The sequence below is a fragment of the Marmota monax genome, unplaced genomic scaffold (assembly GCF_021218885.2).
Source record: "Marmota monax isolate L192 unplaced genomic scaffold, Marmota_monax_Labrador192_F-V1.1 WCK01_AAM20220418_F8-fsc00028, whole genome shotgun sequence".
Lineage (NCBI taxonomy): Eukaryota > Metazoa > Chordata > Mammalia > Rodentia > Sciuridae > Marmota > Marmota monax.
Genome location: NW_026694779.1, coordinates 13,778,217 through 14,066,574, shown reverse-complemented (window position 1 = coordinate 14,066,574; position 288,358 = coordinate 13,778,217). Strand labels below are relative to the sequence as shown.

The following is a 288,358-nucleotide window of genomic DNA, read 5'->3' as shown; positions in this document are numbered from 1 at the left end:
CACAGCCTGGCTCTCATTCCTGGCACCACACCGTGGGTCCCCCAGGTCTCCGCGTGGAGCAGTGGTCTGTTCAACGTCACCACGGCACAGCCAAGGGAGTGTGGCGGGGTGATGGTGTGGATATCCACTGTGTAGCTGATGGGCATTTGGGCTGGTGCCAGTTGGTGTCTCCTGCCAATGGTACAGCCACAGACATCCCTGGGCATTTCTTCTGGAGCATTTAGGAGGGAAATATTCAGCTTTAGGGGACTCTGTTTTCCAAAGGGGTTGAGCCATCTCACAGTCCCGCCCGCAGGGTGAGAGTTCCGCTTGCTATCATCATTACCTTCTGCTCCAGTGAGCTTTTCATCGCCGGGACCAGAAGACTTGACAAGAACCATCCATGGAGGATACTTTGGCGTATGGTTTCAGAGGTCTGAGCCTATAGACAGCTGATTCCGCATCTCTGGGCCTGAGGTGAAGGAGAACATCATGGCGGAAGGGCCTGGCTGGGACAAGCAGCTCAGGAAGCAGAGAGAGAGAGAGAGAGCTCTGCACCCTAGAACAAACTCCCAGTGACCCACCTCCTCCAGCCATCCCCTACCTGCCTCCAGGTACTACCCAGTTAACCCATTCAAGTGGATTAATCCACTTATTAGGGTACAGCTCTACGATCCAATCGACTTCACCTCTGATCATTCTTGGATCATCTCACATATGAGCTTTTGGAGGAAGCATTTCCTTAAAACAGGACTCTTTTTATTATTTTGGCCATTCTTTTGGGTGGATGCTGGATAACTTTTAGGTGGGAGAACTGGGCACCAGACCCACATGATTCTAGCTCAGTACCCAACCTGCTACTGATTCTAGCTCAGTACTCAGTGGGTGCTTAAGGGCTATTTGTTGAAGTATTAATCAGTGACCCCACAGCTCAGGAGGCCTCCTCCTCAGTCCCAGACCCCACCACAGCCCAAGTCCCAGCTTCCCCCTCTCAAAGCCACACGGCAAAACAGGCTGATGAAATTCCTCCTAAGATTTATAATCAATGGTAAAAAGGAAGCCACGGCCAGCCACGAGCTGATTGAGGACCCATGCCCTGTGCAAATCAGGCACCAATGTGGGGTTGGGGTCCTGGGCTGTGGCCCAGGCAAATCCTCCACCAGCGTCACCTGCAGCCGGCAGCTCAGCCGCGAATGTGCCTCTTGCTGCAGGCATGGCTGCCCCAGCACGGGTTGGGGTAAAGTCCCTGGAGCAAGAGGAGAAAGGGAACACAAGGTGACTGTGGGCACAAGTCCACACGTGCCTGAGCTCCCTCAGAAGGCAGCTGCTGAGACTTCAAGACTCTTGATCCCTGGCCAACCACCGGGTTCGCTGGGCAACGTTTCAGAGGAAGTCGAACAGATGACTCTTTTGATCTTCAAATGCCCTCTTGAGGACAGGCCTGAGCACGGTGGAGATGGCCCTCTTCCTGGGGATACTCAGAGCGCTGCCGGGCTCCCTGCCCTCCAGCACACCTGGGCGGAATTTCCCCAACCCTCCCCCCCTTTGTTGGTGGGCTGGGATTGAACCCAGGGCCCGTGCATGGGAGGCAAGCGCTCTACCACTGAGCCGTGCCCCCAGCTCCCCGCCCCTGCTTCATGACTGTGCTGGCCAGGCTAGGGGAGGAGCAAGGCCAGCAGGGCCACCTCCGAGTGCTCCCTGTGTGCCAGGCCCCGCCCCAGCACCGCCCTGCTTCTTCTCCTTTGATCTTCACCAACATCCTCCCGGGCAGGGATTGTTCCCTTTGCAGTGAGGGGAGTGAAGCCTGGGGAAGATCCTTGGAGACTGTCAAAGACCAAACAGCAGGTTAGCAAGAGGTGAGGGCAGGACTGGAGCCCTGCAGATCCAGGCTGAGCCAGCAACGCCCTCAAGACTCAGTGGCTCAGGACGGCCGCCAGGGAAGGGGTCAGCTCCACGCAGCATTGACTGGGGTCACTGAGGGTCCGGCATGGCCTCTCTTGTGTCCAGTGCCTCGGCAGGGCGGGCAGAGGCTCAGCTGGCCCTGTGGCCTGCAGGGTCCAGGTCTTGCCAATGCACTGCAGGTTCCCAGAGGGCAGGAGGAGGCCACCTCGGGCTTCGTGGGAGGCGGTGGGCACAGCCAGACTCAGGGGGCTTGCCAACTGTGCACCCTCGGCACCCATGAAGGCGTCCCAGCCACTGTGCCAGGCACGTCCCACAGTGACAGCTTCCGTGTTTCATTTACTCCTAAAAGAAAGGGAGGGAGGGGGAGGAGGGGGCCGTGGAAGGAGGCGCCTGTCTCATTTCACAGAGGGAGGGGCAGAGACTTGGACAGCTGAAGCTGCATGTTCAAGGTCAGCGGGTGAGCAAGGGTCATCCAGGACTTGGGCTGTGCATCTGCTTCCTTCTGGGTCCCTGAGCCCTGACCTCCCAGCTCCCACCAGCAGCCCTGCTCCATGGCTTAAAGAGACCCCAGCTTCCAGACAGGGCTCCCCGAGCAGGGTGCTGGAGACGCCTCTTCTCCCGGGGGCAGCGCTGGTTGGTTCAAATGGGCAGCAGCAGTTCTGGGCTCCACTGCCTTGGTGCAGGGGTTCCCCATCTGCCCACAGATGTCCTGCAGGAACACACACGTCCATCCTGGTGGCTCCCAAGAGCAGGGGGGCAGCTTCGACGACCCGCTCGTGGGCTGGAAACCAGAGGACCGAGCAGGGCGTTTTGTGGGGACCACGATGCTTCAGGCGCTGACCCAGTACTGGGGCTGTCCCTGGTGGGGTTCAGAAAGCAGGCTTGGAAGGCTTAATTATAAAAAGGGATCTTCCCAAGTCCTTTCAATTCCCTCATTTCCCCCCATTTCCAACAAGAACTCACACACATGCACCAGAACGTGAGTTTGATTGGGGCTCCCGGAATCTCCGCTAACTTGATTACTTCACCCCTCCTGGTTCAGTGTCAGAACTCCAGACATTTCTGTTAGTTTCCTTTGCTGCAGGCAAAGAAGGGTGAGAGGCTGGTTCTGGGGAGCCCGTCGGCCTTGAGCCCTGCACGGGCCTCCTCCAACAGCTGGTGGGGTCTGCTGGTCACCAGGGGGGCCGGCTCACTGGGTGACCAGGGAGCCACCCCTCGAGAACAAGGCGCATCCTTAACCAAGCCTTATTCATGTTGAGGCCTTTCCTGTCTGAACCTCACAAATTCCAGAAACTGGCAAAATGTCACTGAGAGTCAGCGCCACCCTGCCCAGGTCCTCGGGCTGCACTGGGAAACAGCCCCGGGAGGGGAGCTGTCTTTGGGGACGCTGTCGCCTTTCCCATGGGTCAGCCCCACGAGTGAACACCACTGTGGACCGGACACTGTGCTCAGGGCTTGCCCAATCCTCTCTTCCCCTGTTCCCAGGAATCTGGCATTTGGCCCCCATATTACAGACGAGGAAACGGAGGCCCAAGGGGTCAGAGTAATTGCCCAGGGGTCCTCTGTGGGGGGGTGAGGAGCCGCCAGCCAGGTCTGCGGAGGTCCACATCCTACATCATCCGTACAGCAGGCTGCTCCTTCTGTGGGCACCGTGACATGCCACCAGCCGCCTGCCCGGCAAAGCAGGTGGCATTAAAGGGGCAGCAGAGGGCTCTGAGAGTGACCGTGCAGCTAGGGGACAGCGGTTTGGGGCAGCAAGTTGCTGGTAGTTCTGAAGAGACGCCAGGCTCAGGGGCAGTAAGAAGGAAGTCACATTGAAAGAAAGTCCCTGCGTCCCTCTTCGGAGGGCATGGCTATCAGACAAAGCCCCGAAAAGGAACTCGGGGGGCGGCCACCTGAGCAGGGTCTGCCCGGCTCATTCACGCAGCACCTACTGTGTGTCCAGCATGAGGCCAGGCGCGGTCCTGCACCGTGAGGCCAGTGCCCTGGTCAGGGAGATGAGGCGGAGTCACTGGGCCTCAGAGCCTACCCGAGGGCTCCCTGGTCACGTGGCTGCATCCCCCTTGCCAGCGGAAGATGGCCCAACAGCCATCAGCCAGCCACGTCTCCACGGTCACTCCCTCTCCTACATGAAGTAAAGGCTCAGCTTTGTGCCTACTGAATCTTGTTCCCTTGGAAGAACCGCCCTGGGACACGGATGGGACCAGCACTGGCTTGTGTGGGGCTGCAGGGAACACAAAGGCGTGGAGGGCAGGCAGGCCACAAAGTCACGTCACAGTCGGTGGCCACTGGGGCTGAAGCCCAGGGGCCCTGGGGAGACGAGGTGTTGTCAAAGGCAGCTTCGTTACGACCTGGGGACGTCAGGGCCAGCAGAGCTGACTCAGCCCCAAGAGGAGGGGGCGCCAAGTCACGCAGGGCCAGGTGGGGGATGCCCATTGGGTCAGAGGACAGCCTGGACGGAGCTGCCCGGGTTCTGCGGGAAGGAGCAGGTGTGCAGGGGCCGGCAGGGCAGGCTGGTCGGGTGGGATAGCTCGTGGCCTCTGGGACATCTGGCTGTCCCTACTGTCTGGTACCTGGCCCTGGGGGCCGCAGGGCAGGTGGAGAGTGACCCTGGGGGTCAGACAGCCTGCAGGAGGGGGTTCTTCTGGATGGGGCATCTGCATCTAAACGTGCCCCCCTGACCCCGGAGAATCAGAAAACCCTGGTGGGGTCACCCTGCAGCGCCAGCCAGGCTGGACGTGGGGCATCAGAAATACAGACGGCAAGAGACCGGCCAGCACACACACACACACCCACGGGGGCCAGCCCCAGGGCAGGCGGTCACTGGCTGAGGGCTTCCGGGATGGTGGGGGTCTGTCCTGGCACCTGTGGGGAGCAGGAGGCTGGAGCAGGGGACAGCTCAGATGCCGGCACCAAGCGTCTGGGCCCAGGGCCCCGGGGTGGAATGGCCGGGCCCAGCAGTGCACGCCCTGTGCCTGATTTTACAGCCATATTCCTTTCGGTAAAGAAGGCCGCAGAAACTTCCTCCGGCCCCACAAAACCAGGCCTGCGGATTGTCACGGGCTGCCCTGTGTGGCCCTCCAGAGCACACTGAAGTCCCTACTCAGCACCTAGAGCGTGACGGCATCTGGAGATGGGTCTTTAAAGGGTAATTAGACGGTTAGATGAGGTCATCGGAAGAGAGCCCTTGCGGAGGTCATTAGGGGAAAATGAGGTCATTAGGGTGGGCCCTAATCCAGTCTGAGTGCTGTCCTTGTAAGAAGAGAATCGGACACAAGCACACACAGAGGGACAGGAAACAGGGACACAGGGAGCAGCCGGCAGCAAGCCCCGAGCGGAGCCAGGCCGCAGAGGAAGCCCCCTGCTGGCCTCGGATGGACGTCTGCTGGGCATTCATCCTGGACGCGTGCACTGTGGCCCCGGGGGGCTCACGTCCCTGCTGAGGGGCCTGCCGCTCTTGGCTCTAGCTCGCTCTCCCCAGACCCTCCGCTTTCCTAAGAGAAGCCAGAAGTCTGCATTCTGTGCAGCAAAAAAAAAAAAAAAAAAAAAAAAAAAATCCTATTTTTAGAAGCTGACAGTGAATTTGAGCATTTTTGGACACCGTTCAGGTCAGACAGAGCATCTCCGCAGTGGGGTCAGAGGGCAAGCCCGCCGAGCCCCGTGTGCGCCCCTCGGTGGACGTTTCTGCTCCACGGTGTCAGTGAATCTCGTGGCAGGGACCCAGAGCTGGATCGTCCTGGGTTAAAAATCCCAGCTCTGCCACCCGCCCACGGCGGCAGCTGCAGATGGTCACTTTGCTTCATTCGAGAAGGGGCTGTGAGTGTCCCATGAGTTCAGGGACAGAGTGGACACAGCAAGTGGCGTTTCCTGGGATGTCCCACCACTCCCCAGGGGCTGGTACGGCCTCTGGGATCTGTGGGGGCCTGCAGGGCCTCCCGGGGCCTGACTCCCAGGATCCAGCACCCAGTACCTCCCAGCGCCCCGATGCCCCGGGGGCCGTCTCTCCCGGGGAGGGCTGACCTTGAACACCTCTCTGAAGGCCTTCCAGGTTCCACAGCGCCCGGAGAGAACCTCCCTCCCCAGGAAGGCCGGGCTGACCATGTCAGGGTCACGGCCTCTGGCGCCCACTTCCCCAGTCTGCTCCCGGTGGCAGCGAGCCCCAGAAGGGCCGCTCCCAGGGTGACCCAGGCCCAGCAGGTTTCTTTTTAACTCCCATCCTGCGGTGGAAGGACGAGGACACCGCTAAATGTGGATCCCAGGAAGAGACCCAGAAGGAACTCGCTGCGTCCACCCGCCAGGCCACGTTCCTGCAGGTGGCTGCGCGAAGGGGGCTCATCTCCCTTTGGGCAGAGGCCGGTGGGTCAAGGCAAGAACAGGCCAGGTGTCTGCACGGATCCGGGCGCACGTGGAGGAGGACAGGGAAGAGGAGGACGGTGGTGAGGCTCGGGTAGAAGAACCCACAGCCCAGCAGCCTCCATCCACCTGGACGGCCCCCGGATGGCCCCTGGTGACCATGCACTGTCCAGCTGGCAAGTGAACACCCGGGGCTCAGCACCGTGAATGAGCCTGATGCAGATCTGCAGAGGGCAGGCCAGGATCAGCAGCAGAGCTCCCTTGACTGCAGGGGCTGCCCCGACCAGCCGGTGCCACAGCAGCCGCCGTGCGCTCTGGGCACCTGGCTGGCGGGAAGTTCATCCACGGGGTTGCTGCGGGGGGCAGTCCCTTGTTCCTTCATGCTGCCGAGTGGCGGCCTGTGCGTGGACACGGGGCAGCGTGGCTTCCCCGCGGCAGATGAAGGGCACAGGCAGCTGGGCACATGCTCCAGACCAAAGCCTGTCCTGGGAGCTTCTCTGGTTTTGCTGCTGAAGGGTAGGGACCGGGAAACGCCGGGCAGAGGGACAGAAGCCAGCACCAAACACACCAGACGATGCCACGGCAAGAGACGACCTAGAGACAGACGCAGAGGAGTGGCCGCGGGGCCAGAGGGGAGGACGGAGGGGAGGACGGCTGAGGGAAGGACCCTCTTCAGGAGGATGAGGTCCCCAGACCGATGGAACTGGACAACAGTCCACAACTCTGGACGCCCTGCCCTAGGGTCCCTCGGCTTGAGTACCCCGGTGAGTGGACCGCACGCACGGAAATTGTCACCTACCAAGTGCCAGGCGCACCAAGAACCACCTCTGTTCTAAGCGTGAGCGGTGTGTGCAGGTGCGTAGGGGACTTCGCTGCACCTGCCTAGTGACACTGCAGGCAGACCCTAGCATTCTTTCTCCTTTTTTTGAAACATGGATGCACAGAGAGGGTCCCTAACTTGCCTCAGATCACACAGCTAGTATATGGTGTGCTGAGACCTGAGCCCAGAAAACCTGACTCTGGGGTCCAAGGTGTTCACTGGGGTCCCTGAGCTTGCTGCCCACTCAGGGTGACCTGCTCCCAAACCCAGGACCCTGGCCACAGCAGGGGGTGAGCTGAGGGCACTCTCGCGTCTCCCCTTGAGCAACTTGTGCTCCTGCTCTGGCTCCTTCCCCACCTCGTCCTGAGCCCGACCACACTCCAGACCCCACGGAAGCACCCCACGTGGTCCCCGGCGGCAAAGCAGGAGCACGCTCCACTTGCTGAGCAGAAGTGCGTCCCCCCAGCTGCACATGCTGGAGCCCTGGCCCAGCGCAGATGTGGCCAGAGCCGCTGCCAAGAGACAAGGGGGCCAGACAGCGCTGTGCTTGCCAAGGAGGCCGGTGGCCACCGCAGCTCAGTGGTGGAACCCAGGGAGGAGGAGGGAGGGAGGAGGAGGGAGGGAGGAGGAGGGAGGGAGGAGGGAGGCAGGAGGAGGGAGGAGGAGGGAGGGAGGGAGGAGGAGGGAAGAGGAGGGAGGGAGGAGGAGGGAGGGAGGAGGAGGGAGGAGGGAGGGAGGAGGGACGGAGGAGGAGGGAGGGAGGGAGGAGGAGGGAGGGAGGAGGGAGGAGGAGGGAGGAGGAGGGAGGGAGGAGGGAGGAGGAGGGAGGGAGGAGGAGGGAGGAGGAGGAAGGAGGAGGGAGGGTGGAGGGAGGAGGAGGGAGGGAGGAGGAGGGAGGGAGGAGGAGGATGCAGCAGCAGGAGGAGGATCCAGCCTGTGGTCACGTGGGCCTGACCCAGCCTGCACAGGGAGGGAGAGCGTGGGCAGCATGGTGCGCTCTCTCTCTCTCTCTCTCTGTCTCTCTCTCTCTCTCTTGGAGGTGGGGCTGGACTGCACCCCAAGGCTCGCTCAGGAACTGAGCACGTGCACCGGGAGCTGCACCCACCTTCCTGGCTGATGACACTCTGTGACAAGCTGGAGTTCTGCCTGGCTATCCAGAGACCCACTGGTGGACATTCGCTGATCCCTGTCCTCAGCTGCTGGGTGTCCCCCAGGTGGACGTGTGTTTTGAGTTCTCTTGGTGCCTAAGAGTGTGACAGGTCCGAGGCTACATTGGGGTGACCTTCATGAGAGGTATCAGGACAAGTGCAAAGAGTGGACCCCAGAGACTCTCCCTGTCCTGCTGGCTCCTCTGGTGTGACCCACCGCGGGCTGTGACGCGGGGGACAGTGGGGTGAAGAGGCACATGTGTGACTCACTGTTCCTGTTCCCGGGGCCCGTCTCCCTAGATGAATGTGCTACACACAATGGGCGACCAACCATCGCACCGAGCAGGAGACCCGGGTGCCCAGGTGGACGTGCTGTTAGGACTCCGTGTTCCTTTCCCTTTTCAGTGCTGGGAGCTGGACCCGGGCCTCGTGCATGCCAGGCACCCACTTCACGCCTGACCCTGGCCCCAGCCCCTGGTTCCCCCCACGACAGTCCAGGAGAGGCGATGGCGGAGGACGGACAGTCAGGAGCTGTCGGGGGCTGGAGGGGACGGGAGGGGAGGGCGCTGCGAGTGATGGAGCGGCCGCGCTGTTGAGCCAGTGACAGTCCCAGGGGGTGCTCGGGGGCCAAAGCTGTGCAGGGAACATGGTGTGTCTTCCTGTGTGAAGTTCATGCCTCCACAGAGGCTAGGGAGAGCCGTTCTACCCTCCCGGGCCTCTGCAAAACGGCACACAGTGGCTGTGTCACCAAGGCCCCAGGGGGGGTGTGCGTGTGATGTGGGTGTGCCTCCCATTTCCTGTGGCTTTTCATTAAAAGATCGGGCCTTACCATAGGGGTGGCTCACTCTACGGGAAGGTGCCAAGCCCGCGCTGTGTGCCAGGTGCGGCTCCAGGCATGCGGAACGCACCGGCCAGCCAGAGACACAGATGTGGGCTGCTGGGTGACTGTGCTGTCAGGGGACCACAATGAATGGCACAGACAACAAGCAAGCAGACCGCGTGGCCCGCTAGTTGACGAGCGCCTGAGGAAACGCGGGTAGAGCAGCGGGGCCAGGGGGAGGGCTTGGGGCTCCTGCAGGTGCTGGGCGGCCTGCTGATGGGTGACATCCCAGACTGGAGGCGCTCTCCACAGGGACAGAGAGGGGAGGCCGGCAGGGGGCGGGAGGAGAGTCACGGCTCCCGGTGCCTGGAGCTGGGGTGAGCTCTGTAGGGGGCTCTCCTTCTGTGACAGGGGTATGAACAGCTCACTGGAGCGTGAACGTGACAGTGACGACAGGGGGGAGTGTCTGCAAGTCCCCAGAGCCGCCCTGGCACACTGCATCCCAATTCCCTGGGCTCAAACCCCTGTCAGCCTCACGCAGGCCACGTGACCTTTGGCAGCAATCTCCCCCTCCAGAGCCTCGTTTCCCACGAGAGGCAGGATGACAGCGGCACCCTTGGAAGGCTGCAGGCAGGAACGGAGAGGATGCGACAGTGATCCCTGACGTGCCCAGGGTCCCCCTCTGACCTGAGGCCTGGTTTAGATCTGCGGGGCTGCCTCTGTGCTCCCGAGCCAGGTTTCCACTACTGTAACAAACACTGAGATAAGTCAAGCTCTAGAGAAAAAAGGTTCATGTGGCTCAGAGCTCTGGAGGTTCATGGCTGGTTGGCCTTGTGGCTCTGGGGCTTGTGGGGGGTCAGAACATCATGGTGGGAACCAGAGCCACTCACTTCATACTGGGGATAACAAAGGAGGAACAGCTGGGGTCCAGTATCCCCGGCAGCACCCATCATTGGTGCCTAATGAAGCAGCCGGTTCTGCTGCGTCCCCTGCTCATAGGGCTGTCCTCTGCGGTACCTGGAAAGTAGGTCCCAGCCTCAGGGAGTGGCAGCGGGGAGAACTCGGCGCCCGGTTGGGCTCCTCCTGGTGGCGGTGGCCACGGTGCGCCAGGGGAACCACAGGGCCAGGAAGGGGCGGAGGAGGGCTGTGCTGCAGTGGACACCCAGCAATCCTGGGGACGCGGCCTGGCTGGGCGCTACGCCAAGGGTGGCTTCAGGCTCCGGTCAGTAAACAGGACACGGCCAGGGGCTCCTGCAGAGTCCCCAGGAGGAGACCAGGAGAGGCCCCGCCAGGAGCAGGACTTCCTCCCTGGCTTCCAAAGACGGAGGGGAGGAGAGGGCCTCAGAGCTGGGGACAGGCCTGGTTTGACCGTGGAGCCCCGGGCACCGGGTGGAGGGAGCAGCAGCCCCGAGCCTGCCCTGGGACAGCATCAGGGATGCTGTACACTCACGGCCCATCACTGCAGGGGACGAGGACACAGGCAGCCCTGCAGCCTGCTGGACACAGGGGGACAGGGTCCTGCTATGGCATCAGGAGGGCCCCGAGGGTACTCAGGCTGGGCGCTGTGGACCCCTTCCCGGATCTCAGGCAGCCCATCCGGGACACCCTGGGCCTGGCGGGAGGGCACCCTCCCGCCCTCCCAGATGTGAATGTACCCAAGCCACCTGGGCTCTGCATCAGCCCTTGGGGACACACTTTGAGTGCTGAACTGGGTCCCCGGCGTGGCGATGCTGAGAGCCTCCTCTTGTCCCCGGCAGGAAGTCCTGTGAGCAGGCGCTGTCAGGGGCCTGGCAGCTTCCCGTGTCACCTTGCTCAGGCTCCCCCACGGTGCCCCCCGCCACGTCATGGTGTGGCCAGAGGCGTCACCAGAGCCCAGCAGAGGTCAGCAGCAGGCCACCTGACCTCCCGGCTTTCTGCGTAGAGCACCCAGCCTCGGGCATCTCCTTAGACAGCCACACAGAGGGGACTCCTGGGTCCCGGGGAGCAAGCCACAGCCCAGCGTGACAAGCCCAGCAGCCAGGGCAGCCAGGGGGCACAGGACCCACCCACTGGCTCCTCTAGTGAGCATCTGTGCCCTACACAGGGGCCCTGAGGCCACCATCCTTCTTCTGTCACGGATTCGGGGAAGGCGCCATCACTGTGGGGGAGGCATGACCACTGCGGGCATCTAGAACTCCCAGCGAAGCCTCTGGAGGGTGCGGACCTTCCTGGCCATCCCAGGAGGGAGCGGGGTGAGGGTGCGGCAGGGTTTGGGGACAGCTCTCTTCCCATGCTCCCTGCCCCTTCCTCTGTGTGGCCCCTGCATGGCCTGACCTATGGGGACCAGGGCTGGAGGCTCCTGCTGCTCCCAGCCAGGCCAGCCTCTGGGCTACTGTAAAGTGACAGGAAATCACACACTAATGTGAAGGGAAGCCGGCAGCTCAGGGGACCCCTTCCTCGACTCCCTGACCACTCTGTGCTGGGTAAACTGGTGCGTGGAGGACCACACACTCCCAGGCCAGGGGGGTGGGCAGGGCCCTTCTCTGCTGGCGTCTGGACTCAGGGTCCCCAGGGTAACAGGCATGGCTGTCACTGATTCTCAGGGTCCCTGTTGTGCGGATCCGAAGGTGTCCCCCAAGCCTCCTGACCATGGGACAGACCCTCAAGCTCAGGAGTCAACCCAGGGAGGCGTCCAGGCGACCTCTGAGAAGAGTCTGGGGGCCTGAGCCCCTGCACGCTGCCTCCAGACCCCAGAGCGGCCCAGCCAGCCTGTCTCCCCCAGGAGGCCCAGCCTTGAGGTCAGGCCTCGCCAGCTCACTGAAGCCCAGGAAAAAGAGAAGCTGTTAACTCCAGCTGTTGGGAGAAAGAGACTCGAGTGGAGGGTCCGCTTTGTTCACTGCCTTGTTACTATATCTAAAGTTCATGAAGTTGTTACTGATCTAAAAACAGTCTAGGGCCGCACTTTCTAAGAACTCCCGCGTCGGCAGGATGGTTGCTGAGAAAGCAGAGCCAACCGTCAATTAAATGAGTTACTATTCATAGCCAGGGAAGTTCAAAAGCAAAGATTTAAAAGTTCTTTTCAAATGTGTACAGGCGCATCCATCAGATACGGTGCATTATCATGTTGGATACAACGTAAGATGAGGCTTCTACAGTCAGGTGGCCGGGTCCATGGAGGTGTTAAAACACCCCTGTGCAGGAGGGAGTCACCATTGTTAGTTCTTGATGAACTCTTTACTAGGGTATGCACCCTTCTCTGAGGAAGTCCTGATTTTCCCTTCAGAGTCAGTCACTGGACACTGGACATGGGCACCAATAATTCCTTATTATCCCAATGGGGGAACAGTGCCGTTTTGTCCCTTAGAACTGAGAGACTTCTTGACTGGCATCTGTACCTTCCTCCAGAGCCCTGTCTGCAGATCTGCCCACGTGGCCACTGCCTCCCGTTTCAGCCTCTGGAACCTTGCTGCCTTCTCTAGGGAGCCCACCGAATGAGGAGTGCCCCTGAGCGGCCTCCACAGGGGGCTGGCTACCGTAGCCACCACCCACCTGCTTCTCACTGTGGATGTGGCCCAAGTCACCCGGGAGGGCTCTTCCTCCCCATCGTCACCGCCCCATCCTTCTAAGTCGGCCTCCTGAGGGCAAGGGGTGAGGGGAGGCCATTGGTCCCGGGTCACCAGGAAAACCCTCAGACTTGCCTCAGCGCCTCTTAGGAGCACGCCGACGTCACATGCAGTGCATGGTCTCCACGCCCGGCCGTCTCTCCCACTAAGGCAGGAGTCCCCGGGCAGAGGCCTGCTCCTGGTGAGGAAGGCCCGTCCAGGTCAGCGCTGGACATGCCCTGGGCAGCTGCCAGGCCTAGGGACATGCCAGCAGAGCCACTGGGGACAGGTGGGAGTGGCTCTGCTCTCTCACATCCCGAGAGCCCTATCCCTTGGGGGCACCAGAGGCCCGGACAGCCCAGGCAGTCTGCAGGCGGGCGGGGACAAGCCTGAGGAGGCAGCAGCGGGAGCTGGGTCCCCAGTGACGCCAAAGCTGCCCTCCCAGGCTGGCAGCGAGGGATGGGTTGACGTCATGGGCACAGAGGGGTGGGTCACCCCGTGCCTCGTGCGCTTTGTCCTGGATCCCCTCTGCCTCTGAGAGCCACTGAGAGGCAGGTCCCAGGCAGCCACGGGCTCAGAAATCAGGGCTCCGTTCAGGAAAGGTACAGAGAGTGCCCGCCAGTGTCCCAAGGAGGGAGGGGCTGGCTTCTTTGTCTTGTGAATTTAAAGAGAAAAACCCACTACACACAAGGTTGAGAGCCAAGTTGCAGATTTATTAGTGTAAGAGAAGAAAGCAGAGCTCCCAAAGAAGGTCCCCAGAGAGGGACAGCCAGAGGGCCCTGGTCTAGGGTTCACAGATCCAGAGGTTCAGGGAAGTCACCCAGTCCTGGAGAAGGCACTCAGCGCCACCAGGTGATCACGCAGTCCAACCAGGAGGCCCATCAGGCACCTGCCCTCCCTGGCGAGGCTGGACCCCACTCAGGCAGGTCCTGACTTAAGAGTAGCCTTCTTCTAAGTTCTCAGCGCATATCTGCAGGTGCTGTCTGTCTCCGATGCCCAGGAAGTCGCCCAGGGTCCCCTCCCGCCCCAGCCTCATCTCTTCCTCCCGACGGTACCAGGAGACACAGGGTCAAGGTAGGAAGGCGAGCCCCAGGTCTCAGCGGTGCGTTCCCTTTCGTGGAATCGCTGGGGACCAACAGAGCGGAACGGAGCTGCGCTCTGGGCCCAGTGCTGTGCCTCCCAGAGCCCCCAAGGAGGGCCCACTTCCCGCGTCACAGAGGAAGAAAGTTTGGTAAGATGCCAAGGTCATGGAGCCCGCCGGCAGCAGATCCCAGTCCACCTTCCAAACAGGCAGCGTGCATCCCTGACCAGCCTCCCATGTTTCTGGCCCACACCACTAGACCCCCTTTAAAGTAAAAGCAAATTCAGCTGCTGAAACCAACAATGAAGAGCTTCCCACGAACTTTTCCCATCTGTAAAATGGGACAGTCTCCACATCCCTGGTGGGGATTCAAGGCCGGTGCTAAGTGACTGCTCCATAAACATGGGCTGTGGTTAGCAGCAACCTCAGGTGGGCAACGGTGAGTGACACCTAGCAGATCCCAAGTCCACAGGGGAAAGGCTGCCCGTCTACTAGCCCTGCTGCTGCCCCTTCTGTCCCAGCCACCTGACAGTCTGTGTCCCTCACCCGCAGGGTGCAGGCCCCTCTGCCCAGCCACTCGTCCTCACCTTCCTCTGGACTGTCTTCCTGCCCTCTCCTGCCTTGTCACCCTGCCTGTGGGGGGACCTCCATGGCTCCCGCTGGGACCCAAATGTGCCAGCTCCTGCCGACCCGTGTGTCCTCTCTAAATGACACTGCAGGGGGCTTCCATCTCTGCCACTGCCCAAACCCACAGATCCCCTTCCAGCCTGTTGAAAACGAGGACAGGCAGGAGAGGAGGGCCAGGCACCTGGCATGTGGTTCCAAGAAGGGCCCAGCGTCACTCACCCTGTCCGTGCCACCCTCTTCAGGGGGAACTTGGCTGAGTCGAGAGCCCGGTTTCCACACAGAAGGACTGTCACCGAGGGATGAGGGGCACCTGCAGTGAGCATTCTGCTCCACGCCGGGTGACACCTCGTGCCGCTGGGGTGGGGTGGGCCAGGCCCCGAGCTTCTCCCCAAGCCCCTGACACACCCCAAGACCAGTCTCCCATCTTGGGAAAACCCAGGCCGCCTGACTCCAGCTCCGCTCACGTCCTCTGACTCTTAGACACCACAGCCCCCGCCCCCGTCCCAGCTGTTAAACAGAGCTGCAGCCTCAAGAGCCTGGCATCCGCACCTGCCACGTCCCCTTCCTGCCACACCTGCTCGGCGCCCCACCCCGGCCCCAGGCACCAAGAGCAGATGGGTGATCACTGCCGCCTCTGGCCAGAGGCCCCTGCTGGGGGAGGGGCGCCAGACACTAGTCAGTCGGTGGCCTCACGGCGCAGAATGGGCACTGTCACCTTGGGCATGTGGAGACCATGGCTCAGGCCCCTCTCCCCAGGGCCAGAGGCTGGGCCACCGCCTGTCGGTGCAGTGTGGGTTTCCTGCCCCTCCCAAGAGGTGCCTGGCTTTGCCTTTAAGCATCGCCAGAATGAGTTATGTACGAATTCAGCCCCTCATGTTGGCGTGTCATCTGTCAAGTCCCCAGGCACCACGTGGCAAGGCCTCTTGTCTGCACAGAGGACAGGTGGTGGCATGGCAGCCTGCCTACCACCTTGCCCTGCCCCAGGTGAGAGCTGTGACGCGGCCTCTCCCGGCAGGAGCCAGGTGTGGCTGTGAGTGACAAGGAGCAGCACCTAGTGTCCACGAAGAGCAGCTGCAGAGGTGGGGCCACGGGCCCAGCGTGGCGGCCGGCAGGTCACTCAAGCCCCAGCCCAGCTGTCGGCTTCTGCGAGGTGACGGTCTCCACCCGGGCACTGGGCAAAGCGCCTCATGGAAACCCAGGGATCTCTCTGGGCAGCTCAGGAACCAGAGGTCAGCTTAGTCCTCGGGAAGCAGGAGACGCGGCTGCCCGTGCGAGGATGGAGGCGACGGGCCAGGAAGCGGCCGGAGGAGGGAAGATTGGGCCTGAGCCAGGCATCAATGGGCCGGGGGACAAGGGTGCCCTGGTGGCCCCACGAGCCTGTAGCAGCGGCCCAGCTGTCACCCTGCCCAGGAGGGGCCTCTGTGGGAGGGAGCAGGGCCTGCAGTGGGAAGCCGAGCTGCGGGCTCACTGCTGTTCAGGAACCTGGGGCTTGGTGCAGGTGGGCAGCGCTGTGCCACTGAGCCACTGTGCCACTGAGCCACTGTGTCACTGAGCCGCACGCCCAGCCCCCGAGGTTCTCTTCAGAGAGCCCGCTGTGCACGGAGGAGGCTGGGGCTGCGGGGAGGGACAGGGACACAGCCACACTGGAGGTGGTCTCCTGTGGACTGTGAGCTCCTAGGAGGCAGCGCACCCCTGCTGTTTCCAGGCAGAAGGCAGGTGCCCCTGGAGCCCCTGATCCAGCAACTCCGGGACAGGGCCCAGAGTCTGCGTCTGCAAGTCCAGGTGGGGTGCTGCGGCAGGTGGACTCACTCTGAGGATGCTTCTTAGTCTCAGGCTGCGCTGGGGCTGGGGACAGGGGAGCGGCCACCTCCCTGGGTTAGTCCTCCAGCCTCATCTCCCAAGTCTCCAGACTCTGTCCCCGCTCCAGGGGTGGTCAGTGACTGCGACGGCCAGCCAGCACACCAGGCCACCGCGGTCCAGCGTGGACACCCGGCGAGCCCCTCCACTGGCCCCGAGCGAGCCTGGGTGTGCGAGAGAGTCGGCGGCTGCAGGGTGGAGTGGTGTCCGTCCAGCGGGACGAGGTCGACGTGGATCACGGCAGCGCAGGCAGAGCCCAGGAAGCAGCGGCTGTGGGCGCACCGTTGAGTGGCGGTCCTGAGAGCCACCTGCTGCCGGGCGCTGAGCGCGTGATCTAGTAACTTCTCCTCGCTGCTTGGAGTAGCAAACTGCGAAGATCAGCAACAACTGGGACCAGTTCAGGGGACACAGGCTCCAGCTAGCCGTCCCCGATGTCACTCCCACAGAACCAGTCCTAATGGTCGCCCTGGAAATAGGTTCCAAGACAAGAGTGGCCACTGAGGACACTTTCAGTACCAGGTGGCAGCAGTGTGGCCCCCGTGAGCCCTTCCCAGGAGCAGATCCTTCCTGCTGCGTCCCTGTGCCTGGTCCCCGCCCACAGCCATCCCTCTGCAGCTTATCTTCCCGTGACTTTGGAGAGCAGCCTTCCTTATCTCAGAAACGAATGGCCTCCGCGAGAGTCGGAAACGGCAAAGCCATTGATCTGGCCGACACGCGTTTCCCTGTTGTGTTCTCCAGTCTGGAGACGAGCTGTCGGCGTCCACTGCCGTGCCCCCGTCATTGGAGACGTCCGTCAGCCTCCCTGCTGCGTTTATCACCGGCTGCCTTAAATCAAGCCTCATCGATGCCTCCTCCACTGGCTACAGGCTGGGGCCGTAGATCACCCACCGGGAAGGCGGGCGGGGCGGAGGGGATCCCACGGCAAACTTCCACCTGGGCAACACCTGCCATCTCTGATGGGTTTTCTCCGGGTCCCTGGCCAAACGATCAGAGATCTGTGTTTATGAAGCGCACCTTCTGTTTATCTGGCGTGCGGGGACTTCTGTGGCAGATGGTTATTTGGGGAGATTCCTGCGTCTTTCAACATTTTATAATGTGTTCCGAGGACTAGTGTATTTTTAGGTGGACTTTTACTCCTGTATTAAGTCATCGTCTCATTTCTATGTCCTTTAGAGGTCTCTGTTTTGTCACTGTGACTATGCAAGACCATGTCTAGTGGTAATATCTAAAATTAAAAATCCCTCTCCGCAGGACAGCTCGGTGGAAGTCCCTGTTATAAAGTACTGACTCCATAGTCTCAGGCCTAAGACACCTGACTTTCTCTCTCTCCCTCAGTTCTTGGTAACAGAATTTGATCCACAGGACCACAGTGGATTTCTCACCAGCAGGTGGGCAAACCGCCCCCAGCTGTCAGCCATGTGGAAGGAGCAGCCTGTCTGACTGGTAAATCCGTCTTGTGCCAGTGACAGATGACACCGGCTGAGTTAGGGCTCCTGCAACGCCAACAGTGTGGCCCATTAGTCTTCAGGGACCCCGGGAGAGGCAAGAGGACATGGAAGAGGTGGGCGATGAGCCAACCGTGACGAGGGTTCACATTTCTAGGTAATCGCTGAGCCCCGTGGACTTCCACCACCGGCCTGCCTGCCTGCGGCTGGTGCCTCTGTGAGGGAGCAGCAGTGTCCTGTTCTGCTCTGGGGCGGTGGACACCGATGACCCCCTGCGCTGCTTCACCACGTGCATTTGAACACAGTCTCACGGGCCAGCAAGAAAAGCAGCAAAACTCACTCATGCCCTGTCCTACGGCGTCTTGGCCGACAGTGGACTGCACGCACCACCGTGGTCCCAAAGGCCATGACACATCGCCTGTGGAGCCCCACACTTCTCAGAGTGGAGCCCCCTCGTTGGTGACCCTTGACTGTAGGCCTACTCCCATTTTCAAGACGGAGGGCGAGGCCTGGGGCTTGGTGTCCACCCGCCCTCCTGGGCCGTCACACCTGCTGGACTCAGCGCTGTCCTGCCCACCTCAAGCCTGGGTTCTCCCTGCCAAGCTGCACCCAGGCGTCACAGCTGGCCTCCCTGCTCTTCAGCCATCGTCCCCTGCTCGCCCCCGTCAGCAGGGACCAGGGAGACTCAGGTGGGCACAGGAGGTGCCCCGGGCTGCCTGGCGGGTTGTCGACTTTAATAAAAACGAGAGGCAGCAGCTGTGAGCGTGCTCTGGGTCACAGAGTGAAGCCGCAGTGTGCACAGAGGCTCAGACAGACGGGGAGTGGGAGGCAGCAAACAGGGGGACCGCCACAGACACGGAGCCCAGGTTGGGAGCTCGCGCGTCGTCCCTACCACCACAAGTGGCCTGCGGAACCCTGTGGCCGTGGGAAGCCAGACAAGGATCACACCTGCCCATGGTTTGAGGAAGGAGTTTCTCTCTGACGAGTCTCACTGAACCAGGTCCCATCGAGGTTCCTAAGGACAGAAACTGAGGAAGGAAGACAATTTCCACCGCTTGAAACTCTGAGGCAAGGCGGGATCGGCCCAACCTGCGGGGCTTTATAGGAGCAAATGACTGCAGTGACAGATGGCGCCTTCCAGACTGTCCCCAGGGACTGTTCTGCCGAGGAGAGACACCATCTCGATGGCCACAGCAACCTGCTGCTCTCCAGGGAGGCCGCGTCTGGAACACGTCCCACCATGCTGTTGGTGGGTCCAGGCGCTAACACCCACGTCAAGTGGCACCGTCGCCCACTACCAGGTTAACGCCAGCTGGGATTTTACCAGAAACACAGACCCTCACAGTCCTCCTCAATCCAACCCTTTCTTGGAATAAAAATGCAGCTGAGATCAAAGCGTATCAGATTTCAGGTCCTCTCTTCCCCAAAGCTGCTCCACTCGGTCAGCTCACTCACCGCACGCCGATGGCGCACAGAGAGCACGGTGCTGAGGCTCCTGGTGACAAGTGCGACACGGCCGCCTCCCGAGAGCCTGCACTCAGAGGGGACAGAGAGGTGAGACGCGGCTGTAGACGCTGCTCCCGGTCCAGGTGGAGTGACGGAGGCCAGATGGGCTCCCTGGACAGGCACAGCCTAAAAAGAAACAGGGAACGCACAGGACAGTGGTGGGCACCACACTGAAGATCAGCAGGACTGACGCGAGGGACGGGGGAGGGAACCCAGGGCCCCTGTGAAGGCCCCACGCACTGCCCTGAAGGACCCCAGCCTAGGCAGGAGGGACAGTCCAGGCAGAACCCGGTGGACCCCGAAGTTCACGACACAGCTGAGGGCCCGCAGGGACCAGGACAGGGCCCAGGGAGGAGAGGGCGGCCTGGACAACCACGGGTAGCTGGAGGGAGAGGAGGCAGGGCTGGGCAGGGGACAGGAGGGCCCTGCAGCCCTCAAGAGCACAGTGAGACCAGGCGGGGCGAGACCACCCGAGACCAACAGGCGGAGGGGAAGGGCCCAGGGAGGACACTCAGGAGAGGCAGCCTCCAGGAAAAACGTCCTTGGCACCACGCCTTAGACCCACCCAGCAAACCACCAAGGCCAGGCACACAGGGGGGACACCACAGCAAGCCACCAAGGGGCACCCAAGACAAGGTGAGGAACAGCTGCAGGAGTCCAGGCCCAGCACCCACAAGATACGACCAAACCAAGGCACCCGAAGTGGCAGGACGCTCGACCCACTAACGGAGACCCCCAAGACAGAGTCGAGAAAAGCACCTGTCTTCAAAAGAAAACTGGCGGAAGATCCACAGACACTTCAAAAAGACGCCACCACCCAGGTGTCAGGAGAAGAGCCGACGCCGCAGGAGCAGGGTGAGGGGACGCAGCCTGTGGTCCCGGCAACTCAGAGGCCGAGGCAGGAGGGCCGCAGGTTCAAGGCCAGCCTTGGAAAGTCTGCAAGACTTCTCAAAAGAAAAAAGAAAAGGAAATGGGATGTGGCTCAAGTGGACCGCACCCAGTGAGGGCAAGCCCGGGGAGGAGCTGGACTCCGGTCCTGTTGCCAGGACAGCAGATGGCCAGCTGTGAGCAAAGCTGCTCACGGGCCCTGGAAATGTCATGGGGCACAACCTCCTGACGGCTCAGCCGCTACACTTCCAGATGATTACCTGAGAAACGAGAGCTCTGTCCACACCTCGCCTGAGCACAACCGTCACAGCAGCTGTGTTTCTAACAGCCCCAAACTGGGAATGACTCGGACACTCACAGGAGGTGAGAGGAGCAAGCCGTTCACCGACACGGTCGTCAGCAATGGAGGAAAAGCCCCCGGAAGCTCCTGGCCCTGCTGCCACGGGGGTCAGCATCAAGGCAGCTGCGAGGGGAGGCCTGGCCGAGAGCCAGCCGTGCTGCACGAGGACAGCCCAGGGAACCCAGCGCTGCGGGAGGGCACATGAGTGGTCGCTGGTGCTGGCTGCGGGGGAGGCCAGGACAACACAGGCTGGAGGATACGAGAGGTGACGGGAAGCCCCGACTGTGGTGACTCAGCACGCTGCGCAACGGGAACACGAGGTCCTCGACGGAGCGGAGGGCACTGATGTTCCCGAGAGGCCAGCGGCAGGACCCCTGTTCCCCTTAGACATCAGCTGAACTTCAGTTATAACACTTCAGAACTTTAATTTTCAGGAAGCAACAAAGAGACCAATATGTATAAAAATCAGCTCACTTAAGAACAATTTTGTATGTACAAAGGAAAAGTGCCAAGCCCTGGAAGCCCACGGAGGGTTCTAGCTCAGGAGAGGCGCCCACCCCGACCTAACTCCCTGCAAAGAACGCCTGGCCCGAGTCAGTCCCCGGCGTCGCCTGCCCGTCTCCGTCCTGCGTCCTGCAGTGGCTCCTTGCGTCAGCTCCCTGAGACGTGGAAATCTGCAGGGTCGTCCTCAGATGGTCGCCGAGCTCCTCTATCAGAGGCCTGCGCCTTGCAGGCTCCTGGGGAGCGGCCAGCAGCGCCCCCTGACCCACGGTGGACCTCAGGACTGCCCCGCCACCAGCAGGAAGTGGGGCACCGCTCTCCAGAAAGGGGCCCCGTGGAGAATCCTCGGGCGCACGCTGCCGCTCTGCCTGCTCGTCCTGCTCTGAGGCCGAGTCTTCAGAGTCAGAAGATCCCGACCCCCCGGAATCGCTGGGCGAGCGGGCTGCGTTTCCGGCAGCTTCTTCCTCCTGGACGAGAAGGGCCGCAGCTTCCAGCTCCTCCAGCTCCAGCCCCAGCTGCCCCTTGGTGAGGGAGACTTCTCTCAGGGCTTCCGCAAGAGCAGACAACTTCTTGGACCTTGAAAAGTCATTAAGAGGAAAGATTAATTAGGAGAATCATTAATTGGCTGAGGAGAACCGGGCGATAGGGCTTCAATAAGTAAAAAAAAATGAATAAAACAACACTCGATCCCATACTTGTACATGACACCCCAGGAAAACGCATCAAAGCCATCAGTGTCAAACATGAAGCTATTAAAGCATCAGGAGGAACTGTTTCTTCCTTATGACCTCAGAAAAGGAGGGCCCAGCTACGTCTCAAAATACGGAATCTACACAAGAACGATAAACCCAACTAGATAAAACCCTACAGCTCTGTCTGCACGGGCAAGAAAAACCGTCAGGAGCCAGTCGAAAGGATAATAGAGAAATAGAGACCATTTATAATGCGCACCCCAGGCCAAGGCCTAATCTGCTACGAATTCCTGAACAGGGATGTGACGGGCCAACAGAAACAGCCAGGAACACCAGCAGGTGATTATCTGAAAAGGAAACACGACGACTCACATGTACGATGTCCAACTTCTGTTAGATAATGAAACACAGTTTAAAGTCATGTGAGCTGTGTTATTCATCAGACTAGCCAACGCCTGACACGCAATAATACCGTTAGGCTGGGGGTAAAGGCTCCACGCAGGGAGATGAAGCCCGTTACCCCTTGAAGGAGAAGGTGGCCACCGCTTCCAGAATTGACCAGGTCTGCACCTCAGGCACACACGCTGTAGGACTGGGTCTGTGGTCACTTACTGTGATGTTGTTCTTCTCTTATTTGGTACCAAAGATTGAACCAGGGGCACTTAACTACTGTCCCCCTCCTTATGTTTTATTTTGAGACACAGTCTCACTAAGGCTGAGGCTGGCTTTGAACTTGCGATCCTCCTGCCTCAGCCTCCTGAGTTGCTGGGATCATAAGCATGGCCACTGCACGTGGATCCCCTGGGACGTTCCTCCCGCTGAGCCACACCTCGACCCAGCCTGAGGCACTGTTAAAAAGATAGTTATAAACCAGGACAACTGTAATATAATCTGCACCCATGTTCAGGACAGCTGTGCATGACACTCAGCATGTATTCTGTGGTCACAGTCGAAAGGATAATATAGAAGGTAGGACACAGCTGGTGGACACTTCAAAACATCGCCCGCCCAACGCCCAGCGACCAGCAGGAGCCCACCCCTGTTTCTCACGGAGGGGACACACGGCTCTAAAGGTTACCGAGTGAGTTTCAGTAAGGGGGTGCTCCTCCCACTGCACTGCACTGGGCAGGAAGTCAACGCTGACCCCCGAGAGCTCACAGCTCCTCTTTGACAGTCCTGCTAACACCCCACATGGTGCTGTTTCCGTGTTGAGCATCAGAGCCCTGAGGGGATCTTGAATGTCCTCCAGAGCCACGTGTAGAGGCCTGGTCCCCAGCCCGAGGTGCCACTGGGAGGTGGTGGGGCTTCTGTGCGGTGGGCCTCAGGCAGGAAGTCAGGCCATGGGCTGCCCTTGAGGGCTGCTGGACCTGACCCCACCTGTGCCCCTGCTTCCCTGTGGTCATGAGGTCACTGTGCCTCCTGGGACACGGAAGGCTTCCTCCGTGAGGTGCCGTGCACCCCGGAGTGACAGCAACAGAGCTGAGCAGCCCTGGGCCATGAGCAGAAATGCCCCCTCCTCCTGCTAAGCTGACCCCATCAGGTTCTCGGTCACCGTGAGGGAGAGCTGGCTGACAGTGTTCCACAAGTTCCACAAGCGTCATCACACTGGCCCCTGGTCACCCGCTGCACCACTGCATCATTCCCCAGACCCCGGGGATGGCTGGGGGCCCAGGGCCCGTAGCTCCCAGCCAGAGGAGGAAAGGCCAGCTCTCCCCTGGCTCCCAGCTCGGGGAGCTGTTTCCTGGCTTCTTCCCAGTCGGGCTCCCCTCACGCTGTCGAGAGGGCAGGCTGTGACCTCCCCAGGCCCTCGCTGTCTGGAGGAGACGTGGCTCCAGCCTCAGCTCAGCTCCACCAGCTGGGTCCCCTCCAGCTTTAACTACGCAGACTTAGGAAGCAGGGAACAGAACTGCTGTGAGCACCTGGGCGCAGTCGGCGGAAGAGCCTGCGTAGTAAAGCACTGTGAGGACTCAGATCGCGGCACCACCAAGAAAAAAGGAAAAGCCAAACACCACCAAAAGACGTTCTCGTGAATACCGCTGGATACACTAGCTTCACCAGCTCTCCAGTGGGAACCGGTTCGGCTTTCTCATCCTCGAGCACCCAGAGGCTGCAGGGTATAGATACATGTCGAAGCTCCTCACCTGCAGCCCGGCTCTCTTCACAGGGCACACCCCACAGATGCTGGGGCTCAAGTGGGAATGCAGCAGGTAGGAAAGGGCGAGGCCAGGCCACGAGTCCACGTCACAGCCTCGCCTGGAGCCAGCCGATGTGAAACTTCACACCAGGGAAAGCTTGTCCTCACTTAGCCGTACAATACGACTGTTAAAAAGTGACCTCTTTACCCAAGAAATGCTTAAAAACGCTGCACGTTCACTTGTGCTCCGTCACCAGCTCTGGCTGGCTGGCTTCCGCGTGACATCAAAGCTCTGATGGGAACTTGGTTCACAGACGCAGCGCTCCAAACTCTCCCTACAGAATGCCAGGGTAGAAGCAGCTGGCACCTCGACACAGCGCTGGTGCAGAAGGGGCCCAGGAGGCGGAGGGACGGAGCTGGACGTGTTGCTGCTCAATTATCCCACACAGGTGAATCAGCAAAAAAGCCAACTGTCCCTGTGGGGGAAGTTAGGCTGGGACAGAGCGGCCACCTTGCTCCTTCAACCACGCACCACCGTGAGCTCTGACCTACGAGTCCCCCTCCGGAGGGGTCACTATCACAGAAAACAGCTCCTCGAAGGTGGTCAGTGCTTTTCCCTGTCATATTCAAAAGGGACCTGACTACTTCACATCAAAAAGCTTCGTCAAACAGCATCATCAGACTCCGGGTTCTTACAGATGCAGGGACCTTCTGACATGCTCAAGGACTCAGGTCGAGGGAGCAGTTGTAGTTACAGTAAGCACCTTACACCTAAGAACATTTCACCTGTTAAGAATGTGTTTAAAAGACATCTGACAATCAGATTTTAAAAGTTATACCTAAAACAGGTTTTTTCTTAGAAAGTTACTAGAATGTAATCCCACCATGTAATGATAAGAAAGCTTTTACTGGTTTCGCGGAGGTGAGATATCCTATTTAATGTTGGTTTCTTTTTAAATCAGAGATGGCTGACAGGTCGCAGTAAGTGAACTACTGTAAAGGAGCGCTGGTGACAGCCGAGAGCTCTCAGCCCCGGCAGGGTTGACCTGGCCTGGCAGCTAAGTGCAGGGACGGGTCCCCATCTGAGACAGTCAGCCGGGGGCACACAGGTCCTGGAGGGAGCGTGGGTGCCTCCTGCTGCAGAATCCGTCTGAAGCACCACCGGCTTCTCTCCACTGCCTGCTGGAGCGGGCCTCCTGTGGGTTTCACTTCCTCTGCCCTACTGGAGTAGCTGGAGTAGCCGGCCAGGCGTGACACCTGAGACTCAGCCAGGGGCTGACCAGGCAGGACGGAGCTCCAGGGAGCAGTGAGACACCGGCACAGTGGACGACAGGGCTCCCGGGCTGCTGGGCCAGGACACCACCCCGTCTATGGGTTAACACTGACAAACACAATCTCAGGTTCCATCTGGAGCCAGGGATTCCTTCTGAAGGGCACTGGTGATGATGGCCTGAGGCCATGACTCCTTCTCCTGTTCCAACCCCAGGCCCTCAGCCCAGGCACTTCACCGCCAGACCAGGAGGACTGCTCTGGCTCCTGGTGGAGGCGGCCAGCGGGTTTCCACCTTGCACCCTCCACTGGGTGACAGGAACGCCAACAGGCGGGCACGTGCTGGCACTCGGCCACAGCGGTCATTAGTGAAGGTCTCCCTCGCTGATCGAGGCTCCAGGTTGACAGGCAAACTACACCACAAGGCGCCCACTCTGGGCTCCTGGGCCCACCACACCGATCCCGAGGCCCAGGCTCAGCCACCATCTCACCATCTGGACGCTGCGAAGCTGGGGTTTCTGCATGTTCTCCTGCAAACTCTCCAGCTTCCACAGGGACACTCCTGGGGCCAGGATCCAGAGGCCACTCAGATGCCACCAGCGGCGTGTCTCCCATCACCTCCTCAGCTCCCCTACACCGTGGCCTCCAGACCCCGTGGGAGAGGGCAGCAGGCCTGCTCCTCTCCGTCCTTCAGGACTTGCTGAACAGGGCTGTCTGCTCAGGGGCTGGGCAACCCAGACAAGGATCCCGTGTGCAGGGACCTCACACCCTCGTGTCAACCCGACGATAAACACCAGGTAAGACGGAGCAAGCTACACGGAGCAAGTGCCTCGGAGGAAAGGGCTGAGCAGGGGTCGGGGTGCCGGGAGAGGGGCGCTCTGCTCAGGAAGGCCTCGCTGAACAGTGACAGGAGCACCACCCGGGTGGCCCCCACGCTGGGACCCAGCCCAGCCTTGCTTCTGCCGCTCGGCTTCCTCGGGACTACCCCTGCTTGGTCCTTCCCACCTGGCTGCCTTGTCTCCAGGTCACTGTGGACCCTGTCCAGTGCTGTGGGCCAATTCCAGGCCCCATCTGCCCAAGTCCACCACCAGTGCCTGAGCCTGACCTTCAGCCGGCACTGCCTCACACATGGCAAGTGGCCACAGGTCCTCTCGCTCCTTACAGGACGATCCGGAGGGCTAGCCGAAGACAGGAAAGACCCTGCCCGAAGTTTACGTGATTTTATATCATGAACTATAAAACGACTCGAAGGCTCACGCTGCTTCATTCTAGAGATGCCACAGGCAGGACCCACATCCTGCCACCACGAGGTCACGGAGAAAAGACTCTGCACACCCAGGCTCGTGGGGGCACTCGGGACAGTCCCCCGCAGAGAGCTGCGTCGGGGCTTGTCCGTCTTCCCGAGTGCTTTCACGGGCCCAGGCCTGTGGGATTCTCTCACGTCAGCAAGCGCAGCTCTCCATATTCCAAGACGCTCCCGCTCTTGCCTGGCGAGTCCCAGCTTGCATGAGCACAGTCCCCATGCCATGCCACTCACACTGAGGAGTGACACCACCTGGGTGAGTAAAACGCTCACCACCACATGCAAGCCAGCACAGCCCGTGGAGAGACTGTCCCAGACTTTGGACAAACCTTTACGCAAAGACCCCAGGGCAGTTTCATCAGGCTGGAAGCTTCGACTTGTCCCTTCCATATTTTATCATGGTGATCGTGACCCTCAAGGACTAGCCCTCTACTAGTGAGTTGGGCATCTCTTTAAACCCACATTCACTCCATCCTCAAGACTTAGGCAAAAGCTCTTCTATAATTGGAACTGAAGAGCTGCCATCATGTCCCAATCAGACCCAAATTACTATCTACAAAAATCACCAGCGACTAAAAATAAGAAGGAAAAAGTGGCTCAGAGATATTATTTTGCTAAATATAGGAATACCCATGCGACTTGAGGCTCTGCTGTCAGATGGTCGTCAGAAGCAAACCTGTTGGGTGCTGAGCCTCTCGGGCTCCTGCAGGAACTGGATGCCAAGGCCCAACTACGGTGTGACTCAGATGATGGCAGAAAACGCTTTCTGCATGGGACGGGACGGAAGTGCTCTGCTTCTTTCAACCCTTGCGAAGGGAGTCTGGGTGTGTTTTCTGGGGCCTCCTCAGTCCAGAGACAAATCTGGCCCCCCGGGTGCACTTGACTAAAAAGCAGGATGCTGCAGGAGGGGCAGAGAGCTCGGCTGTGGTCACAGCTGCAGACCCCACTGCTGAAAAAAAGTGGCAGCAGCAACAGAGCCCCTCGTTGCCCTGCTCACCACACAAGAGATGAGCAGAGACGGGCGGGCGGGGAACGCGAGGCACGTGGCCGCCCCGCCAGGAGGGCTGCTCGGCTCTGCTCTGGTGCTCCGCAGCCTGCGCCCCAGGGACGGACGAGCAGCCTGACTTTCTTCTTGCGAGCGCTCCCGACGGCGAGGCACAGGCAGTCGGAGCCTGGAGAATACCAAGTGCAGAAGAAAGGGGTAAATAAATAACAAGACGAGAGCACAGGCCGGGGGGAGCGCTGCCAGGGCAGCCATGAGAGGAGCACGTGCCCTGCAGAGGCAGCGTGGGCTCAGGGGTCTTGCTGACACTCAGGCCCGCGGCGCTGGCTGTGGTCTCTGCTGTGCGGGAGGCGCAGAGGCATGCACCCAGCCTTCCTCACGCACTTGCTGCTCCACTGTTCAGCCTGTGTCCAAAGAAGACAAGAGCCGTGCCAGGGCGGCCACCAGCCCACCACGGGGGTGGGGACACGGCAAGCCTGGAGCAGCAGTTCCTTCCTCTCACACACAGTTGGGGCGTGGGGGCTGCCTATTCACTGCCGTGGGACCAGCTGCAGTGGGCCTTGAGAAAGGCTCAGAGTGGCCGCCAGCGGCCCTGTGAGTCGTGGTGTGTCTGGAACTGCTGCAGGATGCGGCCTGCGGCCACACAGGTGCCACATTCAGAGTGCCCCGTCTGCTGGGCACGCTGCTAAGCCCTACCCAGCCAGCAGCACAGGACAGAAACAAGCTCCTGCTCGCACGGGGCCTGCAGCGTGGAGGGAGGAAAGCACAGGGTCTCGGACGGCACCAGAGCTCCCAGCCATTAGGCCAAGGCCACCAACTACAGCCCGTGAGGCCAGGCAGATGGAGTCTGGCGAGCAGGTGGGTCTGAACAGAATGAGAGCACACGTCCTGCCTAAGGGAGACAGCTGGCCCCAGCTCTGCCGAGTGTCACCACGTGGGGAGGGGCCAGCAACTGCCAGAACCTCCTCCCTTAGCTCAGGGGCAGCTGTAAATCCACTTACATAAAACCCTCCCAATCTGTAAGTGTTGACAGCCAGCCCAAAGTCCTTAGAAACCAGGAGAAAACGTCACCCAAGGGCCACTGGCTGGCAACTGTGACACTCACAGACTCAGTTCCATCTCCCTAATTCCCTGACACACACTCAACCCGCGCCTGACCAGGCACTGTGCTCCTGCTCCCAGCCCAGCACGACCGCCTTTCCTTTTGCTCTGCAGCTGAGGACTGACCCCGACCTGGAGCTGGGCGGGAACAGGGTACCACGAGCTACAGCCCCAGCCTTCCAACACGAGTGTCTGGACTCCGGGGATTGCCCCCAGCCGTGTCCTTGCCTACCCCATATCCATTGCTGCTTCCTGTGTCCACTCGGGCCCCATCTATCTCCAGATGCCCGCTCAAGACCCCTACTCCACCAAGCCTTGCACACCAGCCTGAGGCCCTCCTCCCAGTCACTGTCTGCCGTGGGGCAGGGGTTCCTCGAGGTCCTCTGACTGCCTTCTGCATGCGTCATCGTCTGCCCCGCCACGATGAATGCTCAATAGGAGACACCACGTTGGATTCTTTGCCAACAAAACATGTAGTGTTCTGCAGGGGCCATGTGTTCTAGAAGACTCTAGAAGATGCCAGAGGACTGACATAGCAGGTGGTTAGGAATTCAGGTTCTGAAGTCAAACAGGCCAGGATTAACCAATCTCTCAGGCTCAGTTTCCATCTGTGTTACCTGGGGTTGTGATAAACGGGGTTCACAACCCAAACTCACATGCAGCCTGTGAGACGGAGTGGGAATGTACACAGATCCCAGCACGAAGCCCGGTGTGCAGTGAGCTCTTGCGACGTGGACCGATGCCTGGCTCAGCATCTCGTCCTCGGGGCCTTTTCTCAGCGAGCATCACTGACCACTGCTATACGCGAACACATTCTAAACAGACTGAGTGTATTAGGTCACCCCATGTCTCGGATTCTACCACATTTATGGAGAGCTGAAGCCAGAGTTCAACGGGCTTCTCCAGGGACACTGAGACGGGAGCGGGTGAAGCTGCTGAGTGCTGCAGAGCACACCCGGCCATCTACGGCCTTGCTGCACATAACTTCCTGACCTTAGCCTTCCCCAAGAGAGCAGAACTGGCTTCACGGACCTCAGGGGAGGATGGGAGAATGGCCAGGGGCTGGCTTGGGCCAGGCTGCATCTCAGAAGTCCAGGACGGAGTCTGCTTCTCTGTCATTTTGACCAAGGGCTCTCAGTTTATTCAATGAACTAAGATGAAGAAGGAACAGGAGACCCAGGAAGCCCCGCGAGACCACAGCCACCGCTGTGGAAGACAAATCTCCGGCACATGGTAATTCCGGTGGCAAAGGCATCTGCTGGTAAGGAATCAATGTACCAGCCTCCGACCCCGAGCAGAGAGGAAAGCAGCGAGCGTGCCTGCTCACTTGCAGACAGGCAGAGGGACGTGACGGGCCTGCAGTCCTGAACTAAGAGTCTCTGGGGCGTGGGCAGCGAGAGGCGAAGTGGAGCGCCACGGAGCTGCCGTGGTTCTCGGGACTGCGTCTGGATTTTCACACGGCACAGGGCAGTCTCCTGTGGTCTCCTGATGGGCAGAACACAAGGTGCAGGGGTACTGATGACGAAGCTGACCGGGCACAGGCGCGATGCAACTCAACCTGAGGAAGTGCCCGGTGGCAGGGTGCAAGGTTCCCCTCTCAGCCTCGCTCACTCGACATTCTGTTGCTTTCTTAATGAAACACAAAACCCTCTTCTAATTCCTTAAGGCCGGGCGCCAAGTCTATTTCTTCAGTTCCCCAGTGTCTGGCCTGGTGCCTGGCTCACAGCAAGTGTCTCAAAACGATTACTGAGGGGTTCTGGGGTCAAGTTTTCAAAGAGCACCACAAAGGTAAAAGACCAGGAATAACCCACACCCAAAAGATCACGACCAGTGGACCGGGCACCCCAACCCACAGGGGACCCAAGCAGGGGCAGAGGCAAAGCCCTGCACGGGCTGGCACAGAGCAGAAGGATGTCTGAGGCAGGGACGTCAGGTCCTGGGCGAGTTTAAGCAGCATGTCCAGGCCCAGTGGTGAGGAGACGAGCTCCTAGACCAAGGAACGCCCCCAAACACAGCAACTGCTCCCCCGACTTCAGCCAGGCCTCGAGTGCTGGCTTCAACCTGGAGGGTACTTTTAAAAGCCCTCAACCACGGCAGGAGTTTGCTGCGTGAGACCAGGATGGGCGAATGGCTGGAAATACTGGACTGACCGGGACAGCTTAAAGCATAAGGCGCTGCCATGGGAGACGCAGGAGGCAGGAGCCCTCCAGTGACTTACGGCACAGACACTTCAACAGGGAAGCAGCTTGTTCTGCGAGGGTCCAGAACTAAAATGAATGCGAAGAAAGATTTTAGCCCAACGTCAAGGAAATCTTTTCAACAGTCTCTGCTGTTTCAGAGTCAAGGGGTCTCTCCCCCAACAGCGAGTTTCCAGGCCCAGGACAGGTGGTACCAGGGCTAAGCAATCACCAGGGCGAGTCTGCAGAAAGAAGTAACTCAGAAAACACAGTGTGCAGATGAGCAGGCTGGGCCGGGCCTCACAGTGCTGTGGCCAGCCACTCATACCACGTGACCATAGGCCAGGACGGAGCCAGCTGACGGTGGAGGTGGCTGCGGGAGTTGCCAGGGAGGGCTACAGAAGATGGACCGTGTGGGAAAGGCAATGGATCTACTTAGCAGGGGACAGGGCGCCAGGTCAGCAGGAGCGAGGGACAGAGCTTACAGGATGGAGAGGAGGATGCAGAGGGTCCAGGCGGTCAGGCTTCACCTCACGGACAAGAGAACCCCGGGAACTTCTCCACCAGTCCGTCATGATCCAACGGCATCTGGTCGATGGGCAGTGGTGTGGGAAACTAGGCAGGGGAGTGGGCAGCCTCGGGGGCGGAGCAGAGGAACAGCCCGAGGAAAAGGAGGGCAGGGGGACCCCAGGGGGTGTGTACATCTACAGGAGAGGCCATGGGGAAGAACTCAAAGGACTTGGCCATCGACCCCATGTGGTCTAACCACAGACAGAGGGCAAGACTCAAGGGACCCAATATGATACCTGTGTCACAACAGACCAACCCCCACACAGCACAGGTCCCAAGTGGTTTCCAAATTGCTGATTTATCCCAGACTCACATCAGATGCTTGAGGTGGTATCTTTCACATACAAAAAATTTATAATTGTGTTTCAATTTGCTGGATACCAGCCACCAGAAGTTTACTAAAGCAATGTTCAAAAAAACTCAACCTTCCCAGGACAAAGACGACGACACCCCAGGAAAATACTGATCCAGAGGGAGCTGGGCTGCCCATGCTGACCTCAGTCAGACAGACTGAAGGTGATACCCTCCTCAAGAAGAAACGAAACCTCTGTGAAAACTGACTGTATGCTAAAAATAAGACCAATCTCAATTCTAAAACAGTACAATTCTTTGACAGAAATAAGCTAGAAATCAGTAACAAACATAAGAGTATAAAATCCACCTACTGGGAAAGGAGAAAGAAACACAGTTATCACATCCATGCGCGAGGAAGCATCTGGAACGGAACAGGGAGGGCGAGTCAGCAGGCAGCCCAGAGACCCAACACACAGATCCAGAGGGGACGAGAGTCTTCAGGGAGGGAAGGCTCAAGGCCGACGGGGCAGGCTTCTCCGTGTCAGGGGAGAAAGGCCAACGGGCCCCTGGACACAGAGGGACTCCAGTGACACAGACAAAAGCAAAGGAGTGACAGAAGGCAAGCAGAAGGGAGGGTACAGAATACCGACAGGCAGCCAGCACCCTGTGCCTGCAGGTCAGAGGGCAGCGGACAGTACAGTAGAGGTGTGGATGACACGGTCACAGGCACTGTGGAGGACAGGCAGAGTAAGTACAGGCCACTGCTGGCAGACAGCTGGGACATTCAGAAGAAATGACACATTCTTAGAAAAGGAGAACCTATGGAAACTGACTGCAAGAGAAAGAAGGAAACAGTGTTTCTATAACAAGTAGAAAACGTCAACCAATCTTTAAAAATCTCCTACAAAGTACTTTTTTTTTTTTTTGATCCTGTCAAAAACTCAAGGAGTAAATAATTTTCATCTTACATAAACTACTTACAAATCCAGGAAAAGCAATGCTCCAAGATCACGGTATCAGGCTGGTATAGCCTCGATAACAATCCAGAAAAAGGAGGAGGACGCACTGCTCCAGGCCAGCCGTCCCCTCCCTCCAGCAAGGGGCACGCGCACCGCAAGCCCGGCCCAGAGTCACCATCTGTAGAGAGGGTGGTACGTCCCAGGAAAGCCAGGCCCCCACAGCTGGACCTTTATCCAGGCCGTTCATTACATTAACAGATGAAAGTGGAAAATGTCTAAAGATCATCTCAAAAATGATCATACACAACAAAATCCAATCGCCATTTGGGAACAAAACTCTGCAAACTAAAAATAACAAGAACCTTTTAAAATTTAACTTGATGAAGACTATCCTGTAATGCTTGTAGTAGTCATCCCACTCCATGACTAACTGTCCAAGTGTCTCCTGAAAGACCCAGGTGGGAGAAGCTGGAAGCGCCCTTCCTTGACCACTACTGCCCGCCAGAAAACGGCAGAGAAACCACAGGTAAGAATCAAAGTAGAGGGGCACGGCAGCGGGCACGGAATCCAGTGTGGAAGGGGAAGGCATCTCTAGGCACCTTAAATGGGCTCTCTGAAAGTCACTGTTTTTTTAAAAAAGAAGTTCCCGTTTACAGGAACAATCAAAATATGACAATAAATCTAACGAAACGTGTAAGCCTTTTATGGAAAAATCATAAAATTTTATTGAGAAATCTGAAGAAAACTTGAGTAGTCATAGTATTGGAAGGAGACTAAACATTTTAGTGTCCCCAAACTGATGAACAGATTCAAAGCGATTCTAACCAAGATGCTTCCCGTGGCACTCGACAGGCCGACTCTGAGGTACAAAGCCACAGGAATGAGGGCAGACGGGACTGGCACATGACAGACCAGCAAGGCGTGGGACCCACAGACACCGAGAAGCAGACCCCCCCACGTAAGCCTGGTGTGGGACAGTGTCCCAGGGAAGGCCAGACTGTTCAACACCTGAAGCGGGGACACCGTTATCCACATGGGGAAACAAGGAAACCAGACCCCGTATCTCCTAACATAGGAAAAATCCATTCCAGGTGGACTAAGAACTTACATGCTAATTGCAAGAGAACGAAAATTTTAGAAGATACTAGAGCAGAATATCTTTATGACTTCCAAAGCATACAGACGTTTAACAAGAAACAAAGCAGAGCCATAACAGAATACAGCGATAAATCCTACGACGCTAAAATTAAAAACTTCTGTTTAGAACACACTACAATAAGACTGAAAGATAAGGTTCAAACTGGGAGAAAATGTGTGCAACATATTTAACCAATAAAGGACAAATATCCAGAGTATTGGAAGAATCCTATAAATCAAGAAGAAAGACAGCTTTGCTGATAAATGGGGAATATGGTTCAGCTCACAGGAGAAATGCCAATGGCTCAAAAATACATGAAAAGATACTCAGCATCATTAACAATCAGGAAAATACAAATTAAAATAAGAGAAAGTATTTCATACCCCTTTGGATCATCGGATCTTGAAATATGACCATGTGTTAGCAGAAAAGCAGAATCAGGGAAGTTCTCCTGCACCGCTTGTGGGGAGCATGAGCTAAAATAAGTCGGTGCAACCACTTTAAAAAACCACTGGCTGTTACCAAGGGAGTCCACTTCACAATTCTCACCAAATCCCAGCAACTCCATTGACAGGTACAGGGCTCACCCCCAAAAGCTGTCTCAGTGCACCATGAACATGCGCAGAGATGCGCAGAGCAGCCCGCTGCCAGCTCTAGAGCAAACTGTGAACCAGCAGGAACAGGTCAGCTCTCAGAACAAGGAACACTGCAGGGCCCTCCTCACACAACAGGACAGCACACAGCAGGAAGATAAAGGAACCAAGGACAACTCTGTGCGTGATCGTGAACACATGTTTAAAAATTAAGGGCAAGAAGCAAGTTAATAGAACAGATACAATATGATTTCATTTGTACAATGTTCAAAAGCAAGTGAAACGGGAAGGTAAATCTGAGAGACAATAAGACAGTGGCTGAATAACAGGAAAAGCAGGGTACTGACTAGCACAATGCTCAGTTGCAGTTGGGGAGGGTACGAGGAGAAATGGTCTGGCAGGAGCCTCTGGGAAACATAATATTTTTTTTCTTAGGATCAATGATAGGAATGTGCATGTTCAGTTTAATATTCCGTAATTTGCACGAATGAACACACACACACACACACACATATGTAGGTATATTTTATTCTTGTTTATAAGAAAATAGGGACACTCTGTAAACATACAAAAATGGCCTACCAAAGGCAAACCTTGAACAGAAAACGAAGCCCAAAAGTTCTTTTAAATAATCAAGAGGCAAAGAAAATCAGTCGCTACTTAGAATCATGAACTGAAGTACAAATGGCCCCCAAAGAGCCCAAGCTCTGCAGACGGGAGCCAACACGCTGACGATTCTTTTTCCAAAATCAGTTTTCACCATTCGCTCAGCTATGCCAGCCACAAACCCAGGCAAGGCCCCCTCTTCATCCCCCTAAATTCAGTTTATTTCCTAAATCCTACCTCCCTAGCAGGCAACTCTCGTCCTGTACAAGGACACTATTACCAGCCTCGAAGCTGCCTCAAAACCCTTCCCACACGCCCCAGGGACCTCCCCCCAGCATGCACTCTAGGCCTTCCTGACTTTCTGGGCTCTTAGAGTAAAGGTAACAGCTCTGACGATGACTGAGAAGGTGGGGTCGAGCCTGCCTACACGGCCAGCCCCACCCTGACCCCTTCTCACACACAGGTGCCCTTCCTGTCTGGCTCCCTGGCCGTCTTTTGATTTCTTGAACACACACCCTTCCCTCCTGCCACGGGGCCCTGGCACACAGGAGCTCTGCTGCACCTTCCCAAAGCCCACCGCCCCTTTCTCCTTGACCTGGCCTGTGCTTGAGTCACTGGCACACCTGCTTCCCAGGGAGGCCTCCCAGGCAGACCCCACCTCCTGTCCACCAGGAGCCGGGTCAGCGGCACATGCTGCTGGAGATGCGCCTGTCGAGTCGCTGCACTTTCCACGGCTCTTACTTTTTGTCTGTGATTCTCAGACCAAGGTCTCCCTCCCCAAGAGGCTTGAGTTCCAGCAGGGAGGGTCAAGTCTGGCTTTTCCTTCCACTGGAGGCCTGGGACGTAGGCCCAGAACCGGGCACACTTAGTCCTCTGTGAATGATCGACTGATGGACAGTAGAGACTCGGGTGAAAGAGTCTCAGTTCAAAACCCACCAGCACCGCCGCTCAGGATGACCAGACCCCACGAGCCTCGAGGACACCCTCTAACCTGGCAGGCGCTCTGCCACCGTCCACCGGGCACGGCAGCACACTGACCCGCACTGTGATGGGAGGAGAAGGGCTGTGTTCAGGACTAGAGAGACACTTCCTCACGCACATCTGGAGCCAGCTGAGGGCATCCTGGTAACAGAGAAAGGCGCACCGAGGCCTTGCCACGGGGTCAGGGAGCAAAGCTGCTGGACCGTAAGCAGGGCAGCGCCACATTCAGAAGGAGAGCCCCCCGGGGACCACAGCCTGGCCTTCACCATCAGACCAGGCTGAACAGCACAGAGACCCTGCGCCGAGAGCCCATCGGATGGCACCAGCCTACACGGCTCCGAGCTCTCGGCACAGTGCCCACCATGGCGGGTGCTGGGTACACTTGGAATTTCCTCATAATCCAAATTCATTCACGAAAATAAGGCACAAAGAGCAGAGGTGTTCCCGTGGTTTGATTCAGGAATCTCCACCACCCACAGGCATCCACCTGTGGGAAACAGCTACCATGCCGTCCTTCAGTCCCCTCACACGTCACTCCGTCTGTCTCCCACTCGGGCACATCATCTGTAGGGGACGCGGGCGTGGGAAACTCCCTGGAGCCGAGGTGCAGCGCCCCTTCCTCTCCACGGGTTTCTGTCCCCTGACTCCAGACACAGCGGCAGCACTTGCCTGAGGCCCCAAGAGGGCCACTTCTGTCCCCTGACTCCTGGGGAGGCTGCTGGAAGCCCCGATGCCTGGTTGGCACTGCTCAGCACAGAGCAGGTAGCATCCGAGTGACCTCAATGTCCACCCAACCACACCCACATCCCCACACCCACTCTCATCACAGCGTCCAGCCCATTCTGACCTCCTCACACCCAGGTACATGAGCATCATGAGAAGGCTCTTTCCTGTCACCTGTCTGGATACTTGACATCTGTGTATGAAGTGCATGTCCCCATGACTGGCATGCCACGGGGCATGCACTGAAGGTCCTCCCAGACAGGTCTGCCCTGTGGAAAGAGGGGGTGAACTGCTTACTTCCACTGGACCTTCTTACTGAGCTGAAAAGAAGCTTCTCCAGGCTGTGGCATTTACTGAGCACCATCAGGAAGAGCCAGGCTTCGGGGTAGGTGCTGGGCACGAGGTGGAGGAACTCTGACCTCTAGGACACCCAGAGTCCTGATTTCTTTGGGCCCTTCTTCCTTGCATCAGTAATTAACAATGAAATCAGAAAACCATCCCTTATGGGTCAAACCTCTGTCATACCCTACCCTACCCGACTGTCCATTTCAAGTTCAATTCTTTTTTCTTTTCACAAAATGATAGCTTTTGTTCTTTAATGTTTTAAATTAACTTATAAGAATCCCCAAAGCAAAGATGAGAGCAGCCAGGCATGTGTGCCCAGCTGTGCACACTGGCACCGAGGCCACAGCTCGGCCTTCAGCAGCCACCCTTTCTTCCCCAGTCCACGGGAACTTCCATCAGAGAGCAGCAAAGGGACTGGGTCCCTGGCCACAGAGTCTCAGGCTCCAGCTGAGACTGTCTTCAACTTTAAGCAACTGTCAGAGATGCTGGGAGTCCTGGAAGCCAACCCTAATGTCCTAGGAGAGGCCACCCCACCCCTTGTCATATTTCTGGCTTTGAGAAAAACATAGATGCTTCTCTTTGGAGATGGATGGTTGGTCCATGAAGCAGTGGCCTTGAAGCTTCTCCTGATCAAGTATTTCATCACTAAAAAATGTAGGGTACCCACCTCCTAAAGAAGCATTTTGTCTTACATAAATCAGTGAAGCTTAATTTCATTCCTAAAAATAAACTTAGACAGAAGGTCTATAGCTGGTGTGGAGGGCACACCTGTAATCCCCGTGACTGGACAGACTGAGGCAGGAGGGTCACTAGTTCAAGGCTGGCTCAGCCACCGGTAAGACCCTGCCTCAAAATAAAAGAAAGGGTAGGAATGTAGCTGAGTGGCAGGGCACCCCAAAATGACTGTCACATGTGCCCCCTGTGGTTAAGTGCACCTCCTCAGAAAACGATGATAGAAAGTCTGGAAGATAAAAGTGGACCTCGACATCACAGGTCAGGATATTAAGAAAGTCTCCAGGCAAAGGAGGTAAAGCAAGCACAAAACAGAAAACACGTTGGTTCGTGAAAGAACTAACCTACCATTTTAACCTCAATAAAAGCACACAGCTCCTACGAAAAGACATGGAATACATAAGGGCTAATATTTTCTTTAAACCATCTAAAAGGTCACATTAAACAAAAACATTTCAACATGGACCAGAAATTTGCTGATATTAAAATTCAATCTGTCAAACTCTTCTAACACTCAAAATTTATATTTCTGAAATTATTTCTTGGAGAGCTGCTTAAATTGAAATCAATAAAATAATAATCAATGATAAAAATCATCTAAAATAAGGCTCCTATAAGTCACTAAGATCTGGAAACGCGCCTCACGGAGGTTCCTTTCCAACTCTGGTGGCCCACAATGTGCTCCAGAGCTCTATTTATTATTTTCCCAGCTTCTATTTATTCAAGAAAGTAGTCAGAGCAGGAAATGGGACAAGTCAAATGATCACAATCAATCTCGTCACCTTCACAACACACTGTGACTGTAATTAATCCTCTGTTTGTTTAGGGGACTTCACACCCTTACATCAGGGCAGCAGCTCCCTGCTGGCTTCAGTTGAGATAATGATGCTATAACAAGGATTGGGTTTCAATCATAATAGGCAGAAGAAAACCAAATTGTACTTGAGGTTGTCAAGTTTTTTAAGAAAAGCTTCCTTGTGACTCCATTGAAAGGCCTCTTGACAAAGCCCCCCCTACACAGGGCCCTTTCTAAGTGCGATAACCACATCCAGGCCACATTAATCAACGTAAGCCTCTTCTCCAAATAGACCTAGGACAAGCCCAGCAGCAGGAGGTTCTGGTTTATAAAATCTGACTGAGTCAATCACCGCCCACACCCCTTGATCCTGTGGGCCTCTTCCCCTGAACTTCGAGGTGCAGGAACCGAGGAGGAGGAGGAGGAGGAGGAGGAGGAGGAGGAGGAGGAGGAGGAGGCGGCGGCGGCGGCAGGGAAAGTACCCTTGCTCACTCTGCAACCATGGCTCCAGCCAGCCCAGACCCAGGGCCTGAGAAGCCAGAGCCGTGTACCAGCGGCTGGACAGGAGGCCCGGGGCAGACACAGAGGGGCCCGATCCCGCAGGACCCCAGGGGTGAGGGCCTGGCGCTCCACACCCACCCACTTGAAACCGGTGATCATTTTACAAGAACTCCCATGTAGATCCTCTCCCCAACCTCATCCATCTTAAAAAATTAACACAAAAATGTAAACGCTCTGATTATTTTTGTAAGTCATCTCTGCTTTATCAATAAACCAAAATCATAATGCCCACAGGATCCATATAATTAAGAATGAAAAATGAATTCTGTTTGTAAATTCCTAAAAAGTCTCAAATACGTCAGATCTATTTTTTCAAGGCCTGGATTCATGACCACGTGAATGTCTCCGGGTTAAACTCCCTGGCAACGGGACACCTGGAGTACTACGTTACCCCCCAAGGGTGTCTCAGCTGTTAGACACCAACACCACCAAGAAGCTGGCGTGACTGACGGGAGCTCTAGATCCTAACCAAACGTGGCCGACCAAGCTGGAAAAAGGACAGCAGGTCAAAACTAGGAGTCTAAATCAACCTTGGTTAATAATCACGTTTCAATACAAGCCCATTTTCCAAGGGAATCTGGGAGGGGGCATCTGGGAACTCTCTGTGCCCTCTCTGTAATTTTTCTGTAACTCTAAAGCTATTCTGAAAAAAAGTTTATCTGAAAAAGCCCAAGTAAAATAAAATTACAAATGAAAAAAATGAAACAAAGAAAAAACAACCATAAAAACCCCAATAAAACTTCAACATTCAGACATATAATTCTCTTGTTAGTTTTCTCAATGCACTGAGTTACAGGGAACATTCGCGTGTTTACCTAGGGTTATTTTAGTCTTAAGTCTGCAGGAACATTTGTAATCCTCTGATTTATTGGCACATTCCTTTTAAGAGAGGTCTAATGAAGAGCAACAGTCCCCAGCGGCACCGCTGAACCGCTGGTGATAAGGTAAGGAACCCCTGAGTAAATCCTTTCCACACGGAACCGAGCCGAGCAGAGGCAAGCGACTGGCGTGTGCTAATCTTGTCTTGTGGAGATAAAACCCACTTCCATCCAGGATGAATTTGTGGGTTTAATTAAAAGTAAACAGTAAAACTAAAGAGCAACTTGACATGCCAGAATAGGCACCTTACCAGGAATGATTTCAATTCAAGGGAGGTTTAACTTGCTTGAAATTGTGCACAATTGTTTCTTGAAATTTCTACATGCTGATAATTAGCTGCTAATGTAACACTTAATGCTTCACTATTTGTCAGAGGAGTAACTTGCTACTCAAAAGCAAAGCCACTCAGGTGGCTGAGGAGCACCCTGCATGCCTGAGCACAAGATCCTGCCAACTGCCTTGGGTACTGCAGGGAGGGTAGGTACCACCACTCCTCCCAGTGCTGACTCAGGTGACAGGAACTGCAGCAGTGTCCTCATGAGGTGACACTGTTCTCTGAGGAACAGTGCAACTTATCATTGTAAAAGTGGGTCTTGGGGCTGTAGGACTGCTTTAGGCGGTACCCTTGCACCCACTGTAAACCAGGCAGCTGGACAGGAGAAGGCACTGACCCACACGGGCCATTCACTGTCTCCCTCCCCTGGGACTGTAAACCAGGGGAGCTAGCTCATCTCTAATGAAAGTAAGACCACCTTGCGACTGTGAGTGGCTGCCCCTCTGCCATGCGTAGGGAGAAAGAATGGCAGAGACTGCAGAAGAGGGAGCATGAGACCTGTGCGGAGCAGGCCGCACTCCAGCAAGACATCAGCTCCTGAGGCCCTGCTGTGCTCCAGCACCTGGGCACCAAGGGAAGCGTCAGCCTTCCAATAAGGCCCGCTGGCACCAAGTCCAGAGGAGATTACTATGTGACCAGCTGACTCAAGAATTCTGCACCCTCGGCAGCACACAGACCGGAAAGACAGCGATTCTATATGAAGCCCCGAGGGCGCCTCTTCTGCTGTACAGGGATACTCTGAGGATGACACACGCCACAATACAGCCGTGTGACACACAGGGTTTCCACATCTTCCCACTTGCCAGGGCTATTCCCAGACCAGAACGCCGCCTCTCCTGCTATTTGTTCCTGTGGGCAACAGTACCCGGCCAGCAGGGTGTCTGCATGGTCTGCTGTGATTCGGACACCTGCCGGGTGCTCCAGTGTCTGCACTCCCCTGCAGCTGTGTCAGGACAGCCTGATATCCTGCTGAAGCCTGCAGTCCCCCACGATGGGTCTCCCATGCTCAGAGCATCCCCTACACCGACCTCGGCGCCTGCCACAGCAAGGCTCACAGGTGTGGAGAACACACACCACTCTGCTTGCACACCCAGCACCGTGCTGGACCTCTGCAGACACATCAGGAACCAGCAGGAGCCCAGAGAAAGAGGTATAAGCATCTGTGTGGTTCTGAGGGGCATCCGACCCCCAGAGCTCAGGCAGAGGAAGCAACCCAGGCGGCAGAGAGCAGTGCCAAGAGTTTCCTTTAAAACTGAGGAAATGTTTCCCTCTACAGACTTCACTCCAGTGCCTGAAGGGTCATGAAGTGAGACTTCATTTAGGGGGAAAGATGTCAAAAAGCCACGGAGAGGGGCTGAGGCTGGGGCTCAGCGGTGGCACACTTGCCTGGCATGTGTGAGGCACTGGGTTTGATTCTCAGCACTACATATCAATAAATATAATAAAAGTCTATCTAACTAAAAAAAAAAAAAGTGATGGAGAATTAAGTGCCTCAAGGGTATTAGGGTGAAGTACAAAGCGCACAGGAAAGAGACTCGCATTTCCTACACTTTTCCCCTCCCCCACAACGGCTGACCTCTAAAAGGTGCCTCACTGGATGGGGTGGGGGTCGAGTTGACAGGCAGAGCACCTGCCTGGATGCACACACCATGGGGTCAGTCCCCAGCACCACATAAATAATAACATGAAACTCGATTAGAGAGAAACAGTGATCTAACACTTTAGTGACAAGCTCAGATTTATACTGAAGAAAGCCAGCATTTTAGATTTCAGTGTTATGGAAAGAAAACCAAACTTTCCTATGTCGAAAGACAAAAATAAAAATATACCATGAATTATGACTATATTTTAATTCCTAAGCTACCTTAATGACCAATTTTCTTTAATGGGCATATGTTCCTTTTACAATAAATTTTAAAAAACATATGTCATGGCTGCACATTATAAGGGGAACTTACTTGAATACTATCATAATTAAAAAACAGGTCATGAAATGATATATGTGATATTCCTTTCAGTTGTTTAAGAATGCACTGGCAGATAACTGGAGGAAATGTCACAATACTAATACCGGTTGCATTAGATGAAATGACAAGTCACTTACTAAGGTCACATGGCTAAAGGGGAGTAGAGCTGAACGTATCCCATTTAACTTTCTCATCCCGGCTGACTTAGAGGGTATAAACTGCTAAACCCTCACGAGGTCAGAAGGATCACTGCTCCTCCCAGCTGCAGCCCCCACTCCCAGAGAGAAGCAGAGGAAGGCCAGGCACAGTGGCCACACAGGTAATCCTGCTGCTTAAGAGGCTCAGGCGAGAGGACTGCATGTCTGAGGTCAGCCTGGGCAGCTCAGCGAGACCCTGATGGAAAGTGAAAGAGAAGGCCTGCCTAGGCGACGTGGCTCAGGGGCCGAGCGGGGCCTGCCTAGCATGGCATCCCCAAACAAAAGAGGGAAGAAGAAATTTGATATTGAATGTGGTTGAAAATTTCAATAAAAATAAATGAGAGCTGGTTCACATTTTTGAAAGTGCTACACATTTAAAAAAAAAAAAAAAGCTCTTTGAATTGGCTCTAAAAGGTACTATTCAATTCAACTAAAATGTACTGTGCTCCCAAGGAACTATGAGGGGCAAAGACGGGTGCTCTCTTGCTTGGCCCTTAAAGCTCCAGAAGGAGAAAGAAACATGCACTTGATTCTGCAACCAGGGGCCGGCAGGAGCTGTGCCCGGTGGTCTCTCCACCCCGGGGAAGACAAGTGCGTCATGGATTCCTTTTTGCAGGACAAGACCTCTGCAGGGAGGGCTGCTTTCTTTGGCTTCTCTTCCATACCCCCTGAATGAACCCAACTGGCTGTGCAGGAGGTCTGTCTGGAAAATGTCCAGAACCAACCATGACAGCACGGCAGGCCTGCTCACAAGCCCTGACCTCAAGCAGGTCACCGCCTCAGCTGCCACCCAGGGAACACTGTAGGGAGCCACTCACAGGACGCTTCAGGAGGGCACTTAGCGATGGGTGGTAGGAAGCGCTCTTTTCCAGCAAAATAACTGGCAGAATCTGTAATTCAGAAGCATCAGGAGAGTTCATTCCCAGGCTCACACAGGATAGCCACCCAGACTGAAGCAGAACCCAGAGGACTGTCCTCCCACTCCACCACGCCCGCCCACCCCACGACAGAAGGCCCGCAACACCCGCATTCCAAAGAGTGTTTGCCAAAATAAAGGTCTGAAGGTAAAAACAGAATGCTGTGTTCTTTGTGCCAGTCAGGATTTCATACTTGTCTGGTATTCAAATAAAATTTTATACAGTTTTCATGATTATAATCAAAACCATCAAATATTTAGACGAAGGAAAATTCACAACTATTTTACACACAGAAAAATAGGACGCCAGGTTTCACGGGTGCACTACCTGAAGCAGCAGCAAACCAGGAGGCAGGAGGTGGGGGAGCAGAGACACACCCCCGCACCTCAGAGCCCAGCAGGCTCACAGCAAAGCGCAACCACCCGAGCTTCAGACTCAAGGATGAAATTAGAAAATTTAATAAAAATTAGATAAACAGAAATATTTTACTTCAAAGGAAGAAAAAACAGCTGGATCATCATTGAATTTGACATGCAAAGTAAAAACAACACAGTCTATTTAGAGACACGCTCTGTCCAAAGTGGTGAAGTGGAAGAAACACTTTTACAAAGTGGTGTGAAGAGCTCCTGCTGGTCTCCCCCTCTCTGCCTCTCCCCAATACATTATCCATTTTCAAAAAAAAAAAAAAAAAAATCACCGTTGATAGACTAAATATTAGAACCTAAGAATTTCATTCCCTGCGACTTAAAATCAAGAGAAAAAAGAAATTTAAGAGAAATAATTCTGACAATCCCCACACTGACCCGAGGTGCTGTCTTCTGCACTTTAATGAAATGTGACTGTCACTGTAGTTAAGAAGGAATGTCACAAATAGAGAAACGCACACTCTCTGAAATGGGATCCTGGTACAAACTTGGTACCAATTAGTTTGTAAAATACCTACCCTTAAAAAGAACTGCCCACCCCCCACAGATAGACTATTTCAATTTCATTTTATTATGAAAATGAGAGAAGCAACAGGAAATGGCAGCAGCAGGTGTCTGATGGGTTCCAAGAGCAGGAGGGTCCACAACAGGCCATCATGACCTCAGTGGTTGAAGATCTAACCTTCCCTCTGGTGAAACCTAGACTTCCCGCCCACCTGCTCAGGAGTGAGGAGTCCCTATCCAGCATTTTTCTCACAACAGACACAGTGCCAAGGTTTTCCATCTTTCACTCTGTGATATGATCATTTACCAACAGTCAAAGCGGACATTAAAAACCAAACCAGGCTCAGCAACAGCAAGGCGCTAAGCAACTCAGTGAGACCTGTCTCTAAATAAAATACAAAATAGGGCTGGGGATGTGGCTCGGTGGTCGAGTGCCTCTGGGTTCAATCCCTGGTACCAAAAAATCAAAACCATACTAAAGTATTCATTGACCAATCACAGTAATAATAAAAACTCACCACTATTTTTTGTATGTCATGACTAAAGTCGTGCCATCGATTTCTATGGCACACAGGAACCGTTCTAATCAAGAGCTCAGCTAACAGCCTCTTGGTGTGAAAAAGATACTTGGCCATGTCTGAGAATGCCCCACTAAGTGAATTTCACTGCATTTTAAATCTAATTTTATTTACTACGCTCCCTCAATTGAAGAAATGGTAAACACTTTTTGAAAAAGCTGCCTCCCAAGTGCTGGCACCGTCTGCGGGCTCAGACTCTTGGATGTATAGGCCATCAAGAGTCCTGCTCTTAGGCTCTGAGTGTTTTTTGTACTTTGAAATATGGACTCTGGAAACCATCGGGAGTCGGGTGGTCAGTTGGTGACGCGTTTCCCACTGGGATCAGATCTGATTGGTATGCATCCCCGCTGTCTACACACGCCAGTGAGTGGGCACAGCACACACGTGCTCACACCCACTGTTTACACCAGGGACGGAGGTCGGACGCTGTCGGGAGTCGTCCTGTTGGGCAGCCGGGAGCGCAGCACGAAGCCATGGCTCCAAGGCTCGTTTTAATCCCCACCTTCCAGGTCAGGCCAGGGCCAGCTTCTTCTGATTAAACTGACTCCTGGGCATCGGCACTCCCTCCCGTCCCAGCACACGCACCAAGGTCCCCGCTGATCAGCCACTTTTGAAGTGCTCGGCAGCTACCTGCGTCTCTCCCTCATTCCAACTTACTCTAAATGAGAGCATGTAAAAGTCCAGTGGACAGAACTCACTTGGCTTTCTGAATCCACACACAGTAGTCTGAGATGTAGAGGTCGTTCAGAATGTAAGCAGGGTCATTTTCCTGAAATATTTTGTGAATATCCAGTAGACACTTGAGAACTGCACTTTTACCTGAAGGCAATCGAAGAAAGAAAAAAAGAAGAAAATCAAATTATCCTAAAGAAAAAACACCTGATATTTTTAACTGAGAAATTCAGACACCAAGGAATAATATATCTAAAGCAGCTTAGAGTTTTAATCATTTCTTAAGAACACTTTTTTCTAAACAATATTTTTAATATTCCTTTAGTATATGAAAAAATACCAGTCACATTAGGTCCAAACCCTTTCTTTCCTTAAGGATTATGAACACTCTCTATTGTTACAGTTGATTAATCATAGCTATCATAAAATATCATAAAAATTCTACCGAAATAACTGTCAATTAAACAAAAGGAGAGTTTTCCAAACTAAATGGCTATTTAAGAGCATCATATTTATTTATTTATTTTTGGTATCAGGGATTGAACTAGGGGTGCTCAACCACTAAGGCACATCCTAGCCCTTTTAAAAACTTTTTTTAGATGCTTAGGGCCTCTCTAAACTGCTGAGGCTGGCTTTTTTCTTCTTTTTTAAAAAAAATTTATGACAGTAGAATGCATTACAATTCCATTACATATATAGAGCACAATTTTTCATATTTCTGGTTGTATACAAAGTATATTCACACCGATTCATGTCTTCATATCTGTACTTTGGATAATAATGACCATGACATTCTACTCATTAATAACCCCCTGCCCCCTCCCTTCCCCTCCCTCCCCTCTGCCCTATCTAGAGTCCGTCTATTCCTCCCATGCTCCCCCTCCCTACCCCACTATGAGTCAGCCTCCTTATATCAGAGAAGACACTGGGCATTTGGTTTTTTGGGATTGGCTCTGAGGCTGGCTTTGAACTGTGATCCTCCTGCCTCAACCTCTTGAGCCGCTGGGATTATAAGCGTTTGCTCTGGCCAGAGCATCATACTTTTTTTTTTTTTTTAAAGATGGACAGACTATATTTATTTACTTATTTTTATGTGGTGCTGAGGATGGAACCCAGGGTCTCACAAGTGTGAGGCAAGTGCTCTACCGCTGAGCTATAACCCCAGCCCCGCATCATACTTTTAACTAGATAGTATTTTTCAACCCAAGCTTTCAAAATAACAGAGAATTAAATTCAGCTTACAAACTTCTTTACTCTTATGGCAACATTTTTCATCAAGGAATTACCTAGAACTATTAAAAGTTTTCACCTTAAAAAATTGAAGAAAACTTAGATTGAAACTAAAACATCATAGCACTAGTTCAGAAATGATCTGACGAACATCACTTGAAAAGGAGCCACCAATTATTAAAGTCTTGTTCACCCTAATTACCTCCTCCTGGTTGTTAAATGAGCCTAATTTTAATCCAACCAACGGGTACAAAAGGAGCCTCTTACAACCCCACAGTTCCCTAGGTGTTCCAAACTCCATGGCGTCCCCTGAAACTTATTAACCACGGGGCAAATTACTACCCCTGGGGTAAGAGCCACTTCCTCTGTGTGCAGAACAGTGACTCCAGCTCACAGCGTCCCCAGGTCCCCCCGCTCTGAAGCGTGAACATGCCTGTGCGGATTTCAGGGAGCCCCTCGCCTTGTGTCCGCTGCATTTCCATCTGACTTTTAGATTTCACAAGAACCATGAGGGAGATGATGACCCGGCACTTTAGTACAATCCACACTAGCAAGCCAGCTTGAAAGAGCCGCCACTCTGCTGCAGAAGCGCAGACCAGGGCCAGAGGGAAGCCTGCAGCGGCCCAGGCCTGCCATCAAGCGCCATGAGAGGGATGGGGTCACAGGCCACCCAGCCACACCCTCCCAGGCGCTTCTCCACTGGCCCTGGCGATCCTTCTTGGATATGCCCTTCCCCCCACCTCCTGAGCCCCTGTCCCATTCAGACACACAGCGGCTCAGAGAGGATCCCAGCACAGCAGGCGCGGGCACACTGCTTTCCCTCTGGCCAGCTTCCTCCCTCTCTCCTTTTGGGAGGAGAGGTGCAGAGCAAAGCTTAGCTTCATGATAACCTCCTCCCTTGACCGTGTCCCTTGACTGCAACAGGAGGAGAAGCGACGCAGCTGGCAGAGCATGGGGAGAGGCCTCAGCTCCAGCGTGGGCACTGAGGACAGACCCTGCCTCAGAGTTTCATGGAGAGCAGTGTGGTGCTAACGTCACTCATTCATAGGACCCTCGGCCCAGCGAATTACAGACCTGCATTCAGCAGATTCACTCCTGCTAAGAGCCTCACAAGTTCAACTCTCCCCCCTAAGAGTGAAGTACTAACAGTGAAAAGAAACGTTAAGATAAAGGGAAATATCAAATAACAAAAAACAAGAAATAAATAGATGCGGTAGCGCATGCCTGTAATCCCAGCAACTCGGGAGGCTGAGGCAGGAGGATCCCAAGTTAAGGCTAGACTCAGCAACTTAGCAAGGCCCTGTCTCAAAATAAAAACAGGCTGGGGATGGGGCCTAGTGGTAGAGCACCTCTGGGTTCAATCCCCAGCACAGCAAAAAAAAGAAAGAAAATATTTTTTAAAGTAAAAACATTGCATTGTATGTGCATGTTCTGATCCCTATTTCTTCAAAAATGAAAAACAGACATTAGAAATCCTAAACGTGCACGTGCCCAGACAATAGGGATCAACAGCACCTGCCTCAAAGGTCACTGAGCAAGCTCGAGAGCCGGGCACCGCCCCTCCCTCCTGCAAGGGGAGGGCAGCCGGCCATCCTTCAACGTTCCCCCTTATTTGCGCAATCATCCTCAAGAAAGAGTTTGGCAAAACTCAGGACGTGCTCCACTATGAAGCCGACCCTGAAACACTGACTGAGTAATCGTTACAAACTTTGATCCGCATTTAAAATCACTTCGTTTATGTATCTACGTATGTATTTCCGAAAGGGTTTGGTCCAGAACTCCTGGGCTCATGCACCCTTCCTGCCTCTGCCTCCTGAGCAGCTGGTGAACCGTGCTCTCAGCATCTTGGTGACAGACACAGTAAGAGATAACCAGGGGACTGGCAGCTGACAACCTGGAGCAAGACTCTGAACCACCCGCCCTGCACCTGCCTTGCTCTGTGGTCTGACTCCATCTCCACAGGGGCCTGCCGCGTCACAGCCAGGGTGCCCCAAGGTTGTGGGGGTGGGGAGAGGAGGGTGGGGTTCTGTCCTCTGCACTGACTGCCCCAGCAGGTCCCCAGGCCTTCTCCACTCATCCAGCAGCTATTGGCCAAGGAAGAGCTGGCCCTCTTCTGGGCTGTCCCCTGACCAGTGCCAGAAGCCTTGGAGGACCCCCCAGTCCCTGGATCCCAACGGGCTTTATCTAGTGACGAGCTTGTCACACGTCCTGGGAGCACAAGAAACTGCTAAGGCCCAAATCTAAGACAGTTATTTCTGCTCAAAGGCACTGCAGGAAAGTGACATTTTCAGGTAGGTCACTACCTGGTCCAAGGCAGCAAAAAAGGAGGCACCTATGGAGACAGCATGGCAGGTCTTCTCACTGCAGGCCTCCAGCCCCCAGGAGTGGCACAGGAGTGGCTCCCTCAGACTCCCTTAGGAGGGCACTTACACTAGCACCCTGGTGTTAGTGGCACAGACGGCTGACTTCAGGAAAGGATCGTAACAATAACACGTGGAAACGTAATGACCACACATTAGGAGACACTGCGTCCCTAAAAGCCGGGGGCGGTTCACAGGGGTGCACACGGCCTCTGGCTCTGCTGTCACAGGAAGGTGAGGTCAACGCAGCGCGCTTCCCTGCCTGGGCAGACGCGGCACCGCAGGCAGGGTCACACGCCTCAACATGAATACGAGTCGCAGCTGCAGTCAACGGCCATCCTTTGGCTACCCAAAGTCCTCTCAGCAGACCGGGCTTGGCAGTCACCGCCCGACAGACCGGCTCCTGGTTGGAGGCACTTAAGAAATGGCTCCCATCCCCACAAGATGATCAGGGCACTGGATGTTTCAGCTGGCTGAAAGCCAGCTCAGGAGGAGGCGTGCCCGCCACCAGCTCCACATCTCTCTGCAATGCTGGCACCCACGGCAGCCGGCACCGGGCCCTGGGACCGCGTTCCGCCCTGGCAGCTTGGAACTGCTCAAGAGGAGAGGCCGAGGAGGCCGAGGGAAGGGAGGTGGTTATTCTAAAGACCTGAAGGAAAACAGCGTGGTCCTTACTTATAAAATCACCTCAGAATGAAGGCCGATCTCACCATCATCTTCACATCCGTAACTTAGACACCTTGCTGGACTCCTGGGCTCTGATGAGAACTTATGACCAAAACGGTTTCTAAGGACTATTTAACATTAATTTTCATATACCATTCGACTGTAAAAGGGATAAGCTAGAAACATTGTGTCAAATTAATTAAAATTAAGAGAATCAAAGCAGGTAGCCCACTGTAGCATCAGGCTGCATTAGGTCAGAGAATAAAATCAAGTCCCCAATGAGTAACACAGATATACATGTTAAAGTCAGCATTAAAAAAAAAAAAAGCTTCTCAGGGCTGGGGGTGTGGCCCAGTACCCAAAAAAGGAAAGGGGGAAAAAAAAGCTTCTCCATCTGTGTAATTTTAAAATTCTCAAATTTCTCGGATGCTGTTCAAGTTTTTACATTTCTGAGTTGTAAGAAGAAACACATACTTCAAGCAATGAGTTACTATTTTAAGGACTAGTTTAGTCTTATAGCAACTGAAAAAGTACTCCTGTGTTATTAAGATCATATTTATTATTCCTATATTCACAGATAAAATTAACATGAAGCAAACAGCCTGTGTAGATGCTCCCTTTGCTTAGAATCAACAACCTCAACCAATCCCAAGCTACCACCCAGGTCTCAATTGGCCACTACTTCTGGGAACAGAGTTCCAATTCTCCCCAGGCTGGCGTGGGGTCCCTGTGACAGCAGGCAGTGGCGACCCAGTGTCCTGCAGAGAGCACTTCACGTCCGTTACGTCATCAGGCCTGGGAGGACGATGAGTATGGAGACTTTGAAGGAGCTGGCCCAGATCACAGCCAGGACTGGAAACCAGGGACGCGTGACCTGCAGCCGCTGTGCAATACACACAGGGTCAGCGTCCACCACCTTCTGAGCTGAAGGGACATGACAGTCCATCCTTCCTCCCTGGTCCAGAACATTGTCCTGTAATTGTGTGATCTTGTTCAATAAAGTGTGGGTTAATCTACCCCAGAGGACATGCCTCACTCCGAATGTACTTGGCCAAACTGCTCGGATAACAGGCACTGGTCATGTCACTTGTGCTCTGAGGACTTGCTATCGGTTACTGCATTGTGACACAGGCAGAGCAGAAGTTCCATGACTCCTTCCCTTATGATATTTACCCCCGAAAGAATGTGGCTGTCCGACTTTCTCACATCTCTGCATCATGAAAGTTCAAATAAGAAATGTAATCCTCGGGAGGCTGAAACAGGAGGATGACGAGTTCAAAGCAGCCTCTACAAAAGTGAGGCCCTAAGCAACTCAGCGAGACCCTGTCTCTAAATAAAATTTAAAAATGGGCTGGGATGTGGCTCAGTGGTCAAGTGTCTGAGTTCAATCCCTGGTACCCACCCCACCCCCACCAAAAAAGGAAACGGAACCCAAGGCTGCTCTTTGCCTTTTCTGCAGTAGCAGTCCCTGTAGGATCCGCTGGTCTGGAAGGACAGCCCTGACACCAACTCCAGCCTCCTCCCGGGCCACCTGTCAAAGCAGTGCTTGTGCCAGGCGTAGTGGCCCACGCCTGTGATCTCAGCTTCTCAGGGGCTGAAGCAGGAGGACTGCGGGTTCAAAGGTAACCTGAGCAACTTAGCGAGGCTAAGTGAGACCCTGTCTCCAGATAAAACATAAAATAGAATGGGGATGGGGCTCAGCAGTTAAGTGCCCCTTGGTTCAATCCTCAGCACCAAAAAAAGAAAAAGAAAAGAAAATTACCTAATGGCAGCATGTCTAATTTCAGCTTCCTTAGACTGTTGGCAGGGAGGCATCCAAGGTCAAGGCAGAACACGCAAAAAAATCCCCATTTACACAGTACGTAAAAAGGTAGGAAGGCTCAGAAGTTGACAATCTAAGCCTGTCTTTAAAATCCAGCTGTGCAGCCGGAGCCTGCAGGCGCCTGTCTGGACTTAGCTGAGTCTGTTCCCACGGGGCAAAAGGAGAGGCTGTTCTTCAGAACTCACTGGGACTTAGAATGAGACAGTGAGCACGCGGGTGTTCACACATGTGGCAAGGGGAACGAGGACAGAGGTCTCGTGGGACCCAGGATCCTGGCACTCCCGTCCTGCCTCCAGCCTGCTACCTGTTAGGCATCTGTCCACCGTGTCTTCCTCCTCCAGGCCACACTGCCTGTCCTCGGCTACCTCAGGTCCCGACAGGAGTGTCTGCTCCCTTCAACGTGCCACCAGCCTCACCTCCATGCTAAGTGCCGCTGCCAGATGGACTGGGCTCCATGGGTCCGTCAACAGGTGACACACGCTGGTGGACCTCCCCTAAGGCCCCATCTCCTTGGCGAGCGCCTGGGGGCACAGGGCCATCTTTCCCACCTCTCTTCTCTAGCCAGGCCCCCAGACAGATGGGCAGAGGTGCTGCGCCCTGGACACAGAACCAGTTACCCCTCTCTACCTAGTGCCTCCTGTGGCAGTACCACTCCCTCACTTTCCCAAACACTGGAAAGGTGCCAGGTGCTGCTGGCACCTCACCCAGCAGCCTGTGCCGTGGGCTCCCTCTTGGCACCCCCTGCACACACAGCTCCTCCTGGGCAGGAGTGGTCCTAGAGCTCCACGGCCCACCCTCTCCACCCTCCTGGGCTTTCCTGCAGGAGCTACCTGAGACGCGGGAAGGTACCCCGTGGTCCCCTGACCTCATCCCGGGTCCTGCACAGGGCGGAGACGTGGGCGCGCGCTGGGCCCGGAGGAGCAGAGGCTCCAGAGCAGACACAGAGCAGGGTGGTCCCACCGACACAGGCTCAGTTGGGCTAGGGCTCTTATCGGCCGTTTACAGCCTCTCCTTTATCAGACGCCCACACCAAGGACCACTACTTCTGCTTCTTTAGCCACCCCCCCACCCCCAAGGGGGAAAAGAAAAATCAAACTGAACTGGCACCACAGGTCCAGCTGGGCCGCACCCCCAGTTCAGCTGGGCTCCTCACTCCTGTGCTCAGGCGGCCAGTAGGCTCCTGAGCATGCACCTCCTAATTGTGAGCAGCAGGGCCAGCCATGGCTCACGATGGGGTGGACAGCGGAAACTGCTGCACTGACCTGCGCATCCACTTGAGACGAGGCTGGAAGGGGAGGACTTTAGCTCTGAAGGCCAGGTAGTACTTGTTGGAACCCTGCTGTTAAACCACAAAGCAGCCACAGACAGTACGCACGTGAACGAGCATGACTGTGTCCCAATAAAACTTTATTCATGGGCGCTAATGTACAAACCACACATAACTTCATGGGTTACAAAACACTCTTTTCCTTTTAACCACTGAATTCTTAGTCCAAGGGCCAGAGGTGGATTTGGACTAGTGGGGGCAAGTACAGTGCTTTCTTAAGGGACTGTCTGCTTTGTGTCTTACAATAGTGTTTTGTATCTTATCTTTCGTCCTTTCATTCCTGTTCCACAACAGACTCCATGAGCCGAGACCAAGACATGCACACCCTTATGAACTCTTCACTGATTCTATTATAATGCCTCGCAGAGAACAGACCCATTCATGTCTGCTGAATAAATACATGTCTGCTACTTGCCACATTTTCAGTATTAATTTCTTAAAGAAACTCCAAATTGTATATTAATTCGTACATGTTCTCCACATAACACATAAAATATTACTCAGGTCCCAATATTAATATACAACAGAACTTTGATCCACTAATGTTGAATAAAAGATTTCTTTCTTTATTCCCCCAAATTTGTCTTAAACATATAGAATTTCATGCCTTTATCTTTTCACTTAAACAAAGTAGGCAGAAAATTATTTCCTAAAAAGAAAGATCTCAAAACTGACTTTAACCTAGGAGCAATGAAGCATGCCTGTGAAGCATGCCTGTCGTCCCAGCAACTCAGAAGGCTGAGGCAGGAGGATCACAAATTAAAGGCAGCCTCTGCAATTTATCGAGACCCTGTTTCAAAATAAAAAAAAATTAAAAGGGCTGGGGATATAGCTCAGTAGTAAAGTACCCCTGGGTTGAATCACCATTACAAAAGATCAAATTAAAACAAACAAACAAACAAAAAAACACCTGACTTAAAAAACTAACCTCCTAAAATTCCTGCACTGCTCAGCTCACAAACTGCAGAAATAAAACCTACCCTAAATAGTACAGAAGCAGAATGCAAACTTTATAAAAGCATAAGGAATCAGCTTATTTTGTGCCATCACCACCCCTGTAGGTATTACTATTTAACTCAAATTTTCAAAGAATACTAACATTAAAAATATTCTAAGAAATTTTTTTTGTATTTGAATAACCATAAGCTGTTAATCATTTGTGGCAATTAAAAGGTAATTTATTATATATAAACCATGCAGAAAATGCTGCAGCCTATAGTGCATTCGTGCAACAAAAAGAGACTTATATGTATATAAATATAGCCCCAAACCTGCCAGGAGAGCAACCTGGGCGTCTGTGGCTGACGACGTCCCCAGCTGGCAGGCCTCCTGGGGGTCTGTGGGTGACTAGGACCTGGCTCTCCCCTCTCGCTCACAGGCAACACCCTCCTGTGCCTGGACAAGGGCAAACCCACCCGCACTGAGGGTATGTGGCTTCTAAGGGGGGAAAATGTGCCACTGCAGACATTCAGAACACAGGCCGGCACCCTAAGGAAGGGACAAGACTGAAAGGAACCTGCTCTGCCGAGGACAGAACCCCGAGACCCGGTGGCCGGTGGCAGTCCCCGTCCCATCACCTGCAGCAGCTGTCCTTCCCGGGGCTGTCTGCGTGTGACGGTCGGCTACACTGGGAGAAGCCCTGCTTCACTGTTGGACTTAATCTCACCCATTTTGAATTTACTGAAATGCCACGACTGTTCCACCTTAGAAAAGTAACTGCTCTAGGGGATTCATTAGGAAATAAAAAGCTCAAACCAACTTAGAACAGGAGGAAGGAACAGGAACAAGGACCGTCACCTGCCGGGGAGCTGGGAGTTCAGTGATAACATTAAAGCAGCAGACATAATTCTAAACGACCAGGGACTACCAACGAGTGTAGAGGATGCAGGGCAAAAAGCTCAGATCGGAAGGCATACGGCTTTCCATCATCTGGTTCCAAAAGATAAATTTTGTTGAAAAAAACCGCACTGCTCTGGGCTTCCTCACGCTCTTTATGACAATGACCACACTGCCCTGCATCTTCCGTGACCCAGCACCATGCTTCCCCAACCCCAATTCCAATCCCTTACCCTGCAAAGCACTCCCTGCCCCCCAGGGAAACCCACCTCCCCCTCTGTGAGCCACTTAGTCATCCTTTCTTTACAACACCCCCCTGGTCTGCGAGGTATTTGGCTAGTGACTGCCATCTCAAGTGTCCCTGCTAGTGCTCAGGTTCCGCGTGTCCAATACCATCCACCTGGTCAATTCCTTGCTACTGCTCTAACTTCCTGGGCGCCCTGCACAGAATGGCTGCTGAGTACGTGATCATCCCACACACCGTGGGGTGAGCCAATTAACAGATGAGCTCGTCAGCCAGGCAACACGCACTCTAGAGGAAGTCAGATAAAGCACAGGGTCCCCTCTGTAGGTGGCTACATGTCTCAAATGCTTTAAGCCCATCAGGTTCCCTGGCTTACCCTTTCACTCCCCATATTTCTCCTCTGAGTTTCTTACTACAAGTAAAAAAAGAAATTATTCTTTAAACCTGCAGCATGATTCTGTGCCCCCCCCCATTAGAATTACTGCTGGTCCAGGACCCAGTTCAGTACGGCAAGCCAGCGGGGGCCTGCTGGGTGAACCGAGGACAGTGCCACAGGTGCGTCTAAAGAGGAAAAGTTGAAAGGCGTAACAATTCCTCAGAACGTCCCAAGCCAGGAATGCATGAAAATTAAATAAAGATGAATATCAATATTGGACAATCTTAGACTTCTGCCTTGCTAGTCTAGTTGTATGTTATCCCCTCTACAGTTCCATTTTCTTGAGTGTTTGCTAAGCTGACTGGAATAAATAGAGTGTAAACATTAAACAGAAGTCCCCGTCAAGGCCTCAGCAGCATCTGGAGCTCCTGCAAGGAACTTACCAGACCTCAATTTCCTGCACATCCGTTTTTCGTAAAGAAGATCAATAGCTAGCCCTGTGCTTGGTACCCTGACCCTTCCTTTCTTTCACACTGGTCAAGTTCTAGCTATGGAAGGGTTAGGAAGCAGTCATTGCTGAGAAGCTGGCTATTACTGAGCTCGGGGATCGGCTGACCGGAGGGCTACTGGCTGTCTGAAGTCAAGCCAGACGCCTAGGGTGGCTTCCCTACCTGGGGCTGCTAGTGGCCAGACTCCAAGTGTCTGCGGAAGTCAGGTTCCCACCAGCCTGGACAACAGAGAGGACAGACAGAAAACTACAGCTTCCTAACAAGCCGGTACAGTGAGCAGTGCCAGCCTGGGGCAGGCTTCTTTCTGTGTGCCACCACTGGGTCCAGCTCCTCGCTGCCTCCTCATCACGTTTCCCGTGCACCGTGACCCTGAGGGGCAGGGAGAAAAGAGTGTCCGGGAAGCCACGTCAGTAGCCCAGGGCCACTGTCTGTGCTCTAGATGGTGCAGCCTGGGTTTGACCCAGCTCCAACCCAAGTCTGGGCCGCATCTCCATGGAAATTGTTATAAATGAAACTACATCGAGTCTGAGGTTGGCCTCCGCAGTTCCTGGTACAGCAGCAAAGAGCAGCCAGGGTGGCTCCGGGAGGGGCTGCTCTGGGAGCCAGGGGTCCTTCTGGGACAGGAGCAGCAATGGGGCCACCTCCTCCCTGTGGCTTCCCAGCAGCCGGACCCAGGCGGTGGAAGCCAGGGGGGCTTTTTAAGTAAGTTCAAAGTGAGCATTGTAAGTACTGAAGTTAGACTCCTCTTGCAACTAGAAGGGATGAGAAGACTTGTTTGCTATCTAAAGCGACAGAAAAAAGTTACTGGGTATATATTATAGGAGACCCGGCGTCACAACTCTTCCACCCACGGGGGCAGGACGACAAACGGCCTCCAAGGGGAAAGGGAGGAAGACCGAGCCTGAAGAGCTTCCCCCCTCATCACCCTCGGCCTCCTCACAGAAGCAGGTGAGTACCGCTTCGTAAACCCGGGGCAGCCACACGTCCAGGAAGGGTCTTCGCAGAGTGAAGTCGGCGTGATCTGCCGTGAGCCAGAGGAAGCCGATTCTGGGCCGTGAGGCACACACGAGCACTCAGTGACCTGCACACGTGACCTGTGGCCAAGCGTGAAGCTGAGGCTCATCCCTCTGAGAGACTTCTGAAGTGCACCAGAGAGCTCTTCCCATCCCTTCTCCTGTTATTCCCAGGTGACTAACGCAGCTCAAGGTGCCTCCCGAGGGACTCCACCTCTCCCTCCCCAGACGCATGGAGCGAGGAGGAGGAGGTCGTGAAGGCTGCTAGGAGACAGGGACAGAAGGAGAAAGGGGGGAGCTGAAGATGAAGGGGGAGTCACGGGCTGAAAGCTGACAGCTGGAGGGAGCGCAGCGCCGTGGGCAAGGTCCAGTGCTAGCACTAAGCGGTACTTAGGGGCAAAGCCGGATTTCCTGCCCTAAAGAATCAGGATCAACATTGGGAAACTTCAAAGGATAAGCACCACCTTCTGGAAGAGGGAGGGAGGGTGGGCAGGTGCACAGACCTAACAGGCCAGAGGTCTAAGAAAGGGTATTCACAATGGCCGTGTGAGTCAGATGGAGCCAAGGCTGGGCTCCGGGCAGACTGCGGCTGCAGCCCCTCCGTTACAGTGAAGGTTCTGCAGATGCCAAAGCCTTCTGGGGGTTTGGGAAGCTCACTCGAGATGTACATCTCTTGGGGGGCGAGTTATCCACGTTCTCGTCCCCACTGTGGAAGCACCACGCTGGCCTGTGTGAAAGAAGCGGAACGCTGGGGCTGCGCTGCGAACCACCCGCAGGCACCAACGCATTCCAGGGTGACACTAAATGCCACAGCAGAGCCACCTTCACTTACTATGGGTGTCCGTGCAAACGAGTCTAGAGTGACAACACCGGTGTCCCTGTGCTGCCTCAAGATCACAACCATCACCAGGACCCTAGCATCCTCGAGTCTCACGGTGTGAACTCGAGACAGTCCAGTCCTGTCCAGTCCTGTGTCTGGCACTAACCAACCACAGCCCAAATGAGCCACAGCACCCCGCGCCTGTCTACAGGGGGCTCTGATGCAGTCCCAGGAGCGAAGCCCACGGGTGTTATTTCAAGTTTCCTGCTGCTATCACAATACTGCCAATAAAACTACTTCTTATCAGAGTGACAATGACGAGAAGTTAAGTCTCAATTTCAATTCTGACCTACTAAAACTGTTTGAATAATTGATTAGAGTGTAAGTCAAGGCAATCAAGTTTATTTTTCAGTTATGCAATCAAAGAACTGATTACTTCTCAAATAAAAAAAACAGAGAACTGGATTATTTCCCAGAATAAAAAGAAACAAGTAACAGTTTCTATGTAGGAGAGCAAGCAAGTGAGCCTCAGTGTGGGTGCAGCCACACACAGCTCTCGCTGGCTCTGCTCCGGAAGCCGTGACGTAACAGGATAATCACACACTGCTTAAATCTAGGAGTTCTTGTGGTTTAAATCTATGAATCATGCCCAGATAATCTAGCATGACTTACAAAACAATTAATTGTGATGTGCGGCTCAAGCCCTACAATCATTCTTTATAGTAGATTGATTTTCAAGGTGATTTTAGAAATACAAGAACTATCTTGGACAAAAGGCAAGAAGAAATAATATATTTAAAAAAAAAAAGAGGCAGATTTTCCTCCCACTGGTGAAGAAGATTGATTTCTCAATGATATTAGCTCTTTTATCCTATAATCAACAATCTTTCGAAATAGTCTAATCTAACTAGATGACTCAAAAGGCTTCTTTCATTTAACTATGATTCATTTTTACAATTATTATCTACTTTAAGAGGATCTTCTTCAGACACGCCTTTCTCCCCCAGGGCAAGACAACTCCAGGTCACACAGAGGACAGAGAACCTCACAGGAGAATCACAACCACTGGCGACAAGAGTCTGCCCTCTGAGCGAAGCCAGCACCTGGATCCCCAAGCAGGGACTCCCTTCTTGCCCTCTATCCTCAAGTCTGAGAACGAGGCTCCCAGAAACACTTGTGTCTAAGAGCAGAAGGACAAGACTCTGCAGGGGGACATCTGAGAAGGACTATGACGCCCTACAGTGACTTCTGCATGGACATACTGCTGATCACACACACACAGATGCCACCCTCCGAAGTCATTATCTTGGCAACTATACCTTAACGTGCTTTGGGATTTGTTTCGGAGCCTGGAAGCTTGCATATCCTTCCAGCTAGTGGTATCTGTCTTCTCAGGCTGAATTTAGCAGCAAAGTCATCCCAGTAGATGTACTTTTCTCTGGAAATCCCTCCCGACCTCCCAAGTCTAGGTGACAAGTGCTCCCAAATGGTCCCTGCACTTGCCCAACGAGCTCTTCTCACTGCCTCGAGCCACTCACGAATCATCTCTGACACAGCGCTAGCCCTCACTGCGCAGGCAGTTACTGTCAGGCCCACAGTCCACCACAGGCCTCCGAGGAATACTGAACCCATTACCCACCGCAGGGCGAGCTGGTTTGCAACACTGCATGCTCTGTCCTACCCTCTACTCTCGGAGAAGAACACCAGGCCTCCAGGGGAGTGTGTGTCTATGCAGAGGGACAACTACTTCATACCCCTGGGGAAGGCGACACTCTATTTTAACTATTATCACTTACATACAGGCAAAAGCAAAAAACATGATTCTTCACACCCTAAAAACTCACGACTCTCCCACTCCCAAATTTGCAAGCCCGATATCTTACCTAGCTGCAAGATCTTTATTACATCTCTGTAGGCCTTTGTCACCAGCTTGAAATGGCGATAAAGTGGGTAGCACAAAATTCTCCTTCCAAAAGACACCAGGATTTCATGAATATCGTTCCAAGTCTGTGAAATGCCATTTTAATCAGCAGTCATTTCCATAAAGTGTTACCAACAAAAGCATGCAATGAAACAGGAAACCATTCTCAATCAAACACTGTGAACCGGGTCATCATGAAGTAAAGTACAAGAGAAAGGAGAGCCAGGAAATGAGATTCTTTTTGTACAGTTCACAATATTTTACTGCAGTCTTCGTAATCTCTCATGCTATATCAACATATCACAAATGCTCCTTAAAAATCACTTATGTAGCAGGAAAGTTTTTAAAGAGTCTCCAGAATTACAAATAAAAATCTAAAACACGTGGCACTAACAAAATGCAGGTGCACATGAAGGATATTTTTAACTGGTATGCGCTACGTCCTCTGTCTTGTTCTAAGATGGCAAAGATCCAGGATGAGGAGCACTTGAGTGAAGCTTGGCCACAGTCTCTGCCCTCCTGGGTGTCTTTATTTCTCCTTGGGGCCTGAGTGGCACCTGTGATTTACCTCAGTAATCTGCTTTCACTGATAAAAAAGATTGGGCTGGTGATTTCTGAAAAAATGTTTTATCTTAAAAGGTAACAAACGGATACCATTAGCAACTCGAAACCCACTGAAAACTCTAGAAACAGGCGCTACAGTGTTGAGGTCCCAAGTTCAATCCCCAGAACCCCTGTAAACAAACAAAAATTGAAGGAAATTTTCTACAAAATTGTTTTTAAATTGGTTTGGGTAAATATAAAAAAGGAAATCACATGTAAAACTTGAAAAACAAAATTAAGACTAAGGGAGTGAGATAATCTCTACGTATCTTAACTCTCACAGCCACGAAAGCTCTGATCAAATATGCTGAATATTTAACAAAGAATATTTTTATCTAAAAGGAATTCTGAACTTTAAATAACTCTAGCAATAACCTAAACACTTATGCGTTTAACATAGCTTGTTAATACACGGGAATCAAAATTATCTCAATTCAGAATTATCTCAGAACAATAAAAACTTCTAAATAAACTCACAAATGTGTGGATTTTCGTGCAGATTTTAATTCCCTCATGAGGAAATGACTAGTCACCGACTTTCAAGATACCCGTTGGCAGAACTATTACAAAGCCCAGCCCCCCTACTGCGTGCTGACGGTGGCCACGGAGGAGCGCAGAGAGCCTGGAGAGAGCCACCCGGAGGCCTCACTGCAGGCTCAGGCTCAGACCTGGGAGCCGGGGACACGGAGATGATCTTTCTAACTATCTCCCTTGGAGGCTGCAGGTCCACAGCCAAACAAAGCTTCCGTGCTCATCAGGGTCTCTGATGAAATGCCTTACAGTCCTGTCTCCTCAGGGAACAAAGTGACACCACACACAGCCTTGACTTGGCATCCCAAAGCATGAGGGTCTCACCTGATGTCACTGTGATGACCAATGGTCTAAACTGATCCTTTTTTTTTTTTTAAACTTCTACTTTTAATTACTGAATTCACGTAAAACAGTTTGTTTAAAAATTAGTAACTGTAAAGATATCACCCTTTGATATTTCTGGTGAGACCTGCACATCTATTTTCTAGAACACAGACATGAGAACAATCATTACTGCACCAGGAGTCATCTGAGCCACCCTGACTGAGGGACGTGGGGTGCGTTGTCTAAGCTGTACGATCTCGGTCCCCACGTGTGCCACAGCGACACTCAGCTCACAGACTCGCTCAGAGGAGGAGCTAAAGTCACAGGCATGAAGGCCTGCGCAGGCCCTGGGGTCCACCTCCCGAGTGCTGAGCTCCAGGTCCGGCCACTCTGCACACCAGCTTCCAGTCCACCCACGTTCTCCCCCCGACCACGACCCTCTTCTTCCTCCAAGCTACATTTCCCTTCCCCAATTTCCAAAATACCTACTCGGCTCCATGACCACGAAAGACGAAAAACAAAGCTTCCGTGCTGAGACAAAGTAGCTTGAATTACCCAGAGTGAAGTAAAGACAACCGAAAAATAACGCTCTGAACAACAAAAGTCTGAAACCTGCAGCCAGAACCATACCTCAAACCAGCACAACGTGGCACTCAGTTTCCTGAGATTCCAAGAGGACTCCACCTTTGTTTTGGAGAAAAGAGTGACATCTGTTTTAGAAGCAAAGTCATTTGAAAATAAAACAAATCTCTCTACTCAAACTTGTACCTGAGTAGAACCGACAAATACAAGAACTGAGAAGTGTTGTGTGAATGTTCAAAATGACTGCTTTACTAATGCACAGACTATTAGACGTTTCCGCTTAGTTTGCTTGAAATCTTATAAAATAAAAATTTCTTACTAATAAGAATACCAAAACACAAAAGCAAATAAGCAGGGGCTTTGAAACTAAAAGCTAAAGGTAAAAAACGCTTGTTCCGTTTCTGTCCCTCTCAGTTAAGCCCCTTAATACTAAAGTGCCACCTGTGTCAACTTCACAGTGATCAAGAAATGGCCCTTCCAGAGAATACCTGTGAAGTTAAGGGTGTTCTAGAAAAGTTCTCCAAGGTGTCAGGTGTCACAATTTCAAACAGGTAAACAGGAGAATAAAAAAGGTAAATTTTATCAAATATAACCGAATGCTCTCACTCACCAAGATTTAATGATCTGAAGTACTTTCTGGTCAAAGAGAACATTTTATCCAACCATAGTGTCTTTATAAATGATGAGTGAAAACAAATTATTTTCAGATGCTTGGGCACCGAGTGACCCTCAGGATAGGTCGGACCCTCGCCAACAGAGCTCAGGCGCCCATGCGTGTCCCCAGCATAGCAGGTGCAGGGGCGTGCGCCCACATACACTTACATTCCTCTCGCCCTCGGTGACGCGGGTCTCGTAGCAATACGCCAGAAGAATGTCAATTAAGCCGTAGCACACCTGCCGGCGAGCTCTCTTGTCCAGCAGGAAAGATTTATTGACAAACTTCCGTAGCTGATATTTCTCTTCTTCAGAAAAAGACACTAGAAGATAAAACATTTAAAAATCATAGTCTCATTCAGTTTTATAAAATCCTCAATGTGGAAGATTTACCAAAATTAGAACTTTGAATATAGAAACTGGAATAAGAGTTCTTTCTACTTAAGTCTACACAGCTAAACAACAGTAGACGGCACGGTTTTATACGGCTTCTGTTCCGGACCTAGTAGCACTGAAGGAGAAAACGCTAAGGGTCCGCTCTTCACTCATTTTCGGGCCCCCACTGTTCTATGCTTCAGGCATTTAAACTCATAGTTACGAACTTTAATATTAAGACAATACATCTGGACCACAGAAGACATAACAGTCATAAAAATCACTATGACAATATTCATCATCCATTTTGAAAATTCAATACAAAGAAACAGAAACATTCCCATATGTAAATCAGTTTTATTTTTTACCACATAAACACAGTGTAGCATAAACGCACAGATGTGACTCCATCACACACCTCAGACTCAGGAAGAGGGTGCTTCTCTTCAACAGTTTCCTTCCCACCTTCAGCTTCATGAAAAGCTTTACATTAAAAATCTAATACACATCCCTGCACGGTTCCCTCCACACCAGGTGACAACATACAGACACACAAACATGCAGGTACCACTCCACAACACGGCTGGTAACCTGCTAAGTCACCTGGAACAGCTCATTTTTGCAGTGGAGTAGAAGATTCCGTGATGGACTACGTTTTATCCAACCACGCCCCCTACTGATGGCCAGTCACCTCCTCCTGCCTTCCTGCTACTCAATAATGATGCAAAAAATGTCCTTGACACATGTCCTTGCGTATTGGAGGCTTTATTTCCATAAGGTTCCCAAGAGTACATTTATTGAATCCAAAAGTTTATCTGGCTTAAAGCAAACACTTTGAAGGCTACAGTAATTCTCCCTTCCTTTGTATCCAGTCATGGATACAAGGTCCCTTTCTTATACAGACCTCCCATCTCACCTGGCAGGAAACATAACGGATTTCTCCCCAGTCATTTCCAGGGTAATGGACTGACAATAACTATGGGAGGCAAAATCCTAAGATGACATGACCCCTCCAAGGAGTCATATAACCATGCAGGATGGGGCTGGTGACTTGCCTCTAAGAATATAGCAAAGCTGGGGCAGTCACTCCCACAGTAAAGCCCTCCTATATACACAGACCTGAGCCGGGCTTTTCCTGCCCATGTTGAAGAAGTAAGAGGACGTGTGGTGAGGAAGCCTGTGGGGACACTTTACAGCAAGTGCCTGTGGTGGCCCCAGCAGATAGCCAGCAGCAGAGGGAGGCTTCTGTGCCACCACGGCAGGGGACAGAATTCTGTCAGCAACTGTGTGAGCCTGGAAGAGGACCCCAAGCTCCAGAGAGGAGCCAGCACCTGTCTGAAGAAGTTTAGAGCCTCCTGAGACCCTGTGCAGAGGACCCAGCAGAGGCAGCCTGACTTCTGCACGTGGAAACCATGAGGACATGAATGTGTGTTCTGTTAATTTGTTATATTGCAAGATAAAAATAAAACTGTCACACACCATGGTTATCTCATTAGCACCTTAATGCTAAACTTCAAGCGTTTTGTAAGTTTATTGGAAATCTGATTTGCTCTCCAGTGAATTACCCATCTAAATATGCTCCACCCATTTTTTCTGCCAGATGCCTTGTCTTATCAAGTTGAAGAGCTCTTTGTGTATTAGACATAAATCCTAACCACCTCTCCAAATCCACTGTATCTCGACAACTTTGTTTACGGTTCCGTTTGCCATTGAAGTATTTATTTTTCATGTAGCCAAATAAATCTATCTCTTAAAAAATATTCTAGATTTATAACCTCGGTTAATGTTTTCCCAACCTCTGAATTGCACATGAAGTCTAAGATTTACTATTTTGCTTTCTACATTTATGCTTTAATCCATCTGGGAGCTATTTTTTCACATTTTAAGATTTCAGTTTATTCCAGATGAACAGTTAATTGTGCCAGCAAAATTTGTTTAGTAATCCATTTTTTCCCACTGTATTGAACCACCAACTTTGTCAAACAGATCTATTACTTTTCTTGCTAAAAATTACAAAGTATTCTTGTTTGTTGTCACTATTGTGAATACAGTATTTCCCCCCATTTTCATAATTAAGTACTTCTTGATAAGAGAAAAAGTGTATCTTATTTCACGTATCAGATGTTTCACTAATATTGCCACCCAGTACAAAACAACAAACTTGAAATACTTACTGCAGATCACAAAATACCTCAAGCTTACGTAAAGGCTAGCAAGCATGAGACTGGAGATCTTTGCCCAATTACCATAAAGCAGCCTCTGAACACCATGTCTTCCTGTGCTTACACAAAACGATGCACAAGAGGCTTTCCTTTCCAATCATGTATGTTCTCACATTAATGAAATATAAGTATTAGTTCATTATTTTACAAATGAAGCAAAATACCTTGCCTAGAGCAAGATGCACAGAAAGAGCAACAGCTGGAAACAGGAACTAAAGGCTCAGTCCTAGGTAGTCTAAGTACAGCCTTGTCTTTCTTCCTCCCAGGGTCAGGGACTGAACCAGGGCCTTGTGCAGGCTAGGCCAGCGCTCTACTGCTGAGCCACATACCAGGCTTGTCTTAGAGCAATTTTAAAAGAAATCTAAGCATTTATATATCCTTCTAAGTAAAAGAGTTACTACTCTTTCATCTTGCAAAGTTATTTGTGATTTTCCTTCTATTCCCCCTCAATCACTTTCAAATTCTCTAAGTTTTTCACCCCAAGAGGAGCATCCTGCTTCTACTTCCGGGGCTTCACATCAACATAACGTCAAAGTGACTTTCGAGTCTTCTTCTCCAGGTTTAGAGTCGTCCGTGAAGTTCAGGTAAAGACAGACTACACGCCCCGACAGAGACCCCAAGACAGGGGCTGACACGAGACAGAAGTCTGTACCACCGTGGCCCGTGACTCAGGCTGGCTGGACACCAGCTTCCTATCACATAACCTCCACCCATCCGCCTGAGACAGCTACTCTGGCTTTTAGTAATCTCCTGGCCAACTAGAAAGCAGAAAGCAAGAGGGTGACAAGCCCTTCCTTTCCAGAAACGTCATCCGTAAAGCGTACCCAGCACTTCTGCTCACCTCCATCAGCTGAAGGAGGACAGAAAGCAACCGTCATCAGTGAGAGGTCACAGCTCAGCTGTAATCAAGAAGGCCTCCCGCTGAAAGAGGGGAGAAGGACAATGAAAAGACCCCTGGGCTCTTTGCCACCTCTTCAGAGGCCAGAACTTATTATTCTTGATATTCCCAAACCGAGCTCTAGGTGGCCAGCTGGCCACACACTCCAGCTCAGCCGGACTGCCTTTCTGCTCTTCCCAGCCTGGTCAGGGCAAGGGAACGACCACACACAGAGGACAGGCCCCGGCCTGCTGCACTGTCCCCAAAGGCCCATGTCTATTAGAGGCTTGATCTCCACGCCGTTGCCCGTTGTCGTGAAGTCTTGTAAGGGCTGGGCTTCCTGGGAGTTTTACATCACTGGGATACCCTGGATGGAGGGATGGAGCCCAGCCTCTTCCTGTCTGTCTTCAGCGGCATGGCTGTGAGACAAACAATGTTCCAGACATTTTGGCCCTGACATTCTGTCCCATCACTGGCCAAAAGCAACAGGTCCAAACATGGACAGAAACCTCTAAGTGTAAGCCAAAATAAAACCTTTCCTCTTTTAAACCAATTATCTCAGGTATTTTGTTATAGTGATAGAAATCAGCAAACAAAAGCCTTTTCACATATGATTTTCCAAACTCACTTCCGTCTGTCTTAGGAGCCTTAAGTTTAAGATGGGTTCTTTTTATTTAAACGCTTCCAGTGGTTTTGCGCCCTGTTCTTGTGTTGGGGTGTCAGGGGTGACACTTAAATATTCTTAATTTAAAATACTGGAAGCAATACTCCTTTCACTAAAATATACTTACTTCAAGAAACAGGTTTTGAAATATATTTATGTAATTATTTTTCAACCTGTTAGCAATCCTATGCTAAAAAGGGGAAGATATGTACTTCTATAGCATTGCTTATATAAATAACAATAATTTAAAAAAATTATTTAATTTGCTGGCCAGTAATGTTCTAAATACAAGTTAAAAGACTGATAGGTATCAAGTCAAGCATTCTTTAAAGACCAATGTTCAAAAATTAAATTGGTAAGACAAATAAACCAGGTGTTGACTCATCTAAAAACCCCTTAACTTAAATAGAAGCACTCAGTTCTCTTTAAGCAATTTGATTTAAGGCAGCTCCCCAAGGGGCGCACACTGACGTATGAAGAAGGTACGCTGACAGACTATCTGAAGACCCAGGTATTTAGCAAAAGACTCGAGACAGCATTCCCTTAAGCACAGTTTTTTAGACTCATTAATTTAGCTAATAGGAGAGTGCCAGGTGTTCAGGGCACTATCACTCACTCGAGAAAAGCCTTTACACCCTCGTTGGCCAGTGAAGACCTCTGCTTTCACAGCTCTGAATCACACAGTGAGTGTGCCCAGAACCACGTGGCGACAGGCTCTTTTGCACGCTCTGCCTTTACACTTACCCTGTCATCCTGCATGTCTTTCAGCCGTCTGGAAAGGCTGACCCAGACGTCACACTACCCACACGCAGGGACATGCCCATGTCACTTTCAACCACTGCACAGCACACGCACAGCTGACCCGACTGCACCCCTGGTTCTCAGGTGCCAGGTGCCCCAGGCTTTCCTGAAAACACCAACTTTTCTGAACATTTTTCAAGTTCCATTTCAGCTTGCTTAGTTCACTGATGATACACAACACACCCACATGCTGAAATTCATGCCAAGAGACCAGAGAGGATGAATAACCTAAAGGAGCCAGGAAGTCTCTAGAGAAATCAAGAGTCTGGGCTCCCAGAGGCCTTCTTATTACAACTGTAGATCCTACCACCCCGGGGGAACTCGGGGAGGCTTGCACACGGCCAGATCTAACCATGCAGCATCCTGGAAATACCTGCAGGCCTGAGCCAGCAGGGCTTGGATGATCGCCACCACACGTGACATCTGCCAAGCACTTGTATGATTCAGACACACTACAGAGTGGCTCCGCGGTACAGTCCACAACATTTCAGTTAATTATACTTGTAAAATAGTCGGCAGTGAACAAAGCCGGCTGAAAGCTCAGCAGGTCTGGGAAGCATAGGGCCCAGGGTCACCTCCCAGTGTTCAGAAGATGCCCACCAACATGTGCAGGTCTGCCAAGGCACTCCCACCAACAGGGAAAGGCGCCGTGGTGCCCACCTTCTCCTGGACTTTTTAACATTTTTTTAGTTTCCAGTCCTCCCCTGCTCTCTAAACACCCTCCAGGTACCCCGTCTCTGGGTCTGGGTCAGCGACCCGGTCACCATGGGCTGGCTCCTGCAGAGCACTGTGCCCCCTGAGGGCAGGTCAAGGGAAGGAGGAGCATCCTGCACTTGGGCCTCCTGCTAGACGGCCAGCCCTCAGTGCTGTGATGTCACAGCTGGCGCCTAGAGTACTTATGCCAACAGGGTGTCCCTGCCAAGAAGTCCACTGATCGTGAACATCGCAATAAGCCAGTATGTGCCAAGATGCTTGGGCTGAGAGTGACCACTGAAAGGCACCAGGAGAGATATGGCAGGGCCATCTTCAAGAATCCAGCACCCAGGGCTGGGGCTCAGGGGTAGAGGCTCACCTTGCATGTGCGAGGCCCTGGGTTCTATCCTCAGCACCAAATAAAAATAAATAAGTGAAATAAAGGTATTGTGTCCAACTACAACTAAAAAATAAATATTAAAAAAAGGAACCAGAGCTCCAGGGGCACAGTGCTCACCACGGCCTCCACGAGGCAGCCTGAGGATCACTGCAGACGAGCCGAGTCCAACCACAGAGTCAGGAAGATCAGAACGAGAGTCACAGCCCAGGCCAGGCCAGCACCATGAGACTGTAATGGTACCGAAGTCCCCACGGGAACTCAGAGTCAGGAATACCAGACAAGAGTCACAGCCCAGGCCAGGCCAGCCATCGTGAGACTGAAGATGGCACCGAAGTCCCCTGCAGAACTTAGTGTTAGGAAGATGGGGAAAGAACCACAGGTCGGCCAGGCCAGCAGCGAAGGTTCCCACCGAGGTCCACATGGAGTTCAAAGCAGGTGAGTGACTCTCAACGTGAAAAATGGACCAAAGGAGCGCCCTACCACAACCCCACGCCCCGCGAGGAAGTGTTCAGGAGGCAGCGCCTACTGCCACGACCCAGGGGAGAGACCAGAGAGGCAGAGGGGACACAGGGGAGTGGGGGCAGAGCAGGCCCACGTGCCTTGGGTAAACAGAGATTTAAAGGTTGCTTCTTGGCCTACTTCTTTCCCCCTCATTTTATTCTGCTTCAGCACACTTTGATTCATTCCTCTAATTCTGAGTATCCCGAGCACTTGGGTAGGAAGCCAGGCCCAGTGGCACACACTGTCGTCCCAGCTTCCTGGGAGCAGAGGAGGAAGGACTACTTGAATTTAGGATTTCAAGGCCAGCCTGGGCTACCCTGTAAGACACCCTCTCAAAAAAGGAAAAAAAATCAAACATGTGAATAAGAAAAGGGGGAGGAGATATCTCATTAACAAAATACTTCCCCTTAAAGCTTTATAAAGTACACAAAAATGGCAATTTCACAGGTGGCCATTCAAATCCTGGCTCGCTCTCCTACCACTGATTTACTCTCTGATGATGACTTCTAACGTTCACAATGCACAACACCTCATTCAGTCCTCGTGACAACTCAGACAGGTGTAGGATTTCCATAGCAACCAGAAGTCAGCAGACCACACCGCTAGACGTCTGAGCTCAAGACGCATTTAGCTCACCCGGCACCTCCCTGGACAGACTGGAAGAGACACCCCCTGCTCAGCAGAGCCCAGGCTCCCCTACCTTAGATCACAGCCCTGGCTGTGCCTGAAGCCCCACCCCCAGTGCAAGTCATGGGACAAAGGGGGGATCAGGAGAGCCCGTGGTTGGGAGGACAGACTCTGGGTTAACCACCGTTAAGTCACACAGAGAGCAGTGATTCAAACGGAACACTGGACCGAGAAGGAGCTCTTCACCAAGAGTGAGAATGTGAGTCAAGGGTAAGGCCTCCCTAGGTAAAGCCTTCCTTAGATCCGAGGGCAACTAGCTCTCCCTGGTGGACAGAGAGCTCAACTGCGCGGCTGCCAGTGTTTCCCACCCCACCTCCCTGAAGTGCTGGGCTACACCTGGGGAAGGGGAGTCCGCCAGCAGACATCCTGCGCCATTTCAGTGTGGGCTACCTTCTGAGAAGACACACAGGCACAGAGCTAACTGCCCAAATCATGTCAGCAACTCTACACCTGAAAATCTGCCGGTGACATGGGGGAACTCTCTGAAGGCTTCTTAAATTATATATAAACCCAGGATTTGTTGAAGACAATAAATGTATCAAGGGTTATTATAAATGAGTTTCCTCTCATGCAATAGAGCCAATTTTCTATTTTGTAAAAGCAACAATTTTTTGATCTACGAGAAATCACCTAAACTCTAACAAAACTTAACTACAAAAATAATAACTATTTTTCCATAAATACTTATTTCATACCTGTTGCATAACAGGCACTTAACTAGATACTACTGCACTGCTAGGCCAAGAATAAAAAAAGACACCACACAGACCCCGCAGCGATCGCAGGTGGAGTGGGAATGCAATGGGAGAGAATTTAAAAATACACAAAATGATTACCAGCAATTACTTTAGGAAGAGGAAGCTGGGGTAGGAAAGGTCTATATTTCACTAAATAGTCTTGAGAGAGAAAGAGAACCTTTCATTTACCCAATGAAATTTTAGTTTTAATATATAAGTAAAAGCCAAATCAGTATGTTAGCCAAAACAGACTCTTGTTCTTGATCTATCAGAAACGGTTACAACTTGAGCATGCAGACTTAATATGCAACCTTGAACTTATAGAAGGAACTTCTTGTTTTAACTCAGGCAATAACATGCGCTCCTAAGAAAGGACTCTTTGTGGGCCACGTCTGGCTGCGTGTTAAATATGGCATAGCCGTCCCTCTGGTCATAAAACCCCAGCTCAGCTTTCATGGGGACATGCTGGCCCACCCGTCCCCTGGAAGTGGTGGGCATGAGCACAGCCATACTGGCCTCCTCATACAACTGGGTGTGAAAAAACAAGGAGGGCATATCAAATTCATTCAACAGAGAGAGACAGAGAACTGGGTCTGTTCCCACCATTACCAACACTTAAACGCCTCCCCACGGGACTGTGTGTACCTCTCAAGCAGTTTTTTTGAAAACCACAAATGTCCTGAATGTTAATACCCCTGAGTTTACTACAAATTGATAAAAAAAAAAAAAAAATTTAAAAGGACGCCAATGGTTCTAAAGGAAACGGAACTTCAAAAGCATTTTCCAACACAAAGAAGTGAAATGTAAATTTAGTGGCATTTTCAAGGATGAGGATCTCTTTTCTAGAATCAACAATACAAGATCATATCTTCACATTGTGAGATAATTAAAACCATGTGTTTAAGAATAGGGAAGGCAGCAAACTGGGTACTCAGAGATTTTTTTTTTTTAATTTTAAAAACTTTTTATTTTAAACTGATTTTAGACTTACAGGAATATAGTTGCAAAAACAGAAGACAATTCCAGAATATTTCTCACCCTGCTTTCCACCATGAGATTTTAAAAGTTTTAACAAACGAGTCTCATTGTGAGTTTCTTACCTAACGCAGCATGACTTTCTGGCTGCCGACTCTTCCCCAAACAGGCCATCATTTCTGAATATGGATCATTCCACCAAGGATTATACTTCAAAATCTGTTCGACTGCCTCATCTTCAAAGAAGTCAGCTCTGAGGAGGAACAGTGATTGGCTCGTTAGGCAGGACTAGCTGGCTTCCATCTCTCCAGTTTTATCTTCATTCATCACATTTCCACCACAAACATGGACTGTTAATCCAGAGTTGTCTCGAGGAAAGACGGAGTCCTTATTTACTCCTTTCACTACCCCCCCACGAGACTGTGTGCAAGCCGACATTTGTGACATTTGTGATCTCTTTCAACAGAAGCACTGGACGGTCATCCTGACCTCAAGGCACATCCCCCTTCAATGTCCTGGGAGAAGTGAATCTGAACACACTCACTGAAACCCAGCACTCGGGCTAGGATTTCACGCACCACAGATTTTGGTAAGGTGTCAATAAAGGAAAAGACCTTTCAAACCACCAGCAAAGGAAAACAGAGCAGGAAATTCAGGAAAACTTCACAGAGAGGCGCGCGCACACAAACACACACACACACACACACACTTTTTATCATGTGCATGGATACTTTCTACGACAATGCAAGCTATTTTACTGGGTTTGCTAACAGTTCCTTGATTTTAAATTACTGAGAAAGATAAAAGAAGTCAGCTTTGTAAAGAACAGAAAACTAATTTTCCTGAACTCCACTTTCTCAGTTTTAACTAGAAAAACCACAGCTATATTTAAAATATACGTCTCACTCTCGGAGGACACTTACTCAGAAAATATGCTATCTTGCATTCAAGGCTGGAAACTGGAATTCTTGAGAAAAGAGTGAGAAAGCATAACTCATGAAAAATTTTGTCTATGTTTCAGACAATGAGAAATTCAAGGAAATGGTTGCTTTGATAAATCAAATTTGCTAGCTGATATTTTTATGACTTTAGATACTTTTTTCTTTCATCTGAGATACTGAAATCTTTTGAAAATCAGAAAGACCAGGTAAGAACTGAGTCCATCCTTGGTTCCAGCCACAGCTCTAAGTGCTGGGCACCCATTCCCTCCTTCCCTCCTCCCACCATCACCATGGGTGTGTGGGAGGGGCTGTTAAAACACCCATTTTACAGGAGGAAACTGAGGCCTGGAGAACTGTGAGCTGGTAGGAAGTGTGGCCAGGATGTGGGCCCACTTGAGCCTTGCTCCAGAATCCAAGCTCCTACAAACACAAACTTCCTGTTTTTGTTTTTCTAATGAGGAAATAAAAAAATATGGGTCAAGACTGAATAGTATCTTAAACAGGAATTCTCAAATCCATTTTCACCAGGCGCACAAAGCACATGGCACTAGGGTAAAACAGTGGCTTTACAAACGAATCCTCTTTTCTTATTGGCTGTTTCTTTTTCCTTAAAGTGAACAAAAATTCTTTTGAATTGAAGTTCTACTATAGACTCATTCTCAAATCAAGAGGGCTGGACAGAATATTCTGGGCCAAAGAATAGTTGTCAAAATCCAGGTAACAATGCCACACGTTGAAGAAAAAAGTGCTGAGAGGAGATGAAAATAATATGCTGTGGTGACAACAATCTTGTAATTCATGTTTAAAAATATAGGGGTTTGTCTGTGAGAACTGAATACTTGAACTCTCACTATGGGAATGACACGTTGAAGGAGCCAACAGGAGGAGGAGAAACAGTAGTGGCCGCAGGAACAGCGTGGCAGTGGACATGAGCGAAACCACTCCCAGAACCCTAGGGTGAGGGGCAAGGGGTTAAGGAACTAGAAGAGTCAACAACCCAGTGGACACCCACTCTGTCATTGAGACGGGGCACAGGCTTGGGACAGGCTGAGTTCCGGTGCCCTTATGTGACATAAAAACAGACCTGTCCAACAGCAGCTGGACACGTAAGTTGGGTACTTGAGGAAGGCACGGGAGTCACGAGTATTTGGAGCAAGGAAGAGGACAGACCCACCCAGGAAGAAGGGCACAGTGAGAGACAAGGGCCTTGGACCCTGGAGCACTGGGGACGCCTCAGGCAAGGCCGAGGGCCCCCAGCTGCCCCCCCCAGGGCAAGTCTGCTGGGGAAAGCCATCACCTGGCGTGGTGGATGGCTCTCCTACCCCCTATTTACCCACCTCCGCCAACTCTCTATCTAACTGGTGACAGTGAATAAGATCCACTACTCCTGTTCCAGTAATCCAACGGGGTGCGGTCCACTAGGTCCGTGAAATACGAGTTTCCTAAGAAGATTCGAGGCTCGGGTTCTCCTTTCCAGCCAGGAGTACCAGGTGCAGGCGGGAGACCCCGCCCTAGCACAGGATCCGCCCAGCCCTGCGGTGGACAGGGCTGAAGGGCCCCGGCCTGGGGAGCCGGGCAACACGTCGGTCAACCACGGAAGGCTGAGAAGGGGGGTGAGGACAAGGGAAAGGAATGGCACAGCCGTGGGACTGAGGGATGTGGGGCAAAGGAAGAGCCCAGAGGAGTCCTGGCTTGGGAACCTAGGCGGCTGGGCTGGGAAGTGGGGCAGGACGAAGGCTTCAGAGGGGACGGGAAGAGTCCCCTGGGTCGAGCCGAGGCAGAGGAGTCAGTGCCTGGTGTGGTCGTGCTCCAAGCCCTAGGCGGCTTCTTCACAGCCCTCGTCACCACAGAACTGTCCCCTACTGCCCTCACGGCAACAGGCCCCTGTGAGCCAGACCACCATCCTCGCCACCACGGTGATCCCCTTGTGCCCGCGGCACTGCCTGGCACGCGGCTCACTCAAACAAATGCCTGCCATGCTTAACAAACGCTGAATAACGTGACTTGTAAAGGGTCCCAAATGGTGGATGGTCACTTTGTCCTATTTTTATCTCAGAGATGTTCATAATTTTGATTAAATTCTACTGTTGTCTCCCAAAGAAAAAGGCAAGGTCTCATGAATTGGTTAAGGCAAAGACTATGTCAACAATTAGATGACAACTTAAGTGTGTCATATGCCCAGCACTGTGCGGCCACAAAACCCACCAGGAGAGAAGTCCCAGCACGGAAGCACCCAGAGAGTACAGCACAGGGTTTTAGAAATAATAACCCACAGTCAATTATTTTTGCCTTTGAAATTTATAAATTCCTTTCTATAATCAGTGGACCTCACTATGTTCTGCTTAGGCTGAAATCAGTTAGCTTTCATCATATGCCCCCCAAAACCTGACATCCTGAGACCTCATGACCTCTAAGGACAGGTTAGACGACTAAAAACAGGGACTGCACAATGCAGCATGAATTAGTGTCACAGGTAGACGTTACCCACGCATATGGAAGGGGTAAGAGCATGAGAGCGATGCACCACCTCGGGGTCACAGGACACAAAGGGACAGGTTTTCTAAATTGTATTAACCATTAACAAAAAAAGCGCTGAACTAAAATTTTTTAATTGAAAATTTACAAGAACTTTGTGTTTCATGAAATATAAATGATATTTGGGCAAGTCAGCCAGCTAATATGAATAACGAGTAAAGGATCCCACAAATCACAACTAGCCAAAGTCTTACTGCCTCAGAAGTCACCAGGAACCTGGACTCTGTGACTGCACTCTTCTGCCCCAGCCCAGGACTACGGAGGCCCCTCCTGTAAGAAGTCCTCGGTGAGCAAGGGAGAGGACCCTTCCCACACGCTACTGAAGAAGGTGAGCTTCCAGACAAGAAACAGAGGTGCAGAACAAGGGCTGCTTCCAATACCACCCTGCCAACTCTTGTTCTCCATCTCCCAGTTCTCTCGGGGCACACTCTCGTTCTTCCAGCTTCAAAATAGACAGTTCTAATTAAGGCCCCCCCCCACCTGAAATTTCAGTCTTGTAAAGCTCATTCTGTTTTCATGCTGGCCGGAGAAATCTGCTGACCATGAAATTTCCACCTTAAATATCCAGCATGATTTTAAATGGGTTTCTTCAGATGACTCTTCAGTGGACCTTTAAAACCACAACTGGAGAGAGAAAGGTGATTAGAAATGGCAACGTGAATGGAGCTCAACCTCTCCGACGCCCTCCAAAACGCAACACAGCCCGCTCTCCCTCGGCTGCCTTAGGGTAGTGAGGAGGTCCACCCACCATCGTCACACATCACAAACAGATCTCTGCCAGTCCAGTCAGCATCCTTGTGTCACAGGAGACAGCATGTTAATCACAGAGCAACCGTAGTTCAACCACAATTGTGTACACAGAAAGGAAATACCAGTGACAAGTGCAGAGACTCTCCAAGTCCTGGCCAGGCCCCTTGGCAGCAGCATGACCTTGGTCAAGTTTCTGCACTTCCTTTCCTCGTCTGCTGTGAAAACTAAATCAAATAATCCCACGAGAGCACTTGATAAATGAAAGCCCAGTATGGACATGCGGGGCCGTGATGATTAAGTCGCAGTGTAGCAGTTGGAGCCGTCGGCCTCGGGGAAGGTGAGGGAGGCCCAAGTCGACGCACAGGCCCATCCTCCACAAAGGGGCCACGAGGATCGCACAGGGCTGCTGTCATCACGACCTCTCCAGTGATGGCGAGTCACGTAAGCGTGCTGTGTGAATGGAGCCTGAGAGAACGGCGCTCTGGCCAGACACCACTAAGGCAGGGGAGAAGCGCAGCCAGACTGCAGCCCACAGGTTCCCCTCGTGCTCCACCACAGGGACACACACTCGTTACCTGAACAGACTGCTCATTACAGGGAAGACCCTGAGCCAGCAAGAAATGCAGGACCTGAGGTTCAGCCTCGTCAGGAAACGGAGACATTCCTTCATCACCCTATACCACCGAACACAGCAAACGTCTACTTAAAAGGAGGGTAAGCATTCTCATGGATTCACTCTTTTCTTACTCATAGTGAGAAAAACCTCAAAAAAGGATGCTAGGGAGTCCTCTGTTGCTAGGGTGAGCGACAAGACGCGAGAGTTTACAAAGATCACCACCTTGGGGGCAGCTGCAGCTAACCCCAAGGTCAATTAAGTTTTCAGCCACGACTAATTTCCAGCATCCAAAATGTGTCCAATCTGTAGAGTCAGACACTCCTAAATGGATGACAATAAACTCTTTAGTCCTCAGAAAGCTCAGTACTCACAGATAATGATCAGGGTCGAATTTAGCCAGCTCGGCAGCCAGGCGCTTCTGCCTTCGCACAGCCGCAGGGGTAGAATCGGGATCCTTAACATCAATGACGTCACTCAGCTCATCCTAAACACGCAGAAAAAGAAAGATAATTTGCTATCTTCTATTTTTAGCATTTTAAAACTCAACTTTTTCAAGGAAAAGAAATAGCAAAACACAGGAGAATCTTAATGGATCAATAAACTATGATGGTGCCCGTGACCCAGAGATTCGGATCAGGCGGATGACTGTGAACCGCGCAGCACTCCCTAGGCCCTGCTTGAGGTGATCCATCTAATCCTTACAGCAAGCAAACCGGTTAACATTACTTCAGCTCCAACAGCTTGACAGGAAGCCACAATGGAATATAACCCCTGCAGCAAACAGGACGCTTGGTTCTCCATCATCTCCCAAGTGACGGAGATGCCCCTCAGGTCTGAAGGCTGAGTACAGACAGCCACCTGCTGCTTCCTAAGTCTAGCTTGGCAGGTCTCACAGAAGAGTCCTCACAGGAGGCCGCACACACAAAACTGACACGTGCTACTCTGGAGGTGGAACTGACTAGTTTGTTTTGTTTCGTTTTTCAGTACTGGGGACTGAACCCAGGGTCATTTTACCACTGAGCTACATCCCCAGCCCTCTTCTGTTTTGAGACAAGATGTCACTATGAGTTGCCAGGGCTGGCCTGGAACCTGTGATCCGAGTAACTGGGATGACAGGAACGCACCACCATGCTCAAGTGATCAAAGAACTTTTGTGGGCTATTTTGACGTATATGACTTTCCATTGAAAAATCTAAGAATCTAAGAATCAATTTTACCATAACTGTCATTACAGAAAAGAGTACATGTTAATACATGGCATGTTTTCCAAGAGGAATCCTACTGAAAATATGTACATTAGAAAACTGCCTAGCATACCATATTGTCTTTATTCTTTTGGTCACAATTGTGAAGCAAAGAAACTTATACAATATAAAATATCCCATGACTGTGCTTCTCCTTTCTTCAACCGCCCCATCTCCACCACCACACCCAGGTGAGAAGTAGAGAAGGTGAAAGAAGCCTAAAGGACATTACTTGAAAAGAAATCAAAGGAAACACCTAGCTGGTCAAATAACAGCGATAATATTTAATCTTAACACATTCTAATACAATCAAAGGGACCAGAGACACCTTTGGAAGTCACTGGAACATCTAGAATACCTTAATATTTCCAAGTACAAACATTTTGGGCAAAACCAGATTTCTGACCAACCCCAAACTTATAAAAAATTTGCATTCCAAAAGCTTCCTTGCAATTTTCTTTTTGGAAACCTGTCTTTTTTTTAAGTTTAATATTTTACTAGTTGTTGATGAACTTTTATTTATTTATGTGTTTATACGTGGTGCTGAGACTCGAACCCAGTGCCTCACACAGGCTAGGCAAGTGCTCTACCACGGAGCCCCAGCCCCTAACATATATTTTTCTATAGAAATACTAGTAAACAGTAGCTAGATTCTCAGGGCAAGCCACAAGTTTGTGCCCTGTGCAATAACCCTTACATAGAGGACCCCGACAGGGACAGCCCAACAAGCATGCAGCAGTGTCTGCCTGGGAAGTACGTGCAGAGAGAGAATCCACCAGAAAAGTCTCCCAGGGTAGCACAACCTGGGTCCTTCCTGTCTCCCTGTGCTTCCTCACTACCTGAAACTAGCGTGTGCAGCCAGACTGGGTGGGGTGCTGGCGAAGGCTTGGGAGAGGAGGTGTTAAGAGTCCATCTGGGTTCACTGGCTGGAGAACACTAGAGCCACTTCCCACCCCTGGATGCCAAGTCCCTCCCCGGCACCCGAGGGCCACCCCTTTTCCTCCCTTCTTCCAGCCCCAAGGAGTGCCCTGGTCCCTACCCTCACTCTACTCTCCCCAGATACTTCTGAAGACAGTCTGATGAAGGGGAAGGGCAGCGTGGAGTGAGGCCTGCCCAGCTCTGCAGCCCAGCTCCAGTTGTGCCACCCACTGGGAACCCCAGCCTGCTGTGTGAGATGAGTCTCAAGGCACCTCCATCATGGGACTGGGATTAGGTTCCCCTGCTGCCTCTGCTGTGGCGATCACCACCAATTTACTCTCCTACAGTTCTAGAGGTCAGAACTCAAAATGGGTCTCATTGGGCTGAAGTCACTGGCTGGGCTGCATGCCGCTCTGCAGGGTCACAGGAGAATCATTTCTTCGCCTTCTCCATCTGAGAGGTGTCCTCATTCCTTGGTCTGCAGCCCACATCATGAGACCCTCGCTCTCAGGTTTCTGTCATCACGTGGCCCTCTCTCTTTGACTGACCCTTGTCTCTTTAAGGACCCTGTGCTCAGACTAGGCCCACCTAGATAACGCAGGGCGCTCTCGCCATCTCAAGATCCTTCACGTGATCATGGCTGCGTGGCCCTCTGCTGTGCAGTGTAACACCTTCACAAGTCCTGGGGAAACCCCGAGGACATTTTTTTCAGAGAGGGGGTGAACCTCACTCAGTTCCACAGGGTGCTCTGGGGATTAGGGCATCGGGCATTAGCACATTCAACAGGGTTGAACTGTCCCTGGTGCCCACTCCAATGAGGCCCCCGTTACCCACAGGATCCTGCTGAGAGTACTACCCTCCCTGAGCTTCAGTTCCTCACTGGCAAGTAGAGGCAGTAATGAGCTGGGGCAGGGGTGGGGGGTCTGCTTGGTCACTGTACCTGGACCAAATGTCGGGTCATGATGGGGCACCGTCAGCACATCGTGGTACACACTGCTGCGCTGCGGAGGACCCACGCAGGCACCCACAGGCACGCCGCATGCCAACGGCAGCTCGACAGTTTGCCGTCAGCCAGGCTCCCATGCCCCAGCCACACCAGAGCCCACTGCTGCAGCACCCCAACCCCACCCCAGGCTCTGCACTGACCGTGCCCGCTCACCCTCCAGAGCGCAGCACACAGCACTCTCCTCAAGGGGCCTTCTCTGTACTGAAGTAGTAGCCCCGTCTCTCAACAGCACCACCTGTCATGACCTCACTTATCTGTTGTCTACCTGCTTACTGTGCCACCCACTAGAATGTTCCACAGGGCAGGGCCTGCTCTATCTTCTGCACTGCGCCCCGGGAACTGTGCCTGGTTTGGTTTAAACCATGAATGAGCAGAGGGCACGGGGCTGCTGCGGGCGGGTGCTGTACTGGGTGCTGGCCTGGAGACCCAGCACTACACACACAGATAAGCTTCCTGCTCTCTTGGGGGTGAGGACTGACCCATAAGCAGGCGGCTCTTTTCCTTCTCCCTCCTGTCAGGGCTCCTGTCTCAGGGCCTTCAAGTGCAGTCACAGGACAGGCACATGGTCAGCGTGGAGTTCACGGCAGTACAGGTCCTGCCCAGACCTGCTCTGCACACAGACATGGTGGGAAACTCAAATCAGACCCAAAGGAAAAACTGAAATAAACTAAAAAGCAAAAGCCAAGTTGGCTTGGAATATAAAAATGTAAGACACAATCAACAGAAGGAAACGAGGGTAAGCATTCCCCTCCTCTGCCCTGGTCCCCAGCCGTCTGAGCATTTAAGACAAGCCCTGCCAAGGAAAGCTCAGGGAGGATTTCAGTCGGGCTCATGCACACTAGCCATAGGGAAGACAGAGCAGCCCAGAGCAAGAACGAAGCCCTGCGCACACATCTGGCCACTTCGTCCCCTGGAGACAAAGGCCAGGTCCCCAGTGCAGCCAAGGGCAGCAAAGAGCCAGCAAGCCCAGTGTTCCACACCTGCTGGCAGCAGGGCCCCCAGGGCTGCTGGGTTGGCGCCCAGACTCTCTGGGACTGTGGTTGCTGGCAGACTCCGGTGCCAGAAGCTTGTTGTGCAGCCCTGACTCTGAGCAGCCAGGGACGTTTTCCAAAGGCGCCCTGGTGGCTGGCAGTAATTTCAGAACGGAAAGAAAGAAGGGTGTGTGTGTGTGTGTGTGTGTGTGTGTGTAAGGATGTGGGGGGAAGAAGAGATTATGTTTCAGAAAAACTTTTTCTTCTCATTTATCAGTATAAAACACAGACATTCACGAGCTACTTAGAAGGCTGGCAGGAAAAAACAGGAGAGACTACACCACTCGTAAAGGGTTAAGTTACTCCATGAAGACAAGATGCTTGGGTGTTGGAATTACGGAAGATTTAATTTCTTCTTGTATTATATTTTTATAATGAATCTATATTGCTTTTATCATCACAGAAAAAAATAGTCATTTTTAATTTTAGAAGGGGGAAAAAAGAAGCTGTCAGAATACAGGTAAAACCTGAGCAATGAACAAACGACAGATACCTTCTCATCCAAAGGCAGAACTGGAGAGACTGAACTTGTGAGGAAACACTGCATTTTAGAAGATGGTGAAGTTTTAAAAATTATTTTAACTTAGAAGAGATGTTCTAAGATCTGTTCCTTGTGCAATAGTTGTTTTCAGTATTTCCCACCTGCTTTACTGGTAGAAAAGGCCACACTGATCATCTACGTAGTCATTCAGTTTTCAACTGTCACACACAGGCAGCTGTGAAGACAGACAAACTCCAGTACTGCCACTCACGTAGGGCTCTGTGCCAACAGCCCGCGGGACACGAGCCCCCTGCAGAGACCAGCCTTAATGCACAGCCTTGGTCTTGGTTTCCTAGCTGTCAACGACACCATATTCCTCAAATTTAATAAGAAAATAAGATCCTCTGTAAAGACTACACATCCCCTGGTTGGTCCAAGGGTAAAATGCACACCCATCACAGGAACAAGCTGTGATCCAGCAGTGATGTGGGCCGGTGCAGAGTGCCCGGGGCCGTGCCCTCCAGGTCCTCTGAAGCGGGTGGGATGCAGGATGCAGCCCCCATCAGAGTGGAGAAGGTGATATGGTGCAGACACCACACTTTATTTAACTTCCTCCAAGAAGTCAGATGCACCCCCTGGCATCCAAATAGATCACTCTTTCTAATTTCTACAGTAAAAATTCAGAATATGCACACTACTTTCATATTTAAAAGACAACTATTAATTGTGTTATAAATATGTAACAATGAATCCCACTATTATGTATATTTATAACTCACCAATAAAAATATGAAAATATATTTAAAAACCTATATTACTTCAGATAAGGTTTTGCCACCACATTAAATATTTTTAAATGTTTCAGTTTTCAGGACTTTTGGGGGGTCCCAGTATTGCACACGTGGGGTGAAACCCTGTGCCACCAGCGGTACAGCAGGTTCACAGCTGAGCTCCTAGGACAAACGCTCATGCTCCCTCCAACTCTGAGGAAATACACAAAATGTTTATAAAAGCAATGTTCTTTCAGTTAAAACTTGAAGAAGAGTTTGATGATTTTAGACAACAGAGCTAAACGATTGGGAACTATAAACGTTAAATTCAATGGTTCATTTCTGAGGGGGAAACATAATAAGAGCAGTTAGGAACTTCAATGACACTGAGAATGTTTCCTTTTCAAGCAGGTGACAGACTTTTAACACCTGAGTGAAGGCATCAAGGTATCAAGAACATTTCACAATTACTTGTGTCTAAAATCATTCTAATAACATTTTCAATAGACACCAGCACTCTCGCAGGGCCTGAGCTGGGGCAGGCCTGTGTCCTTCAGAACCCGTCAGAAAGCCCCCAGGGCTCCTGCCTTCACAGCAGCAACAATCCCAACGCCAAGGTCCCTGGCTGGGGAGACACTTTTAACAGGGATGTACAATCTGTACTTAGACTGTGTGACATTTACTACCCTTTATTTATGGCTTTGGACTGGAAAGCCCCTAGACTGACCACCAGCTAGCTCTTGAGCAAATAGGTAAGGTCCCTCACTGCCGTTCCTACAGCTGACAAAGTGGCTCAGGTCTGACTTCCTTCGAGCCCAGCAGGGAACACGAGCAGGCTGAGGAGTAAGCAATCCGCGATGCACCAGAAAAACACCCAGGCTTTTAGGAGATATTTGACCAGCATGACTCCTGTGCAAATCTCAGTTCTGTTTCCTTTTAGGAGTCTTGAGAGCACTTTGTGTCCTAAAGACAGGAACTGTCAGAGCTTTCTACACTTTTCAGAGATTTCAAATGCAGCATCTCCTTAAATTTTCCAAACAGCCTTAAAGTCGGTGAGCACACTGACCCCCCATTTTACAAGAGAAGACAAAACATTTGTGGTCAAGTAGTTGGCACCAGCATCCCAAATTTAAACAGAGGCACACATGGAAGCACAAGCTAAGTCCTTCACCTTTCCTTGGTAAACCCAAATACAGCTTAGTACAGACTGAGCATCAGTAGCTAGAATCCCCAAATCCAACATCTCCTGAGTAGCACTCAAAAGAGAGTCTCCATGTGAGCTCCACCCAGAGGAAACGAAGAGCACCTATCCTACACCAGGATGGAGCCACCGATCCAAACACGCGCCCTCCTTCTCACTAGGAAACCATCTTATATGCATAGAAGACATTTCACATCAGAATACATCTCCATTTTCCAGAAGTACAAATCAAAGCTTTCCAGGAGGCATCTGGAGAGTTCCTCTCTGAATCAAGGGGCAGACAGCACAAGATGTCTGCGAAAGCAGTGAGGTGGGCAGACAGCCAACAGGGGGGAACACCTGGGGGACAGTTATAGGCAAGAAGTTGTGCCAGGGGCTCTCAACACACCGTCTTGATCCAAACTGCCCAGCACAAGCAGAACTGAAATAGATTGCCCACAGAGGAACCCTGCGTCCCCACTCCGCCACAGAGGCCACGTACCTGCAACCGCCGAACCACTCCTGCCCGGGAGTTCCCGAACCCGTAGCCGCACTGCGGACTCAGCGTGCCTTCTGGTACCTCTTCATAGGGGGTCTGCTCAATTTCCCAGTCAAACTCTCCATCATCGTCTTCAACTACTTCTTCAGAAGCACCTGTGTGTATTAAAAAGTAATAATTTTTAAAGTATTGGATTTCCTAGGTTAAACTAGAGGAAGAAAAAGTGTACAAAAAACCTCCCTGCAGATATGCACTGAAAGACGCGCACAAGGACAGCCACAGCTCCATTATTCACGACAGCCAAGCAACTGGAGCCAGCCCAAGTGCTCATCAGTGGCAGGACACATAAAGAAACGTGGACACCACAGAGCAATGAGAGCAGAGGGCTGCAGGAGGGACGAGGCTGTCAGAACAAGGGTGAGTGAAAAAGCTCACAGCCCGTAAGAACCACACATGCCACTCAAGCACAGGCTAAACGAGGGCAGTGGGGCCTTGGAGAGGAGCCAGGGCAGCCACACAGGTGGGGGTCAGCTCTAGACCCTGCTGATGTCCACACTGGGGAACTCCTTCCACCGTACACTTCTGATCTTAGCACAAAGCGCTAATATCCTGACTGAGACAAGACAATGTTTTAGTTGGTCCAAAAATGTGGAGCATCTGCCGGTCCAGTGGGTTCTTTACATCTCTTAATCAGAACACCAAAGTGAGCTTATGTTGCCACCTAAGATATTCTCTCCCATTTGCTACTCACTAAATCGTTTCTCCCCCAGAAACACACAGCAATCTAAATATTTTTAATTATCTCCATTTCTCCCCAACTGCAAAGCACGTACCCATTTCTTCCACAAGTGGTCTGGCTGTCCTGGGTTTTCTGGGTGCCAGAAGAGCAGTCAACATGTTCAGCCCCTCAAAATGCTCGCCAGGAGTTTCTTTGGGTAATCGAATGGTAAAAATTCCTTAAATATAAATTTGTTTTATGCTTAGACAAATTAAAACTTTCAAAGGTTTTGCAAATATACCTATGAAATATATATCTTGGTAAAACAATTTTAACTCACTAGGCTCCAAAATATGCCCTTATTACAGATTTAGCGAATACAAATCAAAACAGCAAGAGGCTCAAACAGGGCTTTTCAGGAGCTGTTACTTTTCCAGGTCAAACTGCTCAAGGACTGAATGCTTTAATCCCACCCAGAATCACCTCAACCTACTGATACTATTAAAGTTCCAAATCAAAACTCTGAACATCAATGGCCTGAGGAGGTATCAGCTTAGAATTAACCAAGAGTTACTTATAAAATATATAAATGTAAAATATATTTCTGGGCTGGGGGAAAATCAGGTATCTAATCCAAGGAGAATGCAGTTTAAAAAATATAAAATATTCTAAATAAAGCAACTGTGGCTCACAGGAGTGGCTCTGGTATCTCAGGACTCCACCCCTGAAGTCTTCTGCCAGCACACTCCAGTGTATGCACACCCCCTTCCTGACTGGTCCATCAACCTCATCCAGCCCCTACAATCCTGTAGTCACTACTCTGCATTTCAAACATCTCAGCTCTTTCAATGCATCAACTACATCCCAACATATCAGATATAACTTAACCCAAATATTTCCACGTGTTTGACCTTATTAAATGTCCGTGAACTTTCACAATTGAAAGACTTCATTTCTATATGCAACCGATCTGTAACTAAAGGTAGACTTCCTACTAGGACAGTAGTGTCACTGTTCTCATACTGCACTGTGAGAACTCTGCTTTAACAACTTCCTGCCTCTCCTCTCTCTCTACCCTGATGCATAATTATACAGCGTACACAAGACACTCTTACTACAGATCCAGTGGCTTTTAGAAAAGGAAAATAAATGGTTCCACGGTTAGCTAAAATGAGCTACTTATCAATCATGAGAAGAAATTCAATCAGGCTTTAAATGCCACCCATGGATAGTTTCTCATCTACCCGTTATTAAAATTCAACTTTGAAAATTGTACAAGAAAGATTCCATTCAAAAGCTTATGAATCATCCACACCTTTTATAATCAATCATCTCATTTTACTTTTAAACACCTACTTAATGTAGAAGAAGTACTTCTAGAAAATGGGGTCAGAGTATTTAACTCAACTTTGCTTTGAAGAAATACTGTGAAATACTTTAAAGGACTGAGGAAATTCTAACTGTCAAAAAATCACGAATAAAGGCAGCAGGCGGTACAGAGTGTCAGGAGCCCACTGTGACTGAGAGACACCTAGGTCCCCGGGTGTACTCTGGAAAGACTACATACAGACAAGCTAACAGGAAGAACCCAAGGGAAGGACCACGTGCATTCCAGAGGGGTACCTTTATCTGCGTCGTAGGATCCCTGCTCACTTCCATTCTCCACAACTCTTCCAGGAAGGGTTAGTCTGCAGAGTGAACACGGGCGTCATGAAGTCCTTTAATACAACACAACACAACACACCAGTCTATCAAAACCTATCAACCAAAGCAACTCAAGAGGCTGAGGCAGGGGGATCTCAAGTGAGAGGCCAGCTTTGGCAACTTAGTGAGTCTCCCAGAAACTTAGGAAGACCCTGTCTCAAAATAAAAAGGACTGGGGATATAGCTCACTATCTCTTCTATTTGAAAAAGCTCTTACGACTACCTGATGTTGATTCCATAATTTCAACTCATCAGTGAAACTACCAGACACCTTCCTGGCACCCCAAGGTGAAGCTGGAGCCTCTTTTCCTTCTATGCCTCACTCTCTTATTCAAGTTAAAAACAAAACACAACGTGACAGGTCCCAAATGGCCCAGACCTCACAACTTAGCTGCCACCAAGGTTTCCTCCAGCTACATGCACTGTAATGCATGTTCAGAGCCAAGATCCCTTCAAAGCCCAGAATAATCAGTTTATGAATCAGCCATAGTGGTTACAAACTCTACAGAGGCTGAGCTGACTCAAGTCTCAGCTCTGCCACTCTTCAGCTATGGAACCTGGCTGGACAAGCTAGTTAAGTTCCAGAATCCTAAGACCTCATAACAGCACCTATCTGCAGGTTACCATGAGAATGAAGCAACAATGCAGAGAGCTTAGTGGCCAGCACAGCAGGTGAGCTTTCAGAAAACATAAGCGCTGCTGCTAAACCCCTTCTCCCAATCCCTTTATAGGTACAGTTATATTCTTACTGCATAGTAATAAAAATCATGTGTTTGCAGGTGTGCCTTCCCAGCTAGACCTGAAATTCCTTAAGGAGAATGACAACTTTTATTCACCTCTGATACACTGTAGCAAGCTGTATTTTCAAAGACTGCCATCTCACATCACTACTCCCAACCACAGGGTCAACATCCTTTCCTCTTAAAATTCAGCAGGCTTCTGGGGCTGTTTTGATCAATACCTTAAAGCAGAGGTGACATGACACTCTAACCTTTCTGAAGTGCTGTGGTCTTAAAAGTTGATATAGATTCTGCTCTGCTTGCTGGAACTGTTCTTGAAAACTTCAGATGCTTGTTATAGGTCCAAATCTCCCAAGGAAACACCAAACAGACATGTAAAGAGACCACGTGGGGAGGTCCTAGGAGACTACATGAAGACAACTCCACTAGCCTCCAGCTGTTACATCCCTTACTAACCTATATTCCAAGCCACAATTTAAACACAATGGCATTAAAATCTTTAAAGCCAAGCCAGGTACGCTGGGGCATGCTTATAATCCCAGCAACTTGGAATGCTGAGGCAGGAGGATTACAAGTCTGAGGCCAGCCATGGCAACTTAACAAAGTCCTGAGCAACTTAGCAAGACCCTGTCTCAAAATAAAAAATAGAAAGAGCTGGGGATGTGGCAGAGTGGTTAAGGGCCCCTGGGTTCAATCTCCAGTACCAATAACTAACTAACTAAATTAATTAATAAATAAATAAATAAACAAACAAACCAACCAACCAACCTTTAAGCCAGAACAGCCCAGCCAAACCCTTACCAAATTCCTTGTTCACAAAAGTAGGGTAGATAATAAAAAAAACTATTGCTGTTTTACACCATGAAGTTTGACGGGTTAGCTGGCAACAGATAACTGGCACCATGAGCCCTCAATAAGTAATAGTATGGTGGTCCTCCTTATCTACTTTAATTTTCTATGATTTCAATTACCCACCCCAGCTCCAAAAATACAGTATAGTACATATGATAGTACAGTACAAATGAGAGTCTGAGAGAACACACTGACATAACTTTTATCACAGTATACTGTTATAATATCAATTTTATTATTATCGTTCATTTCTAAAAATTAAACTTTATTTTAGGTATGTAAGTACAGGAAAAAATATAGTATATACAGGGTTGATTGCAGGCATCCACTGGGTCTTGAAACACATCCACCAACAAGGGGAGGATTGTATATTCCAGCAGGTAGATAAGTTAGGGTCTAACTGAAATCCAGGCAGAGCGTTTGAGGCACTGTGAAGGAACTGGCTTGACTGGAGGGGAAGGTGTGTACTACACAAGTACTTGACCAAGAAACGCAGGCTGGAGCCACACAGAAGAGAGATCAGGACAATGATGTTAACCTAGTCAGAAGGGGAACTGGCAGTGTCCTAGGAAGAATAATCTGCAGTGTCCCCCGTAGCATGGGGCTAATAGCAGTGCCTAATCTGCAAGGATCTCTGTCAAAGTTAAATAAGATAAGGCACAAATCACATGACAGGCGTGATTTGGCCCACCTCTCTGAGGATGAGCACAGCGAGCTGTAGATGCTATTGCCACAGTTCTGCAAGGAGCTACACAGAAGAGAGATCAAGACAGTGATGTTAACCTAGGAGAACAATCCTAACAGGCAAGTTCTGGCAACCCTCACTGAACGAGGAACAACCCATCAATGAAAGGGCACATGGGGAGGCAGGGGGCCTGGTAAGGGGCACGACTGAGCAGGAGAGGTACACAGGGGGGAGAGCGAGCACCTGGCCAAGGGGCACAGCCCAGCATCGAGTGGAACATGGGGAGACGGGGGAGACAGAAGACCTGGCCCATGGGCACGACCAAGCAGTGGAGCGGCACACAGGGAAAGAGCAAGCACCTGGCCCAGGGAACGGTGGAGCAGCGAGCGGCGCACAGGGAGGTGGAAGCGCCTGGCCCGGGGGCACCACCAAGCAGCACAAAGGGCAAGAGTGAGCGCCTGGCCCGGGCACGGCAGAACAGCGAGGGGCTCGGAGAAGCTGCAGCGCCTGGCCAGGGGGCACCACCAAGCAGCGCGGCAACGCACAGGGCAAGAGCGAGCGCCTGGCCTGGGACGCGGCAGAGCAGCGAGGGGCGCACCGGACAAGAGCGAGCGCCTGGTCGGGGTATGGCCGAACACCGAGGGTCGCACGGAGAGACGGCAGCGCCTGGCCAAGCGGCACCACCAAGCAGCGCACAGGACTAGAGAGAGCGCCGGGCCCGGGGCACCACCAAGCAGCGCAGCAGCGCACAGGGCAAGAGCGAGCGCCGGGCCCGGGGACCACCAAGCAGCGCACAGGGCAAGAGCGAGCGCCGGGCCCGGGGCACCACCAAGCAGCGCAGCAGCGCACAGGGCAAGAGCGAGCGCCGGGCCCGGGGCACCACCAAGCAGCGCAGCAGCGCACAGGGCAAGAGCGAGCGCCGGGCCCGGGGCACCATCAAGCAGGGCAGCAGCGCACAGGGCAAGAGCGAGCGCCGGGCCCGGGGCACCATCAAGCAGGGCAGCAGCGCACAGGGCAAGAGCGAGCGCCGGGCCCGGGGCACCATCAAGCAGCGCAGCAGCGCACAGGACAAGAGCGGGCGCCGGGCCCGGGGCACCATCAAGCAGCGCAGCAGCGCACAGGACAAGAGCGGGCGCCGGCCCCGGGGGCACCACCAAGCACCGCAGCAGCGCACAGGACAAGAGCGGGCGCCGGCCCCGGGGGCACCACCAAGCACCGCAGCAGCGCACAGGACTAGAGCGAGCGCCAACCCCGGGGGCACCACCAAGCAGCGCAGAAGCGCACAGGGCAAGAGCGGGCGCCGCGGAGGCGGGATCGCCGGGCCGACTCGGAGTCCGGCGGATGCGGGCGCCACCCGGGGGAGGAGGCGGGTGGACTGGGCGGAGGACCGGGAGGCGGCGGCGGCGGCGGCGGGGCGCTCCCGGGCCACGGCACGCGCACTCGCCTCAGGAAGTAGGGCTTGGCGTAGAACTTGAAGTCCGCCCCCTCGAAGTACACGTCGAACTCCGAGGCCCGGGCGTAGGGCACGCGGATGGCCACCGTCAGGAAGTCGGGGTCCTGGCTGAGCTCGAACGCGGGGGTCAGCATGGCCGCGCCGCACGCCTGGCAGCGGCGATCGGGATGCCGGACTTTCAGACAAGTCCCGCGCTCCAGGCACCGCGCCGCTTCCGGCGCAAGGCGGAAGTGTGCACCGCGGTGCCGGAAGTCCCGCCCCTCGTCGGGCTCCCTGGAAACGCGCCCCTTTAAAAGGAGCCGCGGCGCTGTCTCCGGAGCCCAGAAGGGTTGGGAGGACCCCGAGGGGTGGTCCGCCGCGACTTCTCCGGGCGTCCCTGGTGACGTTGCAGGTGGACAGACGTTTCCGGTGTGAAACCTCAGGGAGGCCCTGTGCCTCGGAAACCTCTGCTGTGAAACGAGGCTAGGCCGGGCGCGGTGGTGCCGCCTGCTGTCCCCGCCGCTCTGGAGGCCGAGGCTGGAGGATGCAAGTCCGAGGCCAGCTCAGCAACATAGCGAGGCCCTGTCGCAAAATAAAATGTGAAAAGGGCTGGGAGTGTGGCTCAGTGGCTAAGCACCCCTGGGTTTAACCCCCCAATACCTAGTAGTGGTGACAGTAGTAGTATTAATAATCATAAAACGAGCTAGCCTCGCGGAAACGCTGTGAGGGTAAGGTGACCTGGCGCATGCTGAGCTCCAGCGTCGCAGCTCCTGCTGTCAGCGCTCAGTGTGGTGCAGCAGGTGCCGCCGAGGTTTCCCTTAGTTCTCACGTGTCTTTCAACGATATGCACGCACTCCCTCCCTTCCTTCCCGGCTCTCCTTTCTCTCCACTTTTTACATAATCCCTTATATAGGGTTTGTCATTAGCAGAGTCTCCAGTGTGACATCTGGTCCACGCTATGAACTCCAAAGAAAACTGGGCGCAGAGAGGTTACGAAATATGACTTATAGTCTTGCCGTTTGCAATGATGAGAAACCAGAACGTCTGGCTCTTAAACCGAGGCCATGTCTGAGCTGAGGAATCGTGGTCCCTCTGGATTTTACCCGGTTTCCTTCTTGTCACTCTTCCCCTCCCACTTGTCAGAGGCTGGCTTTTCTCTTTTTTCCCTTCCCTGCATGTACTCCCGTTAGTCTGTGTTCCTCTTGGTCTCCCATTGCCCCTCCCACTAGTCTCCCACTTCTATATATTCCCTTGGACTCCTTTCCCTCTCATTCAACTTTTTTTCCTGTTATTTCTCCAGTAATTAGCATAACCCAGTTATCATTCCCAGGTTTCAGATGTCAGTGGGAAAGGGATGAAAATTATCTTTTTTTTTTTGAAAATTATCTTAACAAGACATCTTCAAGAGTCTTTTTAACAACTGGTTTTCTATGCTTGTAAAGAAGTCTTGAAACTTAATTAGGATTTAGAAAAAAATAATAACAGGAGTTATTAGTGTTAGTTGAATACTTATTACGTACCTGCACTGCAGCAGACCCTATATATGATCTCATTTTCCCTCCCAGCAGCTCTGTGAAGAAGGCGTTCCATTTTCCCTCAGCCTGCCCGGGATGCTCATAAGTGGTTCCATGGGAATTGAAGCCTAGGTAAGTGTGACTCCCAGGTCCAGGCTCTGAACTACTGCCGAGTTGACTCCCTCTCATACGACCTCTTACCTCCCTGTTTCACAATCTGAGGCCAAGCCGGCCTACTTTAGACCACAGTGAGATCTACAAATCACAGACACTCAATACAACAATGAATTGATGCCAACCTGGAATTAGTACGGCCCTTAAAAGGTCTCTTGAGAAAGGCCTTTGGCTAAATCATTCCAAATTAGCTTCTCTGGAAAAAAAAATCTTTACATCCACCATGGAACCTCCTTCCTGTAGGTCACAGCATTCATATTTTTAAATTATTAATGCCAGAAAATTCACTGGAACAAGCTATGCTGTCTATGAGCAAACTCTAATTAAAAGCAGTTTACACACCAGAGCTGTGTATTTCCTGGGCGCTTGGTTATGTGGTTAATGCACTCACTATACACACTCACACACGCAGAGTGATGACAGCAGACTACATGGTCGTGCTGCTATGATTTATGAGAAATATAAATTACAGCTGCCTCATCACAAAACACTGACAGTTATAACCATCTGGTGGGGTTCTATGGTTTGGGGGAGATTTGGCTGTTTTGGTTTTTGTTTTAGAAAGCAACAGTTCTAACTGTATTTTGCATTTCTAATTGTGGTAAATTACACACATTATAAATTCATTTTAAAAAGACAAAATTCCCTTTGACTGCATGTAGCTTTGATTCTCTCTTTTTCTCTCTCCCCCAAAGATGACTTTTCTAGCCACCCTTCAGACCCTTTTATTTTTCTCAGGACATCTCTTTGTACCCTTGTGACTTCGTGCTTAGACTCTTTTATGTGGGAGCATTATCACACTATAAATGTAATGCTGCAGTTTTTTTTACTTTACTACATTTTTTAGACATAACTGTATTGCTATATAGATCAAAATTGAAGTCTTTTTTGTGAAAACATAATGCTTAAAACTAAAGACATTATTAACAAACATTTCATATTAACTCTGATTTAGAGGTGGAAAACAGGAATGAAATATCTTGTCATTTTTTAACCAAAGCTTGCAGTATTAGTTTTTTATGTTTCCATATCCTTGAGTCTTACTTTTGGGTAGACATTCATTACTTTAAAAATAGTTGTGCCTTTTTTTTTTTTCTGTAGCCAGCTTATTAAAGAGGTCAATTAGGTAGCCTGTCACCCTAATTACATTAAACTGGTCCTTTCCTGGTGTACTGATTGAGGTCCATAAGGTTCAAACTTAAATAAATTTTATAAACAATTTTAATTTCAGCTTCTGTTCTTTGAAGTCCTTTAATGTTGAAGTACCCTTGATTTCCAGAAGGTGGCGTCTATCGGGGTGATTAAGACAATGTGATCTCCAACAACAGTTTTATCCTGGAGAGTGGTTTCTGAAAAACCCGTCTCACTCCAGTTCTTCTGTAAGGTGTTTCTAGGAGGAGGTGACTCACACAGAACTGGCAGGTCACAGCTCAAGCACTATTACCATTTTGATAGACAACTTTTCAGGCTCTTGCTCAATAAAGCTCAATAAAGCCCTGAAGAATATGCAGAATGGCTGTCCCTGACCCCGCTGCATCTGTTGACATTAGTCTGCACAGTGGAACTGAGGGCTGAACAGCACACATGTGGAGATACTAGTCCAAGCCCAGCAGACAAAATGCGAGGTGTCCTAGGAGAATGACCAGACAGCATCTTGAGCTTCCTTTGTTGTTTGACGTCGTATTTCTGAAAGACATCTCCAGAAGACACTGTTTTGATGTCCTGTCCAGATGCTCTTCGTGGTGCCTGGAACCCATCCGTCACTACTAGCAACGAAGGGTGCTAGTGGCTTACCACTGATCCCTTGTGCGCCAATTGCCCAAGCCCAGGGTTTCTCACCTCAGTATGGTGGGCAGGTCATGCTGCCACTGGAGGCCGTCCTGTGCATTGGCAGGATGGTTAGCAGTATCCCTGCCCACTCATCCTTCCATTCTAGTCCGAGTCCTCCTGATGTGACAAGCACAATACCTCCAGACTGTCAAATAGTCCCTAGGGGACAAATTGCCCATGGTTGAGAACAACTACTCCAGATTGATGGGAGCCACCAGGAAGTGACTCCACCACCAGCCCAGGCTCCCAACGGTGGGGCTGATGTGGGGAACTGAAGCCCCTCCAAGAGGAAGTTGACTCTGTGGCAGGAGACTACCTGCTGGGGTGCTGAGAAGATGGCCCCTTTCTTGATGTGGATGGAGTGACGTGGGTCTATCCCCAGGTGAAAATCCACGACACCATGGATTTAAGGTTCATGTGCTTTACTGTGTATCTCGATGAAAAAGAATCTGTGGGTGTTTGGTCGACTCTCAAGACTGGATGCTGGAGAGGCAGGCTGCTGCTGCCTCGTGTCTGTGTTTTGCACAGGGCAGTGCCTGTGGCTGCAGAGCACAGCCAGTGTTACACCTCGAGTGGGCCACTGTACACAAAGGCCTGACTCCTGGTTTCAATGACAGCTCTGAGGAAACTTTGGGGGCAAGGGGAGCCGTCAGAGCTCCCCATGGACTTGGCTGAGGTCTTGGTTTCAGCTGTATCATCCAGTCCCACCTTCACCTTACATGTGTTTCTCAAAGAACACTCCCTTCAATACCATCTGCTCTCCACCCTCCGCAAGGTCTGTTTTCAGGTGTCCTATCTAATAACCTCTGGGGATGGGGATGTAGCTCAGTGGTAAAGCACGTGCTTAGTATGCCTGAGGACCCAGGTTCAATGCCCAGCACCCTAAAAACAAACAGATCTGCCCCATACACCAGAATCCTTCCAAATAGACCAGAATGCTGACTTTCCTCTCCACGCTGAAATTCCCCAAATTCACTCTGTTCTCCTTGATTTTCCTGGAATTAAAGCCATGAGTTGGACTCCTGCCCCCACGTGGATGCGCATGGATCTCTAACAAGACCTCACAGGAGGATGCACGCCACAGCCACACCCACAGGCTATCCTTGGCCCTGGGGATCCAACATGGCGGCGAGAGGGGAGGCAGCACTTTCAGTACCTCCTCAACAACGGGGTCAGAGAGACGCATGGATACGCTCAGATTCGACCTGCTGAGAAACTCCTAGCAAAATTCCACTAAAGAGAGACCGGCTGGGAATCGGTAGGATTTTTGGAGGTGACAGTTTGCGCTAGACGAGTGAATCTCCGCCACGCAGCGCAGAGGTCCAGACCCGCCAGCCGCTGCCCGCGCGACTCGGCGACTGTCGGCTGCCTGCATGCGGCCCCCGCGTCAGGGCGGATAGCCTCCGAGGCGCAGCGCAGCAGGAGCGGTGCAGGGACTCTAGGAAGAGGTCTCTCGCCAAGCCTTCATGAAATAGCGAACCAGGAGCTGAAACCAACCAGAGACAAACCAGTCCCACCCCTCCCTTTGGACACTCCGGCAAGGAGCCTGGGGCCCGCCATAGCAGAGAGGTGACATCACCAGAGTTCCGCCGACAGAATTCCTTCCCAGTGACTCCCACCCCCTCCAGATACAAGCAGCCAGGAAACCTCGGGAATCTCTCCGGGGGCGTGTCTGTAGGGAAGCAGAGGGGATTCCAGATCCCCACCTCCCCTTAACACCAGCGGTGACACCCAAGATCTTAGCCGCCAGTTTCTGGGGGCGTGCCCACCAAAGGGGTCCGGAAAAATTAAACTGTTGGTTCCCAGATCACCCCACCACATCACTGGGGCTTAGATGAATGACAGAGAGGGTGTTCATCGTTCGGGATATAGGACACGCTGTGGGGCTGCAAGTGTAATCAGATCCTTGGGGAACCGCCTCCGGTGAACAGGACCTGGCTGGCTGGCTGGGAGTAGGAACAGGGGGAGGGGCCGGATAAGTGAAAGGGCTCTGGACTAACAGGATTGAGAGACTCCCAGGAGCCACCTTACAGGGATTTCTGTCAGCACATAGAGGGCAGAAGCTCGGCTCAGAGGGCACAGCTCCGCCTATTGGAAGAGAAGAAAATGGGATTCAGCCATAGAACAGGGAATGCCAGCATGGCAGAGATCTGATGTCATCGGAGAGCGGCCGAGGAGAGAACTTCATCAGTGCTAGCAGCGGCGGAAACAGTTGGTCCCCTGGTAGGGAGGGTTAGTCACAGATACTCGAGTCTCTCTCGCTTTGTCTGCGAGCCAGAGGGGAGGAGCGGTGCCGCCGCCCGCGCCCGCAAGGTAGGCAGACCTGCGACCAACCTGCAGATCAGGCCCAGCGGTCTGCAGGCGTGGTAGGAGGGGCAGGGCAGAGCCGCCGCCCGTGCCGGCAAGGTAAGCAGACCTGCGACAGACCGGCGGATCAGGCCCAGCGGCCTGCCAGCGTGGTACACACTTCACCCCAACTGGAGTAGGGGCAGAGCAGAGCCTTCGCCCGCGCCCAGATCAGGCCCAGCGGCCCGCCTGTGTGGTGGTCAAGTGACCCCAATTGGAGTGGGGGCGGAGCGGAACTGACACCCGTGCCCGCAAGGTGGGCAGACCGGCGACCAACCTGCAGATCAGGCCTAGCGGTCCCCGGGCGTGGTAGGAGGGGCAGGGCAGAGCCTTCGCCCCCACCTGCAAGGTAGGCAGACCTGCGACAGAACGGGGGATCAGGCCCAGGGGTCCGCGGGCGTGGTAGACACCTCACACCAATTGAAGGAGGGGCAGAGCAGAGCCCCCGCCCGCGCCTGCAAGGGAGACTTTTCAACTATACAAGAGCAATATAAATATATAGGGGGGGAAAAAATTTCAAAAACACAACAGTTTCACCAAGAAGAAAGAAACACAAGCAGTATGAAAAGACAAGGAAAGAAAGGACTACAAGCAATGCAGGTCAACTCAACTTTAGAAGAGGTAACAGCTGCAGCAGATGGAATGTCAGATAAAGAATTCAGGGTATATATGCTTCAGATGATCTGGAGTATCAAGGAAGACATTAGACAGCAAAATCAGACAATGAAAGATCACTTCGACAAGGAATTACACAAACAAATCCAGGAAGCAAAGGATCAACTATACAGGGAGATAGAGGTTATAAAAAACAAACAAACAGAAATCCTAGAAATGCAGGAAGCAATAAACCAACTTAAAAACTCAATTGAGAATACTACCAGCAGAGTAGAACACTTAGAAGATAGAACATCAGACAATGAAGACAAAGTATTTCAACTTGAAAAGAACATAGACAGCTCAGCAAGACTGTTAAGAAACCATGAGCAGAACATCCAAGAAATATGGGATAACATTAAGAGACCAAACTTAAGAGTCATTGGGATACAGGAAGGTATAGAACTCCATACCAAAGGAATGAGCAATTTATTCAATGAAATAATACGAGAAAACTTCCCAGACTTGAAGACTGAGACAGAATCCCAAATTCTAGAAGCCTACAGGACGCCGAATGTGCAAAATCATAAGAGATCCACACCTAGACACATTATAATGAAGATGCCCAACATACAGAATAAGGAGAGAATTTTAAAAGCTACAAGAGAAAGGAAGCAGATTACATTTAGGGGCAAGCCAATCAGGATAACAGCTGATCTTTCAACACAGACTCTGAAAGCTGGAAGATCCTGGAATAACATATTTCAAACACTGAAAGAAAATGGGTTCCAACCAAGAATTGTGTATCCAGCGAAATTAAGCTTCAGGATGGAAGATGAAATTAAAACCTTCCACGACAAACAAAAGTTAAAAGAATATACAGCTAGAAAACCATCTCTTCAAAACATCCTCGGCAAAACATTACAGGAAGAGGAAATGGAAAATAACAATGAAAACCAACAGTGGGAGGTAGGACAGTAAAGGGCGGGGGGGAATAATCAAAGAGGAAAACAAACCATGTTTAGTAACATAAATAAACAAATATGGCTGGAACAACAACCCATATCTCAATAATAACCCTAAATGTTAATGGCTTAAACTCACCAATTAAGAGACACAGGCTAGTAGAATGGATCTCAAAACAAGACCCAACAATATGCTGCCTACAGGAGACTCATTTGATAGGAAAAGACATACATAGGCTGAAGGTGAAAGGTTGGGAAAAATCATATCACTCATATGGACTTCGGAAACAAGCAGGCGTGTCCATACTCATATCAAATAAAATAGATTTCAAGCCAAAGTTAATCAAAAGAGATAAAGAGGGACACTACATACTGCTTAAGGGAACCATACACCAACAAGACATAACAATCATAAATATTTATGCCCCAAACAATGGTGCAGCTATGTTCGTCAAACAAACTCTTCTCAAGTTCAAGAGTCTAATAGACCACCACACCATAATCATGGGAGACTTCAACACACCTCTCTCGCCACTGGACAGATCTTCCAAACAAAAGTTGAATAAGGAAACTATAGAACTCAATAACACAATTAATAACCTAGACTTAATCGACATATATAGAATATACCACCCAACATCAAGCAGTTACACTTTTTTCTCAGCAGCACATGGATCCTTCTCAAAAATAGATCATATATTATGTCACAGGGCAACTCTTAGACAATATAAAGGAGTAAAGATAATACCATGCATCCTATCTGATCATAATGGAATGAAACTGAAAATCAACGATAAAAGAAGGAAGGAAAAAGCATACATCACTTGGAGAATGAACAATGGGTTACTGAATGATCAATGGGTTATAGAAGACATCAAGGAAGAAATTAAAAAATTCTTAGAGATTAATGAAAACACAGACACAACATATCGGAATCTATGGGACACATTGAAAGCAGTTCTAAGAGGAAAATTCATTGCTTGGAGTTCATTCCTTAAAAAAAGAAAAAACCAACAAATAAATGATCTCATACTTCATCTCAAAATCCTAGAAAAAGAAGAGCAAAACAACAGCAAAAGAAGTAGAAGGCAAGAAATAATTAAAATCAGAGCTGAAATTAATGAAATCGAAACAAAAGAAACAATTGAAAAAATTGACAAAACTAAAAGTTGGTTCTTTGAAAAAATAAACAAAATCGACAGACCCTTAGCCATGCTAGCGAAGAGAAGAAGAGAGAGAACTCAAATTACTAGCATACGGGATGAAAAAGGCAATATCACAACAGACACTTCAGAAATACAGAAGATAATCAAAAATTATTTTGAATCCTTATACTCCAATAAATTAGAAGATAGTGAAGGCATCGATAAATTTCTTAAGTCATATGATCTGCCCAGATTGAGTCAGGAGGATATAGACAACCTAAACAGACCAATATCAATCGAGGAAATAGAAGAAACCATCAAAAGACTACCATCTAAGAAAAGCCCAGGACCGGATGGGTATACAGCAGAGTTTTACAAAACCTTTAAAGAGGAACTAATACCAATACTTTTCAAGCTACTTCGGGAAATAGAAAAAGAGGGAGAACTTCCAAATTCATTCTACGAGGCCAACATCACCCTGATACCTAAACCAGACAAAGACACTTCAAAGAAAGAAAACTTCAGACCAATATCTCTAATGAACCTAGATGCAAAAATCCTCAATAAAATTCTGGCGAATCGGATACAAAAACATATCAAAAAAATTGTGCACCATGATCAAGTAGGATTCATCCCTGGGATGCAAGGCTGGTTCAATATACAGAAATCAATAAATGTTATTCACCACATCAATAGACTTAAAAATAAGAACCATATGATCATCTCGATAGATGCGGAAAAAGCATTCGACAAAGTACAGCATCCCTTTATGTTCAAAACTCTAGAAAAACTAGGGATAACAGGAACATACCTCAATATTGTAAAAGCAATCTATGCTAAGCCTCAGGCTAGCATCATTCTGAATGGAGAAAAATTGAAGGCATTCCCTCTAAAATCTGGAACAAGACAGGGATGCCCTCTTTCACCACTTCTGTTCAACATAGTTCTCAAAACGCTGGCCAGAGCAATTAGACAGACGAAAGAAATTAAAGGCATAAAAATAGGAAAAGAAGAACTTAAATTATCACTATTTGCAGATGATATGATTCTATACCTAGCAGACCCAAAAGGCTCTACAAAGAAACTATTAGAGCTAATAAATGAATTCAGCAAAGTGGCAGGATATAAAATCAACACGCATAAATCAAAGGCATTCCTGTATATCAGCGACAAATCCTCTGAAATGGAAATGAGGACAACCACTCCATTCACAATATCTTCAAAAAAAATAAAATACTTGGGAATCAACCTAACAAAAGAGGTGAAAGACTTATACAATGAAAACTACAGAACCCTAAAGAGAGAAATAGAAGAAGATCTTAGAAGATGGAAAAATATACCCTGTTCATGGATAGGCAGAACTAACATCATCAAAATGGCGATATTACCAAAAGTTCTCTATAGGTTTAATGCAATGCCAATCAAAATCCCAATGGCATTTCTTGTAGAAATAGAGAAAGCAATCATGAAATTCATATGGAAAAATAAAAGACCCAGAATAGCAAAAACAATGCTAAGCAGGAAGTGTGAATCAGGCGGTATAGCGATACCAGACTTCAAACTATACCACAGAGCAATAGTAACAAAAACAGCATGGTACTGGTACCAAAACAGGCGGGTGGACCAATGGTACAGAATAGAGGACACAGAAACCAATCCACAAAACTACAACTATCTTATATTTGATAAAGGGGCTAAAAGCATGCAATGGAGGAAGGATAGCATCTTCAACAAATGGTGCTGGGAAAACTGGAAATCCATATGCAACAAAATGAAACTGAATCCCTTTCTCTCGCCATGCACAAAAGTGAATTCAAAATGGATCAAGGAGCTTGATATCAAATCAGAGACACGCCGTCTGATAGAAGAAAAAGTTGGCTACGATCTACATACTGTGGGGTCGGGCTCCAAATTCCTCAATAGGACACCCATAGCACAAAAGTTAATAACTAGAATCAACAAATGGGACTTACTCAAACTAAAAAGTTTTTTCTCAGCTAAAGAAACAATAAGAGAGGTAAATAGGGAGCCTACATCCTGGGAACAAATCTTTACTCCTCACACTTCAGATAGAGCCCTAATATCCAGAGTATACAAAGAACTCAAAAAATTAGACAATAAGAGAACAAACAACCCAATCAACAAATGGGCCAAGGACCTGAACAGACACTTCTCAGAGGAGGACATACAGTCAATCAACAAGTACATGAAAAAATGCTCACCATCTCTAGCAGTCAGAGAAATGCAAATCAAAACCACCCTAAGATACCATCTCACTCCAGTAAGATTGGCAGCCATTATGAAGTCAAACAACAACAAGTGCTGGCAAGGATGTGGGGAAAAGGGTACACTTGTACATTGCTGGTGGGACTGCAAATTGGTGCAGCCAATCTGGAAAGCAGTATGGAGATTTCTTGGAAAGCTGGGAATGGAGCCACCATTTGACCCAGCTATTCCCCTTCTTGGTCTATTCCCTAAAGACCTAAAAAGAGCATGCTACAGGGACACTGCTACATCGATGTTCATAGCAGCTCAATTCACAATAGCAAGACTGTGGAACCAACCCAGATGCCCTTCAATAGACGAATGGATTAAAAAAATGTGGCATTTATACACAATGGAGTATTACTCTGCATTAAAAAATGACAAAATCATAGAATTTGCAGGGAAATGGATGGCACTAGAGCAGGTTATGCTAAGTGAAGCTAGCCAATCCCTAAAAAACAAATGCCAAATGTCTTCTTTGATATAAGGAGAGTAACTAAGAACAGAGTAGGGACGAAGAGCATGAGAAGAAGATTAACATTAAACAGAGATGAGAGGTGGGAGGGAAAGGGAGAGAAAAGGGAAATTGCATGGAAATGGAAGGAGACCCTCAAGGTTATACAAAAGAACATACAAGAGGAAATGAGGGGAAAGGGAAAAATAATACAAGGGGGAGAAATGAAGGTCAGTAGAGGGGGTAGAGAGAGAAGAGGGGAGGGGAGGGGAGGGGAGGGGGGATAGTAGAGGATAGGAAAGGCAGCAGAACACGATAGTCACTAGTATGGCAATATGTAAATCAATGGATGTGTAATTGATGTGTTTCTGCAATCTGTATATGGGCTAAAAATGGGAGTTCATAACCCACTTGAAGCAAAGTGTGAAAGATGATATATCAAGAACTATGTAATGTTTTGAACAACCAACAATAAAAAACACAACAAAACAATACAAAAAAAATAATAATAAATAAAGCCATGAGTTGGCTTGTATCTCAAAAACCCATTGCCACGGTTCAGTATCTTCCTGAATGTCTCTGTGATTGCAGCAGCCACCCCAAAGAAACCAATCTCATGGAAAAGAATAGCAACCACAAAACTGGGAGCTCTGTGCAGGGGAAATACAGGCCCTCCTGCAATTCAAAACCATCTCTGTTGATTACACGTATCATAAACTCATGGCAGGCACTTCTCTCAAGTGGAACTAGCATAACTGGCTGTTGTGCATTGTGTCCCCAGAAGAGTTCACATTAGACACTTTTCCCTGAATAAGGACAGATCCTTTCAACAGCTGCACTAGTGTTTAAAATGCAGGTAGTAATTATGTTATTGTCAACTGTACACAATCAAAACACAGCTTCGGCCCTTCCCGGCCTCTCGTCTCTGTGCCCCGCTCTGCACTCTGTGCTTGCATATCCTCTGCGAATCACATCTGTCCTTCATTTCCTCACACTCCACACCCTGCACGACATTTTCTTTGTTTCACATCAATGTTTTGATGATTGTTTTGGCCATATGGGTTTGGTTTATTTACACTGGTTTTCATGGTTCTTTCAGTATTTAATAGCTTTTTAGTTGTGATTTTTTTGTTGTTGTTGTTAAATCAGGATTCATAGCCAATGAGGTATATTTTCTCTCTCGGTGAGACATGAAGAAACCAGGCAATTTAAACTTAAGTCTTCCCGCCTTCAGGAAGTTTCCAGCCAATAGACAGTCCCTGAAGAGACATTTATAGAGCCATTTGCTTCCATTACTATCATTTATGGAGTGGATTTTTTTTCCAGTTCAGAAAACAATGTTAAGGGTCTCTTCTTTTTCTCTCAGCAATACTGCCCCAAATCATGGAAAATTATGATATAAATTAAATGAGTAACAATGGCTGGTATTTCTGGATGTGTATTGTGTACAAGCCATTTTTCTAAGTGATTGGTAAGTGATCACGGTTTCATGCCACATCAGTTCTGCAAGGAAAGTGCTGTTGTATCATCTGTCCCATGTCACATGGCTAGTAAGTGACACGGCCAGGCTAGGGACCCCATTGCTTCCAGTCCATTGTCCATTAAAATATGTGTTTCTATTTTTGATGGTCTGGGAAGAGAGAGGGAGAAGAGAGTGTAGATAATAAAAGATGAAAGAAATGATTCCTAAAGTCACGTAATTTAGATATTAGTCACAAAAATAAAACACAGAAGACTATTTCCAAGGATTCCCTCTCCCACCATGAGCTAGCACTCCCAGGGATCACACCTGCTGTGGTACCTCCACAGTGCACTGGGCTGGCCCTGTTTGACCAGTGGAATGCAGCAGAAGCCATGCCAGGTGACCTCTGAAGCCAGGTGGCAAGAGGTCTTGCTGACACCCTGGACTCCTGGAACATGGGCTCTGAGGGAAGTCAGCCAGCATGTAAGGAATCCAACCCTCCCAAGATCGCCATGCTGCGGGAGCCCACCTCACCAAGCAGAAGGGCAGTGGCCACCCTAAGCCATCTCAGCCGGCCCAGCCCAGACGCCATTCCCATGAGTAAAGAGGACATCTTGGACATTCCAGCCCCAGAAAACTCCAAGTGGAGAACAGCAGAATCCAGCTGAAAGAAAAGGGCTACAGGCTCTGAGCCACCAGTGGTCCCAGTTATGCCAGGAGAGGCAGGCTGTCCCCACTGCGCCTGCCCAATTGGGTAATTCACAAAGCTGTGAGCACAACAAAGTGGTGATTGTTCAAAGTTAGGAGGTTTGTAATGCAGCAACTGATAAATGAAATAGCAGTTCTTGAAAAAACACTCACCAAAGAATGTACAAACTAATATCAGAGAGATCCAGAGATGGAGAAATGCTTCGGGTTTGGAACAATTAGAAAAATCTCCTTTCTGATAAGGAAGTCTGGAGCTGGACCCAGGGCTTGGGGCAGATCAGTGGGGCAGACCCAGGTCACCTTATCTGATGTGCAGGGTACAGAACGGAAGCCCAGGATTGGAAGGAAAAGGCGTCTAGTGCAAAATCACCGAGGGTGGGGAACGCCAAGGAAAATAGTCTCACAACTGAACAGGACCATAAAAACCATCTAGCAGCACCCACTGGTTTTCTTCTTACAGATTCGGAAACTGGAAGCCAGACAATGAGATCACTTGGCAAGTTACGTGGCAGCCTCCTCCCTCCCAGAGCCGCAGCTGCTGGGCCAGCAGGGTCTCTGCGCGGTGCCTTCTCCCCTGGCGTTGGAGACACCCTGGTGTGCCACCCTATTTATTTACACTGGTTTGTACTGTGCAGGCACGGGCGTGTTTAAAGCCAAGTTCTCTGCTTCTGTGGAGCGCAAGTCTCTTCATCTCTCTCATCCTCCCCCCTCATATTGAAGAGAAAGCAAAGCCAAGGCCTGAAACCTTCCAGCCTCTGAATTCTCACCAAGTGCTCCAGTAAGTGTTTTAAAGCAACTTTTCTGAGGTTTAATTTGCATTTCATAATATTGCCTCTGTTTTAAGTGCACTACTCAAGTGATTTTTAGTATCAAGTTACGCAACCAGCCACAAAATCCAGCCCATTTCCATCACCCCGATCAGATCTCGGCCCATTTACACTTAACCCTGCTCCCACCCAAGCTGCAGGCTGCCCTTCTACTTTCTGTCTCTGGATTTGTCTTTTCTGCACATTTTGTATAAATTCTCATAGGCTGCACGGGGTTTTGAGTCTGGCTCCTTCCATGTGGCCCCGTGGTTTGAGGTCCACCAGCGGTTCTTCCCTGCCCCGCCCACACCTTTTTTTGGATGAACAGCCCTCCATTATATGGATTGCTGTGCTTGGTTTCTCCATTTACCAGTTAAAGTACATTTGGCTCATTTTCACTTTTTGGCTCTTATGAATAAAGCTTTTTCCACAAAGTTTTAAAAGCAGTAAGGATTTCTAAGTAAGCAGAGTCCCAGAAATTTTGAGTTTTCTGAGGAGATTGCTTATTAAAATAAAAAAAAAAATACAGGAAAACTTGAAGAAGAATGTAAATGTCCCGCTCAGCTATGATCAGAAGGTTACCTTTCTACCACAAGCATCTGTGCTTTCTATAAGATGAAACTGCACATACTTTTTGATAGTTGATTTTAAAATTAATGTCATCATCATAAAAATCTGCCTATACCAGGAACATTTTATTGAACTAATGTACCATAATTTGCTTATCTAATCCCAACTATTAGACAATTCAGTTTTAGGTAATTTGTTATTATAAACAACAATGACTATTGCCATGCTCACAAAGGTTATTTACAAACAAAAACCATGAAGCTGGTTATTCTACTTTATTTCATTTCCTTTATGATTTTTATTTACAGTCAACCTTTTATGCCATCCTGGATTCCATTTTTATTTAGTTTTGCATGCTCGGGATCAAAACCAGGGCCTTGTGCCTGCCTGACAAGAGCTGTACCCCTGAGCCCCTCAGTCACGTCCCAGGGTTAGATTGCAGGTGCCTTTTTAGACAGACACATGCAGGAACGTCCAGTCCTGTGTGGTCCTCAGGCACAGTCCTCTTTCCATCCTGGGCTCCACTAAGTACCCAGAGTCCTAAATAGCTCCTCAGCCTGTTCCAGTTTCCACTGAGACATCCGGACTGGCCCCAGGGCCTGTGCTGCCCTACACCTAGCTAGAGGGGCCCCTACTGGCCCCACGCTTTACAGAACTCCTGGTCTGGCCCTCTTCAGACACTGCCCAAGCCTCCCATCTTCTAGAACACTCCCCAGACAGCAAGGCCCCTGAATTTCATGAATCTATTGCCTCCGCTGGTGCAGGCCACTTTGTGAAGGGGCCCTCCTAGAGGCAAACTGTGCCTCTGGTGTCTCCAGTTCAGGCTTGAAAGGTGGCCAAGGCCAGCAGTTGGAATGGCCCTGATGAAAGGTGGACATGTGGGCAGGGGTGGGCGGGAAAGAGGATGGGCCAGAGACTGGAGATGGTCTCTGCACTCCCTCCATGTTCACCTGTAGGGCTCCTCAAGTCTGCCTGGCCCTCGAGGTCATCACACGCTCACCTGTCAGGACTATGGAGCATACACTATTAGCAGTGGTTGGTTTGACTTTGAATTCCTGAATATTTAAACAAATCGCAGGTGGGCCTTTGTTTATGTTCTTGCACCAGATCCTGAGAATACTGTATTTCACCTATGAAATTCTTCAAAAATTCTGTTTAACATTAGCTTTGTATTTTGTTAAAAATAAACAAAAAGACCTCTAACTTTAGATTTAAAAAAAAAATTATAACCAGTATTTCTATTCTCCTAAACAAAATGAGGATCATAACCTTTCACCCTTCCTTGAACTGTCCCCCAGTTGCCCTGTTTTGGTTTATAGATGTTAATCACACATTGATTATAAGCCTCCTCCAGGGTGATTCCTATTCATGATTTTAGATCTGTCAATGTGTTCCACCTATTTCTTCACTCACCCCTGCTTCTTGCATAGCACCCCTTGCATTCAGTTTGCTTCTTCTTGAAGTATATTGTTATTCATTCACAGAGTAGATGAGACAACTTTTAGACGGGTATCTTCAGATCTATGTCTTACCCTCTGTATGAGTGTCCTGTGGCTGCTGTAACAAGCTGCCCCAGGCTAATGGCTCAGAACAATGCAGGTGTGTTCTCTGACAGCTCTGGAAGCAGGTATGAAGCTAGTTTCAGCAAACTAAAGCCTGTGGTTCCAAATGCTTCGCCTCTGGGCCTGCAGGGGGCTGACCTCCCCTGTCCTAGCTGTGGGAGGCTGGCAGCATTCTTTGCCTCCTGGACTTGTACCTGAAATCACACCAACCTCTTGCTTCCAACATCTTTTCTCTTCTCCCCCCTTGGACCCTCCTGCCGCGCTCTCTATGGCCTTGGTGACTTCTTGGAGCATCTGTTTAAGGTGATTGTAGATCCTTGCCTAAGCCGACCGTGCTTTCTCAGGCACACTCCTTGATTCCTCTGAGCCTCTCCAGCAGCCTCTTTAACCTCCATTTTCCAACAGTAGCCCTTCCTGGAAAACTGGGCCCTTCTGAGGTATGCCTCAGTCCCCGATGGATCCTCAGACCCACTCCCCACTTGTGGGAACTCGTTCCCTCCCACCCTCCAAGCTGAATGACGGCTGGTGAGGAGGTCTTGGTGGTGGGATCCGTCTTCCCTGCACGCTGAGGATAGCACTCCTTTGTCTCTTGTCTCTACCGTGGCTGGTGAGAAACCTGGTTTATATTTGCTTGATGGTGTGCAACGTTTTCTCTCTGTGAACTTCAGGTTTTTTCTTTTTCATTCATATTCTGTATTTTTGTCAAAATATCTAGATAACAAGTTCCACATGGAATAAAGTAAAAGAAATTCTACTTTATCCCATGTGGAACTTGTTATGCTTTTACTATCTTATGAGTTCATCTCTTTTGCATCTGTAGACTGTGCAGCCATGTTCGTGAGGTCTGTTGCCGCTCTAAGCCTCAGTCGGCCTTCTGGAACACACTATAGTCACGTGAAGTCTCACTCTAGCCTCGTGCTTCACCTCCATTCTATTTTGCAGTGCTAGGGATCAACCTGAAGCCACACACATGCTGGGCAAGCTCTCTACCACTTAGCTACACTCCCAACCTTTAATCTTTTACCCTTCTTTTTTATCTTAGTGCTACGTGTGAGTAATTTCTTTAGATCCAACTTTCAGTTTTTTAGTTTTCTCCTCAGCTAGGTTTAACAGACTCTTTAACCCACAGGTTGGGTTTTTAGTTTTAATCACTACATACTTTGAATTTTTAGATGTTACACTTGCCTCTCTGTGTGTGTGTGTGTGTGTGTGTGTGTGTGTCTTTAATCTTCCCAGGTCAGTCTCTTATATCCACAGTCTCCTTAGTCTCTCTCACTTTGTTAGAACTATCGAGTGGACTTATTTGTGTCCCACTCCGGCCACCCAGGGCCTATACTGTCTGAAGGTTGTTCTGAGTCTTGCTTATCATGGATTGTTTTCTTGTGCGCTTTATGGCTTGGGAGTATAAAGTCAAGTTTCTTGCAGTCTTACCTGTGTGGCTTCCTTGAACCTGGTGTGTCAGTTTGCTAGGTCTGCCACAGTGAGTGACCACACAGGTGGTTAGACACAGAACCTTGCTCTCGCACAGTTCAGAAGCCAGAAGTCTGCACTGGAGTGCCAGCAGGCCAGGCCTCCTCTGGAGGACCAAGGGGAGACGCCTCCCTGCTCTCCAGCTCCTGGCCCAGCAGGATCTAGTCTCCATGTCCACCATCACGTGGCCTTCCCTCACGTGTGCCTCTCTGTGTCCTCTTCTGATGCTGATAGAGACCCCAGTCCTTGGATTTAGGACCCATTACAACCAGAGTGATTTCACCCTGAGACCCCTCACTACTTACATCTGCAAAGACCCTGTTTCCAGATGAGCTTACTTCTGAGGTTCTAAGTAGACATGAATTTTAGGCAGACACTATTCAATCCATTACACCTGGAATTAAAAATGTGTTTGTCCAATGAAAATTGATTTTTGCTCTTCGGAATTAGAGGAACTACCAACTTGGTACCATTTTTTAATGTATTTAGTCTGCTCTTTTTAGTTATATACAACACCAGGATACACTCTGACATTCTTACAAAAGCGTGGAACACAGTTTGCTCCAGTTCAGCCCCAGCACTTCCCCCCTGCCCTCCCTCTCCACTCCACCGAGCCCTCTTCAAACCATTTACAGTTTACTTTTTTAACCTAAAATTTCTTCTTGGATTTTTTGGCCCCACAGAAGGTAAGCCCACGTGAGGGCCATTAGGAACATGGAATCCTCGAATCCTCGGCTTCTTTTTCCTGCCCCTGAAGAGCACAGTCGACACAGGCGGTCTCTCTCCCACCTTTCCTGAGGTGGCTTGTTTTCTATGTTCCTAACCACAGTGCCACTCTGTGGGGGACTCGCTCTTATTTAAGCTTCCTAACTCTGATCTCATACCTTACCTGGAATCTAGGGCATTTCCTGTCCAGAGCACGTTTGGCTTCAGTGCTGAGCAACCTCTCTGGTTTCCAGCCTTCTGTGGTTTCTTGGCCTCCATGATTTTCCTCATTTCCCACCAGCTCATTCATGCATATCAAAAGGACTTTATGCACCATTTAAGGACACCAAATTAGAGCTGAACAAACAGGGACATGTAATCATGTGGGACAGAAAACTCAACATCATGAGAATGTTAACTCTTCATAAGTTAATTTATCAATTAGCCTCAGTACCAATAAAAACTTTTTAAATTTTGGAATGAGACAAACCAATTCTGAGTTCCTATGGGAAAATAAATAAAGCTCTAGAATGCTGAGGCTTGCCCCACTACATATTTAAAAACGTTGTGAATCTAAGTACACAAGATTCACTCACACGCAGGAGAGAGGCAGGCAGATCAGAACACAAGCCCACCTCAGACAATGTGGGAGACACGGATGGATGGGGCAGTGTTGGCGTGGACAAGAGAGTCTGTGTGGGTCGGCTCTCCGTCACCAGCGTGAACTATGGAGAGAGTTAACTGACAAAGAGAAAAGGGTTTGGCTCACAGTTTAGAGTTTAAGACTGGACAGATCTGTTGCTTTGTGCTTCTGGTGCACACGCCAGAGGGCAAGGGCAGGGTGCGTGGTGGAGCAAACTCTCACCCCCGTGGCCAGGAAGCAAAGGAGCCTCAGGATTGTGTGTGTGTGTGTGTGTTTGCATGTGTGTGTTTTCTTTTGGATTCTCCACACAGATAACCATGTTATCTATCATCAAAGACTGTTTTATTTCTTCCTTCCCAATTTGAATACCTCTTTTTTTTCCTTTATCTTTTTATGGCATTAGCTAGAACTTCAAGTCTAAAATACCGAGAGGACCTCCCTACCTTGTCTCTGATCTTAGCAACAAGACTTCGAGTTTCTCCCATTAGGTATGATGTTAGTTAGCTTAACTTTAGGTTAATTGTAGATGTTCTTTATCAAATGGAAGAAGTTCCCTCTATTCCTAGTTTACTGAGAGTTATTATTTTAAATGGATGTTGGATTTTAGCAAGAGTTCTTTTCACATCCATGGATATGATCATGTGAGTTTTCTTCTTCGGTCTGCTGACGTGGTGGATTACATTAGTTGATTCTTGAGTGTTGAACCATCTTCATACCTAAACTAAGTCTCAGTTGATTGTGATTTATGACTTTTCTTATACATTCTCGGGTTTGATCTCCTAATGTTTTGATGAGGACTTTTGAATCTATGTTCATGAGACATATTGATCTATTGATTTATTTTTTAGTACTGTCTTTGGTTTTGATATCAGAGTAATCCTTGCATCATAGAACAAGTTAGAAAGTATTTCATCTGATTCTATCTTCTAGCGGAGATTGTAGAGAATTCTCATACATTCTAACTTAAATGTTAAATAGAATTCACCAGCGAACCCATCTGGGTCATATGTTTGCTGTTTTGGAAGATTATTAATTATTGATCCAATATATTTAACAGGTATAGACCTATTCAGATTGCCTGTTTCTTCTTGTGTGAGTTTTGACAGGTTGTATCTTCTTAAAACTTAGTCCCTTTCATCTAGGATATCAAATCTGGGGTCACAGAGTTCATGGTATTCCTTCATGATTCTTTTGACGACGTGGGATCTGTGGTGATGTCTCCCGTTTCCTGCCGGATGGCAGTGGTTTTGCCTTTTCTCCTTCCTCCTTTATTTCTTAGCCTGAGTAGAGGTTTATTGACTCTATTAATCTTTCCCAAGAACCAACTTTTTTTCTGTTGATGTTTTCTTGATATTCTGTTTTCAACTTTGTTAAATCTTAGCGTTGCCTTTCTTCAGCTTATTTGTACTTAATCTTTTCTTCTTTTTCGGTTTCCTAAAGATGGCAGCTTTAGTGCTTGATTTTAAATCTTTCTCCTTTTCCAATACATGCATTCAGTGCTGTAAATTTGCCTCTCTGCTGGGCTTTTGTTGCATCCCACAAATTTTGTAAGTTGTATTTTCATTTTCATTTAATTTGGAATATTTTTAAATTTCTCTGGATATGTCTTCTTCGACCCATGTATTACTTAGAAGCATGTTGCTTATTATCTAAGGACTTGCAGGTGCTGTGACTCAAATGTGTCCCCCAGATTCATGTTTTGGAGGCTTGCTTCCCAGAGGAGAGGCATGGGGTGAGGTCTTCTGTTCAGGTCACGGGTGGAGGCCTCAGGAGCGCACAGTGCTGTTACCAGGGGAGCGGGCCAGGCGCTGCGAGAGCACGTTGTCACAGGCAGGTCTGCCTCTGGGGCCTGTCTCTTCCACCTGCACCTGTTCGTCCTTCTGCTTTCCTGCCATGAAGTAATGAAGCCCCAAAGTGTTCTGGACCAGAATCAAAGTATCAGGGGCCAAACTCTGTGGCCATGCCCTTGGCCTTCTGGCTTCTGGAGTCATGAGCCAAATAAACTTCTCTTCTTTATAAGACGCTCAGTCCATGGTGTTCTGTTATAGCAACAGAAAACAGTGAAGACAGTGTAGGAGGGTTCAGCTTTCTGTGAATGACTTCCAGATGAATTCCACTGTAGCCTGAGAGCATACATTGTATGATTTCTGCTCTTTTGAATGTGGAAAAGGGGCTGGGGCTGGGGCTCAGTGGTAGAGCGCTTGCCTAGCATCCATGAGGCACTGGGTTCAATCCTCAACACCACATAAAAATAAAATAAAGGTATTGTGTCCAACTATATATAACTAAAAAACAAAAATGTTAAAAAATGTTTAAGTATGGAGAGGTGCTTTATGGCCAAGAATGTGGTGTGTCTTGGTGAATGTTCCATGGGAGCTTGACAACGTCTGTTATTGTGTCATTGTTGGATGGAGCAGTGTATACACATCAGTTATATCCAGTGGATTCACATGACGTTGATGTCCCTCCAATATTCTACCTGTTAGACCTCCCATTTCTTATAGAGTGGTACTAAACTCTCCAACTAGAATGATGAACTGATTATCTATTTTTCTTGAATGTCTATCAGGTTTTTTTGTTTGTTTGTTTGTTTTAAATTTTGTGTGTGTGTGTGTGTGTGTGTGGTGTTGGGGATTGAACCCAGGGCCTTGTGCATGCGAGGCAAGCACTCTACCCCCTGAGCCACGTCCCCAGCCCGCATTTCTAGCACTTTTTGCATCAGGTATTCTTGCGTTGTTTTGTTGGACATGTACACATACAGATTGTTATGCCATCTCATACTGTAGACCTCTTTATCATTATTTAAGGCCTCTCGCTGTCTCTGAATTTCCTTCCTCTGAAACCTTCTGTTTGAAATTAACGTAACTACTCTTTCTTTTTGTTAGTAATAGCACGGCTTATCTTTATCCATCCCTTGACGTTTTCTCTATTCCTTACTTTAAATCTACATATATCCTTGCATTTAACATGGGTTTCTTATAGGAAACGTGTAGTTGGTTCTTGTTTTTAGATCCATGGTGACAATCTCTGTCTTGTAATTGATATGTTTAGATCCATGATGTATAAAGTGATTATTGGTATAGTTGGATTAATATCCACTCAATTGGTTACTGTTTTCAATTTGTCTCCCTTGTCTTTTGTATGCATTTTTATTTTCTGCTATTTTCTTATTCTTTGAGGTCAAATATTTTAAATGATTTTCTGATCATGTCAATTATACTGCCTAGAATTGACAATATACATTTACAACAAATTCAAGTACTTTTTCAAATAACACAGTACCACTTCACAGGTATGTGTGTATGTGTTTTGTGTAGGAGGTAGTTGTGATCAAACCCAGGATCCTACTCATGTCCAAGTTTTTTTTTTTTTGTACTGGGGATTGAACCCAGGGGCACTCGACCACTGAGCCACCTCCCCAGCCCTATTTTGTATTTTATGTAGAGACACGGTCTCACTGAGCTGCTTAGTGCCTGGCCATTGCTGAGGCTGGCTTTGAAGTTCCAGTCCTCTTGTCTCAGGCTCCCGAGCTGCTGGGATTTCAAGAGTACACCACTGTGCCTGGCTATGTGCAAGTATCTTTTTTTTTTTTTTCAGAATCTTTGTTTTAATATCGATTTTAAAAGTTTTGAGAATAATTGGTTTAGCCAGGCAGAGCAGCACATGCCTGTCATCCCAGCAGCTCAGGAGGCTGAGGCAGGAGGATTGCAGGTTGGAGGCTGGCCTCAGCCACTTAGCAAGACCCTGTCTCAACATAAAAAGTAAAAAGGCCTGGGGACGTGGCTGGCCTATGTGGGCAAGTCCCCACGTTTATTATTATTATTTTTTAATATATATACCAGGGACTGAACCTAGGGGTGCTTAACCTCTGAGCCCCATCCCCAGCTCTTTTTATATTTTATTTAGAGACAGGGTCTCACTGAGTTGCTTAGGGCCTCGCTAAGTTGTAGAGGCTGGCCTCCAACTTGTGATCCTCCTGCCTCAGCCTCCAGAGCTCCAGTTATTCAAAGTGGGCAACTACAGAGCCTCATTTTTCAACAACAAGCTGAGCTATATTTAGCCCAGAAGAAGAGACAATGAGGAAAGGGACTCGGACTCGGGTCCCTGGAATATTGTCCCTGTTGAAAAACTGGCTTCACAAGGAAGGTGGCAGCAGGAAAATTTCAGAAGCAAAAGCTTAAAAGCAAGTCCTGGGCAATGTGGGGTTATTTTCTGTCTCTGGGGGGATCATCTGGTGTCCGAGGCCTAGGGACAGAGACGAAGTCCCCGGCTGTCCATCCTGGAGACGTCACTCACAGTCCTGACTGTGCTCGCCCAGGACGTCGGTGGGTAACAAGCAGCAGGTCACAGGGGCCCCCGACCCTCCCTGGGCAGAACCCAGGGCTGAGGGTCAGCGGCCAGAGGAGAATCATGTCAACCACTGTCCCCACCTGTGGTCCCTGAGGTCCTGGGGCAGCCAGCGTCGCAAGATGTCCCTGTCCCCAGCCCGGCCTGACTGCCTGGATAAGTGAGGACAAAGATGGTGTCCCTCCTCAGGGCCTGGCCCGGCACCGGTGGAAGGGGAGGAAGTGACACCCAGGGCAAGGCCGGGAAGTGAGGCCACCTTCATGTTCAAGTTCAGGGTGTGACAGCTCAGTCGGCCCCCAACAGGCCCCAAGCTCCGCTCCTCTTCATGGACCACGTCCCCTCTGAGGGTCACGCCCTGCCCTTCATAGGCACCAGGACCCTGGAGTTACCAGGGCACGTCCATGTTTAGGCCCAGAATCAGGAAGTTCCTCAAGCTCACATCCATGTTTAGTCTCCTGAATCCAGAAATGCCTCAGGCGCATATCCATCTTTAGGCTCCCGGATCCGGAAGTTCCTCAGGTGCCAAACCATGTTTAGGCCCCCGGATCCGGAAGTGCCTCAGGTGCCCGTCCATGTTTAGGCCCCCGGATCCGGAAGTGCCTCAGGTGCACGTACATGTTTAGGACCCCTGATCGCAAGTATCTTTTGATAGCAAAATATTCCTGCTACCTTCCTCCTTTCCTTTGTACTATTGCTGTTATTTCACTTGAGCTTTAATCACCAAATACATTGTTACTATCAATACCATTTTGAATTATTTCTGTCAGATCAAGAATAAGAACAAAAATGTTTATCTTACCTTCATTTATCCATGTTCTGATGCATTTCCCTTCTTTAAGGTTCTGAATTATATCATTTTCCTTCTCCCTGAAGCATTCTTGAAATATTTCTTGTGAGGCAAATCTAGAAGCAACAAATAACCTCACTTTTTATTTAAGAAAGTCTTTATTCCTCCACTTGTAGAGGACCAGTTAGTGGGATACGGAATTCTAGGCAGGTGTTTTGTCTTCTCTCCTCACACTGCCAACTGAAGAGGAATCAGGCTGTAGTATGAGCAAAGGAAACATTTATTTGAGAACAGAAATTGTACTTTGAGCACACAGCCAAAGGTGGAACCAAGGCACATTCGCCTGGGGGTCCAGGGAGAGGATCTGTAAGGGTCCAGTGGACAGGAGCCTGACCTTCCTTTGCTTGTTCTGAACCCTTTGGATTGGCTGATGGGGCTGAGGGAGAGGGTGCAGGGGAGTTTGGGTGCGGTGACACGGGCTGCTGACTGGATGGACAGTCAGGGAGTTTGCTTAGTCACACTCACTCGCTGGTTCACCTTTCAAAAGGACAGAAACAAGGCAGAGCCTGCTGTTGGCTTTAGGCAAGCTCGGCAGTTTTCAATGTTCCCCGTCCTCTCTTCTCACCTGCATCATTTCTGAGGAGCCAGATCCAATGCTCATCTCTGCTCTTCCTCATAGCTGAGGTGTCATTTCCCTCTGTCTTCCTGCAAGACTTCTTCCTGTCCTTGACTTCCACTCACAGGTGACATGCCTAGTACGAATTTGTTGTTTCTGCTTTCACATTTACCTGCTTGGTGTCCTTTGAGCTCCTGAGTTCTGTGGTTTAGTGTCTGACATTAACTTGGGGAAAATTCTTAGTCATTGCCTCAACTATTTCTTGTATTTATTTCTCTTTTTCTGATATTGCCATTATACATGTTAGACTTTGTAGTTGTCCCTTGGATATTCTGTTCTTGGATATTCTGTTCCACTTGTTTTTCTCTCTTCAGCTTTTTGTTTTAGAAGATTCTATTCGTCTAACCTCCAGCTCACAGTCTTTCGACAGGGACATTCGTTTGCTAACAAGCATATTAAAGAGGTATTTTTGACCTCTAGCGTCTCTTTCTAACTCTGTCTTCTAGTTTCCGCCTCTTGGCTTACCTGAGCATCTCTTCTTGCATGTGGCCTTGCTGGTTTTTTCTTTAGAGCCCCTGGCCTAGTAATCACAGCTGTTTTCAATTCCCCATGTCAGTGGCATGTCAGTCTGGATCTAGTGCACATGCTGACTTTTCAAACTCTGTTTTCTGCTTCTAGCACACCTTGTAACTTGTCCTTGAATACCCAACATGCCATCCCAGGAAGGGGATTTAAGAAAACCCATCCCAGGAGGGGTAAGCTGTGGGGAGAGGAAGCTTTCCCCAGTCCTGGGATTAGGTCTCAGTCTTCCAGTGGTCTGTGCCCATAAGACGACTAGAAAGGCCTGAAATTGGGCATTTTCCTTCCCTGGGTGGTTGAGCTATGATAAACCCCAATAAATTAGTTTCTTGGGTTTTTTTTAAAAGATCTAATAAAAGCTTCTTGTGAACGGGCCTTGTTAGGAAGGCCTGATGTGTTCCCAAATGGTTCCTTTGAGCACCCGGCCAAAGGTGGACTCCAACACTGTGTGAACCTGGGAGAGCTCCTGGAGGCAACCTCATAGAGCATGGCACCCCTTAAGACCAGGGCCCCTGGGCATTCTAAGACACCCACACGGAGCCTCCAGCAATTTGTCAGTTAAGTTTAGGTTTTCCTACCTTGCTACCGATTTCTGTGAACATCCCTGCACAGGTGGCAGCTACATTTTAGAGGTAGATGTGACAGAACTTGGGCTTGTGCTGGATATGGGAGGTGAGGAGTACCTTCTAGAATGGCTTCCAGTGACCCCACATCTGGTCCTTGAGCCCCGTGGGATTCCCTCCCTGAGCATGGGCTGGTCATAACCAGCGGCAAAGCCATGGTCTGCCACTCGTGAGGTGAAGCTGAGAAAGACCACTATTTCCATCTCTCCAGCTCTGTCGCTCTGGCTCTTCCTGTGTGCTTGTCCTGCAAGGGAGGGCCCCTGGCAAGGAACGGAAGGTGGCCTCTGGCCAGCAGCCAGCAAAGCACTGAGGCCCTCGTTCCAATGGCCTGAGAGAACCTGGGTCTTCCAGCAGCCATAGGATTGGGTCTGGAAACCAGTGGTTCCCAACTGAGCTTTCAGAGGAGACCACAGACCTAGCCCACACCTTGAGGGCAGCCTGTGGAGGCTGGGAGAGCAGAAGACCCAGCTAAGCCAAGGTGGAATCCTGATCCCAGGAACCATGCGCTTATACGTGTGTTATCTTCAGCCACTAGGCTTTGGAGTAGTGTGTTGATTCTGTGTCCCTAACATCTGGCTGAGACACTGGGTGGGCCATGGCTGTGGGAGTCTGGACTGCTTTTCCATGACACTAGAGATTGTGGTTTTCTCCCAGAGTAGTGATTCCAAAACATGGGTTGGCCTCGGGGGCAGGAGGTAAATCAGGCCTTTCTTTTTACTTTCAGTGGGATTTAAGAAAACCGAGTCCTCTGTTTGGTTCAGTCTGACTGTCTTGGATCCTACTCAGGTTTGAAGCCCCGGCTAACGTCAAGTGTTAGATTTACTTGCTGGGCTTTCATATGGCCTTGAAGAAGGAAGAGGTGGCAAGGCACATTTACAGGATTCCTGTTTCACTGGGCCATATATCAAAACAATGTGGCATTTGTGAATTGAAAGGTCTGAACAGCGGGTCTTGTCCTGGCCCAGCCTTTCTCAACAGGGTTTCCATATTGGCCCTTGACCCATGGCAAATTTTTGTTTGTGCTGCTGTGTGCTGGAAACCGCAGTAGGGTTAGCAATGTGCTTCAGAACCTGCGGCTATCATGTCCACCCAAGACAGCCTCCTTCTTATTCCAGATGCTCTGAGGTGGGTGCCACCTCCCCTCTCCCGGCCCCATTGGGAACCAGTGCATCATTTATGTTTGCTCACCAGCAACATCTGTCACCCATATTTTGAGCTTGCATCTGCCATTTCCTAGATGCCTGCTTGAGGGTTCAGGTTATTAAATATTCTTACTCCTAGGCATGTGAATGCAATGGATTGCAAAAGAATTAAGATAAGATGCTATTATGAGAAAAATTCAGAATATAATTGAATTTGAGATGATTAACAAGGCAACTTAGAACCTTGTGGACACTCAGGAACATTGTTATAACGAGTGTTCTTTCTTCTGTGACTGTGCTGCAAGGAGAGTCAATAGACAGCTGCTGTCAGTTCTTGCAGAATAATGGGAGGATGTGTGCAGATGTTTCCTATCTGTAACTGGGGAGGCCCTGGAAGAATAGGTAGGAAATCCTGACCTTGACCTGGTGATTGTGGCTGTTAAAGTCTCCAAAGAATTAATATATTCTATAGATAGATGGATAGCTAGATAAGGGAGGGAAATGCGGATGGATTTAACCCAGGGATGCTTTACCTCTTAGCATCTGTGGAGTCGTTTGTTATGCAACAGAACATCACTACTCTGGGAGGTAAAGGAAGAGAAGGGTTCCCACCTAATTTCTGGCCTGAGTAACTGGATAGCTAGAGGTGTCCAGATTCCAGAGGGAGAAATATTCCCATCCCTTTTTGTTTTTATTATTCCGAGACAGAGTCTCACTAAGTTGCTAGGGCCTAAGTTCCTGAGGCTGGCTTTGAACTTGCCATCCTCCTTCCTCAGCCTCCGGAGTGGCTGGGATTACAGGGTGCGCTACTACGCCTGGCACACTGAGTCGTGGAGTTGTTCATCTCAAAGCTATGAAAGAATATGAAATTCGCACTTACGTCTATAAGATGAACTATGTTTTCTTGTACTAATGATCTCGGGGAACTCTTAGTGGGCACTTACTGTGAGCCAGACACTGTGCTAGTTCCTTTGAATGTATTATTTGGTTTGGTATCTATCCACAGAATGCCTCTGTAGTGAGCAGCATATCATTCCCATTTTGCATTCAAGGAAATTAAGGCTTAAGAAAGTTCTGCAGATTGCTCAGGATCACCAAGCCAGTATTGACAGTGTCCGATTTTAAATCTAGACATTGAAATTCATTCTATCATTTCTGTATGCGGATCTAGAGTGCTTTTGCCCAACATACTTGTTGGGCAGCACCGTGTGCAGAGCCGTGCGCCGGGCAGACAGGACAGAGATGTCCACCCCCCCCCTCCCCCGAGCAGATGTGGCTGTGCTGGCAGCAGCGCGGCTGGGTGGGAAACGCATGGGATAAATGGATCAATGGGCGAATCATCGTGGCGACAGCGAATCAGATGGAAGAGTGGCGGGAACGGGAGGTAAGTGAGTAAGCGAGTGGATGAGCAGATGACCAAATGAATGGATGAATGGGGTGATGTGTAGCCGGCACTACCTGAAGTTCCAGCGCCCGGCGGCTGGGGTGGGCGGACCGCGGGCGGCTACTCCACACAGTACGGTAGGCGAGGGCCGCTCCTCCCGGAGCCCTCGCGCCTCCTCCTCGCCGCTCTCCTCCTCCGCCGCCGCAGGCCACCCGCCGCCCTCCTAGACCCCAGTCCCTGGCCGGCGGGCAGAGGAGGCGGCCGCGGCGGCGCAGCGCTCGTCCCCTGCCGCTGCCGCGGGGCACGCCGCGATGCGCAGAGGGGCCGCACCGCACCATGAAGCTCCGCAGCAAGGCGGCGGCGCTGCTCCTGCTCGCGCTGGCCGCGCTGCTGCTGGCGCTGCTGTCCCTGCGCGCCGGCCGCTCCGAGCCCCCCGCACCGCCCGGGCACCCCGCGTCCGCCCCGCAGCGCCACCCGGCGCCGCTTCCCGCGCGCCCGCCGGGGTCCCGCGCCCTCCCGGGGGCCCGCCCGCGCGCTCCGAGGCGCAGGCCCCCGCGTCCGCGTCCCCGAGCCGGCCGCCGGGGCGCCGGCAGCCTGGACAAGTTGGCGAGGTGAGTCGTGGCAGCCCCAGAATCCCATCTGGGGACCGGTGTCTCGCTGCCTCCACCCGCGCCAAGTCTAAGGGAGGCTCTGGTCTAGAGGATCAGACTCCAAGTTTCCCCGCGCGCTCCTGTCCCTCTCTGTCCCTCTCTGCCAATGAAGCAGCAGCCCCTCGGTGGAACCTTCAGGAGCCCGGGCTGGCAGTGACCTACCTTTTAGAAGAAGTGTTAGGGAAAGTGGTTTGTGTATTGCATTTTTAAACGGTCAGGGCAAAGCGAGGGTTTGTCTTTCTTTTTCTTTTTCTTTCTTTCTTTTTTCATTCTTGCAAACATACGCCCTTTGTTTAATTTTCAAAAAGTCATCTCGAGGCAAAAATGCCTTGTCTCGTTCTCACGTTTCGCTGGAGCATTTGTCCCGAAAACTCAGGTCTGCTTGTGTGGGAGAAGCGCCGGTCCCTTCCTCGGGCCGCGAGAGCCGGTGCGCAGAACCGAGAGGCGCTCCGAGCGCCCGGGTGTGCGGAGTCTGCTCCCGCGGGCAGGAGTGCGTGGCGCCGGGAGGCAGACGGGGCTCCAGAACGGTCCAGGGGCCCGGCAAGGAAAGCATCTTAACCATGGGCTTTATCGATAGTCTCTTTCCCGACACCAAGTCAAACACGCCGGCTTTTCGTCGGAGCCTTGGTCTTTGGCGTTAGGGCTGCTGGAAGCCCGCAGGTCGGGGGTTTGGTCGTTCCCTTTGTTGTGGGGAGCTGTGGAACGATCCCCGCCTGTGAGGCTGTGTCCTCTGCTGTTCCAACTGCCCTTGCAACGTCCGCATTTGCTGGGCTCCTTAATTACTTGAAACGAGTTGAAGAATTCTTTTTGACCATAATGACTAAGTCTGTTTGGCGCTTTTACTGTAACTCCGAAGACAGGAAACCTCAAAAAGTAGCTGTGTCAGCTTTTGTTTCGCTTCTGCCTCCCAAGTGTACAGATGGGCGCCGACAAGTTCTAGGCAGGGAAGCCCGCCATCCTGGAATCGCTTTTAAAGTATCTACACTTCGCAAGTTCGGAACCTCCCAGGTCTTTAAAATAAGGGTATTTCTATTAGGAACGTGATAGGATTTTCTCTATTGCATTTGGGTTTTACTGCAAGTAAAATGTCTGAGTTTGAGACACCTTGTAAGACAATAAGAACTGACACCACTTGGCACAGCTATGTGCAGTATCAAAATGACATGTGTAGCTATGTAGTCTATGCATAGCCCACTGAGAGTGGATCAAGCCTTTTGGGGAGGTGCTGGGAATTCAACCCAGGGCCCTCGAGGACTAGGCAAGCGGTCTACCTCCACCCCCCCCCCCCCACCTCTCTCAAACTTGGAGACCAAGGGCATCAGTGTCATCTGAAGACATGTTAAAACGCAGATTCTCAGGCCCCAGCCCAGCCCTTACAGAGTCAGAAGCAAAGGGAGTGGAGCCAATGGTGTGTGCTTTCACATGCTTTCTTTGTTTTTGAAACACATCAAAGTACTCTATGATGTGAGCATTAGTTTTATCCCCATTTTAAAGGTAGGGAAGTGTCACATCCCACTTTGTCCAGGGCTCCTGGGTAACAGGAGGTAGGTAGGATAAGGAGCCAGGCAGCCTGGGCGCAAGGTGAGCTCTTGCCCACTATAGTGATGTCATACAACAGTCTGGCCTGCGAGTCATGGTTTTATTGAGATTTTTCTGAAGAAACGCCATAGCTTTTTGAACTGTTTCATTCTTCAAGGTGTTGGGAACATTGGGGCAGCATCTTCTTGTCTCTCTGAACAAATTGGCTCTGACTAGGAGGAGATCATCAACGGAATCCAAATGGGTGCTGTGGGGAAGGAGCATTTCCATGATCAGCGGCACCCTTGAAGCCATTTTTCTTGTGAACATATCTCTTAGATGATCATGGAAATCAGGCCCAACACCACAGGAATAAAGAACGGAATTTACAAACTTGGGAAAGATTAAAAAACAAAAAGCCACAGGAAGTCTCAGGCTCAAAGGCATAAACAGCTGCCATTTTCCAGGACTTATTTATTGTTTTTTTTGTTTCTGTTTTTTTGCTACCTCAACAGAAAGTATCACAGAAGGTTCTGAAGCAGGAGGAGCAGGAGGACAAACATCTGTATGGACTCCTTTATTGCTTTCCTAATTTTGCCTGGGTTAAATTTTTGTGGTTTAGGAGGAATTTCATTTAGGGAGGGAAGAGAAAGCCTCATGGTTTCAGAAAACAAGTGCTTTAATCTCTTTCTGTGGCCAGAATCCAGAAGAGAGGGAGGCTACGTGATCTCATTTCTCTGGCCCTGGGAGGTCAGGCTTGTGGCTGCAGAAGCAGAAGGCCTGGAGCTGGGAGCGACCCAGTCCACCACCTGCCGACCATGCGTGCCCGGGACTGCCTGGCCTCTCCAGGTCCCTCGCTGGTGAAGTTCTGCCACGTCAGCACAGGAAATAGCCCTCTCCTACCACATCTTGTTTTCATTTCGAAGTTTCCAAGGACTTGCCTAGTTAGCAAGCCGACCCTACAATTTTATAACTGTTCATTTGTGTGCATCTATCCTGCGGTGGCCTCCTTCTCTATAAATACGAAAGTGGGAGGCAGAGTCAGGGTCAAGGGCAGTATCTGAAAATGGACACCACACTGAATGTAGCAGTCCTGGTGCCCAAGAGAAACAGAACCTTCCTTCTGTTTTGGTTATTGGTGATTTATACCTGGCTGACTTCCAAAAAAGGATTTGAGACAATATATAGTAAAAGACACACAGACAATAAGACCATTGGAAAAAAATTTAAAGATAAAAAAAGAGGGTGAGTAAGTGCCATTTGTCAAAATTGAGATCACTATAATTAGGAGGATTAAGTGTTAAATTTAGCTTTAAGCTTCCTGGCAGCCATGTCAAAAAAGGAACCATCGTAGGGGCCTCATTTTCAATGAAGGAGAAGAGGAAATGTTTATTAACAGGGTTTTTTTTTTCTTTCTTTTTGATGGAACTGAATTCTAAAATGAGAATTTTACTTAGGAATAGATTTTAGACTTTAGAAGACTAATCTTTGTACCTGACTTCTGAGAACTCCTCTTTGAGCCTGTATATGAAAAAAGAAGTTTAATTTAACTGGTAATCAGCATAGTATAAAAAAGAGAATGACCAGGCATGGTGGTGCATGCCTGTAATCCGAGTGGCTTGGGAGGCTAAGGCAGGAAGATCTTGAGTTCAAAGCCAGCCTCAGCAAAAGCAAGGCCCTAAGCAACTCACTGAGACCCTGTCCCTAAATAAAATTCAAAATAGGGCTGGGGAGGTGGCTCAGTGGTCGAGTGCCCCTGAGTTCAACCCCTGGTACAAGAAAAAGAAAGAATATGGCAAATGGAGCCCAGCAAATTGGGTCCTGGTCGGAAGCCATCACACCTTATTTCCTTCCTCTGTAAAATGAGCAAAGGCTTCCAAAAGTTTCCTCAGATCGCCTCCAGCTCTCACATTTGTGGTCCTGGGATGAGGTCATCAAGCTGAGCAGCAAAGTCCCACCTCTGCCAGTTGCGTGGCCCTTTGTGCTAGCTCTTGCAAAATCAGTTTCTTATTTATTGGCTCCCGCCCAGAGCTCTCGCTGATTGCTCAACTCCAACCCGCTCCTGAACTTTATTCTTGTTCCTCTGCATTGGTTTGGACATTGCTGCTCTCACTTGAAGAATAGATTCCCAGGGAAGCTCCCGCCACCTCTAGGCCCCGCGGTGTCCCCTCTGTTCATGTGTTCCATAGTGGCTCAGCAAATGTGTCCATCTGCCAGGCATCACTGTACAATGGTGAGTGGTGTTGCTATCCCTCCAGGGTTTGGGGCAAGAGCAGACAACCCAGAAACACGTTAGGTACCAGTTGGCGGCTTCACCAGCTGGTCCATGGGAGGAAGTGGGCACCCTTGCTCATCAAGAGGCATGGTTTCCTGCAGTGCCCTTTGGTCTCTGAGCTAAATCTTCTCAGGGAGTTCAAGCCTGAAAAAAGGTCTCAGCAGATAGGGGTGATGTTTCCGTGAAGAGCCTCTGTTTTTGTTGACTGGTCCATGATTGGTCCTCTCGTCCCCATGCCCACCCAGTCAGGAAGTCTTCCTTAGGTGCACGCTCCAGCCCAGCACTTCTGCCCCTTCCAGGGCCGCTACTGAGTGACTAGCCAGTCACTCTACTTGGCCACTGTTGCCACCTACTGTGGTTTGCGTGGTTCTGTTCTCATGCCCCCAGTGCGCCATTTCCATACAGCTGCAGCGATGATCTTAAATGAGTGGCCTGCGATGACCAACTTCTATCAAGCGAGGAATGTGGTTGACTTTTTCAGTGCTGTTTGAGCCCTGCCTGACCTCAGCCCTGCTGAGCTCTCTGGCCTCATCCCTACCACTCCCCACTCGCCCACTCCCCGTGACCCCCACATCCTGGCGTGGTCAGCTCCCGCACTCCTTTCAGGTCCAAGTGCAAATGATTCCTCCTCAATGCGTCCTCCCAGGCGCCCAAGGAATCACAGCCCTTCCCTGCGTTCTCTGCTTCCTCACCCTGGCCGGGGTTTTGTTGTTGACCACACTCTGCGTTATCTGGATATTGTATTCTTGTATTTTCTCCTCCCGCTCCATGTGCACTTCCTGTCTCACTCATCCCTGCTTCACTGGCACCCAGGAAGACATGACCTCAGAGGAGGTGCTCAGCAAATGCTTGTGCAGTGAACTAATGGACCTCCGTTGTTGACGTCTAGTTCCTGCATGATACACTGGCCGCAGCCAATGAACTCATGTCATACATGTTGTCCACGTTCATTCCGATGTCCTTAGTTCTACCTGATGTCCTTCCGGTTGCGGGATTCTATTCAGGAGACCATATTATACTTAGCTGTCACTATCTCATAGCCTGGAGTTGGCTATGACAGTTTCTCAGATTTATCTGTTTCTAACGACCTTGACATCTTTTGTTCGGGCTTGTTTTTGGTTTTTTTATTGTATATATTGAGGATCTTGGTCTGGTACTCTTCCCTCTTATTCTTCTCAGTATGGGTTTGAACCCCGGGAGCTCTACCACTGAGCAACATCCCAGTCCTTTTTTATTTGGAGACAAGGCTGGTAAGTTGCTGAGGCTGGCCTAAGCTTGTGATCCTCCTGCCTCGGCCTCTCCAGTCACTGGAATGACCGCGGGTACCACCATAGCTAGAGGCCCTGGCAGCTTTAAGAGCACTCTTCAGTTACTCCAGGGGATGTCTCACCACGGGAAGGTGCCTGATGCTTCACCTGTGACAATCCTGGGTTCTGGATCCTTAGGAGGGAAACCGGAGGTGAAGGGTGTCCAAGACTCAGCCATCGATCCTTTCATTTCTCCACAGAAGTTCTTGGTGCACAGGTGTCACATGACCTGGGCTGGCCAGTCGGCCTGAGGGAAAGGACTTAGTCCACTGAACAAGAGACTCCCTCTCATGTGCTAGATACGACCTAGAAAACAGCCCCAGCCGGTACCAGGATCGGAGAGAACCATTCTGGGATGATGACTTTACTTTGGGCAGTAGAGGGAGAAAGAGATAGTGGGTCCTTGCAGACACCACAGAGGCCCAGGGTCAGCGGGTCTGAGGTCTGCCCTGTCTCGGATCCTCTGTTACTGTGTTGGAGTTGAGGTTTCAGTTACTAGGATTCAAAGTCATCTTGCTGAACCAGAGGTTTCGTTTAAATGAAGATCTGGGGGCTGTTGATAGAGACCTTAGAAGGAAGTGGTTTCAGGGCTGTGCAGGAAATGAGCACCCACCACGCCCTGGGTGGCCACTGGCACCCTAGCCTTTATCCTACTGGGCCCAAGTAGAGCCTGTGGCGAGCTTTCAGACCTCAGGGAAAGCATAACAGCCGACTGTTTGTGATGACTGAAGTGAGACGGTGGGAAGCCCAGGGACTGCAGCTGCGTTTCTGCCTGAGGAGAAAGCCGGTCAGCACTGAGAGAACGTGGAGGAGTCACGCAGGGCCCCTCTGACCACCCGGGCGGCTGGTGCCAATGCCTTTCCAGATTCCAGGATCGAGTGACTTCCCATGTTTTCTTAATCCAGCGTGACATGGATTCTGTCAGATGGCACCAAAGAATCCTGGCTAACTTTGATCTGCACCATCTGCTTTAGTACCTCTTCTAAGTTCAGCGAAGAGTGGCCGTGGTGGCTTTCACCAGCCACACTCACTGGTGAGATTCCTTGGAAGAAAATTGACCTCACACTATAAGGCACTGCCAGAAAAGAAGAGACAAAAGTTTATAGTCTATACACATTGTCACAACTTCAGAAGTCACAGCAGCAACCACCACCACCACGCATGAGAACTGTCTTGAAGGTCAGCGGCGGTTTATGTCTCTCCTGAACACTCTCCAGCATGTGATTCATTCCTACAAACAGAAGTTTCTTGTCTTGATACCTTTATTGGGACCCTTGATTCTGTGCCAACAGAAAGTGAGTTTGATGTGTTTAAAGGTGGCCGTCTCTTTTAGCAACATAAGAGACTGTAATCTACTAGTGGAAATTTACGTTGCACAGTTCAGAATCCATGCTCTACCTGAGTAAAAGCCCCCGGAGGACACCAATCAAAAATATGACCCTTTTTTGAATTGCAAAATTGAGGTCCAAAGAGGAAAAATAAAAATGTACACTAAAAGGGCCTGCGTTGTGGCTCAGAGGTTGAGTACACGCCTAGCATGTGCGAGGCACTGGGTTCAATCCTCAGCACCACATAAACTAAAATAAAGATTGTGTCCACCTCTAACTAAAAAAAAAATGAATATTAAAAAAAGACTTACTTAAAAATGTACACCAAGCAGCAGGGGTGGCTTGGGAGCGTCACCCAGAGGCTGATATGAGTGCTGTCACTGTCGTCCACTGGACTGCAACTGGACCCATGACCTGTATGTGACGTGGAAGCTCGGCTCTCTCCTGAGCTCCTGATGCACCCCCATGATGCAGGTGGAAGGCTGGTGCAGGACGAGTGTGCACCAGGCGGGGTGCAGATCCAGGCAGCTCTCCGGAGGGACGGCTAGGCCTTCAGGAGCTGGCTTGGCTTCCCGAGTGGAGGGGGAGAGCCAGTCCATCGCCTGGCACTCGTTAGAAGCGGACAGAGTGCAGAGTGGGGCTCACTTGGCTGGTTGCAGACCTGCGGTCCTGGCCAACTGGACAAACCTAGAGAAACACGAAAGCTTCTGGTGAATTTCAGCTCGATGTGTACCAACTGATAACAATGACAACTGTTGCCAGTTATAATGGCAATGGTGACCCATGCTTCACGGTGGTGAGAGTGTGGGGCCTGTGTTAAGCTGGCACCACACGACTCCATCTGCTCTCCAGAGCCACCGGCCAGGGAGGCACTGCCACAGAGAGATGGGATTTTTCAGTTGCGAGTATGGAATCCGTGGTGATCAGTTTGTGTCACCTCCTCATGAGGGGATTTACCAGCCCTAAAACTGGAGTGAGGAGGGAGACAGAGGTGCAGTCCGGTGTGTCCAGGATGTCTGACCAGCTGGGCTCCATCTTTGGCCTCCTCTGGGTGGGTGGGGCTGCCAGGTAGGTAGGTCCTGGCCACAGAAAAGTAGCCACAGGCCTGAGCCTGGTCCTCCTCTCCTAGTTGCCCTCAGGGGGAATCTCACCGATGCGGAACCAGGGCTGCCTCTAACGGCCTGTGTTGTGTCACATGCATGTGCCCTCACGATGGTCACAGCTGGGAGTGATGGACAGATGACTCTGCATCTCTGAACCTCATGGACTGAGAACAGAACAACAGCTTCCCCAAAGGAAAATTGAGATGCTCTTGTCAGAAAGTTGTGGATGCCCATGAGACCCACTGAGACCAGAAGCAGACAGCCATACAATCAACGTGCAGTCTCACAGATGGGAAAGTCGAGGGCTAGAGATGGTTAAAGCCTTGCCCAAGATGGACAGAGAATGGTCGACTAAGACGTTGAAACCAAGTCCATGTGCTTGGAAGAACAACAGTGCTGATGGCCGTGCTGTCCTCAGCAACAGATCCAAAGTCTGGACCATCTGAACCATACTCCTAGAATCCCTTTGGAGAAGAGCTCTGATAAAATCTACTTTTTTGTTGTTTGTAATTGAACATCATTCATACTTGTAAGGGACATAAACAGGTTATAAAAATTATCCCATTTCAATTTTTTTTAAACTTGCTTATGTTTACACACACACACACACACATACACACACACACATTCACACACACACACATTTATCTGGGATTTCTGGAAGGTGGTCTGCCAAAATGTCAACAGAGGTTATACAATTGGAATTATGGGTGTCTGTTCCTCTGCTTATCTGTATTTTAAATTTTTTCTATGATAAAAATATATTACTTGTCTAATGTACAAAATAACTAGAAGCACATAAATTATCATAAAGTTAGAAAGTCTTTTTGGATAGAGGACGGAAATGAGTTGGGGAGAGCCTTTTTCCTCTTTCTTCCCTCTAAGTTGGCCGCTCCTTTAAGCCCATCTTTAGGAAATGAGAAATTCCCATGTGCAGAACTGAATTCCTTACCTAATTCTTTTCCTTCACATGTCAACAGTCATCCCTTTCAAACTGGCCCTGCTGGTTCATACCTGGAAATCTCAATAATATCTTCATTTAAAAGGAAGAGGGAGATCGGGAAGCAGCATCTCCCTCCCCTGTGTCAGGAGCAATCATAAAGAACAATGAAGTGGCAATCATTCCAGGCACACCACAGAGTGTCAGACGGGGACAAGTAAACCCGGTGAGAATGAGCTCAGCTGATAGTGAAGGGTTGGGGGACGTATCTCCTGGGAATGGCCCTGGAGAGGGGGACTCAGGGAGGCCAGGACCAGGGGCGGGGAGAGGCTTCGACTCCCCAGCGAGGCCTCTCTCTGCTCACTTGCGTGTGACTCCACAAACAGCAAAACGTGAAATCAGGGCTTCGGCCCCAGGGCAGCCTCAGAGTGTGATCTGGTCTAGAAAAGTCTCAGCCGAGGCAGTTAGTTAAGGGTCTCTGGGTGAAAGCCCCCTAGATGTAGGGTGACCCCTGAATGTGACAACCAGTGTCCTCATGAGAAGAGGAGAGGACGGAGAGACACATGGAGGAGAAGGCCCTGTGGAGGAGGAGATGGGGCATTGCAGCAGGGAGCCAGGGGGCCATAGCAGTGGCTGGGGACGCAGGTGACGGGGAGGAGAGGAGTGATTCTTCTCCAGAGTCTGCCGAGGAAGCGTGGCCGCTGATGCCCGGATTGTAGCCTGCAGAACTGCGAGAGAGGAATTTCTGTTGTGTTATTAAAAAAAAAAAAAGACCTTTTAAGTCCAATGTCCAACGCCCTAGATTTGAATCCTTGCTGCAACACTTACTAGTCTTAAGCCATACGTATGTGTAATATCTAAAACCGTGAGCATGCACTCACACACACACACACGCACGCACAGAGTTACCAACTTCAGACACCAGCACCTATTGTGAATTAGACCTAGACTTTGTTTAGGAGCACAGCCACGTTTCAGACATCATGAAACAAATTAAATATGTTCTATTAATAATTAAAAGCATTTATCAAATACTTTTATTAAGCGCCCCCATGGCAGGTTTTTGGCACGCTGCTGACATTCATATTATACCGTGACTTCAAGGCAAACGTTAGCTTTTGTGTCTGTCTGAAAAGATTAATGACACTTGATTTAACTCCAAACCACAGGTCATTAAAAGTGATTTAACTGCGAGCGGAGTCCTTGGTGTCATGTCTGGGCTCCCAGTGAGGGGTCAAGTCGCAGCTTCGGAGGGGAAACTTTCTGCAGTTGACTCATGCCTTCCAAAAGCCACGGTGTGCAGGGAACTTTACTCCTGCTGCCAAACCTTGAGGTGGCTTTAGCTGCTGTCCCCTGGCTCTCCTTCCAGGGCTGTCTTGAGGTGCTCCCTCTCCACAGCAGCCGCTCTGGCCTCATGTCCAGAGTGTTTCACCTCCACAGGAAAATCGCTAGCTGGTCTCATCTTGCAAAAGACTCCAGGAAACAGGAAGGCCCTGCTCATTCATTCTGCCCTGAGCAAGCACATTCCGCTCCTTTGCGTTTCTCTTCTACCATTTCCCTGATGCTTATGCATTTCCTAGGAAAAAGTGGCCAGTAGTCCAGTTGGGGCTGTGTTTTAAAGAAGTGTGGCTTTCCACCAGCGTCCTCTGCTAGCCCGGATCCCAGCAGCAGGCTCACTGAGCCCCGGGAGCTTGTCAGTTCCAAAAAAGCGCTGGGAGGAGGTCACGGGAGGCGCCAGAGAAGAGGGTCTGAGAAGAACCAATTACTCGCTTTAATGATTCAGTGTGTTTTGCGTTAATAAGCTACAAAGTAAATAGCACTACACATAAATGCCGTATTTCATTATTTACACACTCCAGAAATTGAAGTTCAATTAGGTCACATGCCGCAGATTGTTGAGCGCTTAAGAAGCCACTCATTTCGGGGGAAGCCTGGAAGCCGCTTCCCTCTGAGCCATCTCTGGGATGGTGAGGATGGTGGTCATCAGAGCATGGGCAGGGCGTGTCCTGCAGTCCCTGTCATTCCCCAAGGCTCTGCGATCCTTACAACGCTGCGCACTGCCATTGCGTACTTCAATTTTTTTAAACAAAATCTATATATGTTATGAACCTGAGGGCATTTCTTTACTTATTTAATGATAACAATGTTACAGTTTAATCCCAACACTCTTTGAAAGCATATAGTTCCATGATTTCTTCAATCTCATCACCACTGGCTATTTTTACATTTTTATCACCCTGCAAAGGAACCCTGTCACCATTAGGCAGTCACTTCCCATGTGCCCCCAATCCTTCTTCTTGATAACGACTAATGTGCTCTTGTACATGGGGCTTTTTCCTCTTCTGGACTTTTTACATATGTGGAATCTGTTTTACATATGTGGATAAGTGTCCGGTTTTCCAGGTTTGTACATGTTTGTACATATGTCAGTATTTCATTCCTTTTCATCGTTAAGTGATATCGCACTGCGTGACATACACTGCATGATGTATCTCCATTAATTGATGGACATTTAGTTGGGCTTCTTGATGACTAAATTATGCTGATATGAGTAGTTGTGGGGAAAATTTTGTGTGTCTGTAGGTTTTCAATCCTCATGTGTACCATCATAAAGTTGCTTTCTCTATTTAAGGCTTTCAGGAGCTGCTAAAGTGTTTTCCCGAGTGGATGTGCCCGTTCACAATGGTGACAGCTGTGTTCAAGGATCCTAGTCTCTCCACATCCTGAGCCCATTTACTTTTTTTTTTTTTTTTTTTAGGAAATTTGATGTCAGTGCCAGAAATTGCCAGTAATAATATAAATAGAAGGTAGCTGTTGGGCCAAACTCTGAGACAACGAAGCAGTGTTGTTCGTTTCTAGCTTGGAGCTCTCACCGTCTGAGGTTCTGCACTGGGGCTCCCTGCCCTTTCCACTAAAGGGAGACGGGGCAGTATCAGAAAGGTGTTCTCTCCTAGTGGCACTCAACTGAGACTTTCTCGTGGACGTGGCCGAAAGATAACTGAACCTGGCCCAACCCTCTCACTGTGACTCAGGATCACCTGGTGCAGCAGGTCTGCACCACTGAGCCCAGCCGCAGCCCCAAGGCCTGATAGCTAGCATTCTGTTCACTGTGGAATAGCGGGACTGGGGGCGCGACTTGCAGAAGCCATTTCCTCTCCTCTCGGGTCAGCTCTGTGACCATGCTGCGCGAGTAGCTCGGGCACCTGGGTGGTCTTCTTATGCCTTTTATTTGTTCCCTGTGGCCCAGTAAACTCCTAGAAAGCTTTGGAGAAAATGTCAGAAGCTGTTAGAGTTGCTTAATCAGATAATAGATATTACCCCAGCAATTCTACTTCTAGGAATGCAATCTAAGAAAATAATGCAAAAGAGGAAAAATCCATTAGCCCACAGTTTAGGAAAAGACTTTTAAAATAATAGAATAATTGGATACAATGAACAAAAAGGAAATGATAAGTCATGCTGATCTGGTTGAATGGAATTGTGGTAGTGAACAGAATGCTAGCTATCAGGCCTTGGGGCTGCGGCTGGGCTCAGTGGCAGAGCGCTTGCCTTCCAGGATGAGGCTCTGGGTTCGATCCTCCGCACCATATAAAAACTAATAAACAAAATAAAAGTCCATCCACAACTTAAAAAAAAAAAGTAACAAAAGAATCAAGTCAACAAAGTAGGATGCAAACTTTCCACCTAGTGCCTCTATAAAAACAGGAATCCAACTGAACAAAGACCAGAAGGCAGCTTGCAGAAAAATAGTTTATGGGGCAAGAATTTTTCTTCATTTACTAACTTTGATAATTAAGTATATCATGTTTTGTGTTTTTATTTGAAATGTACATTGTACATGCTATTCTGATCTTTTTTCTAAAGATGAAAAGTTTTGTTTATATTGTTTCCTGCATTGAACACAATGTGTGTTTGACATGAGCTACAATGAAACAATATGCTATCAGCTGATGTGGAAGGAAATCAACAAGAACCATGATGGAAAAGAAAATCAAGTCCGCTTTTATTAAAAGTGAATACAGCAGGAAGGTGGTCAAGGAAGCCCCCCGTGTCTTCCTGAAGGTCTTCCACGGACAAGGAGAGGGTCATGCAAAGACCACAAAGAACATTCCAGGCTTTGCTGTCTGGGCCCTGCTTTCGACTTACGCCAGTCATCACGGAGGCCACGGTTATCATCAGCTCCATTCTCAGCAGGGTCTTGAAAAACCCTGGCCAGCAAGCGTCCACTCCAGTCCCCTTCGCAGAGTGTAAGTGAGAAGGTTGTTACGCCAAGCTCAGGGAGTCGAGGGTTAAGAAGGCCCAGGGTCGCAGCTGAACTCGCAGCCAGCCCCAGGCAGCTCAGGTGACACCCGAGTGTGCCAGTGTGCCGTTGGTGGAGCTGGTGAAAGGTGCCTGCAGGCCCTTGAACTTCATCACTCAGGACCCTGGCCCCAGCGCGCACCGCCTGGAGCCTGAGATTGTTGATGTAATGTGAGAGGGAGGAGGGGGGCCAGCCAGGTCCCTTAAATCCCAGTCACTGACACTTGAACTGGCCCCAGGAGGGGCCTTTCTTTTTTCTCTTTTAATACCTGTCACCAGACACCAAGAGGGACACATCGCCTGGAGCCTGAAAAAAGAGCAGACAGGTGGCTTGCTTAGCAGCAGGGAGTGCAGGCTTTGGTGTGTGTGTGTGTGCGAGTGTGTGTGTGCGAGTGTGCACACGCGTACGCTGGGGTAGAAGAGCCGGGGCCTCCCTCAAGCTAGGCAAGCCTTCTGCCCCTCAGCTGCACCCAGTCTGCAGGCTCTTTTGAGTGGGGAGAAAAGTATTCTTCCAGAACTTTAGGTGACACAAAATATGGAGATAATAACAAATAGAATTTCTTTGTGTCCAGAACTCAGCTTAAGTAAAATATCAAGTCCCCAGAAATAACTTAGCACTCTCCATTTGATGGTTTTCATTCTCGTGCTTATTTTACTTTGTGTATCATCTGCCAAGAAAATGGCTAGTTTTTTTTTTAACATTTATTTTTTTTTAAGTTGAAGACAATACCCTTACTTATTTATTTTTATATGGTGCTGAGGATCGAACCCAGGGCCTTGCACATGCCAGGCGAGTGCTCTACTGCTGAGTCTTTGGCTAGTTTTTAAGCTTCATGGCAATACTGTCCCCATACTGTCCTCCTCACAAGCCACTCTTTCCCTCTTTGCTGTATGTTGTACGTGTCCTTCAGGTGTGTTCCTTTCGCTGCTGTATAGTATTCCACCTTTCAGACATGTCAGGTGGACTCGGGATTCTCCTCTCCGTGGATGGCCAAGTCTATTCCAATTTTCCATTTTCCTAAGCAGGGCTGCCGTAAGTGTTCTTGCATGAGACTCGTGCCCATGTGCACATTTCCTCAGTTCCTGTGGGTAGGTGTGAATCTGGAGGGGTGGAAGGCAGGTGCCCATCTTCGTGCCTGCAGACAGTTGCAAATGGCTCTCCAGGTGTGGGCCAACTTCCCTCTCCCAGCAGCGCCGAGCTGAGCCCACCCCACATCCAACTGCGTCTCGATGCAGTCAGACTTTTCTGTGTCATTTTTGCCAGTCTGGAAATCAAACTCGTTGTTGTTTGAGTTAGTGTTTCCGTCATTGCGAGGTGAAGGCGTGTCATTCGGCGGCATCTCAGTCTGTAGGGTAAGCAGACACCCGGGGGTGGGGAAGTTGTTCATTCTAAGACACGGAGGTGATGGGATTTGTTGGTAGCACCTTAGCTCTGTTTTTGGGGTGCTGGGGTTGGAGCCCAGACATGCTCGGCAGGTGCTCTCCCACTGAACCACACTGCCAGCCCCCAAGTCTGTGCCTCTGAGTCACCCTCGGGTTGCTACGCAGTGGGCGAGACTTAAAGCAGATGTCCACGTCGCATCTCTCTCGTGGCATGTTTCGGCTCATGTCTCGATGGCAGTTTTTCTAAACTGACAGTCGTGTTAGTTTCTCGTCCACACAGCCTGCCCTCCCCTTCATGTCAGTGAGTGGGAGCTGGTTTTGATAGTGGTCATAAAAGCCCCCACGAAGCCTCCTGGGAAGGAAGAGCAGGCGAGCCTGCAGGTGGGCCCTTGGGTTTGCGGCTGTCCTCTGGCTGTCCCTCCGCCTGGGCTCCTCTCCCAGCCATGAGGCTCGGGGCTCACGTCCTGGCCGCCCCTGTACCCCTGGCAGACCTGCCTTGTCGGGAGGCCCCTGCTGACTCTGAGCTGTCTCAGGTTGCACCGGCCGGCCAGCACGCCCGGGCCTCCCTGCCCCCCACCACCCTCCCACCCTCTGGACAAGTTACTAGTTACCTCCCTTGGACTGTCACTAAGCTCTGTCTTTCCCTAATCCTCTGGAGAAAGTAACTTTGTTTTGTTCCTTGGGCGAGACTACAACAAGACTTCTACAACGATGCCTGGGGCACGTAGTTGGTTGTTAGTAAAGATGGGTTGATTAATAAGTGGGCTGCAGCTAATAAGACAGAGGGAGAGGTGGGACTGCCTGTGTGAGTCCTGGCACCACAGCATAGGCTGGGAAGGAAAGAGGCCAGGACACAAGTGCGACTGTGCCTGCGGCTGTGAACGGCCGGCCGTCCAGATGGGTGGGGGCGGTTGGGACAGAGGCAAAAGATGTGCGCAGGAGCCATATCAGCCCTTGGGTTTGACCTTGAAGCCAGTGAGCGCTTGCATGACTTTAATCAAGGAAGAAATATACTCTGTGGTTTAGAAGCCCACCACTCTGCCCCAATTAGGAGAACTTATGGGGTGAGGGTAAAGGTAAGACTGGAGGCTGGTGGGCCACCAAGAGGACTGTCAGAGTGACCGAGGTGACAGAAGACATTATTGTATCACGTAGTAGCAGGAGGATGACAAGAAGTGGACAACTTCCAGAGACGCCAGCTTTCCCCACGATCCCCAAAGTGTATAGGGTCCAAGAACTCGCCACATCTGGCCTTGGCCGGGCTCAAGGCCGGGCTCAAGGCCGGGCTTCGACTAAGCATGCTCTGAAGTAATCTGATCGGAGCGCTTTCCAAAGTGCTCCACCCACATCTCAACTCCCCTCCTGGTGAAAGAAATCTGGAGCACGGCTGCCATTATTCTACAGAGCGGCAAATAATGGAGCAGTGTGTGGATCGAACTCGAAGTTTTTGGAAGGAAGGCAGCATTTGACATCCAAGTTCCCCTGGTCTCCAAATCTTTTGTGCAAGTAAATTAGTTTCATTTGTCTCAGGGCACCTATTCCTGGCCAACTTCTTCCAACTTGCCTGCAAATGTTTCTCAGTGGTGTGTTTGAGGCTTGGCTTCGTCCCCTCGTCTGGAACAAATCTTTTTTTTTACTAGGAAATAGCTGGATGATGATTGTGGACTCTTGGACCCTGTCCCCCTCCCAGCTGTTGACTCGGTATCTGATACCTTGCTCATTGGCAGGGCTAACGTGCCCCTCTTGTGCCTGTTTCTCATTACTGTGGATTCCGTACGGCAAGCCGCAGGCCGTACCCACCACCTCCCGTCTCTGGCGAGACAGTTAGGGTTAACACCTGTTTCTTCAAGACTCTCCTGAGATGTGACAGGGAGGGGCGCACACGCTGCCTCTTTGCTCACCTCCCCGCCGCGCACATGTCCCGTGGCGCAGTGGTCATGCATTCCAGCTCCACCTAAAAACATCCAGATGATGGGAAGATCGCGTGGCTTCTTTCACATGGGAAAGCCACAACTCACCCTCCTCTCGTTCAAGTTGCATTCAAATCTGATTTCCATGGCCCGTGCAAGTGGGGGCCCCCCAGCCCCGTGTCAGCTGTTGAAGTTTAGCAACACTATTTCCAAACATGGGCCAGTCGGCAGCCAGCAGGCACTAGACAGCCGAGCGCTGGCAGAAAGCGTCCCCGACACCTAGAGCAGTCCAAACAGTGACTCGTCCTGCGATTGCCAGGATAAATATGGGAATAAATGGCATTTTTTTTCTCAGCAGGAAGAATTGTCAAAACGCTTATCACTTTATCAAATATAACAGATTGTGCCTGTTCTGTCTGAAGTGTTCCAACCAATTCACTGGATTTTTTTAAAAAGTTTGGTTCCAGCTTTCACTTGTTTCTCTTCTCTCTAGGAGGCCCGGACAGCTGAGGAGCGTCCATGCTGTCCTGCCGCCTGAGCTCTGGATCCACCTGGCCGTGGTGGCCTGCGGCAATCGGCTGGAGGAGACACTGGTCATGCTCAAATCAGCCGTGCTTTTCAGCCACAGGAAGATCCAGTTTCACATCTTCACTGAAGACTCTCTGAAGCCTGAGTTTGATAAGCAGGTGAATTTGCACAAATAGCGGCGTACTGTTTCCCAAGGGCATGGACAGCACAGCAGGGACTGCTTATACTGCTCTTTTTAAAACCAATTTTCTTATTCTAATTAGTTATACGTGACAGCAGAAGGCACTTCCATTCATTGTACCCAAGTGGAGCACGATTTTTCACTTCCCGGGTTGTCCACGGAGCAGAGTCCCACCCTTCGTGCAGTCCTACACGTACCTAGGGTAATGATGTCCATCTCATTCCACCGTCTTTCCCACCCCATTGTCCGGTTCTTCAATGTTGAATGCGGATGTTGTTGAACATGGGTGCCCTATGTTGCTTCATGCTCCGTGGCGTGACCTTGAACGCTTGACCCTGACCTACTGTCCTCCGGTGTAGCATGGGAATAATTACCCCCACCTCCGACAGACACGGTGAGGACTGAATGAGACGAGGCACGAAAAGCGCTTGGCGCAAGCTCGATCCTTCTTGCAGTGTGATCAGCCTCATTCTCAACTGGAGGTCAGAGAGCCTGTGTTCATGTATCTATGTGTATATTTTAAACAGCGAGCAACACGTGTTCATTGACATCAATCCAGGTAATATAGATGATAAATTAAAAGACAAAAGTCCTCACTGCCCTTCTTTCTCATGCAGGAAACAGAGAGAGTTAGCAGTCGTGTTTTTATCATCTGTAGGTGTGTGTGTGTGTGTGTGTGTGTATGTGTGCGTGTTTCCATAGGTAGACACGCATGTCTGATTATACACACATTTACACACACGTATCTATATCTCCAATTTACACGTGTTTCTTTCATGCAATCATGATCATACTCTGGGTATCATAGAAATAATTTGTTTGTTTGTGTGTTTGGGGTTTGTTTGCACTAGGGATTAAACCAAGGTGCACTGAGCCATTGAGCCACATCCCCAGCCCTTTTTATTTTTCAGTCTGACACAGAATCTCACTGAGTTGCTTAGGACCTCACTAACTTGCTGAGGCTGGCCTTGGACTTGCGATTCTCCTGCCTCAGCCTCCCGAGTCACTGGGATGACAGGCGTGCGCCACCGCGCCTGTCTGCAAAGCGCTTCTCTTTTCCACACTTAAGTCCCTGCGGGCAGTGTGGTCCCCAGTGAGCACTCAGCACCCTGGCCTCGGCCCTCTGGTGGTGACATAGCATTTTGAGGTGTCACTGGGTCACAGTGCTTTGGCTCTTCTCATTCTGTGTTTTTAGCAGTCCATAAGAAGAGCTCTGGAGAAGCCTCCTCCCCAGTGGAGGTATATGTGTGGCCTCAGAAGCCAAGCTTTGTTGCCCTTGAGGATTTCTACGGGGTGAGTTCTTGAGTGCTGGCAGACAGAGCCTGCTGTGTTTTGTTTCTATGGACTTGAATCAACAGTGCTGTGTCCTGTCACCAGGCTGGCCTCGCCAACGAGAAACATCAAAAACTGCATGCTTGGCAGAGAAGAGCTAACAACAGAGAGAAAGAGCTAGAAAACATGTTATATTTTCTAAAGAAAAAGATCGCCATGAGTCTTGTCCAGGAGAAGTCTGGGAACCAGCAGTCCTCGGACTTTGGGTGTGGTTGGAGGAATGACTTGGAAAAGCCCAAGTCAGAGAAGGGGTGTGAGGATGGCCCCCACGTTCCCAGTTAACCGCTCTAAAGCTTCAGCATGAGGGAAACAATAGTGAAGACAGAGAGAAAATGCCAAGAGCTTAGGCCCTAGGACGTCATCTCATGTAACCCTCCCCACGCCCTCCAGAAGGTACCCATCATGTCCCCTATCTAAGTTAGTTTTTCATCACTGTAGCGAAATACCTGAGGATGAGTAATTTTATAAAGAAAAGAAGTGTATTTAGCTCTCACAGTTCTGGAGGTGCAAGAGTTGGCACCAGCACCAATCTAGCTCTGGTGAGGACTTTGTGGCAGATGCCACCATCATGATAGGCATGTGGGGAAGGAAGAGGTCACATCACCAGACAGGAAGCCACAGAGAAGCTGGGTGTGGTCAGGATTGCTCTTGAATAACAAACCTATTATAAGAGCTAACTTAGGAGTCCCAAGAGACTCCTTGACCCCTTCCACAGGCATGTCCCCAGTGACCTAAGGACCTCACACAAGGGGCCACATCTGAACATCACCACACCCAGGACCAAGCTCCTGACACATGAACTCTTTGGGCAAAGACTGGAGCCATGTCCAAGTGATAACATCCCCATTTTACGGGCTAAGGAACCTGAGGCGCAGTTTAAATGATCTGCATCACAGAAGTCAGGTCCAGTTCACTGGCTTAAAGCTCCATGGGATTCGGCACTACTACCTCTGAACCAGCAGACAGAAGTCGCGGATCCAGGGCTCAGCCCCACTGTCCACTTGCTGTGTGGTCTTGGCAAGGCTCTGGGCCTCCCGGAGCCTTGGTCTCCCCATCTCCCACTAGGGGTCAGTTGGGTTGGTGAAAGGTAATTGCCCTCTGGTCAGGAGTGGTCGGGTCAGGTTGTAGTGACAACCACAAAGTTCAGGACTGTCTGCGTGCCTGCCGTTTGTCTCCCACAGGGTCAGGCCCTGCCACTTAGGTCTGGGATGGACGTGGACAGCGGCTGTGCCTGCATACAGCTGGGCCTGCCGGAGCATGTGGCATCCAGGGTTCCTCAGATGCCCTTGCAGGAGAGAGCCTTTCACTCCCTAGTGTGACAGTGACAGGTATCTTCCACACACACTGTGTGTGTGGGGGGGGGGTACAAGGGACTGAACCCAGGGGTGCTCTACCACTGAGCCACACCCCCAGCCCTTTTTATTTTTTATTTGGAGACAGGATCTCAATAAGTTACTGAGGATGGCCTCAAACTTATGATCCTCCTGCCTCAGCCTCCCAAGTCCCGGGGATGAGAGGCATGGCCACGATACCTGGCCCTTCCACATACTTCTAACTGGCTAGACACAGCCGTAGGCTCATCCACCCGTGGGACTGAGGATCACGTCTGTGTGTGACTGACCATGGACAAGCACAGGCTCGTCCTGCGCAATACCCACCCAGTGACAACTTGTCAGTACCTGCTGAGGCTTGGAGCTGGGGTGTGGGGTGGAGTGGAAGGAAACGCAGACTTGGATTTGAATAGGATGAGGGAAGGAAAACAGGGATGGCCTCACCTGAGTGGACTTTCCGAGGAAGCCCCCGGGCTCCAGGCTCATTACCCATACCTTGTGTCCTTCCCTGCTATCCTAGACTTGGCCTGTGTGCAGTTGCATAGGGCAGAAGTGACGGTGTGTCACCTCTGAAGTGATAAAAGGCACTTCACGTTTTCATTTGCGCTGGGTAAGCCAGCATGGCGGCCCCTGGTGAGGAGCGAGGGCCTCTGGCCAGCACTCGTGAGGGTATCATCAAGGTGACAGATGGCCGCAGCCCCTGACTTCATGAGAGGCCGTGAGCTACGACTACACTCCCACAGATTCCTGACCCTAAGAAACCACTGGAGATGATACATGTGTGTGGTTTGAAGCCTCAGCTTGGGGTAATTAGTTGTAAGGCAACAGCAATCCTTCTACACACGTGTGCACACAAACATACACACACGTGCACAGTCAGACCCATGCGTAGATACGACAGAGCATGCCAGACAGTGCTTGTGACAGCTGAGGCTCCTTCAGGAGAGGACACACCCTCTGCCTGGCTCCTTGATGGGAGGTCTGTCCTAGAACCCAGCCTCCCTGCCAGACGTGTGAGTGTGAATCTAGACACTTCCAGCCCTGCCCCAGATGTGCGTGGAGTCCTGGTCTCAATCCCAGTATCAAAAAGGAAAAGTTAAGAAGATGCACAGGTGGCACATGAGCACGTGGAGGACATTCAACAGGTCATGAGGCAGTCCAGCTCAAGGCCACAGTGAGATCAGCACACACTAGTGGAGTGGCTAAAAACTGGAGCAGACACTGCACGTGCTGGTGAGGGTGTGGACACAGGCACTCCCATCCCGCAGAGCCCCACGGGAAGACAGTTAGGCAGTTTCTAGAAAGTCAGACGGAGGTTTACCATGGAGGCAGCAAGTGCAATCCAAATATTGACCAAGGAGTTGGGAACTTGTGTTCCCAGAAACCTGCACACAGATGCTCACGAGCCTCAGTCACGATTCTCCCCACCTGGAAGCAACCAAAATGTCCTCAGTCGATGACTGCAAGAATAAGCTGTGGCACGTGCATACAGTGGAGTATAAGTAGTAAAAACCAAGTGAGCTGTCAGGCTACAAAAAGCCACCTAGAACCTCAGTGCATATTTTTAAGTAAGAGAAGGTAGAATGAGAAAGTGCCACACTGTACCACCCTACCCACGTGACGTTCTGGAAAGGTGAATCTGGGAGCTAACAAGAGGTCAGTGACTGCTGAGAGTTCAGGGGGAGGGAGAGAAGGAAGGTCAGGTAGGGAGGACAGGAGGTTTAGGGCAGCGACGCTGTTCTGGGTGCTACTGTCATGGGGGCTGTGACATGATGCCTTGCCCAAGCCGTGGAGTCACCACACAAAGCAGGGACCCTCCATAAAGTACCAATGTACACTACGACTTAGCAGTGATTACAATTGATGATGATGACCTGATTAGCTAAGAGGGATTATAGTAGCAGTGACAGGTGGGTGTTGGTTCATCCATTGTGACAGTCACACCACACCAGAGCAAGATGGCAGCAGTACTGGAGACCATGGGCGGGGACCGCGAGCAGCTGACGGGGACTCTGTGCTTCCTGCTCAGCTTCTCAGGAAGCATAAAACTGCTATGAAAACAAAATTTGTGTTGTAAAATTCATTTACTTAAAGAAAGCATTACATTTCATCTGCACGGAACATTTGAAAGAGCCCAGGACTATGAACTTAGACTGAAACTCCACCACTACCTCTAGAGGTGTAAATGTTGGGGTGTGCCTCTGTCCTCCATCCAGATTGACCTCCACATGTGAAACACACGTGCGCGTGTCTCCCTGACAGGTAGAGCCATGGCGCAAGCACTTCTGCACTTGGCGTCCCCAGATGGTGTTTCCGCGTCAGCACACACAGGACCTCCTAGTTCTAATTGTGCATTATCCCATCATATGACTGTGTCATACTCCGTCTCCCAGTTCCTTGCAACTGGACAGTTAGACTGTCCCCACGCTGCGACTACCACCCAGGTCGTGGTGAAAGCCGCTGCCCCTGCGTGCATCGGGACTGTTGTCACCGTGTCCAGATTGCCCTTTGACAGCTTGTGCAGGTGTGCCCTCAGCTTGGCAGGGATCTGGAGCCAGTTTCCCAGCTCCCCCTAACAACTGTGACTGCCATGTCAAATCCTCGTGGTGCCCATGGGACAACCTGCTCTCTCATTTGTTGAGCGCCAGTCGTGGTGTCGAGCCTAGTCTCTCTAGGTAAATCCTGGGGAGTTTCCGTTCGGCCTTCCAGAAACCTCCCAGGTATTTTCCGTATTTCCTGGCGTCTAACCCTCCTCCCTGTGCCTTCCGTCTCTTCCAGTTACGACAGTGGCCTGACTCATATACAAAGAAGTTTGAGCACAGGATCTACCCCATCACCTTTTCTGTTGGAAACCCTCAGGAATGGAAGAAGTTGTTCAAACCCTGCGCTGCCCAGAGACTCTTTCTTCCGGTAGGAATACCTGTTTTTAATAAGTCGCAGCTTGGGAAAACGTGCTCTTGGAAAGTTGGAGAAATCTGCTGAGATGTGTTTAGAAACGTTGAACTTCCAGCTAAAAGTGTGTCTCCCTTGGATTCTGTCCTTGATGCTCTGTAGGCTGCTGAGTGTGGAGGGAGGGTCCCTGTGTTCCAGGGGTGTCTTCCCTGAGACTGAGGGTCTGAGAGCACCCGAAGCACGTTCAGGGTCTTCGTGACTAAGGCTCCTCTGTGGACGAGTGTGTCAACCTGAGGCAAGGCCCGGGTTTTCTGAGCCTCGCTGTCCTCCACGGGCTCAGCACACAGTCAATGCTCAGCGTCACCTTCTGTCATAGTTCTCTCTACGACAATCACTGGCGGGAGACGTAGCCACACAGTTGTAGCTCACAGTGGCCCCAGAGCTCTGGTGCAGGCTTTCCCTTCTGAAGTTTTAAATGGTGTGTTTTCTAAAAATCCTAGATAGAAAAGCCAGTTAAGTTTCACCCAAACGGGGCAACTTTGAATCGGGCGTGGCAGCCTTCATATCTATGGGGCCCCTGCCTTCCTTAAACCTGTGATAATCGCCCGTCAGGTGCCAGGCCAGGGGACCACGGTGACAAGTGTCAGGGGCACCAGGAGACAGCCAGGGCCCTACTGCCTCAGCGTGCTTCTGGCAGGGCACTGAACAGGCTATCGGGGGAGTGACCGGCTGAGGAGGATGTCGGTAACACGGGGGTGGGGAAGAGGTCACAGAGCAGCAGTGCGTATACTGAGACCTGAGCCAGGTTCCTGGGTGACGGGACTGGGGAACGAGAGAGGGGAGGGTCCAGGAAGCAGAAGAGCGTGCAGAGGTCCCAGGCCGTCAGCCCTGCGGGTGGGTCTGCTCTTTGTCCTCGGGGTGGGAAGCCCTGGGGTGACTTCTAGCGTGGAGGTGGGACGGCCTGCCTGGGCTTTAAGAGGGCACCCTGGGCACTGCAGTGTGCACAGCTGGGCTGGGCTGTGGAGGGTCTAGGGGCATCCAGGACCTGCCCGAGACACAGGACTGATCAGGCCTCGCGATGGGCTCCTCTAGGGCTGAAGGAGAATGAAAGGGACAGGATCTCACCCTGGATGCCCCCTGGGCAGCTACTTAATATTGGAATTGCCAATATCTAACCATTTATGACACACAAAAAGGCGATTTTTCAATATTGTCCAGCCTACGAAATGCGCGCTGACCTCATTTAGAGGTGGCAAAGACTGCAGACGAGCACCTTAGGTCAAGGGGGAGGTGGGTTTAGTTGGGTCCCATTTGGTTTGGAGGCTGGGGACGGCCATGCAGGGGACTCTTCCGTGTGCTGGTCTGGAAACCCTGGGTGGCGAGTGACCCTGTTCATGGTTCTGACTCAGGGACCAATGGAAGGACAAAGCCTGGTGAGTGTGCGGTTGGTGCTGCCTGCAGCCCATGCTCACCCACGCCCACACAGCCTGGCTCACGTGCTGTAGACCCTTCTCCACACTGTGAGGAGGGGTTAATGGCACAAAATGGGGGTGAGAAGTGGCCACCTCAAAATGGGACTGCGAGCTCTAGGTGGGTGATGGATAGACTAATTACCATTGGAGAAGACAGAGGACATGTTAGGTTTCTGCTTCTTATGTCTATTTTACGCAAGAAGAAACATTAGAAAGTCAAAACTAATGTTGGGAAATTGTTTCCTTGTGGGATCCAAAGATTAGCACCCCAAAGGGACCTCATTTGAATCTTCTGTGACCTTGAGTGGTGATTTTATTACCACTGTTTTAAAAACTCACCAAGAGACAGTTTTCATTCATTCCCAGTTAAGTAAGTGTTCCCTTTTGAATGACAAATGGGTGCTGGCATTCCTTATCTGCTTCTGATAGTGGAAACTAGCCCTGCTTAGAAATAATAAAGAGAGATTGCACTTGACAGGACATTCACCTTCCTGCGGTCCTACCCACAGCACAGATCCTGAACGTGGCATTTCAGAGCATTACCCAGCTGCATGGATCCTCATGATAACTTGAAATAAAGTCTAGGTCACGTTTCCCCTGAAATTTGCCACTATAAAACCAAATAGGGAGTGCCTCTCAGGTGGCACAGGGGACGTGGAGATCCTAAGATGCAGACACGTTAGCAGTGGCCAGTGGGCCGAGGGCCATTGTTGGGCCCCTTTTCTAAGGTGCTGCTGTCTACCCTAAGCCTGCAGGAGACACCCTTTCTCAACCAAGATTTTGCCATCAGAATAATATCAGAGCACAAGTCTTCTGGTCCCAAACTTGTCACGTTCTCAAGTGTCAATGGGCTTTGGATTCTACCACTGCAAGACCATGGAGTCCGGAAACGCCTACTCTGAGCCCGGAAGTAGGACCATCCTTAGTGAAAGTCCACTGCAGGTGGCTTGAGCTCTCCAAGACGCACAATCCTTTGAGGAAGTTCAAGACTTAAGGTATTTAAAACAACATGCCAATTACAAATAAACCACACTTGTTCCTGAAAATGGGTCCTGGAAGCCCTCACCCTCAGGAAGGCCAGGAGCCCTTTGTTTCTATAAGAATGATTGAGTTTCTCAAATCCAATCACCTTTCCCTCATTTAATGAGAAATGGTGAGATTTTATAATAGGTCTACATATTTTACTACACATTGTGGCCATTAGATCACACAGATTTCTCTCCTGAATAACTGACGTCCTCTGGGGGTCCTAGAGATATTTACAGTGTAATAGAGATGGCTGGGTTGCTCAGAGACTTTATTGGCACGTGGCACCCCACGTGGTCATGTCGTGGGGTGAACTGCTACTCACGCTTCACCAGGGACAAAGACTTTTCCAAGCCAGGTTTAATAAGCTCTGAGATTATATTAATGGGTGACATCATTCCTGCTGCTATTGCTTAACACGAGTGTCCACATTCAAGGAAGGAGTTAGGGAGGAATATTACCCAGAGACACAGGATAAAATCGCTCCTAGCCTTATTGGAAAATTTATTGTGAGAGTTCTGACCCAGTATTTCTAAGAAACTTGTCTCATTCTTTAATATTTTAAAGTAAACAAAAATCTCATATTACCTATATTTTGTATATCACATTCAAGGCCACAACACAGAATCTCCCCTTTTTTGTTAAAAGGGCCTGTACCTGGTTTCAGTGTTGGGAAAGCTATGTGCTTGCCAGGGGGGCTCTAATAGGTCAGCTGTGGGCTGATGGAAAAGGGAGGCTTGTGGAGTCCTCAGACCTCTGTATTATTACTATGTCTTACCTCCCATTAGCAATTAACATTGTAACATCTCTGGAACCAACACTTTAGATAGCAACAAAAATTGACAGATGTATAAAAATATATTAAAAATCATTTTTAAGAGGAATACCATGTAGTTTTTTTTGTTTTGTTTTGGTACCAGGGGTTGAACTCAGGGGTACTCAACCACTGAGCCACCTCCCCAGCCCTATTTTGTATTTTATTTAGTAGGATCTCACTGAGTTGTTTGGCATCTCACTATTGCTGAGGCTGGCTTTGAACTTGCGATCCTCCTGCCTCAGCCTCCCAAGCCACCGGGATTACAGGCATGCGCCGCTGTGCCCGGCTAGAGGAATACCATGTAGAGTCATCATAATGATGTATGTGTTTTCATCAAGCACCAAGAGGCCATAAATTATTGGGATGAGATTAACTACCAAAAGGATCATGTGAAATGAGCCTAGATACCAATTTTGTCGAACAAGCTTTCTACAATGTAATCATTTACTTACACATTATTGTTTCAGTCAGCTTTTTTGTTGCTGTGACTAAAGGATCTGACCAGATAAATTGTGGAGGAGGGATAGTTTATTTGGGGGCTCATAGTTTCATAGTTCTCAATTCATGGACAGCTGGCTCCAATCCCCCAGGGAGCTTGAGGTGAGGCAGAACATCATGGCGGAAGAGTGTGGCAGAGGGAAGCGGCTCACATGATGATCAGAGAGCAGAGAGAGACTCCATCCTCCAGATACAAATATATCCCCCAAAGACAGGCCCCCAGTGACCAGCCTCCTGCAGCCGCACCCCACCTGCCTCAGTTCCACCCAGTTAATCTCATCAGGGGATTAAATCACTGATTGGGTTAAAACTCTCACAACCCAATACTTTCTCCTCTGAGAGGTGAGCTTTTGGGGAACACTAAATCATAACACTAGTAAAGGAAGGACATTCAGAATATTAATTAGCTCTTGATTACACATAAGAAAAACTCAAGGCCAGCTAACTAAGCAAAGAAGGAAACTCATTTTTTGGCTGACCTCGGCTGCACGCAGGACTCAGGGTCCTCATGTACCCAAACGCAGTGGGGCCACCTCTCGGTGAGTGTGAAGCAGAAGATAAAAGTCTGGGGAAAGATTGCCCCCCTGGAGCCCCCTGCAGAGCAGTGCTCCACCAGAAGAAGGCAGCAGGGGGTCATGTGGCACCACTCACCTCCACCTTAGAGACAGGCACACTCCTGAGCACACCCAGCTCGGGGTCACAGGTCAGTTCTCAGCTGGAGGTCACAGAGCACACCAGCAGGCCAAAGTGTGACACACACACTCTGGGGAGCTCAATCCCGTGTTATACAACTATAAGGAGCCAATGGACACCTAGAGGAAACGCTGGAGTGGCTCCGTGATCTTGGACGTGACAGCTGGATCTTTGTGTGTTTCTCCGAAAAGCTCCAGCAAAGCAAGGGACACATGGAAGGTGCCTGAATGTAGCACTTTCCAGGAAAGGTGCCTGTCCCACCCAGCGGCTGACAGCCAGGGCGCTATCTCTCAGTCCCTTGCAGGGCTTATTCAAGGAGCATAATAATTGTGCGAGGCAGCCTGAAGCCCACATTCCAGAAGCTTAGCAACGGCAGCAGGAAACAGCATGGCAGGAGCATGTCCTCTAAAATGGTGACGCGAGGAACTCTGTGAAACACGTATACTGGTGGAAGTTATTTTTTAACCAGCTGTCTAAATTCTTTGGAAATTTCCCTAAAGACCTAAGCAAATAAATGCACATTTATTCAAAAAGCCTACTAAAGCTTGGCGAGAAGAGTAACTGTATGTGACATTGGAAGCATGATCCACTTTCCCCTCCACTCCCAGCTCAGAGGGATGGAAGCTCAATTCCAGGCAGTTTACCCAAGCACACGGGGACCCCTCGCTCCACGCCCCCGACGGAGGGACACAGTACTACTCCTCAGGAGGGCCGGCCATCAGCCCTTCTCACTTCTACCAGCAATGTGTCGCAGTGTGGCCAACTAGTCAAGGACTTTCTTAAGTAAGGCCCATGTGTTCATGAGAACAACAGCAAAACCATAGCCAGTTGCTCCACAAGGAGAACCGGGGAGAAAGAAAGGTAGCAGTGACTTCCCGGTGCCAGAACAAGCTTCCCAGATTGGACCTCAAAACTGCCAGTGGCACTGACTGCCGCAGTCTGGCTGGGCACAATCAGGAGCCACTTGTCAAAAGAAACTAACTTTATTTTTAGAACCACACACAACAAACAAAATAGTCTCTCAGGAAAAACCCTCAGAGCCTCAACTGCCACCACCGGCTTTCCACAAGCCTCTCTCCCACACAAGCTTCTCCCCACCTCCCACAATCCTCCTGCTCTTGAGGCCGATTGGCTGGGTCACGTGGGCGGAGCCAAAAAAGTCCCCCAATGAGCAGCTCCGTGGTCTGAAAGGGCAGGGAAACAGTCCAATGAGCATCACCGCAGAGGAGCCAATCAGCTAGATGTTGCTGGGGCCGAGGAGCCAATCAGCTAGATGTTGCTGGGGCTGCTGTGAGCCAATCATCAGCCGGCAGCTGGAAGTTTGCTGGCAGCTGGAAGTTTGCTGGGGCCCCTCAGGCTGTGGCTCTCAACATCTCCCCCTCTCTGTTTAAACAACAAGCATGTGGCTTAGGGACCGTGCCTGTTAGGCAGTCCAATTCAACATATGGTCCTTACCCGTCATCGGATGAACTGACCTCTAGGCGTCAGCCTCCTGTCTTAGGTTGGTACCACTGCAATTGGATCATACCCGTCACTGACTACCGGTCCAGCATACAGCCATACTTGTGGATAGGCCTTTGCACCTGTGGGGGGGTGAGGTTCTTTGCCTCACCTCTGTTGGCCCCCAAATTTTAGACCATCACTAGTAGAGGAGGATGCAAAATGCCATGACATTAAGCCAATTGAGGGCTCCTTTGAAAAATTGTACCACTGGTGACATCATCAGCAAAAATACCCCAACACTACCATAAGTCGCTGCACCAACAGATAGTTCACAATGCATACAGGTGAGCTCACAATGTGTCCAGGCAAGTTCTGCAAGCAGTTCAGTGATGGCTATTGTAGAAGCTGTAGATTGGTTTTATCTTTGACTTCACCAGCACTGGGATGAAGATAGGAATTCTGGCAATAATGGCTAAAGAAAAAATTATGTAACATTCCAGAAGGCACTAAAAGAAAACAATTTTCTTAACAATTTACATTGTCTTCACCGGCACTGGGATGAAGATAGGAATTCTGGCAATAATGGCTAAAGAAAAAATTATGTAACACTACAGAAGGCACTAAAAGAAAACAATTTTCTTAACAATTTACATTGTCTTCACCGGCACTGGGATGAAGATAGGAATTCTGGCAATAATGGCTAAAGAAAAAATTATGTAACATTACAGAAGGCACTAAAAGAAAACAATTTTCTTAACAATTTACATTGTCTTTAAGAGAATTATTAAATATAATGAAAAGGAAAGGTGAAAGTAAACAAACAGATCTGTTAACCTTCTTTTTTGTTTACATATTAAAACAATCCTCAACAGTTGTTTACCCAATTTAAATTAAACCATATAAATCACGTGAAAAAAAATATTTGGATCCATTTTATCATGAGCGCTCATCATATATGATATATGGACATACGTACATTCAAACATATAACACAAAACACAAGTGTGCACACATAATATAATACATACTCTATAGTCAAAAAATAGAACTGATCAGCAAAACATTAACCTAGGTCTGTATGAGCTCAAAAAACAAAATAGAACTTCATGATATGGCAAAGGGCAATAATAAAATAGATATTGAAAAAAGCATCCTGGTTCTGTTGCAGATGTAAGAATAGCCAAACTGGAGTTTTGGATATCAGTTGTTATGGATTTGAGCCAAATCATCTTCTTTTTGGTCTGTAGAAATCGCTTTAGTTAATCTTTCTGGAATCCAAATCGGCTGCTGTTCTCCCTGTGGAAACACATAAACAGACCCCCGACTCCAGACAATCACTGGATCAGGACCTTGGTTAATCTCTCTGGAATCCAAATCGGCTGCTGTTCTCCCTGTGGAAACACACAAACAGACCCTCGACTCCAGACAATTACTGGGTCAGGACCTTTCCATTGTCCTGTTAGAATATCCTTCCAAAGTACCCTGGGCTTATGTACATTTTTTGGACACATATGCCTTTCCGCAGCACTAAGTCCTGATGAATCCAAATTTAAAAAGTTTAGAGTAAAAAGGGTTATTTTAAGTTTATCTTTGGGGAATATATACCCCTTCCCAATTCCTTCTTTTTGCTTTAATAAGTACATTTTAATAGTTTGATGAGCTCTTTCAACTATGCCTTGTCCCTGTGGATTGTATGGGATTCCTGTTATATGAGTAATGCCAAATGTTGAGCAAAATTGTTTAAAAGAGGTAGAAGTATAACCAGGGGCATTATCTGTTTTTAACTGTTTTGGAACACCCACAGTGGCAAAATTTTGTAAGCAATGAGCTATAACATCTTTAGTTTTTTCTCCGGCATGAAGGGAGCCCATCAAAAATCCAGAAGAAGTATCAACTGTAACATGCAAATATTTTAATTTTCCAAATTCTGGCAAGTGTGTGACGTCCATCTGCCAAATATGGTTAGGTATCAATCCTTTAGGATTGACTCCAAGATTAACTTGTGGTAAAAAGGTCACACAATTTTGACATTGTTTTATTATTTGTCTAGCTTGTTCCTTAGTTATTTTAAAGTGCTTTTGTAAAGTATTAGCATTGACATGGAACTTTTTATGAAAATTTATAGCTTCTTCTAGTGTAGAGAAAATATGTATGTCATGTGTAGTTTTATCTGCTAAATCATTGCCCAAACTAAGGGCTCCAGGCAATCCTGTATGTGCCCTGATATGTCCTATAAAGAATGGATCTTTTCTGTCCCAGATTAGACTTTGTATAGTGGAAAGCAAAGAGAAAACAGTAGAAGAAGGGGAAATCCTACCAGCATCTTCAAGAGATACTATAGCATTAACTACATACTGACTATCAGAAAATAAATTAAATACAGAATCTTTAAACATCACAAAAGCTTGTAAAACTGCATTAAGCTCTACCTTTTGAGCTGATTGTTTGGGTACTAAAAATGTAAAAGTTTGATCAGGGGTAACTACTGCTGCTGTACCATTATTTGACCCATCAGTGAATATATTTGGAGCATTCATGATAGGTGTTTTTCTTGTCATTTTTGGAAAAATTACAGGATGCAATGACCAAAAAGACAATAAAGGATTAGATGGTAAGTGGTTATCAAATGAAACATTAGATTTGCACATGATTATTGCCCAAGTATTTAACTCATTAGCTAACTCATCAATTTGATTCATAGTATATGGAGTAATAATTTTATTGGGAGAAATTCCAAACACTCCCTTTGCTGCTTTTATTCCTTTGAGTATTAATTGTCCTACAGCCTCAGGATACCTAGTAAGAATAGTGTTAGGAGAATAAGATAAATGTATCCATAATAATGGACCTTCTTGCCAAAATACTCCTGTAGGAATATTTTTTGTTGGTAGTACAATAAATAATAAAGGCAAACTTATATCAATTCTATCCAAATGCATATTTTCCATATATGTTTCAATGATTTTTAATGCCTTTCTTGCTTCAGGCGTTAACATTCGGGGTGAATTTGGATCTGATGGACCTTTTAGGATATCAAATAAAGGTCCCAACTCTCCTGTTGGTATACCTAAATAAGGCCTTATCCAATTTATGTCTCCTAATAACTTTTGAAAGTCATTAAGTGATTTGAGTTGATCTACTCGTATTTGAATTTTTGGTGGACGGACCATGGTTGAGGATAATAGAACTCCTAAATAATTAATTGGAAAATTTAATTGTACTTTATCTATTGCTATCTCTAGATTATAATTTTTTAATAAGTTTGTAAGTGTGGCATAACATTCTAGCAATGTGTTTTTATCTTTGTGTGCTAATAATACATCATCCATATAGTGAAATATTTGTAGTTCAGGATTTTGATTTCTAAGTGGCTGGATTACTTTGTTAACATAAATTTGACACATAGTTGGGCTGTTAGCCATCCCTTGAGGGAGTACTTTCCATTCATATCTCTGATCAGGACCTTCATGATTCAGTGCAGGGATAGTAAATGCAAAACGTGGACTATCCTCAGGATGAATTGGAATTGAAAAAAAACAATCTTTAATATCTATAACTAAAACATACCAGGTTTTTGGCAAAGCAGACAACTGAGGAATCCCTGATTGAGCAGGTCCCATAATAACCATCTCATTATTAATGGCTCTTAAATCTTGCAATAATCTCCATTTACCAGATTTCTTTTTGATGACAAAAATGGGAGTATTATGGGGAGATACAGAAGGTTGTATATGTCCTTCTGCTAATTGTTGTTTGACCAGGTCATGGGCTGCTTGTATCTTTTCTTTAGTCAGGGGCCACTGAGGAACCCATACTGGTCTTTCTGATTTCCAAGTAATTTTTATTGTCTCAGTGGCCCTTTCTGAAAATCCAACCCATGTCTGTCTCTCCCTTGATCTATTTGTATTGGTGCTGCTATACCTTGTTCTTGTTTTTCTAATCTTTTTCCTTTCCTAAAACCTTGTCTAGTCATAATAGTGGGTGCATTTTGGTTGATGTTATTTGTTAATGTCAAACCTAATTGATCTAGGACATCTCGTCCCCATAAATTTACGGGAAGATGATCCAATACATATGGCTGTATAGTTCCTTCACATCCTTCAGGATCCTTCCAATCTAATACCATTGCACTTCTATGGGGATTAGTCGCCACTCCTAGGCCTCGAAGCGTTTGAGTGGCTTGTTGTAATGGCCAATGTTTTGGCCATTCTTGACGAGAGATGATGCTAAGGTCTGCACCTGTATCCAGTAGCCCATTAAATTCATGTCCTTGAATATTTAGTTTTAGCATGGGGCGAGAATCTAAATTTAAAGAAAGCATAGCCCAATCTACACCTGTGGAGCCTAATCCCTTGGAACCTCTTTCTACAGTACGACTGGAAAATTTATCATGTAGGCTGGGTATTATTAGTAACTGTGCTATTCTATCTCCTGGTGAAATTACTGATATACCCTTTGGAGAACTGGCTATAATTTTTATTTCACCTTCATAATCGGGATCAATTACCCCAGGACTTATCATAAGTCCTTTTAGAGTAGAAGAGCTGCGTCCCAATAATAAGCCTACTGTTCCTTTGGGAAGAGGTCCTTTCACCCCTGTGGGAATGATTTGAACTCCCATCTCTGGAGTTAGTACTGCTCTGGCGGAGGCGCAGATGTCCAACCCTGCGCTCCCTCTGGTTTGTCTGATGAGGGATCTGATGGACAATGTGTCCTGGGCACTACCCTGATGGGGTTGCTGGGTTCCTCCAGTGCTCCGTATATTTGTGGTTTTGGGCCCCGGAGCATTGGGCCCCCCTGTCCGTTTTTTGGCAATGGAGCCCGATGCCTTTCTCCACGATATTGTGGATAAACACCTGGTCCTTGTTCGTTTTTTGATAATGGAGTACCCTCTATGGTGGTTTGAGAACGGCATTCATTAGCCCAATGTCTCCCTCTACGGCATCGTGGGCAAATACCTGGTATTCTACTCCTTTGATACCTAGTTTTGTTAAACCCTCCTCCAATGGGGCAATTCCTTTTAAAATGTCCTGTTTGTTCACAATTGTAGCATGTTCTTGGCCTGGCATCTAAAGCCTGTTTTACTGCAGCTGCCACAATTTGCCCTTGTTCATTAATGTCTCTGGCATCTAAAGCCTGTTTTACTGCAGCTGCCACGACTTGCTCTTGTTCATTAATGTCTCTACATAATTTAATATATGTGTTTAAATCTTCATGTTTCCATGGTCTAATGATATCTCTGCACCAACGATTTGCTTGCTCATAAGCCAGGTGTTTTAGTAATGGCATTGCTTGTTCTGTATTCCCAAAAACTCTGGTAGCTGTTTGAATAAGCCTATCTACAAATTCAGCATAAGGTTCATTAGCTCCTTGTATTACCTTAGATAATTGACCTTGTAAACCTCCATGTCCTTGTAAAGTCTTCCATGCCTTAATTGCATCTGCAGCAATTTGTGCGTATACGCCAGGATCATATGCAATTTGTTGCTGCTGATCCTCATAAGGTCCCTTTCCTAACAACATATCTAGATTTCTCTGAGGATAACCAGCTGCTGCATTTCGCCTAGCCGTCTCCTTGCAAAATTCCTCATTGGCAACCTTCCATAACAGGTATTGTCCTCCATTTAGCACAGCTTTACACATATTAGCCCAATCTGCTGGCGTCATGTTCAAGTTGTTAATGGATTCGACCAAGCTTACAGTGAAGGGTGCTTGAGGACCATAGGTTGTTACAGCCTCTTTTAGCTGCTTCACTGTTTTGAAATTTAAAACTTGGTAAAATCGCTGCCCTCCTGGCTCAAATACAGGGCATGTTAATATTTGAGACCTTGTCTCAGGATCCCAACTATCAACTGTGGGGGTTGGGGGCCTCCCAGCATATGGAGGTGGCGCTGTTGGTTGGACACTTTCGCCCTCTGGTGATAGAAAGGTGTTAGTAGCAGTCTCCTGTAGAGGTGGTGCTGTTGGTTGGACACTTACACCCTCTGGTGATAGAAAGGTGTTAGTAGCAGTCTCCTGTTGTACCTTTCCCCCTGATGGCTTTTTCTGTTTTACACTTTCTTTCTCTGTCTGACTAACTTGAGAGACCTTCTCTTTTACTTGAATCATTATGTCTTCTCCTTCCTCTACCATTGTCTGAACTGAAGGCTTTGGACTAAGCAAACAAGATATGAACGTCCACAATGGCAATGTGCCAACTGGCAGAGTCCCTGGGCTTTTCTTTTCTATTCTTTTTAAATCTTCACCATGATGGTTCCATTGTGATATATTTAACAACTCCTCCTTAAAAAGCCATGGGCTACATTTTTGTATTGTATCAACGTATGCCCTGACTGCTCTTGATTTTACTGGGATGCCTCCTTCCTCTAACAATTTACTTAACACTCTTTCAGTTTGTTTTTTACTAATTTCTGATCCCGTATTTCTACTATAATACAACCCAACAAGATGACGCCAAACAAAACCGAGACAGAATGAAATAAAAAGGGAACAACAAAAAGTCATTATAGCCTTTCTATCCTCCTGACATGGGCATCCGTCCTTTCTCCCTATCTGTTCCTCAGACGTAAATAGTTTTTCCTCAGATGTGAGCGGTTTTTCTTCCGTCTCACTCATCTCCAGGGACAGGCAACTTAAAACAAAAGTGAAACAAAATAACAAAAGAAGAATCTTAAAATGGCTACCCATCCTCTCGCCCTGCCCTCAGGGGCGAGCAGTTTCACTTACCCTCAGTCGCTCCCCGTGCGAGCCACCAAATGCCGCAGTCTGGCTGGGCACAATCAGGAGCCACTTGTCAAAAGAAACTAACTTTATTTTTAGAACCACACACAACAAACAAAATAGTCTCTCAGGAAAAACCCTCAGAGCCTCAACTGCCACCACCGGCTTTCCACAAGCCTCTCTCTCCCACACAAGCTTCTCCCCACCTCCCACAATCCTCCTGCTCTTGAGGCCGATTGGCTGGGTCACGTGGGCGGAGCCAAAAAAGTCCCCCAATGAGCAGCTCCGTGGTCTGAAAGGGCAGGGAAACAGTCCAATGAGCATCACCGCAGAGGAGCCAATCAGCTAGATGTTGCTGGGGCCGAGGAGCCAATCAGCTAGATGTTGCTGGGGCTGCTGTGAGCCAATCATCAGCCGGCAGCTGGAAGTTTGCTGGCAGCTGGAAGTTTGCTGGGGCCCCTCAGGCTGTGGCTCTCAACAACTGACTGGATCAGACCATGGAGCAGTTTGTATTCCACAGAAGAAATAATTTGAAAAATTAATGAAGATCATTGTATTCAAATACTATATTAGAAAATGTTCACTTAATACAAAAGAAAGCAGTAAGAAAGGAAAGAAGGGGGAAAATACTTGAAACATATTGAAAATTAAGTGGCGGTAGAAATCACACTATATAAATGATAACATTAAATGTGAATTTTAAAAGTGTACAAGCAAAAAGCAGAGAATGTCAGAGGTCACTGATAAAGCATATGGTCCAACTGTGTGCTGTCTGTAAGAAGCACACTTCAGGTCAAGGAAACCAAGGAGTGAGCAGGAAAAGGGTAGAGAGGCTAGACCATGGAACAGCCACAGGAAAGCACTCATATCAAACTCTGCAGGACTTTAAGAAAGAAAAGAAGCATTACCAGAGATAAGCAGGGACATGCTAGAATGACAGATTGATCCATTTATTAATAAAGTATGACACTTAGGGGCTGGGATGTAGCTCAGTGATAGAGCACTTGCCTAACATGCATGAGATTCTGGTTTTGATCCCCAGAACTGCCCCCACACACACACACAAAAGTCTAACAGAGCTACAAAATATATGAAGCAAATAATGACAAAAATAGGAACAATAGATAACCCATTAGTAGTGGAGACCTCCATACCTCACTTTCAATAAGGGACTGAACAGCTAGGCAGAGCGTTGGCCAGAAAACAGACGTGAACAACACTCTCACCCAATGACCATCCACCTAAGAACATGCTCTCTGACACCAGCACTTCTTTTACTCCCATATTTTTATTGGTGCGTTACAATTATACATAATGGTGGGGTTCATTCTTAGATATTTATATATCCGTGCAATATAACAATATATTTTGGCCAATACCATTCCCCAATATTTCTCCTTCCCTTCCTTCTCCTCCCTCCTTCCGGTCCTTTCCTCTATTCCACTGAGCTCCCTTTGATTTTCAGGAGAATCCCCCACTTTTTCCTTTTCCCTCTCTAACTTCCACATATAAGAGAAAACACATGATGTTGTCTTTCTGAGTCAGGCTTATTTTGCTTAACCTACATGTTCTCAAGTTCCATCCATTTTCCTGAAAAGGACATAATTTCATTCTTCTTTACGGTAGAATAAAACTCCACTGTGCATATTTACCACATTTTCTTTATTCATTCATAGGATTCCATAGTTTAGCTGTTGTGAACTGTGCTGCTGTAAACATGGGTATGCATGTGTCACTGTAGCAGGGTGACTTTAATTCTTTAGGATAAACACTGAGGAGTGGTCGAGCTGGGTCATGTGGGGTCATATGGTGGCTGCATTCCTAGTCCTTTGAGGAGCCTCCATACTGACTTCCATAGTGATTGCACTAATTTTCAGTCCTACAAAAAGTGTGACAGAGTTCCTTTTTCTCCACTTTCTCTCCAGCATTTATTATTGTGTATTCTTGATGGCCGCCATTCTAACTGGAATGAGATAAAATCTCAGTGTAGTTTTGATTTGCATTTCCCTAATTATTAATGGTATTGAATTTTTTTTTTCACGTATCTATTGACCATGTATGTTTCTTCTCTTAGAAGTGTCTATTTAGTTCATTTGCCCATTATTAATTGGGTTATTGAGGGGGGTGTTGGTGTTTTTTTGTTTGTTTGTTCATTTTTACTTTTTAATATATTCTGGATATCATCCTCTGTCAAAAGCGTAGCTAGCAAAGATTTTCTCCCATTCTGCTGAGTTTCCTCTTCATAGCCCTGATTGTCTGCTGTGCAGAAGCTTTTCAGTTTGATGCCATCCCATTTGTACTTTCTGGCAATGTTTTCTGAGCGTTAGGGGTCCTGTGAGAGAGTTGTTTCCCATGCCTCTGTGTTGGAGGGGTGACTGTACATTGTCTTCTAGGAGATGCATAGTTTCTGGAGTAGTTTTGAGGTCTTTGATTCTGAGTTGACTTTTGTGCGGGGTGAGACAACAATCCAGTCTCAGTCTCCGTGTGCGGACAGCCAATCTTCCCAGCACACTCTGTCAAAACGCTGTCTTTTCTCCAGTGCGTGTTTTTGACACTATTGTCAAGGATCAGTTGGCTGTAGATGTGGCTTTGTCTCTTTGTCTTCTATTCTGTGCCATTGTCCACGTGCCTGTTTTTATGCCAGGACCATGCAGTTTTTGTGACTGAGGCTCTGTAGTATAATATGAAACCAGTATTGTGATGTTTCCAGCAGTGCTTTTTCAGTTGAGAATTACTTTGGCGATTCTGGTCTTTCATTCTTCCAAATTTTAGGACTATTTTTTTCTAGTTCTGTGAAGAATGTTAGTGGTGTTTTTATGGGGATTGCATTAAACCTGTATTGATTGCTTTTGGTAATATGACCATCTTAACAATATTAATTCTGCCTGTCCACAAGCATGGGTGGTCTTTCCATCTTCTTTGTCTTCTTCAGGTTTTTTCTTCAGTGTTCTGTAGTTTTCGTTGTAGAGGTCTTTCATCTCCTTGGTTAGATTTATTCCCAGGTACTTTTTTTAAGGTGATTTCAAATGTGATTTTTTTTTCTGATTTCCTTCTCAGAGATCATTATTGATGTATAGGAAAGCTATTGGGTTGTTGTATGTTGATTTTGTAACCTGCTCCTTTGCTGGCTTTGTTAGCTACCACAGTCTTCTAGTGGAGCTTTTTAGATCTCCTAAGTGTGGGATCATATCATCTGCAAAGTTACAATTTGTCTTCTTTTCTTATTTTTACTCATTTTTCCTTTTATATTCCCTAATTTCTCTCGCTAGAATTTCTCCTACTATGTTGAATAGGAGTGTGAGAGTGGAAATCCTTGTCTTTTCCCAGATTTTAAAGGACATGCTTTACACGGGGATTCACAACAATGTTAGCTAGGGTTTCTCCTATTTAGTCATTATGAGTGTTGGGTAGGTTCCTTCTACCTCTAGTTTCTTCAGTGTTTTTATCGTGAATGGGTGCTCAATTTTGCCCAAGTCTTTCTCTTCATCTACTGAGATATCTAGGTGATGTTTGTCCTTAATTCTATTTATGTAGTGAATTACATTTTATTGATTTGCATATGTTAAACCATCCTTGCATTCCTGGGATAAAACCAATTTGGTCATGATGTACAATCTTCTTAATATATTGTTGAATAAAATTTGCTAATATTTCATTAAATATGTTTGCATCTAAGTTCATCAGGGGTATTGGGTATCTTTCCTTGATGTGTCCTTATCTAATTTCGGTACGACTTCGATACTGGCTTTGTGGAATGAATTTGGAATTGTTCCATCCCTTTCTGTTTCATGGAATAATTTGAGGAGCATTGGCATTAGTTCTTCTTGAAAGGTCTGGTGGAAATCAGCTGAGAGTCCATCTGGTCCTGGCCTTTTTTGTTATTGTTTCCGTTGGAAAGCATTTTATTAGTTCTTCTATTTCATTGCCAATTATTGGTCTGTTTAGGTTTTCTGTGTCCTCTTGGTTCAATTTTGGCAGATCATAGTGTCTATAAATGGATTCATTTCATCTAGGTTTTCTAACTTACTGCAATATAAGTTTTCAAATAGTCCTTCATGATCCTCTGGACTTCTGTGATGTCTGTGGTGATTGCTCCTTTCTCATCTCTAATTTTATTAAACTGAGTCTTTTCTCTTTTTCTTTTGATTAGTTTGGCTAAAAGTTTATCAGTGTTGTTTATCTTTTCAACGAACTAACTCTTCATTGATTCTTTGCATTTTTTTATTCTCTATTTGTTGATTTTGGCTCTGATCTTAATTATTTCATTCCTTCTACTGGTTTTGGAATTGGTTTGTTCTTGTTTTTCAGGGACTTGAGACATATCATTAGGCTGTTTATTTGGAATCTTTCTGATTTTAGCACTCATAACTATAAACTTTCTTCTTAAAACTGCCTTTATAGTCACCCAGAGATGCTGATATGTTGTATCACTATTCTCATTTGATCTAAGAATTTTAAATTTCTCCTCTGATTTTCCTATCTTCTATTTACCATTCAAAAATGTATTTTTTGGTGGGGCGGGGAGGTTGAATTGTAATTTTACTCCATTACCATCAGATAAGGTGCAATGAATTGTATCCGCTTTTTATATTTGTTTACGGTTGCTTTGTGGCCTAAAATATGGTCTATTTTGGAGAAGGTTCCATGAGCCAATGATAAAAAAGTGAATCTGGGTGTTGGATGAAACATTATATAGGTATCTGTTAACTCCATTTAATTTATAATATTTTTTAGGTCTGAAGAGTCTTTACTGAACTTATGTCTAGATAACTTATCTATTGGTGAGAGACCCTGTCTGACATAGAAAGGGCTGGGGGTGTAGCTCAATGACAGAGAACTTGCCCAGCATGTGTGAGGCCCTGGGCTTAAAATGCAAATTTAGGAAATTGTAAACAAGGAAATATATTTAATATGATTTAAGTATTACACAACATATATGCCTTGAAATACTACATTACTCCATTGATATAAAATTTATAAAAATAAATTTAATTTAAAAATTGGAAGGGTGGTTTCTGTGAGAATGGGCAGTATGGTGGGGTTCACAGAGGAGGTGTTTTTGCTCCGTTTCTGTGTGTCTCTCTATCTGTGTATGTTTCCTTTACCACGTGTTATTAGCTGTTTGTCTTTACAGAATTAGTTTCTCAAATCATGAGAAAGAGCCATCAGTGACTCTTCAAAATAGTTTTGTGGATTATTATCAGCTTTTAAAACAATGAAATGGAATAGAATAGAACATGATGGACACAGAATCCATGTGGCAGGAAAGATATTTTTGGCATTTGGTTTGTCTTAGGCAGTTCTGTGGCAGGTACTAGAGTCGTGACAGACATGCGTGTCTTGCTCTGAGGTGCAGGTAGAGTCAGGAGATGCTGCTGTAAGGGCAGCTTGACGGTAGGGCACTGAAAGAGGAGAGAGTCGAGGGCCGGGCACGGTGTCTGCGGCTCTCCCTGTGGGCTGGGGTCCTTGGGCCTGCGACTTTCTTCACTTGTCTTGGGAAGGCACTCACTGGTGTCCCCACAGATGAGGACACTGGGGTTTAGGGACACTGTGTCATTTGTTTTTCTGGAGTGACCCTCACCACCTTGGCTGGGGCCCAGGTCCTTCCACAGTCTGGCCATTCCATTCTGTGGGCAGCATTTCCTGGACCTGAGGAACCTCCCTGAGGTGCTCAGAGTTCCTCCTGGGGAGACCCCCTCCTCCCCCACTTCACCTGTTGGGTGTATATGAAAACAAGACACCTCTGCCAGGCTCACGGGGTGAGCAACGCGGGGTGCTTCCAATTCCTTCCTCACGGCTTGATTCCCATCCTGCTGTCACTGAAGTCAGAATCGACGTGGCTTACTTATGTTTTATCTTTTGGCTTCTCTCATAAGTAAGCCCTAAGCTCTTTGGTGTCCAGCTCCTAGAATAACCCTGAAATGTATAAACAACAGGTGCTCCCTAAGATCAGATGGAGGGTGGGTGGAGGGGTGGATGGATGGTGGTCGGGTGGACAGCCAGACAGGTGGACAGATGCTTTATAACAAGGGCAGCAACAGCACCTTTGGATTGTAGTACCAATGATTTAAAAACATAGCATTTAAAGAAATGGTCAGCCCTGAACCCAGGGTCCATTTAGTCAGTGTCACTTGGATTTGATTCTCAAATGTAAGAAAGGAAGACCTTCTTCGGAAAGCAGTCCCAATTCAGGTGGGAACTGGGGATCCAGTGAATTTGTTTACATGTCTCTGTAGCAGAGAGGACTCAGGGGAGGCACAGAGACACCACGCTGTGCTCTCTGGGCCCCGCACACTCTGCTGCACCACTCTGCTGCACAGACTGCTTTCAATGGCAGCTACCATGGCCGATGGGGAGTTTGCAGCCAGCAAGGAAAGAGTAGGCGCTGGCTGGCTGTGACCGTGACACCTGATAGGGGGGAGGCGAGCCAGAAGTGAGCCATGGAAGCAGATGGAAGAGCTGAGAAAGCCATCATCTCAGAACACGCCAGAGAAACCAGACTCCTCACTACACAGGCCTGGGGAACACGTCCTGCCTGCGGTCCAACAGTTGGCCACGCAGCCGGGATGATGAAATCAAAGGCCAAACACGCGTTTAATGAGCCAGAATGTTAAGGAAACCATCTTGAGTGAAGCCTTCATAGATTTGCCCAACTCGAAGGCAATCCGAGTCTTGTTTGCAAAGATTAACTTGTAAGAAGAGTGTGCGTCACTGATGGGAGCATGCGCAGACAGCCCTGACATTGGTACACCCTGCTCTTTGTTAAAATGTCACCAAAATGAATATGCAAATCACACATGATTCCACAAGGGGGCACAATAGAAGCAAAAATAAAAGCTGATATGTTTTATTTTTTCTCCTGGGCCACCCTATTTTAAGCTATTGGTTTAACGAAATGAATAACCTTAAAATCTAAAAACAATTAAAATTGTGGTATACTATTTAATTAATAATGCATATCTATTCTTGTGCAGATTTCCAATATGTGTGTCTTTAAAAAGAAAACAGAGGAATAATACTTACCAAAGTTCCATTATTCCCTCTGCTTACATTATTTTCACAATATTAAAAAGGATTTTTGAGCATGTACTGCACTGAACAGAACACCCTTTGTTCTTTGCACATACAGAATGAGGAGGACCTACCCCGAGGTAGACAATGGGAAGGTATGGACAGTATGATTCCATTGGTATTTTAAAATATCCATAAGTGTCTGTGTTCTGTGATTGTATTGTACACATAAGTGCGTATATACACACACACACACAGTTACATACACACACTGTTGCTGGAGCAATGTCACATGCCCATCTTCCCAGCAACTCTGGAGGCTGAGCAAGAAGATAGTGAGTTTGAGGCCAGCCTGGACAACTTAGTGAGGCCCTGTCTCAACATAAAGGGCTTGGGAGGTAGCTGGGTGATAAAGTGCCCCTGGATTCAATCCCAGTACAAAACAAGCAAAACATGCATACAACTGTCCTTTCAACAATGTTTGCTGAACTTGGACTATGTCTGTGGCCCTAGAAATAGGACTGAACAATGCATCTGAATTTCCTCCTGTCATTCAAATCAGGAGAGAATGACCCAACGATGTAAGTAAATCATAAGTTAATTCTGAGTAGTGATGAGAACTATGAAAACAATGAAGGAGTCCAGAGTGGGCTGCAGTGAATGTCCCCAGAGGGGTCGCGTCTGGGTTGAGTCCCGGCTTCCTAGCCTTGCGGCTTGGCTTATCGCCAAGTGCTTGGAAACAGCAGGGTCCCGTGCACTCCACAGCTGGTTGGTTAGTGTGGGGGAGGAGGGGGTGGCGAGGGCTTGGATGGTGCTGGGCCAGGGCCTGGTAAAGATCCATGGAGCGTCTTCTCTGTCAACTGGAATTTGCGAATCATGGAACTCAGGTGGTTTTTCTTTCCATAATGTATCAAGCTCTGTTCACAGTTGCAAGGACATCCAGATGCCCCAGAATTATTGAGCCTTGAAGGTACGGGCCTTTCCGGACCGGATGTTCTGGGTCTGGATATACTTAAACTAATAGAAAAGTAAACGTGACGGTGATAACAGAGAAAAAGGTTATGGTACTGACCTGTTTGCTCATCTCCCTGGGTCCCTTTTCTCCAGAGGGTTACTCCTGGAGTTTGGGGTTTGTTTTGTTTCCATACTAGAGATTGAATCTAGGAGTACTTCACAACTGAGCTATATTCTAGCCCACCCCCTTTGTTTTTTGTTTGAGACAGGGTCCTCTAAGTTCCTAGGGCCTCACTGAGCTGCTGAGGCTGGCCTCAAACTTGCAATCCTCCTGCCTAAGCCTCCCAAATCACTGGGATTACAGGCATGCATTACTGAGCCCAGAGAGTTTTGAGTTTTGAATGCCATGTTCAGCAGGGAGATTCAGGCTGAGTCTCCCTAGAGCCCCTGTTCCCTGGTAGAATCCAGTTTTAACCTCTCAGCGTGGTATCCAGGGCCCTTTGCATCTGACCAGGCTCACCTGGGAATGTACAGCATTCTTCCAAATCATGCATTCCCTGTGCCTGCTGGGCCGTGTGGCCACTGTCTCCCTGTGAGGTGTGCATTACCCTCCTCTGTGTTGTCCCTGGAGATGACACCCAGCCACTGCGCCTCACTTGGTGAAATCACACCTCTTTCTTCAAAACGCAGACCAGCTGGTAACCTAAGCTCCAGATTGTCTCTAACAATGATTTCTCAAACGTCCGGAGGTTTCTGACATCAGTACCAATGTGAACTTGTGTTTTTAAGAATATGTGTGCATACAGAGAAATAGAACTGATCCACAGTGTCCCTGTGCACACCTGTCTGTCCCAGCCACTCCCCGGAGAGGCTGGAAGTGTGACACCCCAGCAGCAGCAAACACACAGCCGGTCCTGAGTTTGGTCTCTGACCTCCACCCTCCACCCTCCACCCTCCCAGCAAAGGAGCAGGACCCTTGGAGAAGCGGTTGAGTGCAGGTCCCTGTCACTGGGCTGGGGGCTCGGGCACTTCAGGCCTTCACAGACCTCCTCAGCCCCTGTCCTCTGCTGGGTGCCAGCCTGGAAGCATGCTGGGCGCTGGGATGGTCCTGAGCCAGTCACCAGCTCAGTCTGTAGCGCGTGCTCCTGCTTAGTGGATGCCAGGTCCAGGGACCTAAGAAGCTGAGCTGACAGGGCAGGTCCCTGTCCCTTGGAGCTTCCCTTGTAATAGAGGGAGACAAACAGTAAGAGGCCCCTGGCTATGAGGGGTGGCCGAGGGAGGAAGTGACGTGGTGTGATGAAGGGTGTGTGGCTGGGAAGAGCCCCTCGCAGTGCCTTCTGGGAAGGGGTGAGTCAGACCCCACCCACACTGCGGAGCCCTGGCCACTGCAGCGCCTTCACCACCCACTGGGACAGCTGCAGAGAAGCACAGGAGCTCTCCAGCCTTCCCTCCAGACCAAGGAGAAGGAGAAGAGTGGAAGCCACAGTGACCCCCACATCCTGTCTGGTGTCACCAGAGGACTCGCAGTTGCTGTAGGTGCTGCCCTTTTCCTTGTGCCCAGAGACAGAGCCCCCCGGAGCGCACGTGGTTAGAACAGTCAACAGACAGAATCCGGGGAGAAGGTAGAAGGTCCTGACCAGGCCCCACCAAGTGACCAAGGGACAGCCAGAGAAGTCCCAGGACACTCCCAACAGCTGCAGAATAAACATTTGCCTGAAAGGTACAGGCAGCACGCCCAGGTAGACCATGTGCTGGCCATAAGATACGTCTCAGGACACTTGAGGCCATCGGAATCCCACAGGGTACCTCCCCGACTGCCAGGGTGGAGTGGAAGTGGAGAGCAAGAGATACCTGGAAAAGCCCAGGACTTGGAAGTGACCCGGGAGTGGAAGAAATCGCAGAGACTAAGAAGCCCTCGGGCTCCACGCACGGAGCCTCGGCAGAACCTGCACCGTGGCCTCTGGGAGAGGAAGTGGGAGGGGAGACAGGAGGGCCCAGGCTGCTGGACCCGGAGCCCTGGGGGCTTGCAGCGGACCGTGTGGGTGGATGGTGCAGGGACAGCCTTGCCGTTTCCAGCCCCAGTGGCTGGACTCGTCGCTGTAGCCGTCAAGATCAAGTCCAGACTTGTCCGCAGGCTCTAGACCTGTGCGCCTTGAGCACGACTCTCTCCCTCGTGCACCGCACCCACTTTCTTGCCCGCTGGCCTTCCTCCCTTACCTGGACCCTGCTGTGCCCCGTGCCGCCCTGTCGTCCCTGCACCTCCCTTTGCTGGGCCCCTGCTCTTCTTCCCCAAGCCCTGAGAATAAGCAAAGTGTCTTGTTCTCTGTCCACTACTGCTCCAGCCAGGTACCAAGTCCCTGGGCTGGAGTCAAGGAGCCTAGTCCTCAGGAGAGTGGGATGGTGAAAATGACTGCAGCATTTATTGACTCCCTGCTGTGTGCACCAGCTCTTCACGATGGCGATGGCGGTGCCATGCAGCCATCTCAGCAGCATGTGGCACGGGTTATCAATCGCATTCACCAGATGCTGAGCCTGAGGCTTCAAAGCCTTAAGCAGCTTGTCCAGGGTCACCCAGGCAGTGGTGGAAATGGCATTTGACCACAGACTTCAAACCCAAAACTTTCAACCACCAAAGTACCAAGCCTTGCTGAGGGGGCTCCCTGGAGGTGCTTGCCCCGGGTGGAGCAGCAAAGGAACAGAAGCAGGAAGAGCCCGTGGGTACAGACAGCCATTGTGCATGCCCCCACGTCCCCTGAAGACACAAAGGCCTCGTTTCTAGGACGGATTGATTTCCATAAGGCATTAGAATGGCTACATTTATGTCCTTTGGTAATACTCCTCTTCCCACTACAGTGCAGCCCACAATGGTCCTCTTCCAAATTAATACAGCAGTAACTGCTGCAGAATCGGCCCCCAGAGGTACAGTGCGATAGACAGTAAAAGAGTAACCAGGCCTGTGCATGGTTCCAGTGAAGGCGGTGAGTGAGCCGCGGTGTCTCCCCTCTGCTCCACCCGGCTGCTTGACAGGCTGTCGTGGTGACCTGTGTTGGAATGCCGTGGGTGCCGAAGGGAATGGCAGCGGATTGCACGTGACATTTTCAGAGGGAAAACAGAGACGTTTTACTTGCAACCCTGCTACTTACTGAGTATTCACTTACGCAGCCACTGCTGAGTGCCTTGTGTGTGTCCTTGTGACACTGTTACCGCCGTTGACCGGTGACGAGTCCTTGCTTCCCCCATGTTGAAGAATAACACCAGAGAAGCACGCCGAGGCAAGGTCAGAGTGGAAAGTAGAAGTTTATTCAAGGACAGCAGAAAAGACTTCTCCCTCCCGGAGGAAGAAGGGGACCCAAGAGGTGGAATCCGTGGAAGTGCGGTTGTTTCCCTTTTTATAGTTCTTTCAGTGATGGAATGTAGGTGGGAAGGCCCGAGGGGTGGGGCACAGGTGGGCCAAAGAAGTAGTCTGGGCAGGAAGGACTTCTGAGGCAGCATCTTCAAGTTTGCAGTTCATTAACACTTCTATGGGATGGGCTATCTTCAGATCTGCTGGGGCTGTTCATTAACACTTCTGTGGGATGGGCTATCTTCAGATCTGCTGGGGGCTGTTTCCTGGACTTCATTAACATTCCGAGAGTTGCTCAACTTTTCCCGGGAATTCATTCTCAGCATGGCCTCCATTTTAGATTTCACTCGATATTAGACCCGATTTACCTAACTACACTGACTACCTAACTGTAAATCTGGCTTCAACACCACTGTGTCACATGGGGGACTGAGGCCTGGGCGCCACTTGTCCAGAGTCCCAGGGCCAAGGCCTCGTTCCTCACCTTCCACATCCAGTCCACCAGGAATCCCTGTGGCTTCCGTCTTCCGCTGGGATTCAGGATGGGACCCCTCCTCAGTCCCTGGGTTCTTACCACCCGGGCCACGCCATCGTCACCTCTCACCCGGATTACTGAGAGCGCGTCCTCAGAGGTCTCCCTGCCTCTGTGCTCCCCAAAGGTCTGTTCTGGACAGAGCGAGGCCGCCCTCAGTTCAGAGCCCCCAGCAGCTCACAGCCCACTCAGACTCCAAGCTCGCATGGCCACAAGGGCACAGGGTGCTCTCAGTGACCCCCTGCCCCCGCCCCACCTCTCAGTCCTCATCTCTGGCCTTCCTGCTGCTCCTGGGGTCCAGCCACAGGCCCAGGGCTGTTCTGGGAGCTCAGGCTGCTCCTGCCTGATTCTCACGTGGCCACCACCGCCTGCTGGGCCAGCCTTGGAGCAGCCTGCTGTTTAAAGCTGCAGACCCCTGCCTGGGACCCCTGCCGTTTTCCCACACGCTGGGCCTGCCTACTGTGCAGCCAGTGGGTTGGTTCAGTATGATCTTCGACTCCCTCCTGAGGGCAGAGATATCTGCCTGACTCACTGATGGTCACAGCTGGCACCTAGGGGATCCTCCCTGAATGTGTATTGCATTGAACAAACGGAGGACACAGCAGGTGTCTCAGGACTCTCAACGTGACATTGTTTGTCGTATAAAACCTTTAGAGCAACCAAAATAGTCCACCGTGGGTGGCTGGAGGACTCGTGGTTGACCCACACAGTGGAACACTGCCCAGACGTAAACGTGACACATGAACTTGCTATCACGGAAATGGGAAGCTTCCTACGTGTGGTGTTCTGCTTACCAAAATCGTGCATGCTGAGTTACACTTGTACCCCCCAAAAAGAGACTGCACATGCAGAGCTGTTTATTCTGACATGCACGAAACGTGTTGGGAACGATGTCCAATAACACTGGCTGCTTCTAAGGGGGGACCTGACAGCTGAGAGCCCAGGAAGAATAACTCATCAATGAACTTGATTTCAGGTATTTTCATTTTTGAACCACATGGAAATTTACTGTTAAAAAGAAAAAGAAATGCCACAGTATATTTTAGATCTTCCCATATCCATACATAGAGATTCATTTGTTATTTTTATATCTGTACAGTGTCCCATTGTGCAGATTGACCATAATTTATTCACCCACCCACTGTCGACTATTCAGGTTGCTCTCAAGTTTTTATATGACAGTGTCACAATGAAAAGCTCCCTTATCTTAATGCATTTCAGACACACCTGAGTGTAAAATTTCCCTGAAGAAAATCCCATTGTAGCATTGCTCATAATAAAAAAAAAGAAGGAAGCAATTCATATGTAAAATAATAAGATGTTGGATAAATAAAAATTTTACCTGTCAGGAATGGTGGTGTACCCCGATAATCCCAGAGACTTGGGAGGGTGAAGCAAGAATGCAGCAATAAATGTCACAGCACAGGAATATGCCAATGAGTATAATGGCCAAGACAGAGACTAACAATGTTTTCCACCAGGAAGTACCAAGAACCAGAAGCTAAGATATTGTCTCCACGACAAAGTTGCTGAGGACATGGCTTCTATCTAAGCATGTAAATCTTTAAGGATATTTGTCACCTTGCCAGAAATGTCAGGGATGTAAACACAACAACTAACATTTAGGTTTACAGTTCGAGGCCAGCCTCAGCAACTTAGCAAAGCCATAAGCAACTTAGCAAGACCCTGTCTCAAAATTTAAAAAGTTTAAAAAAGGGCTGGGGGTGTAGCTTAGTGGTAGAATACCCCTGTGTCAAAAACAAAATAAAACAAAAACCTGTTCTAAATTGTTCTGATTTCCTTAATTTCTGATGCAGACTGATAGGTTTTTCCCTCCTGAGTAAAAGCCTTGCCTGTGACCTTGTTATCTCATGTTGTAATACCCCATGCTTCCTATCATTTAAGTTTTCCTGTTCCAGACCATCTTCACGTTCCATCTTCTTCCCTTTGGTTTGGATGTGAGGTGGTAATCTCATTTATTCTATTGGAGGAAGTATTAAGAGTAACAACCACCTGAGACCAAAGAGGTTGCTGCTTCTCACTCTTGAGATGGCCAATGCTCCCTGAATGTGTCTACTTTCCTAATTAAGTCTCTGACTATGCCTTGGGTGAGGGGGCAAGTGAATATTCAAATAATCGAGTCAGTGAGCTTGAACTTGTTGTGTATATTTCTGCACAGCCCTTGATTGATTAAAGCATTAGTACTATATGCTTTTATTCAGGCCTTACTAGGTAATTGGCCTTAAGGAGAAATTTATACTGTCTCACTAGGGTTAAAATAGCTTTCTCTTCTCTTCTAATTCTTTAGTTCAGAATTAGCTTTTTTTTTTTAAATATCATGAGTTCTCTTGTTCCCTTAAACACGTTCTGGAAAATGACTTCATTTTGCTATAACCTGTGGGAAATGGAGTTTGTGGGGCTTTTTCTTTTCTAAAATCCAGCAGTCAGTGAAATTATTTGATACATGAACTGGACAGAACACTTTTCTGTGCTTAAATTTGCTTCCCAGTGAAGGGGAGAAAATGTAATCCTCCCCCACCCCCACACACCCATGCTCATAGTGTGTAGTTGGGGCACACCCCTGTGACAAATGACAGCTACCCGGAGAAGCAAGTTTAGAACCCGTGCAGCTCCATGACTTGGGAGGAAGTAGCTCAAGGTTCAGGCCTAGGTGTCTGCCTCATCTAGCACACCCCTTAAAGAGCAGTGAAATTCAGAGATGTGCCATGGGCAGGGCAGTACGTGGGAGACACCTAGGGAGTAAAGTCCACCCTCGGATCCCGTGCACTTTGAGCTGGTAAGGGGGTGAAACAGAATTCTTATCCACATCTTTTTTTGGTGGGGGCAGGTACCAGGGACTGAACCACTTAATCACTGAGCTACATCCCAGCCCTTTTTATTTTTTATTTTGAGACAAGGTCTTACTAAGTTGCTGAAGCTGCCCATGAACTTGTGATCCTCCTGCCTCAGCCTACAGAGTCTCCGGGGTTATATGCATGCCCCACTACATCCTCTCTTTAGGCAGAAAAAGGAGGGGGAAGATAGAAAGACCAGTTCTTTTTGTAAATCTCTGTCCTGTTTCTAGGCACACCGGCTGAGAGGGGAGGGGAGGGTGCAGAGAGTTCCCTGTGCCTTGGTTGTCTTCAGCCCAACAATTCTTCATGTCTTTGGAAGGCACATTTTGGATCCTTCACCAAGAAATAAGGTGGACAGGAGAGTGAGCCCTTAGGTATGCAAGACATCGTAATTGCATTTACATATGATATGTAATTATCATATATTATACATAATTATATGTATAAATAACATGTATTTATGGTTGGGCATGAAGCTCAGTGACAGAGCACTTGCCAACATGCATGAGATCCTTGGTTTGTCCCCAGTACCACAAAAAGAAAATATAAGTTATTTATTAATACTTTCATAGATAATTTGCCCTTCCTCCACAGTACTCTGGAATTATAACTAAAAAAAAAAAAAAGTCAGCAAGTCAGCAAGGATTTTACCTTTCCATGGAAAAACAAGAAAAAAAAATAAGAGAACGTGGCAGATTTTTTAAAAGATATGTGTATTCAATTTACAGAATTTATCCTATATCCGAATGGATCTTCAAGTTGTTAAGATAGCTATTAAGATAATTTTCATTTATGAAATGTGGATGATCATTATTTTTAGTATCATTTTATTGATTTGTAAAATTCATTTCTTTAATTGATGAAAGATAAATCCAGTGGCTAATCATGTAGACTTTGAAATTACTCAAGTCTGAAAGTCCTATGATACCTGTATCATACAGTATCTGCACTCATCCATTTTCCATATTGGAAATCCCAATGAAGTATTATCTTGGCCTGCTTAGCTTGCCATAATAAGATATAGCAGACTGGCCAGGAGAAGTATTCCATAATCCCAGCGACTCATGACGCTAAGGCAAGGGGATCCTAAGTTGGAAACCAGCCTGGGAAACTTAGCAAGACCCTGTCTCAAAGTGACATAAAAAGGACTGGCCACATAGCTGTGTGGTAGAGTGCTTGCCTAGCATACGTTCAATCCTCAGTACCCGCCCCCCCCCCAGACTGGGTGATTTGACAACAGAAATTTATTTCTCTACCATTCTGGAGGCAGAAAGTCTGAGAGTAGGGTGCCAGAAGTGTTGGGTTGGGGAAAGGATTATCCCAGCTCACAGATGGCTACCTCACCTTTTGTCCTCAATTGGTAGAAACACGCAGGTTCTCTGTTGCATGTTCTCATAAGGGTGCCAATACCATCATGTCAGCCCCACCCTCGTGAATGGACTAAAACTAATGACTGTCTGAAGTCCCATCGCCAAATGCTGCCACGTTTGAGGTCATGGCCTCAGCATGTGAATCTGGGGGTAATACAAGCATTTAGTTTGCAACATGTGTTGTTATGGGGTTAGGATGAAGTGAGGCCCAGGATCCTAGAAGATTCAGTTCTTTCAGGGGTTAAACTACTCCTAGGTTTGGGCAAATGCCCGGTCACTAACTAAGACTTTGAAGTCTGGAACCTCAGGGGAAATCTCTGGAAACTAAGCAATTGGCTCACAAGAACACACCCAGGGAGGCTGACTTGAACTACCTGCGACAATCTCATCATCGAACTCCAGGCCATGAGCAGAGAAGGGCTTTTACATGTCAAGTGGATGAAAATGGATACTCAAAAGAATATTTTGCAACATCTAAAGATGATATAAAATTCAAGTCTCAGTGTCCCCAGGTGAGATTTATTGGAACACAGCCACTCACGTTCCTCCACATGTGGTCAGTGTTGCCCACCTGCTCCAGCGGCAGAGTTGAGACTAAAATACTTACTGTTTGGCCTTTACAGGAAAAAGTTTGCCAGGCCCTAATCTACCAACAAAGCTGGCCAATGACTTCTTTTACCTATTCCTAAGTCCAAATCCTAGCTAAAAATGTATTTTAAAAGGTGCAGCGCCGCATCCATCAACATAGAAGAAATGGAGCCAGAGACAGACCTGTATAAAAACTTGCAGAAATTGGTTTATGGGTTGTCCACTTCAAGTTTTCTAATGCCTGGGGGCTGGGGTTGAGGCTCAGAGGTAGAGCGCTCGCCTAGCACATGCAAGGCCCTGGGTTTGATCCTCAGCACCACATAAAAATAAATAAGTGAAATAAAGGTATTGTGTCCAACTACAACTAAAGAAAAAAAAAAGTTTTCCAATGTTTGACTGTTCCAGGGAAAAACTGAGAAACCTCAGTAAGAGAACCTCAGTAAGAGAACCTCAGTAAGCTGCTCATGTTTACAACCCTTGGGACGTTCAGCCTTTATCAGATATGATCTGAGGTCCTAGAATTGGGCCAATCTAGATCAAGAATCACCTTAAGCCTCCTCCTTGATTGACACTTATCCCTCCCATCAAAAGAGAAGGGAGGACAGGAGCTAGCTTGGTGCCTTTTCTCGAATTCAGCACTTTGCAGTGAACATTGGTGACACTCTTCTTATCAGGCCACTTCCCTTATGATGGTTTTTGTTTTGTCCCCCTTCCACCCAAAGGTGATTTTAAAGGATGTGGACTCGCTTCTCTATGTGGACACTGACGTCCTCTTTCTGAGACCTGTCGATGACATCTGGAAGCTTCTGCGGCAGTTCAACTCCACCCAGCTGGCAGCCATGGCCCCAGAGCATGAAATCCCCAAGATCGGCTGGTATAGCCGCTTTGCTCGCCACCCTTTCTATGGCTCTGCGGGAATTAATTCAGGGGTCATGCTGATGAATCTAACTCGGATAAGAAGTACCCAGTTCAAGGTAAGAGTGCTTTGGAATTTCTTTTACAGATTGGGAGTTGTCAATCGTGACATGCCTGGGTCGTCCATGCGCTGATTCAGGGAATGTGGCAGGTGGCCTGCAGGTACGGATGGACGATGGACGTCCCTAGAGGAAAGGGTTTAATCTGGAAAGTTATAGGGTATTTGTTTATTTGGGGAAAGCCCAGATGGCTATGGAATGTGTCGCTTTTACAGTTCCCGCCCAGGGATAAGCTGTGGCACTTCTGAACTCTGCATATCCAAGGCTTCCAAAGCCATGCAAAAAAATTTGGGGATCACTCTAGCCACATGTTGACAGGAGTATGCAGAGATAGTGATGCAGGGGTGTTTGTGGTCTCATATTTTATCCTAGGAGAGAACTGGAAACCACCTAAATAAATCAGAAAAAAGAACCAGTAAAAACAATTATCCTCAGATTAAAAAGAAAGTTAATTATGGCTGGCGTAGAGCTCAGCGGTGGTGGTAGGGCCCTGGCCTAGACTGCACAAGGCTCTGTGACTGGTCCCCAGCCTTGAAAAACATTTAAAAAGGATAGGTTAGTGTATAAGTGAGACAAATAAGATCTCTAAAAAGAACCAAGTGAGAAAAACCTACATGTAGCAAGTGTATCATGGCACTGTAGTGTGCTCATGTTGATGGCTTAGAAGTTTCCAGAACACCTAGACTGTTAACTGTTCATTGTGGATGCTTCTGGGGAAACTGGGAATGAGATTTGGAGGAGGAGAGTGAAAGAAATATTCTTACTTTTTGAATTTTTATCTCTATGTACTAACTAAATATATAATATGTCACATTTAAGAGTCAATAATCGTTTAAGATACTACAATTTTGCTATCTGTGTTTTGCTTCTGTACTTCAGAGATGAGAAATAAGCCTAAGAAATAGGTTCAGTGTCAGGCATGGGTTTCAGAATTAGAAGCGGCAGGTCCGCCGTCCAGCTCCAGGTCAGTCGGCATCCGTGTCTACCAGGAAGCCCACACCCTGCAGCCCTGATTTTGCTTTGTCCCAGGCCTGAGGCTAGCAGCAGCCCTCTGTGCTCTGTCCTGAGAGGGAAAGAAAAGCAGTCCCTCCCCTGCTTCTCAGTGGACACGGTCCCCTGGCTCCGCCTCAGCTGCTCTGATGGTGTCCTCTCTTCCAGAACAGCATGACTCCGACAGGCCTGGCTTGGGAGGACATGCTGTACCCGCTGTACCAGGCATACAGGAACGCCATCACGTGGGGGGACCAGGACTTGTTAAATATCATCTTTTACTTCAACCCAGGTAGGTCCTCGTTCACAAAGGTCGTGTGTGGGGAGAGGAGGGACGCCCACCTGGCTCCACAGAGACACCCCGGGTCTGGCTGCTGTTGACTGGGCCCGAGTGGGGCAGAGGGGCTGTGTCCCCGCTCCTGCCCTTCCATCTGCCCCCTGGGTGTCCGGTGGAAGAGGAACCTCAGCTCCATCACAAAAGACCAGATGTTGAGGTCTCCAGCTCGGGCCTCCGTTTTGAGGGACTGTCTTTGCGACTCTGCGTCACTACTCTTCCAAGAAGTCAGTCAGATAAGATGCACAGGTCGAAATGGCAATGGGGTGTATGCCCATGTGTGGCTACAAGTACGTGACATAAACTTGCTGCCCACCTTCCTCTACTGAGGCATCCAAAGGGTCCTCACGGTTGCCTTCCCAGAAACCCTCATAGCCCATTGCAGACTATTTGAGGACGAGATTGGTGAGTAAATGCTCTTCAAAGGCCATCGAAAGGAGCTTCACAATTAGACATGAGTCCCCTGTCTTTAGTGGTCGCGGAACCAGCTGAGTTTAATGGCTTCCCTACTCGTACCTAGATCCCCTGAGTAAAAATATCATAAAGTGATTTTGAAGCTGCTTCCGAATCCTGGTTCCAGGCAGGTGAAGTAAGTCACCAAGTTTTAGATCCCCTCTGAGTGCACTGCCTGTTCCTTGTTGGCCGACTTTGATCTTGTTTCACACTCCACCCCGGAGCCTCTAACTGGAATCCAGCAATGTCCCTCCCACTGTCCGTTTCCCTCCATTTACATGGTCTGTGAGCACCGTGTGTGACCCGGACCAACGACATTTGAAAACAGGATGTGTCACCTTTACCCCTAGGAAGGAGAGAGGGAGGCTATGTGGGCTGCGACTCTGGAAATACACATTCATGTGCCGGTCGCTTGGGTTGCTGTGGATGAAGCAGCCACATAAACCCATGGTCCACCTAGAGTGCCATTGTTATTAGCGTCTCTTGTAGCCAGTGACACGGCTTTTTAAAATGTGTTTGAAACTCATTAGGTAAAAATGTTTTAGAACTCTTGCTATAATTAGATAGTAAAAAGCTGTGGGGATGTAATTGCAATGCTGGGTAATAAACTGGCTCAAGAGGAGTCGGCCCAAGCCCATGGGGCCCTGCAGGTGGCTCCTCCCACAGGACCCTGGGGCGGGCGGCTCCTTCCAGGGAGGAAGACTGAGCTCACACCCTGAAAGGGGAGTTTAAGTCAGGAGCAGAGTTCTGTGGAGTCTGAAAATCTGACATGAACCCAAAGAGAACTCTCTAGAAAGAGATACGGAGCCGACTGCACGGAGGCAGGCTAAGCGAGGGGGAGACTCGATAAGTCTGGGGGCTCTCACAACAGGTGGGTCAGGCCACACAGGCTCCATGGGATGGCTGCAGGAAGGCCTGGTGGGCTCTGCCGTCTTGGCCTCTCCCCCTGCCTGTCTGGCTGCTTGCTGTCTCCCCCACACCTTGGTTTGCCCAAGGCCCATTTTGGTGGCCAGGTCAGCACGATCATAGGAGTCCACTAGCTAAAATGATGGCTTTCTTATGTTTCCAATTCAAGACAGACAGACAGACACTGACCTCGCTTGGCTATGAAGACCCCCCTCAGTCCAGTCAATAGCACCGGCCATGCAGCCATGTGACATTTCCCTCTCAAAGTGATCACTTAGATCTTCTTCTTCTTCTGGGGCCATTTCTAGAAAAGTGGGCTGTGGGCAGGGAAGAAAATGACCCCAACCAGGTACAGATGACTAGGTGGAGCACCCAGCCAGAGGGGCAGCAGGAGAGCTCTGCCAAAGGGGGCAGAAGGGCGGGCACCCTGTGACCGTCAGACGCTAATGTGAGCTGAGTGCACGACCCGAGGGAGGCAGGAGGGGCCATTGTCACAGGGACAGCTCTCCCCAGTGGCCTTATTTAAGCCTTGCTCTCCTCCTGCCAGGATGGATGTGCAGTCCCCAGAAACAGCTAGCATCGGGTGGCAGTGAGGGCCGCACTCTGGGGTTGACACAGCCGATGGCTTCACAGCAGGACCGTTCAGGGAAACGATGGCAAACTCAGCGTGGGGCGTCTGGGAAGTTCACGAGCCCTGAGACAGAGCACGAGAGAGAAGAGTGGGAGGTGCCAGGTCTGTGACAAGGGGTGGTCTCCACTTTGTGTCCTTCCTGTTGCAAGGCTCAGCACCTTCAGGGAAGTTGGTCTTCAGAGTTGGGGTTGAATTAATGGAAGTGAGAGAAAGGAGGGGAGGGGCAGGGCCAATGGAGGGAAAGAGGGCACAACCAGGAACAGGAGAGAAGCAGGAGGAAGGACAGCCATCATGTGGCGGACGAGGCACAAGCTCCACCTCATTCATTCATCCAGGGTTATTTTTTGAGAACTTACTGGGCGCCCGCCACTGGGTAGGTGCTGGGATGTAGCATCAGAGAGCAGAAGCGCAGGTCCTGCTGTCATGGAACTTGCCTGTTACTGGGAGAAGAAGACTCCCAAAGAGTCCCCTGTCCTTCGGAACCACTGAGATCTGATGGTGACATGAAGGAACAAATGAGGCGCTAAGGAGAGGCCGCTGGGCTGGAAGGGGGAGGGCCCCCTAGATTGCATAATAAGAAACATCTTCTTGGAAGAAGGTGCATTCTAGAAGAAAAGAGGAGACTGGGAGAGCTGAGTTCCAGGAAAGGGCTTCACAAAAATGAACGCTGGGACAGTGCAGCCAGCAGCCTGGCCTGTTGGCACGGTGGCTCTCAGTGACCATGTTGCCATGAGGTAGAAGGGGTCGGGTGTGAACAGAAAGGAACCGGAATGTGAGGAGCAGCCGACCCACAGGGCTTTGCCCTGGCTGAGCCCTGGAGGCCAGTGTGGGCCTGGGAGCCCAGGGTCTCACGCGCACAGAAGTTCACGAGCTTCTTCACATAAAACTGAGAGAGAGATACAAAGACCAAGGGCTCCAGATAGGTTGGCTTTGAAAGGACTTTTGGTATGTGACAGAGGTTGGAGCTTTTGGGGGTCTGGGATTTTAAAGTCATGCGTGGTGTTATTCCTTCAGCAGTGAGTAAGTCCACCTGAGCTGTCTGTTTTAAACATCAGACTTTGACAGCCCTGAGAACCAGGCCTACAATAGACCCATTTCAGAGCAGGTTATTGATCATGTGCTAAGTAACTACCCTAGTGCGCTCCGGGGTTGGCTAGCTGATCTGCAGGGGGTTCCACCCTCAGCCCTCTCCATGACACTGCCTTAGCCCCCTCTGTCTTTCCGTCCCCGACAAAATGGGGATCTCACAGTGTAAACCCTGCAAGGTGGAGCTGTAAATAAAGGACACATCTGTCACCCTTAACTGCCACAATGGATTTCCCTCTGTTTCTAGTGACTTGAGAGGAATTTCTCTTCTGCCACTGCATGCAGTCCTCGTGCCCTGCCCTCCCTGTGGCTCCTGCTAAACCAGTCGGGCCGTCTCCTGTGAGCTTAACTCTGGAGCCCAAGAGCAAAACAGTAGCCAAGGCTGGTTCACCTGCACTGCTCAGTCCCCAGCCCAGATGGCCGGAGCTGCCCTCCTTCCTGCCTGCATCAGCGCCACCTCCACAGGATGAGCTTCTTCCTCTCCTCTCGAAAGAACAAACTCATTCTCTTTTGCTTCACAAACTAGAATGGAAGTTAATTACTTGCATCCTTACATAGGTTTCTATGTTTTGAATATTTTAGGCCAGAGCAAAATTACTTTTTTCAAAGTGATTTTTATTGGTACGTTATAATCATACATCTTAGGGGGTGCATGACGTCACATTTGTACCTTCAGGTAACATGATTTCATCAATGTCATGCCCTGCTTGCTCTAGTCTACTGATCCTATTTTTATTGGTATTTAATTAGCATTATAATTTTATTTATATATATTCATATATGAATTATAATTATATATAAAGGCTGCATTCATTGTGGTTCATTTGTACATAGATATAGCATAATTTGGTAGATTTTGCCCCAACTATGTAACAGGAAGGGTTATATGCAAAGCATGAAGTGGCCCCTGTTGCACGTCCTTCCCAGACCTTCCCCTCTCCCCTCCTCTCCGTCCCTTCTTGGGCTCTATCTGTCTCCCTTCTGTTTCCCTGAGATGTCTTTCTTTATCCTTTCTCTCTGCCCGCCTCTATAGCTTCCATGTCTGTGGCAAAACGTTCATCAACCCTTGACTTCCTGGGTCTGGCTTATTTCCCTTCGCATGATGTTGTCCGGTTCCATTCATTTGCTGGCAAATGTCACAGTTTCATTCTTCTTTGTGGCCGAGTAAAACTCCGTTGGGTATCTATCCCACATTTTCCTCATCCATTCTTCTGTTGACGGACATCTGGGCTGGTTCCACTTGGCTGCTGGGAATGGCACAGGGCAATGTATTCCTGAGACAACTTTTTTCCTTTTGCCTGCTCCATTTGAAGAGCTCACCTTTACCCCAGGAAAACTAAGATCATTTGTCTTTTCTAAAACACAGTCTGAGCTGGGTGTGGTGGCACACACCTGTAGTCCCAGCTACCTGGGAGGCTAAGGGAGGAGGATTGCAAGTTTGAGGTGAGACTCAGCAACTTAGCGAAACCCTGTCTCAAAAGTAAAAGACCTGGAGATGCAGCTCAGTGGTAGCACACTTGCCTACCATCGGTGAGTCCCTGGGTTCAATGGCCAGTACTGCAAATATACACACACTCACTGATTTTCAAGCATTTTCCCTCCATCTTGTCCTCTGCGACTGTTCTTCCAAGTCTCTGTTGTTGGCTGTGAGAATTCCATCCTTACCTCACCTCCTGGGGATGAGCTCTCCCTCCAGGACTACTGAAAGCACCATTCATCTCGCTCCTACTGTGCACCATCTCCAAGAGCACAAAGCCCCAGGGGCAGGAGCAACCCCTTATCACGCACCAACCTGGTTCCCCGCAGCAGAGCACAGAACAAAGCCGGCGTGGACTGTGCGCTCAGTATGTTTTGCGTTGTTCTGGGAGATTCTGCAGGGTGTGAAGATGCGAATTGAATTCTGTCTGGAATCCCGTTTCCTATTTGAGATCCTACAGCCGAGATTCTTAGCTGGTCTTTATGAGATTTATAAATCCCTGAACTTGTAAGCAAATGTTCTTTATGAGCCTATATACGTTCCCAGTTGTATTTTTCCAAAGTCAGGGTGTACAGCTTTCATTGGATTCTCAGACAGATCTGCGACCTATAAAATGTTAAGAATGACTGGCCACCTGCGTGTCCAGGAGCAATTGAAATAGGTATTTATCACAGGTGGACTCTGTTCGAAAGTAGTCCTGGCTCGTTCAGTTGAAGTACTCTGGTTTCCCCTTCTAGTAACCTAACGCCCACCACCTCACCATGACGCTGACGGTGGTGACAGGTAGTGTCGCTGCTTGTGTTCTGCTTCTTAGTGCCAGCCCCTATTCCCAGCACGGGTCTAACACCCTCCACCTCCCATCAGGTGGTGTCTGTGCTTCTCCCCACTTTACAGAGGATGAAACTGAAGCACGGAAAGGCCATGTGGCGTGTTTGGATTGACTCCACCAGTGGTGGAGCCCTGTGTTCCAACCCTGCAGAGGTTGAGTGCAGAGCCGGTTCCCAGCCACTCTGCTGTCAGGTCACAGCCAACAGGGGGGATTCAGGCCTCAACTGAGGCCAAGTGTCTCAATAACACCAAGGTTAGAGAGCCAGCAGGGGGTAGAAGCCAATTTGAACCAACATCTGTCCGACTCCCAAGCCGTGGCCATTTCTACTTCCTGCCACGTAGCGCCCCTTACTGGGTCCAGGCCTCTTCAGAGGCCACTGTGGGAGAAAGGTGTCCTTGTGCACGAGGTCCTAAGGCGCTTGCCAGAAGCGAAAGCCTCACCAGTGCTAAGCTCCCAGAAGGCAGGGCTGGACTTGCCCAGGATCTGCTTTGTTCCCAGCACGCACAGCGGGCACTCAGCAGATGTTATTGATTCAGTCAATGGATTGATAAAAGCAGAGATGGGTTCTAGACCGATCCGTGAAGCTGGGAACCTTAGCAGGTTCGATTCAAATGCCCACGCAGGTGTCCTGTGTGGCTGATGCAGACCATCGAGTCACGGAGGAAGTCGCTGGGCACCGCTGGGCTTCTCGTCCCTCCGGTCCTCACATCCAGCCTTGCAGTAAACGCAGAAAGACCCCACAGGGGACAGAGATGTGGGTTCAGATCTAGGGATTGTGACTTGAAGGTGGCCACCTCACTCGCGGACTGTGAACCTGCAGTGTGGGGGTAAGGGGGGGACAAGCGAGGGGGAATGGGGTGCTCCGGGAAGAGGAGAGCGGGTGCTATGTGCCATGAGGCGTTTGGGAGGGTCCTGATGCCTCTGGCCAGTCAAACACCAAGCTGCAGAAATATACATGGTCTGTATGAGGCAGGGGGGTGCTGGTCCTTGGTTCTCTGGTGTCCATACTGGAGCCTTCTGTAAGTAATCTGTTTTGGGGGGGTGGGTCCTGGGGATGGAACTCAGGGGCACTCCACCACTGAGCCACATCTCAGCCCTATTTTGTATTTTATTTAGAGACAGGGTCTCACTGAGTTGCTTAGGGCCTCGCTAAGTTGCTAAGGCTGACTTTGACCCTCCTGCCTCAGCCTCCCAAGCCACTGGGATCACAAGCGTGCACCACCGTGCCTCTTAAAGGTGGTCCTCTCCGTGAGGAGGGAGGCCATCGGCCCGGGAAGAAGCACGTCCACCAGGGTTGATTGGCTGTAGCCCTTCCTTGGGCTCACAGGGCCCTCCTCACCCTCAGTGATGCCTTTGCAGAGAGCTGTGATCTGATCCTACTGCTCGGGCCTCAGCCTGACAGGCCTCAGGCCCAGGAGCTGGCAGCTCAGGCTCAGGAACTTACTGCCATTCGCATAGTAACTGCAGTCAGCAAGGGGGAGTCTTCCGTGTCCAGTAGGATTAGAGGGGCAGTCTCAGTGTCGGCACTCCAGCTCTTGTGGGGGCTCTCGTGTTCACTGTAGGACATGACAGCATCCCTGTCCCCTATAGGATGCTTAGAGCACCCGAGCAGATGCCAGTAGAAGCCTCCCCGTACCTAATGGTGGCAAGACCCTGTTGGGGAAGAGTCTTCCAAAGGTGAACCAGCATGCTTCAGAGATGCACACTCACACGCGTGTGCACACACAGAGCACTGTGCACATGCTCGTCCTGGGGGAGGCTTTGGAGATGCACACTCACACACATGTGCACACACAGAGATGGTGCACATGCTCGTCCTGGGGAAGGGCTTCATCTAAAGAGGAATCCCGGCCTCCATCCAGAGTGGGTCTGTCCATTTCACAAAATCTTTCCTAGGAGTTGGTTCTAGGGCTGGGAATGGAGCTCAGGGGAAGAGCACCTGCTGAGTAAGCATGCGGCCCTGTTCTAACCCCAGCACCACCCCCAGAAATGAGTTGATCAAGCTGCCAACAGTACTGAGTACTGCTGTGTGCTTGACCCTCTGCTAAACATTTTCCATGTATTTAAAAAAATTCAGTTGTCAAAATCAGAGGGATAAACTGCTGGGCACGGTGACTCATGCCTGTAATCCCAGGCATGGGATTACGGGAGGCTGAGACAGGAGAATCTCGAGTTGAAAGCCAGCCTCGGCAAAATCGAGGCACTAAGCAACTCAGTGAGACCCTGTCTCTAAATAAAATACAGAATAGGGCTGGGGAGGTGGCTCAGTGGTCAAGAGCCCCTGAGTTCAATCCCTGGTACAGAGAAAAGAAAAAAAATCAGAGGGAAGCCCTGCTATTTCCACTCTGCAGATGCGGAGTTCAAGGACATGGGTGACTGGGACTTGGGCCAGGCTGTCTGGTGCCCTGACTTGACTTCCTTTGTTTTGGATGAAACTCTTATCGTCGTTAGTGGGTGTGACTTCAGTTCATCATCTCAGGATGTTGTCAGGTTTGCTGAAATTTGGTCTGAGTCGCAGTCGCCCTCGTGCCTGTTGAAATGGCGCCGGCTGACCGGCGGGCCTGAGCCTGTGGCTTGCCCCTGTCTCCGCAGAGCGCCTCTACCTGTTCCCCTGCCAGTGGAACTACCGGCCGGATCACTGCATGTACGGGAGCAACTGCCGAGAGGCTGAGCGCGAGGGCGTGTCGGTCCTGCACGGCAACCGGGGCGTCTACCACGACGACAAGCAGCCCACCTTCAAGGCGCTCTACGAGGCCATGCGGGACGTAAGTGGCACTGCTGAGCCCGCGTGCGCACGCCGCCTGGGGCGCCTTGGTCGCCAGGCCCTTCGCAGTGCAGATATTCCCAGAGCCTGGGGTTTCACCAGTTCCCCCCGCCCCCCAGCCACCACATCACCAAATCCCCTTGTCCCCAGGACCATAACTGCGTCTGCTCCTGACTTGATATTTCCACCTAAGTCTCTCATCCTTTCTGACTTAAATTCACTTTGGGAGGAAGTCTCATATCAAAAGAGAACTCCTGTGCCCTTTGCCCTGGGAGGGGTCCCAGGATAGGGTAGAGACGACCCAGGAGAAATAAGATGGCACTACCCGGTTCCAGTCCAGTGTTTCCTGTCTGCCAGCTCTAAGCCCTGGAGCAGTCGGGAGCCCAGGGGGACGGTTAGGACAAAGAGCTGAAGGGAGGTGGCAGCAGGCCCGTGTTCACCCACCTGCAACAGTGCGAGAGGGGCTTGTCGTTTCCCACCAAAGGGCCCAGGGCCAGGGTCGGGGGGTGCCACAGAGGTGGCAGGAGCCTTCCCACTGCCAGGGAGCCCCAGACAGAGGCTTTTACACCTCGTGGACCCACCAGCCAGGGATGGAGGGAGGAAAGGAGAAGCAGGTCAGAGTGGAAAGGCACGGAGCCAACGTGGAGAGAAGTGGCAGAGCCACCGCCCCTGGTAAGGTGGCCTCCATGGTTTGAGTGTTTGCATGGATGGCCCAGGGCGGAGGCCTGACCACTGCAGAGCCAAAGGGGTGGCTCACGCCTGTGATCCCTGCTACTCAGGAGGCTGAGGAAGGAGGACCACAAGTTGGAGGCCAGCCTAGGCAACTTAGCAAGATCATTAGCAAGATCCTGTTTCAAAGTAAAAGTGGTACAATCCTCAGTACCTTAAAAAAAAAAAAAAAAAATTCACCTGTGCTGCTGTGGCACCAAAGCAGCCAGAGAGTGAACAGGTGAATGGCTGTCCCCACATCCCGATGAGATCATTCAGTAGTGCTGAAATTTGAACTTCATATGGTTTCCTCCTGAATCACCAGGCTCAGGCCTGAGCCACCCGGCTGGCACAGAGATGACCACTTGTGAGAGAGACTGCGAGTTCACAAAGTCTATAGTCTCTCTAGTCCCCCTTCCCGAAGCCTGCCCACCCTAACAGGCCTCTTAGAGACTTCTTAAAGGCCCAGGATTTCACAAACAGGCTTGGCAGGAGTGCGGCAGGACATGGCGACACACCGTGTGTCTGTGACAGGGCATTTTAGCTGACACCACCGGAGAACTCCAAGGGGAGCCCCAGGCCTGGCCCCTCGTGCAGCCAGAGCTTGGCACACACCTGGGCCACACCTGGGCCACTGCCCACCTGCATTCCCCAGGCCTGGCTTCCAAGGGCCAGGCGACTCAGCTACATCCAACCTCTGTTCTAACTCAGGGGTGTTTTCACGTGTAGTTATTCAAACACTGAGTCCAGGGGCCGGGCGCAGTGGCCTTGCTAAGCAGGCAGCTAGCAGCCAGGGCCTCTCGGCTTTCTCTTGCCCATCAGCCCTGGCCTGGGCCAGGAAGTTGTGCTCCTTGGGTTACAGCTCATCTCGTCTGTTTTCTCAGGGGTCAGAAAGAGGCCAGAGAATCTAGTTTCATAAATAATTCCACCAACTCACTCTGTGACGCTCCTCAGTTGGGACTAAGAACAATTTTCACTCAGGCCTTTGAATCCAGAAAACCCCAAATGGCAGTGTGAGTGCCCCCGGCCAGACTCTATCCTAACGGTGTCCTCCCTCCCCACCGGCCATGGTGCTGTGCCTGTGGTCGGGGTCAGAGCCTGGCCGTGGGCCTGGAAACATAGGCTCAAGTTCCTATTCTGTCACTTTCCAGTGGCTAATCCTTAACTGTGCTTTCAGCCTCCGACCTCTGAATCCTTGTCTGTGCAGTGGAGATCATTATGCTGATTAGCCACCTCAGGAGAAGGTCGTGAGAACCCAGCAAGATGACAGTTTTCAGCTTTTAGGACACCACCTGACAACGGTCAGCAATAGGGCAGACTCTTCCACTAGCAGGGACCTCAGCCAATCCTGGGACTTGGTCAGATGGAGACCTCGGTGATGGGAACCCAGAGGAGGTCCTGCTAAGCAGAAGGACCGGAGCTGAGTCCCCAGGCAGGAAGGAATTCCATGTGCCCAAAGGACTGGGAGGAGGCCACCATGTCCAGAATGAGAAGGGTCCCAGGTCACCTCGGGCCTCTAAGACCAGGGAGGAGTTGGACTCCTCGTTGCAATGGGAAGCCCTGCCAGAAGGTGGGGGACTCTGATTTATGTTTGGAAACACCCCTGAGGCAGCCTGGTGGAGGGGCGCGGGAGCGGAAGACAAAGGCGCTCTGTACCTGGGCTGCACCACTCAGGGAGGGTCCGCAGCAGGGGCTCGCGGGAGGGATGCAGAGGGAGGGCCTTGCTCTGGCTGTCAAGCTGGTGCTTCAGGACTTGCTGAGGGGTGGGCCGAGGGGCGCGGGGAAGAGGAGTCCAGGAGGACTCCAGGTCCTCCTGCTGTTCTGCTGGTTGGGGACACGGTGATGGACAGGGGCAGAGTCATGCCCACCTCAAGGGTGCAGCAGTGGCATAGATAATGCTATTGAAGAACAGAGTGTCCCAGCCCTGACCTGGGCCCATGCACTCCTGTACTGTGTCAGTCATCACCTCCCTCCGGGAAGGAATTGCATTCTGATAAACATGCTTGAGCAACATTTCTGATGAACTTGAAGGGCACTGAGACTTGTTCTGGGAAACCGAAGCCCACACACGATGCTGTCGGGCAAGAGTGTCCCGCCCTTTAACCGTTCTTTTCTTCCATCTCTCCTCTCAAGAACATGAAATGTTCTTGCTAAGAATGAAGCTTTGTCTGGGTCTGCTAGTGACCTTTTCCCTTTCAACAAGAGTGGGGTGAATTTTGACATTTGCCCGTGACTAAGTAGTCTGTACGATTTCTTTTGGAAAATACTGCTCATGGACACATCCCATAGGAAAACAGGAGCATTCAAATCCAGGACAAAAAACAAACCCTCAGATGTGAAATACGAATTATTACAGTAAAGTGGATGGCCGTGAATTACACCGGTCCTTGCTGGACTCTGGACTTTCTGAGGTCATCCTACACATACCTTGAAGCTGGTTAAGATTGTTTCAAAGGCAAAAAATAAGAATTCAGTAGATAAGGCACAGTGGATTTCGAGCACCTACTTGAGTTCTGCCCCTCCTCAGCGTGAACACACTGTGTGTAAAGGGTTCTGTCCTAAGACACAGGCGTTGTCTTCAGATTCTAGGAGCTTTAAGGACCCAGTAAATCATATATGTATATTTTTAAGAGATGGAGACATGCAGTCCACAGGTTCAATGGTTGCTTGGGGTTGCACAGTAGACCAGATTTGAATTTAGGTCCTGCAGTTCCTTTCACTAAGACTATGAGTACACAAACCTGGACCCTGGCGCTGACAGTCAGTCCCTGGGTCGGTTTTAGTCAGCATGATTTGTATTTTAAATGGCATTTTGGTGACTAAAATAGACTTCTTTGTTTTATCATCTTTCAGTTTCCCTTTCAAGACAACCTCTTTCAGTCCATGTACTACCCTCTCCAGCTCAAGTTCCTGGAGACGGTGCACACTCTCTGTGGACGGATCCCACAAGTTTTCCTGAAGCAAATCGAGAAAACCATGCGGAGAGCTTATGAGAAGCACGTCATCATCCACGTGGGCCCTGACCACACGCACTGACCGTCTCCTCGAGTTCCGGGCCCTCAGGCTTCTGTGGCCAAGGAAGTGCCCAGATCTTTTCTGTGTGAATATTTTTAATGGTGCTTCATGACTGTTGAGTATTAAAAGGCTTATTACATTTTGCTAAATTAGTTGCCCCCAAAAGGGAACATGCCTTTAATTTTTTCTAAAATCCTATTTATCTCTTTAAAAACAAAAACAAAAACCCTACTACTATGCAGGTAACAGTGCTCCAGCAGGTCCGGCTGGCTGTGGAAAGGAACTTTCCAGAACCTTTCAATTCTCGGCTAGTGTGTGAGGCCATTTCAGTGGCATCTGATGATCCCGAGCCTCCTTCTATGCAATTGGCACCCTCACCCTTGTTATAAAAGTCATCCGTAGTTAGGAGGCAAACAAACAGACTTTAGAGTATAGGTCAAGGGTCCAAAATCAACATTAGGTTAGTCGTCCCACCAACCAGTGGAAAAGATGGTCACCATTTTAATGTACCTCCTTCCAGCCCTCCCACCACCCTACTTTTTTTAAACCTTTTTTTCTTATTTTCTACGTCTGATTTTCCATTATAACTCATATTTACAACAGGTAATCTCAGTAACAGTGGCCCCTATGCTGAGATTTTTATGTAGGAGGCTAAAAAGTCAGACAAGATGATCATGTTTACAGCACTTTACTCGAATGTATCTGGAAGAAGCATTCGGATCTCAACTGACTGGGCAATGTTCAAGGATGAGGCATATATCTGAGGGTGTTTCTCAAGAAAATTGCTTACATTTGTGGAGGACTAAATCATGAGAAATGTCTATGCAACAGTAATTTCTGGAAGGAAATTCAGTAATTGCACGGACCCAGGAATCTCTTTAGCAAAGTGATGTGACTTTGTGTTTACTCAGAGACAAACGAATTGGGTGTCTTCAGCCATCAGTAGGCGTGGGCACCTCTCTCCTGCTCTTGGGCAGTGGTGGAAATCAATACCAACTTCAGATTTTAATGGGATCAAAGCCAACAGTTCTAATTCCATTGGCCAAAAAATTACCTCACTACCAGCCTCAGAAAGTCTGATTTTTTTTTCCTCTTTTCCTCTGGGGTTACCCAGCTGTTCACCAAGAAACCCGGCAGGTCTTAGGACCAAGCTACGATACTGGAAATTCTATATTCTCTTCCCTACAGGAAACTGACTTTCCCCCTGTTGCTCCTATGTTGGTATTGACAGTGGGACATTTCGCATATTTCTTTATCACAAATGGCTTTTGCATAAATGACATCTTTAAAGTTTCCCACAGCCTAATGAACTTGGTGGGGACCTACATCATCTCCATTAGGTAAATAAGGAAATTATGATACAAAGAAATGAATGTACCAAATAAAATTGCTTTTCTATAAGTCACACAGGTCTGCGTAAGATGCATCCAATTTTACAGAAACATTTTTTGGAAATAAAAATATGGAGCCCCTTGCTTCATAGACAGCAATCCACAAGAGAAAAATGGAAAGCATGATTTTTATTAATGTCAGTATGGCGTCCTGTGTATCAGAATCCTAGGACATCACATCAGCAGAGTGTCTTCCCCTGAAAGAGATGAAAACCTCAGCATTCAAAGACATGAGCAGATTCCGGTCACTGCTGGTGTGTGTGCCGCAACTGTGGTTGTCACAAGCTTAAGTCTGCAAGAGCAGGCAGTCACCCCGGCTCTCCTGGTGTCCAGTTGGATGGTCTGGTTTGTTCCCTGTTAAGGAAACTGCCACTGTGATGTGGAACTCTTATTTTGCTCTTTTGTCCCCTCATGCACCACCAGAAGTGACCAGAAGTGACATTTTTTTCATCCATTTTTTCATATCTCAGTGTTGGGCCTTCCGTCTGTGTCCTGGGCACCTCTCATACGTGGCCATCTTGGACTTGTCTTTGGATGAAGGAAAATGCACCTTACGTTCCCAGCTCTGCAGTGAAAGAGGCAGGATGTGAACACGAATCCGGACTCTCCATTCCCATTTCCTTTCTGCGTGTTCAGATTGGCCAGTAAACCCACAGGTGCTGCTCTGGATTTGTTGGTGGCTCCCAGACCTAAAGAAGTTCTCTCCCTCCTTTGGTGGTTCCAGAGACTTGCAGTCTGCGGTAGGACTTTGAGCAGAGCGACATCCCTACTTTTATGAGAGCCAGGTGCGCTCACAACTCTCTGCTGTTGCTGCCCACTGAATACACAAGTAAGTACAGTGGCCAGCAGAGGTCAATGACAGAGCTCTAGAACATTCCAGAGTGATGAATGATGAACCTGCGACACCTTAGAACCTGGTGCATTTGTCTGCTGTGAGATTCCCGCCCCATCTCCTGAAATTTTAGGTGAGTTTGGTGGAAATTTTGGGGGGAAATTTGCTCTTCCAGGTCCTTTTACCTAAAAGTGCTGACTGTTTTCTACAGCTAGGATATTACCATGAGGCGGGGTTTTCTCTGACTTTGGTAACTCCCAGGAAGTACCTTGGAAAGAAAATATCTTTCAATATGAGAGCCACAAATTTTAAGCCAGTGGACGTCTAAAACGTGCAATCTGCCGTCTGTTACAGCCCTGAAAGCCACGCGAATCCACAGGCGGCTCTCTCCTCTCTTCCTGCCTGTCCTTTCCCTTCCTGGCCCCTCCTCTCCTGCCCTCCCTCTTTTCTCACTTCTTGTATCTTCTGAGGTGTTGGGAATGGAACCCAGGCACCTGTCACTGAGCCACACTCCCAGCCCTTTTTCATTTATTTATTTATTTTTTGAGAAAGGGTCTCAGTAAATTCCTGAGGGCCTCAGTAAATTGCCGAGGCTGGCTTTGAACTTGAGATCCCCCTGCTTCCGCTTCTCAGCCCCCTGGGATTATAACCATATGCCACCATGCCCCAGAAAAAAATCTAGATTCATATCTAAATATTGCCTGATGTTTATATATAAAAGATAAATGGCGTGTGTTTGATAAACCAAAGTGAAAATGATTTTAAGAAATCAGAAATGTGTTGCATTAAGAAATACATTGGGCTTCATGGGAGTCCACACCCTCAGATTTTCATTTAATAAAAGGGTAGGTAGTCTCTTGTAGGGTGTCCTGTTCCCCTCCTGTTTCTTTCTTATTCCTCTCCCAATCTTTGCTTTTCCCTTTTTGTTTATCATGGAAGCATCTGAGTAGCACAAGAAGCCAGCCTTCAGCAGCTGAGCCAGACTGGGGGTCCCTGTGCAGGCAGAACGAAGTCACTCCTTAGACCCCACGGAAGAAATCAGCGCAGCACCCACCCACCCTGCGGCTTCGCAAGGAGGAGCCGCCATCTGTGTGGCATGAACTGAAGAACCGCCAACAGTCCGCTCCTGGGTCCAGTCATTTCACAGTTGCGTGGCTAGCACTGAAAGCTGACGGGGTCTCCCTGGCTCGGAGACAAGCTTTGTCCTGGCTCTTGTTTTTCACAGGTCAAAACTGGAAACGTTCTCTTGAGTGTTCAAGAGGATGCACACACAGGCAGTCACGGGTGGCACTTTCTGCTCCATTGGGTTCACAGGTTGTGTTGTCTGTGAAGAACTGTCCCATGGCTCAGAGCTCCCAAGGACACCCTGGATGCATTTCTTATGTTGGAAATGAATTTTTAAAATAATTTTTGTTTTTGAAGAAATGAGCATACTCCAAAGAAAAGGAATTATTACAGCTAATAAAAAGGAATATGAATATTATGATTTTATTACTGTCTTATCATTTTAAATGCCATCTCCTGTTTTATCTCTGTTAAAAATTAAAAGCTTTTAAATACGTGGCTTTTGGTATTATTTTGGAACTGTGTGTTTTTTTCCTTTAAAATATTTCAAGCTGAAAATTTTATAAGTTAAATAGTAATGTTTAGGTCTAGCCTGCTAGTAAAGAAGTATTTAGCAAGTGGCTGAGTCAATTTTTCTGTTTGTTTGTGTAAAACTGAGTTTATCAACTGGGCATGGTGGTGCATACCTATAATCCCAGTGGCTCAGGAGGCTGAGGCAGGAGGACCACGAGTTCAAAGCCAGCCTCAGCAAAAGTGAGGTGCTAAGCACCTCAGTGAGACCCTGCCTCTAAATAAAACACAAAACAGGGCTGGGGATGTGGCTCAGTGGTCGAGTGCCCCTGAGTTCATTCCCGGCACAAAAAACAACCACAACAAAAAACCAACTGAGTGTATCAATTGTCATTCCCAGTAGAGACCAGGGTTCCTTAATGGGACAGCTCTTACCGATCTTGTTCTCAGCTCTATGCTTCATACATTTCTCATGACCCCCCCCCCAAATATGGACAAATAAATGAAATGATTCAGCTTCATCCTGAACTGGGACCAATTCCTCTCAGATAAGCTTCCCAGCACATCATATTGATCTTGAACATCAAAAACTACTGTTCCTGTAATGGTATGTTGCTGTAATGGCGATAGTAACCCATCCTACAAAATCTTTCATTGAAATTATATTGAAGCCCAGCACAATGTCGTATGCCTGTAATCCCAGCTCCTCAGGAGGCTGAAGTAGAAGGATCTCGAGTCGGAACTCAGCTTGGGCAATATAGCAAAATTATATAATATATACATAAAAGGAATTAAGCAATTATGTGTGTGTGTGTGTGTGTGTGTGTGTGTATATATATATATATATATATATATATAGAGAGAGAGAGAGAGAGAGAGAGGGAGGTGCTTAATTTCTTGGAGACTCATTTACTTACCCATTAAATAGCATGGTTGGGTCAGATCATGTTAAAGTCCCTTTCTTCATAAAGATCTCCTATTTCCACAATGTTCTCTTTGTGGCTCTGTGGTAGACATTTGTGGGATTTGGGCTGCTGGAAACCACCCTACTCCTGGTTCCAATTTATGTAATAGTTGAAACTCTTTAAATTGTAAGTGGCAGCAAACACAACTTAATCAGTACAGACGGGGGTGGGGGGAGAGAGAGAGAGAGAGAGGAAGAATGTATTGGCTCACATAAGCGAAAAGTCCCCAAATAGCTCTGGACCCAGAGGCTCCAATGATGCTAAGGGATATGTATCATTTTAACAATGCTTTTTTCATGAATATTTTATTGAAAACCACACGTCCTTCTAGGATTCCAGCCATGAAATTTTCATGTCATTTGAATAGAATCATTCCATCTTTGGAGAAATACATTGTCTCCAGGTCCAGATGAAAAATGGTACTGCCAACCTGGGTCTCCAGGAAAACTGTCCTCCTGGTGTTTGTTTTGAAACAACTGTCACATATCTTTTCCCTCTCATTGAGAACCACCACTAACCAAATAGAGCCTCACCAGAAATAATTCTGCAATCTAATATAAATGGATGATGGGAGGCATTGCCATAATCTTGATGTGTTGGACAAAAGCACTTTACCAGTTCTTCAAATCCAGAGTCAAATCGTGAGGGTAAATGTGTATTGCAGCCTCGTAAAGAGTGTAAGTCTCATGTGTGACCTGTGGGCTCAGATTATAAAGAAACTCTAGGAATGCTTGTGCCTGTGTCCTTGCTGAACACTTAGGGTTTATGAAAACAATAGTGTTTCTTATTTTGCAGGATTGCTATTTTGAGTCAAGTGGCAAAGCAAGTATAAATGTCATATTAGAAAACTGGATTCTTCTTCATCTGAATTACTGTTATTATTAGTGATTGCAAGTGCCCAGAGTTAAAGGGAAAATAAAAAGACTGATGCTAGATATATTAAATGTTTAAAACTGACAGCTATTTATGAGAGTTTCCCTGATGCGATTTTACGTTTGCATGTTTATGGGAACATAGGAGACAGTTAATAAGACCAAGAAGACATGTTAAAATGAGAGAAAATGTAGACAATCTCAAGAATTAATTAAGAAAGTGGTTGGTGTGTAGTATGTTTGAATTTAAGCTTCTTAAGTTTAAGCTTCTTGTCATCTGTCTCTTTAGACCCCATGGTTTCTGGCGGGTAGTGGGTGACCAGCGTAGCATGTCCTGCCTTAATCCCCCAACACACATTATTGTCCTGCGTGCCAGCTCAAATCCTGATTCCAGCCCCTGACTGCCCAAAGGCTCTCTTCTGACCCTACAGCGCCCGGCTTGCCTACAGGCAGGCCGAAAATGTTGGAAAATCAACCCTCCTGAGATGGCCCGAAACCACTGACCAGCAGGAGCAGGTGGACAAATACCCCAGCTTCCTCTCCTTGTTGGGTGGGAGCTCTTAGCTGTCAATCCCAGAATCCCCCAGTGGGAGAAGCTCAAAATGCTCACACTGGTAACTTCCTTAATAATATATTCTTTTTTTTTTTTTTTTGGTACCACGGATTGAACTCGGGCACTCGATCACTGACCACTTCCCCAACCCCGTTTTGCATTTTACTTAGAGACAGGGTCTCACTGAGTTGCTTAGGGCTTCGCCATTGCTGAGGCTGGTCTGAACTCTCAGCCTCCCCAGCCACTGGGATCACAGGCATGTGCCACTGCGCCTGGCGATAATGTATTCTTTATTGGTTCCCTCACCTGCCCTCTCACCTCCACACTCTTCCACCATTTCCTCAGATTTGGCTCTGAAGATTTGAGCTGGTGCTCAAACCTTTGTCTCATCATCTGCGGTTGGTAAAATCTTTATGTGAGTAAAAAATTGAATTTAAGAAATATCTCTCTTATTTAATACTCATAAGAATAATTCCCTTCCCGCGTCCTCCTCTACCTCCGGTTCCTCCGCCTGCTCCAACTTCTCTTTCCCCTGGTGTCTCCTTTTTATTCTTGTAAATCTCTGTTTTCATTTAGAGAGTTTGAATTAACTCCCTGCAAACGTTGTTTGGAATTTAGCATTCTTATATATTCTCTCATGTGTCTTTCTCTCACCAGTGGATTTTATTAGCTATTTTTATTTTACGTATTCAGAGTTGATTACATGGTCCCTCCACTTTATAGCATGGAGATTATTTCAATTGTATTTTGGATAATAACGTAGTTGCGTGATTTATTTTTAACTCCAAAGAGCCTTAAATGTGTTCAGTTCTATTATTCCTTCTTCATTTTTTTCCCCCCTCAGTCCTGGGGATTGAACCCAGAGTCACTCTACCACAGAGCCACATCCCATCCCTTTTTCACTTTGAGACAGGGCTCTCACTAAATTGGTAGTGGACATTTGCTTGTCTCCAGTTTCTGGCATTTACAAATCAAGCTGTTGTGAACATTTGTGCACAAGTCTATCTGAATGTGTATTGCCATTTCTTTAGAGTAAAATTGGCGGTGGAGTGGGTGAATGGTATGGTAGGCGTGTGCTTGACTTTTCAAGAAACTGCCACACTGTTTTCCAAATTGGTGGTACCATTACACCCCCACAGCATCTCCAGTAATTCCACAGCCTCACGAATCTTTTTAACTTTATCGAATCTAATGAGAATAAGGTGGTGTTTCCTTGTGGTTTGTGGTGTTGGGCATCCTAACATTTGTTTACTTGACATTCACCTGTTTTCAATGGTGAAGTGTCTCTTTAGATCTTTGCTCCTTTGAAAAAACTGGGCTATTCCTTCCTTACTGAGTTTCAGGAGTCTAGAGACAAGTCCTCTGATACTTGTATTGTAAATATTTTTTTCTTACTTTGTAACTTGTCTTTTCATTCTTACTGGTGTCTAAGAACAAAAGTTTTTATGTTGAGCTGGGCATGTGGCACACGCCTGTCATCCCAGCAGCTCAGGAGGCTGAAGCAGGGGGATCACAAGTTCAAGGCCAGCTTCAGCAACTTAGCAAGGCCCTTAGCAACTCAGCAATATCCTGTCTCAAAATAAAAAATAAAAAAGGGCTGGATGTGGCTCAGTGATTGAGGGCCTCTGGGTTCAATCCCGGGTACCACCCCGCAAAATGTTTTTATGTTTATAAATCTGATTTATCAATGTTTTCCTTTTTGTTTTATGTTTTGTGTTCTGAGAAATGGTTGTCTATGCCAAGTTGCAAAGATTTTCTCCTAGATCTTTTTCCAGAAGTTTTATAGTTTTAGGTTTTATATTGTCATGGACTAAATGTTTGCATCCCCCACCCCCCAATTCATACATTAATATCCTAGCTCTCAATGTAATGGTGCTGCACATGTACTCTTTGGAAGGAAATTAAGTCATGAGGATTATGGGATTAGTGTTCTTATAAAAAGAAACACAAGAAAGATGATATTTCTCTTGGGCATGTGAGCAAATAATGAAAAGAAGGAGGTCTGTCTGCACACTGGGAAGAGTGACCCTCACCCAACCAATTCTTGTGCCTTGATCTTGCGTTCTCTAGGCCCATGAAGTCTCCATCCTGAGGTTTCTGTTACAGCAGTTCAAACTGACTAGAAGATACACTTTGTGCCTGGAAAGGCCCCCAGAGTCCCACGTGCTGACAGCTTGGTCATTTGCTTGGTGCTGTCTGGACGTGGTGGAAGCTTTAAGCCACTGGGCCTCGTGGGAGGTCTGGAGGTCACTGGGTGTGCCCTGAAAGGGGGTTCTGGGGCCTCAGTCCTCCCTGCCCTTCCTGTCCCTGGACAGGAGCTGAGCAATGCTCCACCAAGCACTCTTGCCACGCTGTGCCACCTCGCCACAGTCCCAAAGCAGCAGGGGCCAGTGACCGTGGACTGACTCCTGCGTAACTGTGAGCGCAGACCAGCTGTCCATTAGCTGACCATCTCAGGCATTTGTTAGAAAGCTAACAGAGGCATTTAATCCATTTTGAATTGTTTTATGTAAGGTAAGAAATAAGGATTAATGTTCTTTTATTGTTGTTCTTACTTGTGTAAAGCTGGGGATGGAGCCCAGGGCCACACACCACGTGCACTACAAATCAGCTTAAGTCTCTGTGCCCGTGTTTCTCCAAGGTGATCCCAGGAGCCACCTCTACTAGAACCACCTGGCAGGGGTTCTTACAGGGTGGCTCCTGGGTCAGCAGCAGCACTGTCTCTGGACATTTGTTAGTGTTATGCTCGAATTCGGGACTCCCCCCCCCCCCAAGACTACCAGAGACCCAAGATCGATGTAAGCAGCAAAGAGGTGTTTATTTCGAGCTAGCTCGGTCCTCCGCACGCACACACAGCAACTGGTGACGCTGAGAGGCCCCAAGCCCAGGGTTTGCAGCAGTTTTATACATTCTTTGGAGAGGGCAGGGACTTCACATACATCATAGCAAATCATCACACACCGCGGGAAAATCAAATAACAACTCTAAAACATGATTAGCACATTCACTGGAGGGAACAAGTTGGGTAGGGGTGATTGGTCAGCACAAAAGGGGTATTCCTTTGAACTGATTGGTTTGAGCTAAGAGGGGTGTACGTGCTGAACTACATGGTTTCCCAACATGTTATCAACCACCATAAACTGGGAGGGTCATCTGGCATCCCAGGTATTTCCTTGTCTCATGCTGATTGGTGGCTGCTAGGGGGTTGCTATGGATCTCCACCTAGCCTGACTGAGTCAGGGACACCTGGTGCAACAGATCTCTCCTGTTATTTGTAGATAAACAACTTAGCAGGGTGGGAATGTGCCTAGGAGTGCTCTGTGGGTTTTTCCAAGGACAAAGGTGATGTCCCTTCCTTGGACAGGCTTTGCTCTGAGATAGAGGCTGGTTTTTCATTAGCAATGAAAATCCTTCGTCCCAAGCACAGAATTTCTGGATCTGGAACTTTAGGAGTGAAGCCCCATAACATGTATGTTTTGTTTTTTGCAGCTTTGATTTGATTTTAGGTATTTTTGTGATGCTGGCATCAACCCACAGCCTCGCAGAGGCTGAGCACATGCCGACCACTGGGCTGCCTCCTCAGCCCTACCATCTGTGCTGACAAGCCCTCCAGGTGTTCTGACGCATCTTGACCTGGAGCCCCCTGGCCAAGTGCTTGCTAAAGCAGATTCTGGGCTCCCATCGGAGTCTAGTAACTCAGACTCTGGGGTAAGGAACCCCAGAAAGGTCTTTTCTTTGCCCTGCGGGGGAATGGAACCCATGGCTCCACATGTGATAGGCAAGCACTCTGCCTTGGAGCTTCCTCCACTGCCAGGGCATCTGTTTATTACTAAGCTTCCCTGAGTAATTCTAATCCACTCTAAAATTTGGAGCTTCTTGGTGGTGTGTCACCTGTTGCAGATTTTAGGATGTTAGAGGAAATGTTAGGCCATCCTTAAAAGAGGACTGTCCCCTTGGGGGTTCCTAGAGAGGAAGGCTGGGTAAGAAACCATGGTGATTTTGACAAACATCAATCAGAGCCTGTCATTTTAATGCCTAAAATATCCCACTGTCTGTCACCTTTAAGAAATGAGAGTCAGGGCTGGGGTGTGGCTCAGTGCAGAGTGCTCGCCTGTCACACAGGAGGCCCTGAGCGAGTTCTCCAGCACTGCAAGGAGACAGAGAGACAGAGAAAGAGAGAAAGAGACAGAGAGCAAGAGAGGGAGACTCTAACTTTTTGGCACAGCTGAAAGGCCCCTGGCTGCCCTCTCCTACCCTTCTGCACAGCATTTACATTGATATGATGTACGGTTTAGAGAATAATGATAAGAAAAAAAGTCTGTGCATGTTTAGTACAGAAGCAACCCCCCCACCACCAAATATTTTGGATCCATGTTGATTGACTCCACGGATAAGCCCCCAGGAACTGTTCAGCCTGAGAATCTCCTTGTGTGAGTTCCGTGTCCCCCAAGCCTATGGATTTGCTGGGAGGGGCTGTCCCTCTCCCACCCTAACTGCTCCACCCTTCTGGGGTGGGGACACAAACAGCATCAACATGTAATTAGGCAATGGCAGATGTGTCATGCTTCCTGACAGCCCAGAAGACAGCCACATTCAATCAGCATGTCTTTGGGTTGTCTCGGCTTGTACCTTCCTTCCAGAAGAATTCAGTTTAACTTATTCAGGCATGGCCTGAAAACAGGAATCCAAAAGGAGATGGGGGACAGACAGTTGGGTGGAGCGGGGTTTCAGAGCCCAGGAGAGGTGAGGAGGGCAACTGCTGAGGGGATTGGAGGTGGTGGCAGGAGATGGATCACACACCGGGGACACTGATCCAGCGGGTGGAGATGTTAAGGGTGGTGGTGGCCAGGTTCTTCATCACTGGAGAGCAGTTGTGCATCTGGACGGGGGTAAACCAGAAAGAATCTTCTAGTGTGGGCTTGGAATTGCAACCTGTGAACTCAGAGTTTTCAGCAATATTTTTATATATGTAGATAGAGAAATAAATGTGTGTGTTGTATGAACACATGCATTTATTTTCTAGCTCTGTTTGAAGATAAGACTCCATGATAATAAACATTCTAGAACCTTCATTTTGGTTTACAAAAAGCATTCTCCACTGAAAAGAATCAGAACTTTTTGGAAAGGATGACTGGTTCCAGGACTGGGCATGAAAGATGGAAGATGAGCTGAGAATAGCTTTTTTTTTTTTAATTAATTTTTTAAGTGACATAAAATTGTATATATTTATGGTGAACAACAGGTTGTTTTGAAATGTGTCTACATTGTGAAGTGGCTAAATCAAGCTGATTGGCTTATGCACTACCTCACATATTTATTTGTGGTGACAGAACTTAAATTAGATTTTCAAGTATACAATACATCGTTATCAACTATAGTTACGGGTTGTACAGTTGGATTAGCTCTTTGTATCTGAAAATTAGGAAGTGCTCCAAAAATAATGGAGACAGATCAGAAGGACCGAGAGACCAACTTGAAGAAGCTCCCACTAGCCAGGCTGAGAACAATTTAGGTGTCAAAAATAATAGTGGAAATGGATCATATCCACTGAATAAACTAGGAGTGACCGTGTCCAAGCTGGTAGGACCTCTAAAGGGGAGTAAGGCAGAGGAGATTCACCTTAGACTGGAGTGAATAAAAGAAAGGTGGCATTGGGCAATCACCACTTGGCAAACATCACAGTAATAATTCATTCAGCCAAGAACATCAATGAAGGCTAAAACCAGGGAGTGGAAGTTTGATTAGAAATGGGATATTTGCACAGTCTCAAATACTGCTGCCCCCGACACACTAGACATTTTAGAACAATACAGTGGCCAGCATGGTGGACCCCAGAATGCTAAGCCCCATTCCCTGGAGCCTAGGAAGTCTCCCTTATTTGAAAAAAGGGCCTTCAGATGTCATTTAAATTAAGGGTCCTCAATGAGGACTTCATTCTGCATGACATGGATGGGCCCTGAGTCCAATAATGGATTTCTTTTTAGAGAGTGAAGCAAAGGTGGGCATGGAGGGGTCTGCACACCTGTGGTCCCAGCACCCAGGAGGCTGAGTTAGGACCATTGCTAGAGCCCGGGAGTTTGAAAATAGCCAGGCAACATAGTGAGACCCTGTCTCAAGCAAAAATGAAATGGGAGTGAAACATACGAGTCTGGCCTGGATTCTTGTCTTATAAAGGACACCACTGAGTGGATGGGTGTGCGGTAAGAGAGGCCTGGTGGTCAGATGAAGGCGATGTACCAATGCTCAGCTCTTGGGTTCTTGCTAGTGTCATGGGCATAGAGCAGCACAGCTTTGCAGGAACTGCATTTGTCATTTCTTTATGGTGAACACACTAAAATTCCTTTCTTCTAGCTTTTTGAAATAGCCCGTACATTATTATCATCCATAGCTCCTGGACCCTACTGCAGCTTCAGCACCCATTGATCACCCTCTCCCTCTGTCCCCCCACCAGCCTCTGCTAATCACCATTCTACTCTCAACATCTCCAAGACCCACCTTTTGAAATTGCACCTATGAGTGGCATCACTTGGTCCTTGTCTCTTTCTGGGCCTGGCTTATTCTGCCTAAGATGAAGAGCTTCATTTCCACCTATGTTATTACCAATGGCAGGATTTCCTTCCCTTTTATGGCTGAATCGTATTCTATTGTATATAGGTACCTCATGTCCCTTGTCCATCCATCATTGATGGACACTTCAGCTGTTTCCATGTCTTGGCTGCTGTCAATAGTGAGGCAGTAAACACGGGAGAGCAGATGTCTCCTCAACATACCCGTCTCACTTCCTCTGGATACAGATCCAGGAGGGGGATTGCTGGATCATATGGGAGTTCTATTTTTCAATTTTTGAGGAACTGCCACACGTTTTTTTTCCATAATAGCTGAGCAATTTATCCTGCCCCCAACAGTGTGCAAGGGCTCCCCTCTCCCCACACACTCGCAAGCCCTTGTTATTTCAAATCTTTTTGATATTAGCCATTCTTACTGCACAGAGGTCTCATCTCATGGTGGTTCTGGTTAACATTTCACTGATGGTTAATGATGATGAACCTTTAACAAGTCCTCCTATTATGTAAGTTTTCTCTTCACTTTGTTATTTCTTGTGCTGAGCAGAAAGAGAGTGGTATTTTTTTACATTGTTTATACCTTTATTTTCTTTATTCTTTTTTATGTGGGGCCAAGGATCAAACCCAGTGCCTCACACATGCCAGGCAAGTGCTCTATCACTGGGCCACAACCCCAGCCCAGAGAGTGGTATTTTGACCCAGACTGTTCCCCTTCTCCAACTGGATGTTAGTTTTTCTAGATTTGTTCTCAGTCTCCTCTTGTTCCTTCCCACAGACTCCTCTCAGAAGGACAACCAAACCCATAAGTTCTTGCTAGGGTTATAAAAGGATCCTCCCACACATTCTCTGACCTAGTTCTGGCCCTTCTCTCCTCCTCTTCTGTTTCCATCTTCCACTACCAATACTGCATCGTCTCCAGGCTTGGGTCTTTCCCTCTGGCCAGTCTTTCTGCATGTTTGAAATCGTTAAGGTTGACCTCCTCCATTCGACCATGAGCTCCATGGGGAAAGAGAGATTCTCCACTGTCTCCTCCCTTCTTTATATCTCCTTCCACTTTATTCCTGTTTTCTGAAGGGCTCTTCTCTGTGGGTACCCATCTTTCCAGTCTTTAAGTGAGGCCCTCTTGAAAAGCCACTTCTAGCCAGAAGAGTGCTACACACCTGTGATCCCAGCTGCCTGGGCAGCTGAGGCCAAGGATTAAGAGTTGCCCATTCTTGCTGGGCAACACAGTGAGACTCTGTCTCAAACAAATAAATAAATACAGAAATAAGAAATAAAAATGAATACAAATAAAAGACACCTTCCCTACGTGCCTGGGAGAGTTTTGGCAGGCCTCCGAATGCCTGGTTCACATACTCGTCTGCTGGCCTGCATCAGGGTCTGTACTTATGTCTCGTCTCTCCTGGCATTTTGTAAACTTCTTGAGGATGAGACAGTATTTGGGGACTCAGAAGCCAGCCTGGGGTTGACTCACAGGCGAGTCCCTGGCCTGGGTAGTTATGTGACCTTCCACAAGTTATTTTACCACTTTATACCTGTTTCCCTTTCTGTGAAGTGGGGATAATAATGTCACTATCTCAAAGGACTTTTGTAAAGTTCTTAGAATAGTGCCAGCCACCAAGAAAAAAAAACTTAATATTGTTACTATTTAATTTCTTATTTGTTACATTAGTTTTCTATTGCCACATAACAAATCATACTGAAACTTAGAAGCTAAGAACACTTATAAACATTTCTCGTCTTTCATTGTTTCTTTGCATAAGGAATCAGGAAATGACTTAACTAGGCTGTTCAAGCACAGGATCTCTCCTAAAGTTGTGATCCTGATGTGACTTGGGTGTGAAGTCATCTGAAGGGACTCCTGAGGTGGAGGATCCACTCCCAAGGCCTTGGTGCTTCCCTCTGTGAGTCTCTCCAAGGGACTGACAGTCAGGGCAGCTGGGTTCCCCATCAAGACCCACTGAGCAATCTAACAGGCCTTGGACCTTTGGAGACCTAGCCTCAGAAATCACATGTCATCCCCTCCGCCATACTCATTGGAAGTACTCTGATTCAGCTTGGGTGAAGCTTATTCAAAGGCAGAAATCCCAGGAGGCAGGATCATTGACAAGGGTGGGTGCTGGCAGCCATGTTTTAATTCTGTTTTCCTCCAAGGGAATTAGCAAGAGTTGGTCCAAGGCTCCAGCAATGCAGACATGGGGACACATGGGGGCTGGAGAATTCCAAGGAAGAAATGAACCAAGGCAAGTAATTCCTTAGCCTCATCTCTTACCTCTCCTTCCTTTGCCATCTCAACTTCCAAACACTGCATCAGGTATGTGCACACAACAATGGCAGCCCAAGGGAACCAGGGAAGTATCCCAGAGGAAGTGGTGTTTAAATTGAAACCTGAATTGTTTTAAGGAGAAACTTTAAGACAGAAAAATCAAAGGCCTTGAAATGAGAGAGAAGAGGGATGGGGTGTAAGTCAGGGATATGGAGCTTGGCTAGCACACACAAGGCCCTGGGTTTCATCCTCAGCACTATCAAAAAACAAAACAAGAGCTGGGCACAGTGGTGCACATCTGTAATCCCAGTGGCTTGGGAGGCTGGGACAGGAGGATCAAGAGTTCAAAGCCAGCATCAGCAATTTAGTGAGGCCCTAAGCAACTCGGTGAGACCCTAACCTCCCCACCAACACCCCTCAAAAATGAAGAGCCAAGTGGGCTCTGAAGAGTCAAAAGAAATTCAGTCTGAAACTGAGTGTGATGGAAAGGACAAAGTAAAGAGGGAGAAATTAACTTGTTTGTTTGCTAATATAAAGTTCTAACAGAATTTTCTGGACTAATGAATTCTCTTTGACTGTGCTGTACAATTCAGACACCACTAGCCACGTGTGCCTATAAAGCACTTGAAATGTGGCTATCGTGACTGAGGAATTGAATTTCATTTAAGAACTCAGGAACTGAATTTAAATTTTTATTTTAATTATGTTAAATTTAAGTATCCACACATGGCTAGTGGCAACTGTGTTGTGCAGCTTAGCTCTTAGGTAGGAGACCTGCTGCAAGAGTAGACCAGATGGCAGAGAGAAGGGGAGGCTGAGCTGTACTCTGGAAGCAGGAAATCCCTTCAGACCACGAGGGACCGAGATAAACTAACCCCAGGCATGGTAAGCACCGACTGAGCGCTTGATGATACCACTCTACTCCTCTCCCTTTGCATGTTTTGCTTTGTGGTGCTGGAGATTAAACCAAGGGCCCCCATATGCTAGGGAAGAGCTGTACCACTGAGCTGCACCCTGAGCCCAGGGACATTTGAAATGGAACTGGATGCTTTGAGGAAGTTAAACAGAGGACTTGTTCTCAGGTGGGGAAATTTGAGAGAGATGTTTTGGATATGAGGGGCTTTTTCCTACAAGTACTGCTTAGGGTGAGGGTCAGGGTCAAAGTCATTATTTTTTAAGACTGTCAACAGTGTCCAGAGGAGCACCTTCTGAGATAAGCCAAGCCCTGGGCCTCTTCCCTGCTTCCCTCCCGCCCTTCCACGACTCTGCCACAGGTCCTGGGGAAAAGCAGGGACTGAGTGACTTTGTGAACTCAGACCAAAGTCTAAAGATGCGTGCACGCCGGAGCCTCGCCGCGCTCTCTGCTCGGGGACTGTCACGGTCGCGCACCGTGACCCGCCGGGGCTGGGGTCCCTGCCCTCCCGCGGCGCCTAGGCGATGCGGGGGTCGCAGGCAGCTTCGCGGGCCTCGGCGGGCGCGTTACCACTTCCCCCATCCTCGGGTCCCAGGCGCAGGTGAGAAACCGAGCTCGGGTAACCAGGGCACGGTCACGCGGGCAGAGCGGGACGTGGACCCCCGGACCCAGCGCCTGCCTCCAGCCCTGCGCCGAGCGCGCGCCTCCCTGGTGGGCGGCAGCGGCCGGCCGAGCGGTGCGGCAGAGGGTGCCAGGACCCTGACAGCTCCCGCGCGCTCACGGCCTCGGAGGTCGGCCCCGGGCAGAGTGGGGCACCGCGCTTTCACTGTGCGACTGGGGAAGACCAGGCTCGGACAGACCAGGCAAACGTCGCCGGGCCCCGCAGCAGGCAAAGTCGGGCTCGCCCAGTCCGGGAGCGCGGCTGCAGCCTCCGCGGAACCGGGCCACGACCGGCGGCGCCGCGCACGCGCCCTGGGGCCCGACGCGCGCCACTGCCGCGCACGCGCTCTCGGTCCGGGCGGCGCGCCGCGGTCGCGCACGCGCTCTGGGGCGGGCGCGAGGACGGCGGTGGGGAGCGTGCGCGCGGTGACGTGCGGGCGCCATGTTGGAGGGCTGGTGGTAGTGGCTCGGGGAGGTGCTCGCTCTATCGGTCTCGCTCTCGCTCGCTTCCCCCGGCTCCCTTCGGTGCCCCCCCGGTCGCCTGCGTGCCGGAGTGTGTGAGGGAGGGGGCGGGCGTCGGGGGGGTGGGGGGAGGCGCTCCGGTGCCCGGGAGCCCGCGGAGGGAGGCGGAGCCGGCGAGGGACTCCGGGACGCCATGGACGTCGAGAGGCTGCAGGAGGCGCTGAAAGGTGGGGGTCGCCGCGCGCCCTCTGCGGCGCGCTGCTCGGCGGCCGGGCGGCGCGGCCCGGATCCCTCACCCCGCGGCGGCGGCGGGCGGGGGCCGCGCGCTTTGTGTCGCGGCGGCGGGGGAGGGGCGCGGCGGCGGCGCCCACCGGGACGGCGGCCTGGCGGCGGGCGGGGAGCTGCCTTCCGCGCGCCCGAGCGCTCCGGCCGCCCCCGAGCAACAGGCTGCAGCGCCGCGCCTCCGGGTCGGGCGGCGCGCGCCCGCGCGGTCGTCCTGCGACGCCCGGGTCGTCGGGGGCACGCGGCCGGGGCCTCCCAGTGGCCCGGGGCGCACTCGGGGGCCTGCGCGACAGGCCCGGGCGGCGGGCGCTCCCTGGGGCGCGCCGTCCGCGGCCGAGGCCGACCTGTTGGCCGAGCCTGGGTGCAGGCCGCTTTGTGCCGGCTGGGCTTGGCGGGCAGGGCTGGGCGGAGCGGGCAGCGGGGAGCTGCGGGAGGCATCGATAACACGGCTCTCCCTTATCTAGATTTTGAGAAGAGGGGGAAGAAGGAAGTTTGTCCCGTCCTGGATCAGTTTCTTTGTCATGTCGCCAAGACTGGAGAAACAATGTGAGTTGAAAACGCGCTCCTCGTCCTAGGCCCGCTTACCACTCGGAGTTGCTTAGCGAAGGGGGAAAAGGTGTGTTTGGGAAGAATCAAATAATGTAGGTGTGTAAATCGGAGAAGCCCTGGTCACCTAAAGAACGTAGCAAGCAAGTATAGTTCCACTCTGTGCGTGCTCGGCCCCAGGCTTCAGAAGATCCTTTACGTGCAGGTTTGCAGTGGGTCTGCCTTGGCATTCTTGGAGAACCGACTGGCCCGAAAGGACCAGAGAGAAAGACATCATGACCCCCTTCTGGCCGTCACAGGCGTGTACTCCTTATTTTGTGACTTTGACTCTGTTTCAATCTTTATTGGAGTTTTCTCGTACTGTCCTGTATCCAGACTTTTGCTATTTGAAGTGTAACTTCTATTTATCGTCCTCAGGACTCAGGGTGATTATCTGACAAATTCCAGATGCTTAAGTTTTGACTGTCCTGTAAACTTTCTAAGATAGCTAAGTTGTTACCTATACTCAGCATTTTATTAGGCTTGTTTCCAAATGTTCTGAATCTGAAACCTACAAAGTTAGGGCTATTGTCAAAAGGAAAACTTTAGTTCATTTGTTTTGCAGTTTGTGTGGTAGGAGTTTTGACACTGGCCAAGTTAATTTGTTGAGGACAGTACATTTTTGGCATCTTTCCTATTCTTAGGGGGACATCAGAAGGGGGAAAAGTTTCTTTGGGTTCAGTATTAAGTGGGCTCTCTGCTTAGTTTGAGTGTATCCTTCAGAAGGGGTGCTGTATACTTTCTTTTTATTAGGTAATGTTCACATCTCTCCAGATTTGCTTATGGTTGTAGCCCAGTTCTCCTAAAAACTAGCCTAATTTTAGAAAGGAAAAAGAATCTCTGAGGCAGTAATGTGTGAAAAAATACACGATGTAACCTAACATGACTGTAATGTGTTCAGACTTGTATTTCTACTTATCTTTAAATTATGGAACTTCGTAGTGAAAAAAAGCTGTATTTTAACCTCAGTTACAATCTTTTATAGAACATTATATTTTAAAAAATTAACACAGAAAGCTAATTACTATTATACAGATAAGCCTAAAAATGACTAGGTGCCATCTTTCGAAAATAAATTAATTCCTAGAATATAAATACTTACATTCCTTTGTTCGTTTTGAATCACTTATTCGTCCAAACTTATTTTTCTCTATAATGTAAAGGAGAAACATTTTACTTTCAGGATTTTTTTTTTCTTATCTACAAGAGTATTTCAAACTATTTGGAGATAAATACATAAAACCTTTTATTTTTATCAGATCTGTACAAACTGCCTTCTCTTTTTGATAAAATAACTTTTATCAATACATAAATGTGTACAAATAGTTGAAACTTTCTGAAAGATAGGTTTTTAATATCCTGTCTTACTAGATCACTAAGTGGCTGGGGAAATTATCTGATGGGGGGGGCAGTTATGACAGAGGACTCATATACTCCTATTTTGGCCCTACATTAGGTGTTGTATATTTACCAAGAGTGTTTATATTGAAATGACTGATGTTCTTATATTTGTATTCAAGTAGCCAGCATTTATATATTTAGCTTTAGTTTTGGTTTTTTTTTCCTCCCCCGCCCACCACCATAAAGATGGAACCCAGGGCCTGGCACATGCCAGGCAAGTGCTCTATCACTGAACTATCCTTGTAGTCCCAAACAGTGCTTTTTAATTTAGTTTTATTTTTGTGGGATGCTGGAGCTCCATATTGGGGCTTTGGGTATGCTAGGTCAATACTCTACCACTGAGCTACATCCCAGCCTGATTTCCTTTTTTCATAAATATGGGTGTACCTTAAATTTTGATGCTGCAATTTGCAGTTTCTCTTTCATTTGTTTATTTTATTTCACCGTTTTAATTAGTTTTTTAAAATTTGTTCTGGGGATCAAACCCAGGACCTCATGCATGCCAGGCAAATGCTCTACTACTGAGCCACATTCCCAGTTCCTCTTTCATTTGTTTATGATGACAACAAGCTTTGTCTAGTTTATAAATATTGCAACAGAAGAGTGGAAATCTGAAGAAAACTATTAAGATCTCTTGGATGTTTTAAGATGGATGGGTTGCTGAAGAATCCCAAGAAAACATTAACGAGAAAAGTTTGTGAAACCGTTTTTACATGAAAACCTTTGACAGAGCTGGGGTTGTGGCTCATCAGTAGAGCGCTTGCCTAGCACGTTGGAGCCCCTGGGTTCCATCCTCAGCACCACATAAAAATAAACAAAATAAAACTGTTGTGTCCAACTAAAAAACAAATATTAAAAAAAAAATCTGTGACAGCAAAGATGGTTTTCCTTTTAAAAAAACAATTGATCACACACTTAACTTTTTAGCTTTCACGGTTTTTAGAATTATGGGTATAGACTTTGTACTAAGGAAGGCATTGGAGGGAAATTAAGGAACATTGAACACTTTGTCTCCTTAGTCTATTAAAGTTACTTGAAAACATCTAATGTAGGAAGTTAGGGAAGATGCCAGGACCACTTCTTCAGACTTTCTGTATTGGAAAGATCACTTTTGAAAATGGACATTTTCTTGAGTGAAGCTTATTTTTCTAAAGTTAACAGTTTTCAACAACACTCAGTATATATGCTGCGTAAATACAAATGTGGGTTTCACTCATGCAGTTAAAGGTATTTGATGCATTTGAGTCTCATTGTTATCCAATTTGATGGTCCCAGATTGTCTTCCCCGTGACCAGTGGCAGCCTCTTCCAGTATGCTCCAGTGTCCTTTTCACATGACTCTAGTAGTCTTAGTTGGCACCTTGTTGTCTGGCTTGGAAATCTTTTCTAACCTCACTTCTTGCCCCAGACCTGGCATCAGCCATTTTTCAAGAAGCCCTGCTTTCTTTAGTGGGAAGTGGTGTTGAAAACTATAATCTTGGGGTTGGAGATGCTTATTACTCAGTTGGTTGTTGTTTCTAGCCTCTTCTTTGAACAGAGCTAGATAAAAATAACTTTACTGAGACTTGTAGTTCAAAATCTGTACTACAGAATTTTTCTTCCACACCAGAGATCCTGTTTTTCAAGGATATCCTATAATTATTTTTATCTAGCATTGCACAGCAGAAAATATAAGAATGCTACATTGCTGCTAGCACAATAAGAACATTATTTTTTTTAACCTAAACTCACCTAATTTCTATTCCCCATTTTAAAAAAGGTAGTTGTATCTGCATTGTCTGAGCACATTGCTGTAATGTAACTCTTAGCTGTTTTTTTTTAGTCAGTTAGTTTTACAATAGTTATATTTGTAATGTTTCATGGTGAGTACTTACACCAGTGTCTGTAGTCAGTTTGGTTATCTGAAGCTCACTCTGTACTAGATTTGTTTTTAGGGTGTGGGGGCGATGTTGGGTATTGAACCCAGGACCTGCACTTCATGCTTTGGTAGCACTGATCATCACTTCCAGCCTCCTCTGGCACATTCTTGCCACAGGGCTCGTGGGGATAGTGTTTCCTGAGTTCTCCTATATATGTTTGGGCCTTTACTCTTGAAGGTTATATTTTGGCTGGAAATCAAGTCGGCTCACATTTTCTGTCCTTGAATATCTTAAAACATGTTATTTCCATTGTTCCCCCCCATTAACTTAGTATTACTGTTAAAATCTGATTGTATTTTAATATTTTTTACCTTATAAACCATCTGCTCTTTTTACTTTGCTTCCTAAAGGATTTTTTAAATTTAAAGTGCAGTGGTTTTTTCCTAGCATATTTTAAAATTTTATTGTTTGTTTTAAAGATTCAAAAAAAAAAAAAAAGTGTCGCAGGGGCTGGGATTGTGGCTCAGAGGTAGAGCGCTCATCTAACACGTCTGAGGCCCTGGGTTCGATCCTCAGCACCACATAAAAATACACAAACAAAATAAAGATATTCTGTCCAACTAAAAAATGAATATTTAAAAAATAAAAAACAAACCTTGCTGGACATTTTGGTTTAGTATAGTCAAAGAATGTGGTGTGCTCTTTCAATATGTATTTTTAAATTGTTCAAAAAAATTTTTAAAGCATTTCAGGAAAGTGATTCTTGAATTATTTTCTCTGGTTTTCTTCTTAAGGGATTACTTTTCCTATATTGAATTTTCAGTGCATTTCTTCAGTATTTGTCATTTTTTTCTTGAAGTCTTTATTTTTTTTTAAACAGCATTATTGAGGTCTGATTGACATATCTGTTGCATCTATACATTCACCATTTAATGGCATTTGGATTATTTCCAGTTTTCTTATTATAAATGTCTTTATGTGAACTTAACACTTTTTTTCTACTGAATAAACACTGAGGTGTGGAAGGCAGGATCATACTCTAGGTGTGTGTTTAACTTTCTTCATAAAGTGCCAAACTTTTCCACAGTAGTTACAGCTGTTTACATTCCCACCAGCATTAAGGGAGTTGAGCGTCTTTATATCTTTTCTAATACTATAGTCGCAGTGGTGGTGGTGGTGGTGGTGGTGGTTGTTTTTGTGTGATTGCAGGAGTCTCAAGCGTGCTGGTGTGGTCAGTGTTTTTCACTTTGGCCGTGCTGCTGAATGCATATTACATAATGGTTTTAATTTGCATTTCCCCAATGCCTGATGATAGTTGAGCGTCTTTTCACATGTTTATTGTTAAAAATCTTTGACCATTTTGAAATTGAGTTGTTTTATATTGAGTTTTTAGAATTCTTTATCCCAGAAGAAAGTCTTTTTTATCCATGCTTTGCAAATGTTCTACTGTTTCGTGGGTGTCTTTTCATTCTCTTGTTTCTCAAAGAGAAGATTTTCACTTAATTCTACTTCAGATTTTAAGAATTTCCTTTGAAAGACTGCATTATAAGTGTGTTGTTCATTTGTGCTTATGTACTTCCTAATTTAGTTTTTATTTTAGAAGTAATTTTTTTTTTTCTTTCCTGAATTCTTTCACTTTTTCTGAGTTTCTTTAACTGACTTTTGTTGTCTTGTGTCATTCTTCTTGGTGCCTTAGTTCACTTTGAAGTGATATGATGCAATTTTGATTTATTTTGAACAAGGCTTTCTAGCGTGGCTTTTGTTCTCTCTGGGGTGGAACTCTGCTCCTTATTCTTGGTCTTAAAATAACTTCATATTGAATTTGACCTTGATATTTTGTTCTTAACTTGATTTTATGTGAAATTAGTTTTCCTGAATCTTCAGGAGGAGGCGTGATTTTGGGGAGTTTTTCTAATTACATAGACTGTTTTACTGTTCAAAGATGTGGCACCTGTTCTGAAATTCCAGACTCTGTTCTTTACTCCTGCCTTGATTTGGACCAGGTCTTTGCTTATTTTCCACTGTCTCTTGCTCCTTTGTACGGAGCTGCCCACAGCTCTTTGGTCACTTGTTGGAGCGTGGTGTGGGCAGGACAGCATCCAGCCCCCCCTCCCCAGAGGTGTCCCTGCAGGTCCCTTCCTTTCACTCACTGCTGGTGCCAGTGGTCACTTCATTCTCAGCTGCTGCTCTCTGGCTGCTCTGCTGTGACTCCAGTGAGAACCTGTGGGCTATTTTCAGATTATGGTCTTTTAGGCCCTTGAGGTACTGTGTAACTTCTGTTCTTTTGCAGATCCTGATAGTGTTACAGGTCCTGTGAGTATCTTTCCCTCACCCACTTGCTGGGAATCGTTAGACTAACTTGTCAGCTAGTTTCTTAATGTTGTCCATTAGTCCCCCTCCCCTGCACTGAGGATTGACCCCAGGGTGCACTGAGTCATACCTCCAGCCTTTTTTTGATTTTGACCAGGTTTTGCTGTGTTGCTGAGGCCTGGAACTTGCTCAGCCTCCCAAGTTGCTAGGGTTATAGGCATGTGCGGCCCTGTCCCCGCTGACATGGCACTTTGAAAGATGGAAAACTGTAGTGTTGCCCTCCTCAGAAATCCCTTTTAAGTCTTTTTTTTTTTTTTCCATTTATAAAATGGTGGTAATCTCCTCAAGTAGTAAGCAAATAGCAGTAGTAGTTGTGATTATGTCATTGATAATGTGTGGTGGTTTTGTTTCTGTTTTATTTCGTTAGTGCTGGGGATTCTCCCAAGGCCTTACATATGCCAGGCAAGTACTGTTCCCGGAGCTACAGCCCCAGTCCAGTAATGCATATTTTGAGTCTGCTCTTTTCCTCTGTGCAGCCACTGTTAACGTATCTGTATTTAGATATTTTAAAAGTAGTTACCAAAATATCTAGCTGCATTATTGTAAAGAAAATCTTTTTAAGCCCATGAGGCTGTTAATCTTTCGGTGCTTTTTTGAGGGAATTTTGTTTGTTTTGATCCTGGGGATTGAACCCAGAGTTGCTCTACCACTGAGCTGTATACCCAGCCCATTTTATTTTTTATTTTGTGACAGGGTCTTACTAAATTCGGGAGGCTGGCCTTGAACTTGTAGTTTTCCCTCAGCCTCCCAAGTAGTTTAACATAGTATTCTTAAATATGTAAAATGTTTCCAAAATGCCAGCATTTCCTTTCTCCATTTGCCATCCTTGTAGCATCTGTATAATTATTTAATGCTTTCCTTTAGGACAGCTTACTTTTTCCTTCAGGATATTTTAAAATGGAACAAATATAGCAGATAAAGGTAAAGCCCTTGTTGTGTCACTTCCCAGGGATATAACTGCTGTTAGTTTTCCCCCCTTAATCTTGAGGGAAATAAGTTATGAAATAATTGGTTTGTTGTATTGTACTTACTTACCCCTCCCTCCCTCCCTCCCTCCCTCCCTCCCTCCCTCCCTCCCTCCTTCCTTCCTTCCTTCCTTCCTTCCTTCTTTCTTTCCCTCCCTCCCTCTCCCCACCCCTCCCTTGGCACTATACCACTGAGGTACATCCCCTTTTGAGACAGGGTCTTGCCAAGTTGCCCAGGCTGGCCTCCTGTCTTGGCCTCCTGCATCACTGGGATCCCAACATGTGCCACTGGCAAATCAACTCACTGCCTCTAAACACTGCAATGTATAATTAGTATAACTTATCCATTTTATCTGAAGTCCTTTCATGTACTGTCATCACAGTGACACCCAAAAGCAGAATACATTTTCAATAAGTATTAGTTGAGAAAATGTTCGTTTGCTTGTAAATATTCAGTTAGTGCAGTGACAACAAGGTGATAGTTTTCATTTTTTTCTCACACTGTGTTGTAAACCCTGATGGGTCCTGTATGCTACCCAAAGTCTAGCAAGTGGTGCACTGGGAGCTAGGTATGGCAACTTTGTTTTCTGACTATAGAGTTAATTTTTCTAATCATCCTTGAGTGCTCCAATGAGCTCAGGTTTTCCGTGTTTAGTTGAGATCCTTAGTTGGCCAGCTCCCTTAGTTCAAGTGAGCCAGCAGGGGTGGGAGGTAATGCCGTATCTTGAAAGGAGGAGTATGGCTTGAGTTCTGAACTTAGCTTGACCACTTTCGTGTGTGGCTAAGATAAATTAATTGTGAGCTTGTTTTCTTACTCAAAACACAGGTTTTGTGTCTTACAGTTGCCTCAGCTGTAACCACACCTCACTTGGGGTCTGTTGTCCCACCATGTATGGCGTTTTTTTCATCTCCCTGTGATTTGTCTGAGTTCCCAACAGGGGCTGTGGTCTTTCAAGTACGTTTGACTTTTTAGTTAGTTTATTATGATGTTATTCTTGTTTTATGTGATGCTTCAACATTCTAACCTAAGCTGGGGCCTTTGATTGGTTTTTAAAATAAATGGTGAACCTGAAATTGTGTTTTTGTCTTGTATTCAGTGAACTAGGATTTTTCACAGGAATCGTGCGTTGGGTGGTGGTTGGTGTTTTTTTTGCATGAACATGAATTTTGTGCCAGACATTATCAGATGATTCACATGAATATCCTCCTTAGCTCTGCGACTCTCCTCTATAGCTGTATTCCTGGTACCCCATGAGACACCTGCCGGACAGGTGTGTCCAGGAAGGGCAGCTGGGGCAGTTGGGGAGTGATGGAGCCCAGAGCAGGTTCTGGTCCTGATCTCAGGTCCTCTTCAGGTCCTCTCCAGCTCACACTGGGTGCGCTTCCTTCTTCAGTCTCCTCACGAGGTCTCCTCCCCTTAAGAGCCACCACTAGAACCTGAAGGTGTGCTGTAGGTGTAGGACAGGTCTTCTAGTCACTTCCTCAGCCTGCCCTCGTCTTCCTACTCTCTGTTCCTTGTGGCTCAGCTGGGCAGTTTTGAGATTTTCCCAATTCATAGGGTTGTCACAAGGCAAGTTATCTGTCCCTTCCTCAGGTTCAGGTTTCATTGTTGTCTTTGCCCCAGTTGTTCATATTAGAGGGTTTGTGGGTATCTGCCTCGTTCCTGTTACCTGGTCATGTGTGTTTCTTGTAAAAGCTGTCTGTGTCTCCGTTTTGTTTGAGGAGGAGTTTGCTGAGAATAATTTCTTACTAAGTGTAAAGTATATGAATTAAGAAATTAGTATTGTGCCCATGATGTGAAAAAAGCTCATGTCAAAAGAGTACTGACATCTATCCTGCTTTCGACTATTCTCATTTTATGAGCTTTTTGTTATAAGTGGGGTGCAGTGGCACACATCTGTAATCCTGCTGCTCAGAAGGCCTCCCTGGGCATCTTGGTGAGATGCTGTTTGGGGATGTAACCCAGCCATCTCCACCCCACTGCAGACAACAAAGTTTCCTAGTAGAAAAATCGCATAAGGAGAAAAGAAAATTCAAACTGTACTGTTAACTTGCTCCTTGTTTGTTCTTCACAGATTTTTTTTCTGTTCTTAAATAAGTTAAATCCTTTTGAAAATAACACAGCACCAATCTTCAACAGTTCACCTTTTCCTACTGCTGTATTTAGATATTATCTTAAAACACAAAAATTTGTTTCTATGGCTGCATAGTATTCCATTGTTTGGGGTCTTCTGTAATGTACTTTCTGTCCCTTTTAATGGTCCTTTAGGTTTTTTACAGTCTTAGACCATTCAAACAATGCTTAAGAGAGCCAAGATTCAGATTTATGGGTTTAGGGGTATGTATATTATTTGAAAGTGATTGCCTTCCATAAACATCTCAGTGTGTGCTTCTATGCAGTGTATGAAAGTTACCTCTGTACTCTCATCACTGAACGTTATTAGGCTTTTAAATGTGGAAGTCTGGTATGAGAAAGGCTTTATTTAGTTCGCTTTATTTTGTGTTGGTATCTTTCCAATTATTACAACCATTGTAATCTTTGTCTTCCTTGTTTATTAAGATATGATTTATTTATTTTTTGCTGGATTTTTAAATTGCCTGTGTCCTTTGTTTCATTGGAGATTTCAAAGTGATATTATTCTATATCTATTTTTTATCATTTATTAGTAGGAAATCATAAAAGAATGTTCATCAGTGATATTTACCATGAGGTTCAGTTTGACTAGTGTTGTAGTACTTCCACAAAATCCTGCTTAGATTTTCTTTTTCTTGTCAGCTCAGTTTCTTTGTTTTTAATTGACAGGTAAAAATTGGATGTGGAGGGGGGCTGGGGTTATGGCTCAGCAGTAGAGCCTTGCCTGGTGCCTGCGGGGCACTGGGATCCATCTTCAGCACCACATAAATAAATAAAATACAGGTATTGTGTAACTATGTATGTATGTATGTGTATCTGTCTATATATGTTGTATGTAAGTATCATGTAACAAGGCGTTTGAAATATGTGTATGTTGTGGGGGGGCTAAATCAAGCTGTTACACATATATATTGCCTCCCATACGTTGTACATGTGGGGGTCTGGGGGGGGCTGAAAGCACTCAGTCTGCTTTAACCAATTTTCAAGAAGACCTTACACAATTATTAACTATAGTCATGAGTTTTACAATAGATCTCTTTAATTGATTCCTTCCAACGACAAATATTTTTTAGATTTTTACTGATAGAAATAATAATAAAATAGTCTGAAAATAAGAACAAAAGAGCCTGGTAAAGTTATTTCTAAGTAAATTTAGGAGTAATTTGAGTTTAAGATGGTCATAAACATCAGGGTTTTTAAAAAGGATGTTCTTTGTAATGGTAAGTGGATTGAAATATTTTTGGCAAAACCCCCCCCTTTTTAAAATCACATTCCAAGACAAGTAGTTTCCTTGACCAGTAGAATAACCTTCAGATACAAAGTATGAACAAGGTATTTAATTTTGTTTATTTTTATGACTGTATTTGAAATGTCCTTGTAAATTTGTTTCTCAAAGTACAGCCTTAATATGTAAATATAACATGATATATAATATTAATATTTATAAACAAATAGGCCAGCGTAAGCTAGTCAAGATATAGGGAGAAATCTGCATTCTGCTTTTAGGTTGACTGATGAGTGGAATCACTCTGAGATCATAAAAGGTTCTAAAGTCCTGCACTCACAGAGAAGGAATAAAGATGCTACTCAAAAAAATTGACACAAGGGCTGGGGATGTGGCTCAAGCGGTAGCGCGCTCGCCTGGCATGCGTGCGGCCTGGGTTCGATCCTCAGCACCACATACAAAACAGAGATGTTGTGTCCGCCGATAACTAAAAAATAAATATTAAAAAAATTAAAAAAAAATTGACACAAGATTGTTCTCGTCTGTCTAAAAAGTAATTTGAGTAAACACATACTTGTGTCTACTTAAACCAGTAAAAACCTGACAGTAAATTGGAAGTTAAATTAATTGGAGATACACAAAATTTTTGAAATGTGGGATTTTTATTTCAGTTTTCATTTAACTTTATTTATAGCAGTGGTTCTCAACCATCTGTGACAGGATGTGGCAACAGTTTCGGTGACATGGTCCTGGCATCCTGGTATAGGCCAAGGATGCTGGTGTTAGTTAGGTTTTTGTTGGTGTGACCAAGATACCTGACCAGAGCAACTTGAGAGGAGGACAATTTTATTTTGGCTCATGATTTCAGAGGTTTGGTCCGTGGCCTGCAAGTCCATTGCTCTGGACCTCAGATGGGGTGAACCATCATGGCAGAGAGTGTGGCAGAGGAAAGCAGCTCTGCTCTTGTGGCCAGGAAGCAGAGACAGGGGGAAGGGGCCACAGGGACAGTGAACCCTTCCTGGACACACCCCCACGGACCTGCCTCCTCCAGCCACGCCCCATGTGCCTACAGTCAGCAGCCAGTTAGTCCATTCAGATGAGGATGGCCCGTGGAGGTCACAGCAGTGACAGTCCAGTCCTCTCACCTCCCAGCACTCTTGCATTGGGCCTCAAATCCACACCATAACAGTGCTGCTTGACATCTTCCATTTCTTAGGACAGCCCCAACATCAATGGATTATCAAGCCCCAAATGTCTGTAGTGCCAAGGTTGAGAGAGCCTGCTTTATAGTAAAAAAAAACAACAAAACTTTAAAAGGTGTCTTGTTGTTCTGTTCTTCACTGTGACCTGTGAAATAAAAATAGTAGTGTGATAAGGTTCATTAATAAAATGCACTTAAATCTGAAAGGTGACAAAAATAACCAAACTCTTTCCCTTGCTTTTCCAGATTTTAGTCTCTAGCCTTTCTTTCCTTTTTTAAGGACAGCATAAGTGTCCAGGACTAGGGCAGCTCGTGCCTCTCTTTTCTGAGTAGGGGGAAGTCAGCACTGCTGTCTGTAACCATCATGGGTGTATCAGCAGTTATGTGACTTGTAACTTGGTCTGTAAGGTGCACATGGGTGCCCGGCTACCAGTGAGCACAGTCCATGGCAAGTTTTAGGTTAGAGATATGTGACTACTGAAAACAAAGCTATCAATGACATGAGGGATCGGGGAAGGAAAGACTGCCACCTGCACGTATATGAGAATGGTCCTGTGAAGCTTGCTAACAGGTACCTCACGTAATTAGTTAAAAGACAAAACAGATGGCACTTTTATCCTCACTGAAAATTAAGAAAGAGAACACTTAGGATTATAGATGACAAGCCTTTTACAAGTAATTTTTATTTCTCAAAATAGATATGTTTTAGTTTCTTTTATAAATTGTTTTTAGTTGTAGATGGATGGACACAATACCTTGATTTTATGTATTTATTTTTATATGATGCTAAGGATCGAACCCAGTGCCTCACACGTGCTGGGCGAGCAAGCGCTCTGCCACTGAGCCACCACCCCAGCCCTTAAGTAGAATTTTGAAAGGTAAAGAAAACTTTGGTTCACGTGTGAGAACTCTGTTGAGTATACGTGTATTGTATAAATAACAAGATCATGGTAGAATTTAGTGGAGAGGTCTATCCCACCCACACCAGCATATTTTAATGCCCGTGTCACAGCACTCTGTTACATGTCGTACAGATGGTACAGTGGGTGGAGCACAAACCTAGCCAAGGACTGATCTGGGCTGACAGGGTGCATTACTCTTCCTCGTGTCCTTTGGTGTCTCTTTGTTCAGCATTTCTGGTTAATATACTTCTTTATATACTTCAGTGCAATTACCCACTTAGTTTTTAAAATTCTTTTTTGATTTGGGCTCGTTTTGTCTTTCTAATCTCATGCCTTGTCGTTCGTAACTTCCCTGTTGCTTGGAATTCACTGATTACCTCCCAAAGGCCCCACCTCCAGATATAACTACTATCACATTGGGGCTTAGGGCTTCAAAGTTCTGAGTGACCGACTTTCTTCCGTTTCAATTTCCACATATCCAGATTGTGTGTGTCCTTTAATTTAGCACTAGTGTTGAATTCTGGTAGCACCTTGTTCTTGCCTCAGATATTTTTCCTCCTAGGATGACTTCACGTTGTCTTTTTTTAAGACTGTATCAATGGCTCCATGCATACAATCATGTATCACTTGATGGGGGGACTATGTCTGAGAAACATGTTAATAGTTGATAGGGTCATTGTGTAAAATCTTCTCGTGCACTTAACATAGTCCTAGGTGGGAGCAGCTTAAACTCTTGGCGTGGCCTCTTTTTCCCCTTGATGTACTGGGGACTGAACCCTGGGTCTTGCATGTGGGGCAAGCACCCCATTACTGAGCTACATCTCTGGCTGTTTTATTTTAAGATTTTTGCCAAGTTGCTGAGTTTGGTTTCCAGGTTGAAATCCTTCTGCCGCAGCCTCCAGAGTTCATGAGATTAAAGATGTGTGCACCACCATGCCTGGACCTGGAAATAACTCTGAATTTCTAACTTTAGAAAATAATCAAGAATGTTGGTACCTGAATGTTGAGTGCTGTTGTTGTGTGTGTGTGTGAATATTCTGAGTAATCGACTTTCTTCCCTTTTAATTTCCGCATATCCAGATTGTGTCTGTCCTTTCATTTTAGCATTAATATGATCCCTGATCCTTTCCAGATTTTCAAAGAAGATAGTAACCTTCCCATTCTAATTTCTCTTGCTTTGCCTTTTTCTGTTTTATATTATGGATCTTCTCTTATAAGCACATTTTTTTTTTCCTGCCAAGCCAGGTTTCTTAGAGGTCATAATATGATTGATTCATCATTATATCTTCCTGTATCATGTGTTGCTATTCCTTCAAAAGAGCAGATTTGCTATCTTACTTTGAGCTGCTCTAAGAAAATGTCAGACTGGGTGCCTGAAACAAGAGATTTTTTTTTTCCTCTCACAGTTCTGTAGGCTTTGAGGCAAGATAAGGATATCGGACATGATCCAGTTGTGGAAAACCTGTCTTTTGGTCTGGTCTGTGTACACACACACACACACACACAAGTGTGTGAGCTCTCTTGATTCTTGTGATCTTTCTAGGAAGGCCCCCTGCTCATGATCTTATCTGACCCTGATTACCTCCTGAAGGCCCCACCTCCAGATACAACTACTATCACATTGGGGCTTAGGGCTTCAAAATATGAATGTGGCCAGATAATAGACCTTTAGTTTGTAACACTTGCAAAAGATTTGTGCAGTTAGTATATCTTTTTTTTTTGGTACCAGGGATTGAACTCAGAGGCACTCAACCACTGAGCCACATCCCCAGCCCTATTTTATAATTTATTTAGAGACAGGGTCTCACTGAGTTACTTAGCGCTTTCCTGTTGCTGAGGCTGGCTTTGAACTCATGATTCTCCTGTGTCAGCTTCTTGAGTCACTGCACCCAGCAGTATCTCTCTGTTATACTGATTAGACTCAGATATAGATTGCTTTATAAAGATAGGCTTTTGAAAATCCTTGAGTTTTGTAAAGTAAACATAAGTGTAGTCACAGCTGTGAAAGAGTGGGTAGGAGAGGGGCTAGGCTTTATTACTATGTGACAAGTTAGGTGCTGATGAAATCATTAAACACCTACTCTTTGACAGGTTAATTTTTATGGAAAAAACACTGGTGTCAGTTTTCTGAATAGGGGAAGTTCCTTTCTGTGTGCTATTCATCATGTAGTATTTGTGTAACTTCTGATTTTACCTTATTTACTTAAATTCTTTCATGTCTGATTAAGGTATCACTTAAGTTAACAAATATTTATTGAGCAAATACTGTATTCTAGGTACTGTGTAGGTGCTGGGGATATAATGGTGAGCATGCCAACTCAGTCCTTGCTAATATTCTTTAAAATTCTACTTTTATTCATGCATTGTAACAGGTGGGATGCATTACACCTATTTGTATATGACACAATATGACTATAGTTTGGTCAGTTTAGTTCCCCACTGTCTCCCATTCACTGCCCCCCTCACCCCCGTAGTGTTATTTTAACACTGAAGATTTATATTTCATTTAATACTTTGCTCACTACTTTTGTCAGCACTAGACTGTACCACATATGTTCACTTTGTTTTAAAAAGGAGGCCCAGGGAAAACTTTTATAAATTTAGCTCTGTAATAGTAATTTTTTTCAGTTAAACTAGGACGCCCACAAATAATTGCTATTTTTGTTATGTGTTTCTGTGTTCCTAGTTTGAGTAGGTAAATGAAAACTTTAGTGTCAGATGTGAGGTGGAACACACAGAACTTGGTTAGATGAAGATGGGGATAAAATTGAGATGGCTTTACATTTTGCCTTTGTAATTCTGCTGTGTTAATTATGTGTATAAAATTCCAGATATCCTTAAGATTTTTTAAATTTGCTCCTTTTAGATACACATGACAGTAGAGTGTATTTTGACAGATTTACCTGGAGTATGGCTTATTCTAATTAGGATCCCATTCTTATGGGTATACATGATGAGAAATTTCCCTGGTCGAGTATTCATTTATGCATGTGGGAAAGTTCTGTCTTATTCATTCTACTGTCCTTCCTATTCCCATCTCTCCTCCCTTTCCTTCCCCTTTGTTAATCATATGAACTTCTACCGCCCCTCCCATTATGTGTCAGTACCCATATGCCAGAACATTTGGCATTTGGATTTTCGGGATTGACTCACTTCACTTAGCATAATCTCCTGTTCCATCCATTTACCAGCAAATGCCATATAGTCTTAAGATTTTGACAGAATTTCAAACTTGATTAAAAAAAAAGGTTAGGTTCTTTTTTCTACTTAGACATTTTAAAGCCTCAGTAAATATTCCTAACCAAGTGTGCATTTTTGTCCATATTTTAATGTGTAATTCAAATCTTTCAAACATCAATAGTGTCGAGGAAATATAGGTGAGTACATTTTTTAAACATAGTGCAAAGTTACATAATGGATGCTGACTTAGATATAATGAAGACAGTATATGAACAGATCTTTGAAGGTTTAGGGGAAGCACATATTTAAATTTAATGAACAGTTAGTAACTTCGAAAAGATTTATTTGATCTTATAGACTTGCAAGTAGGTCTGTTTTAAATGATGGCATGTTTCAAGTAAGGAAAAAATTTATGAAACATTTTAACATATTGCTTTTGTATTTAGTTGGTATAATTTGACTTTTTTCCCCTATCCACAGTGGTATAATGGCCCAGATTTTAGTTTTTTGGAGTTTGGAAATTTGGGATATTTGCATAGACTTCACCAGTTGAGCATCTTTAATTTGAAAATCCAAAATCTGAAATGCTCTTAAATCCAAAATTTTGGGGGCACTGACATGATACTCAAAAAAATTTGATTTGTGTGTTCTCTGAAAAGACTTGAGGATTTATGGATAAAATTATATCCCTATTTTATGACTGTTAGATTTTTCTTTTAAAAAACTTGGAATGGAATAGTACAGAAACTTTAAATTATGGATTCAAATGTACAGAAAGCAGTTTTTCTACATCCCTGATTCCCAAGCCCCTATGCTGAACTTTGGTATGATGAAGCACAGAGTATTGAAAAAAAAATACAGTAGGATATTTTAAATAAGGTACTTAATGTAAAGTAATTTGAATAATACAGTATTTCATAAAGGAAGATATGACAGTTCCTATATTTATGTTCAATGAGTGAAAGAAAAAATGGAAGTAGGCATTTGGTAAGTTGCTTTCTGAAACCTTTCAGGAAAAAACTAGAGAATACTTGAGATCTTTGTGTTTAAAGAATTTGGATTTTTCAGATATGATATATTTGTAAAAGAAATGCCAATAGCCTCTTAAAAGTATGGTTTAGATCCCGTTGCTTTTTTTAGTCTTAAGTCTGAATAGTTTTAATATTGAGTTTTAAAGTTTCACTATTAGTAACTTAATTTTTCCTCATTTTGTAATTTCATGGACTTTAAGCAATTGCATTTTATTCTTTTAAATGAATAAAAGGTAGAAAGCTTTCATTAGGAGCAAAAAAGCTTTTAGACAAGATTAGCTGAAATGAATAGCCTTCATAGTAGAAACTTAAATTCATAAATCTATACATTTATAAATTTGGATCTAATTTCTCATGTAGGAAAGTTGAGTTTGGGTTCTGATGCAGGAGCATTTGTGTATTTTGAAGATCTAGGATACTTATGTTGGATAAAGCTAAAATTCCTCAAAGTGCAATTAAGGGAAACATTTTAATAAAGAAAATGGTATTAAAGTTTATTTTATTGTGTGTGTAACAACATAGAGTACTTTTTACATTTTGGCAGATATACTAACTGAACCAAACTTTTAAAAGTCAAATTCTCTAAGTACCCTGGTGGACCTTTCCCTGTTCTGCTTGGCTAGTGCTTAAATGGTTCTTTGGGAACATCCATTCTCACTTAAATTGCTAAGTCTCACAGCATTTTAATTATTAAAATACAACAAATAAACTGTTAAAAATTGTAATTTGGAAATCTGAAAGATATTTCCCCCTGCTTCTTAGATTTCTGGTTAAGCTGAAGCAGTCAAGATTTAATCCCCAAAGACTATTTAGCTTTTTGAAGATTTCTCATTAATTTTAAACTTTTTTGCTTCCAAGCAACACAACTGATCTTGTTTCACTTAAGCCCAGAAGAGTATGAGAAAAGAAGTGGTATTCATTGGAGAGCTATCAAAGCAGTGCTTTCCAGGCTTGAGCTTTCCCACCTGGCCAGGACAGGAGAGGGAGGAGGCCTAGCTGTAGTGGTCAGACTTGTTCTTCAGGTTGCTGCCAAGGCCCAGTGTGCTTCATTACTTTTCAGTCCCAGCTTCTCTCCATATTTCACATTTCTGATGTTGAGTGCCTGATTGGCTTATCCTGGGGTCATTCCAGTTTTTCCAGGGGGCAGGTGAGATGGACAGAGCAATAGCAGTCTCCTTAGGCCCATTCCTGTGTTGTAGGTTCTTTCTAGGAAAGTGGGAATAATGGAGCAGGAAACCAGCTCATTAGTATGGATCAGTGTTTTTGTTACAGAGGCAGTACCCTCCCCCCAAAGTTCACTTTGCCTGCATAATATTTAGCCTCATGGAGTTTGATCTTATAAGGGGGAAAAACAAAAAACAAAACAGTGATTCTGGTCTGGAGCAGAATATAATAGTTGCTGTAAGGAAGTTGTAAACTGTTTTGGGAGCAATAAAGTGAGAAGTAGATTTCTGCCAAGGAAGGTTGGTAGCTTCATGATCCTGGGAGGCATTTTAGCCCAGTCTGGGCAGAGGAAACATGGAGCAAAGGAGTAGTCAGGAAAAAGTGCAGGGCTGTAGAGGTAGATTTAGGGGAGATCAGAATGTACGTTACTAATAGATAGAATTCTGGATTTAGGAAGACCTTGGGAGTTATTGAAGGATTTCTGAAGAGAGAAACCAGAGCTTTGCCCTTGAGGAAGTATAATTGAGGGGAGTTGGGGAAATCACTTAGGAGGCTGTTAGGTTATTTAAAGTTAGAAGAAATGAGAACTTGCAGTAGGGCATTGTGAGTGGTAATGGGTGTGCAAATTCAGACAGCAATGGATGTGGTCCTGTAGATATTATCTGTTCACTGCTCTGGTGCCCTGGGGTTTTGTGAAAGTTTTGTAAATGGATTCCAGCCTTGCAGTTTTACTTGCCCTTTCTAGTCTGAATCTATGCTGTTAACAGTGGCCTTGCAACAATGTAAATATTATGTTATTCCCATGATTAAACTTTTTCTGCACCCGCTTCCTTTACATAGGTTATATAGTTCAAGATCCTTGTGAAATTTAAGGGGTAGAGTTATGTGGTATGTCTCTACTAAAGTTGCTCTTCTCCCCCTTGCTCCCTATGTTTTTCTGCTCACCTAAACACAATTCTGTTCCTCATCATAATGACTTCGTATATATTGTTTTCCTCTTTCTGGAACCAAAGACCTTTGTATTTATCATCATCTTTTCTCTCTCTCTCTCTCCTGGGTATTGAACCCAGGGCGCTCAACCACTGAGTCATATCCCTAACCCCTTTTAAAATTTTTTATTTTGAGATAGGGTCTTGCTGAGTTGCTATGGTTGGCTTTGAACCTGTGATCCTCCTGCCTCAGCTTCTCGAGCTGCTGAGATCACAAGTTTGCATCACCGCACCTGGCTTTTGTGCTCATCTTTTAAGGTATATGCTAAAGACCATCTGTTTTAGAAGACTTTCCTTTATTCTGAGTTAGGTGTGACTTAATGCATCATAGAAGTTAGTAATTACTTCTGTTATACACATTTTGCTGTGGTGTTATTTTTGTTTAGATTGTGAGCTCCATGAAGGCATCTAGACTTCTTCATATGTTTTCACATCATTGACAGCTTGCAGATGCATATTTTGCATTGACCTTTGTTTGGCTTATGCTTTTAAGATGTTATATATTGGGCTGGGGATATAGCTCAGTTGGTTGAGTGCTTGTGATTCTGGTCTGGAGCAGAATATAATAGTTGCTGTAAGGAAGTTGTAAACTGTTTTGGGAGCAATAAATTGAGAAGTAGATTTCTGCCAAGGAAATGTACAAAGCCCTGAGTTCAAACCCCAGGACTACCAAAAAAAAAAAGAAAGAAAGAAAAAAAAAAGATGTCATGTAGTAAGAAGGCAGATTCTGATTCCAAAATGCCTTGATGTTGATTGAATTCCTGGTTCTGCCACTCACAAGTTGTGCAGTTATGGGCCGGTTATTTAAGACAGAGTTTCCAAGATGGGGTTAATGCTACCAGCTAACTCATAGATGGGTGAGAATTGAATTAATATGTTTAAAGTGCTTAGAAAATTGCCACACATTTGTGATAAGTGTTTGCTATTATATTATGCATTGCAACTAAAGAACAAGTGTATACCCCGGGTTATTAATTAAAATAGTTTTACTTATAATACTTTCCAACTCTGCTTGGAAAGTGTCATTTTTTTCTATGTGATTTTCCCCCCTTGTTATATGTGGGTTGTGAACATTATTCACACAAAGTAGGCTTTTGTGTAATCATTTACCCATAATTAATTGAGCACTAAGTAATTATTGGGCACTTATTTTTTGCCAGACTTTTTTCGTGGAACTTGTTATACATATATTGGTGAATAAATGTGCAGGCAATAGAAAATATAATAAATACATTACCTATTAGTAGGTTGTTCAGACGGTGTAAAAACAAGAAAACAGGTAAGGAGAATGAGAGTCGAGCATAGAGGTAGTTGCAGTTTTAAACAAGGTGGTTAGGGCAAGCCTTATTGAGAAGGTTCCATTTGAATGAACAAGATTCAGGAAATACGGGAATTGGCCATGTGTATATAAAAATAACATACTAAGATAGAGGAATCTTCCAGCACAAGTAAGAGTGTGCTCAGCCTTTTCACAGCCTAAGAAGAGGGCCACTGTGGCTGGAGTAGACCGACAGAGGAGGCGATAAAGGGTGACAGATTGTGTAGAGAACACTGTGGACCATTGTAAGGACTTTGACCTTTGCTCTGAGTGAAATCCAGAGCTATTGCGAATTTTTGAGCAACAACCTTACCAAAATGAAGTTTTGAAATAATTGTTCTGTGATGGTACTGAAAATGTTTTAGGTAAAGTAAGCCAGACATGGGTCATTTTATTTTTTCTTCTGATTTTCTTTTTTTCATATTGGGTATTAGACCCAGGGCCTTGTGCATGCTAAGCATTTGCTCTACCACTAAACTGCACCCAGTGCTATGCAGGTGTTATTTGAATTCAGATTAAGGGATGAGAGATGTTTGCATTAAGTGGTAGCAGGAGGTAGTAAGAATTAGTCACATTCTTCATATATTTTGAAGGCACACCTGATAGGATTTCCTGACAGGGTGAGGTATGTGAGAGAAAGAAAGGAGTAGTGACTCAGGAGTTTGCCTAAGCAACCAGAAGAGTGGCATTTCATCACACCTGAGAGGGGCATACCTGTGAGAGGAGCAATTTGTGGGAACAGTCAGGAGTTGTTTTGGACACGTTGAGTATTAGTTGGCCAAGTGGAGACATGGAGTGAGTAGTTGAAGATATGAGTCTGGGGATATGGATAGTATTAAAAACCTCCATACTCACTGAGATCACCAAATATAGATAGATAGAGCTTTTAAATGCTGCAGCATTAAACATTTGGGGAAAACAGAAAAGCAAGCAGAAAAGATTCAGGAGATTAAAGAAAACCCAGGAGAGTAATGAGCAGCAATCCTTCAACTGTATATAATTAACTAGAGCCACTTGCTGTACAAGAACTGACCATCAATTGTAGAGCAATATAGAGGTCGTTGGTGACCTGGATCGAGCAGATTAGGGTTAGCAATGGGGCTGAAAGCTTGGTTGGAGTGGATTTGAGAGGTACTGGGAGGGGGAGCTCTTTACAGACATTTTATTACAGAGGAAATTTTATTTTTATGAAAACTAGGAGGGAAGAAGGAGTAAAGAAATTTTAAGGTGGGAAAAATAGCAATATTATACGATGGGAGTGATCTGTAGAAAGTTGATGTAGATGTTTACAGGAGAAGGTGGAGGACAGCTTAAGTGACAGCTCTTGAGCAGGGGAACAAATGGAGAACCTGGTATGTAGATAAATGGAAGCCTTGGGTAGGTTCTTGTGTGATAACAGGTGAATCCAGATGTGTGCATGTGCGTGCTGCAGTTTTCCCCTGAATTCTTTTGATTTGTTGAATCCACAGGTGTGAAGCCTTTGGATATTTTCTCTTGTCATTATTATTTTTTTTTTCTGTTAACCACCTACAGTTTAATCACTATCTTTTCCAAAGAACAATCTATTCTTCTCTACTTTCTGATTTAGAACATACTGTTAAAACCCTCTCACTTCATTGCTCTGCCATGGAATACTATTCAGCCAGAAAAAGAAGGAACTAGCTTAGGTAATGGTGAATAAATTCAAGGTATATTGTTAAATACAGAACCATAAGCATCAGATACTATCTTGTCATTATTTTCTAAAGAGTGCAGTATAACAGTGATTTACATATCCTTTGCATTGTATCAGTTAGTATAAGTAATCTAGAGGTGATTGAAACCATACAGGAGATGTTTGTAGGTTACATGCAAATATATAAGAGCCATGAGCATTGGAGGATTTTGGGGGGGTGGGGAGTAGTACAGGGATTGAACTTGGGGGGCACTTGACCACTGAGCCACATCCCCAGACCTGTTTTGTATTTTATTTAGAGACAGGGTCTCACTGAGTTCCCGAGGCTGGCTTTGATCTTGTGATCCTCATAACAGGTGTGTGCCATTGTGCCTGGCCTTACATTGAAGGATTTTGATATCATGGGGGTAGAACCTAGTCCCCTTTAAGTTCAGGGAATAAAATATTATGTGATACAATATGATAGTGTAGGAGGAAACTTCTCTTGTTTGGGTCTCTCCTTGTAAATGTTTTTTTGAGCTCATTTGTGTTTTCAAATTATTATTTTAAAACAATGTCAGAATTTTGTGCAGGCAATTCTCTTTTATTTTTGCTTTTTTGCCAATCTTATTTAAACCAGTGATCAGATTAAATTTTTGAAATTTGCTCGCCTCAGCCATAATTTTAGTCTGAATTCTCTGATGTTGTATGTCTCCTAATTCAAATCTCTTCCTTTTAGAGATTATTTTATAAGTCTTGTCACCTTTCATGAGTGATCAGCTCCTGCAGATTTCTCTTTTTTCACTCAATCTCCTATTCCCTTTCCTTGTTTACAGATGGTGCAGTATTCACTATACTTTGGAATATTAACTGGTAGTAGGACTTTTCCTGGTCTCCTGCTTGCTCTCACTTTAGCCTCCCTTCAGTTCTGTGTGGAATGCAGTTGGGCTGATTGCAGAGATTTACTTACTTGTCTTGGCTGTTTAATTTTGAGGTGGTGGTGGGGCTTGAACCCAGGTGCTTCTTCAGGTTAGGTAGGTGCTATGCCACTGCACTACATTCCCAGCCCAGAAAATAATCTTAATAGATTGAAATAGTCTAGAGTCAGTAAATTAATGTTGTGGCCACTGGCCACCACAGTGTAGAATCAGCTGGGGGAAGAAAAGATAGATCCGTCTGTCCTGGAGCCTTTGAAAAATATCTTAATCTTTTAATTGTTAGGGAAACATTTTAATATAGACTTATGAGTTCCTGTGGAGAAGAAAAGAAGAGCTCGGTATGGTGTTCAGCAGGAAGATATATTTATTAGTTAGGAGTTTTGCTTTCCTAGAAGAGAAAAAACAAAAAAGGAGAAAATTGAGGGAAAAAGAAAAAAAGGAGGCAAAGGGAGGGATTTCTTGAAAAGTTAATGAGTTTCAGTAAATTCTTGAGGTATTTCAGCAAAGTAGATTTAAGTTGTGAATATGTGTTTTATTTAGGAAAAATATTTTATATAGAGAAATTGATTAGAAGTTGAAAATCTCATAAGTATCTGTTTAGAATAATTTCGTTTTCATATTGAAAACTAAGATTTGTTTTCTCTTTTCCTCTACTGAGTACATTATTAAGAAAATCATTTTTATTAGCAAATTTTTAGTTGATTGCCTCGTGACCTGTTTTCCTAAATTCTATATACTTTTTAGGGAAGCATTTTCTGTTTTTGTTTTCATCAAATAGTTGTACTCCAACAACAAAAAAAAATGGGTCCTCGAGTTCTAGAGGCTCTTTTAAAAATTGGCATATAGCATAGTATCACATTAATTGTGTCTTTCGATCTAACTTTAATACTTGTGAAAGTTTAAATACAATGTGTACATAATTTGTCAGTTTATGGGACTTAATTCCTGTCTCATGACTTAGTATCATAGTCTTTGAAGCCCCTCATAATTTTCCTTCTTATCTGGCTATCCTATTAATGTGTGTTTTCTTGGATACCATGATTATTAAACCAAATGAATAGGGGAGGAAAGGAATCCTTGTGTATAAGGTAATCTGAATTCATAAAATTATAAATTTTGTGATTATAAATTTTATAATTATAAATTAGTGGGTAGTTATTAACCTATTTTGTCCCTTGGTCCCAGGTGTGAAGCACTTATAAAAACAAATATTGTATGTAATTTGTTAGTATAATAATTATGATATAATAATATAAATAAAATGTGTAAAGTCTAGATTATGGTCTCCAGCCTGTTTTTATGTACACTGGTGTTGATTTCATTGAAATATTCACATAATTTGACAACTTGGGATTTCATGTGTTAAACTGTAAAGAAAAGCTGGGCCTTGTTCGCACACACTTGTAATACCAGTACCTTGGAAGACTGAGGCAAGGATCTTGCAATTTAGTGAGGCCCAGTCTCAATAAAATGGGCTAGGTGTTTAAGTACCCTTGAGTCCAATCCCTGTTCTCCACCTGCCCCCCCCCCCCCAAAAAAAAAGAAAAACCTTCAAAGAAAGAGAAAAAATTTTAACTTGAAATGTGAAGTATAAGGCTTATTTCAGTTTTACATTTTTTGGTATTAGTTAAATTAATATGGGAAATCTTATACAATTTTTAGATAAATTTTAGAAAGCATTTGGAGATATATATGAATGTATGTATGTATGTTTGTTTTTGGTGGTAGTGGTGGGGATGGAACCCAAGGCCTCACATGTGTTAGGCAAGCACTATTTTGGTAAGCTACATCTTCCCCAGACCCATCTTTTAAATTTTATTTTGAAGCAGTCTTGCTAAGTTGCTCAAGCTGCCCTTGAACTTGGTATGCTCCTGCCTGAGCTTCTGAGTAGCTGGGGTTATAGGCCTGCACCACTATACTTGGCCATTTCTCCTTGTTTAACCTCAAATTTCCCTTCCCTTTTTAAACTTCATTCCCCATTTGAAAACAAATTAGAGAAAGGAGGAACAAAGTTTTCATACAGGTAGCTTCTAATGATCTTCTTCACCAGGCTCTTTTATAATTGTGGTAACATTTACATACCATATAATTTGTTCACTTACTAGAGTGAGCTTGTTAGATCACATGTCAGCTCACCCATACCTGGAACTGCCCAGGTATGTTCCAAAGCAGTGCCACATCCCCAACAACAATGTATGACATTCCAGTTTCTTCACTTTATCACGAAAACATGTGTTCATCTCTTGTTATAGCCCCTCTGGGGGTTGTAATTGGTATCTCATTGTACAGTGTTTATGATTTGCATTGCATCCTAATAGATAACAGTGCTGAATATCTTTTCATATGCTTCATACATAACTACTTTAGAGAAATGCCTAATCAATTTTTTGCCTGTTTCAAGACTTTTATTGTAAACATACATACCATAAATTTTATTGATGTAACCACAGTGTTGTTTTGCCATCCATACCAGCCATTTCCACAATGTTTTCATCCACCCAAACAGAAACTGGTCCATTGTTCTCATGCTTTTGGTGCTACTTTTACGTCAACACTTATTGCTTTTAGAAGATTTGGGGAATATATCAGGAACTTTCCAAGCTCATGGTGAAGAATAAAAATTTCCCAGACTTTTAATTTCCCAGACTTTGAGTTTCTGGCTTAGAAATTTAAGTTTTATTGTTCACAATGAATCTTGTCAGTTTCTCTTGAAATGGCAAGCTCACTTCAGTCGGTGCTTTTTGAGAAATCCATAGACACATCCTGATTTGAAGAAGCACTGGCTTTGTGGTAGTTCTTCCATGTAGAAATGGCCTTCTGTGAAAAAGAGCAGGTAGCTTAGATGGTCCTCTTGTACAGGGTTGTTTCCCAAGACCTCCATGCAACTTTGGTAGGTAGTGTGCACATATGCACTGTGTGTGCATTTATGATTTTGATGCATAGAAAAGATGTGTATTCAATGAAATTAGTTTTTCTTTGTTACGTTTTTAAATGAAACCCCTTTTTCCCCCCTTAATTAACACTATGAGGACTGGGGATACGGCTCAGTTGATAGAGTGCTTGCCTTGCATGCACAAGGCCCTGGGTTCAATCCCCAGCACCACACACACATAATAATAATAATAATAATAATAATAATAATAATAATAATAATAATAATTAACACAATGAATTTGTGGTAAAGAGTACAATGAGTACTACCACTAGTTCAGTCTTGTTCCCTGTCTTGGTTGATGCTAAATTGCCATCACCTTTACCCCCACCCTTTCTTGGCACCATCAGCACAGATGTCAACCTACTCCTCCGTCTATACCCAAAGGTCACAGCCACATCAGTGTTTATAGCAGCCCAATTTACAATAGCTAAACCTAGATTGTCCATCAATAGATGAATGGGTAGAGAAACTGTAGTATATATACACAATGGAATATTACTCAGCATTAAAAGAATAAAAGTATGACATTTTCAGCCAGGTGGATGGGGTTAAGAATATTATGCTAAGTGAAATAAGCCAATCCCTAAAAAACAAAGGCCAGTGTTCTCTCTGATATGTGGATGCTGATGCATAATGGTGGGGGCAGATGGGAAGAATGGGGGAACTTTGGGTTGGGCAAAGGGGAGGGGAGGGGAAATGGGACTAGGAAAGATGGTGGAATGAGAGGGACATCATTATCCTACGTGTATGTATGACTTGTACATCACGGTGTAACTGTACATCGTGTACAGCCAGAGAAATGAGAAGCTGTGCTCCGTTCGTGTACAGTGATTTACAGTGCATTCTGCTGTCATGGGTAACCAGTTGGAACAGTAAAAAGAACTGGGGAAAAATACATAGTGGGAAAGCAACTCTTTTTCTTAACAGCTGTAGTGTTGATTTCTTGGACCACATTTTGGAAACTGCTGTCCTAGTGTTTGTTGGGGTGCTGGATGGGACAGAAGTGTCATAGGTTAGCAGCATTGCCGTTACTTCTGTGTAATCAGTGTAAGAAATGGATCTGCTGATGGTGGTGCTGTCTGCTTGGGGAAATAGGGACACCCCTGACTTGGCATCCCCTGGGATTTAGGTATTCATACAGGAGTCACCATAAAACTCCCTCTTTTATTAGTATTGAAGTTTGAGGGGGGAAAAGAATTAAAAAGTGCTTATGTTAATTCTATATATTAACAATAAAAAATCAATATAGGTAATAATGTATTTTTACTAAGTCACACTGAGTGAGTGGATATCAATGATGTAAACATATATCATGGCAAATGAGCCTGAAAGTATTCACTACAAAGAAATGAAAAAATAAAACTTGTTATTTAACAGTTTAAAGACTAGAAACCTTAATAGTCCATGGGAGCATTATTGTTGGATGCTGTGAGATTATGGTATAAATTACTTTCTGACCTGTCTTAAGTGGAGTAGTTGTACCTCCCTGCTTGCTTTTGTTTTGGGAGAGTCAAAATCAAACTTCAAATACTCAAAAAACCTAACACCCTGTTGGCTTTCTTCCAGAGTTAGTGCATTTCAAAATTCTTACACGGATTTTGGTTTTGTTTGGTCAGAGGAGTTGGGGAATTGTGTAGAATAGGATATGAGCTTGTGAGCATGTTGATCATGCTTGATGCATGCTTTTGAGCAAAGTCATTCCCAGTAATACTTTCATTTGAATTTCATTCAGTTAGTGTATTCTGGGTTTATGCTTTGCACTCCAAGAATTTTGAAGTTACATGGTGTTATATATTTTGTTTCCTGTTTTGCTTATAGGATTCAATGGTCTCAATTTAAAGGCTATTTTATTTTCAAACTGGAGAAAGTGATGGATGATTTCAGAACTTCAGCTCCTGAACCAAGAGGTCCTCCTAATCCTAATGTCGAATATATTCCCTTTGATGAAATGAAGGAAAGAATTCTGAAAATTGTCACTGGATTTAATGGGTATGCACTTAATATTATTTTAAAGGTTTCATTTTTAGCAGGACTTAATTTTTTTTCTTCTAGTTTTGATATGTCATAATTTTATAATTGATTATATATTAGAATTCTATGTCTCTAGCAACTGATAGTAAGCAGTTGGAGATTTTTAGCTTACAGGTACTGAAAATGCTTACAGCCTTAAAGTATTTTTTAACCAATTTTTAAATGAATATTAGTTAATTAGGTATAACACAATGGAAATATTTATTTATCAGGAAATGGTTTCATGTTTTTTTCTTTACCATAGTATATTTGGAATTAAAAGTCTGTATACATAGTACAGAACTTGTGTATCATTAAGAGAAGCCACATTTTTTAAAAATGAAAAATACCAATTTATAAAGTTATTCTACTTATCAGTTTTTATTTGGTAATTTTTGAGTCCTTTCTCTTTCCTAGCAAGTAATCATTTTTAGTCTTTTGTAAAACATTAAAAACCCTGACAACACAGGCACTAACTAAAATAAAGGTGATCTTTTTAAAAATAATGCTGAGTCTCATATTCTGTCATTTTAAATTCTTTCCTTTTAGAACTTCATAGTTTCAGGTTTTCCTTTATTGAGGGGAGGAAGTGTATGTTAATTTGAATTGTGCTGTATTTTGTCTGATGTGAACAAGGTGGAGTGTGGAATGACAATACTAAGTGTAATAAATTGTATTTCTGCTAACCATTAAATGATTTAGAGGTAGGTTTTATTTGAATGGTTTTGATTGTAATTTTAGATAACATAAATAGCTTGAATTACATGGAATTTTAAGTAAGAAAGTGTAATTTTTTGACTAAATGTCATGTAACTTAATTTTTTAAGTTGTAGGAATCTTGCTTTACATGTCTGACGCTTATGCATTGACTTTGGGGCTAGCAGGTGTCATGGCTTTGTCTTTGAGGTTTGTGGTCTAGCCTTTGCCTCAGGGCTGAGACTGAGCACCCTTATGTCCTGTTGAAATTGTGTAATCATGTGTTTCCTTACCAGTTTGAATTAAAACTGTTTTTCTTAAAAGTACATATCTAGAAGAAGCCATATTCTATGTATTAGATACGTTGCATGAGATTTATTATTGAACTGTAATGTGTTCAAGATAAGAATATTTTTGAGATATTTGTAAATACAAATAAAAAGTATTTAGACATTATAGTGACTTTTCTTTTGAATAAATTGTGGCTACTATGAATAAGACGTAAAGTGAAACAAGTCAAATTATACCACAGCTTTGTGAATAGAATACTAAGTTCATTTACTTGTGATTCTGAATTAGTAATAGCAAATATCATTTTTAATACTTTAAAATGAAGTTGGATGAGATGCTGTATGTAGATTATTCAGTAATCTAAATATTTATAGTTTCTTAGTTGTAAAACAAGCAGTTCATCTACTTCAGAAAATGATTTGAACAGTCATTAAATTCCTAAGCATACTTAAACATAATTGCTTTTAAAACTTTTTTCAACTTTGAGCTGAGTATTTTGAACCTAAATTTTTTAAATTCTCTTTTTCAGGATGACAGTTTATGACTTGTTTACCCTAATCAAGTAGAAATTAAGTCTTAATCAGTAATAGGTTAAGAACTGTCACTTTATATTTACTTTGTGTTATATTAAAACATGTCTATAAGCTTTTCAATTTAATTTAACTTATAAGTTAATTTTTAAAAAATACTTAAGAAACATTTGGTTCTTTTTAAACCACTTTGAGGGTGTCCTTTGTATTTGTAATAGGTTAAGTTTGAAATTACAGAAGTGGTATATGTTCATACTTTTAAATAGATCCCCAATGTCGTAGAAGTAGATACCCAAAGAAAAGAATCTAATGAAATCATGTTACATGCTAGTTGTAGTTTCCTTTTGGAAGAGTTTTGCTATCTTCTTTATAATCAGTACAACTTCTGTGTACTTAATTGAAGGGACTGCATTGTTTTCCCTCATAGCAACAAGGCCACAGTTTACTCACCCCGTCCCTGTTGGTGGTGGGCATTTATATTTTGACCTTAATGAGCAATGCTTACAGTGAACATTCTTATTCATGTCTTTTGTTGGTGAATGTCATGTACTGAATATATCTATATGATTATTGGTATTTGTGACTTATATTATAATTGTTAGATAAGATCATGTACTCAATTAAAATTTAATTTATCAGTAAAATCATGGCATTTGCAGGTGAGTAGATGGAGCTGGAGAATATAGTGCTAAGTAAAATTAGCCAATCCCCAAAAAACAAATGCTGAATGATTTTTCTGATTAAAGGATGCTAATTCATAATATGCTGCAGGGAGGGGGGGATGGGAGGATTAAATGAACTCTAGAGGGAAAAGGGGAGAGATTGGAAGGGAGGGGGCACAGGGTAGGAAAGATTGGAATGCCATGGTCATCATTACCCTAAGTACATGTATGAAGACACGAAGGATGTGACTCTACTTTGTGTACAACCAGAGACATGAAGAATTATGCGCTATATGTGTAATATGAATTGTAATGCATCCTGTTGTCATATATAATAAATTAAAATTTTAGAAGTTTTTCTTAGTACTCTAAGAAACTCTAAGTACTCTAGAGTACTCTAAGTACTCTACCTCACAATGTGTTCATTTATGCTTCCATGAGTATTAAATGCAGATATTGGAATTCTGGGTATGTTTTTGTACTTGTTTCTTTGGTTGTAGGTGTAACTACCTTTTTATGTGCTAGTAGCTCTTTTATGAATTGCTCTTTCATAATCCCTTTTTTCTTTTGCTGATTCTTATTTTTAAGTTTGTTTTATTATTTTGTTTTTGCCTTTAGTTTGTAAAGGCACTATATTAAATTCTTCATAGTATTTGGCCACAAAAAGCTTATCCATTATTCAAAATTACTTTAGTACAGTGTCAGATAAAATTTTTTTCCTCTTTGCCAGTAGGTTTTCCAATTTCCTGTTTGCTGGTGTGGTAGGTTCCTGGAGGAAGGGGCTAGCACCTTCCAGGGGAGGCCTGGGAGAGTGAGTACCCAAGCCTAGTCCTTACTCAACAGATAGGTATAGGAAGGAAGGGTTCTGTTTGTATTTGGTTTTATAGGACATTGAATAATTATACAAACAAATGCTTAAGTTCTTTTAATTTTAAAGTCATTGTTTTGTCCTTTTAAAATACTTTTGAAACTGGGTGTGGTGATGCAAGTGTATAATCCTAGCAGCTTGGGAAGCAGGAGGATCAAAGCCAGTCTCAGCAAAGGCGAGGCGCTAAGCTACTCAGTGAGGCTAAATAAAATACAAAATAGGGCTGGGGATGTGGGTCAGTCAGTGGTCGAGTGCCCCTGGGTTCAATCCCCAGTCGCCCCTCCTCCAATTACTTTTGAACTTTGAAATATTATAGGAAAAGATGGATTATAGCTACTCCCCAGAACTGAAGTTACTGCTTTTTAGGCAAGAAACACCAAAAATTAAAATAAACAAAATGAACATTTTTACTGGAATGGTCAGTTACAAGATCTTTATTGCCTCTTTTTGCCCTCTGCTTGGAGCAATGAGGAGGAAGAGAGGGCACATTGACTCAGACCAAGGCCACGCCCCCTGAAACTCTTCCCCTCAGACATCATGTGTATAATTTAGGAACTAACTGCTGGTAGCTAATCGTTCAGAAAGGGGTTTTGAAGGGTAGAGAAAGTAACTCAAAGTCCTGGCAGTTAAACCATCTTCAAGTTATTTGGAAGGGAGAATGATGAATGTGAGTTAACCTGTTAAATCCTGCTCTCAGTTGACACTGCTCTTTCAGCTGTGATCTTTCTAAAATGTTTCACCTGAGTGACAAACAGAAATGGTGTCGCTGTGTGTTTAGGAGAGTGTGGGAAAGTTGCCCAGCTTGTGTGTCCAGTCGACTTCCAGATTTCTTTTCTAGTTATTCTAATGTTCATGATCAGCCAGAGTTGACTTGGCGCTGAACATCATTTCCATGATTGAGTGTCTTGAAAGTTTCTGTGCCCAAGAGGTGCCACTTTGAACTTTTAAAAGAACAGGGCTGAGGCTAGAGCTCAGTTGGTAGAGTGCTTGCCTCGCTTTCACAAGGCCCTGCCTGCGTTTAGTCCCCAGCGTGTGTCTGTCTGTCTCTCTTTCTCTTTCTCTCTCTCTCTCTCTCTCTCTCTCTCTCTCTCTCTCTCTCTCTCTCACACACACACACACACACACACACACATACACACACACACACTTGATTTTCATACTTTATGAATTACAGATTTAAAACATAGTTTTTCTGAGTTTTGTATGTTTGTCTTGGAGTCAGCTGTGGATTTCTCAGCGACTGAGAGAATGGTCCTTAGCCTTTCATTCCTTTGTTTTCTGACTGCTTTGACTCATTTCTTTCTTGTGTAATTGGTTAAGAATTGGCATTATCTAGCATCCATTCCTCCTTTCTTGATGTGTGGTACTCTTCTCTAGTAGTTACTTTCTTGAAGGGCTGGGACTGGACTTAGGCTCTGGTGCCTGCTGACAAGCGCACTACCACTGAACTACACAGCCCTAGCCCATCTAATAAAATTCTCAAAATTGAAAAGCAGGAACTAGCAGAAAACTAATTAACTTTTATTTATATTTAATCCAAATGAAACAACAATTTAGACTATCGCAGGCATTCTTGAGAGATGGTTCACGTGATTAAAAACTTGGACAGTACCATAGATTAGTTTTGGGGCATGGAATGATGCAGTTGATTTGCAACATTGGGATTGCTTCCAAATTATTGACAAAATCCTAGCCTTCATTTTCTTAAATCTTTTATACTTGTCCTTTCATGATGACATTTAAGTGAGTCTCAGAATTCTTGACATTTGGTTTGAGTTGTAAAATACTTGTGTATGAATGTGTGTGTGTGTGTGTGTGTGTTCATGTTCTGTACCTTGGTACAGAAAGAGCATATTGTTCCAAGTAGAGATAGCATTAAAGGGTTCCAAGCTTTCTGACTTTTGTGACTTAAGAATAAACACAACTGTAAACCTATGAAGCTTTTTTTAAAAAATATTTTAGTAATTGTTGATGGACTTTTATTTATTTATATGTGGTGCTGAGAATCGAACCCAGTGCCTTACACATGCTGGGCAAGTGTTCTACCACTGAGCCACAACCCCAGCGCCCTAATAGGGGGCTTCATAAGCTTTTGATAACAGAGATATTTGAGTTAGTTTCTACTTTAATAGTTAAGTTCCAATGTTAGACTAGTCAGAATATGTTTGTAGATTTTTACTCTGATAACGTCTGTTATATTTTATGTTCCTTTATTTTTATTTTTTTTGTGAGTAAAGTTGCACCAAAAGTTTGCCTGATTTACCTTAGATCCCGAATGAGATGTGCATTTTCCTTTTTCTTCTTTCCAGTTGAATTCCTTGATATATAATCAGATAATTTACATATTTTTGTAGTAAGTAATAAAAACATCAAACAGCTTAAGATAAATTTAGTCAAATTATATTCTCAGGTTAAAATTTAACAAGGAATGATATGTTTAAGGGTGTTTAGCCTCATTGTTTAAAATTTGTCTTTTCCTGGTCTTTATTACATGTTTTGTTTTATAGTACTAAGGCATCAAACCCAAGAGCTTTGCCCTTGCTACACAAGCTCTCTACCCCTGAGGTACATCCCATCCCCTAGAATTTCTCTTTGAAAAACAGCACTGAGGTGCTACTTCATGCTTAGGTATGGTTCTCTGATGTTTAATAGCTTTGTGGAGTGAGCATTTCCAAAGCTTTTAGATATATGAGGCTTGGGTCTGTGTATTTATTAAATAAATGGGGGCAATGAATTCAAATGAAAATATACAACTAATATAAAAAGCATGGTCTTGTTTCGTAATGGTAGTTGCTTTTCTTGAAATTATAAAACAGTTCTGCTTTGGGCTTTATTCTTCCCCAGTTGGTCTTTGGAGAATTTGTGCCTTCCTCCAGTCTTCATTAGATGTGGATGGGATCAGGGTTATGATAGGACCAAGATTTATTTACTGAGCACGTTCTAAGATATTTTAGGCATTGTTAAATGACTTGCATATGTCATGTCATACTTGGGCCTCATGATCATTACATAACAGCACTTAGTAGTCCCTGTTTCCCAGAAGAACACGAACACTTAGAGGTAAATTCACCTTGGGCTGGCGGGTTATTGTTTGTTTTTAAACCTACTTTATACTTTGTATGTTGAAAGTGAACGGTTTTCCTATAGCGGTTTTGAGTAACGCCATTTGAGAACTCATTTTATAGCTCAACGGTTTTCCTATAGCAGTTCTGAGTAACGCCATTTGAGAACTCATTTCTTCTTGGATCCTTTACTTAATGACTTAAAAAAAATGTTTTATTGACTTATATAGGTATGTATGCATATATATATATATAATATATATACACACACACATATAAAATAAGAATATAAGTTGAAATGTTAGCTAGTCATGCAAATTTTTCAGATTCATACACACCCAGTTTTTCATCTTCCTATTAGCAGATAAGCCAATATATCATTGCAGAAGAAATTGACTAGATTTCATTTTAAATAACCCTAAGTATTTTCTTTGAAGTAAGTTACTTTACACCTTTGCTAGTGAACGTCCTTTCCTGTCCACTCCCATTCTGGCTTCTGCTTCATACTTTATTGAGGGGGAGTGGCATGCATGTTTTCAGATAGCACCCAACCCAATTTTTGCTCTTTATTTTTCTGAACTCATGTGTCTTTTTAACTAGTGGTTTTTATTAGGAGAAGACTTAGTATTTCCATATGCTTTCTACTGCAAGTCAGAGAAAACGCACCTTTCATACGGCCATGGTGTATGTGCATTTTTACATCTTTTAATGGCCTGCCTTGGATTAACTGTTCCAGGTTTGTGCATGTTCTCCTGGCATGCAGTTTATTCCATAGCAGTGTGTATGAACTTGATTAGCTATTATCATCATCAGTCTGATTACTTAAATGTTCTGCTGAAGAGCCCGTGTGGTGTTTCTGATTTGTAGTGGCCTTTATATTTATAGGATACATTAAAAAGTACAAACTGTATGTAACATGAGACTTCAGTGCATTTTGTTTTAATATTCCTAGGGCTGAAATATTTATAAGAAATGTGAGTTTGTGTCCAGCCAGTCTGGGTGAGGAAGAGTACTGCTTGGTGTGCCAGTGCCATCTTTTGGAAACTGGGTGAAGCAGTACCAGCCCACTTGATCACAGGCTGCTGCTGCCACCATGGCATATACACGCAGACTTCCATGAGCAGGGTTGGCCTCGACTTTACACACATTCATCAACAGAAATAGCCCAAACTGTAAATTTTAAACAGGAAGTTTAAAAGGACTCAAATGGTAAAGTTAATTTTTATTTAAGAGAAAATACCTCAGGAAAGAATGGGAATATGGTATAGGAAAGAATTTTAGTTGGATAATATTAAATTATGTGTTGGTTAAGTACCAACCAAAGCTCCATTTGGTGCTATTCTTCATATTTCAAATAATATATGAACCCTCTTCATTATAATATTACTGTAAATAGTGAGAATAGCTTAGGTGTGGTGTTACATGTATTTAAAGTTTTAAGAGCAGTGATACAGAAGAGGGGCCAATGAACAGGTATATACCTCTAATACTTGGAAATTCTGATAGTGCCTTTCGTCTACAGATAAATTTCTTATTGATGATAGTAATATTTATTACGAGGGCCGTCCTTAGGCTTTTAGCCGAATGAGTACAAGAAGCGACAGACAATTGAGGAACTGATGTTTGTTTTTATATGCAGCTTGGGGAAAATGCTTAAAATTTTTTTTATTGGTGTTGTTGCTTTTTGTATTAACTATAGATTTGTAATTGTAGTTTGTATTGATAGGAATGAACCAAAAAAGATGTGAAAAGTTACTGATTGGTTCTTAGTAAGGCTGTTGGTGTGCTTTGTACTTCTCCATTTTAAAAGATTCTTTAGTGTACTTAACACTGAGTAGATTTGCAAAAGAGATTTCAGAATATTGTCAGAAACTCTGAGAAATTTCTTCTACCAGTGACAAGTGAATTTAATGTTAATAATACCAATTATTAATATTAATAAATTAATACTAAATATTGTTACATTTCTGTATTTCTAGTTGCTTCTAGATATTTTTGATATCAGGAAAATAGTTAATCTTTTACTTTGTACCCTTTCCTCTGGCTCAGGTTTGAATGCTAATTGAGTGAAAAGACTGATTCTTGGACTTAACCTGATAACTGATACATTGTTTTCCTGTGAATAACATTTTTCAAAATTTATTATAAATTAAATATACAGAGAACATAAAAAATGATGCTAAGAATATGAGAACCGAGTATAGTTTATGCAGTTAGAAAATAAACACTTTTATTTTTTAAATATATGTGGTACGGTGAAAAAGATGTAGGACTGGACATGAGGGCAGCTAGATTTGAGTCCTACCATTACTTCTCACTAGCTGCTTTACCTTGATGGGGAATCCTTGGTCAAACTGCCTGGGAGAAGTAAATGACATCGTGAATGTTGATTATTCATTTGAGGCTTTTGTGGTTTTTTCCCCCAAAGAGAATGAATAGATGTGTATGGCAAATACTGAAGTCCAGAGATGTGTGTTTGTACTTTATAGCCCTATCTGTCATTTTTTGTCCTCACCATTCTGCTGTTCAGTTGTAATTCTGATGAATACTGGAAGTAAATGTGAGCTCAAACTTGATATTTATAAAATGATTCTGGCTCCATGTTATGTCAGTTTTGTATTTGCTGTGATCAAGTGAAAAATGTATTGTGAAAGCATTTAGTGGTTAACTGTGGTTCTTAACAAAATCCTGAGGATGTTTGTGTATACTTTAAGCGATTAAACGTGTAGGAAAAATTTATGTAAGCTTGTAACATTGAGCAGAATCATATTTAAAATACTTTTTCATTGGAATGATGTGTTTTATTAGTCTGTCTAGTATTAAATCATTGATACTTTTTTCAAACTTCGTATGCAGGGGAATGAGGAAAAGTTTCTGTATGTAAATGCATTGTAACTTGATTTTGTATTACCTCTCACCTTATAGAACAGGTGTGCTTATTGTTTACTTATAAATGACTCATCCTTTCATTTCCCTTTGTAGCTTAACATGAGTGACTCAAAGTTTTAGCTACCAAAATAAGTATCCTTGTTTTCTTGGTAACTGATGACCTCAATCTATAAAATTATATTCTTTTGCAGTATCCCTTTTACTATTCAGCGACTATGTGAATTGCTAACAGATCCAAGGAGAAACTATACAGGAACAGACAAATTTCTCAGAGGAGTAGAAAAGGTATTTATTTTAATTATGGGAATTATGTTAAACTGAAGCCTAATAGATTTCAGAAAAGAACATTGGGTAAGATCTTTTTCAGGCACCTTTTCTTCAGAGTTTTCTAGTCTATCTTGAGTTTTTTCCATTTTTTTTTTTTCCAAATGATATTCTGTGTTTGGGAAAAGATCTATGGGAAGGGGCAGAGGAGGACCTGAAGTGCTGATTTTTTAGGAATGGAAAGAGCAGCTTATTATCTTAGATATTCATTGTATGTATTAACATATTAATGTTCTGAAAAGCTCCACAGATGATATGTAACTTTTTGGAGGCAGGTAGGTATCAAAGATTGAACTAGGGGTCACTTGATTACTGAGCCACATCCCCAGCCCTGTTTTATATTTTATTAGAGACAGGGTCTCACTGAGTTGCTTAGCACCTCACTAAGTTGCTGGGGCTGGCTTTGAACTCAAAATCCTCCTAAATCAGCTTCCCAAACTGCTGGGATTACAGGTGTGCACCACTGCTTCCAGCTGGAGATTAGGTATTTAGCTTTTCTCCATTTGCTATGATGTTGGCTTTTGGTTTGTCACAAATGACCTTTAAGATGTTGAGGTGGCTTTGAACTCAAGATCCCCTTGCCTCAGCCCCCCAAGCCATTGGGATTACAGATGTACGCCACCGCGTCCCACTCTTAATATATAACTTTAATGTTAGAGTACTCTGTTTCACAACTTGTAGAATTGTAATTTGGTGGTAGAAATCTTTGAAAGTAAGTATTGAGTAGAGAGAGGGGCAGAATCAATGTATTTGACCCTGGAAATCGTAATCCAGAACCAGTATAGTGGCTTGTAATAGTTCTTAGGACCTTTATTGAGCTAATGTTTTGTGGAACCTTTACGCCCTCAATTGAGTAAGATTCCCAAACGGCAGGAAACCACAGTGGTTCATAAGTACTTATTTTTCCAACTCAAGGGCCTTTAGTAATTACATTTTTAGATTTCTGAATGAAGAGACAAGATGTCACAGTAACCTTACGGGGTGGGTGGTGCCCTGCCTTCACATTAAGGCTGCAGTAGTTCATAATTGTGTGACCTTGGGCGAGTTACTTCACTTTCTTGGTTTTCTCCTTTGTGATATTTGGATTATAGGGCTGAGAAGCACTTACTCTTTTAAGCATATTGCCCAAAAAAGAGAGGTTCAGGTTTCTTTCCTTGGGATATATTGATGGCTGGGTGTGGTGGCTCATGTGTATGATTCCAGCAAATTGGCAGTTGAGGCAGAAGGATCTCAAGTTCCAGGCCAGCCTTAGCAACTTAGTGTCACTCTGGCTCGAAGTAAAAAAAAATAATAATATATATATATGGACTGGGGGTGTAGTTCAGTGGTTAGTTGACCTTGGGTTTCATCCTCGGGACCATAAAAGTAAGTACAAAAAAAAAAAAAACCAGCAATGAAAAAAAGTGACTCTGGATTGGGTATTGCTTTATGAGGAAAGTCATTACACGTGCCCTAAGTAGGTGGCTCGAGTGTCTTCAGAAGAGAGCAAGACTAGTTTCTTGTTATCAGTTTTCATTTTTAACCATTTATTGTCTTTTATTAGCAAACTGGAATTATTGGAAACAGCCCACTAAGAGTGATTTTGAGAAGTTAGAAACAAATTATTAAACCTTTATATTGTATTTCTTTTCTCTCATTAAATCAACAATTTTTGTTATTGCAGAATGTGATGGTTGTTAGCTGTGTTTATCCTTCTTCAGAGTAAGTATAGTTTTTTTTCTAATTTTAATGTTATTTATTATGTTTTAATACATAATTAAAATACTGACTTTTTTTATTATGAACCTCTCACCCAGTCCCCAGAGTAGACTGTGACCAATAATATTACGTATGTGTGTTACGAGTAAAGAGATGGGCGGTCTTCTGTGATTCTCATATTGCTGATGTTATGTGGTGTCCTGGCACCAGAGCCCCTTGATGCCCTTGTAGGGCATGACTCCTAGGTTTGAAGCAGACACTGGATGGCATTCCTCTTCAGGTGAAGAAGAATTTGTTGTTGTTGCCATTCATACCCTGAAGCAAAGACTTGGTTTAGGGTACATTTCCTCAACCTTGGCATTACTGAGCTTGGGACCAGATAGTTTTAGTTATACATAGGTGTCCTGAGAACTGCAGGTTTAAGTATCTCTGGTCTCTGTCCACTGAGGCCAGAAGTGTCCATGCTTCCCACACCAACACCTGTGGTGGTGGGGGAGGGTGGCCCCCACTGAGGACCATTGGTTCGACCTCAGCTGCTTCTGCTTTCTTGGGTGGCAACTGTGTGAAGTTTCCTTCACTGTTAGCAGGATCCCTGCATTCATCAGTGTGTGTTTATATTGGTTCCCACAGAAGTCTGGGTGTGTGGCAGTTAAAAACCTACAAGACCTTTCAGACCCAGAGTTCTTATAAAAAAAATTTTTTTTTCTTGTAGGAAAAACAATTCAAATAGTTTAAATCGAATGAATGGTGTTATGTTCCCTGGAAATTCACCAAGCTACACTGATAGGTGAGACTAGCAATTTTTATATACTTGAGCTTGCATTTTCCTGAATTTGAATAGCAGACTCTGTGTACTTTTTAAAATTGGATGTTTTATGGAGGATATAGGATGTGCTTCACTGAATTTGTTAAAGCAGAAACATATGTGATGTGTTCTTATGAATGTCCTTTGGGAGGGGGATGGCTTTTTACAAAAGGGGGAAATGATGGTGGTGTGTCTTACAGGTCTAATATAAATGGGCCTGGAACACCCCGGCCACTGAGTCGACCAAAGGTGTCTTTATCCGCCCCCTTGACAACCAACGGTTTGCCTGAGAGCAGTGACAGCAAAGAGTCAAACTCACCACATAATGAAGAAAGAAACCACAGGTTTGTGTGTGTTCTATGTTTAAAAACAGATGGTTGTTTTCACCAGACATTAACGTTTATTGATGGTTTTCAGGACCCAGTTACCATTCACAGTGTACAGTCGGCTTTTCCCACCTGTGGGCTCCACATTTGTGGATCCAGCCAACCAAGGATCAAGACTATTTGGGAGGGCTGGGGTTGTGGCTCAGAGGAAGAGTACTTGCCTAGCATGTGTGGGGCACTGGGTTCGATCCTCAGCACCACATAAAAATAAAGGTATTGTGGCCACCTTCAACTAAAAAATAAAAATATTTTTTAAAAGAATATTTGGGAAATTAAAACAGTATGTCAGTAGTACATGTGTAGACTCTCTCCCCTTCCTGTTCTCTAGACAGTAGAGCAGAACACATGTTACCTGGACTCGCACTGTGTCAGAGTTGCGAGTGACTGGAGCTGTCGGGAGCCCTGGGAGGACATGTGTGGTGCTGTGCAGACAGGTGTGCCTTGTTGAGCCAGGGCTCCGCAGACACCGAGGGCAGGCAGGGTTGCAGTTTTGTGGTAGGATCTTTGGCTCTCTTTAACACAGTGTAAGGTAGACAAAAGACTTATTAAAACAGCTGATTTGGGAGAGATTATCGCATGTAGGTTCTGTCCCAAGAAAGTCAAAGTAGTCATGATACAGGTTTTGTCTTTTTTTCAAAAGTTACTTGAGAAAAGAAATTGAAATTCTGAGTAGTTTCTTAGTACAGGTTATGAAAGGGAACTTTTTATTTTACTTCAGAGTTTCTCTGTCACATTAAGGGAAAAGGAAGACTAAGTGAGAGGACTTGAGTGTGTAAATCTGGGGGACCTCTAGTTTCAGTGTAACGGTGTTCAACTTACTGGGAAATGCCCAGAAAAGTGGCACTAACTTGGTGACTTGGCACTAATGAGAAACATTCATGGAACAGTTTAGGTTGCGTTGAAATTATTCTCTGATGTTTTTCTTCAAACAGATATGACAGTGTAACTTTGGCACTAAAATACAATTTAAAAGAATGTAGAAGTTGAGGAAAATAGTATTAATGACACTTTAAAACAACATTTTCAGTGACTGTGCAGCATCTGAATCAGAAGGGTCTTCAGTGAGTCCTATAAAAAACAAACATTCAGATGACGACGCCATGGAGGCTGAAGGGCACGAGGCCAAAAGACTCAGGTTTGACAGAGACGGGGAAGTCAGAGAGACGGCCAGTCAGACCACGTCCAGTGAGGGGGCCTCGGTACTGGCGGAGGACGCAGAGGCACCATCATCATCTCAGGACAAGGACAAAGAAAGTAGTTGTACCCAGCAGCACTGCACAGAAGAGGAGGAGGAGGAGGAGGAGGAAGAAGAAGGTATTTAGAGACATCTGTAGAAGGGTGTGCTTTCTTGTTTTTCTGAAAGAATTTAACATAATGGAACTACTTACAGTGCTGATGTTGGCCCCTGTGTGTACTTGCTGCTGAGTTTGAGGGGAAATTATTTGACTGTAGAATATCAGAATTCATGACACGTGACTGTGGAGGTATTTTGAAAATACATTTAACTACAACAACATTTGCTTATTTTTAGAGTCTTTTATGACATCGAGAGAAATAATCCCAGAAAGAAAAAATCAAGAAAAAGAACCTGATGATGCCTTAACTGTGAACGAGGAGACCTCTGAGGAGAAGAGTCAGGTGGAGGAATCGGCTGTGTCTCGAGCTGAGAAGGATTTACATTCTGAAGGGAGTGACACCCCGGGCCCTGTAAGTAGTGGTTCTGACTGCCACCAGACAGAAGAATCAGTAGGATCCAGTTCCAGTAAAACTGGAGAGGTTCTCTCAGAATCCTCCATGGAAAATGATGAGGACGCCACCGAAGTCCCCGAGGAACCAATGGAGCAAGACTGACTACTTCACCACATTTAGATGCCGTATTTTACATACAGTTCTGGTTTTACACTGTATAAAACTTTTATGTAATAAAGTGGACCTTTAGTTTTACAAGAGAAAGAGAAGCAGGTTGTTAAAGTACTTTAAAAAGTACTTTAAGTGTGAATCCTGAAAGAGTTGTACATGTAAGAACTGTGAATAGCAGCTCCTCTGGGTCCTGCTTACCGCTATCTATTTTGTTTTTGTTTTTGTTTTTGGGGATTTTGTTGTTGTTGTTTTTGCCTTTTTTCTTTTCTTTTTTTTTTTTTTTTTTAATTTAGAAGTTTTTAAACTGGAACATTATAATTACAATTTTGGAAACCTTTCAAGATTATCACATTTAGTTTATACATGTGCTAGAAAGCTTTATGTCTTGTCTCTTTCTGACAGCTGTAGCAGATTTCATATTTTGGTCATAGTTTCAACATTTTAACATGTGAATTATAGGGTTTCATGCTGGTTTCCAGGTTTTATTGGTTGACTATGTACAATGGAACTTTAAGTCATATATACATACATACATACATATATATATAATTCTAAGGGGGGAAATGTTATATTTTTCTGTTTCTATAAGAGATGAATACAGTGGATAATTTTCTATTGGTGATGATTGAGTTCACCTCTTTCACGAGACATTTTCTTTCTCTTCTGAGTAATTCACATAAAATCTGGCCCTGTGAAACCCTGGAAATCTAAGTCTGTTGTAATACCAGGTTAAACACATTCCAAGAGATCTGTTCAAACTAGAATTCTTTTGTATACTTCAGAGGTGCCTGATAAAAGACTTCATTATTTATGAGAAAATGTGCTTTATCTTGGGAATTGTGTTCACACATCAGCTGACTGTTCTCCTGAGTGAATGCTTATGAAGCTGACACAAGCCCATCTCAGAAGAACCAGGCAGGTTCCTTAAACTTTTGCTTGCTTTTCTGAACATTGTGAATATTACACATTTCTTTCTAAATTATTCTAGAGTATGCAAATGTCAATGGTATGAAACACCACTGTACTGGAAGAATTAATATATTACTTTAGTAATGTACCTGAGCTAAAATGACTGAAGCTTTAGGGGGTGCATAGAAACCACCATAATTTGTATGACATTTTGAAGTGAATTAATATTTTTGAACATGCTTCTTCGACAGCCAGTGTTATATTTTTCAGATCAACACAAAGCACAATGATTACTCTAAACTCAATATTTTCAAATTCACATATTTAAAGTCATGCAAGCTGCAACTTCCCTGTCAAAATTACTGGCTGCCAAGTTTATACCTGTTTATTCAGCTGTACCTTTTGATATTTAGAATTTTTAAATTTCTGTAAAGTAGATTTTGTAGAGTGTAATGTGTTCACTGCCTTTGTGAAGCGGTATATAATTGTATAATTTCTGTGTGTAAACTGAATGCTTGGGCTTTCAATACAGTATTCATATGAAGCAATAAATATTCATGTTATGAAATACTCGAGTACATTTTTATCAAAATACAAAAGAATCCCTTTTTTTAGTTTCAGATATCTGAAGTACATAGATGAACTTATAAAAAACATGCAAACAATTTCTCACACTGTATCATATGCTTTGGGTGATTTGGAGGGAAACCACAAGTTTTGCATTTTGACTACTTAAATTGCTATGACTAAAAAATACCCAAATGATTGGACGCCACGTATGTTTGTAGGGTATATACTACTGACTGACTTGACAGGTTCACAAGCAGCTCGATGATATATTTATGAATATGTCTGATAGTTAAAAACTGAATATTGATTTACTGTAACAAGAGGGGGGAATCAAACGTTGTAAATTTTTAAAATTTTTTGCGATGATGTTAAAATGAAGCAATTTTAAATGTGACTTTCATTCATAGTGACCTGTTACTTTATTTTGTTGAGGGATATTTTGCCAATGAGAACAGATTTTAAACATTTTAAGTTTAGAAATTTAGGAATTTTCTTTAGAATATTTATGAAATTATTGTCAATAAACCTATTCTTTAATCTCCTGTGACCTTTTGATATGTTTTATTTTAATTATAGTGCCATGGACCACTTGTAAACAAATCTTTACTTTTGTCCGTTATAAGTTGAAGATTTAGCATCATGACTTTGAGGTCTGTGGTTTTATTTGTAAACTTGCAATTGCTATTTTTGCAAGGGCAAATGTATTTCTTTATTAAATAAAGTACAATAATGGTGAATGTACCAAAATGACATCACTTAACTCTATGAGGGATCTGCATTTTAATCTATAGTTTTAATTGTTTTAATATTTATTAGATGTTCACATGTCGATCATAGATCAAAATTGTTGCTGTTTATACAGATAACTGTGGAATGCTGATGGAGTATCTTCTTTAGGATAGGTGGAATACTTCTGTCATTGAATTGGGAACCTAGTTGAGCTGGCTTTAGATATTGGTGGCCATTGGGAAGTAAATCTCCACACATGTGCAGATGTGCACTTTGATGACTGCACATCTCCACACATGTGCAGATGTGCACTTTGATGACTGCACCAGAGAACGTCAGGCCTGAGGGCAGCGGGCTGACTGGTGCCCCGTTCAAAAGGCTGGTTTTTCAGCTCGTTTCCTTAACACATGGAACAGAGCGCTATCAGGAAGTTGAAATGGAGAAGGAAGGCTTGAGTGATTAAAGGTATTTTATTTTTTGACCTTAAACAGATTGTTTACCTGTTGCTCTAGTCTTTGAACCCAACGTGTAAAAATAATTTGGAGATGCTAAGGAGGAAAGAGAATATAAATATAATGTGTCTTTATCACTCTTCCCTTTTAAAAAGTGAAAACAAAAATTCTCTTACATTTTTTTGGAAAATATATCTTTTTAGTTCCAGAAATATAGCAGAACAGAAATTAGTGAAAATGTTATATTTTAAATGTTGATTATTAGGTAGGTTTAATCCACTTAGTACTTATCCACGTCTACACCTTTCAGGAGTGTAGCCTGAGTGATGGAGTTGCCCATCAGGGAGTAAGAAGCATTTGGTGTGCAAAGGCCTCCCAAAGTACGGGGCTGGACGGCGTGGCCTGTTAAGCATTGAGGTTCAGAGTATTTTATTTTGCCGGTGTAGATAGGCATGTATTTATGCATTTGTAAAATCAGCAACTTTTCAAATAATGTAAATGTAATATACTAGTTCACTTATAAAGGTACTTGGGCAGAATCTAAAGCTGCTGCAATGTTTGATTTGTGAAAAAATGTAACATGGTAAGGATGAAAATGTAACTTGCAGAACCAAAGGAAATAAACATTTGGGTAGTGCTTCAGATTGTCTTCTGAGCAGGAGTTTTTTAAATGCATTGATTTTGATAAAACAAAGGTCAGTTCTCCGGAGATTTGTGCTACTCATAAAATGGATGAATGGAAAAACACCTTGTAATTTCATATGGAATTATTAAAATTAGGTTTACTGGGTTATTGGCCTCGTAAGGATGCTAGTATGTATTGGTTAGAATACATCTTTCACATTTAAGAAATAATCAGTACACTTCAGAATTTTATTTCAATTTGGAGCCTAGATTACTTTGCCAAATAAATGTATTATTTTCGTAATGCAATAAAATATAAATTAGAAGACTACCTTCCTGTGTGGAATGACTTTTTTTACTGGTTCACCCTGCCCGCCCCTGGCCCACATTAGATAGTCGAGGATCAAGAGCATTTTCTGATCTCTGAAGAGAAGCTTGATGTGTAACTGTTACAGTCCGGCTGCTTAAGTGATCTTGGCGTGTTCAGTAGGGAGATGGAGCAGAGTTGATTGGAAAGTCGTGGGCTTTTTCCTGACATTTTAAGCCTGATTATCTGACCAAGTCCAGATTTATCCATGTGGGATTTCTGCTGGCTGATTGTCACAAGGCATGCCCAGCTCTCCTGAGTCCCACTTTGAGTCCTGTGTGTGGGGAAGGAGGTGTGGTACTTGGAGAGGTGGGTTGGTTGACTTGCAGCTCCATTCTTTGTTCCTATCCCTGGGTGGCAGGCAGGGAGCTTCTTCAGCTTCTTCATATTTGATCTCTAACAGCCCCCACTGAATTTTATTTGCTTAAGATGAGTTTGTGGGAAGACTGATTTTTTTCCCCACTGACCAGTACTTAGATTTCTGACTACTTTGCTGTCTAATGAGCATATTTCTGTTCCTTCTAGCAGTTATTGAGCATCAGATTTGAGTTTAAATGTATGACCTTTGAGTCTATTTGTAACCTTCCTAAAGACTGCAATTTTGAAACTTAAAAATGCCAGCAATCCTGTTTCCTCAGTCTGCAAACTCCACGGGTTAGCTCATTTTGCAACATTACAGCTCAGTTTGGTGCTTGGCCAATGGGTGAGTCAAAAGCAACTGGGCTAGGAGGACCCTGACTGATTCCTTAATTTTAGTAGTCCTGTGTCTACTTTTTCTATGTTGAAGGTACTGAGTTCATCCCTAAACGTTTCTGAGATGCTAGGTTCGTGGAGTTGAGAGCAGTACACACTACTAGACTTGCTTAGAGATCATTATGCAGTTGGACTGTGTTACCAAGTATGAGCACCCCATCAAAGATGTCTGTGAATATCAGACCAGCTACCCCTGACCTATGAAAAGCATAGCATGGCTCTCTGCTGGAGGGTAGGTGCTTCTGCACGTGGGAGGTGGTGTTATTAGGCCACCCAAGTCCTGCCTTAGAGGTTGTTATGGGACTTGGTCTTGGATCAATAATATATGTATTAAGAAATTGTGGCTCAGTGGTAGAGCACTTGCCTAGCGTGTGTGAGGCACTGGGTTCAGTCCTCAGCACCACATAAGAAATATATGAATAAAATGAAAGTATTGTGTCCATCTACAACTAAAAATTTTTAAAAAACAAAATTGTGGGCCAGGCATAGTGGTGCGTCCCTGTAATCCCTGACACTTGGTAGGCTGAGGCAGAAGGATCACACATTTAAAGTCAGTTTCAGCAACTTGGGAAGACTCGGTCTCAAAAAAGGCCACCGGCGGCGGCGGCGGCGGGGGTGGGGGGTGGGGGGGCGGGATATGGCTCAGTGGTTAAGCACCCTGGCTTCAATCCCTAGTACCAAAAAAAGAAAGAATTGCCACAGATGGTGATGTGAGATTTCTAAAGCTGTTTATATTTGCTAAGAATTTTAGGAGTGAATGTGGCTAGTATTCATTTTGAATCCTACTCTTTGCATTGCATTGCAAGTTCTGCAGCTTAGAAGGGTGAGTCTCGTTAATGGTGACTGACAGTTCCTCTGTGCAGTAGGGAGTGTGTGAGGTCCCACTTTTCAGCCTGAGTTGGTATCTAAAGTTAATTTACTTGGTTGGAATTTAGGATACAGTTGTTCAAAAATGATTAAAACTGCGGCTAACGCCATTATACACGAACGTGTTTAGTCCTTAAGGTGAGTGTGTTATAGCAATTAAGTAGCAATAATAACATTTCTGTTGGAAAAATGAGTGAGGTTGTGCTCCAGAGTTGTGCAAAAACCACTTCTCCCGGCAGTGCGAGCAAGGATTCCAGGTGGAGCCGTCAGGGTCCAGCGGAGGCTCAGCAGCTCACCAAGTATGTTTCGCTAGAACCAGGGATTTGATACACTGTACCAACTATATCTCAATATTTGTTGTCTTTTGGTCATAATACTTGATATTTCAAGATTGAACATTTGAAGTATATTCCAGGTACAAGAGCTAGAGAACAGTTCCCAATGTTTTTCTTAAGTGTTCTAAAAAAAAAAAATGGTAAGGCACAGAAAGAAGTCCAGGTGTCTTTTCAGCTTGGATTCCGTGTATCACCGTTATTCCACTTTTTGCAGCAGAGGAAGGATACAAAAAAGCATTGGTGTCCTTAGGTGGCAACTTGCATAGTTGCTGTGTGTTTCAGGGCTGACGGAATAAATGAGTGAATAAAATAAAGGTATTGTGTCATTTAGACTCAGCCCAGTTTTGACCTTTGGGGAATTTCATTACCTGTTGAAGAGCCGGCAAAAAACGTGAGTTGTTTGGATTTTGCAGTTTTGCAGTGCGTGGGACGAACCCAGGGCCTAGCATGTGCTAGGCAGGCGCTCTGCCACTGAGCCACACCCCAGCCCAGTAGTGCAGGTGTTTAACTCAAGGTGGTCTGTAAGGTGCAAGGAGAGCTCCCTTAGGCCTCTCCCTTAGCTTCACAGTAAGGTGGGGTGACCTCACCGCCCCAGCTGAGGAATCTCGGTGAGTTCCCTTGTTCATTAAATGAGCTAGGAACATCTACCTGGTAGGGTTACTAGAAGCTCTGATTATAATTAAGGTCTCGGATCTGATGATTTTTTTGAGGGAGACATGGGAGGAAGAGAGGAAAAGGCACATGGTCCCTGAAGAGGACAGTAGTTTTATTGGAATCCAAGTGCAGATTTCAGTCTTGGTCAAGACCAAGATAATAATAGCACTAGTTATGCACTGACTGTTTGCTCCACGTTGCCTCAGTAAATGTCACCCATTATGTGATATTTGCCTTCCCATGACATTAATATTTTGTGGGTAAGATGTTTGAGGTAAAGAAAGACACTTCCCCTGGGACCCTTCAGAAGTAGATCAAAACCAGGGTCAGGGGCTCTGTGTTGCTAGCCCGTTGGTTTTGCCCATTAGGCATAGGCACTGCCTGGTCTTGGAAGACTTGCCAGGTCTGGGTGAGAGTAGCACCCAGGAGGTGGACACAGAGAGAAGGCCACTCCAGACCTCGGAGCTGGTAGGTGAGTCCTCCTTGTGCACAAAACCCCAAGCTGCTTCTGGTTGGTCACTCTGCAAGCTTTTCTGCTGCACCTGACCATTCTAAATGGATCATTCATGTTTTTCCAGCTACACATCTTAACACATGATCTATTGCTTTATTTATTGGGGCAGGGGAGGGTACCAGGGATTGAACTCAGGAGAACTTGACCACTGAGCCCCATCCCCAGCCCTATTTTGTATTTTATTTAGAGACAGGGTCTCACTAAGTTGCTTAGCGCCTTGCTGTTGCTGAGGCTGGCTTTGAACTTGGAATCCTCCTGCCTCAGCCTCCTGAGCTGCTGGGATTATAGGCTACCGTGCTACCGTGCCTCTCCCGCCCCCGCCGGCTATTGTTAAATTTATTTTTAAAATTAGACAGTTCATGTCCAATAAAAATTCAAGGAGAACAAGATGGTGTAGATCAGACCGTGGCCCATACCCTTGCTTCTAAAGTCCTGAGTTGGACCCCTCTTCCCCACCCCAGAGGCAGGTGCTCTGACCGTAGGACACAGGACCCCAGAGCCAGGGTTGTGTAGTTGGGTTCCTGGAGCTCAAACTCCATTTAGAATGGACCACTTGGCTGTGATCTTGTGCCTCTGTAAGATAAGGAGAATGCTGTGCCTGCCAGTGCCGGCCAGCTTTGCATCACTGTGGCCAAAATACCCAACAAGAACAACTTGGAGGAGGAGTTTATTTTTTTCTGCCTGAGATGAGGCAGATCATGGCGGAAGGGCATGGAGGAGGAAAACCTGCTCGGTCCCTGGTTCAGGAAACAGGGGAAGGGAAGGAGTAGCACAGAAGAGGCCCCCTTCCGGCCACGTGCCACCTGCCCACTGTTACCACTCAGTACACCAGTCCTTTCGAATTATTAATTCGTCAACTAGATCCCCACTGCTTACGATGCAGCTCTCACGATCTAGTCATTTAATCTGTCTCTGCATTCGCAGAGGAGATTCTGGGGGGCGCCTCCTATCGACACCCCAGCAGGCTGCAGTGAAGGTTTTCCACTGAGAGAGCCTGGCAGGGGTTGAGCCCTGCATGCACATAAGTTCAAGACCGCATCCTCCAGCGGCCATGTCCTGCATTGTCCCCGAGATCATGATTCACCTTTCAAACTGGGCGGTCACCACTGCTTCTCCTGGACTCTCCTTCCATGGTGAACGCACACCACGTACCTTGAGAGGGTCTCTTGTCTTGAGAGCGTCTGTTGCACTGCTTTGGCTTGTGATCGGTGACCCTACCCGTGGTCTCTGCAAAACTCCTGGTGGTGGCTTGGTAAGAAAACACAACGCTGCAGTCATTCCCACGGTGACAAACACCTGCTTTACTACCTCTTTGCTTGCCCTGTTTCCAAGATTTTGCTGTTTTTACTGATGGGACCATAGCATGGTTTCGCTGGGAGGGTTTCTCTGGCCGTGAACTCCAGTACCCAGCTGCGCCTACCTCCCCGGAGCAGCCTCACACACGTTCTCCCCTGTCCTCCGTGGGATCCGGAGTGGCTTCTGGGTTTCCCAGGTGATAAAAGCAGTGCCTTAGAGTCAGAGCCAGACACCTGGGAGAGCACCGCCCATCCGTGCAGGCTGTGGTCTGCCTATCTGTTCGTCCTTAGAGATCTACTAAGGCGCTACCCATGAGGCTGGTCCCAGGATGCCACAGAAAAGGAGACAGACAAGATGCGTGGAAATAGATGTGAGATGGGGGTACCTGCTGTGAATCTGAACAAGGCCCCGGGGAAGACTGAGGGGTGCCAAGTTCGCTTTTCAGTGGGTTGTGTCCCAAATGGCATATCGAGTGTGGTGGCGACTGTCCCCTCCTGGAGAGGCTCGTCATCCTCAGAGGCAGCTACTGCCCAGCTCTGAGAAAGCCCTTGCATCTTGAAGGGGGTCTCTCTGGGTCCTCCATCTCCGTCGTCCTCGTGAACTCTCAATGAACGACCAGGTCTGACTTTCTGTGATCCTGCGCAATTTAATGACATTCCCTTGCATCAAAGCAGATGTCCAGAGATAAGTTTTTTAATATTACAAATATGTGGGGTGCGTGGATCTTTGGGAATGCAGGCACATTCTTTTTTAGAAAAACCAAATCCTAGTGTATGAGAACCAGCGGCTGCGAGGAGGAGGCAGGCAGACCCTGGACGGCAGGGTGCAATTTATTGCTTACTTACTGACAGACGTGTGGTCATGGGGTGACAGCAAGACAAGGGGATCCCCCAGTTTGGGTAAGAAGGACGAGGCTTCTATAGTGGTCAGGACAAGAGTGACTTCCTCTAAGTCAGATCGTGGTTGAAGGGTTTCAAGGGAATATCAAAGAGGCAGAGTCCTGGTTGTGGTGTTTGTAGAATGCGGGGAAAGCACTTGGGTATCAGACCAGAGCTCATGGGGACAGTCACTGTAAGAGCCTTGCTTAGCATCTGGATGGCCATCTTTTTTTTTTAAAATATATATATTTTTTATTTTTTAGCTTTAGGTGGACACAATATCCTTATTTTATTTTTACGTGGTGCTGAGGATCGAACCCAGTGCCTCACGCATGCCGGGTGAGCGCGCTACTACTTGAGCCATATCCCCAGTCCCCTGGACGGCCATCTTAAGTGACAGCCGCCATTTTAAGGAAAAAGGTTTTGCTTTCCCACCCAAGGGCATTTCTGAGAAAACCCCACCACTCCCTCATACCAGCCCCACCCTGAACCACCCCATTAGGACCTGCTGGGCTCTAATCCCTGAGCCTGCCCCATAAAAGTCCTGGAACCCAAGCCCGTTTTGCCTGTCTCTCCTGTAGAGAGGTGGCCTTTATTGGTCAGCTCTGACAAATGAACTCTCGTGTGTATCTCTGCCTGGTCTCCGCCTTTCATTTCTCGCTTTCCCTTCAGTCATGGCGGCTGGAATTGAAGATGACTGTGGTCAGGTCAAGCTGAAAACCCAACACATCCTCTACCCACCACCAACCTCACATGCCCCCAAGATATTTATGTGTCTGGAGCATGGCTAGACAGAAGTTCACTGAATGAACAAGGGAAGTCATTGTTTGTTTGTTTGTTTTGGGTACCAGAGATTGAACTCAGGGGCTCTCGACGCCTGAGCCCCATCCCCAGCCCTGTTTTGTATTTTATTTAGAGACAGGGTCTCACTGAGTTGATGGGGACCTTGCTTTTTGCTGAGGCTGGCTTTGAACTTGCGATCCTCCTGCCTCAGCCTCCCAAGCCGCTGGGAATACAGGCGTGCACCATCGCGCCTGGCAAAGTCTTTTCATAAACAGTAAAATAAGTCAGTCTCCCGCGACCCCCCAGTTGGGTCTTTTGCCTTTGCTATTTATCGCATGACAAAAAAAAACTCACAAGAAAAAAATGGTTTGCATTTATTTGACTTTGTGATGTTACAAAAAGTTGTGGATTTTAAGTTAGTTTTTAAAGGCTTCCCCTACTTTAAGTTAAATGGATCGCTTCTTACGTTTAACACTTGGCCCGCTTGGGCTTGGCGTGTTCTATCATCCTGATGGCTGTGTGGGTGGACAGGCCAGCACGGGTTGGACCCCTCATCACCTTGACGCAGACTTGTTCCTGCTTCGTCCCTACGACCCTCGGTCCCCTGCTCTGTCTCTCAGGTGCCGATCCCACTCCTGCTTACTTGCTGACGTTTATGGAGCTGACCTTCGAGGGCAGCAGATGAGTTTTATGGCTCTGAGTTTTTCAGATCTAATCTTTCTTCTTCTTTGTATTCCAGAAAAATGATTTTTGAAGTTTTTGTTCAGATCCTCATATTTATCTCTTTAATTTAACATCTTATCCTTTTTCTTTCTGTGGTAGTGGGGGCTGAACCCAGGGCCTCCTGTGTCCTGGGCAAGTGCTTTACCACTGAGCTCCATCCTCCGCGCCTTAGCTTTTATTTTTTGCTGCTGGGGGTCACACCAGGGCCTGGAGCAGGCTCAGCCTGGCCCTCCCATGAGCTACACCCCAGCCCCTGGGTTGTAAGACATTTTTAGATTCACAGTGGAAGAGTCTACATCTTGTTGATGTTGGATCTTCCTCACCAAGAACTTGGTGGCTCTCTGTTCAGGTGCTTTTGTGACTTCAAAAACATTTAAGTTTTAGCCGGGCACGGTGGCGTACGCCTGTCATCCCAGTGGCTCGGGAGGCTGAGGCAGGAGGATGGCCAGCCTAAAGCCAGCCTCAGCAAAAGTGAGGCGCTAAGCAACTCAGTGTGACCCTGTCTCTAAATAAAATATGAAATAAGGCTGGGGAGGTGGCTTAGTGGTTGAGTGTCCCTGAGTTCAATCCCTGGTACCTCCCACCCCCCAAAAAATTAAAATATAAAAACATTTAAATCTCCCCTCCGAGTTTTGCATGTGTCCTGTTAAGTTTGTCTCTGAGCCCGTTACCTATTCTGTTTTCTGGCTCAGATATCATCAGCCAACGGCAGCCCACGGGCCCACTGACTGTTTCCATAGGGTTCATGAGACAAGAATGGCTTGTACGTTTTGATGGCTGGAAAAGAATCGAAAGAAAAGCAGCAACACTTCCGGATATGAGAAATGATCTGAGATCCAGATGTCGGGATCCATATTACGGTTTTCTTGGAAGCCGGCCTCACCCCGCGCAAGTACCGGCTGTTTTCACCTGCACATCCGCCCTCCACATTTAGAGTCACTTGTGACTAGCCTGGTCCTGCTTCTGACAATTCAGAACCCAGATGACGATGAGGGGAAATGATCAGGAAGTCTTGAAGAGCCTACCGATAATTGAAATGCCCGGAATTTCTGCAGTGGAGAAATAAACTGAAGTACCACTGACAATTTTTTTTTCTGGTACCAGGAATTAAACCCAGGGGCACTTAACCACTGAGCCACATCCTCAGCCCCTTTTTAAAAGGTTTTTTTTAGAGACAGGGTCTCACTGAGTTGCTTAGTGCCTTGCTTTTGCTGAGGCTGGCTTTGAACTCACGATCCTCCTGCCTCAGCCTCCCGAGCTGCTGGGATGACAGGCGTGTACCACTGCGCCCAGCACCGTTGACCAGAGATTGAGAGTCTGTGTTCTCTTCCAGGTGAGCTTTGCAGTCTTCTTTCACGTGTACATTTTTCTCATGAGAGGTGCAGAATCTGCTGTGGGGAAGGAAGGAGTGCTTCAAACTACCTGCCATGTAACCTGTTTGCCAAAGAGAAATGGCAAGGTGACCTTGGAGCTACCGTGTCCAGTTTTTCATGTTTTCATGGTCAGTTGTGACCCAGCAGAAAGAGAGCCAGGAGTGCAGGTGCCGGAAGCCAGGTGAGGGTCCTGGCCTCCTGTTCAGAGTGGCCCCGGAAACTGCTCTCCTGCCAGGCGTCTGGGTGATTGACAGCTGGCCCCTCTCCTCCATGGTACCTCCCCCTCCTCATTGAGGAGGTGGGTTCTCAGGTCCCAGGGTGGTCTCTGCTGTAATGGTGATCTGGTGAAAACTAGGCTACTAGAGGTCTGGTCTAAAGATGTACATTCCACCCTCATCTGTAATAAGACCTAAGGCCACGGAAATTCATTCCAGGGTCATTTATCTGAAAAAGAATGAAAAACATCATTTTACCATGTTCTTCACCAAGAGTCCCTGGCTGGGGAGCATGAAGGGGTCTCTCTTGCTGGGCACATGGGGCAGTGACCCCTCGGCACAGCACCCATCCCAGGGGCGCCAACGTGTGCTCAAGTTTTCACTGAAAACTCTGCAGAAATCAAGGACGAGGGGATTTGAGCTCACCCCTCCCCTGCCTCGCTGAAACCCCCTTTCTTTTAGGCAATAGTGGGCTAGAGGGCCAGTCTGAAAGGATCCCCCCACTGGGTGCCCAACCACCGGCTTCCCATCCCCTCCCTTCCCTGGGAAGCTGCAGAGGTGCCAGCCTGTGCACCCCAGCCCAGCCCCTTCAGGGAATCCATGCAATTCAGCTGCCCAGGCTGGGGTGTCCCCGCAGGGGAAAGTTCTGAGTCCCCTCCGCTGGCCTCTTCTGCATGCACCTCCAGCCACCCCAGGCTTTAAAGTGACCAGCCACCTTCTGCCCCCAGGAATCCGGCGTGTGTGGAAAAAACAGACCTGACCCCAGAGAGGGCAGAAATGCACTGGTCACCAAGACCCAGGCATTGGGAGTCAACCCCGTGCCCAGTGGATCTGTCCCAATCCCAGATCGTGTGGTCAGTAGAAACCTGAAACTGGGATGGGCTGATGAGACCCTCCACGGAGGCAGCCATCTGCGAGTTGTCACTGAGTTTTGAACTCCTGTGTTTGTGAAGATTCCTTTACAGAGGGAAGAGTCCCTCTTCCGGCCTCCTCCCCCACCCCCAGCAAGTGCTTGGCAAAGTACTCTGCAGACGCCTTATTTCAGCCGTTGATGTGAAGTTGATGTCGTGGACACCATCTACATGTTGGTTTCTGGATGCACCGGAGCCTGGCTGGGGACCGTGGTGTCTGAACGGTCCCTAGGATCAGTTGTGATCATTTTCATGAACCCAGTAATACATCATCAAAAGTTTTCCTGGGAAAGCTCGAAGCATGTCACAGGGGACCCAATTTCAAATCCACAGCCATGGAGAGACATTCTTTTTAAAACTAACACCGAAGAGTGGCGTTTCTCAAGTCTCACAGCCCGATGTAAAGGTCATTAGTGTACCTGCTTCAGCATCTGTGCACCAGGCGACAATCCGATCTGCTATTCTTCATCCCGGGCAGAAGTAGAGCTAAGCCCAGGGAGGTGGATTATTCTCTCTAATGACACACAGGTACATGTTGGACAGAATTCTCTGTTGTGAAGGTCTCAGTTTCTCCTTCAGCATCGTCCATAATAAGCAAGGGCGACTTATAACATTAACTTTCTCATTTAAAACCTTTTCCTATTCCTTTCTCTAAACTGATGAAACCACATCACGAAGTCCAAAAGTCCTCTTTGAAATCGTTGCTATCTATGAAATGTCTGCAGTACTTAGGGACCCTCTATTACAAGAGGATCGTAATTTTCAATCAAGCTATTTGCTTTTTTTTTTTTGGAGTTTCTGATATAGAGAGAATCTTTTCTGCATTTCGTAATTGACAGGAGCTTCAGATTTCTTCACATTCATGCTCACAGCTGTTGCTCTATTTGCTTTCACCCGAGTTTGCATCAAATTCTACTGGAGTATGTAGGGTTACTTTTGAAAAGTTCCTACCAACTGGAAATTCTGCGGCTTGTTATTATTAATTCCGTTTCCTTGGCCTGCGCCCCTAGGGACGTACTGTCACTGAGGGATGCCGGTCTGGGTCTCAATGAAAGGACATGCATGAACCCAGTGTTCCCGAGGTTTGCACCGCCCCTCCGAGTCCCGTCTGCTCTGCTCGCCACCCGTGGAGCCCAAGCGCGGCCTTCTGCTGCCCTCTTGCGGCCGTGCGTTTCATTGCAGAGGGTGGTGGCGGTTACAAAAAAAAAAAAAAAAAAAAAAAAAAAAAAAAAAAAACCCCAGGAAGAAAGAAAAATGGAAAAAAAGGTCCTGCATATGTTTCTAGTCAGCAGCACGTTTTGTGATGTGACAGTCCCGTCAAAACAATACGATTCAACAAACTTCAAAGTAACCACAAGAGGAAAACATGCCGACGCCTTGGGGAGCGCTCTCGCAGGGCCTCGCGGTGCAAGATGACAGGGACACTCGGGGGACCAGGACGCGCGGCGGGAAGCGGCGGGTCCCCTCGAGGTGTGCGCGGAGGTCCAGGCCCTTGAAGACCAGCGGGAGCGCGGCCGGGCGCTGGGGCTGCTGTGGCCTCTCGGGACCCCTCCGTGGATGTGCGCAGACAGAACCGTGCCCCTGTCCCCACGGGGAGCAGGCTGCAGAGGGGGAGGTGGGTGGCAGACTTCAGGAAGTGCAAAGTTAGTTCCCCAAAGGTTTCTACCAGGCCGTGTCCCCCCCCCCCCACTCTTCAAAACAAAGTTGACAAGTCACTTCTGAGACCCAGCAGCTCTCCCAGTGAACTGGACACTCCAAGGACAGGGCCAGTAGGAGCCAGCGGCAGGGCATGTCCAGTGTCCCCCAGAGCAGGGGGCACTGTGCTCAACTTCTCCTTGTTTCTCTGGCTGCATTTGAATTTCTACTCTATATAAAAAGACGGGGCTTAAAAATTCAAGAGAATTAAACTGCTCTGATGCCCGGAGTCTGATGATCACATAAGAATTCCTGGAATTCAGAGCATAATGAGGCTTGGTCAGAACTTGCTCAGTCTTTCCCAGGCCTCCTGGTGAAGGGAATCCATCTGCCGCCCAAGGAGGTCCATTCAGATCTGCTCCGTGGCTGCTCCAAGGACCAGGGATTTGGGGGTGCTGTGATGTTGGTCTTTGTGGATAGGGGACCTGGTGGGGCCACCCCTACCACTCAGCTATCTGGTGGGCAGCCGCCTGCAATCTGGGTGATTCTGCAGAGGATGTGGGTCCATCATCTTCTGCCCCCTGTGTGAGACTCTCCACCACTGAATTACGCCCCCCTCCATGTTGCCCAGGCTGGACTTGAACTCACAATCCTCCTGTCTCAGGCTTCCAAGTCATGGGGATTATATGCGCCATGGTGCGGGGCTGTGTGTGTTTTGTTGAATAGCTGCAGTAATTTACCTGTAGGGCTGGGGTCCAGCCCACCTGAAGCCAATTACCTTCCCACTCGGCAGGCAGACGAGAAGCCAGGTCCCTTCTTGGCTGAGGGAGCCTGGGACCTCTTGTGGGAGCCACCTCCTGTCCTAAAGGAGTAGAAGTCTCACCTGCTTGTGGCCCCCCCGACATCCATGGTCATTGGGACGGCATCAGAAACCCAAACCAGCATGTGCACAGAGACCACAGGATGGCCAGACAGGTGTCCCCACCAAAATGCCCACGGAGGTCCAGTTGATGGCCAGCATCGCCCGCAGACCCTCGAGTGAAGACCCCTCCAGGTGAGTGTGGTCCCAGCCCTGTCATTGTAGCCTTTGAGTCTCCTAGGTGAGGCCTCTGCTCCCAGGTAGCAGGGACAAGCTGTCCCCACTCTGTGGGACAAGAAATTGACGTCTCAGAATCCGTGAACACAAGAAAATTCAGTTGGGTGGCTTATTGGAACCGTGGGGGTAACGGATGGGTTACTATGGGAATTGGTAAGATGGTGAATGTGATTTGTGGATATGAACACCATCAGTGTGGGGTTCGCTGACGTCACCCATACCCCTGATCACAGAGGCGCCTGATCTTGGAGGCAGGGGAACGCTGCTCCCCAGGGTGAGACACATCCTGGTCAATTCCCAGGCAACCTCGACCTGGTTGTGAAGTGGGGGTCAACAAATCTGGAATCACTGCTTCATAATTCATTATGTCCATCAACCAGGAGCCCCTCAAGGTGCCCAAAGCCAGCAGTTCCCGGACTGCTGCCTTCTTCACCTGTAGACAATGGGCCACAAACTTGGTAAATCCATCAGGCGGAGACTGCTACTACAGGGACAAAAGCCAGGGCAGTTAGGGAGCCAGGAAAGGTTGGGTTGGGATGGTAACGGCATAGAAGGTGACTGGGAGGCCTCTAGGTGGTGACATGTGACCACACATGGGAAGAACGGCAGGGGGCAAGTTTTGCCCAGGAACAGCCCATACAAAGGTCCTGAGGTGGGAGCATGCTGAGTGAAAGATTAAGATGGAGTGCAGTGACCCACTGGGGAGGGGTACAGAGTGTTCTCTATGAGGTTGGACGTTAATGATGCAAAAGCTAGAATGCTCTCACATGTTCGCAAATGTGAAATTATTTCTAAGCAACTCAGAGTCCAAGGAAAAAGCATCTTGTCATTTGAGCGCTGGGTATAATTGGGGCCCATGGAGGGATATGGCATATGGGGGTGCTGGAGGGCCCCCAGTCAGGCACACAGAAGCTCTTCCTAGGCATTTAGGCCTGGGGGGCGGGGGAGGGCAGGTAAAGGAGGCTGCTAAATAAAATAGGAGATGCCCGGTTGGACATGAATGTCAGCTTTTGGTTTAGCGGATGACCCCTGCACTACGTTGGACATGCTAAAGTATTCTTCGTGCCCGGCCATTTGAATTTAAGACCGCCCTCCGTGTGTGCGCGTGCGCCCGCGGTGTGAGCTGGCCTGCGCGCACGTGGCCGCGGGGCGCGAGGCGGTGTCCAGGTGGGCCTGCGCCTCGTGCGCCCGGGGTCTTCACGGGATCTTGCCTTTGCCGGTGGGCGCTCGGACTGGGCCGGCGCACCTGGGCAGCCCGGCCTCTTCCAGGGGTCAGGGCAGGATGCACTGCGCGCTCTGAGTCGGGCGACCCCTGGCCACCTGCTTGCCCTGCCCCAGGCCAGCCTGGACCTTGCAGGCTTGACCTGCAGCAGGGCTACTCCCAGGTAGCTCCTCTGGGCACAAGAGCCCCCCTTTTATTGGCCGAAGGAACAAGAAGTGCGTCCTGGGGGGTGGGCGGACCCCTCCTCCCGCGGAGCCCAGGTGGGGCGCTCGGGGAGTCTCCACTTCATTCCGGTGGAGGGGGGATAACGGTGCTGCGCGGTGCATTCCGACCACGAACCCGTGAGCACGTGCCTGTGCATGAGCACGCGCTGGTACCCAGTAAATGGCACCTCTCGCTTTGGTTTCCTTGGCTGCGACCCCCCACGGGCCCTGGAGCTCGGTGCTCACAGGTGCCGGGGAGCCCGAGGGCGGGGCTCAAGCCACGTTTGCATTTTTTTTTAGTATATATCTTTAGTTGTAGGTGAACGCAGAACCTTCACTTTACTTTCATGCAGTGCTGAGATTCGAACCCAGGGCCTCACGGATGCTAGGCTAGCGCTCTGCCACTGAGCCCCAGCCCCAGCCCCATTCATTTATTTTATTTATTTTATGCGGGGAGGGGGACTGTGGAGAATTCTCCTTCTTCTTGTTGGTGGACTTGAGGACCTTGTGTGGACAAGTAGCAGTGGAATTATTTTATTATAGACGTAACTTGCAGAGTTCCAGAAGGGACCATGGGCTGTTGTTTTAGTGGCAAAAACTCGAGTGGAGTTTCTCGTAGACATTTGAATTAGCTGTTCAGATAGTGGAGCTGCCCAGGTTGCTACTCTAGTCCATGCATATGCCTGTCCCCCCATTACTTGTATTTTAGTGTTATACACACACACACACACACACACACACACACACACATATATATATATATATATATATATATATATATATACTTTTTTTTTTTTTGTACTGGATACTGAACCCTGGGCCCCTCATACATGCCAGGCAAATGCTGTACCATTGAGCTACACACCCATCCCTCATGCTATAAAATTTTTAATTATGAGTCAATGAACCTGGTAATTCCCACACCTGGCTGTGCCTTAGACTCTCCTCTGGGGATTTGTTTAAAAACGCAGATTCTTGTATTTGTCACCCAGCTTCAGACGCCATCCTGGCTGGGAATCTGCATTTCACCAGGACATGCCTGGGAAGCATGGCTCCCATCTCTTCGGTTTGTGGTTTCTCACTTTGCTTTAAGATGGAATCAGTTCATAGCAGCACAATGCACAATAGCTAAACTGTGGAGCCGACCCAGATGCCCCTCAGGAGATGAATGGATAGGGAAACTGTGGTATATCTACACAATGGAACATTACTCAGCATTAAAAGAGAATAAAATCATGGCATTTGCATGGATGGAGTTGGAGAAGATAATGCTAAGTGAAGTTAGCCAATCCCAAAAATCCAAAGGCCGAATGTTTTCTTTGATGTGAGGATACTGACTCATGATGACGAGGGAGAGGGGGGAGCATGGGAGAAATGGAGGACTCTAGATAGGGCAAAAGGGAGGGAGGGGGAGGGAGGGGGAGGGAGGGGCCAGGGGGTAGGAATGATGGTGGAATGAGTTAGACATCACTATCCTAAGTACATGTATGAAGACGTGAATGGTGTGAAAATACTTTGTGTACAATCAGTGACCTGAAAAATTATGCTCCACATGTGTAATATGAAATGAATTGCATTCTGCCATCATGTATAACAAATGAGAGTAAGTAAATAGTTTAAGAAAAAGATTAAATACTACAAAGCCAGAGAGCATGGGTTCTTGGTGTGTGTTTCCTGGGGCAGCAGCTTTGGGGCGTCCCCTGAAACCCTGCTGACAGGCAGGCTCTGGGGTCCTCTGCTCTGGGCTGGGCCCATGCCTGTTTTCACCAGCCCTGCAGGGCCGATGCCCACTCAGGTTTGCAGCGCACATGCGTTTTGGCTCTGTCTATTTAGTTCTTTAATTCCCCTGGCATCGGAGTTGGGGTGTGGTTTGAATTGTATTCATTTCTCCTTGTTGGACATTCATCTCCTGGTCATTTGCTAGGTGATCCTTCCACTCCTGAGCATTGGAGAGCATCCGCTGAACACCCCCGGCGTGGTACCTACAAACACCTGTCTCCCCCACCTCACCACGTCTAGGGGCAAAGGAAGGCTATCATGAGTGGTGCCTGGCCTCCTTCCAACGAAGGCTGCAAACCCAGCTGTTTTAGTCAGCTTTTTTTAATGTCCCTGGGAACAAAAGAAGTGACAAGAACAATTTTAGAGGAGGAGAAGTTTATTTGGGGCTCTGGTTCCAGAGGTTCAGTGCATGGTGGGCTGACTCCATTTCTCTGGGCCTGAGGAGAGACAGAACATGGGGCAGCAGGGCCTGCAGAAGGAAAGCGGCTCAGCACAGGGAACAGAGAGAGCTCTGCTCACCAAGGACGAACTAAGAACCCCAAAGCACATCCCTGGGACGCACCTCCTTCATCTGCACCTTCCTGCCTACAGCGAGTCCATGACCCACCGGGTTGATCCATTCCAGTGGATTAAAGCCTTGGTTATCTAAAGGCTCTCCTAACCCAATCACTGCACCTCTAAACTCTCTCTCGCACAGTGTCACACTTGAGACGGTGGGGGACACCTCGTATCTACACCATAATGCAAGCTCCTTGGGGGTGAGGGATAAAGATGGGATGCGAGATTCCGGAAGGCGTCTTTGGAATCCACCTCACTTGGGGCAGGTGCACACAGTGGGTCTTTCTTTATGTCTTGGGATGCTGGGGAGGGAGCCTGGGCCTTGACCCCGTCTAGGTGAGCGCTGTACCACTGAGCACACCCGGCACGGATGCCCTTCTAAGCCAGACTCCTGACGCAGGCTCTTACCGTTACCACAAGCTCTTGCTTGTGCAAGTACGTCACAGACCTAGATGCCCACTTACGGGGTGTCCCGGGGCAGAGCTCTACCATGTCCATTCTCTGGGGCAGCAAGCGTGGCTGGCTTCTGACTGCGTAGGGTACTGTGTGGTGGGCTGTCATCTGTCACTGACGGACTTCCGCCTTGGGCTCAGCTTTGGGTCATTTACCATAAAGAGGGAGTAATTCTGATGATGGGTAGGGAGGGTGTGGGGTTAGCCGGAGTCCAGCTGCTATTCAGAGGAAGCTGGAGGGTTTTCAACCTTAGCAAGGGGAAATTTATCAAGAAAATGGGAAACTCACTGGCTTCTGGTGGGAAATGGCTTCAGCTGAACAAAGAAAAGAAAATTGTGGGTGAGATGAGGGAACCTCAAGGAGTCTCCCCAGAGAGCTGATTTGGGGCTGTGCTGGGCGCCTCAGACCGGTATTTAGATGGTCTGGGGGCTGCCTTTGGGCCCTGCCCAGCATCTCTCTGCCGCTGTCTGCTGGGGCGTGGCAGCCCCTGCTGCTGGCCCAGCCTTGACTTCCCTCCACCTTTAGCCCTGGTGGATTTCCAGGGAAAGTACCTCTCTGTGTTTCAGTTAATTTGCACCAATCATCAAAGGAGATTGCATAAGCACTGCGGATCCGGTTTAGCAACAGGAAGCCCCTTCTTGCTCAGCACAAACAAATCCCAATATTTCCCCCACCTCCCCGTCCCCTCCAGATACGACCTGGCTTTGAAATCCACTGGCAAAGGATTCAAGGTGCAACCTTATTTTGGCAAAAACCCTTAATCTCTGCTGTTTTTAAGAGGTAATGCCCACTACCTTTCCCCTTCCGCATATAACTTAATGAAAGTCATGTGGGAGAGGGGACTGTCCTACATTCAGCTGGAGTAAAAGTTCCTCTGGGTGTCCCCAGGGACAATTCCCATTGTTCCAGGAGCCTGGCTGGCTGGGGTCGAGGGTGCTTAGGACATGGGTGTTGCAGTTCAAATACTGGCCACTAGAGGGGGCACAATGCCTTGGAAACCTCGGGGCTCCTGCGCAGCCTAGCGGCTCAGGGGGGCAGGCCTGTTCTCCCCTGTGTCCTGCCCCACGGGGACCTGTCTCCACGTGCGGGACAGCTGATGAGAGGGGCTTTCTTGCTGGGGAGTTCCAGGAGAGCCATGTCCAGTATGCCAACATTAAGCTCTGCAATGATTGCTACCACTGGTCAGCTCCGGGTGAGGCCTCGCAGGCTCTTACCATGGACATGCAAGGCTTCAGAGGACGAGGATGGGTCCTGCCTTAGGGAGGACCTCAGAACCTGCCCCGGAGGCACCATTGATTGGTCAAAACACATCTTTGAGCAGGGTGGTAAAGAAGTGACAATTAATGACATTTTGGTCCCCTAGTATCTGTGTGATGGTTTTCTCCATCCATCTGCGGGGGCCATAAAGAGTCCTGTGCTGGACGGTTCTGGGGAGAATTATGGATCTGGAAACCCAGGGAAGTGCTGCAGGTGGCAGCAGAGCCTGCTGGGGCGGGTCCCCATGGGGGGACTCTGGCTCCCCAGATTCCTGTGCAGAAGGCTGGCCGCGGCTGGCCCTGGGCTCCAGCTCCACGGGCATCTGTTTGCTTTATCTCCATGATGGCCTGGCAGGCGGAGCTGTGACCAGGCCCTCTAACACAGGGAGCCGGCTCTGGACAGCTGGATGCTTACCTGGGACACACAGCGCAGAGCGGGGATTTGAACCAGGAGGGTAGAGTCTACATAGGAAAGTAGAATGAGGACCAAGGTAGTTTTAAAATTTAGAAATATTTTTATTACACGTATCGTATAAGTTAGTGGGTCTCGCCATGACATTGCATATACAAATCATGCTTTGATCACATCTGTCCTCTCTAATCCCCTGTCTTCGTCTTTCCCCAATCTCTTTCCCAGTCCCTAATAGTTCCTGTTTTATTTTTAGTTCAACTTTCTTTTTCTTTTGTTTTGTTTCCACACGTGACAGAAAAACACATGCCATTAGCTCTCTGTGGCTGGCTTCTCTTTCTTCATAAAAAGTTCTCCCGATCCATCTCTTCTGATGCTCATGGTAGGATTTCATTCTTCTTCCTGGCTGAATCGTACTCCATTGGTCTGTGTGCCATGTTTTCTTTATCCGTTCATCCGTCGACAGGCACCCAGGTCGGTTCTGTGTCTTAGCTACTGTCAGGTGACAGGAGAGCACGGTCACCTCTTTTGTTTGCTGCCTTCATTTCCTTTGGATGTGCACCCAGGAGTGGGATAGCTGGATCCCCTACTGGTTCTGTTTTTAGATTTCCAGGGACCTCCGTACTGTTCTCCAATTTTGCATTTTTGCATTTTTGAATTCCTTCCTTTGAGAAGTTTCTGTTCTGCTCACTTGCCCGTTCGTCGATTGGATTGCACGTCCTTTGGTCACGTCTTGGAGTTCTTTATATGGTCTGTATATTAGTCCCCTGTCTCATGAAGAGCTGGCAAAGATTTCACCTGGGCTGCAGGTCTTCCCCCCACCCTGGTTTCCTGCTTTCTTATTTCCTTGGCCGCGCTGAAGATATTTAATTTGACGTAATCAAATGCTGAGAGGACAGAGTCCTGTTCAGGAAATAGTTGCCTGGGCCCGTACCTTGGAATGTGGGTCTTATGTTTTCTCCTGGTTTCAGATTGTCTTCCACGAATGTGTTTGACCCATCTTGAGTTGGTGTTTGGGCGGGGTGAGACTTAGGGGTCTGGTTTCGGTCTCCTACATCTGGATATGCGGACATAGAAGCACCGTCTGTTGAAGAGGCTGTCTTTTCTCATGTTTCTGGCATCTTTATTGCTTGGCCGTAGATGGGTCGATTTATTTCTGGATCCTCCATTCTGTACCATGGGTCTCCTTGCCTGTTTTTATGCCAATACCGTGGCTGTTTTTGCGATAAGGCTTTGCGGTGTGTTTTGAAATCAGGAATCGTGATGCCTCTGGTGTGGCTCTTTTTGCTCAGGATTGCTTTGTCTATTTGGGATCGCTTCAATGTCCATTTAAACTTTAGGGCTGTTTTCTTCTCGTTCCATGAGGAAAGTCGTGGGCGTTTCAGGGAGGGGGATTGCACTGGATCTGGAGATGGCTTTGGGTAGCAGCCCATTTTAACAATAATAATCCCCCCCGCTCCATAAGCACGGGTCTTCCGGGGCCGTCTTTAGTTGCTTTCTTCACGGTTTGGTAATTTTCACGGTAGTGTTTTTTCACCTTAGTAGGTAGGCATTTTATTTTAGTTTAGTTTTTGAGGCATTTTGAATGGGATCGCTCTCCTGATTTCTTTCTCTGAGAGTCATGATTGTTGTATAGAAAAGCTACTATTTAAAAAAAAAAAAACATTTTGTTAGTTACCAATGGGTTTTTCACTTTGTTTATTCATATGTGGTGCTGAGGATTGAACCCAGGGCCTCACACATGCTAGGCAAGTGCTCTACCACTGAGCCACAGCCCCAGTCCAGAAAAAGCTACTATTTTTAATATGTTGATTCTGGATCCTGCTACTTTACTGAGAGTCGCTTATCAGTTCTGAGAGTATTTTGGTGGAATCTTGTCTTCTAAGTAGAAAATCATCACCACACAGCCGTGATAATTTGGCTTCCTATTTTCCTATTTCTTTCTTTTTCTTGTCTAATTGCTCTGGTTAGGATTTCTAGTACTGCAGTGGATAAGAGTGGCGAGAGAGGACAACTTTATCTTGTTCCGGATCTTCGAGAAATGGCTTTACTTTTTCCATATTCAGTAGGATGTGGGCTGTGGGTTTGTTGTCCAAAGCCTTTATTGACCATGTTGAGGTCCGACACTTTGAGACCTAATTTCTTCAGGGCTTTTCTCCTGGAGAGATGTGGAATGTGTCTAAGGTTTTTCTCTGCATCTGTAGAGATGACCCCGTGATTTCAATCTTTGATTCTATTCGTGTGCCATAGCATATTTATCAATTTATACTGAGCCACCCTGCATTCCCTGGGATGAAACAATTGATCATGGTGCCTTCTCTTTCAATGTGATCTTGAATTTGATTTGCCGATATTTTCTTGAGGAGTTTTTGAGTATCACTCAGGATGTTGGCATAGAGTTTTATCCCTGCTTCTGTGTGGGGTGTGCCTTTATCAGGTTTTGGTAGCAAGGTAATACTGACTTTGCAGAATGCGTTTGGAAGGGTTCTTTTCTTTTTTCTATTTCATGGAACAGTTTGAGCATCATTGGTGTTAATTCTTTCAAAGTCTAGTAAAATTTGGCAGTGAACACATCCAGTTCTGGGCTTATCATTATTACTGCTTCATTCTCATTACTTATTATGGATCTATTTATTTAGTTTTTTTTTTTTTGTTTTTTGGTACCAGGGATTGAACCCAGGGGTGCTGAACCACTGAGCCACTTCCCCAGCCCTATTTAGGTTTCTCATATGCTCTTGGTCCAATTTCAGTCGGTTGCGTGTGTTTAGAAGTCTCTCCATTTTTTTTCTAGGTTTTCCAATTTATTGGTCTACCCTTTTAGAAAAAACCTTCTCCCTGGATCCTTTGGATTTCGGTGGTATCTGTTGTAATGTCTGCTTTCTCTAATTTTATTCTTTGGGGTCTTCTCTTTTACTTGGTGAGTTTTTCTGTCTGTAATATTTTCTCCTTGATCATCTGTGGCTCCAACTGAGGGTTTTTTTTTTTTTAAACTTGTTGAACTTTTCCTTTCCAAGATTTCCACGAGGTTCCTTTTGTAATTCTCCGTCCTCATCGAGATGCCCACGCCTCTCCCCCATTCTTGTCCTGAGCTCTTTTGAGTGTTCACTTGTCCTTTTTTAGGATCTCACTGAGCTTTTTCAAAACCATTCCTCTGAACTCTCTTTCTGGTGTTTCGTCACCCTGACCCCTTGGGACTCGGTCACTGTGGTGCTGGGGACTGCAGGAGGCACCGTGGGACGTGGCTTTTTGGGTCCCCCGGTGGAGACTTGCAGCCTGCTGGGATGGTCTCTCTTCTCCTCGACGCGAGGCCGCCTTGGAGCGCGGGGGCTGCCCGACGCTGTGTCCTGGGGTCTCAGTTTGCTGTGCAGGGTTGACTTGGGGTCCACTGGCCTTGGCCTCCGGGTGGCGTCTTTGGCTGGGATCGTGGGATTTGACACAAAGGGAGCCGTGCTGAGGGCTGAGGGCTGGCTTCCTCCTAGTCTTGCCCTGTGGTGTGGACGGTCCAGCACGCGGGCTGCGTCCATCCTGCGTGGTTGTCTGTCAGGGCTGGGCCTCCTCGGGCTGTGTTCGCACTGTCCTGTTCTTGAAGGCACCTCTGGCCCTGGCCGTTCCCCTCGTGGTGAAGGGCCTGGAGCTTTGGCTCTCTGCTGGGCACTGGTGCAGACCCTGGTGCCTTGTGCAGAGAGGCCGGGGCCGGGGCCTTGGCTCCCCGCTGTGGACTCTCCTCCAGTCCTGTCCCATGCAGGATCTGGCAGGCTGTGGGGCCACCTGTACTGAGGGCCTGCCATGGCTGTAGGAGTGAGTGACCAGAGTGGACGGTCCCCCCAACTGTCCTTGCTTGGGGGCGGTTATCAGCTGGAGGATTTTATCCCCCTGTTCTTTAAGCTGAGGTGTCCACCAGGGTGTGAGCGGGCTGGGCGGGGCTGGGACAAGGTGCCAATCCTCTCAGCCAGGGAGGGTGGTGGCAGAGCACCTGCCTACCATATGCAAATTCCCAGGCAGGAGGATCCCAAGTTCAAGGCCAGCCTTAGCAATTTAGCGAGACCCTGTCTCCAACAACTGAGCAGACAGCTCCGCTCCTGTTGTTTGGATTCTGAGCTGCAGAAGCAGGTGAGGCTGGTGGCTCTGATCCTCCGACTTCTAGAATCTCCTAAGATACTTTTGGTGGGAATGCAAAGAAAATAAAGAGGGGGTTTGCACAGGGGCTCAGGGGAGCAAGATGAAGTCTGAGGGACAGGAGGCTGGTGAGTGCTACCTGATGAGAACTCACCATCTCTCAGAGCTGTGGGGAGGGCTTTCTGGGAGGAGCCCCAGGCTGTGCAAAGGCCCTGAGGTGGACAGGTGGGGCAAGGGCTGACAGACGGCAGCCGGGGAGGCTGGGGGCTGTGAGCAAGATGGGCTGGGTCTCGAAGACCCTTGTCACCCCCTCATGGGCTCCCCCTGAGTGTCAGCGTGGGACCCGGCCTCCCTGGCATATGGGCCTCTGTCACATGCAAGACGAGCCCGTGGCTGCATTCCAGCTCATCTGTCCTGTTTTAAAACATCTCATCCATCCCCGCCCGCCTCCCTGGACCCCCTGGGAGGACCCAGCTGCCGATTCCCTCTTTATTCTAATCTTTCTCAGGGTCCCTCCATCTGCTGTGGACGTGGGGAGGAGCTGGCAGTGTCAGCCGGGCCGTCAAGCCCTACGTCTTGTTTACCCTAACCGACTGCGACACCAGACCTTCCCATCCAGGGCACGCCCCGCCTTGGGGACCTTGGGGACTGCCGCGTCCTGGAGGGAAAGAGCACAGTGCCCGGAGACAGGGAGGCTCCGGGGAAGTCGTATGAGGAGGCTGGAAGGTGTGTCCACTCAGCCGTCGTCCATCAGCCTCCGTCCACAGGAGCCCTCAGCTCAGCTTTGGTCCCTTAACAAACAGAACAACAGACACCCGTTAAAATAAAGGCCCCGCGTGCGCTTGGCCTGCGGAGTGGGGTTGCCTTGGGGTCCTCCTTGGACGCCTGTCTTCTTTTCCTTCCTCTGCATTTAAACTAGAGGTCAGGGTCATATCTGAAATATCCCCAGTGGTGGCCAGAAGGAGTGTCCTGCAAGATGCTGTATGGAGCCAGTTAAGCAATTTAAACAACCGCACCCCACGCCCAACCCTGATGGACGTCTGTGCGTGGGACTGTTGTACTTGCTTTATCCGATTAACCCAGCAGGTCCCTGTCGCGACTCCGCGATTGGCCAGCTTCCCTCTTAATTCATCAACCAAGAGGCTGAAGCACAGAGAGAGCAACCAGCTCCTCTGCGGTCACACAGCCCTTGGCTGAGTCGGGACCCGAGCTCGGCTGCTGACTCGGGAGCTTGCCTTGGAGGGTCCGCTGTGCTCTGTGCCTTTTCGGTGGGTTGGACGCCTGGGTGTCCCCCCTCGGCAGGGTTTTGTGGGGAGGACTTCTCAGAGCCTTGGATGTGCCAGTGCTGGGGATCTCCAACAGGCTGGCCGGGAAACGCCGCTTTTCAAGGTCACTGGCCACAGTGGCTTCTTCTCGGACCTTAGCTAGGAGGGGACTCACAGGGTCAGCCTGTTTTAGCTGTTTCCATGAAATTGGTTCTAAAAACTAAAATTTCAGAGTCTCCGTGAGAACGAGCAGGATTTGGTTCTGTGCTGTCGCTGCCATTGGTGACCCGCTGGCCTCTGTCTCCGGGGTGGAGACAAGGACGTGCCTGGAGCCCACCCTGCCCCCAGAGCGCTGAAGGCTGACCCAAGGCCGACCAGGACAGAGACCACATGGAGAAACACGGGGGCAGGTCACTGATGCAGCACACACTGAGCACCTGCTGTATACCTGCAGTGACTTAGGCCAAGCCAGCCTGTTCTCACTGAGGGCCAAGAAGGGAGGACACCAGCTGACCCGTGTAGTTTAGAAACAGGAAGAGAGGTGCCGTGTCCTCGATGGCAGCACTGTGCCCAGAGGCCACTTGTCTCAAAGGATTCATGACATATCGGAAACCTTTTCCAAGGAGTAGGGTCGCTCCAGTGGCCTCTGTCACACGGGCAGCTGCTGCTTCAAGATCAAAGCCAGTGGCCTCCAAGTGGCCTTTGTTTAAAAATGATGACTATTTTAAAAAATATATACTTTTAGCTGCAGATGGACACAATAATTTCACTTTATTTATTTATGGGGTGCCGAGGATCGAACCCAGGGCCTCGCACATGCTAGGCCAGCGCTGCCCCACTGAGCCCCAGCCTCAGCCCTAAAAATGATTCTTTTTATTGAGCCTCATTTTGTGAAGGAAAAAAAAAATTGCTAGGAATGACGTTCTCTCCGGCTGCTACTTCTAGAAGTGGCCTCAAACAAACAAACGGAAACAAACCACGTAGGTTTCCTCTGGCCTTCGTTCTTTACGAGACGAAAATCCCTTAGGAAGCCCAATCCGGCCTTTCAGAAGTGCCAACGACGTGCAGAATCTCCGGCAGAAACCGTTGACCTGGTTTGTTTTGCTCATTAGCCGCTGACCCTCCCCGCGTGGCGCCTGTCAGGCCGCCGCCCTCTGGTGATAGAGGCATAAATCGCACCAACCGAGCTTGGTCAAGGGAACCCTGAAGGTCACCTCCCCTCGAAGGATGCGCCCACTGCAGGGGTAACCCAGCGGGGGCCGGGGGAGAGGAGCGAGAGGCAGTAACCACTTCCTGGCAGCCGGAAGGAGACTGCAACCGGAGATTGCCCAGCCTCGCAAGGTGAGGCCAGCTGTCACTCAGGGGCTAAGGGGACCCCATCACACAAGGGGCGATTAAAGGAGAAGTCATTTGCAGGGAAAGACGATGTCGAGAATCACATTTCCGTGGTGTCCACGGGGCAGCGTCGGCCAAGCAGCCCGTGAGCCTCACTCAGGAATGGGCAGGGGCGTGGGAGGTTAGTGACCGTCACCCTGGGAAGTGGGGTGCAGAAGGCGGAGAGCTTCTGGGGCTGGAGGTGGGAGGGATGGGTCTCTCGCCCTCTTTCTCTCCCTCTTTCTTCTCTACCTTCTTTCTGGTTAAGACCTCAGTGGAATCTGAAGTCTAACTGACAACTAAAATTTTTATGAAATAGTCTTTTAGAAATCCTAACAGATTCCCGTTAAAAACTGAGTCACTACCCACACCCGTGATTCTGGAGACTCTGGAGGCTGAGGCAGGAGGATCGCACGTTGGAGGCTGGCCTTAGCAACTTAGTGAGATGCTCGGCAACTTAGCAAAACCCTCGCTCCAAATAAAAAGATGAAAAGGGCCAGGGAGGTGGCTCAGTGGTACAGCACCCTGGATTCGGGTTCAATCCCCAACCCCCACCCTCCAAATTGTTATAATGTAGGTGACCTCAAAAGTTAAAACACCCTCCGTGAACCCATTTCTGATGGGTAATGCCTTTCTACAGTCTGTTGTATTTTCTTCCAAGTTCATTGTGTAAGGTACAGACTCACCCATTTTTATTTTAATAAAATAAAATTTTACTGTGTCCCCTGCTGCTGGACATTTCTGTTTGCAGCCTCCGCAATCTCTGAACACCCCCGTGGAGTCTTGACGGTTTTCCACGGGCTGACTGCTTTGCTCACTTGGTAAATCTGACGGGGAGGCTTTTCCACCTTGTGACCCGAACAGCTGCTGCTGGCTGTGCTTAGTGACGGTGACCCCATGGTGACCCACCCTGTGGACTCTTTCTGAAGTCTAACTGAACAACTAAAATTTTATGAAATAGGCTTTTAGAAATCCTAACAGATTTTTCTGTCTTTCCCACCCAGCCCTCACCCGCGGACTAGAGCAGAACGTGTCTGCTTGGAAGCTCTTCCTCCCTTGCCACACACGCACGTGCACACGCACAGGCACACGCACACGCACACGCACACCCTGAGAAGGTTTAAGTTGAGCTCCTCCTGCAGGTAGGGAGAAGGCGGGTCCTGAGTGCACAAAGGCAGCCAGCATCTGCGGCCCTGGCTGAGCTCGGTGGTGGCAGCTGCTCTTTCCACGTGGAGGACGTGTGTGGACTGTGCTGCTGGAGGGGACAGAGGCCCCACGGGAGGTGACAGAGATTCGCTCTTCCTGGGAAGCCTGGTGCAGGGGAGAGGGGCTGCAGGGGGCCGCTCCGTGCTCTGCGTGGGTCAGAGGAATGGTGCTCGGGACGTCTGGCACTGAAGGCCCCAGGAGAGCAGCAGGGCGTTCCTGAGAGACGTTCCCACCAAGGCGCCGTCCCAGGACTTGGGGACGTGGGAGGACACGGAGGCTGGGGCTGGGCGTGGTGGTGCCCACCTGTGATCCCAGCGATTCGGGAGGCTGAGGCGGGAGGATTGCGAGTTCCAAGCCAGCCTCGGGAAGCTGGCGAGGCCCTGAGCCACTCAGTGAGACTCTGACTTAAACTAGAAAATAAAGGGCTGGGAGTGTGGCTCAGTGGTTATGCACCCCTTCAACCACACGGGACAACAACAAGCCAAGCCAGTTTTAAAATGAACCCAGGATTCAAATACAGATGTCTTCAAAGACAGTGACCAAGCAGCACACAAAAGATGCCCAAGAAATAGCAGTCACAATGAGCTACGGCTTCCCACCTGCTGGGGGTACATAAGGCAGACAGGAGTGGGGGTGACGATGTGTAGAGGCCGGGACGTTCCAGCTCAGCCGCTGGGACGGAGAATGTGGCAGGGACCTTGGAAGCTGTCGGATCTTCAGTACGTTAGACACAGGGGACACGTGACCCAGTAGTCCCCCTCCCTGCTCTACCCAGGAGAACACACACACCAAACACGAGTTTTCACAGCAGCATGATCATCAGAATGCAGAAACAAGCGAATGCCCATCACCCAACGAGTAGATAAAATGCGCTACATCTACACACGGAGGAGTATTATTTAGCCATAAAAAGGAACACAGCCCTGCCACACGCTCAGCGTGACTGTGTCTTAGAACAGGACAGTAGGTGAACGTTCTCGTGAGAACAAAGCCCCTGTGCGGGTCACCTATGAGATGTGCACCCTCCAGGTGATGGGTCGGAGAGCCTGTGGCTTTTTCCCCCATTTGTTAATACGATATTTATTTTTCTTCCAAGTATTTTCTGGTTTCAGAGAAGGGTTCCTGGCATCACCAATGATAAGGCTTCCCCAAAACTGTCCCAATCCCAGCCCCGGAGCCAGCCACCCCGACTGTGGCCACCCAGCCCTGTGAACTTGACCGCTGTGTTGATGCCCATGAAACGGTGCTGGTTGGAAGGTGTGGTTAGGGATAAGTGAGGTCTGGCCGTGGGACCGCCACGCGGCTGAGGCTCCCTGTGTCAGCGTCTCTGGCCGGCTCCGGGCTGAGAGGTGGCCATGACCCAGGAGTGGGTGGAGAGGAACCTGGGCCGGCATACAGGGGCTGAGGGGCCGCGGCAAGGGAAGATGGGGAGGAGGTCCAAGACCTTCAGTCAGCAGATCAGCAGCCTCGACAGGATTGTGAGTGACCAGACACCAGAGACGGCATTCTAAAGGGAAAAGAGGCCAGCTGTGTGATTCCGTTCATGGGAATGTCCAGAATGTGCAGATCCCCAGACACAGTGAGCTGCTGGGGCCGGCAGGAGCCCCTGGGGACGGGCCCTCGCGGTGTCCCTGCTTCCGTCCCCCGGAGCCTCTGGAGAAGTTCTTGAGCCAAAGGAAACGCTCCTCCCTGGGCCAAGGGAGCCCTCCGAAGCCCTCGGCTTCCCCTGGGTCCTTGGCCGTGAGGACTCCACTTTAGTGCTTGGTGGCCCTGGAGGAGGATCTGCCCCTGCTGGTGGTGACCAATGGTGGGAGGGCTGAGGCCCCCGGGCCCGCTGTCTCCCGTGGCTTCTGAGAGGTGTGACCCCGGGTCTCCAGAGATGAGAAAGGGCCTCCTTAACCCCAGGCAGACCCCTGCTGTCATCTAATTCCTGCGAGGCCCCATGTGACATGGGCCCACGGGCATTACGGCCACCCTGAATGGGGCGCCACCCTGAGCATGCCACGGAGACCCGGCCGGTCAGCTGTGGGGTCAGAGAGCCCGGAGGTCCGAAAGCGAGTGGACGTTGACCGCAGCAGCATGGCAGCTGGGTCTCAAGGGCTCCGTCGCCATCGCCGTCGGGATCCAGATTTAGGGGTCCCCGGTGGCTCCTGAGTTATCTCCCCAAGATGCCGAGGAATGACACGGGTCGTACGTCTCTCCTGTCCAAGCACAGGTCGGGTGTTGTAAATCCTGTCACCATCGGTCAGGAGGCAAGGGAGAGCCAAGAATTAGAGTTAACAGCCAAGGCAGCGTGCTGGGGACATCGTTACCCTTTGGGCACTCTTCCACGGGGACAGAGTTCCTGTCCCCATCTTGCTGTGTGCGTGTGAGTCTCATCTCTGATTTAGTCCCTTCAGTGTTAAATACGTGGCCTCACGTGGCCGGTCGTCCTGTGGGACCGGAGTCTTCCCCAGTGTCACCCTCTGGGTGCTCGTCTGAGTGCTGAGTCTGCCCCAGAGTTGATTCCTTTTCATTGCCGCGTTGTAGTCCCTGGATGAACCCCAATGTGCATAACTGTTTAATGACTGAAAAGTATCCAGGCTATTTCTGGTTTTCAGCTGTTATAAGGAAAGCGTCTGGGCACAGCTACTTGCCCTGCACAGGTTTTCAGGTGAACATAAACTGCCATTTGCTGGAATAAGCACCCAAGGGTAGTGACCGAGTAATAAGCTAGTGGCTCACATCGTCACCTCAGTGACCTGCACTTCCTGGCAGCCCTTGGCTGTCACTGTTTTATATTTTAGCCACTCTGACAGGTGGGTGGCCATCACTCTCCATGGTTTTAAGTTGCATTTTCCTAGTGGATCATGAAGCTGGTGATCTTTTTTGTGTGCCATCTGTCTGTTGTCTTCCATGAATGGCATGAATGGCTGTTCATGTTTGGTGTTTTGGGTTTTTGGATACCGTGGATTGAACCCAGGTGCACTTTACCTCGGAGCCACATCCTCAGCACTTTTTATCTTTTATTTAGAGACAGGGTCCCAGTAAGTTGCTTCGGGCCTCGCTAAGTTGCTGAGGCTGGCCTTGAACTCATGATCCTCCGGCCTGAGCCTCCCGCGTCCCTGGGATCATAGCCACTGTACCTGGCTCGTGTTGGACCATTTTTGGGTTGGATTCTTTGCTTCCCCCCCCACCGCTTTTTTTTAACTGGTTTACTGCTGGGTTGGAGAGGGTTTTAAATCTATTTCCTATATCTATCTTTCAACAGGTACATCTCTCTTAGTTTGCAGCCTGTCTTCGGGACCCCATAGTTTGATGACATCGGTTGACTCATTTGTCCCTTTGTACCTCATGCGTTGGGTGCCCAGTCTAAGAACTCTTTGCCTACCCCCGAATCCTGAAGATCTTCTTGTGCTAGTTCTAAAGGTTTCATAGTTTTATATTCTACATTCATCTCTGTGACGATCCACTTTGAGATTATTTCTATGTGATATGTGAGGTCCATCAAGGCCTGCTTTGGCTGGGGTCAGTGGCCCCCTGTTAAGGTCACCTTCCTCCACTCAATGGCGCTTGCATTTTTGTGGACGTCAGCGTGGTCCCATTTCCGGGTTGCCCGCTAGGCTCTATTGACCTACACATTCCTCCCTCTGCCGGGACCCCAGGGGGGTCTTGATTGCTGTGGCTACGTAGTGGACATCAGGAGCAGGTGCTCTGAGCCTGCCCACTTCTCTCTTTAACTTCAGATTGCTTGAGTCCTTCTCTAGATCTTGCCCCTCTCTCTACATATTTGCTTGTCTCGTCTAAATTTGTTTGAAAAAAGCTTTGTCACGCCTGAGAGAACTTCTTGACCAAAGCGAGTCACGCGGCCGGCCGGGTGTCAGGGGAGGGGGTGGCCAGCCCGGCTCTGGTGGACTCTGCAGGCTCACGTGGCACAGGACCTGGAGGCCGGAGGACCAGGATCGGGGGATTCAGTCCTCCTGCCTGCAGCTGGGGTCCAGCTCTTTGTTAGTAACTGAGACCCTGGACGGTGCGGCTGTCTATCTCATGCTGAGGTGAAAGATCACCAGTGGGTGCACTGCAAATCTCCTGGGACCAGGGACCTGGGCCATGTCCCCGAGGTAATCACTATGTCCCTCGTGTCAATGGCAAGAGGGTCACCAAGGTGTGTCGGATGGTGAATGGCCCAGCATTGAGGCACCCCTCTGGGGGCAGAGTCACCATGACATAGCTTTGGTTTTATCGTCTGCAAGTTTCTTAAAGAGAGTCCCCAAGCCCTGACCTGACTCGGAGCCAGATAGGCCATGTAGCTTCGTAATGACCCGGCCGTGACTGTGACCCAGATTTCCAGTTTGCTTTGGACTTTGTAACATGCCTGAGTGAGTTGCTGGTAGCCCTGGACTTCCTGTTGAGATGGCCACCACTGGCCTGACCCCAGCGCTGACAGTCTGGTAAGCCGGGCTGCTCCCCTCCTCTATGGTTGACTGGACTCAGACCAAACCACGCCCTCGTCTCAGATGAGCTCTGGCTCTATTTCCTGTCCCCAGGTCCCCAGCCTTGAATCTTAAGCTCTCTGGCCAGGTTCATGGACGAGGTGGGAAGAGAGAACAGAGTCACGGCCTCCCTGTCCAGTGACCCCCTGGGAGGGAGCACACGGGAGGGTTCCGGATGCACTGATGGTGTTGGCTGCTTATATTTAGTCTCTCTCTCTCTGTGTGTGTGTGTGTGTATTTAAATTTGTTTTAATTAGTCACACATGACAGTAGAATGCCCTATGCACTGTGATGTATCACACATAAATGGGGTAACGACTTCTCGTTTTTCGGATTGTACATGTTGTAGAATCACATCGTCGACTTTCACAGCAATGGAGGTGATATGAGGTCAGAGTGGTGATAACAGCTGCTGACATTTATTTATTTGTGCACGCGACAGATACCTAGCATTAGCTCACTGGGCCCTGACCACCAGCCCAAGAAGTAGCTGCTACGTCCAGCCCCACTTTTCAGAGGAGCAAACTGAATCAAAGAGAATGTATGTCACTTGAAAGTGGCCTCCAAGCCAGGGAGGAATGGCCCGAGGATATGCCCCTGTCCGCTGCTCCCCAGCGTCACGCCGTCTCTGGAGAGCAGGATGTAGCAGGCCGCTGACTCCACGGGGACAGCTGCTCTTGGGTTTCTCGGGGCACGTGCTGGCCCGTCACTGGTGTCCGTCTTCTGTGGCCGAGTCAGCGTGGCTACTGGTTGGGCGGCTGCATCTGAGAGTCACTTTAGAGCCATGTGTCCATTTCCTCGTCCTCTTTCCCCCGTGAATCACCATCAGCCACCCATCCCTTCCACCAGATCCGTGTCTGGTCCTTGTGCTCGGTCCTAACGGGGACGTGACAGCAGCTGCCCCACCATGGCTGGGAAGTTAATGGAGAATCAAGTATTTGCCTACTCCAGAGTGATGGATCACAATTAAAAGGAAAAATTATTTGTCCTTTGGGTCACGTCAGAGATGTCACGGGCTTCACAGCTGGAACGTGTTAATAAATCAAGCCAGAGAAGGGTCTTCCTGGCTCTCGGGATGGGGGCGGGCGCCCAGAGGAGTTGGTTGTGAAGACGGTGGTCAGGGGCACTCGGGGGGCATGCTGCGCCACCCCCAGATGCCTGCATCTGTGAACCCAGTGAGCCCGGTCAGGTGACGTCTCTGCTAGAACTGTGGTTCCCTCAGTGCCAGATGCGGCTCAGAGATGGCGCTCCCATGGGGACAGCTGAGTCACACGTCTCGCTCCTGTCCTTTGCAGGACAGTGGCTGGTCGAGGGCACAGAGGACAGCGTCATCTGCCGGCTTGCCTTCTTTCTCTCCCCAGCACCCTCTGATTTTTTTTCTCTTTTGGATGATGCCTGTCTCTGAATTTGCAGAAGGCAGATGAACTCTGATGCAGCCATTCTCTGGCGAGATGCTACCTTGGTGGCCGTTCTGGAAAGCACCGTTTCGTCAGCCTGGGGGTCAGCAGGAATGGATGACCTTTCACTAATGATAGTCTTCAAGCTCAGGGTGGGGCCCGTGGTCCCAGCAGACCTGGGAGTCAAGCTGTAGCTCTGTGTAGGCGGCCTAGACGCTCGGCTCTGGCCAGGCTGTTACCCGCCAACCCTTAGGGACACTGGATTTCAGCTGGGACACGGGCTTAAGCTAGTCCAGCAGAAGGGCGTTGGCTGAGGCCGGCCCGCTGGACATGAAGCAGTGCCCGGAGGACCCATTCAGAGAATCAGGTTTGCAGCTCTGGGATGTCAGAGGCGTTGGGAAAGCGGAGATTTATTTCATCCCAAGGAAAGCGACTGTATATACGGCCTGCTGCCTTGCTGACCACAGGTGGCCCAGGCTGGACGAGTCTCCGAGCGAACGCCACCGGAACAGGCTGCACCCAGGGAGAAATAGAAGACGCTTTGCATTCGGATCAGAGAAGAGGCCGTGGGGTTCTGCCCAGGACCCGAGACACCCCAGCCCACCGGGGGCCACACACGGCCCTCTCCTTCCCCGTCCCCTTCTGCTCGCGGCTTGAAGTTGCCACCGCTACCTTTTGGGTCTGGTGATTTCTTAATGCCGCCTGCGATGGAGACTCAACTAGTAAAATATACATAAGTGGCTCTTTTACCCAGTCGTCCTTTATGAATATGGCTCCATTAATTTGTTGAGTCAGATGTAGAGGGGTCATAAAAAGTGATTGACTAAAAACAATTAAAACAGTAAAAGTAAATTGTTTGTGTCCATTAAAACCTGCTGAGGCCGTCAGCGGAAAACCGTGGGCCTCAACGTGAAAATTAAAACTATTGATTTCCCCCCGCCCCCAACGTATGTGAATATCAGAGTTCTAATTTGTTTCGTTTTTGCTGGTGATAAGCCCCTGAGGTCAGAAGGAAGGGAGGCCTTCAATAAGCTCTTTTGGTGGAGTTAATAAAGATTCAGAAAGACGAATACGAGGAGACACCAGCTCGATGTTCGAGGGAGAATTATGGGTCTGATCCTTCCCCAGGTCGCCCTGCTGCATCCTAATACTCGGTAATTTATTGCGTTTTTGGGGGCAAAAATGGAAAATCAACTGCAGAATGTATGATATTCCTAGGGTTGAATTTTTTTAGGGCTGCGCCTTAATTTATGTGAGTGAGATAGATTTTTTTTTATTATTGTCATTTTATATTTTTATGCGCTGCACTAAATCTTGCATTCCATGAACTATTATTTTTTTAGTGTTCAATTAAAATACCAACATAAAAGGAATTTTTACATGGGCCGATCTCGACCCCTAATAAGAAAACTTTGGGGTGAAAAAAACCCTCCAGATCAGAGAGGACGGAGGTTTTTCAATCAAGAGACAGGGTGGAACTAAACCCCAGAAGGCAGTGAAAATGGCCCAGCATTTTTTCGAAGCTATCTATCATTGTATCAGGCTGGGAGTGAATTAAAATCAGACTTAATGTCATTCATGAATCATATCGAGAATGCAAACGGTCGTGTTTGGTAATTAAGTGAATAATCAATAAACAAACCAGACTTTGTTTTAATCTCTAAATAGAAGTCAGGCATATATTCTGTTTCTTTTTCTTGCGGTGCTCTGGGAATTGAACTCAGGGGCGCTCTACCACTGAGCTGCATCTCCAGCCCTTTTTATTCTATTTTATTTTTAGACAGGGTCTCATGCAGTTGCCCAGGGCTGGAAGTGGACCTGCCATCCTCCTGCCTCAGCCTAGCAAGTCTCTGGGTTGACAGACGTGCCCCCACCACGCCTGGCCAAGCACGAATTTTGGAAAAAGGGTTTAAAAGTTATACGCGCAGCTCTTTGAATTCAGCATTTAACCGGCGATGGCAATTGTGGCTTTATCGGAACGTGACTCTCATGCATGGATTTTTTTTTAAGGAAAAGGAGGTTCTGAGGGAAATGGCACATTTTCTTCCTTTGGGAAGTTGGGGTTCCTTCTCCCCCATTGCCGCCCACTCCATGAGTCTTCCAAAGGGAGTGGTGTGGTTCCTGTAGAGTTGTTGAGTCGGCCACTCTCAAGGGTCACACAGAAGGCGTTGTTACCAGGCAGACTCCCAGGTGCTGGTTGCAGAGACTCAGATGTGACAAGTGGCTGGCGGTCCTGGAACGTGCGTCCCAGCAGGGCCACCAGGGATTGTCCCAGGGGGAGCACAGGACCACGCGGAGAGACTCCCTTCAAGTGCTGAAGCCTTCCTGGGCTGGGCAGCCTGGTGGGAATCTGCTCCGAAGAGTGTACACACCTTTCTCCTCCTGAAAACATCTGGGTTTTATGGTTAAGAACTCCTCCACGTTTATTCATTTATTTACTTATTTATTGTTGTTGGGAGTTGCCGGGCTCCAAAGACTAACTTCCCCATCCCTGGAGACAGCGGCAGGAAGAGCCGTCCAATGGTGAGCCCTGCGGACTCATGTGATCCTTACCCACCAATCAGCTACTAACTTCCCTATTCCCCGCCCCCAGAAGAGCCGTCCAATGGTGAGCCCTCCTGAATCATGTGATCCTTACCCACCAATCATCTAATAACTTCCCCATTTCTCCCCCCCCAAGAGCCGTCCAATGGTGAGCCCTGTTGACTCACGTGATCCTTACCCACCAATCAGAAAGCCCCCCGTGCCAACTGTCAAACCGTTAAACCGTTAAACTGTCATAACTGTCAAACCGCCCCAGCTCTATAAATATACAGAGTTGTTCCTCAATAAACGGGCACTTCGAGCCTTGTTCAGTCGGGTGGGTCAGCAGTCTCGCCTTCCGAAGGGAGGCAGCCCTCTCCTCACTGGCAGGTGATTTGTTTGGAAGCAAGTTAGGGACACCTAGTGCATCGAAGCTGCTTGGGGCTGTGTAGGCAGGCGTGGCTGGGTAGAGGTGCCCATCCTGCACCCATGGGGACCCCGCCACAAGAGCCGTCCCAGCAGAGGGGACAACCTGAGTGAAGTTGGAGGGGCTCACTGGCTGAAGGCAGGCAGGGTCAAGGTCAGCTCTGCTGTCAATCAGCAGGAAGCTTGGCAACGCCTGAGGTCATCTTTCCCGGTGTCTGTCCACACCCACCCTTGGGCACTGGGTAGGGAATCGGGGCTGGGGACGCTGGGTAGGTGTGCCACCTTGCTTTTCTCACCTAGAAGGTGAGAATTTTGTGGTTCTCAAACCCAAGGGTCACCAGAGCCACGTGGGGGCTTCTGAACAGCTCGACTTCCAGGGTCCTGCAGCCGTCCTGCCTTGGGCTCCAGGAAGGCGCAGCACTATTTTGGATAGTTTGGATGCAGGGGACCATGCCAAGAGGCTGACCTGTCCTCCAGGCTCTCCACAACTCTTGCCCAGCCCTGGAGTGAAGTCGTTTGATCAATTCCTAGAGGAACACCGCTCACCTGGGCCACCGGGAGTCAATGTACCGTTGACGACTCACCTCGGGGCGGGATCGACATCAGAGAGCGTTGTCATCGGCTCAGACTAAACACCTGCAGCCCAGGCACCACGGGCCCCAAACTTCCCCACCAATTAACTGCAGCAGCGGTGGGTCAGACGCCCCTGGTCCTCATCAGGAGCAGGTCTGTCCCGACCCTCTCACCCCACCTCCTGCTGCTGTGCAGCTTGACTCAGGCACTATTTTTTGGGGGGTGGACAGGGTGTACTGGGGATTGAACCAGGGGGCACTCGACTTCTGAGCCACACCCCCAGCCCTATTTTGTATTTTTAAGAGTCAGGGTCTCTCTGAGTTGCTTAGGGCCTCAATGTTGCTGAGGCTGGCTTTGAACTTGGGATCCTCCTGCCTCAGCCTCCCTCCTGATGGAGGGTGTGCGTCACGGCACCTGGGGACTCAGGCACGTGTGTGTGTGTGTGTGTGTGGTACTAGGGGCAGCCGAGTGCTACTTCCTACCCGGCTTCGTGCCCAGGGTCCTGTTGTCTCCTGCTGCTGAGTGCAGAGCTCCTGACGTCAACATGATTTTGCTGGGATTCCCTGGTGTCATCATTAAGCTGCGGTGTCAGCGTCACCCGGGGAGCTGGCTAGAACATGAGGGCAATGGGGGTCTCACGTAGCCCGTGGAGTCAGGGTGACCCCCAAGGTGATGACCCCACCTGGACCAGCGGTCCCCGGTGGTCACAGGCCTCCTCTGGCTGCTCTGTCTCCCCTGTGCGCGGAGCCTGGCGGGAGTGTGACTTTCCCATCCCGTTAATCCAGGGCTCTGGAGCTGCTCCTGCTCCGGCTCCCGCTGCTGCGCCTCTGGCCGCTCTTTGATCTCAGCACTCCTCAGCCCCATGTCCCCAGGGGCACGGCTCCTCGGGGACCTGTCACAGTGTGACCCTGACTGCTGGACGCAGAGCTCCTCTTGTGCCCCCCCCATCCGTGTGTGGGAAACTTAGTCTCTAAATCCATATGGGGATGGAGTTTGGAGGTGGGGCGTTTGGGAAGTAATAAGGGCCAGCTAAGGTCATCACCGTGGGGCCCCATGGTGGCCTTGGTGGCTTCCCAGTAAGTGGAAGACAGGCCTAAGCTGGCACGCACTTGCTATCTCCCTGTGATGCCTCTGCCCTGTCGTGGTAGGGCAGGAAGGCCTCCCTATTTTCTTGGACCTCCAGCCTCCAGAACTGTGAGCTCAATAAACCCCTTCCTGAGGCTTGTCTCATGTGACTACCTGCCCATGGCTGAGCATCCTGGTACCGATTCTGAATCCCACTGATTTTGTGCTTCTTACAGGTATAGGAAGCCTGCGACCTCTGGGAGGGAGACCCAGCTCTGTCCCTACCCAGGACCTGCAGGGGAGGAAGAGGACAGTTACATCACAGGTAAAGGGCGTGTCCATCTGGCGCAGTGGGAGGGATTAGTGCTGAACTGGAAACAGGTCCCTGCGTTTCAGAGGAGTCCTCAGGAGGACAGAGACCTTTGCTTTGGTTTATTCTGTAGTTAAGGGAAAAGAAGCCCAAGCTAGAACACTGCTCGAGGGCTGGGGTTTGAGCTTATGTCACCCACCGTGAGGCTGCCACTTCCCCTGTCCTGTCTCTTTCTTGGTGGCTTCCTGCGAATGTCTCTTCTCCTGGCGGTAAGCTTAATGGATGGCCGTGTCCCAGGCCGACTGCACAGGGTGGCCCCCTCAGCCTGCACCATGGGGGTGGTGAGGGTCTCCTGAGGTCTGTGTGTGTCGGGGGTGGACTTGGAAGTTCTGAGTGTGAAGCTGCTGGTGGCAACTGTGTGAGCCGGGGACTTCCCAGAGGCCCTCGACTGGGGACCTGGCCCAGAGGAGCTGCGACGTCATCTGGGCTCAGAGTGTGGGGCCTCCCTGGTGAGCCCCTGAGATGGCCCTGGAACACTGCCGGGCCCTCTGTGCCCTTCACCCTGCGTGTTCCTTTGTAGCGTGGATTGTGGGTTTGACGGAAGCTCGGCGCGGGCGGGCCCGGGTCTGCTGTGCCTCCTGGGCCTGGCAGGCACCTGGCTCGCTGGGGGCAGCCGGTCCACACTTGGGTTGGCATGTGTACCCGGGATTTTGCTGAGTCCTGGGCACAAAAAACATGTAGTGCAGACACCGTCATGCCACTGCAGAATTCATAGACATGTACACAGGCCTTCTGTTTACAAAGCAGCTCTGCGATGCGCAGATGTGTCCTGCAGGGTAGAACTCGGGCGGCTCAGACGCGGTAATTAGGTCTCTCAGACTCCTCTACCTTAGTCTACAGGTGAGCGGATCTTGTAAGCTGGGGGCATTGGCAGAGCAATCCAGACACTGGCTGCCCGCTCCCTGGAGATCTAAGCTCAACTGGACTTGTGATCTGTCCTCCTTCTCAGAGTCCAGAGACCTATTCCTTCTTCTCTACCGTTCAAAAGCTTCTGGAAACTTCTTTGCTCATTGCTGGTCTGCGTTCCCGTTTTCCACGTGCTGCTTTGGTTTATATTTGAGTTTATTTAGTGTTTTCAGCTAAATTGTGAGGAATTTGAGGGCAGGGGTTATGTCTACTTCTGAGGTTTGCTCACAGTTCTCAGGAAAGTGGTATTTAAATTTTTTTTTATTGGCACACAATAATTGTACATCTCTCTGGGCACAGTGTGAAGTTTTGCTTCATGTATACCTGTGTGACCAGCGTTCCCATCACCTTAACTTCGATCATTTCTTTCTTTTTTTAAAATAACTTTATTTTGCTTATTTATTTATATGTGGTGCTGAGGATTGAACCCAGTGCCTTGCACATATAAAGCAGAAGTGCTCTACCACTGAGCCATAACCCCAGCCCTAATATTGATCATTTCTTTATGATAAGTATGTTCACAACCCTCTCTTCTCGTTTTCTTGAAGCATGCAGTATACGGCTATCTACAGCTGCCCTACTGTGCGACAGCACGCCAGAGCTTTTCAGTCCTGTGACTTGGTACTTGTTGATGACCTCTCACCCATCCTCCCCCGCTCCCTGCAACCTGCCAGGCCCCAGTAGCCTTCTGCCCGACCACTGAGCTACACCCCTAGCCCTATTAAAATTTCATTTTCAGACAGGGTCTTCCTAAATTGCCCAGGCTGGCTTTGAACTTGACATCCTCCTGCCTCAGGCTCCGGAGTCCCTGGGACTACAGGCAGGCGCCCCGGCCCGACGGCGATGGGCCTTTTCACATCCCTCCCTCCGTGCCTGGCTGATGGCACTTGACGTGTTACCCTGGTCCCTTTGCCCTGCTGAAAACGAAGGGATTTCATCCTTCCTGATGTGGGACTCGTCTTCCACTGTGTAAACAGGCCGTATTTCCTTGGTCCAGCCGTCCCTTGGCAGGTGGGTTCCGTTGTCTTCTCTCTGCACAGGGGGCTGCAGTGAGCGGGAGGTGCAGACATCTCTCCAGGGCCCTGATTCCCTTTCCCTTGCCTACACTAGCCCGGGGGGTGCGATGGCTGCCTCTTCTAATAGTTCGGGTTCTAATTTTTTGGATTGTTGTTGCCTTGTTGTGTTTTGTCTCCTTGTTGTGAGTTGTTGGGATTCCTTAGACCTTCTGGATAGGAACCATCCACACACTTTTGCAAAAAGTGCGTGGTCTTGTTTGCGTGATTTGCAAACGTTTTCCCCCACCTGTCCAGGCCAGCATTTTATGTGTAATTCCTTGGACGCTTGACTGGCCGGGGTGGACGGCTAGGATGTCAGAGCGTGTGGTTTCTGTGCTGTGGAGGTAGGAGTCTGGACCCAGCTGCCGGAAGTCAGCCAGCCCCCCGGGTGCCTTATATGCGGCTCAGGGACCCAGGAGGGGAGCCCTGGGAGTTCCAGGAGGGGCCTTGCCCTGTCTTTTAAGGTCAGACCTGATTTGCTGGGCCTCCCTCTGCCTCCTCTGTTTATTGTGTCTAATAAAATGGAGTGGTTATTTTATTATTTAATAATTTCTAAGATCAAAGGAAATTAAGTAGTCATTTCTGCTCTTATTAATTAGTCTTTTCTTCTTCAAATTAGTTTTCCATTGATGTTCTCAACAGATAAATGTAATAACATTTATTTCTCTCCAGGAAGGCCATATTAAATAGTCTTAGCGGATTTAGCTTTTGATTTATGCTTGAATTTTAAATAGAAAAAAAATGAGATGGAAGTTAGAACAGATAGGTTTGAAAAAGACATTTAAGCTACTTTCTCCTGACTCTCATCTCTTTTAAGCAAGCCGGACAAGCAAATAAAAACCACCCATTATCCCTCTTACCTGTGTGAGCTCTGGTCTGTGTTTGGGGTGGGAGAGGGGAGCATCCTGACTATGCAGTCAAATAATAAAATCTAATGATTTTCTAATCTTTGCGGCACATATCCTAGCAGTATTTTTATTTTCATAAATAGTACTTTATTTCAGGTTTCTTTTCTCCTTTGCAGTCTTCAGGTTCGGCAGTTAGGTATTTCTGCTCAGAAGGAGACACCTGTTCCCGTCTGAGCGCCCCCTGAGTGTCTTGCTCCTGAGCGGGGCCGAGGGGTCAGTGATTTTGTTTCTGTGGGGACCCAGGGAACAGCACTGTCCTGACAAAGAACTTGAGCAGTCATGTTCCTAAGTGTGATTCTGGGCACCGTCACCAAAGCAGGGGCAGATGTGACGTGTGATTTGGGAAGAAGCCTCCATTTTGCTCTCCCAAAGGCTGGACTGTGGGCAGGCCCATCTATCCAGGGGAGGGAGTTTGTATGGTCCTTTAATCTTTTTAGGTCACCTGCCGATTAGAAATAAAGAAGACCTGGGATTCCCTTGGAAAAGTGGACACACGGCTCATTCCACACACAGCCTCCTGGGTTGTTTGGGGTGGGGTGTTTCTGTAGCATAAACAGCCCTGGAAAAAGTGGAGAACATTTAAGGATCCCAGCATCCAAATATTTGTAGGAAAACAGCAATGAGCGACACCTCAAGGACTTGAAAGGGTGCTTGGCTGGGTTACCTTCCCAGGAGCTCCGGGCTCAGAGCCAGTCTGGAATGCACCTCCCAGATGGAGACATCGACTCCTTTTGGAAACCACTTATATCAACAAATAGGTCCAGATCCTTATTTTCTCTTTGATTTTTTTTTTTTAACTCTAGTTCTGACTAATGACAAACATATTGGTGTTTAGTTAGGAGGTACAGCACCCCGTGGCTCTCTCTTGGTAAATAACAGTGCAAGCCAGCAAACAAAATCTCATTAGTCCTTTTGAAGTTCTCTCTTGGCTCCCCAAGCCCCTCCCTTGGATCGTCTGGCCTTAAGTGGGTGGTCTTCGGGTGTGCAAAAGTTTCCTTTTTAATTCATTTAAAAGCAGGTTGCATGCTGTTCATCTCCGGAACGTATACTGAGGGAGAAGCATACTTCTATCTGCAACATTCTTTAAAATATATTAAACAATGATGGGTCAGTGGGTGGAGAGAGGCATGGGTAGGGAGAGGTAGGATAAGGCAGGACTAGTAAAATATTAATCGTGGACGCTAGCAGTGCACATATAGATGTTCGTGGTAAAACCCAGGTTTATGTATGTATGAAATTATTTATAAAGAGACCTTGGGAGAGAAAAAATGGCAGGTTCCCCAGTAGATGAAAGCCAGGCTGCATGAGTGGGCGGCTCAGTCCCACAAGAGTCCTGGTTCCAGCCGAGCTCACGCCGTGTTCATGAACTCCAGAGAGTGGGGAATTCCCAGTTCACAGGAATGTATTGTTTGTTTTTTAATGTAAATGTTTATAAATTAATATAACTAGCCCCTGCTTTGTCTTCAGATGTCACCCATGAGGTCCTTGGGGAGCTCCCTCCTGGATCTCTTCCTTCCCATCACGCCTTCTTCCCCCTTGCAAACCTTTCTCTGTCTGGAAGGTCTG

At 47.8% G+C, this 288,358-nt stretch overlaps 3 protein-coding genes across 8 annotated transcripts; 2 read left to right on the top strand and 1 right to left on the bottom strand.

The window, feature by feature from the left end:
- Positions 1-20,752: 20,752 nt before the first annotated feature.
- On the bottom strand, positions 20,753-89,405 carry Shq1 (SHQ1, H/ACA ribonucleoprotein assembly factor). 4 transcript variants are annotated; one of them, XM_046425612.2, is made up of 11 exons: positions 89,163-89,405; positions 85,361-85,425; positions 83,853-83,948; positions 83,023-83,174; positions 76,262-76,374; positions 71,174-71,301; positions 62,285-62,439; positions 61,511-61,564; positions 59,385-59,508; positions 45,325-45,445; positions 20,753-21,424 (listed from the first exon to the last, which is right to left on the bottom strand). In XM_046425612.2, exons 1-11 carry the CDS (start codon positions 89,303-89,305, stop codon positions 20,911-20,913), a joined length of 1,665 nt encoding a protein of 554 aa, XP_046281568.1. In that variant the 5' UTR covers positions 89,306-89,405; the 3' UTR covers positions 20,753-20,910. The 4 variants fall into 4 exon arrangements, with proteins under 4 accessions (XP_046281568.1, XP_046281567.1, XP_046281570.1 ...); XM_046425611.2 differs by having other exon boundaries at positions 83,853-83,975; positions 89,163-89,404; XM_046425614.2 differs by lacking the exon at positions 89,163-89,405 and adding an exon at positions 86,433-88,292.
- A 28,737-nt stretch (positions 89,406-118,142) lies between these two features.
- Positions 118,143-186,122, top strand: Gxylt2 (glucoside xylosyltransferase 2). Its single transcript, XM_046425706.2, has 7 exons — positions 118,143-118,452; positions 135,048-135,240; positions 140,705-140,836; positions 170,863-171,114; positions 172,273-172,396; positions 180,413-180,585; positions 184,146-186,122. Exons 1-7 carry the CDS (start codon positions 118,178-118,180, stop codon positions 184,326-184,328), a joined length of 1,332 nt encoding a protein of 443 aa, XP_046281662.1. The 5' UTR covers positions 118,143-118,177; the 3' UTR covers positions 184,329-186,122.
- A 14,615-nt stretch (positions 186,123-200,737) lies between these two features.
- On the top strand, positions 200,738-247,187 carry Ppp4r2 (protein phosphatase 4 regulatory subunit 2). Of its 3 annotated transcripts, none has more exons than XM_046425458.2 (9): positions 200,738-200,838; positions 202,106-202,187; positions 229,310-229,480; positions 238,691-238,784; positions 240,487-240,524; positions 241,234-241,308; positions 241,527-241,670; positions 242,740-243,026; positions 243,244-247,187. In XM_046425458.2, coding segments are annotated over exons 2-9 (1,131 nt in total). In that variant the 5' UTR covers positions 200,738-200,838; positions 202,106-202,185; the 3' UTR covers positions 243,564-247,187. The 3 variants fall into 3 exon arrangements, with proteins under 3 accessions (XP_046281414.1, XP_046281413.1, XP_058429002.1); XM_046425457.1 differs by lacking the exon at positions 200,738-200,838 and adding an exon at positions 201,334-201,586; XM_058573019.1 differs by lacking the exons at positions 200,738-200,838; positions 202,106-202,187 and adding an exon at positions 201,334-201,586.
- Positions 247,188-288,358: the final 41,171 nt, after the last annotated feature.

Excerpts from the sequence above, each read along its gene's own strand:
- Gxylt2 (XM_046425706.2), top strand. The coding sequence starts at position 118,178 with ATGAAGCTCCGCAGCAAGGCGGCGGCGCTGCTCCTGCTCGCGCTGGCC. Across the intron at positions 171,115-172,272 it reads TAAGAAGTACCCAGTTCAAG|AACAGCATGACTCCGACAGG; the intron begins GTAAGAGTGCTT and ends CCTCTCTTCCAG. Across the intron at positions 172,397-180,412 it reads CATCTTTTACTTCAACCCAG|AGCGCCTCTACCTGTTCCCC; the intron begins GTAGGTCCTCGT and ends CTGTCTCCGCAG.
- Shq1 (XM_046425611.2), bottom strand. The coding sequence starts at position 89,305 with ATGCTGACCCCCGCGTTCGAGCTCAGCCAGGACCCCGACTTCCTGACG. Across the intron at positions 83,175-83,852 it reads ACCACTTGTGGAAGAAATGG|GTGCTTCTGAAGAAGTAGTT; the intron begins GTACGTGCTTTG and ends TAATACACACAG. Across the intron at positions 59,509-61,510 it reads CCACGTTGTGCTGGTTTGAG|ACTTGGAACGATATTCATGA; the intron begins GTATGGTTCTGG and ends GGCATTTCACAG.
- Ppp4r2 (XM_046425457.1), top strand. The coding sequence starts at position 201,553 with ATGGACGTCGAGAGGCTGCAGGAGGCGCTGAAAG. Across the intron at positions 241,309-241,526 it reads TCACCAAGCTACACTGATAG|GTCTAATATAAATGGGCCTG; the intron begins GTGAGACTAGCA and ends TGTGTCTTACAG. Across the intron at positions 241,671-242,739 it reads AATGAAGAAAGAAACCACAG|TGACTGTGCAGCATCTGAAT; the intron begins GTTTGTGTGTGT and ends CAACATTTTCAG.